Source organism: Hemitrygon akajei, chromosome 16 (genome assembly GCF_048418815.1).
Source record: "Hemitrygon akajei chromosome 16, sHemAka1.3, whole genome shotgun sequence".
Classification (NCBI taxonomy): domain Eukaryota; kingdom Metazoa; phylum Chordata; class Chondrichthyes; order Myliobatiformes; family Dasyatidae; genus Hemitrygon; species Hemitrygon akajei.
Genome location: NC_133139.1, coordinates 86,357,230 through 86,632,716, shown reverse-complemented (window position 1 = coordinate 86,632,716; position 275,487 = coordinate 86,357,230). Strand labels below are relative to the sequence as shown.

General features: G+C 44.5%; 6 protein-coding genes and 1 long non-coding RNA gene across 11 annotated transcripts; 5 read left to right on the top strand and 2 right to left on the bottom strand.

The window, feature by feature from the left end:
* The first annotated feature begins 4,178 nt into the window (after positions 1-4,178).
* On the top strand, positions 4,179-44,190 carry dcaf15 (DDB1 and CUL4 associated factor 15). 2 transcript variants are annotated; one of them, XM_073069358.1, is made up of 13 exons: positions 4,179-4,281; positions 15,049-15,146; positions 20,405-20,549; positions 23,868-23,974; positions 25,669-25,805; positions 25,894-26,064; positions 29,546-30,358; positions 34,893-34,981; positions 37,165-37,293; positions 40,637-40,719; positions 41,517-41,621; positions 41,715-41,830; positions 43,423-44,190. In XM_073069358.1, exons 1-13 carry the CDS (start codon positions 4,207-4,209, stop codon positions 43,476-43,478), a joined length of 2,124 nt encoding a protein of 707 aa, XP_072925459.1. In that variant the 5' UTR covers positions 4,179-4,206; the 3' UTR covers positions 43,479-44,190. The 2 variants fall into 2 exon arrangements, with proteins under 2 accessions (XP_072925459.1, XP_072925460.1); XM_073069359.1 differs by lacking the exon at positions 37,165-37,293.
* Positions 44,191-52,760: 8,570 nt separating this feature from the next.
* On the top strand, positions 52,761-72,867 carry clpp (caseinolytic mitochondrial matrix peptidase proteolytic subunit). The gene is made up of 7 exons (XM_073069357.1): positions 52,761-52,819; positions 54,190-54,291; positions 55,094-55,165; positions 55,244-55,340; positions 56,640-56,827; positions 63,469-63,574; positions 72,622-72,867. The coding sequence occupies exons 1-7, from the start codon at positions 52,799-52,801 to the stop codon at positions 72,777-72,779; spliced, it is 744 nt and encodes a 247-aa protein (XP_072925458.1). The 5' UTR covers positions 52,761-52,798; the 3' UTR covers positions 72,780-72,867.
* Positions 66,841-95,934, bottom strand: LOC140740252 (uncharacterized). Its single transcript, XR_012101815.1, has 3 exons — positions 95,883-95,934; positions 88,378-88,576; positions 66,841-67,151 (listed from the first exon to the last, which is right to left on the bottom strand). It is a non-coding gene; the product is annotated as an uncharacterized lncRNA (long non-coding RNA).
* LOC140740250 (afadin- and alpha-actinin-binding protein-like) lies at positions 72,943-110,974 on the top strand. Of its 4 annotated transcripts, none has more exons than XM_073069353.1 (14): positions 72,943-73,028; positions 80,214-80,262; positions 81,969-82,138; positions 83,566-83,781; positions 87,571-87,681; positions 90,209-90,344; positions 95,538-95,607; positions 98,385-98,559; positions 99,994-100,108; positions 104,422-104,558; positions 107,828-107,989; positions 108,127-108,247; positions 109,066-109,246; positions 110,362-110,974. In XM_073069353.1, the coding sequence occupies exons 1-14, from the start codon at positions 72,981-72,983 to the stop codon at positions 110,537-110,539; spliced, it is 1,869 nt and encodes a 622-aa protein (XP_072925454.1). In that variant the 5' UTR covers positions 72,943-72,980; the 3' UTR covers positions 110,540-110,974. The 4 variants fall into 4 exon arrangements, with proteins under 4 accessions (XP_072925454.1, XP_072925453.1, XP_072925456.1 ...); XM_073069352.1 differs by having other exon boundaries at positions 95,532-95,607; XM_073069354.1 differs by lacking the exon at positions 72,943-73,028 and adding an exon at positions 77,952-79,511 and having other exon boundaries at positions 95,532-95,607.
* A 3,496-nt stretch (positions 110,975-114,470) lies between these two features.
* man2b1 (mannosidase, alpha, class 2B, member 1) lies at positions 114,471-181,000 on the top strand. Its single transcript, XM_073069350.1, has 24 exons — positions 114,471-114,585; positions 120,287-120,389; positions 123,126-123,299; positions 127,886-128,079; positions 129,381-129,513; positions 135,165-135,310; positions 137,712-137,828; positions 138,626-138,708; positions 141,152-141,272; positions 143,858-143,936; positions 150,197-150,306; positions 152,499-152,606; positions 153,313-153,429; positions 153,729-153,938; positions 154,977-155,074; positions 156,131-156,248; positions 159,444-159,562; positions 160,444-160,545; positions 162,411-162,498; positions 164,678-164,758; positions 167,466-167,702; positions 171,333-171,482; positions 173,065-173,167; positions 179,750-181,000. The coding sequence occupies exons 1-24, from the start codon at positions 114,487-114,489 to the stop codon at positions 179,857-179,859; spliced, it is 3,000 nt and encodes a 999-aa protein (XP_072925451.1). The 5' UTR covers positions 114,471-114,486; the 3' UTR covers positions 179,860-181,000.
* A 681-nt stretch (positions 181,001-181,681) lies between these two features.
* trmt1 (tRNA methyltransferase 1) lies at positions 181,682-243,565 on the bottom strand. The gene is made up of 17 exons (XM_073069351.1): positions 243,483-243,565; positions 227,644-228,043; positions 224,609-224,664; positions 224,400-224,521; positions 221,985-222,172; positions 219,370-219,485; positions 218,753-218,865; positions 207,228-207,376; positions 205,028-205,111; positions 203,199-203,268; positions 200,926-201,060; positions 199,101-199,186; positions 190,981-191,089; positions 190,787-190,863; positions 187,678-187,797; positions 185,403-185,517; positions 181,682-181,961 (listed from the first exon to the last, which is right to left on the bottom strand). Exons 2-17 carry the CDS (start codon positions 228,009-228,011, stop codon positions 181,821-181,823), a joined length of 2,049 nt encoding a protein of 682 aa, XP_072925452.1. The 5' UTR covers positions 228,012-228,043; positions 243,483-243,565; the 3' UTR covers positions 181,682-181,820.
* A 335-nt stretch (positions 243,566-243,900) lies between these two features.
* nacc1b (nucleus accumbens associated 1, BEN and BTB (POZ) domain containing b) lies at positions 243,901-264,147 on the top strand. The gene is made up of 6 exons (XM_073069349.1): positions 243,901-243,981; positions 247,910-248,767; positions 251,102-251,278; positions 251,405-251,510; positions 255,088-255,185; positions 263,702-264,147. Exons 2-6 carry the CDS (start codon positions 247,936-247,938, stop codon positions 263,965-263,967), a joined length of 1,479 nt encoding a protein of 492 aa, XP_072925450.1. The 5' UTR covers positions 243,901-243,981; positions 247,910-247,935; the 3' UTR covers positions 263,968-264,147.
* Positions 264,148-275,487: the final 11,340 nt, after the last annotated feature.

Sequence of the window (275,487 nt, the reverse complement as noted above, 5' to 3'; positions counted from 1 at the left end):
TAAGAAATCTCATTTGGGTGGATGCTGCGCGATGTTACAAATCAGTACCCCAGAATAACAAACAGTACACCATATGCGATTGAACGATTAAGCTTTATAACTCTTACTTTGACTATATGGTTAGTAGAGAACAAAATATAAAAGAAAAAGGGCCCAAATCTTATTAAACTGTCTGTGCACACAAAGTCAGAGCTCACAGTTTCCCCTTCGCTGATACTCCTTCAATCGTCACTACCCTTTGGGCCCTCGCTCTGAGTCCACCCCGTCCGGCGGACTACCAAATCGCTCCGTTCATGTCTACTCTCTTCATCTCTCTCTCTCCTTCTGCTAAAAGCCTGCGAAAGCAACTGGTTCCAGAAACACAAGACACAGCCACAAATCTTGTATTGGCTACATGCATCCCCTTATCTCCAGCAATAGCCCAAACATTGCTGCTACAGAGAAACCGTTACTTCAGCAGTGAACATTACAAAGAAGCCATTATATTAGCAGTGAAACCTTACAGCGCGTTACATATAGACGGTATTTGAGCTGTGCCTAGCCACACAGTCATGGGTATAGAGAGAGTAGAGCAGTGGGCTAAGTACACATTCCTGAGGTGTGCCAGTGTTGATTGTTAGCAAAGAGGAGATATTATTGCCAATCCACAGAGATTGTGGTCTTCTGGTTAGCAAGTGGAGGATCCAGTTGCAGAGGAAGGTACAGAGGCCCAGGTTCTGCAGCTTGTCGATCAGGACTGTGAGAAAGATGGTGTTAAATGCTGAGCTATAGTTAATGAGCAGCATCCTGACATAGGTGTTTGTGTTGTCCAGAGGATTTCAGGCTGTATGAAGAGCCATTGAGATTGCATCTGCCGTTGATCTACTGTGGTGATAGGCAAATTGCAATGGGTCCAGGTCTTTGCTGAGGCAGGAGTTGTTTCTAGCCATGACCAATCTCTCAAAGCATTTCTTCACCACAGATGTGAGTGCTACTGGATAATAGTCATTAAAGCAGCTCTTGTCTTGGGCACTGGTATAATTGTTGCCCTTTTGAAGCAGGAGGCAGCTTACAACCATAATAGAGAGAGGTTGAAAATATCCTTGAAATCTCCCACCAGTTTGTTGGCACAAGTTTTCAGAGCCTTACGAGGTACTCCATCAGGGCCTGCTGCCCTGTGACGTTTCACCCTCCTGAAAGGCAGCCTGACATCGGGCTGAGACAGAGATCACAGGGTCACCGGGCGCGGCAGGCATCTTCACAGCTGTAGTTATATTCTCCCTTTCAAAGTGGGCGTAGAAGACATTGAGCTCATCTGGTAGTGAAGCATCACTGCCATTCATGCTATTGGAATTCGCTTTATAGAAAGTAATGTCTTGCAAACCCTGCCAGAGTTGATGTGCATCAGATGTCATCTCCAACCTCTCTCGTAATTGTGTGTCTCTTCAGGCTCCGATCTGTGCGGTGGTCCCTTCACAGCAGGTAGTGATGTAACCAGTTAGAATGGTTTCCACGGTGTATTTGTACAGATGTCTCCTCAAACTCCAACAAGATGTAGTCGCTGTTGTGTTTTCTTTGTAATTGCATCAATATGATGAGCCCAGATTCCCAGAATAGCTCCTCAGAGATGTTAACACCCACGAACTTGGAACTACTCATCCTTTGATGAGGACTGGTATGTGTTCCCTCCACTTCCCCTTCCTGGAGTCCACAATCAATTTCTGATGTTGTTTGGACACCACTCAACCAGCTGAGCAGAGGTCTAGCCATTTTAGCCAGGACGAAGCCCCATGTGTAACGTTGCCCACTAAAGCAGAGAGTCACCTGTCACATCCTGTACGTCTGGATCTTGCTGCCTTTGGTGGCCTCTAGTAATGTTTTGTTGCTCTTTGCCTTCTCATCACCAGGCAATGCCGGCAGCACCCTCACTTCAGCACCCACATCATACAGGAACCATCGTCCTGAAAGGTTGACGACCCTGGCAGCTGGAACCTATGGTGTTCACAGACCTCTGATGTACTAATGTGCTGGCACTTTTGAAGCTGCAAGGTGGTTGGCACTTCCTAGCGTTTGTATCAAGTGAGCATGGTAAAAACACAGACGCGGCGTTGTCCGTTTTGCAGTCACGCGTGTCCTTATGTTGAAGGCCTTGCTGTCAAAGCTTATTGAGGAAAGGAAATGAGGAAGAATTTTGCATCTCTGCCAGCCCGAGTGTGGTCTAAGTCCCATGTGTAACGTTACCCACTGAAGCAGAGCATCACCTATCATGTCCCTTGTGTCTGGATCCTGCTGCTGTTGGTGGCCTCCAGTGAGGTTTCATTGTCCTTTGCCTTCTCATCAATAGACAATGCTGGTAGCACACTTACTTGAGCACCTGTGTCACACAGACAGTGTCGCCCTGAAAGAGTGTCCGTAATGAACGGTAGGAGACACTGGTGGCTGGAACCCACGGTGTTCACAGACATCTGATGTCCTGATGTACCTGGCATTGTCAAAGATGTAAGGCGGTCGGCACTTCCTAGCATTCCTACCAAAGCGAGTGTGGTAAAAACACAGGCCTGGCTTCATATGATTGGCATCCTTGCTGAGGAAGAGAAAGGAGGAGGGATGATGCATTGCTGCCCAGCTGAGTGTAGACTATCAGCCATTTTAGCACTTTAGCAGGTGCATTAGTGAGGGCTATGTGAACTTGATCAGGCTTTGTTGCATGAAGAGTTCTTTAATAAAAATAAAACAGGGATGGGGATTTCTCAGGAGAGGCAGCATGTCCATTAGCTCCGATGGCCTAGCATCGTTAGGGCTGGGCATGGAGATCAACTGTTTGGCATGCTGAGACTCTGATAGTGCAAAATTCTGTAGAAGGGGAGTTTTCAGCATGCAATATTTTCCGCGTTCAGGCAGACTCACTGCTCTCGTTGCTGTGCAACTACTGAGTGACGCTACCACGTAGTAATATGCGGTATCGTGCGTGGAGACTTCTCACCGCGAACACTGGGTTTCGGCTTGGACAAACCAAGTGACAGCATTTTGCTCCCGAAACTAACGTTCAGTAACTCTGGAATCGTTCTAGAGCATCGGGGTCACCAATGGAGGTTTTTGCAAATGAGACATTCTACGTTTAGGAAAACCATAACAACACATTTATTGAACTCCAAAACCTGAACACAAAGTGCGGTAAAACTCCTTTATGTAATTATCCCATTACATCGGACCAGCCTCTTAAATGAACCCTAACCCAATGCCAATGGTTGTGAATTCTGTATGTTTCCACCAATTACGTTACCCTACACAACTAATGGTGGGGTGACCGTGATGTATTGGGCTGAGTGCACTACTGTCTGCGACATTCGAATGTACAGGAACATATACAGCGGCAGAGAGCTGAGGACTCAGGCCAATACATCATGGGTACATCCCTACCCACCATTAGTTACATCTAATGCAACCAGAATACAACCTGTCAGGATGCTTTCAACAGTACACCTGCAGAGTTTGTTAGAGTTTAAAGACGCAGTTTAAGAAGAACTGTAAATTCACACAGATTTGGGGTAGTGAGGGGTAAGTTTTTAACTCAGAGAGTAGTCGATGCCTGGAACGTGATGCCTGGTATGGTGGTAGAGGCAAACACATTAGAGGGACTTTTAAATAGGCACATGAACATGAGGAAGTTGTGGGTATTGTAGGAGGGATTCGTTTTTCATACACAAAATGCTGGAGGAACTCAGCAGGCCAGGCAGCAGCTAGAAAAATAGTTTAGTCAATATTTCGGGCTGAAATCCTTCTATAGGACTGTTTTGTGTGTGTCGCTGGGATTTCCAGCATCTGCAGATTTTCTCTTTGTGAAAGGATTTGTTTTTTTTTTAACTTTACTTTCTAGTTGGTTCGGCACAGCTTCGGTCTGAAGGTGCTGTGCTTTTCTACGTTCTGTGTTTCTAATTGCCACATCTGGCTCTCAGCACTTGGGGCCAAGCAAGCTGTGAGCGACCTGGGTTGAACTGGAAATCACTGCAGCCCCATCAGGCTGCAAGTTGTCACTCTTCCAGACCACCAGGGGCGCTGCCTCAGATCGTCGACCGAACCTGCTGGGCGGGGAGCCAGCCTGATTGACATGTGGACGACAACCAATAGCAAGCGGGTGAGCGCAGGGAAGGAGCCAATGGAGAGGAGGCGGGGCGGGAATCAACTATCAAGTTGGGTTGCGCGGAAGCTGGCGGTTTGAGGGAGAAAATGGCGCCGAGCCGGAGTAAGAGTCCGGCTATGAGGAGGAAAAACAATGTGCTGAGGAGCTTATACCGGCTAAAGGTACACGAGGCGGCGGCTGACCGGGCTGAGAACAGTAAATGCTGCATTTGCAACGTGAAAAATTCCCCCAAATAAAGCGTGGTATGGGCTGTGGGGATGGAGGTCGGACTCCCAGTGACTAACTGGGCAGAGAATTGACCCTTTCCAACAGCAACGTACAGAGTATATCATAATGAAAGTGTACCTCATCTTGAAACACTTCCAATAGACCATTGCTTTTATATTAAAGATACACGTCTTAATTGGAGCTTCTAGGTCAAAATTGGATTTTAATGTTTGGAATGATCAGAAAGCTATTGCTCAGAAGAACTGAGTTGCATTCCTACAGCATTTTTCACGTCCCTTCAGGATGTCCCAAGGTGCAGACAAAGAACTTCTTTCAGTTACCCAGTGCTGTAATGTGGAAAGTGTACAGATAAGTTGAAAACTGAAAGTTCCCACTTTCTTAACGGTACTACTTTAAAAAAAATCACAGGCAAGTCCAAAATGTGTAAACTTTAGTGATTATTTAAAGTTAAAGTGGGAAAGTAACCATCTAAAATGATGCTGGTCTATTAATTTTGTCGATGTGAAAGCAGCATTTAGTTCTTTGCTGGGGGTAAAAATGATCAGATAGTGCTTTTTTCAGGTATCAGTTTAGGACTAAGTATTGACAGGGTATTATTCTTTTATAGTGTGCATTGCTATTTTAGATTGAAATGTGGTCTTGCAGATAATTGAATGCATTGGTAATCCAATTAATGTCACCTTACTTTGCTATAGTGAATCAGAATCAGTTTTTCTTGTCTTATATGATGTGTAATTTGTTGGCAGCAGTTCAGTGCTAAGACATAAGTTTACAATAAGTTTAAAAAAATCCAAAAATAAGAATGCACTATTCAGAAATCTGATGATGATGATGGAGAAGAAGCTGCTCCTGAATTGTTGAGTTGTGGGTCTTCAGGTTCCTGTTTCTCCACTCTAATAGTTGTGATGTATGCTTCTTGAGACACCGCCTTTCGACGGTGGGTAGGGATGAGCCTATGATGGAACTGGCTAAGTCTACATTCCTCTGCAACCCCTTGCGTTCCTGGTATTGGAGCTTTCACACTAGGGTGGAATGCAAACAGTCAGAATGCTCCCCACCGTACATCTATAGAAATCTGCAAGAATCTTTGGTGACACACCAAATCTGCTGTCCATATTGAGCTGGTGGTCTTCAAGCTTGAAAACAGACAGGTATATTACTGCTTGCCTTCTTTCTGCATTTTAGAGAGATTTGCTTGAGTTGTTCACTGTTATTCCAGGAACTTGGCGTGAATTCCTGTCTTTCCACAGGAAGGAAACAGTGCCAAGTGGTTTGTTGTGAGGTGAATCGGTGAATCACAAAAAGGGTGTACAAAAGCCACTGTGGTGTGACCAGTCAGCACGAGAGATGGGTGGGGGGGGGGGGGGCAAGGTTCAATGCTACATTCTAGTTGGCATGGTAAATGCAGACCATTTTTGGGATCTACTAGTGACACCTATCTGTAGGATAGCCGGAATCCTACAAACCAAGAGACTGCAGATGGTGGAATCTGGAGCAAAAAAACGAATTGCTGGAGGAACTCAGTGGATCAGGCAGCATCTGTGGAAGCAAAGGGACAGCGGATATTTCAGGTTAAGACTGTGTATGAGGACTCAGCCCAAAACATCAACCATCCCTTTGCCTCCACGGATGTTGTTTGACTTACTGAGTTCCTCCACTACTTTGGGTTTGCTGATTTGCTGCCACTATTGAGCACATGTACAAGAAGCTCTGCTGCAAGCAAGCAGCATTCATCATCAGTGACCTGCCCCCACACCCCCCATCCAGGCCATCACGCAGCAGGTATAGAAGCCACCAGGTTCAGGAATAGTTAGGCTTTTGAACCAGCGTGGATAACTTCATTCACCTCAACACTGAACTGATTCCACAACCTACTGACTCTCAAGGCTCTACAGCTCATGTTCTCAGTATTATTTATTTATCTATTATTTGCACAATTTGTCTTCTTTTGCAATTGGTTGTTTGTCAGTCACGGTTTATGTATAGTTTTCATAAATTCTTTTTCTTTATTTTCCTGTAAATACTTGTAAGAAAATGAATCTCAAGATAACATATGGTGACAATAATAATAAATTTACTTTAACTTTGATAGACTTTAGCTGTTGAGCTTGTTACCACAGAGAGTTCTTGGGGCTAGGAAGAACTATGCAATCAATAACCTCTGAATCAAATTTAATGTCTCTGGCATTTGTTGTAAAAGTTGTTAACTTTACGGTAGCAGTACAATGAAATACGTGATAAGTAAATATAGTTGAGAAAAAACTGAGGTACATTAAGTATATGTATGTCTATTAAATAATTAAGTTAAAATAAGTAGTGCTAAAAACAGATCAAAAAATAGTGAGGTAGTTAGTGTTCAAGGCTTCAATGTTCACTTAGAGATCAGATGGCAGAGGAGAAGAAGCTGATACTGAATCGCTGAGTGTGTGCCTTCAGGCTTCTGTACCTCCTTTCCGAAGGTAAAAATTAGACCAGAAAACTAGGAGCAGACTTAAACCATTCAGCCCATCGTCTGGAAAGCCTTTACAGATTTTCCCTCTCAGTCGCTTTCAGGTTTCAGATTGAGATTTATTTATCACATGTACATCAAAACACAGTAAAATGAAACATTTACGTTAACAACCAACACACTCAAGGATGTGCTGGGGATAGCCTGCAAGTGTTCCCACGTGTTCCAGTATCAACATAGCAACAACAACGGAATATAACAAGTCCCTTTCTGAAAGAGAGAGAAAGAGACACACACACAAAACCCCACCCCCACCCCCAACTCTAGCATAGGCCATCTCCAGTCCTTGTCCCAGATTCCCAAGCTCGCAGACATTGTGCCTCCAACCTTTAGTCTCTAAGCTGGACTTGCTGACTACCTTCCAGCTTTCTACCTCCAGGCTCACCAAGCTTTGGACTTAGATCTCCGGCTTTGCCTTTTGGACTTCGCCATCCTCTGGTCATCAACCCCGGGTCTCAGCGATCATGGGTTTGACCTGCAGGCCTCAGTCCCAGGGCCCCATTCTCCTGTATTCTCCCTGTAACCTTTGACACCCTTACTAATTAACAACCTATTAACCTCCACTTTGAAAAAAACCCAGTGACTTGGCCTCCACAGCTGTCTCTCTGTAGCAATGAATTCCACAGATTCATCACCCCCTAGCTAAAGAAGTCATCTTTGTTCTAAAGAGACGTCCTTCTATTCTCAGCATGTGCCCTCTGCTCCTAGACTATTGGACTAATTCTCTCCACATCCACTCTATCAAGGCCTTTCAATATTCAGTAGGTTTCAATGAGATTCCTCCCTTATTCATCTAGATGCAGGAAGTACAGGCTCAGCATCATTAAGCACTCATATATTAAGCCTTTAATTCTTAGAATTCTTAAGAGAAGTAGAAAAAAAATGTAGTCATCTGGTGGAAATTGGCGGTATTACTAGATGATTCAGATGGGGTCCACAGCATTCTAAAGGAGGAGGGTGAGCAGCCAGAAGTCTTGGTACATATTGGCACCAATGACATAGGTACGAAACATGAGGAGGTCCTGAAGAGAGATTTTAGGGAGCTAGGTAGAAAGCTGAAAACAGGTCCTCCAGGTCAGTAATATCTTAATTGCTGCCTAAGCCATGCACCAGTGAGGGTAGGAGCATTTGGGAGATAAATGTATGGCTAAGAGCTGGTGCAGGGGTTCAGATTTCTGGATCATTGGGATCTCTTCTGGTGAAGGTACGACTTGTACAAAAGGGGTGGGTTCTACCTGAACCTGAGAAGGAACCAACATCCTTGCAGGCAGGATTTTTGGAGTTGTTGGGGAGAGTTTAAACTAATTTGGCAGAGGGATGGGATTCAGAGTGATAGGGCTGTGGATGGGGCAATTGGTATACAAACGAAGGCAGTGTATAGTGAGACTGCCCGCAAGGGCTGGCTGATAATAAGGCAAAATTGCAGTCAATGGGATAAGTTTCAATTTAAAAAAGGTGATAAATACAGGACAGAAGGTGTTATATTTGAATGCACACATTATATGGATTAAGGTAGATGAATTTGCAGCCCAGCTAGAAATTGGCAGGTATTATGTTGTGAGCATAACTGAGCCGTGGCTGAAAGAAAATAGTAGCTGGCGGTTTAACTTACAAGGATACCCATTGTATTGAAAGGACAGGCAGATAAGTGGGTGGGTGGCTCTTGGTAAAAAAAATGAAATCAAATCCTTAAAAAGAGGTGACTTAGGATTGGAAGATGTAGAATCCTTGTGGGTAGAGCTAAGAAACTGAAAGGGTAAAAAGAACCTGATAGGATTTGTGTACAGACCCCCAAACAGTAGTAATGATGTGGTCTACAAATTACAGTGGAAGATGGAAAATGCATGCAAAAGGAGCAATGTTATAATAGTCATGGGGATTTCAATATGCAGGTAGATTGGGAAAATCAGGCTGGTGCTGGATTCTAAGAGAAGGAGTTTGTAGAATGCCTCCAAGATGGCTTTTTAGAGCAGCTCATGGTTTAGCCCACGAGGGAATTAGCTATTCTGGATTGGGTGTTGTGCAATGAACTGGAATTGATTAGAGAGATTAAGGTAAAGTAACCAAGTAATCAAAAAATGATAGAATTCACCCTGCAATTTGAGATGGAGAGCTAAAGTCAGATATATCAATATTCAGATGTATTGGTATTGTATGAGAGAGGAGTTGGCCAAAGTTGTTTGGGGGAAAAAAAACTGGCAGAGATGACAGCAGAGCAGCAATAGCTGGAATTTTTGGAAGCAATTTGGTAGGCGCAGGATAGATATATCCCAAAGAAGAAGTAGTAGTCTAAAGGCGGGATAGTGCAACTGTGGTTGACAAGGGAAGTCAAATCCAACAATAAAAGCCAAAAAGACGGCATATAATAGAGCAAAAATTAGTGGGAAATTAGAGGATTAGGAAACTTTTAAAAACCAACAGAAGGCAACTAAAAAGTTATAAAGATGGAAGAGATTGAATTTGTAGCTAACCAATAATATTAAAAAGGATACCAAAAGTTTCTTCAGATATACCAAGAGTAAAAGAAAGGTGAAAATGGATATTGGACTGCTGGAAAATGATGTTGGAGAGGCAGTATTGGGGAGAAGGAAATGGCGGACAAACTGAATAATTATTTGCATCAGTCTTCACTGTGGAGGACACTAGCAATATGCCGGAAGTTTGAGAGAATTAGGGAGCAAAAGTGAGTGAAGTTGCCATAACTAGGGAGAAGGTTGTTAGGTAGCCAACCAGAAAGGTCTGAAGGTAGATAAATTAACTGGGCCGGATGGTCTCCATCTAGGGTTCTGACAGAGGTGGCTGAAGAGATTGTGGAGGCATTATTAATGATCTTTCAAGAATTAATAGACTTTGGCATTGTTCTGGAAGACTGGAAAATTGCAAATGTCACTCCACTCTTCAAGAAGGGAGAGAGGCAGTAGAAAGGAAATTATAGGCCGGTTAGTCTGACTTCAGTGGTTGGGAAGTTGTTGGAGTCAATTGTTAAGGATATGGTTTTGGGGTAGTTGGAGGCACATGATAAAATAGATCATAGTCAGCATGGTTTCCTTAAGGGAATATCTTGCCTGATAAATCTGTTGAACTTCTTTGAAGAAATAACAAGTAAGATAGACAAAGGAGAATTGTTAGATGTTGTGTACTTGGATTTTCAGGAAGCCTTTGACAAGGTGCCACACATGAAGCTGCTTAACAGGTTAAGAGCCCGTAGTATTTATAAGGAAAGATACTAGCATGGATAGAGCACTGGTTGATTGGCAGGAGACAGAGAATAAAGAGCCTTTTCTGGTTGGCTACTGGTGTTCCACAGAGGTCTGTGTTGGGACCGCTTCTTTTTACATTACATGTGAATGATTTGGATGACAGAATTGATGGCTTTGTAGCCAAGTTTGCAAACAATATGAAAGTAGGTGGTGGGGCTGGTACTGTTGAGGAAGCAGGGAGGCAGCAGAAGGACTTAGATTAGAATAATGGGCAAAGAAGTGGCAGATGGAATACAGTGTTGGGAAGAAGATTCCTCCTCATCTCTGTTCAGAATGGACGTCCTCTATTCTGTGGCTGTGCCCTGTGGTACTAGACTCCCCTCACCATAAGAAACATCCTCTCCACTTCCACTCTATGCCTTTCAATATTGCAATAGTTTTAATGACCCACGCCCTTCTAAACTCCAGTGAGCTCAGAGCCATCAAATACTTCTCATACTTAACCCTTTCATTTCTGAAGTCATTCTTGGACACCTTTTCTGGACTCTGTCCAATGCCAGCACATCTTTTCTTAGTTTAGGGGACCTAAACTGCTCACAATACTCCGTGCAATCTGACCAATGCCTTATAAAGCCTCAGCATTACACTCTTGCTTTTGTATTCTATGTATCCCGCAACCTGCATGGGTTGTAAGGGCGCTGTACAGATTAGCACTGCACAAGTTGCCTCCATCTCTCACGGTTGTCGGCAAGTGCCTAGGTTGCAACAAAGCTCTCTGGTCCACTCTGCAGTGTTGTCTGCTCATTTCTTTCTCTGTCTTCCCCTTTTTTCTTTCCCCCTACACCATTCCCTGAAGAATGGTCTTTGAGAGTCCACTTGATCTTGTTATACGGCCATACCATCTCAGTTTCCTCTTTACTATAGAGAGTAGATCTTCGCAGTGCCTCTTGCTGAGTGATAGCTCTTCATACTTCATTTGAGACACAGCCTGTATAGAGATGCCGAGGAGCTGTCTGAAGCATCTTGTTTCTATTGCCTGTATCTTTTGCAGTTCTGTCTCAAAGTCCATATTTTGCATGTACACAAGAAGATGGAGAGCACAAATGCTTGCAGGAGTTTCAACGTGGATCTGAGAGAAATTTTACTGTCTCTCTAGATTGGTTTTAGTTTAGTCAGTGTTGCTGTCCTTTGGGCTGTCCTTGCAAGGATTTCAGACTTTGACTTTTCTTGCTTGATGATGGTGTGAAGAAACTTGAACTGTTTGACACTCTAGTTCGTGTCCACTGACTGTGATTTTTGTCATGATTGGCTACTCACTGTTTCTCATCAGCTTGATTTTCTTTGTGCTGATATCCATGCCATATCTGGTAGATGTATTGTCCAGATGGTTCACGAGGCAGTCCAATTCATCCTCACTTCTTGTCAATCCATCAATGTCCTCTGCAAACCTGAGTTTGGTTATGATTTGTCTTTTGATGCTGACTGTACCAATATGGTCTTCTGGGGTATCTGTCATTATTTGTTCCAGGAAAATGTTGAACAGCCTGGCTGAAACAAGGCAGCCTTATTGGACTCCAACTGATATGTGGACCCACTCTCCAGCTGTGCCCTGAACAAGTACCGCACTGCTAGCATCTGGCCCATGTGGTATCTCTTCATTGTGGCCTAGAGTGCATCATGCCACACCCTATCGAATGCCTTTTGAAGTCTGTGAACACATGGAAGATGTCCTGTTGATGTTGGTTGTAGTTCTTGCACAGGACTTGGAGGTTGAATATCAGTTCTGTTGTACTTCTTCCACTTCTGAATCCAGCTGGCTCTTTGGAGATTATTTCTTCTGCCTCTGGTTTCAGTCTGTTCAATATGACTTTCAACATCACTTTGCTTGTATGGCTGGTAAGACTTACAGTTCTACAATTCTGGCAGTGCTGCAAGTTGCCTTTCTTGGGGAGAGTGATAATATGTGGTTTTGTCCAGGTTGCTGGCCAATTCCTGGTTGCCAGATTTTGTTGCAGGTACTGGTGAGGATGTCTGTCACCGTCTCTCCTCCATGTTTTATCAGCTCAGCCAGGATATTGTCTGTTCCTGCAGCTATCATATGGCTACTTCTACTTCTTCCGGCAGAATTGGAAAGTCATTGTCGTTTGACGAAGTCTGGCTTCCGAGAATGCTGGGGCCGTCTTGGGTCTGATGATTGTAATGGTCTGAACAATACTCAGTCCATCTGTTGAGAATGTCTTTATCTTCTGTGAGACAGTTTATTTCTTTGTCTTGGAATGTGCTGGCTCGTGACTGTGTAGTGAGGTCCTTCACAATTTGAAGTGATCGCCTGCTGCTGTTCTTGTTCAGACTATTTTCTATCTCTGTACATTGTCCCTCAATCCATTCATCCTTGGCCTTGGTCCATGTTTCTCCCGATCTTCTTGCTGATCTCTCTGTACACTACCCCGCCTGTTGTGTTCTTAGTTTTCTTCAGGTCTCTTCTAGTATCACACCTTTCCAGGATCTCCTTTGTTACCCAGGGTTGGATTTTCCAACTATCTCATTGGCTGTTTCTGTCACCACTTCATTGAACTTAGTTGTCAACATTTCAGCATCTTTGCCAAGCGTCAGCAGTGGTGCAAATTTTCTACCAACTGTAGCTTTGAAGGATTAGGTGATGGAAGGGTCCTTCAGTCTGTCCAAGTTGAATTTCATTCTGATGTTCTTGGGCTTCTTGACTGTCTTCAGCTGATTCTAAAGTTCAATATCACCAAGTCGATGTTACTTCCAATATCAGTACCTGGGAAGGACCTTGTTGTGGCCCTCTTGATCCCAGACTGAAACTTTTTCTGCACCCGTATGTAATTGATCTGGCTAAGATGTATTCAATTGGGTGCATGCCAGGTCCAGCGCTTTGATGCCTTGTGGTCACCATGTTGTTGCAGCTGGCGAACTCAAATAAGTGTAATCCTCGCTCATTTGGTTACAGCATTACAGGAGGGGCTGCAGAATTCCTTTCAGTCTTTCAGTGCGTTTGTTCCCACCTTGGCATTCCAATCCCCCTGGATGATTAGAATGTCCTTTTTGTCCACCTTTTCAATAATGCCCAGGAGTTGAGTGTAGAATTCCTCCACTTGGTCGCCTTAATTGTCAGTTGTTGATGCATAGCCCTGTAATTACTGGGATGTTGAAAGGTGCTGCTCAAGTTGGATGGAAATAAGCTTACTGGATACTGAAATGCACCCAAGTACTGACTTCTTGATGCTCTTGTTGACAAGAAATCCTACGCCATTGGCATGTTTGTCAAATTCTCCACTGTAGTACAGTATATGTCCTTCCTCAGTAAGATATTCACCGAGGTTTTCCCACCTGACTTCACAGAGTCCCACGATGTGGCAGGTATACCTCTCTAGCTCATATGTGAGCTCCTGCAGTTTCCCTGCTTGAAGAAATGTTCTCACGTTCCTTGTGGCTAATGAGATGTAGTTTCTCTCACGGGTCTTTGGTGAGGTTACACCAGTAGCAAACTTAACACCTCCACCCTGGTGAGCAATGGATGGCACAGCCCTTGGTGACGGGGGGCCACTGATCCGGCCCTGTCAAAGATCAAGCCTTTGTTAAGGCCATAAAGCCTTTAATTCCATCATCCAAATCACTGACGTTGATTCTTGAAAGATCGTTACTAATGCCTCCACAATCTCTATCACTTCCCTCTTTTCTATGAGTAAGCCACTTTTGAATCCAATCAACCAAGTCACTGTGGATCCCAAGTGCCTTAATCTTCTAGATCATCCTACCATGAGGGATCTTGTCAAATGTCTTACTAAAGCCCATGTAGACAAATCCACTGACTTTCCGTCATCAGCCATTTTCATCATAATCTTTAAACAATTTGAGTTTGTAAAGTATGCCTACCTACACACACGTGCGAGCACACACACCTGTGCTGACACTAATAAGCATATAATTTATGGCCCCTTCACTGATGTTAGGTTCACCAGCCTGGTTTGTCCCTGGTATCTTTCTAAAAAAGGGGCAATATTGATTGTTCTCCAGTCCTGTGGGACCTTGCTTGTGGCTAAAGAGGATATAAAGATTTCTGTTAATGTGCCTGCAGTCTCTTTTTTTCTCAATAACCTGAGATGGAATGAATTTACTGCATTATCATTTTGATTAACAAACTGGTAAACATTTAGCAACCTATTTAGAAGTAAGAACCTGTTTGTGAATTGGGAGACCATGCTTTTCCATCATCCGATAAATATGTCACAGACATTGAGACAATTAAACATAATTGTTTAATTATTTTCCATAATGAAATTTTTCTCCATATTAAGGTGATAAAGTGCCCCACTTTAATATGAAAAACTATTTCCCAGAGTGAAGATGCCATTGTAGTTAATGATGATGGTGATATTAAAACCTATCTATTCAGTCTAGGCTATTGGAATCTTTCCAGGTATTGCTATTGTCTTTTGTTAGTTCAAGATGGAAGAATGAATGGTCAGTGGGATCATAAGCCATAACTTCAGCACTTTATTGAAGTGAGTCAAATGTTCATTTGTAGCTGTGCATTCCACTGCCACATAGGTCAGGTGAATGGCTAAGTCACTTCAGAGAAGAAGTTTTAGGAATTAGTGAATCTATGATTGTTATATGTGATCTGAAGACTGATACCTGGGACGAGTGAGCTTGAAGACACAGGTGCCATTGAATGTTCCTTCTGTTGCTTAACTTTAACCTCCACTTTCTCCCATCAGAGAGACTTAAAGTTTTCAGTGTTTTCTAGATATTTCATGGACTTAAGATTGTGGCCAGTATAAAAGTAATAAATCATTTTCATGTGGTTCTTGTGAACTAATTAGGGAGAGAGCAAAAACTAGTTCTGCTGATTTGAGAGGAATCTAGAACTGGAAGCCATAATTTGTATAAAGATAAATGCCCATTGTCACATTCTCTGATTTTGCTGACTGCAGTTGGACATTACATATTTCAATTTTTTATTGCAGATAACCGGCCAGTTCTCTCATCGAATGTTTCAAAATTTACCACCCATTCTTTGTGTCCCCTTGAAGAACATTGTGGATGATGATTTTTTACTAGCTGGGTATGTAAACTTTCCGGAGGCAACTAGCAATTTGCAACTTTCTAGCAGTTAATTTATTGATTTAGTAAACAGAATCTCAGTCTCTCAAGTCTGGCAATGATTGTGTAAGATACAGTATACAGTATCTATCAGCAGGGGGTTGCTAAGAACATAGAAATCTACAACACTTTGCAGGCCCTTTGGTCCACAATGTTGTGTTGACCATGTAACCTACTCTAGAAACTGCCTAGAATTTCCCTACCGCACAGCCCTCTATTTTTCTAAGCTCCATGTACCTATCTAAGAGTCTCTTAAAAGACCCTATTGTGTCCACCTCTACCATCATCGCTGGCAGTGCATTCCACACACCCACCATTCTCTGTGTGAAAAACTTACCTCTGACATCCTGACATCCCCCCTCCCCCCAGAGACCTATTCCAAATTCCTTAAAACAATGCCCCCTTGTGTTAGCCATTTCAGCCCTGGGAAAACCCCTCCAGCTGTCCACTATCAATGCCTCTCATTGTCTTATACACCTCTATAAGGCCTCCTCTTACCCTCTGTCACTCCAAGGAGAAAAGGCCAAATTCACTCAACCTATTCTCATAAGGCATGCTCTCCAATTCAGGCAACATCCTTGTAAGTCTTCTCTGCAATCTCTCTATAGTATCCATATCCTTCCTGTAGTGAGATGACCAGAACTGAACACAATACTCCAAGTGGGGTCTGACCAGGGTCCTATATGGCTGCAAAATTACCTCTCTGACGGTGGTGTCTGAAAAGAGGATGCTGTCCAAGTTGCACGCCATCTTGGACAATGACTCCCATCCACTCCATAATGTACTGGTTAGGCACAGGATTACATTCAGCCAGAGACTCATTCCACCGAGATGTAATACTGAGCGTCATAGGAAGTCATTCCTATCTGTGGCCATCAAACTTTACAACTCCTCCCTCGGAGTGTCAGACACACTGTGCCAATAGGCTGGTCCTGGACTTATTTCCACTTGGCATAATTAACTTATTATTTAATTATTTATGGTTTATATTGCTAAATTTCTTCACTATTCTTGGTTGGTGCGGCTGTAACAAAACCCAATTTCCCTCGGGATCAATAAAGTATGTCTGTTGAACTCAGTTCCACGGTTGATGAATGCCAACACACCAAACGCCTTCTTAACAACATTGACAACCTATGTAGCTGCTTTAAGTGTCCTATGGACACCGACTCCAAGATCTTTCTAATTCTCCACACTAACAAGAGTCTTACCATTAATATTATATTTTGTCTTCAAATTTGACCTACCAAAAATGAACCACTTCACACTTATCTGGGTTGAACTGCATCTACCATTTTTTGGCCCAGTTCTGCATCCTTTTGATGTCCCACTGTAACCTCTGACAACCCTCCAAACTATTCACAACACCCCCAACTTTTGTGTCATCAGCAAATTTATTAACCCACCCTTCTACTTCCTCAGCCAGGTCATTGATAAAAATCACAAAGAGGAGCGGTCCCAGAACAGATCGCTGCGGAACACCACTAGTTACCGACTTTCATGCAGAACATGAACCGTCTACAACCACCTTTTGCCTTTTGTAGACAAGCCAATTCTGGATCCACAAAGCAAGGTCTCCTTGGATCCCATGCCTCCTTACTTTCTGAATGAGCCTTGCATGGGGAACGTTATCAAATGCCTTACTGAAATCCATATATACTATGTCCACTGCTCTACCTTCATCAATGTGTTTTGTTACATCCTCAGAGAATTCAGTCAGGTTCATAAGGCACAACCTGCCTTTGGCAAAGCCATGCTGACTATCCCTAATCAGATTATGTCTCTCCAAATACTCATAAATCCTGCCTCTCAGGATCTTATCCAATATCGTGCCCACTACTGAAATAAGACTCACTGGTCTATATTTTCTGGGTTACCTCTACTCCCTTTCTTGAAGAAGGGAACAACATTTGTAACCCTCCAATCTACTGGTACTTCTCCTGTCCCTGTTGATGATGCGAAGATCATTGCCGGAGACTCAGCAATCTCTTTCCTTGTTTCCCACAGTAGCCTGGGGTATATCTCGTCTGGACCCAGTGACTTATCTAACTAAATGCTTTTCAAAAGCTCCAGCAATCTTCTTTCTTAATGCCTGTATGCTCTCAAGTGTTTCAGTCTGCTGTAAGTCATCCCCACAATTGCTGAGGTCCTTTTCCCTGGTGAATACTGAAGCAAAGTATTTATTAAGTATGTCCGCTACCTCCTCCGACTCCATGTTCTCGTTTCCACTATTGCACATGATTGGTCCTATTCTCACATGGCTCATCCTCTTACTCTTCACATACTTGTAGAATGCTTTGGGGTTTCCTTAATCCTGCTCACCAAGGCCTTCTCATGGCCCCTTCTAGCTCTCCTAATTTCATTCTTAAGCTCCTTCCTGGTAACCTTGTAATTTTCTAGAGCTCTAACAGTACCTAGTTTCTTAAACCTTTTATAAGTTTTTCTTCTTAACTAGATTTTCCACATCCGTTGTACATCATGGTTCTTTCCCCTACCGTCTTTTCCCTGCCTCAATGGAACATATCTATGCAGAATGCCATGCAAATGTTCCCTGAACACTTGCCACATTTCTGCTGTGCTTTTCTCTGAGAATATCTGCTCCCAAGTTTCTGCCTAATAGCATCCAAGTTTTGCCCTACCCCAATTAAACATTTTCTCAAAATGTCTGCTCCTATTCTTCTCCAGCGCTATGGTAAAGGAGATAGAGTTGTGCCTCCAAAATGCTCTCCCACCAAGAGATCTGACTCCTGACCAGGTTCATTTCCCAATACCAGATCAAGTACAGCCTCTCCTCTAGTTGGCTTATCTACATATTAAGTCAGGAAACCTTCCTGAATGCACCTAATGAATTCCACCCCATCCAAACCCTTGATCTAAGGAGATGCCAGTCAATATTAGGAATATTAAAATCACCCATCACAACAACCTTATTATTATTGCACCGTTCCAGAATTTACCTCCCTATCTGCTCCACAATGGCTCTGTTACTATTGGGGGGGGGAGGGGGGGGTCTGTTGGAAAAAAAACACAGTAGAGTTATTGCCGCCTTTCTGTTTCTGACTTCCACCCACACTGACTCAGTAAACAATCCCTCCATGACTACCTCCTTTTCTGCAGCCATGATGCTATCCATGATCAGCAATGCCATGCTCCCATCTCATTTCCCTTCCTCTCCTTTTGAAACATCTAAAGCCTGGCACACTCAGCAGCCATTCCTGCACCTGAAATGTCCAAGTCTCTGTAATGGCCACAACATCATAGTTCCATATATTGATCCACGCTCTAAGTTCATCCACCTCACTTATGATACTCCTTGCATTAAAATAGACACATCTTAAACCATCTGGCTGAGTGCATCTTTGCTCTATCATCTGCCTATCCTTCCTCATAAACTCCCTACAAGCTTTTTCTACTTGGCCATATTCCACATTCATGTGAACTCTAAATTTTAACCAGGTTATTTCTGCTGCAAAATTGATGGGGTTTTTTAAGGCATATGCATTATATTTGCCTAGAAAAATCTAATAGTATGCTTAACTAGATAGCGTGCACTGAACGTACTAGAGTTTCTAGTTTGTAGCTTTTAACATAAGCAACCATGATTCTTTGTGCTTAGTATTAAAGATGCTGCTAACATCCAAAATGATGAGGCTCTGTAAGGTCCAAAGTGGGCCTTTTTTGCAGAATCATTTTACTGCCATGGACCTTTACTGAACATGATAAAAAAACAATAGAACTTTGGGCTTTGAAGACAAGAGAAAAAGCCAATAGTAATAATGCTGCAACTGTACAAATCCCAGCATAGACCATATGCTAAGTATTATGTAGTTCTGGGTAGTACACCTTAGAAAGGATGCTTTGGCCTGGAAAAGAATGTACTCTAAATTTATTGGAGTGATGCCAAGACACCAAAGGTTATATTACATGGGAGGATTACATAATTCTGGAATTTGGAAGTTTAAGGAGTCTTGCGACTGAAGTTTTTAAAATGTTAGGGGTATTGCTAGGCCACTTGGATATAAATGATTTCAGTAGTTAGGGGGAATTGGAGAAGTAAACAGTTTAAAAAATTAGAGCTAGGTGTTGAGCAAAACACTTTATGGGTGCTACTGAAAATTTGGATCTCAGTTCTGCAAGTAGCATTTTATCTGATCAGTTGTCATGTATAGATCTGAAATTGATCGAATTTTGAGAAGCAAAGATATCAAAGGAAATAGAGCAACAGAGACTTGAGAAGTTAGACCACAGATTAGCCATGACTGTATTGAATAGGCTCAGGGCTAAATTGCCTCTTTCTATCCTTCAGCAACACCCGAGTAGACAGGAACCGGGTTAAATCTTCAGAACAATGCACTTCAGCAGGACTGGGAATAGTCACAGTCAAGTTCTGAGATGCAGGGAAAAGGGAAGGAAGGACAAAACATAAAATAAAAAGATGTGATAGATTGGAAAATAGGGAATAAATGGGAGAAAAAGGCAGGGAGGTTAAAATATAGAACAATTGTTTGATATTAACAAAGGAATGCTGGAAATTTGGAATAAAATAATGTAGCTGCAGATTAGAGGTCAACTTGAATTTCATTTTTACAGATAATGAGCACACCCCTCAGGGCTGTGCCACCATTTGGCCCCTCTAGATCATGCCACCGTTTATTTGTCTTGGCTGATCTGATCAGGGTAGCTGTGCAAATGAGGGAAGTTGTGAATTTGATTTGTGGTCTGAATCAGGCAGCAGAAGCTAGAACATCACTCTCTAAAGAACAATTAATGATCCCATATTCCTTTTGAGAATCCACTATGCAATACAGTTTGTGGAAGGTACGCACAAACTTACCACTAAACTCTGCATTTCAAACAATTATCCATCAAGAATATCTAAATTAAATAATGGCAAGAGTTGCTGAGATTTCTGAACTTGTAATTCTGCATGGCCTTGGATGCGCTCATGCACTCAGTCTCCTACAACATGAATGGACAGAAAGGCAGTGTTGATCTTGATACCCTGAAAAAACACCAGAGATATGTCTGCATAATTCTCCCTGGGCAGCAGGAAATTAGGAGAGGTCACCTTAAGTATTAGTTAATGGATGGATTTCATGTATTTGATAGTTTTGTTGAGGATTCTGAATTCCTTGTCTTTAATAATCAGGTGTCGTTACTTGAAAATGCAGAGAGTAAAAATGCATCTCTTTTGTCTCTCTCCTTTCCCTGCTTCCACAGCCATATATTCCTTGGTTTTACAAAATGTGGTAGGTATGTGCTGTCCTACACCAGAGATGTGCCAGAGCAAGAGTTTGATGAATTACCCCACTATGTGTACTATCTGTACTGGTGGAAGTTCAACATCCATGATAAGTTGAAAAAGGTAAGTAACTAAGTTTTATCCTTGAAGAGAGAACACTGGAACTCAGTGATTCAGAGAAATCCCTGGATGGGCCTTGCTTCTAGTCTTCTCTGATTTTTTGGGGTTGTTTTCTATCAGTTTTTGTGTTTGTATAATGGCTTTAACGTGGTAAAAAATCTCCCAGAGACTCATCAAAATAAGTTTTATCATGAGCCACAGAAGGCGACATTAGGACACATAATCAATGAGATAGGTATTTTAAATAAACCTGAATTAAGGGAGGTCAGAGAAGTAGAGATGCAGGAAGATTTGGAAGGGCAATCCAAGCTCAGAACTCAGCAGCTGAAAACATGACGACAGTTGATAGAGCAATTAAATTTGGAAATAAACAAATCAGAGCTGGTATAGGTAATAATACAGTGGTGTTCGAAAGTTTGTGAACCTTGTAGAATTTTCTCTGTTTCTGCATAAATATGACATAAAATGTGATCAGATCTTCACAAGAGTCCTAAAACTAGATAAAGAGAACCTAATTAATTAAATAACACAAACAAACATTATCATTATACTTGTTTATTTACTTACTGGGAAAAATGATCCAATATTACACGTATTTGTTGGAAAAAGTATGTGAACCTCTATGGTAATGCTTTCTACAAAAGCTATTTGGAATTAGGTGTTCCAATCAATGAGATGAGATTGGAGGTGTGGGTTGTAGAGGCACCCTGCCCTATGAAAAAGACACTCAAAGTTGGGATACTGACAGAGCCTGCTCTTCTCAAAATAGATCCGTTTATGTGCACCATGCCTCGATCAAAATAACTTTCTGAGGAACTAGGAAGAATTGTAGAGATGCATGAACCTGGAAAAGGCTACAAAAGCATTTCTAAAGACCTGAGTGTTCATCGGTCCACAATAAGAGAAACTCTCTACAAATGGAGGAAATTCTGTACTGTTGCTACTCTCACTAGGAATGGGCATTCTGCAAAGATTACACCAAGAGCACAATGTGCAATGCTGAAGGAGGTGAAAAAGAACCCAAGGTGGAAAAGGCCTGCAGAAATCTCTAGGATTTGCTATAGTCTTTGTTCACGTGTTCACTATATAAAAAAAAGTACAGGACAAGAATGGTATTCATGGAAGGACACCACAGAGGAAACCACTGTTCTCCAAAAAAAAACCATTGCTGCATGTCTCAAGTTTGCAAAAGACCACTTGGATGTTCTTCAACATTTCTGGGAGAATGTTCTGTGGAGGACAGATGAGACAAAAGTTGAACTTCTTGGCAGAAATGCTCATTGCTATGTTTGAAGGAAAAAGAGCACTGCACACCAACACCGAAACCTCATCCCAACTGTGAAGCATGGTGGAAGGAGCATCATGGTTTGGGGCTGCTTTGCTGCCTCAGGGCCTGGACAGCTTGCAATCGTTGAGGGAATAATGAATTCAAAATGTCTGGGTAGCTGTATGTTACCTGAAGCTTAATAGAAGTTGAATAATAGACAACGGTCTGAAAGACAAGAACAAATCAACAATAGAATGGTTTAAAAAGAAGAAACTTCGTGTTTTGGAATGGCTGAGTCAAAGTCCTGACCTTAATCCTATAGCAATGTTGTGGAAGGACCTGAAGCAGGCAATTCATGCAAGGAAACCCAGCAACATCCCAGAGTTGACGCAGTTTTGTAAGGAGGAATGGCTTAAAATTCCTCCAGGCCGATGTACAGGACTGTTCAACAGTTACCAGAAACATTTGGTTGAAGTTATTGTTGTATAAGGGGGTCATGTCAGTTCTGAAAGCAATGTTTACATAATTTTCCGACAAATGCATGTAATATTGGATCATTTTTCTCAGTAACTAAAAGAACAAGTATAATGTTTTTTGTAGTATTTATTTAATTGGGTTCTCTATCTAGTTTTAAGACTTACATGAAGATCTGATCACATTTTAGGTCATATTTATGCAGAAATTAAGAAAATTCTGCAGGTTTCACAGACTTTCTAGCACCACTATGGGTGATAAATCAAAGTGCCTATAGTGCAATATACACTCAGTGGACACTTTATTAAGTACTTCCTGGATACCTCCTTAATAAATTGGCCACTGAGTGTATGTTCATTGTCTTATGCTGTTGTAGTCCTTCCACTTCAAGTTCAACATGTGTGTTCGGAGATGTTCTTCTGCACACCACTGTTGTTACTGTCGCCTTCCTGTCAGTTTGAACCAGTCTGGTTATTCTCTGACCTCTCTCATTAACAAGGTGTTTTCACCCACAGAACTGCTGCTCATTGGATTTTTTTTGTTGTTTTCTACACCTTTCTGTAAAATGTTGAGATGGTTGTTTTTGAAAATAGCAGGAGATCAGAAATTTTTGAGACACTCACTCCAAGGTCAAAATCACTTCGATCACATTTCTTTCCCATTTTGCTGTTTGGTCTGAACAGCAACTGAACCTCTTGACAATGTCTACATGCTTTTATGCATTGAGTGGCTGCCACATGATTGGCTGATTAGATATTTGCATTATTGAACAGGTGTACATGTGTATCTCATAAAGTGGCCATTGAATGTATAATGGAGGACGCCAGTCATGTGTACATGTAGTTAGAGAGCAGTCGAGGTTGGTGCCAAAGCAGATACAATTTACCCAGGAAACATGCTTGTTTTGAAATTAGAGTAATAGACTTAATATATCTCTCTATGTATGTGCGTATTTGTATGAATGTAAGGGTATGCCTGTCGCTCACTGTCACTGCTACAGTACGTTGCCTATACAGTTGTCGGGATAACAACATTCTGTTTCTGAAATCTGTTAATAACGTGAATTGTTCTTACGTGTGTGAGTGAGGATCACAGAAACACTGGGTAAGGAAACTGTGTAGAGGCAGGAAGAGCACCCATTAGCTCACTCAGTGAGAGTGTCTGCTCAGCACTCTAGCTCTGCATATTTTAACCCAACCCAGTTGTTGCAGATTGGTGCTAAAAAAAAATGACATGGAAATGGTTTATTCCCACCTGACGTACAATGCCTGCAGCCTTGCAGCAGCAGGCAAACTTGTCCCAACAAGTCTCTCAAACTGCTTATACGTACAGTATGTCCATTAGTCTGATGCACATTCACACATTGGATGTGCTCAACTGCATTCACTTCCAGTTTTTTTCAGAAAAGATACAATTTGAAAACAATGGAAGATATATTTAATCAACACACACAAAATGCTGGTGGAACACAGCAGGCCGGGCAGCACCTATAAGGAGAAGCACTGTCGACGTTTTGGGCCGAGACCCTTCGTCAGGATATTTAATATATTTAATCTTTGTTTTGCTTTATTGCATTTTAGGTTAGGCAAGTGCATCTTTTCAAAGATCAGGAAGTATACAGTGACCTGTATCTAACTGTCTGTGAATGGCCATCAGATCCCTCAAAGCTTATTGTGTTCGGGTTCAAGTAAGTAATCTTGGAACAAGATGTAGATACTGCTGGCAAGGTCAGCATTTGAAATCCATTCCTAATTTCCCTTCGCTTGCTACGCTTTTTCAGATGGAATGGGTATGGAATAACATGTCAGATAGTAAGGACAGATTTCCATACCTGAAAAATACCATCAACTGTTTCTGTGTGTCATTTTTCTAGTTAGGTGGTCATCCTTATTGATATCAGTTTTACATAATTGTTTGAATTTAATTTCTCCAGCTGCCATGGTGGAACATGAACTTGTCTCCAGATCATCAGTTCAGTTATAGGCCTATCAGACGATTCCATGAGTTCATATGTAATGGCTCCTTGGTTCTTCAGCTCCTTATACCTTTGAAATTTTCATTTAATCTACCTTGGTGTGCCAGGGAAGATCAAATGAAAAGAATTGGAAAAGAGGACATTTCAAAATATGGGCATCACTCTTCCTACATTGTAGCAGTAATATTTGTAGTAATCTGTTGATTATAAGGCATCAGGGAATGTCATAATATTTGTACAAAAAGCATGTCAACTTCTCACCCCTGACAAATTTTGGGTGGCTATTGGTGTATAATTCAGTTGTGTAATACAGATCCATAATTCCTTTAAAGTGACATCAGAGGTAGATAGGATTGTAAAAGCTTTCAGCACTTTGACCTTCATAAATCAAAATATTGAGTACAGGAGTTGGGATGTCATGTTGAAGTTACATAAGACATTGGTGAGGCCTAATTTGGAGTATTCTGTGCAATTTTGGTCATTTACAGTACCTATAGGAAAGATGTAAATAAGGCCATAAGATATAGGAGCAGAATTAGGACATTTGGCCCATCGAGTCTTCTCTGCCATTCTATTTTGGCTGATCCAATTTTCCTCTCAGCCCCCATCTCCTGCCTTCTTCCCATATCCCTACGTACTTTGACCAATCAAGAATCGATCAAACTCTGTCACAGAAGTTGTGGAGGCCAAGTCTTTATATATACTTAAAGAGTTCCAAGATTTACTGCTCTCTGGCTAAAAAAAATCTTCTCATCTCCGTTCTAAGAGCTGTTCTGAGCTCTATTCTGAGGCTGTGTACTCTGGTCTTAGACTCTCCCACCACAGAAAACATCCTCTCCACCTCTACTCTATCAAGGCCTTTCACCATTTGATAGGCTTCAATGAGGTCACCCCTTTGTTCCTCTGAATTCAAGTGAATAAAGGCCCAGAACTATCAAACACTGTTCATACGACAAGCCATTCTATCCTGGAATATTTTTTGTCAATCACCTTTGAACCTTCTTGGACAGTGGGCCTGATTGAAGTCCCCTCCTCTCAAAGCTTCCAATGTCCGGATTGGCTGCTGGTCAAAGCTCTTTTTCACTGTACTGCTTCATTGCTGCCTTTAACTTTGGGAAGTGAATCTGGTTGAAGTCCCCTCCTCTTAAAACGTCTGATGTCTGGATTGGCACTGGTCAGAGTTTTTTGACTGAAAGACTGCAGAGAATATTTACAAGGATACTGCCAGGACTTGAGGACCTGAGTTATAGAGAAAGGTCTCTTTGTGCTCTGCACAAAGGAATCTCCAAACATACACCAGCTGTTGTTTTTTGTCAGGGACGGGGCAGGGGAGGTTTGAGAGGCTTTTTTTCTTCCCTAAAGAATATTCTGCTTTCCCTCCATGTGGTTATTTTTGTTTAATACAGCATTCGGTCGGTAAATGATCTGCTGATAAATATGGTTATGAGTGATGAAAACGACAGAGATATTTATATTACAACTGTTGCCACACCACCATTTGTACTGTGTCCCGACTGCAGAGATATGGCTTTGCTTAACACAGGTAGGAAACAAACCATTTTGTTTTTATCTTGTGTTTGTATTTACATGTTTAAGTTACTGCACCTCACTTGCCATCATGTGTTTTACAGGTGAACAGAACGCCTATTGCCTGCAGCACGGCTTCATGCTTCACACCAAGTACCAGGTGGTGTATCCCTTTCCCACGTTCCAGCCTGCTTTCCAGCTCAAGAAAGATGGAGTAGTGTTACTTAACACCAGCTACTCCCTGGTAGCATGTGCAATATCTGTAAATACGACAGGTATGGTCAAATTGGTTATTGTTTATATGGGAACCTAGATGAAATGTATGAGCAGATAATTTTACAGTAAAGTGAGGGTGTATGGTTCAAATACACTGGACAACAAAGATTTTGCTTCCTGAATACCTTTAGGTATATCTTATGAATTTTGGGCTACTGATCATGAAAATCACCATGAAATTTCCCTATCGTGCACCAGTTTTTGAAATCACTTATGTTTATTATTTCAATTCATAATTCAAGTCAATTAAAATGTTGCCTACAATGTAAGCTGGAAAGATTCCTATCTTGTCCAGGCAAGCTTGGGCATGCTTAGGCAGTGCAGCTGCTGCATGGCAGGATAGGTTTTAGTAATGATTATTGGGTTCAGGACTATAAGGATAGAATTTGCTATCACCAGGCACAAAAATTTCTATGAAGGATTTTGATATTTGATACAGATGCTTCCCAGAATAACTGGTGCCAAGATTATGGAAAGCATTTTTGTTGGTCCACAAATCAAACAGGTCATCAATGACAGGCAATTTGAAGAATTTCTAGTGGGACCGGAGAAAATCACATGGAAGGCGTTCAAGGAAGTTGTTGAAATTTTTCTCGGCATTTACAGAGCACCAAACTATATGCAGCTGGTTGAAAACATGCTTCAAGCATATAAAACTATGAAATGCAACATGTCATCAAAGATTCATTTTCTGTATTTCCACTTAGACTTCTTCCCTGCAAATCTTGGTGCTGTTAGTGATGAGCATGGTGAAAGGTTTCACCAGAACATTGTGGTCATGGGGAAAAGATACCAGGGCAACTGGAATCCTTCAATGCTGGTGAATTACTGTTGGACACTTAAGCGAGAAGCCTCAGACACTGAGTACAAATGAGAATCAATAACAAAATATTTTTAACTTAGTGGAACTATTGCAAAGCATCAGCACCATTATGCAATTAAACACATTATATTCAATAAAAATGAATTTGTTGTTTCTCCAAATTCCTATGTGATACAAGTAGTCTGAAATTATATTTGTGTTCATCTTTAAGCAGTCTATCGTAAACAAAAAAAAATTCCGAGGAAGTAACACTTCCGAAAAAATCTGTTGTCCAGTGATATTAGTCCTGACAGATTACTCTCAGCTTCTCTCTCCAGCTAGGGGATCACCCAGATGTTTATAACTTCTTTGCCCTGAATCAGAAGTTAATGGATTCAAAGTTCAGGCTGAGGAAATGTGCACTAATTCTAGGGTCTCTAGTGCAACTTTAATGAAATGCTGTTTAATGTAAGTACTAGCTTGAGGCTTCTTCTGTTCCCTCGGATGCAAAATTCGCAAGGTATTATTTGAAGGGGAATTTCCCCTAGTGCCTTGGACTTTGTCCATCCCTTAATTGATATTGCCAAAAAAAATCTAGTCATTATCTTTGGGAGTTTGAGCATATTGACTGTCATTTTCCTTGTGTTGTGACCATGATTAGAGTCAGAAGTACTTAGGTTGTGAAAGGTGCCAAGTAAATGTATTGATCACTTTATGTGAACTAAAGTGACATGTATCTTAAAGTATGATCCCACGCCCTCTGGTCTTTCATACTTACTCTTTTGTTTTATATTGTCACTAGGCCACATATTTCCAGAACATTGTCTTATGGCCATCTCTTTTCAAAGATGATAGGTTCAAATTTCTCCAATCCTTCCACTTTGCTCATATTTCTGATGTTGAACTCACCTTCAAGGACTCTTCATCTCATGTTCTCAATATTTATTGCTTATTTATTTATTATCGTTCTTTCTTCTTTATATATTTTCACAGTTTGTTGTCTTCTGTGCTCTGGTTGAATGCAGTTGGACAGTCTGTCACTGATTCTGTTATGGCTATTATTCTATACATTTGTTGAGTTTGCCCACAAGAAAATGAATCTCAGGATTGTATATGGTGGATGTATTTTAATAATAAATTTACTTTAACCTTTGAACTTAACCTTCTACCCCCCCTACTTTGCACCATACTAAAGAAGGGTTAATTGTTACTTAGAATCTAATTTTTTTTGGGAGGAAATGGGAATCAGAATCAGGATTAATATCACTGGCATATGTTGTGAAACTTGTTGCTTTGCACCAGCAGTGCAGTGCAATGCGTAAAAACACTAAATTACAATGGGAAAAAATATATAATAAATTAAGTAAGTAGTGGTTAATGATAGATTCCGTTTTTGTGAGGCATCGCCTTTTGAAGGAGTCTTCGATGCTGGGAGAGCTAGTGCCCATGATGGAGCTGGTTGAGTTTGCAACTTGCTGCAGGTTTTCCAATCCTGTATAGTTGCCTTCCATACCACATAGTGATGCAATCATTTAGAATTATCCCCATGTGGTACATCTGTAGAAATTTGCTAGAGTCTTTGGTGATGTACCAAGTCTTCTCAAACGCTTAATGAAACCTTCTTTGCAATTGCATCAATATGGTGGGCCCAGGATAGATCCTTAGAGATGTTGACACCCAAGAACTTGAAAATCCTCACCCTTTTCACTGCTGATCCTTCGATGAGGACTGGTTTGTGTTCCTTCGACTTTACCTTCCTGAAATCCACAATCAATTCCTTGGTCTTACTGATGTTGAATACAAGGTTGTTTTTGCCATACCACTCAACCAGTCAACCAGCTCATCTTTCTCACTCATCACCTTCTGAAATTTTACCAACAATAGTTGTGTCAACGGCAAATTTATAGATGGTGTTGGAGCCTGCCTTGCCGGACAGTCGTGGGTGTAGATCAGTAAGAGCCGCATGCATACTTCAACTGCAGCAGTGTTGACTGTCAACGAGAAGGAGATGTTATTTCCAATCAGCACTGACTGGTCTCCTGATGAAGTCAAAGATCCAGTTGCAGAGGGAGGTACAGAGGCTTAGATTTTGGAACTTGTGATTAGTACTGAGGGTGTGATGGTGTCCAACACTGCTAATTGATAAACAGCAGCCTGACATACATATTGCTACTTTCCAGGTGATCCTAAGCTGAGTGGAGAGCCAGTGAGATTGCATCTGTTGTAGACCCGTTGTGGTCTAATTGTTTTAATTCCTGATTTAGGAGATTCTGGCAGTATGAACAGGAAAAGGAAGTTGATGGCTTGCAAGTGTACCAAGGTTTTTTTTGTAAAGGATGATAGTTTGAAGGGGAGAATATAGAGATTAAGTAAAAAGAATGAAAGGCCAGCTGTTTAATAAGAATAGAATTGAGAAAAACAAACACTAGTGTTTTGGATAAGTGAGCATGTGGGGAAACTGGAGAAAAATTAAAGATGTGAGGTTAAGACTGGAGGCCCTTCCAGTTTCCCTGCGGCCATGAAATCCTATGAGAAAAGAAAGGTAAAGGGAAAATCTCAAGAGATGATGATCATAAAAAATGTCTTGGATGTTGAAATTAATCTAGGAGATGTGAACTGACAAACTAACTGCTTTTTCCATTTCAGATCCATTTTACACTTTTTGCTTTCTGTGTCAGGTAAAACGGGACAAGTACTGTACAGCAAAAGCAGTGAAAATGATGAAACTCCAGTCGATCGTGAGGTGTACCCTGAAAATTTCATTTCAGCAGAATGGAGCAGTGTATCTTCTAATTGTAACTGTGAAGGTACTAAATGTACATTGTGCAGCCAAAAAACACTGGACTTCACCTCTAACTTGGCAGATGCTAACAACTGCAGGCATACTGAAAACTGTTCAGAGGAAATGTTGAGCTGGGAACATGAAGCCTATGAGCACACCGTTGTGGCAGTGTGTAACCCTGCCCACTGTGACCGAACTACTGCTGCAGGCAAAGCAAAGGAATTTGCAGCTGACATCTTCAGGCGAGCTAGAGCTGCTACCAGCACTCCAGAAGTAATGGGAGGTTTAGACATACAAAAGGAAGATGTGCTACAAAGGAAACTTGCAAAAGACTGCCTCAATATCCTTAATCCACAAAGAAGTGGATCTTCAGAAATCCATCCTTCCTTCTCCTGTGAACCCAGATTAGAGATCCAGTGTTCTAGTTGTGTTGCAGACACTAATGGTTATGCATTAAGTACCAATGAATCACATTCACTTGTTTTGGGGTGCAATTGTACCACCCTTAGGAAACCCAGCCTAGACAGTGGTGTACCATCTGCTCAAATAAGAACTGAAGGAACAAGTGAATTTACACCGAATGAATCTTGTGTAATGGATAACACTGGCAACCAGCAGCAGGAAACTGGACAAACAGACCCCGGTTATGTGAACTACATAAAGCTGCACTATGTTCTGGAGCCCACTGGCATGGTGGTAGATGATGAAGGTAAATAATCTTGTAGAATCTAACATGCGTATTTAGGAGTGAATTGTTAGGAATTTACAAGCCAATAGGTTCCTCGGTTTGGAAAATCTCATCTTGTACCATAGTTATTAGTTGCTAGATTTCCATTGTTTGATTCTCCCCTTGTACAAAAATTCTTTAAGATGAAAACAAAATCTTTGTCCCCCTGATGTTGCCTATGTAAGGGGTTTAAAACGAGCAAGGTATTCTTATTTTTCGTTGCTTGGCATTTTTGCCTCTGAGTCATTTTAAAGAATTAATCACAATTTGGTCTAATGACACAGCAGAGAACCTGGCAAATCCATATAATTAAAAGCATTGTCTTCAGTTGTGACATTAAACTGACCTTCTATCTGGCCATTCAGGAGAACGTAAATGAACCAGTGAAAGCTTTTCATAAACTGAGGTATGTCCATTAACCTACGGACAATGCTGACCTTACGAGCACAATGCCAAAATACAGCATCTGTTCTTTAATCTCCTTGCAGTTTGTTGGCTCTTATGCCATGTAGTTTAATTTCCACATTTCCCCAAAACAGTAACTGTGAATGCTGTGAAGCATTTCGGCATTTTATAAGCGCTAATTTTTATATTGGCTAGGTGAATGAGCAGTTACTTTTCCCGCAGCTAGTTTTCACGTGGTCTTCCAACAGAAATCAGGCTGTGTTTTCCACTGCTCAGATTACTGCATGTTATGCCACTGGCATTTAGGGCAGCAGTGAAGGTCCACGATCTCTCTATGCTTCTCTTCATTGTGCCATCTTCCCTGTTGTGCTCCAGGTGTGGTTCAGTGTCCTCATATCTACCTCTGGTATAGCACCAAGTTGTCTTGGTCCTTCATTGTACTAGTAGCTTCCTTTTGGTTTTCATGACTGTCAGCCATGCAAGTCCTGGATGGAGACTCTGGAATACCATCACACATGGATATGGAAGGATTCACCATTGCTGTTTCCATAAAAATTGTTATGTTTTTTTTGGCCCTGAGCTGAACCACCGGACCTAGAGGACCAGTGGACAGCTCTTAGTCTGGCCTCTACCTTTTGACCTGTTTGGCAAGGGTGAACCTACCAAGAGCCAAAGCACAAGGCCCTGACTCCAGCCAGCATAGCTCTCCAGGTCATTGAGGCACACAAGCCTTCAAATCTTATGGCAAGGTTGTGGCCCTCTTGGAGGACTGCTCAAATTCCACATTTAGATTTTGGTGTTCTCAGCTTTGTTTATTCCTTCCTTTCCCTCTCAGGTTATTTAATGCTGGAGATTATTGAGCATTTCCTCATCTGAAACACATTTAGAAGTGAAGTAACCCTGCATGTGCCAAGAACACAAGTTCCTGAAGTGCCCATGACCTCTACTAATGAATTAGAACCTGTCTTGTCTTCCAAAATATGTTAAAACATAGTGAATTCATTTAACATTGATCATTTATCCTTTGGCACTAGACTAGAGGTCAAAGACCAGAATTTTACCTACAGTTAATTTTTTTTCTCCTCTCCATCCTTCCCTGACCCAAACATGATTTTATGTGCTGTGAAAACCGAAAACAGAAATGGAGATGAAGAAAATCTTGTTAAAACTGGGCATGTCAGCAACATGTGGGGAAAGGGATACTGTCAACATTTGGGTTTCATGACCCAGCATCAGAACTGTGAAAGAGAGTTGCAAATAGGTGTTTGGTCATTTTTGCCCTAGATGGTTTCTCTTTCTATGGAATTCATTGCTACAGGTGGGTGTGGAGGCCAAGTCATTAAGTAGATTTAGGGCAGAGGTTGATAAATTCTTGATTAGTCAGGGCATCAAGGGATACAGGGAGAAGGCAGGAGATTGAGGTTGATTGAGAAAATGGGTAAGCCATGATGAAATGGTGGAGCAGACTCATGGGCCACATGGTATAATTTTGCTCCTATATCTTATAGTCTTCTGGTCTTTTTCCTCTAGTCTCCATTAAACTTGCATCACTTTCTCTTTCCCAGTTCTGATGAAGAGTCTCCAACACAAAACATTGTTTCTCTTTCCGTGGTGCTGCCTATCCTGCTAAAGTTTAACAGCATTTCTGTTTCTGTCCATGATTTGATATTCTGCTCTCATCTCTATGTGACTGTCTCAGTTTTGGCTGATCTGAACCCTAGCTCTTTCCCAAAATGAAATACTATCTTCCTTGAACACCTTCTCTCATAGATTCTTTGGAAAAAAGATATTGCATGGAGGTTGGAATTTCCCTGTTTTCACTGCAGAGCCTGCCCTGCTGTGATTAACAGTGTGTACTAGAGGCTGACAGTCTGACCTTAAAGCATTTTTCATCTGCAGCATTCAGTATATTCCAGCAGTGAGCATGCATGTAAAAACACTGGCTGTAAAGCATTGAGCAACATTGTGAAACCTTCTGTGTACATTCATGATGAACTTTGTGCATGGCACAGTGATGGACTTTTATTATCTTAGAGCATCTCCAGTGAGTTGTTTAAAACTAGTTTTGGCTGTTTTTTTGAAGACATGCTTGTAAGGATGCCCCTTGACCCATTCAGTCTATCATTTTGGGAAAATATTAAGAATGATGGAAATCTCAAAACAAAGCAGAAAATTAAGAAATGATAATTAACAGACATTCTTGACATAGGGAGGTAAATAGAGCTCTGTGAAGCATTTGTTAGCTCCACAGATGCTGCATGACCTGCTGAACGCTTCTGTCATTTACTAATCGTTTTTTTTCTGGTTGATCACAACGTCATTTTCTTTTGCTGTCTTCTGTATAATCTTATTTGCATCTTCCCCTTCCTCTGTTCTGATAAGGCAATGTAGACCCAAAATGTTGACTGTATCTCTTTCTACAGCTGCTGCCTAATTTGATGATCCATTCTCCTCTGCTGTCAGATTCTTTCCTCTCCAGCCCTTCACCTATCACCTTCCAGATACCCTCCTTCCCCTCTTCCCACTTTTTTTATTCTGGCGTCTAACCCCTTCTCAGTCCCGAAGAAGGATCTTGGCCCAAAATGTTGACTATCCATTCATTTCCATAGATGCTGCCTGACCTGCCGAGTTCCTCAGCATTTTGTGTGTGTTGATTTGTTGTGTTTTTCCAGTATTTCGATTTTTGTCTATGATTTTCTACTGTAACCTCCACATGACTGTCATAATTTTCAATTATCTTAATTCCGAATCCCAGACCGCTCCTAGAATGTTTTCTGCTCGCATGTCATATCATTAAATTTTACCTGTCACTAAAAGTGCAATAGTCTCCTCCTGATACTGATAAAGCGTGTTTGTTCAGTAGTATTTTCTATAATAATTTACCCAGCTTCAATTTGTAGGAAGTAATTCTGTCTAAACTTTCTTTAACCTCCTTAGTTTTTAAGTTATATGTCCCATATAATTTCTCAGACTTTCAACCAAATTAAGAGATTTTGGGCAAGGTTATCTTTTGATTCTAAATGTAATGACTGCTTGATTTTTTTTTAATAAATCAAGCTTTTTTTTTACTTAATGCAGTATCACCACAAAGTGCCTACCATTTTAATAAGGGAAGTTCTACCTATTTCTTCAGAATCTCATTAACTCAACACTGATATTGGGAGCTATCTAATCCCACTACACCTGTTGTGACAAGGTCATGTTCAGCACCTAAGCTGAGGATAAAGAATCACTTAGTGTCATCAATCACTGAAGAATGTGATGCCCATTCTGTTTGACGTTGAGCCGAAGACCAAATCATTACTCGGTACATCCCAATTTTGTCCCTGAATCAGAAGGTTGTGGTTTGAAGTCCCATTTTGGAGATTTAAGCACTTAAGATGAGGGCTGACGCTCTGCTGCAGAACTGAGAAAGTGCCTCACTGTACAAGCTGCCGTCTGTTAGATGAGTTATTAAATCAAGGCACTGTCTACTCTTCTAAGTGAATGCAAAAGATACCCAAGTCTATTTTTGAAGGGAAAGGAATTTCTCACAGATGACCTGGATGGATTTATTCTTCAACTAGCATCAGTAAAAGCTAATCACTTTTGTATAATTCTTAGCAGGAGCTTGATGTGTACAACTGGACTGCCATGTTCCAGCATTATTTTTTTGTTTGTAAAGATATTGCAGGTTTTATTTTTGTTGAGTGGTCAAGGATCTTGAAGGATTTAGTTAATACTACAAATGTTTCCAAAAAGATTTAATGCAGACAGGAGTTTCAGTGAGTTAATTCCTAGATGTGGCAGTGCCGGCTATGTCAGCATTCAACGGTCACGGTTGTCCTTTTACTAAGTGCTGGACCATTTCAAGCTTAGATTAACAAATGTTTCTCACCCCAAGGGACATCAGTGGACATGATGGGCTTTTATGACAGTACAGTAATTTGATACACTATCTTTTTATTCAGGGTCAGTTTGATTAATGGAATTCTCCAGCTGCAGCTTTGTGATGTGAATGTGTATCTTAAGATCTATCAGTTTAGACCTCTGACCTACTAATTCAGCAACATCATCTCTATTCAACTGTACCTTGTGTATCGGAAACTAAAACAATTTTTCTTTCAAACAGGAAATGATGATAAGATCTCATTGCCTTTTGTGGTGACTGACCTGAGAGGAAGGAATCTGAAACCTTTTAAAGAAAATGCCTTGTATCAGGTAACTTAACCAATCTAAAGCAGGAGACAGAGGGTGAGCTATGAATCTGTTCTGCTATTCAGTAAGATCATGATTGATGCAACCTTGGCCTTGGATCCATTTTCTTGCATATTCTTCATAACCCTTGACTCCCCACAGGCTAAAAATTCTGTCTCATAGCCTTCAATATATTCAGTGACTTGTAACCAGTCTGAATCATAACTCTTTCCCACACACATGGATAAAGATCCCTATTGAGAAACCGTACTGAGTCATTAGGAGCCTCAAGGATTAATTGATATGAGTAGCTTCCTGATGTGTTGAACAATGCTTTTAATGTACTGGGAGGTAGGGTAAATTGTTGCAATAGAAAACAGAAAACAAGCTCAAATTTATTGCATGCTTCTTTTCAAATATAACTTAATATAACATAATGAGAGAAGATGGCGGCGCGACGCAGCGTGCAGCGGCCACTGCGGGATGAATATCTGTTATCTGTTAAGTAGGATGCCGTGTACAATCCTGATTTGATGGAGATGGACGTGTGAAGCACGGAGGAACATTTGGTGAAACTTCTAAAATGCCTGTTTCGCTGCTGCTGCTACTGTGCGATCGAAAAATCTTCAGAGAGGAAGGCCCCTGAATCCTTGGCTTTGCCTGTTGCTTGGCGGCCGGGGCCAGGGTTGAAGCGCTCAGCAGAGTCGGTGCTCGGTGTCAGAGGGCTGGTCGGAGGCTTGAAGTTTTTGGACGGACTCAGAGTTGGCTGTGGTCGGGTGCTTCCAGGGTGCTGCATCGGGAAGTTTTTGCAGCGCTGGAGGTTCATGGCAGGAAGAATTTTTTTTCCTTCTACCGTCTGCGTGAGATGATGGGCTATCGGGGTCTTTGAGACTTTTTTACCATGCCCATGATCTGCTCTTTATCAAGTTACAGTATTGCTTTGCACTGTTGTAACTATATGTTATAATTATGTGGTTTTGTCAGTTAGTCTTGGTCTGTCTTGTGTTTCTGTGATATCATACTGGAGGAACATTGTATAATTTCTTAATGCATGCATTCCTAAATGACAATAAATGAGGACTGAGTGTCCTCACAATCTAATCTAATAACTGTAAATGTTTCTTTTCGTAAAATTTACAGCATTTTAAACAGGCCATTTGGCACAAGGAATCCTCTGCCATCATTCTCTTACCCCAGCTTCATCTCTATCAGTCCCCCCTTGTATTCCCTTCTTTCTGTACTACCTGCTCATTTTTACCATAATGGATCTGTGCTTTTCATCTGTAGTTGGCAGTGAGTTCACTGTTCTAAAGATAGGTTCTTACAAGTCTGACATTGACTGACTTTTGCAAGCCACTTATGTTATTTTTTGAACCGAGTTCAAAAGGATTTATTTAGTCAGAAGGATAAATAATTGAACTAAAACATAAAGAAGTAATGCAAATTAATTAAACAATCAGGCTTAATAAAATGAGAAAAGCCAAACCACTTATCTGCATAGAACATATTAATCAAAGTGGGTGACTTCACATGCCTTGCATTTTGATATAAAGCCCTCAGCTCAGGATGAAGTCCAGCAGTGGGGCAGAACATCAGACAGGCCAATTCTGACTGTAGCATTACAATGCACAGGCAAGGAAATCAGATGTCAGCTAACTATAGGAGCACCCTGACACTAATTCTCTGTGGACTTAAGGCAAATTATTTTTTGGCTGATAAACGGAGGCCTATTCTGTGTGCTCGGAGTTGCAACTGTTTGTGGGTTTTTATTGTGGATGAATTATGTGTTTCATGCATAATTGGATACAGAATGAATCATGATATATGTGGGAGAAGGCAGGATGGGTGGATTTCAGGCAGAAAGTTATCCATGATGATAAATGGGAGTCCAAAATTATGGAACAAACCCTTTTGTTCTAAGAAATAGCGCCCTTCCATCCTTTATATCTCCCAATGTAGGTGCAGAAATCCTTAGTTTAATGGCTCATTCAGAAGATGACAATTCTTGACAGGTAGCACTTGGTCAATATTGTCTGCTGTATCATCCTTAAAAGGATTATATGTGCTCCTTATGCAATGCACGGTCAAGGCTGTTCTATGGATGTAGGTTTATTCAAGGGAAACATTTAGGAATGAGGTGAATAATGCCTTTTACCTGAAGTTCATGTCCACAGAATGTTAGTGTCCTGTGTTTTGTCAATTTCTAGGGAAAGTACCTCACTGTAGAGCAACTGACACTTGACTTTGAATACGTTATTAATGAGGTTATAAGGAATGATGCTTCGTGGTCAAAACGCTACTGTTCCTTTAGTGATTATGATATTGTAATCCTTGAGGTAAGTGATTTAACAGAACAGCTTGACAGTGGTGTGTGTGTCAGAATGCGTCTTGCTGTATTGAATAAATATTCATTAATTCCTAACACACTACCTTAAAAAGTTGGTTCTTGCATCACCAGCATACAGTGGCCACACTATGTGCTATTTATAAAACACCCCTCAGCAGCTTGCCAAGGCTTTTTCAACTGCACCTTCAAAACTCATGATAGCCGGTCCAAGGGCAGAAGGCATCCAAGTCACACAGCTCCTGATTTGGATGCCATTACTCTGTGGTCATGGGGTCTACACTGTCTTGGAATAAGTATTCAACTCCAACAACTATTTTCAGATTTTACTGTCTCATTTTCTAAATTTAAAATGTATTGAAGTAGAATTTTTTGAGTTGAACTACAGAACATTCTGTCAAATCAAAAGAAAAATCCAAAATCTGTCAGCAATTAACTGAAAATTAAAAACTAAAATAGTGAGGCTGAAAAAGTATTTGCACCCTTTGTAATTACTACACTAACTTTCTTCAGTAGTAATATATTACCTTACCAACTCACCCAATTTGTTGATGTTGATAATTGGAGAATCACTTGTTTTCAATTAATTCCTCTTTGCAAAATTGCACAAGCTATGCCAGCTTAATTGGGGAGTAGCAGTGGACAGCAATTGAGGTCTTGCCAGAGACGTTCGACCAGGTTAAGGTCAGGAGTCTGACTGGGCCAATCAAGGACATCAGTTTTCTTCATTTGTAGCCGCTCCATGGTTGCTCTCGCAGTGTGTTTTGGATCAATGTCCTGCTGAAGGATGAACTTTCTGCCCAATTTTAAGCTTTCTGGCAGAGGTTAGCAAGTTTTTATTCAGGATCTCTCTGTATTTAGCAGCATTCATTTTCCCGTCAATTCTGACCAGATTTCCAGCATCTCCTGCTGAAAAGCATCCCCATATCATGATGCTGCCTCTATTATACTTTACATTAAGGATGCTGTTACCTGGTTGATGTGCAGTACCAGATTAAGGCCAGATTTTGGTCTTAGTGTTAAGGCCAAAAAGTTCTGCTTTAGTCTCATCCATTCACAAGACCTCCTTCTGCATCTTCTAAGTGCTGCTTTGCAAAGTCTTTACTGGCAAGGATATGTTTTTTCTTAATCAGAAATTCTTCCTTGCTATTCTTTAGTTAGACCATAAGATATAGGAGCAGAAGTAGGCTATTCAGCCTATCGAGTCTTCTCCGCCATTCAGTCATGGGTTTGATCCAGTTCTTCCAGTCATCCCCACTCTCCTGCTTTCACCACATACCCTTTGATGCCCTGGCTAATCAAGAACCTATCTATCTGTGCCTTAAATGCACCCAATGACTTGGCCTCCACAGCCACTCATGGCAACAAATTCCACAGATTTACCACCCTCTGACTAAAGTAATTTATCTGCATCTCAGTTCTAAAAGGACGTCCTTCAATCCTGAAGCTGTGCCCACTTGTCCTAGAAACACCTACCATGGGAAATAACTTTGCCATATCTAATTTGTTCAGACTTCTTAACAACTGGAATGTTTCTATGAGATCCCTCCTCATTCTCCTGAACTCCAGGGAATACAGCCCAAAAACTGCCAGACATTCCTCATCCGGTAACCCTTTCATTCCTGAAATTATTCTCGTGAATCTTCTCTGAACCCTCTCCAATGTCAGTAGTTCTACATGCTTTACAATTTTCACTGTTTTCTTGGACTCTACAGTGAAAAAAGAAGTATATGATTCACAAGTAAATATTCTCATTTAAATTGATCAAAAGCCATGGTTGTACTACTCATTTATGTGAACAAAGGGTTGGGGGCTGAATACCTTTTCAAGGCACTGTCAATGATGGACCTCTCTCCAACAGTGCAGCACTTCAAGGCAGCAGCTTACCACTACTTTCTTAAGAGCAATTACAGATTCACGCCTTATACATACAGTAAATAAGTGTATGGTCCATATTTTTGTTCTAATCATGGAGGTTCACAATCTATGCTACTTCGGTTGATCCATGTTATTTTTGTCTTAGAAAGGTCCGACGGGCTGAGAACGATTTGCTTCCTCTCCCGTTATATGGGGTCTGAGGTGGCCGAGGAGACCACCTGTGGTGATATTTCATTTTCATTTTTTATTAGATTGACTAGGTTTGTACTTACATGTTTCTGAATGTCAGGACCTGAGATGCTGGCCTTTATTAGTTGGGGCATTGAATACAAGTGTAGGGAGGTCATGTTCCAACTTCATATATAAAATATTGCAGCTGCAATACTCTGTTTAGTTCTGGTCACCACACTACAATTACAGGAGAGACAGACGAAACGTTGAAGGGGGGACATGAATGAGGTGTATACAGTTGAGGAGTATAAATGGGATAGACAGCAATATTTTTTTCTCCTCATCAGAGGTAAATAGAACTAGAGGACCGAGATGTAGGGTAGGGAAAAGACATTTAGAGGTTATCTGAGGGGACCTTTTTCACCTAGACAATGACAAGAAACTGGAAAACACCTCCTGACAGGTGGTGGAAGCAGAGTCACTGACAGCATGTTGGATGCATCTAAACCGCTTAAGTCACCAGGGTGTAGAAGGGAGATGGGATTAATATAGATGGGTACCCATCAGTCAGCATGGAGATGGTGGGCAGAATGTCCCGTATTTCCATGCCCAAGGATTCTACCTGCAAACGTTTCTGAAGGTTTTGACAACCAGTTAAGTGAGAAGGCATGGCTTACCTGGTTGTCAAAAGATTTTTTTTTACAATACTTCTGCAGATATAATTTATTCTGGCTCACAACTTCATGGGAATAATTGTAGATGTTTTCAGTAATGCAGGTCAGGGCAACCTCTGGGGATGCTCCAAGGTAAACAAAGACTTAGTGGATAGGTGAAAAGAAGATTCTGGGTCATTTTATAAATGGAGTCCTCATGGCTTCACATGATTCTGAGGTCATATGCAGGATCTGCTGTAAGTTATTCCAGATTCAGGATTTCTTTATTATCAAAGAATGTAATAGACATTTGTTACCAACTTAGGTTTTTTTTTTATTCATACAAGGGATGTTTATGTCTCTGGTGAAGCCAGCATTTCTTGCCTATCCTTTTTTGCAGTTGGTGGTGAGCTGACAGTTATTATCACTCGTTCTACCTTTCAGTACATTCTATATACACACTTAGTTGTCCTGTACACTGTTTACTAAAGGGCCTTGTGTGGTATGTTGAAGATGAAAGAAAGAAATAAATCAACTTGTTGCTGGACTTAAAGTGGTCATTTATGCACCTCGGATTTGGATATGTAATCAGCAGCTGTAGATTAGTAATCTGTCTTGTTTTTCAATTTCAAGGTATGCCCTGTAACTAACCACGTCATCATTAACATAGGATTGCTGCTCTTAGCATACCCTCCAGATGAGGAAGGGCAAGTAAGGTAAGACCATCCTTTCAGATTGGAGGTTATACTTAAATGTTACACTTTACTGTATTGGGTACCTGACTTTTGTTTTCTATGGGTGAGATTCATGGTGATCTTTCACCTCAAAATTCAGGATTCTGCCCTGGCTCATGAAAATCAAATTTCCTTGCATTGTAGCTCTGAGAGTGAAACATGAAATGGATTGAGCAAATTCAGCATGGTTCATAGCCACCATTTCTGGTAATGGAAAACTTCCCCTACTACCACCTATTTTAGGATCGGTTGATGTAAGTTTGGCTTGTGGACTTCTAGCAATCACAACATTGCCTAGGATCAGGAAGGAAGTGTTACTTGGATGCTGTGGGATGTATTCTTCTGTGGTCAGTCTCGGGGTGTAGCATTGGGAGGGAATTTGACCTACATTATATCAAAGGGCCCCTACTGTGCAGTACTGTTCTATATAGCTGCCTTGACTTGAACCCTCGATTTCATGTTGGAGGCATCAACTGGGAAATTATCTGCAATGAAAAGATAGGCTGTAGTTATTTCAGCTGTTGGATGAAAGCTCATGAATTCTGAATGGGAATTAAGCCTATGGCCCTTCAAACCTACTCCCTCCTGCAGATTGATTCATCGTGTCATCTCCATTCTGAAATGTTTAGTACTGGTTAGCCCTTACACTCTCACAGTATGTTTCTGTACCCTGCATTAGTATAGAATCATAGTGTTTTCTAATGTGTCCTTCCATTAACCACTCCTGTGTGTGTAACCTGCCTCTAAGTTGCTATCAAGCCTTATTAATGATTTTTCAGACCCAAGGCATATCATACTTGTTTGAAGGGTGCATGGAACCTAAATACGGGCATCTTTGCGACTGTGGGTGTTGGAGACTTAACTGCCGTCCAGGGTCAAACAAGGTAGGTTAAATGGTGCATTTTCCCAACAGCACCTTGTTTGTGAAATGTAAATTAAGGCTAATATTGGAATCTTTTTTTGTCCTTTTTGCACAGTGGCAGCGTTTGGAGTACCTTTCGGAAAAGCTGTGTTGATGTAGCGATGCGATGGCTAGTCCCCGAAAGTACCTTTCGCAATGTGAACAGAATGACGAATGAAGCCCTGCATAAAGGTATGCTGCGGTACCATGGGTGTGAGTTGCATGTGGCGCAGATGATCTAATCCATCCACTGCAGCCCTTCCTCAGTGCTACACAGCAACCACTTGGCTTCAAGTGCCACAAGGCTTCTGTGAACCAGTGATGCTTGTGGGTTGGAATTCAAGTCTGTTTACAAACACAAGGGGTTCTGAAGATGCCAGTAATCCTGAGCAATATACACAAAAAGCTGGAGGAATGGTAGGTCAGGCTACATCTATGGAGGAGAATAAACAGTCAATATTTCAGGTCGAGACCCTTCATCAGGACTGGAAAGGGAGGAGGCAGAAGCCAGAATAAGAAGGTGAGGGGGGAGGAAGGAGTACAAACTGGCAGCTGAAAGGGGAAAGGTTGGTGGGTGGGGAAGGGGGTTGAAGTAAGAAGTTGGGAGGGGATAGGTGGAAGAGATAATGGGCTGAAGAAGAAGGAATCTGATAGGACAGGAATCCAGTAGAAAGGAAAAGATGAAGGTGTTCAGAAGGAGCTGATGGACAGGTGAGGAGAAGACGAGGGATAAGAGGATAACCAGAATGAGTGGGAAAAGAGAAGGTTGGTGGAGGAGAGAGAAATAACCGGTTGGAGAAATTGAAGTTCATGATGTAAGGTTGGAGGCTACTCAGACAGAATGAGGTGTTGCTCCTTCATCATCACTCTGGCCTCATCGTGGTAGTAGAGAAGGCCATGGACAGACCTGTCATATTGAGAATGGAGGTCGAATTGAAATGGGTAGCCACTGGAAGAATTTGCCTTTTGCAGCAGACAGAGTGAAGGTGCTCGACAAAGCAGTGCCCCCAATCTGTTGGATCTCACTGATGTAGAGGAGGCCTCACTGAGGGCATCAGATATAATAATTGACCTTGTCAGACTCGCAGGTGTCCACTGCAAAAGGCAAATTCTTCCATTTAAATTCGACCTCCATTCTCATTCTGACATGTCTGTAGCACTTGTCATGCTTGCAGTGATAAGTATCAGGAAGAAGATCAGTGGAGAAAGATAAAAACATAGAGAATGATCCCAACAGAAAGCAGAAAGAAAGATGATGTTCCTTTCTTTCCCTGGTCCTACACCCAAAGAAGGTAAGGATATGCTACTGGAGTGCAGGAGCCTTGTTGCAATCAAGTTACAAGGAATGCTATGCCCTCCCTTTGGCTAACTGCTATTCACTTTCAACTGCTGATAATGGAATTGAAATCAGGAGATATAGATTAGCATCTACAGACCCATGCAGTGCACTCTGAGAATCTATTGTGATTTTCCCCACAGAGTTTCTCAGTTACCAAGCAACAGTGTGTTAGCGTCTGTGTCACTCCACATGTCAGGTTATTTCTCAGTGACCTGCTAATGTGAGACATTACAACACAAATCACCAGTGCCATGCTGGGTGAAGGGACTGGGTTATTACTGGGTGATTCTATATTTGATCAATCTCATGATTATGTTAAAACAGACATGTTTTAATCTCTCTGCCTGTTGATAGAGCAAAACTTTAGTCTTGGTGCTTAGCGAGAAAGTTAGGGAGAACAGGATTGCTGTACAATGATTTAATGTGATCCTCGGCTTCTGTGTAGGTCGCTCCTTGAAACGCCTAGCGGATAGCGGACGCTGTATGTGGATTGTTCTGTAGCTGTGGGTCACCATCGTTTGTTCAGACAACAAATTTTAAAGGGAAGAATCGAGAGACCATCTTTCAAGAACAAAGCCAGCTGCAAATACATTGAAGATTTTAAGACTTTCAATTTTTTTAAAAGCTACCTCTTTAGTCAAATTTTTGTTTCAGTCATTCCTTTTCAAGCCATTAAATAAGGCCATATCCTTGGAGATTTTAGGAATAAGAATTTATCTTCCAAGAGTGTGCACGACTTTGAATAGTTACGTTTATTTTTTGTAGACTGGTACTTAATTTACAAGTATTGAACATGCCTTCACTGAAGTTTAACATCTTTGATGTCTGTATTACCTCAGTATATAATTTAGAACCTTTAGTCATGTTGATATTAATGTCTTTGGAGATTACCAGGACACTTTGCTGGTTATTTTTCTTGTTAGAAACGCCGTTTAACCTTTAACATTATTTAGTGTTTAGTTTAAAAATGCAAAGAGCTGGTTACATTCCTTCCTTGAATCCTCCCAGTTCATGGCTTTCTGACTGAGAATGCTGCTTGTCATTGGACACAAGACAGGTTCTTCACAGCAGCTAACCACCTTCAGAATTCGTTAGTGGGGCTGGTTGTTCCGGTTACAGAATCACGGATGATGAGCAATGTAACCAGTTTCCATATCAAGCTGTTGCTAAGTAAGAATATATTCCTCTGATTTTTAATAAAGGAGAGACAGAAGCTCAGTGTAAATAGTCTGCTGTTGGAAATATAATAAGTGAATGTCAGTATTGACTGAGTGTAGATTGGGCTGAGTTCATGAGTGATTAAAATGCAGATGGCATCAGGAACTGTGGCCAGTAAAATCAGAAGACAGAAAATGGATTGGCAAGTTTTACAGCCAGGATATGCACTAAACATTTACCTCAAATGGTTTTCTTTTGATAGGAGCTATAAAATTAATTGGGTCTTGCAAAACAGGGTCTTTTTAAATTTATTAATTTTCTGCTAGAGAGACAAATTTGACACCAAAGTAAGTGAGAGGAAATGGATGGATTTTTATCTAGACATGGTCTAAATACATGACTCTAACAATCCAACAAAGATGTGTAGATCACACAAGAGATAGCAGATTCTATCTGAAAACAAACTCATTTCTTTCCCATGCTATCTTAGTAAGTGAGTCATGAGGGGGTAGGGTGGGTAGTACGTGTGTGTATGGTTTTAAAATTACTAGCTCTGTGAATTACTACATCTGATATTGACCCAATGCAGTTTCTTCCCCGCCCGTCCAACTTTTCAAGTGAACCTCCCTGTCTTGTCTTCAATATCAAGCAACACCTGCCCAGCTCGAGGCTCAGTCCAGTATTGCTGAAGCTTAACAGAGAACTGGAGAAGGCTTGGACCATCCAGTCAACCCCACTAGTATCTACTGGGAAGTCCACTTCTGGAATGTACAAAGTAAAGGAAAATTTCTCTTAAACTGCAGCTTCAATGATGTAGTGGAAAGGACTGACAAAGGTTGCCCACTAATCTGACATGACTCTTCCAGTCCAACCCTGTTACCAATCAGTACGAAGCCTCTCAGTTTACAGCAGTAAGTCTGTTGTGATATAATTTGGCTCCAGGTTCTCTGTGTCCACAGTTGTCTGAATCAAGTTGGCTCTGTTGTGTTCTTCTACAACACCTAACATGCTGTCTGGTGACATCATCCATTGATTTCCAGGTGGTGTCAACTCATAGAGGGCATTAACCACTTAAACTTTACACACATTAGTGCCACTTCTGAACTGGGTGATACCCACTTTGATGAGGGCATTCCTAAATCTCCATGAGATCTTAATGATCTGTATTGATTCACTCCCAATAGCTATGAATCCATTCAGATTCTATGGCTTCTCTCTCCCTGCAGAAATTGGCACCTAGCCTGTGTGATAGGGGTACAGTTCAAGAGCTTAATATACTTAGTTCTTGTTCTTGTGATCCTGTGGCTGATAATAGCCACCCTCAGTGCAGCTCATAATGCCTCCCAAAGTCTGCGAATAACTCAGGTCTGGGTATGTGTGTTCCAAAAGCCTCTGGAAATGCTGTTTGGGGTTACCTCTTGCCATTTAGGCTTTTTCATGCACTTAACACAAAGGTGACCCAAAATCTGAGGACTGTTTTCAGATGATAGCACTTGGGATATCACATCATCTTCAGATGTTGACCTTTGGATTTATCAAACATATTTTGAAAACAGTTTGAACAATTTGAAGTTATGATGCAGATTTGCATCTGCTCCAGGAATTCAGACAATCAGTGCAGAAACTGAACACTGGATCAACTGTTTCCACCTTCTGTCATTCAGGGCTGCCTAATCTCCAGGATGCTACAAAATGTTGCCACAAGTGATGGTTCTGGTTAACCCTTCCCTGGAAACTCAAAACTTGTTTGGATAAGGAAGTGGAAAGGTGGGTTGACATGTTTGTAGATGACATGAAGGTTGGTGGTGTGGATAATATAGAAGGATTGTTGAGGATTACAATGGGACATTAATAGGATACAGAGCTCAGCTGAGAAGAGGCAGAAAAGCAGAATTCAACCCAGAAAAGCGTGAAGTAATTCATTTTGGAAAGTCAAATTTAAAAGCAGAATACAGGGTTAATGGCAAAATTCTTAGCAGTGTGGAGAAACAGAGGGATTTTGGGTACCACATTCATAGATCCCTCAAAGTTGCTACGCAAATAGATACGATTGTTAAGTCATAGGGTCTATTGGCCTTTAGTTGTGGAATTGATTTCAAGATCCACGAGGCAGCTCTATAAGACCTTGGTTAGACCACATTTGGAGTATTGTGTTCAGTTCTGGTCATTATAGGAAGAATATGGAAGCTTTAGAGAGGGTGCGGAGGAGATTTACCAGTAGGCTGCCTGGATTAGAGAGCATTGCTTATGAGGATAGGTTAAGCATGCCAGGGCTCTTTCTCTTTGGGACAAAGGAGGATGAGAGGTGACTTGATAGAGGTGTACAAGATGAAAAGACTCAGATCGAGTAGACAGCCAGAGACTTTTTGCGAGGCTGGACATGGCAATTATGAAGGGGCATATTTTTGTGATTGGAGGAAGGTATAGCGGAGAAGTTAGAGATACATTTTTTTCACAGAGAGTGGTGGTACATGGAATGTGCTGCCAAGGGTGGTGGTAGAGGCAGATACATTATGGACGTAAAAGACTCTTAGATAGTCCTCTGTTTTCCTATTATCCATGTGCCTATGTGGGAGGGGAGGGTTGGTTTGATCTTAGAGTAGGTTAAAGCATAGACCCAACATCATGGGCTGAAAGGCCTGTACATTTTTTTACACAGAGAATGGTGGGTGCCTGGAATGTACTGCAGAAACAGTGGTAGTCCCTAACAGTGGCAGATACATTAGGGGCATTTAAGAGACTCTTGAGAAACTGCAATGTTCTGTGTTCTGTGCTTTGCAATATACGTACCATCCAACTGTTATCATGTAAAGTGCGGACTCTGCCAAGAAAGAGGCCAGGCTTCCAGGTCAAATTAAAGTGAAGGTTAATCAAGGGCATCCTTGGCAGATCTTAGCAAGAAGCTGAACTCTCAGGATTGGGACTAGGGCTGATCATTGGGGATGGAATGTCTGTCAGATTAAGATATGACAGTCATTCCATCTAAGTAGTTAATTAAACCTCTGATCCCAAGAGCTCTCTAAATCCCTCTCATCCTTAGTATTAATTGGTTATCCCAGTGCATTTTCATGTTTCTAAAAAACTCAGTGTCTTAAAGTCAGAGTTATACAGTACAGAAATATATTATGGCCCATGCTAAGTAGCCTACCTGAACTATTCCCATTTACCTGTGTTTGGCTCATTTCCCTCTCAACCCAGAGTTCGCTTGGTTTGCAGATCCCTTGCTTAATTGTATTGGTCCATGGCATAATAAAGTTGGGAACCCCTGCTCTTAGCCTTTCCCACCAATATACCTGTCCAAGTGTCTTTCTAATGTTGTAACTGGACCTGCCTATACCAGTTCCTCTGGCTGCAGGTTCTGTGTACCCACCATCCTCTTTGTGGAAAAACTTTCACCTCAGGTCCTCTTCAGTTTTCTTCCCTCTCACCTTAAACCTATGCCCTCAGGTTTTGAAGTCGCCTACCCTGGAATAAAGGACTCTGATCATCCACTTTATCTATTTCGCTCATTATTTTATAAACATTGATAAGATTACACCTCAGCCTCTTTTGCTCCCCTGGCACTCTTCTTTGCAAGTGGACGAGCTGTTACACCTGAGGCAACATTTCACCTGCGAATCCATAGGGGTCATCTACTCTATCTGGTGCTTCCAATGCAACCTCTTCTACATTGGTGAGGCCCGACATAGATCCAGGGATCATTTTGTTGATCACCTTAGCTCCATCTGCAAAAAAGGATTTCCTGGTGGCCATCCAGTTTAATTCCAGTCCTCATTCCTGTTCCAACATGCTGGTCAATCACCTTTTCTTCCACGATGAAGCTACTTAGGTTGGAGGAGCGATACCTTATATTCATTCTAAGTAGCCTCCAATGTGAAGGCATAATCATTGCATTTTCCAACTTCCAGTAATTTTTGCCCTCCCCTTCTTTGTCAATTTCCAATTCTGGCCCCCTCTTACCTTTTCTCACCTGCTTATCACCTCCCACTGGTCCCCCTCCTCCTTCCCTTTCTCCTATGGTCCTCTCTCCTTTCAGAGTCCTTCTCCAACCCTTTACCTTTTACATCTAACACCTCCCAGCTTCTTATTTCTTCCCCCCACCTCATCCACTTGGCTTCACCTATCAACTTCCTTCCCATCCTCCCACCTTCTTATTCTGACCTCTTCCCCCTATCTTTCCAGTCCTGATGGAAGCTCTCAGCCTGAAATGTTGACTGCTTATTTATTTCCAAAGATGCTGCCTAAGCTGCTGAGTTACTCCAGCATTTTGTGTGTAAACACTGCAGAGTTGCAGAGATTAATTCGGCCATTGACTAATCAGGACAGCTGTTATTTGGGACTACTCTTAAAGAACAAAAACTGATCAAGAAAATCACCAGGATTCCCTGCATTTATTTGAGAGACTATGCCAATTAATTGAGACAGGAGGCATACTGAATAGGTTCCAACAAGCATCAGTTGTGTGTGCTTGTGTTTAGAAAGCAGTGATTTTTGTCACTAATAATGACAAATAATCAGTAAGACAATTCAGAGCTGTTTAGGTAACGCAGTTTCAAGCATTCAGGTGTAGACATGCTGGAAATAGGAGTGAAAATGAAATGATTTCACTACTTCCACTTATCACCGAACTATGAAGAATTTGAAGGTATTGACAATTATCTTGAAAGCTAAAATGAAAATGAAGATGTAGAGGACGCAATCATCAACAGAACTGTACAAAGGCAGTCCATTATCTGCACTAGATGTCTGTGTTGATTTTGTTCATTTACAGTCAATCAAAAGAACAGCGCAGCACACACTCTGTTGGTAACTATTAGAAATGAATACACAGTTTTATAATACTGTATTTCTATTAGTAGTGTTCCAATTTGTTCTGTATCTCATTTAAATACATAATTTCTTACTCAGTTTGTCTTTTTATACCTTTTTAACTATTTCCATGAAATTTCAACTAATTGGGGAAGCCTCTTAATTAGGCCAAAATGTACTGGGCCCAATGTATCACAATTAACCAGAATCCACTTATTTATTTTTTGCTGGTAATATGGACCTGGACAGGAGTGAGGAAATACTTTCATTTCTCTAAATTTGTAGAAATCAAGTTCAGCAACTGAAAATAGGGTGAAAATTATTGATTTTTTTTTTCCTGATTTAAGCATGGATTACAGTATGGAACAAAAGAGACTTCTGATGGAACTTTGCATTCTGAAAATTGCTTCCATGTCCTTTTACACTAGTCAGATCCAGGATCAATCCCCACAGACTGGGATTCACACAAGACTTTGGTCGCACGTACACTTACTGTCAGCAGACAGTCTGGTCTATGTGCCTCACCCTGTCCATAGCATGGCATCCTGAACTGCCTTCCCATTTCATTCCTTTAACACCAATGTAACCAAATCAGAAAAGAAAAAGGCTCAGTCTTTAATCTCTGCACAGATGAGATTCTCTTGAAAAAAAACCTCATCATTTTGGAGTGGTGTTTGGGTAGTAAAAATCTTTATCACTTCTGTAGTTCTGTTGAAAATTCCCAAGCCAAAATTTATAATTTAAAAATAGTTTTTTTTGTTTTTATTATGTGTGTGTATTAAGAGATGGAATCACAAAGCAGTAAATGTGAAGTTCTGATACAAATCAGTAATGATATGGTGTAAACTTATAGAACTGTTCAGCAAAGCCCAAAACACTTCACTGCCAACAAAGCACTCTAGAAGTGTAGTACTGTTCTAGTTCAGAAAACACAAGTATTACATCCGTAGCAAAGTCTACAAACAGAAATATGAAATCTTAAACTATCTTGTATTACTTTATGGATAATTATTAAGTGCAGAAAGGCCCCAAAACCTCAAAATATTTTGTTGGGATGTTTCACATCTGCTTGAGACAGCAGAAAGGGTCTTGGTTTACTGCCTCATTTAAAAGACAGCCCCTCCAGTACTGCTGCATTCTCTCTACTTTTGGGGTGGCTTTTTGCACCCAAGACTGCAGTGGGGCTTGATCTACAACTTTCTGACCCAGATGCTGCAGTGTGACCCATGCCTTGCCTATCTAATGGATTGATGGGACAGATTTACAAAGGGAGGCCTGTCGGTCAGTGCACTTAAATGTGGTGTAGGATGGGGAAGTTCATCCTCTGAGAGAAGAAACGATAGGCCTGTCCCTCTGCCAAAGATGCAGCTATGTCCTGCTTGCTGGAGGACTGTTCGATGCTGTGGGGCTGGAGTGCATCCTAGACAAGGATGGTAGTGCTTTAATTTGAGAACCATGTAAGTATTCTGTTGAAGACTTTGTAAATGTCTATACTTTTTAAAAGCAAAGGCACAGGTGCTGAAGAGGTTTCAAAGGTACATTTAATGTCAGAGAAATGTATACAATATACATCCTGAAATTTGTTTTCTTCGCAACCATCCACAAAAACAGAGGAGTGCCCCAAATAATGAATGACAGTTAAATGTCAGAACCCCAAAGCCTCCCCCCATGCGTAAGCAGCAGCAAAGCGACAACCCCCTCCCCCACCAGCAATAAAAGCATCGGTGCCCCCAACCGAGCACTCAAGCATGCAGCAAAGCATCGATTAAGACTCAGACTTGCAGTACCCCAAGGACTACTCATTCACCTGGTAATTTGACATACCAAAAGAGGTGTCCTCATTTCACAGCAAGAGGAGCAAAATACTGCATATCTGGAAACCTGGAATAAAGCACAATTACTCAACAGGTCAGAGAAACAGTTCAAGCTGTAATTCAATGGATCACATACCACCTTCACAATCAGAAGGTTATGGATTGAAGTCCATTTCAAAAACTAAAACACTGCAAGTCAAACACGAGGAAATCTGCAGATGCTGGAAATTCAAGCAACACACACAAAATGCTGGTGGAACGCAGCAGGCCAGGCAGCATCTATAGGAAGAAGTGCTGTCGACATTTCGGGCCAAGACCCTTCGTGAGTCCTGACGAAGGGTCTCGGTCCGAAATGTCGACAACGCTTCTCCCTATAGATGCTGCCTGGCCTGCTGCGTTCCACCAGCATTTTGTGTGTGTTGCTACAATCACCAAGTGCAGTGCTCAGGGAGTATTGCACTTCTCAGATACAGCAAAACATCACTCTTTGATGAGATCTTAAACCAACTCTTCTCCATGAAGGATATGAAATCAGACTGAGGAAAAAACATACATCCAATGGTATTGGTTGCATTTGAGCTCCAGGTGAAATTGAACGCTCTCTCCAGTGAAATCCTAGGTACTCTTGATTCCCTTTGTATCTAAAACTCTGCAGATCCCACCCCTAATATAATCAGCGGCTGAACGCCCAGAAAATGAAGACATTCCTCTTCACCCCTGTCCCATGGAGCCACCCCTTTACCCAGGCAAAGCTGCAGCTCCTTCTGCCCCTTTCCTTTCCAGTCCTGGTGAAGGGTCTTGGCCCGAAACATCCACTATTTCCCTACATCGATACGGGCTGATTCTCTAGACACAGCTCAGCACATCATGGAAACCAGGCTCATTACCATGAACTCTGTCTACACTTCTCACTCCTTCAGTAGTCAGCATAATCATGGACCCCACCAACCACAGACATTCTATCTTCTCCTCTCTCTCATCAGATACAAAAGCCTGAAAACACATGCTCAAGGACTGCTTCTATGCAGCACATAGACTATTAAATACTTTCCTAGCACAATAAGATGGATTCAAAATCAGAATCATGTTTCACTGGCTTATGTCGTGAACCGTTTTACTGTTTGGTGGCAGCAGTACATTGCAATACATAATAACTATAAATTACAAAAACAATATATATAAAATTAAGCAAGTAATGTTTCCATCATCTTGAGATCCCTGCCACTCAGGCTATACTCTCTTTTCGATGCTGCCATCAGGTAGAAGGTACAAGAGCCTCAGGACTCGCACCACCAGGTTCAGGAAGTTACTACCTCTCAACCATCAGACTCTTGAATAAAAGGGGATAACTACACTCACTTGCCCCATCACTGAGATGTTCCCACAATCAATTATCTCATTTTAAGGACTCTTAATCTCAATAGCTGATGCTTTCGTTATTTATTACTATTCATTTTATTTGCATTTGCAGAGTTTGTTGTTTTCAGCATTCTGATTGGTCTTTCATTGATCCTGTTATAGATACTATTCTATAGATTTGCTGAGTATGCCCGCAGGAAGATGAATCTCAGGGTTGTATATGGTGACATATACGTACTTTGATGATAACATTTACTTTTAACTTTTTAATGCAAAAAGATCATTACGATCTTGCACTTTCTTTGTAGCTGTTACATTTTATTCTGCAGTTGCGTACCTTGTTCTACCCCAATGCACTGTTTATTGACTTAATCTGTATGAAGCTTTTCACTGTATCTCAATACACGTGACAATAAAAAATCAATTCAAATTCAATTTCCTCCAGCGTTTAGGGGTGCTTCTCTCTCACACAACTGTGAATACTCTCCGCCTCCCTCTCCCTCGTCAAATCGCATATACCCTCATTGAGATCTTTCACCCCTGTGATCAAACTCCCAAATGGTGGCAGCGGGTGTTCTAAATAAGCAGACAGAAGACTGGTTGCTTTGGAGACGGGGAAGAATCTACGTCCGGGTCACGTCATTACTCGGGGAAGGTTGGATATCCGGGTCAAAGAGCGACATGGCGCTGCAGAGGTTGAGAGTGAGTAATGGGCACGTTTAGATGTGGAGCAAAGGACACGGCGCCAGATTATACAGAGTGGTTGCACGCGTTTTATATAAATGCATATCTTAAAGTAAATCATGATTGCACGAGCGAAAAACCTGTACCTGCAAAGTTCCAGTATCTGACCCAGTTTGTTATCCTCTGTATCTTCCTGTGGCTCATTGGGTCTCTCCGAGTCAGGGGGTGGCAGCTGCAAGTCCCACTCTAGCCTGCCAAGAGACAGTATTGACGGAGTGCCACACTGTTGGAGGCGCTGCCCTTTGAATTCAATGTTACATTGAGACCCAGGTCTGCTAGCTCAAGTAGGCATTTAAGATCCCATAGAGTACTGTACTGAAGGTAGCAAGTCCGTGGTATCCAATGATCTCTTCGTTATTCAATATTATTCAAACAGCATCTGGCCCAATTATTAACACAGTAACTGCACTTTTTAAAGAGATGCAAATTATGCGATGAAATTGCTAGGTCTATTTATTTTATCTTTTTATGGAATGTTTCTTTGCTAAGCATGTTGCTTGTCCATGTATTTAGTAACTGTCTCCCTATTTTATTTTATTTTCCTGCCAATGAGGCTTTTTCAACTTCCCTCGAGCCTGTGATCTGTGTTTGTGGCAATACCTAAGGATGGTCCTTGCTTTTAGGCTCAGATCCAGCAGTAACTGATTGGAAGCTGCCCAAAGTCAGATCAAGCCTTGTGCATTTGAGCAAAAATAAACTGCTGGAAGAACACAGCGAGTCAAGCAGTGCCTGGAATGGTTAGCATTTTGTGTCAAGGCCCACGTATCAGGTTTCAAATATTGATCACGACTTTGCTTCCATAGATGCTGCTTGACCAGCTGCGTACTTTCTGATGTTTAATTTTTTTTACTCCAGCTCCTATTATCAGTTGCTTGAGCCCGTGGAACATTTGAGACGTTCGTCCACCAGTTGGAACTGGATTTGAGTGAAGCTGACTCTGACATGGGCTAGCAGGTTCCTGATCATTGGAGAAAGGCAATAAAGCTGGCCTTGTCAACAGCGCCTGCACTTTGGATGCAAGGTGATGTTACGTGGTGAGACCAACAGCATCCAGAGCAAGAGCAGTTGGAGTGGGATTGATGGGGTCACTCAGCTCAAGAGCAGCAGAAGCATTTGAGCTGAATGGACTCCTGCTGTCCCATGTGAGTTCCCAGTGATTGTTCAACTAGATCATTGCTAGGATCAGCCAGAGGAGGAACCCAGTCTGTTGAGGTAACAGAGCACAAGGCTGGACGAGAGGATAACGGAGAGAGAACGACCTTGTATGATAGTGTTAGAACCTTCTTAAATTTATTACAATACCCACCTGTGTTTATCTTTTATTATAGATGTTTGTGCACCATTCTAGGAGTCTCATGGCAGGATGCAGGAAGATACATCAGACTTCGAGCTGTAATCGTCCATTAATCCCTATCGTCATTGAACAAACAGTAAGTACTCTGAGGGGACAATGCCATTCGTGAATGGTATAACGCACAACTGCCAGTATTGTCCATTCAACTAATGTACTCTGGGCTTCAGTATCATCCAGTGGCTCTGTACAACTGCCTTGTTAGCTGTCTTGGTGTATCCAAGTTCTTCCCCCTTATTCCTGACCTATCTTCTTCATACTGCTGTAATCTTCTCCTGAATTCCACCCCCCCCCCCCCCCCCCCGGTTCTGCTCCCACTTATTGGAAACTGCAGATGTCTCTGAGGTTGTAAGTCTGGAGGAAGTTCCGGAAATGGGAGAACAAGACTGCTGGAAGGATTTGAACACAAGGACAATGGTTCTAAATTTGCCACAACATTCACAAAGTGCTGGAGGAATTCAACAGCTGGGGAGCATCTATGGAGGGGAATGAGACTGTTTAATCTCCCTCTACAGATGCTCCCTGACCTGCTGAGTTCCTCCAGCATTTTGCGTAAGCTGCTCAAGATGTCCAGTATCTGCAGAATCTCTTGTATTTAAAATTTGTGACTTTGTGTAGCCAGGAGCCAGTAAAGGTAAGCCCGCTGGATAAGTGAATGGAACTTGGTGCGAGTTGGAACATGCAGCCACAGAACTATGGACAAGCTGATGGAACGAAGACCATGGGTTTCATAGAATCACAGTAACTGAAGCATGGGGCATAAAGAACTGCTCTGAGTCAGGGCTCAGGTCTTGATGGTCATGGTTAGAGTTTTGCCTGAAAACTGATTAAGTTGGCAAACGAGCAATCACCTGTGCCCAGTAATCATCTTTTTTATCTAGGGTCGCGGAGAGCGAGCTTATGATATCTACTCAAGGCTACTGAGAGAGAGAATTATTTGTGTCATGGGACCGGTGAGTATTGATTATTTTAACTGTCTCCTTGTTTTGCCTGTGCTGGCCAACTTCCCTAACTGTGTGTGTTCCTCTCAGATAGATGATAACGTTGCCAGTTTAGTCATCGCTCAGCTTCTGTTCCTTCAGTCAGAGAGTAACAAGAAGCCGATCCACATGTACATCAACAGTCCTGGTGAGCTCAAGCATATGAAACCTTGTCTGTCACTGCATCGGCCATCTGTGTGAAAGAGCCCCTGGGATAGTACAGTGTGTGTTTTGCACTGATACTGGGGATAGTGTCACTGTGAGTTCATTCCCATATCCATTGTGCCTTAAAAATCTGACAACCCAGGATCCGTTTGTTCAGAAATCCCGATGGTGCAGCATTCAGCTCACTCACTGGCCGGCTGTCCTGACCACACAAGCATGCATGTACGTTTCAGCTTGTTTGACAGGCTGAACCTCATCAGCTTCCATTTCAGACACTCCCTTTAAACCAGGGATTCCCAACCTTTGTGATGCCATGGATCTATACCATTATGCCAGCCAGCGGGGTAGTGGCATCCACACTCGACTTCGAGGCGAGTGGTCCCGGGTTCAAACCGGGCCAGTTCCTTGCATGCTTTCCATCCATGCTGGGTTGAGCGCGAGCTAGCAGCTTGGCCTTTTTAAAAAAAAAACACAGATAAATGGCAAGGTTGCTGCCCGATGTGCCACACAGTACAGAGAGAAACAAAAACAATCCCAGTAAGCAAGGGGTCCGTGGACCCCAGGTTGGGAACCCCTGATCTGAACTCTCACATGCCCAGATTCTGCATGGTGTGACGGTGGGTGAATGGAAATAATACCTAGACAGGAGAGATCAGTCTCAATGCAGACAGAAACCTGTGTGTGTTGGCCAGGCGGAACAGTGACAGCTGATAGAGCCACCCCCTCATTGCTGGACACTTGAGGTTCAGTCCTGTCTTCACGTGCTGTCTGTGTGGAGTTTGCACATTCTCCCTGTGTCTTTGTGGGGTTCCTGTTGTTTCACTGGTCACCGTGTGGTTGAATCTCAGGTGGGGGTTGGTATGGTGGCTGATGAAAATGGAAGGAGAATGGAAGAAAAGGATTAATGTATAATGGGTGGTTGATGGTCAGTATAGACTCGTTGGGCTGAATGGCCTGTGACTCTGAGTTTGTGCTTTATGCAAAAGTTGAGCCAACTCTGATTAATACAGTGAGCTGTTTAACAACTATTAGAAAATGCTGGAGGAACTCAGCAGGTCAGGCAGCATCTGTGGAAAAGAGTAAACAGTCAATGTTTCAGGTCCTGAAGAAGGGCCTCAGCCTAAAGCATCGACTGTTTGCTCTTTTCCACAGATGCTGCCTGACCTGCTGAGTTCCTCCAGCATTTTGTGTGTGTGGCTTGGATTTCCATCGTATGCAGGTTTCCTCGTGTTTAACAACTGTGTTTTCTTTATTGCACCCCTACCTCCTCCTCCTCCTCCAGGTGGTGTGGTGACAGCCGGCCTGGCCATTTACGACACCATGCAGTATATCCTGAACCCCATCTCCACCTGGTGCGTGGGGCAGGCTGCCAGCATGGGCTCCTTGCTACTGGCTGCAGGCTGCCCGGGAATGAGGCACTCGCTGCCCAACGCTCGCATCATGGTCCACCAGCCCTCGGGAGGGGCATCTGTAAGTCCTTTCCTTCAACAACACACCTGTAGGGGAAATGTTGTCAATCTTAGGTTGCTGGTCTGTTTCTGGGTTGAACGTGGTGAGGTGAGGGTCTGTTTCTGGGTTGAATGTGGTGAGGTGAGGATCTGTTTCTGGGTTGAACGGGATGGGTGAGGGTCTGTTTCTGGTTTGAACGTGGTGAGGTGAGGGTCTGTTTCTGGGTTGAACGTGGTGAGGTGAGGGTCTGTTTCTGGGTTGAACGGGATGGGTGAGGGTCTGTTACTGGGTTGAACGTGGTGAGGTGAGGGTCTGTTTCTGGGTTGAACGTGGTGAGGTGAGGGTCTGTTTCTGGGTTGAATGTGGTGAGGTGAGGGTCTGTTTCTGGGTTGAACGGGATGGGTGAGGGTCTGTTTCTGGGTTGAATGGGATGGGTGAGGGGCTGTTTCTGGGTTGAACGTGGTGAGGTGATGGTCTGTTTCTGGGTTGAACGGGATGGGTGAGGGTCTGTTTCTGGGTTGAACGTAGTGAGGTGAGGGTCTGTTTCTGGGTTGAACGGGATGGGTGAGGGTCTGTTACTGGGTTGAACGGGATGGGTGAGGGTCTGTTTCTGGTTTGAACGTGGTGAGGTGAGGGTCTGTTTCTGGGTTGAACGGGATGGGTGAGGGTCTGTTTCTGGTTTGAACGTGGTGAGGTGAGGATCTGTTTCTGGGTTGAACGGGATGGGTGAGGGTCTGTTTCTGGGTTGAACGTGGTGAGGTGAGGGTCTGTTTCTGGGTTGAACGGGATGGGTGAGGGTCTGTTACTGGGTTGAACGGGATGGGTGAGGGTCTGTTTCTGGGTTGAACGGGATGGGTGAGGGTCTGTTTCTGGGTTGAACAGGATGGGTGAGTGTCTGTTTCTGGGTTGAACGGGATGGGTGAGGGTCTGTTTCTGGGTTGAACGGGATGGGTGAGGGTCTGTTACTGGGTTGAACGGGATGGGTGAGGGTCTGTTACTGGGTTGAACGTGGTGAGGTGAGGGTCTGTTACTGGGTTGAACGTGGTGAGGTGAGGGTCTGTTACTGGGTTGAACGTGGTGAGGTGAGGGTCTGTTTCTGGGTTGAACGGGATGGGTGAGGGTCTGTTACTGGGTTGAACGTGGTGAGGTGAGGGTCTGTTTCTGGGTTGAACGTGGTGAGGTGAGGGTCTGTTTCTGGGTTGAACGGGATGGGTGAGGGTCTGTTACTGGGTTGAATGTGGTGAGGTGAGGGTCTGTTTCTGGGATGAACGGGATGGGTGAGGGTCTGTTTCTGGGTTGAACGGGATGGGTGAGGGTCTGTTTCTGGGTTGAACGTGGTGAGGTGAGGGTCTGTTTCTGGGTTGAACGGGATGGGTGAGGGTCTGTTACTGGGTTGAACGGGATGGGTGAGGGTCTGTTTCTGGGTTGAACGGGATGGGTGAGGGTCTGTTTCTGGGTTGAACAGGATGGGTGAGTGTCTGTTTCTGGGTTGAACGGGATGGGTGAGGGTCTGTTTCTGGGTTGAACGGGATGGGTGAGGGTCTGTTACTGGGTTGAACGGGATGGGTGAGGGTCTGTTACTGGGTTGAACGGGATGGGTGAGGGTCTGTTACTGGGTTGAACGTGGTGAGGTGATGGTCTGTTTCTGGGTTGAACGTGGTGAGGTGAGGGTCTGTTTCTGGGTTGAACGGGATGGGTGAGGGTCTGTTACTGGGTTGAACGTGGTGAGGTGAGGGTCTGTTTCTGGGTTGAACGGGATGGGTGAGGGTCTATACTGGGTTGAATGTGGTGAGGTGAGGGTCTGTTTCTGGGTTGAACGTGGTGAGGTGATGGTCTGTTTCTGGGTTGAACGGGATGGGTGAGGGTCTGTTACTGGGTTGAATGTGGTGAGGTGAGGGTCTGTTTCTGGGTTGAACGGGATGGGTGAGGGTCTGTTTCTGGGTTGAACGGGATGGGTGAGGGTCTGTTTCTGGGTTGAACGTGGTGAGGTGAGGGTCTGTTTCTGGGTTGAACGTGGTGAGGTGAGGGTCTGTTTCTGGATTGAACGGGATGGGTGAGTGTCTGTTTCTGGGTTGAACGTGGTGAGGTGAGGGTCTGTTTCTGGGTTGAACGTGGTGAGGTGAGGGTCTGTTTCTGGGTTGAACGTGGTGAGGTGAGGGTCTGTTTCTGGGTTGAATGGGATGGGTGAGGGTCTGTTTCTGGGTTGAACGTGGTGAGGTGATGATCTGTTTCTGGTTTGAACGTGGTGAGGTGAGGGTCTGTTTCTGGGTTGAACGGGATGGGTGAGGGTCTGTTTCTGGGTTGAACGGGATGGGTGAGGGTCTGTTTCTGGTTTGAACGTGGTGAGGTGAGGGTCTGTTTCTGGGTTGAACGGGATGGGTGAGGGTCTGTTTCTGGGTTGAACGTGGTGAGGTGAGGGTCTGTTACTGGGTTGAACGGGATGGGTGAGGGTCTGTTTCTGGGTTGAATGTGGTGAGGTGAGGGTCAGTTTCTGGGTTGAACGTGGTGAGGTGAGGGTCTGTTTCTGGGTTGAACGTGGTGAGGTGAGGGTCTGTTTCTGGGTTGAACGGGATGGGTGAGGGTCTGTTACTGGGTTGAACGTGGTGAGGTGAGTGTCTGTTTCTGGGTTGAACGGGATGGGTGAGGGTCTGTTTCTGGGTTGAACGTGGTGAGGTGAGGGTCTGTTTCTGGGTTTGAACGTGGTGAGGTGAGGGTCTGTTTCTGGGTTGAACGTGGTGAGGTGAGGGTCTGTTTCTGGGTTGAACGGGATGGGTGAGGGTCTGTTACTGGGTTGAACGGGATGGGTGAGGGTCTGTTTCTGGGTTGAATGGGATGGGTAAGTGTCTGTTTCTGGGTTGAATGGGATGGGTGAAGGTCTGTTTCTGGGTTGAATGTGGTGAGGTGAGGGTCTGTTTCTGGGTTGAACGTGGTGAGGTGAGGGTCTGTTTCTGGGTTGAACGTGGTGAGGTGATGATCTGTTTCTGGGTTGAACGTGGTGAGGTGATGGTCTGTTTCTGGGTTGAACGGGATGGGTGAGGGTCTGTTTCTGGGTTGAATGTGGTGAGGTGAGGGTCTGTTTCTGGGTTGAACGGGATGGGTGAGGGTCTGTTACTGGGTTGAACGTGGTGAGGTGAGGGTCTGTTACTGGGTTGAACGGGATGGGTGAGGGTCTGTTTCTGGGTTGAATGTGGTGAGGTGAGGGTCTGTTTCTGGGTTGAACGGGATGGGTGAGGGTCTGTTTCTGGGTTGAACGTGGTGAGGTGAGGGTCTGTTTCTGGGTTGAATGGGATGGGTAAGTGTCTGTTTCTGGGTTGAATGGGATGGGTGAGGGTCTGTTTCTGGGTTGAATGTGGTGAGGTGAGGGTCTGTTTCTGGGTTGAACGGGATGGGTGAGGGTCTGTTTCTGGGTTGAACGTGGTGAGGTGAGGGTCTGTTTCTGGGTTGAACGGGATGGGTGAGGGTCTGTTTCTGGGTTGAACGGGATGGGTGAGGGTCTGTTTCTGGGTTGAACGTGGTGAGGTGAGGGTCTGTTTCTGGGTTGAACGTGGTGAGGTGAGGGTCTGTTTCTGGGTTGAACGGAATGGGTGAGGGTCTGTTTCTGGGTTGAACGGGATGGGTGAGGGTCTGTTACTGGGTTGAACGTGGTGAGGTGAGGGTCTGTTACTGGGTTGAACGGGATGGGTGAGGGTCTGTTTCTGGGTTGAACGTGGTGAGGTGAGGGTCTGTTTCTGGGTTGAACGGGATGGGTGATGGTCTGTTTCTGGGTTGAACGTGGTGAGGTGAGGGTCTGTTTCTGGGTTGAACGGGATGGGTGAGGGTCTGTTTCTGGGTTGAACGTGGTGAGGTGAGGGTCTGTTTCTGGGTTGAACGGGATGGGTGAGGGTCTGTTTCTGGGTTGAACGGGATGGGTGAGGGTCTGTTACTGGGTTGAACGTGGTGAGGTGAGGGTCTGTTTCTGGGTTGAACGGGATGGGTGAGGGTCTGTTTCTGGGTTGAACGGGATGGGTGAGGGTCTGTTACTGGGTTGAACGTGGTGAGGTGAGGGTCTGTTACTGGGTTGAATGGGATGGGTGAGGGTCTGTTTCTGGGTTGAATGTGGTGAGGTGAGGGTCTGTTTCTGGGTTGAACGGGATGGGTGAGGGTCTGTTACTGGGTTGAACGGGATGGGTGAGGGTCTGTTTCTGGGTTGAATGTGGTGAGGTGAGGGTCTGTTTCTGGGTTGAACGGGATGGGTGAGGGTCTGTTTCTGGGTTGAACGGGATGGGTGAGGGTCTGTTTCTGGGTTGAACGTGGTGAGGTGAGGGTCTGTTACTGGGTTGAACGTGGTGAGGTGAGGGTCTGTTACTGGGTTGAACGGGATGGGTGAGGGTCTGTTTCTGGGTTGAACGTGGTGAGGTGAGGGTCTGTTACTGGGTTGAACGGGATGGGTGAGGGTCTGTTTCTGGGTTGAACGGGATGGGTGAGGGTCTGTTACTGGGTTGAATGTGGTGAGGTGAGGGTCTGTTTCTGGGTTGAACGGGATGGGTGAGGGTCTGTTACTGGGTTGAACGGGATGGGTGAGAGTCTGTTTCTGGGTTGAACGTGGTGAGGTGAGGGTCTGTTTCTGGGTTGAACGGGATGGGTGAGGGTCTGTTTCTGGGTTGAACGTGGTGAGGTGAGGGTCTGTTTCTGGGTTGAACGGGATGGGTGAGGGTCTGTTACTGGGTTGAACGTGGTGAGGTGAGGGTCTGTTTCTGGGTTGAACGGGATGGGTGAGGGTCTGTTACTGGGTTGAACGGGATGGGTGAGGGTCTGTTTCTGGGTTGAACGGGATGGGTGAGGGTCTGTTTCTGGGTTGAACGTGGTGAGGTGAGGGTCTGTTTCTGGGTTGAACGGGATGGGTGAGGGTCTGTTACTGGGTTGAACGTGGTGAGGTGAGGGTCTGTTTCTGGGTTGAACGTGGTGAGGTGAGGGTCTGTTTCTGGGTTGAACGGGATGGGTGAGGGTCTGTTACTGGGTTGAACGGGATGGGTGAGGGTCTGTTTCTGGGTTGAACGTGGTGAGGTGAGGGTCTGTTTCTGGGTTGAACGTGGTGAGGTGAGGGTCTGTTTCTGGGTTGAATGTGGTGAGGTGAGGGTCTGTTTCTGGGTTGAACGGGATGGGTGAGGGTCTGTTACTGGGTTGAACGTGGTGAGGTGAGGGTCTGTTTCTGGGTTGAACGGGATGGGTGAGGGTCTGTTTCTGGGTTGAATGGGATGGGTGAGGGTCTGTTTCTGGGTTGAATGTGGTGAGGTGAGGGTCTGTTTCTGGGTTGAACGGGATGGGTGAGGGTCTGTTTCTGGGTTGAACGTGGTGAGGTGAGGGTCTGTTACTGGGTTGAACGGGATGGGTGAGGGTCTGTTTCTGGGTTGAACGGGATGGGTGAGGGTCTGTTTCTGGGTTGAATGTGGTGAGGTGAGGGTCTGTTTCTGGGTTGAATGGGATGGGTGAGGGTCTGTTTCTGGGTTGAATGTGGTGAGGTGAGGGTCTGTTTCTGGGTTGAACGGGATGGGTGAGGGTCTGTTACTGGGTTGAACGGGATGGGTGAGGGTCTGTTTCTGGGTTGAATGTGGTGAGGTGAGGGTCTGTTTCTGGGTTGAACGGGATGGGTGAGGGTCTGTTTCTGGGTTGAACGTGGTGAGGTGAGGGTCTGTTACTGGGTTGAACGGGATGGGTGAGGGTCTGTTTCTGGGTTGAACGGGATGGGTGAGGATCTGTTACTGGGTTGAATGTGGTGAGGTGAGGGTCTGTTTCTGGGTTGAACGGGATGGGTGAGGGTCTGTTACTGGGTTGAACGGGATGGGTGAGAGTCTGTTTCTGGGTTGAACGTGGTGAGGTGAGGGTCTGTTTCTGGGTTGAACGGGATGGGTGAGGGTCTGTTTCTGGGTTGAACGTGGTGAGGTGAGGGTCTGTTTCTGGGTTGAATGGGATGGGTGATGGTCTGTTTCTGGGTTGAACGGGATGGGTGAGGGTCTGTTTCTGGGTTGAATGTGGTGAGGTGAGGGTCTGTTTCTGGGTTGAATGGGATGGGTGATGGTCTGTTTCTGGGTTGAACGGGATGGGTGAGGGTCTGTTTCTGGGTTGAATGGGATGGGTGAGGGTCTGTTTCTGGGTTGAATGTGGTGAGGTGAGGGTCTGTTTCTGGGTTGAACGGGATGGGTGAGGGTCTGTTTCTGGGTTGAACGGGATGGGTGAGGGTCTGTTTCTGGGTTGAACGTGGTGAGGTGAGGGTCTGTTACTGGGTTGAACGGGATGGGTGAGTGTCTGTTTCTGGGTTGAACGGGATGGGTGAGGGTCTGTTACTGGGTTGAATGTGGTGAGGTGAGGGTCTGTTTCTGGGTTGAACGGGATGGGTGAGGGTCTGTTACTGGGTTGAACGGGATGGGTGAGAGTCTGTTTCTGGGTTGAACGTGGTGAGGTGAGGGTCTGTTTCTGGATTGAACGGGATGGGTGAGGGTCTGTTTCTGGGTTGAACGTGGTGAGGTGAGGGTCTGTTACTGGGTTGTCCAACTGCATGACACTTTTTCAGTGGCCTTAGTAATACAGTTACCAGAGCTGCAGGAAGCTTATAAAACCATTTGGAATGAGGGAACGTGTACACTGTGAACAAACTGTGACTGCTGGTGTGTGACATTTTTTCACAGGGCCAGGCCACTGACATCGCCATTCAGGCAGAAGAGATCCTCAAAATTAAGAGGCAGATTAATAATATTTATGCCAAGCACACCAAGCAGCCACTCCCAGTGATCGGTAAGTTTTGGTACAGTGCCAAGTCAAAATGAAGTGATCTTCGTCTTGTCACCAGGACCCATGTTACTGCCAGTGGACAATCTGCTAGACTGCCATCTGGGATTGATCCTGTGTGCCTCACTCGGGTTTCAGACTGACAGATTGTTCGAAATCTGAAAGGCACAGTATCCCAATAGTGAATTTATTTTGTGTTTGTCCACAGGGTCATGGTGTCACAGCTGAGAGAATCAGAATCAAGTGTATTATCACTGGCATATGTCGTGAAATTTACTACATTGCATTATTAGTACTATATAGTATTTGCTATATAGTATTGTGCAAAAGTCTTAGGCAACCTAGTGCTGTATGTGTGTATATATATATATATATATATATATATACACACACACACACACACACAGTATGTCATAAGATTTTTGCACAGTGGTGTATATATAATAAATAAAATAAGGAGTCCAAACAGTGAGCCAAAATAGAGAGGTAATGTTCATTGGTTGGGTCATTGTCTATTCAGAAATCAGATAACAAAGCAGAACAAGTTATTCCTAAAATATTGAGTGTGTGTCTTCAGGCTCCTGCACCTCCTCCCTGACGGTAGTAATGAGAAGTGAGCATGTCCTGGGTGATGGGGGTCCTTCATAATGGATATCATCTTTTTGAGGCATCACCTATTGAAGATGTCCTCGATGGTGGGGAGGCTAGTGCCAGTGATGGACTAGCTGAGTTTGCAAGCCCCTTCAGCTTTTATCTAATCCTGTGTAGTGGCCCCTTCCACACCAGATGGTGATGTAACCACAGTACATCTGTAGGAATATGCTCGTTCTTTGGTGACATACCAATCTCCTGAAACTCCCAATGAAATGCTGCTGGGATGCCTTCTTTGAAATTGCATCAATATGTTGGAGCCAGGATAGATCTTCAGAGATGTTGACACCCAGAAACTTGAAACTGCTCACTCTTTACACTTCTGATCCCTTGCTGGAGATTGTGTGTTTGTTTAGTAACTTGCCTTTCCTGAAGTCCAAAGCGTTTGGGTAAAAAACTGTCCGGACATGGGTCAGACTTGCATCTTAACCTGATGTCAGCTCAGTTTTGTGAGGGGAAAGAAGGTGGTGAAGGAGAGAGGGAAGGTGTGACGGGAGAGAAGGTGGTGAAGGAGAGAGGGAAGGTGTGACGGGAGAGAAGGTGGTGAAGGAGAGATGGAAGGTGTGACGGGAGAGAAGGTGGTGAAGGAGAGAGGGAAGGTGTGACGGGAGAGAAGGTGGTGAAGGAGAGAGGGAAGGTGTGACGGGAGAGAAGGTGGTGAAGGAGAGAGGGAAGGTGTGACGGGAGAGAAGGTGGTGAAGGAGAGGGGGAAGGTGTGAGGGGAGAGAAGGTGGTGAAGGAGAGAGGGAAGGTGTGACGGGAGAGAAGGTGGTGAAGGTGAGAGGGAAGGTGTGAGGGGAGAGAAGGTGGTGAAGGAGAGAGGGAAGGTGTGACGGGAGAGAAGGTGGTGAAGGTGAGAGGGAAGGTGTGAGGGGAGAGAAGGTGGTGAAGGAGAGAGGGAAGGTGTGACGGGAGAGAAGGTGGTGAAGGTGAGGGGGAAGGTGTGAGGGGAGAGAAGGTGGTGAAGGAGAGAGGGAAGGTGTGAGGGGAGAGAAGGTGGTGAAGGAGAGAGGGAAGGTGTGAGGGGAGAGAAGGTGGTGAAGGAGAGAGGGAAGGTGTGAGGGGAGAGAAGGTGGTGAAGGAGAGAGGGAAGGTGTGACAGGAGAGAAGGTGGTGAAGGTGAGGGGGAAGGTGTGACGGGAGAGAAGGTGGTGAAGGAGAGAGGGAAGGTGTGACGGGAGAGAAGGTGGTGAAGGAGAGAGGGAAGGTGTGACGGGAGAGAAGGTGGTGAAGGAGAGAGGGAAGGTGTGACGGGAGAGAAGGTGGTGAAGGAGAGAGGGAAGGTGTGAGGGGAGAGAAGGTGGTGAAGGAGAGGGGGAAGGTGTGACGGGAGAGAAGGTGGTGAAGGAGAGAGGGAAGGTGTGACGGGAGAGAAGGTGGTGAAGGAGAGAGGGAAGGTGTGACGGGAGAGAAGGTGGTGAAGGAGAGAGGGAAGGTGTGACGGGAGAGAAGGTGGTGAAGGAGAGAGGGAAGGTGTGAGGGGAGAGAAGGTGGTGAAGGAGAGGGGGAAGGTGTGACGGGAGAGAAGGTGGTGAAGGAGAGAGGGAAGGTGTGAGGGGAGAGAAGGTGGTGAAGGAGAGAGGGAAGGTGTGAGGGGAGAGAAGGTGGTGAAGGAGAGAGGGAAGGTGTGACGGGAGAGAAGGTGGTGAAGGAGAGAGGGAAGGTGTGAGGGGAGAGAAGGTGGTGAAGGAGAGAGGGAAGGTGTGACGGGAGAGAAGGTGGTGAAGGAGAGAGGGAAGGTGTGACAGGAGAGAAGGTGGTGAAGGTGAGGGGGAAGGTGTGACGGGAGAGAAGGTGGTGAAGGAGAGAGGGAAGGTGTGACGGGAGAGAAGGTGGTGAAGGAGAGAGGGAAGGTGTGACGGGAGAGAAGGTGGTGAAGGAGAGAGGGAAGGTGTGAGGGGAGAGAAGGTGGTGAAGGAGAGAGGGAAGGTGTGACAGGAGAGAAGGTGGTGAAGGTGAGGGGGAAGGTGTGACGGGAGAGAAGGTGGTGAAGGAGAGAGGGAAGGTGTGACGGGAGAGAAGGTGGTGAAGGAGAGAGGGAAGGTGTGACGGGAGAGAAGGTGGTGAAGGAGAGGGGGAAGGTGTGACGGGAGAGAAGGTGGTGAAGGAGAGGGGGAAGGTGTGACGGGAGAGAAGGTGGTGAAGGAGAGGGGGAAGGTGTGACGGGAGAGAAGGTGGTGAAGGAGAGAGGGAAGGTGTGACGGGAGAGAAGGTGGTGAAGGAGAGAGGGAAGGTGTGAGGGGAGAGAAGGTGGTGAAGGAGAGGGGGAAGGTGTGTGAGGTGGAGAGGGGTGTTGTAGAGGGGGAAGGTGTGTGAGGTGGAGAGGGGTGTTGTAGAGGGGGAGAGGAGACTGAAAACCAGCCGCTTATCACATACACTTTGTTTTGAGTCATAAGCAGTATTTTATCATTCTATGAGAGAGGAACATAACTGTCCATTGATAATTGAACTTGGGGAATTACTTGGCAGTTCAGAATCAACCTCATCATTGTGGGCCTGAAATCACACACAGACCAGACCAGGTAGATCTTCCCTAAAGGACATCACTGGACTAGATGTATATGTACTTGCAGCATGACTGACGTTAGCAGTTTATTTGACAAACTGAGTTGAACTCAGATATCAGGATTGGTTTATTATTATCACAGGTACAAAGATACAGTAAAGAGCTTGTCACAAAGCCACAGTAGTGTAGCGGTTAGCAGGACACTGTTACAGTTCGGGTTATCGGAGTTCAATTCTGATGTCATCTGGAAGAAGTTTGTATGCCCTCCTCGTGACCATGTGGGTTTCCTCTGAGTGCTCCGGTTTCCTCCCACGGTCCAAAGATGTAGCTTAATTGATGATTGTATGCTGTCCTGTGAATAGGCTAGTGTTAAATCGGTGGGCTGCTGGGCGGTGTGGCTCGTTGGGCCTGTTCCACTCTGTATCTCTAAATAATATTTTTGAGAGATCAGATCATTACATAGTGCATTGAACTAGAATAAGGCAAAACAGTAACATTGCAGAACAAAGTGTAGAAGCTACAGAGAAAGTGCAGTACAGGTAGACAATAAAGTGCAAGATCATAATGGCGCACATTGTGAGGCAAAGCGTCCATCTTATTGTACAAGAGGTCCAATATAAAGTGAGATGAAAGCCTGGTGGTGGATTATCAGTCAGGGTCACGAGTTCAGCGCAGTACAGTGGGTGCAGCCAGTAAAACTGCAGTCACACAGCTCCTTTCAGTCCCGACCTCCGGAGTTTGCACATTCTCTGTGACCACAGAGGTTCTGGTTTTCTCCCACATCCCAATGATTGCAGGTTGTTAGATTATTTTGCCATTGTAAATTTCCATTATTGTATCTTGTGGTGTGGGTAGAAGTGTGAGGAGAATCAGAATCAGGTTTATCATCACCAGCAGGTGTTGTGAAATTTATTAACTTAGCAGCAGCAGTCCAATGCAATACGTAATATAGAAGGGAAAAAATAATACAGGGAATAAATAAGTAAAAATCAATTACAGTATACGTATATTGAATAGAATAAAAATCGTGCAAAAAAGTAGAAGTAATATATATTTTAAAAGTGAGGTAGTGTCCGAGGGTTCAATGTCCATTTAGGAATCGGATGGCAGAGGGGAAGAAGCTGTTCCTGAATTGCTGAGTGTGTGCCTTCAGGTTTCTGTACCTCCTACTTGATGGTAACAGTGAGAAAAGGGCATGCCCTGGATGCTGGAGATCCTTAATAATAGATGCTGTCTTTCTGAGACACTGCTCCTTGAAGATGCCCTGTGTACTTTGTAGGCTAGTACCCAAGATGGATCCGACTCAATTTACAACCCTCTGCAGCTTCTTTGGTCCTGTGCAGTAGCCCCCCCCCCCCCCCCCCCCCCCGCCGTACCAGTCGGTGATGCAGCCTGTCAGAATGCTCTCCATGATACATCTGTAGAAGTTTTTGAGTGTATTTGTTGACATACCAAATCTCTTCAAACTCCTAATGAAGTATAGCTGCTGTCTTGCCTTCTTTATAACAATTGATATGTTGGGACCAGGTTAGATCCTGGGAGATCTTGACATCCAGGAACTTGAAACTGTTCACTCTCTCCATTTCTGATCACTCAATGAGGATTGGTGTGTGTTCCTTCATCTTACTGACGTTGAGTGCCAGGTTGTTGCTGCGGCACCATTCCACTAGTTGGCATATTTCACTCCTGTACGCCCTCTCGTCACCATCTGAGATTCTACCAACAATGGTTGTATCATCAGCAAATTTACAGATGGTATTTGAGCTATACCTAGCCACACAGTCATGAGTAGTGAGTAGAGCTGTGGGCTAAGCACACACCCCTGAGGTGCACCATTGTTGATCGTCAGTGAGGAGGAGGTGTTATCACCAATCCGCACACATTGTAGTCTTCCAGTTAAGAAGTCGAGGATCCAGTTGCAGATGGAGGTACAGAGGCCCAGGTTCTGCAACTTCTCTATCAGGATTGTGGGAATGATGGTATTAAATGCTGAGCTATAGTTGATGAACAGCATCCTGACGTAGGTGTTTGTGTTGTCCAGGTGGTCTAAAGCCATGTGAAGATCCAATGAGATTGCATCTGCTGTTGACCTATTGTGGCGATAGGCAAATTGCAATGGGTCCAGGTCCTTGCTGAGGCAGGAGTTCAGTCTTGTCATGACCAACCTCTCAAAGCATTTCATCACTAGATGTAAAGACAAAGTACACTGCAGATGCTGTGGTCAAATCAACACGTACAACACGCTGGAGGAACTCAGCAGGTCGAGCAGCATCCGTGGAAACAAGCAGTCAACGTTTCGGGCCGAGACCCTTCATCAGGACTGACGAATTCATATCCATATCCATGTCACAAATAGATCACCCTTTAATTCAGTGAATATGGATTGATTTTGTGGGATCAGACTCCCATACCTGAGGAACTGAGCTGATGAGCCTCCAGTGCACTTAATACAAAGCAGGTATAGTGCCCATAAAAAGTATTCAACTCCCCCTTGGAAGTTTTCATGTTTGGTTGTTTTACAATGAATCACAGTGGATTTAATTTGGCATTATTTGACTGATGAATAGAAAAGGACTCTTTCATATCAAAGTGAAAACAGATCTCTATAAAGTGATCTGAATTAATTACAAATATAAAACTCAAAATAATTCATTGCATAAGTATTCAGCTCCTTTAATATGACAGACCAAATCATCACTGACACAGTCAGTTTTAGAAGTCACATAATTACTTAAATAGAGATCACCTGTGTGCAGTCAAGGTGTTTCAGTTGATTGGAGTAAAATACACCTGGATCTGGAAGGTCCAATTGCTGGTGAGTCAGTATCCTGGCAAAAACTACACCATGAAGACAACACTCCAAGCAACTCTGTGAAAAGCTTATTGAAAAGCACAAGTCAGGAGATGGACATAAGAACATTTCCAAGTCACTGAGTATTCCTTGGAGTACACTAACTGGAACATCAACTGTTCATCAATTGGAAGTCAATCATCAAGAAATAGAAAGAATATGGCACAGTTGTAAATCTTCCTAGAGCAGGCCATCCTCAAAAACTGAGTGACTGTGCAAGAAGGAAACGAGTGAGGGAGGCCACCAAGAGACCTGTGACAACCCTGGATAAGCTTCAGTGTCTGGGATGGGAGAGTCCAAACATACAACAGCTGTTGTCCGGGTGCTTCACCAGTTGCGGATTTTTGGGAGGGTGGCAGAGAGAAGGCACATGAAATCTCAGCGAGATTTTGCCAGAAGGAATGTGGGAGACTCTGACGTCAGCTGGAAGAAGGTTCTCTGGTCTGATGAAACCAAAATTGAGCTTTTTGGCCATCAGACTAAATAATATGTTTGGCGTAAGCCAAACTCCACACATAATCAAAATCACACCATCCCTTCTGCAAACGTGGTGGCTAAATCATGCTGTGGGGATGCTTCACTGCAGCAGGGCCTGGAAGGCTTGTGAAGGTAGAGGGTAAAATGAATGCAGCAAAATACAGGGAAATCCTGGAAGAAAATCTGATGCAGTCTGCAAGAGAACTGTGAGTTGGGAGATTTTTTTTCCCAGCAAGACAATGACCCCATGCATAAAGCCAAAGCTACACAGGAATGGCTTAAAACAACAAAGTTAACATCCTGGAGTGGCCAAGTCAGAGTCCAGACCACAATCCAATTGTGAATTTGTGGCTGGACTTTAAAAGGGCTGTTCACTCATGATCCCATGCGACCTGACAGAGCTTGAGCAGTTTTGTAAAGAAGAATGGGGAAAAATTGCAGTGTCCAGATGTGCAAAGCTGATAGAGACCTTTCCACACAGACTCAAGGTTGTAATTGCTGCCAAAGGTGCATCTACTAAATACTGACTTGAAGGAGGTGAATACTTATGCAATCAATTATTTTGTGTTTTATATTTGTAATTATAGAGATCTGTTTTTACTTTGATGCAAAAGAGTCTTTTACTGTTGATTAGTGTCAAAAAAGCCAAACTAAGTCCACCGTGATTCAGTGATGTAAAACAATAAAACATGAAAACTTCCAAGGGGAGTGAATACTCTTTATAGACACTGTATACCTTCCTTGGGTATAGAGACCAATCTTGATCCAAGTGTGTAGTGTCAACAATTGAGAACATCCAGTGCAGCTGCTGGTTCTCCAGGGTACCTACAGTACATTAGCTGTAGTGTTGTTGCGTGGTTGCCTCTGCATTCCATGGCCATGAGATAATAAATAGTGGCTGAAATGGAGGCAGCCATCCATATGGCCATTGGCTGTGTAGTTGGCATTCTGGGGTCTTGTACCCTCCCACTGCCTCAGGAAGTTAGCCCTCCCACCGCAGACAGAAGATACAAAACCTTAAGAATATGCAAGACCATAAGATACAGGAGCAGAATTAGGCCGTTCAGCCCATCAAGTCTGCTACACTACTTCATCATAGCTGATCAGTTTCCCCCTTAGTCCCAGTCTCCTGCCTTCTTCCTGTATCCCTTCATGCCTTGACTAATCAAGACCTGTCAGCCTCCGCTTAAATGTACCCAATGACTTGGCCTCCACAGCCACCTGTGGCATCTAATTCCACAGATCAGATTGACCATTCTCTGGCTCAGGAAATTCCTTCTCATCTCTGTTCTAAATGGACGTCCCTCTAATCTGAGGCTGTGCCCTCGGGTCCTAGACACCCAAGACATCCTCTCGACATCCACTCTATCGAGGCCTTTCAATATTCGATAGGTTTCAGTGAGATCCCCCCCCACCCCCATTCATCTGAATTCCAGTGGGTATAGACCCAGAGCCATCAATCGCCAAGCTCAAGGACAACTTCTATCCCACTGTTGTAAGACTTTTGAATGGACTCGATCTCTATCTATCTCATCATCAAAGTCAAATTTATTGTCAACGTGCATATCTTACCATATAGTATCTTGAGATTCATTTTCTTGCAGGTATTTATGGGAAAACAAATACAATAGAATTTATGAAAAACAATGCATTAAGACTGATGAGCAGCCAGTGTGAAAAAGAAGAGAAATTGTGCAAATAAAGACTAAGTAACACTGAGAACAAGAGTTGTAGAGTCCCTGAAAGTGGGTCCATGGGTTGTGGAATCAGTTGAGAGTTGAGGCAAGTGAGTTATCCACGCTGGTTCAGGAGCCTGATGGCTGTAGGATAATAAGTGTTCCTGAAACTGGTGTGGGACCTAAGGCTTTTATTTTTAACCTCCTTCCCGATGGTAGTAGTGAGAAGAGAGCATGGCCTGGTTGGGGGTTGTCCTGGACGATGTATGCTGCTTTCTTGTAACAGTGATCCATGTAAATGTGCTCAATGGTGGGAAGGGCTTTGCCTGTGATGGACTGAGCTGGATCCATCACTTTCTGTAGACATTTCTATACTGTTTCCAGAGCAGGCCTTTGCACCTTATTGTCTACCTGCACTGTAACTAGCTCTGAGCCTCTGGAGACGCACCGCAGAGGCTCAGAGGAAACGCGCCGTGCGCAAGGCTCGAGCTACCTCCACTTCCACTGCAGCACCTACCCTCATGTGTCCCACATGTGGGCGAGCTTTCAGGGCCCAGATTGGCCTCACCAGTCACCTCCGAACCCACAGTCACAAACCCTCCACCTAACAGAAGTCGTGGTCGTCTTCGACTCCGAAGGACGAATAACAACAACTAGCTCTATATTCTGTATTTATTTTGTCCTGTATGGAATACTGTACAAAACAGAAGTTTTTCACTGTGCCTCAATACATGTAAGGTGCTACTGCAAAAAGCCACTTTCCATGGCATTTACACCCTCAGTATACAGGCGAACGGTAATAAACTTAAATATGTGGGAATAAAACAAACAATCTCCAAACTGTAAGTGAGCTGCCCGTATCTGTCACTCTCACAGCTGTGTTACTTTGCAGAAGGAGCGATGGAACGGGATCGATATATGAGCCCCGTGGAGGCTCAGGAATTCGGGATAATCGACAAGGTCCTCGTTCACCCTCCACACAACGGGGAGGATGAGCCACAGCTCGTTCACAAGGAGGAAGCTACCGCACCGGGCAATCCCGAGCCCTGAGCTGCGAGCTCCGTCTGACGCACCTTCTCCCAACTTCTCTGCCGCATGTAGATCAACACTTTTTATTAAAATATTTTTTGACAAAGAAGCCTCTCAAATGTTGCCTCTCCAAGAGATGTGAACACAGAATCTAGGCCTGTACATCCCACGCAGCACTGAGGAAAACCAACACTGTTGGAGATAGGGTCTTTCATTAAGCCAATGCTCCATCTGCTCGCCCTTCGAGGAAAAGTGTCCAAGAGCCCCAAGGTAATGTTTAGCTCTATGTTGCAGCTTCCCCCCCCCCCCCCCCCAACCCCATTATACTGGCTATCTCCCCTCTCCACTGTCAGTTCTAATGCAGGGTTTCAACCCAAAACATCGACAGTTCCTTCATAGATCCCTCAAAGTTGCAGTTCAAGTTGACAGGGTGGTTAAGAAGCCATGTGGTGTGTTGGCCTTCATTAGTCGGGGGTTTGAGCTCAACAGCTGAGCGGTAATGTTGCAGCTCTATAAAACTGGTTAAGCCACACTTGCAGTATTGTGTCAGTTCTAGTTGCTCATCGTAGGGATGATGTGGAAGCTTTAGAGAGGCTGCAGAGGAGAGGATGCTGCCTGGATTAGAGAGCATGTTTTATAAAGCTCGGTTAAGCAAGCTCGGGCTTTTCTCTCTGAAGGGAGAGGAAAGATGAGAGGAGATGTGCTAGAGGTCTATATAATTATGAGAGGCGTTGATAGAGTGAACAGCCGGAGTCAGGAAGGCAATTGTCAATACCAGAGAACAGTTATATAAGGTGAGTTCAGGGGAGATGTTAGTGGTGGGTGTCTGGAATGCACTGCCGCAGGTGGTGGTAGAGGCTCTAAGATGGGCACGTGGATGTGAAGAAGGGAAGGATTGGATTGATTGTGGTCATAAGAGATTTTGCCGATGCTCAAAATGCTGGAGGAATTCTGCAGGTCAGGCAGTCTGACAGGTGATGGATAAGACATTCCCCCTCACCTGGTCGTTTATATTCTCCCCACTTTCTCACTCTGGCTTCTGCCCCCCCCCCAACTTCCATCCTTCTGAAGAGTCTCAGCCCAAAATAGATGCAGCTTGAGATTGATTATAGTAAATTGGCCAATAACTAGCTTGATTTTACAATGGTACAGAAGAACTTTTGGTCGGTGTCAGATTGTGGGAGCTTGATGTGCAACATGGAGTGATTTCTGTAAGTTTGCATCCAAAAGGAAAGCCATTGGCTGTGAAGAACTTTGGGACCTGATGGAAGTATCCGGAGAGATTCAGCCCCTCTTGCATCCTGCACTGCTTTGAAGAGTTGACCCTAGCCAGGTTTTGAGATTTACACTTGGCTTTGGAGAACAGGGTTTACATCTGGATTTCTGAGATCACCGAAGGGAAAATGGAGAGGAGCAATGAACAAGATGCTGGAGGAACTCAGTGGAAATGGATAATCGACGTTTCAGGTTTGGACTCGTGGGCTCAACCCAAAATATCAGATATCCATTTTCCTCCATAAATACTACCTGACCTGCTGAGTTCCTCCAGCATCTTACGTTACAAAGGAAAATGGAGTTGTGCTAAATACTCTTAGCATCACAGAGGTATACTGCCCGATACAGGCCCTTCATTCCATTCGATCTATGCCAGCCATTTACATTATGCACTAATCCATTTCATTTTAAATTTTTCCCTCATTCTTATCAACACCACCCCTTACTACCGTACATCAGGAGCAACTTGGAACAGTAGCCGAGCAACTCACCAACCCACAGGGTCTTGGGATATGGCAGATGACCAGAGCACGCTAAGGAATCCCCGCACATCACAAGGACAACGTGCAAACTCCACACAGACAACACCGGAGGTCAGGACTGAAATCGGGTCTCTGGACCTGTGAGGCAGAAGCTCGACAGACCACACCACCATGCTGTCTCATCACCTTTTTCCATTATGTTAACATATTTGCTAATTTCTGTACCCTTCCAAATCAAGTTGAGTTTACTGAGACATGCACAAGTGCAGTGAGGTACAGGTACAAACAAAAGCTTGCGGCAACATCACAGGCACTTAGGGGCAGACGTAATGATACAAGGCAGTGAAAAGAGACGGAAAAAGGACTGCAAAAATAGACACTATCAGAAAAGTGTAGGGTAGTGCAAGAGGTGGCCTGTAGTCAAAGTAAAATTAGTTATCAACATACGTGCCTATATATTACCATATATTACCTTGAGATTCATTTTCTTGCAGGCATTTACAGGGAAAATAATAAAGAAATATAATAGAATGTTCAGAAACTTGTACATAAACAAAAATTGAAAAACAATCATTGTGCAAAGGAAGACAAAGTGCAAATAAAGTAAAATAATACTGAGCGTGAGCATGAGTTGTAAAGAATTCTTGGCAGTGAGTCTGTAGGTTGTAGAATCAGTTATGATTTGTGGTGAGTGAAATTTTCCACACTGGTTCAGGAGCCTAATGGTTGAAGGGTAATAACTGTTCCTGAACCTGGTGATGTGGGATCTGAGGCTTCTGTACCTTCTTCCTGATGGCAGCAGTGAGAAGAGAGCGTGGCCTAGTTGGTGGGGGACCTCGATGATGGATGCTGCTTTCTTGTGGCAGCGCTCCGTGTAAATGTGCTCAATGGTGGGAGGGCTTCACCTGTGATGGGGATGACCATCAAAAGCACGTGGTACATTAACCCTTTCATCCCCAGGATCATTCTCGTGAGCCTCCTCTGGATGCTATCTGGGACTTTAAAGGTCAATATCCTGTTTTTCAAGCTAGTGAGATTTAAAGATTGTAACAGAAAATATGAGGAAGGAAACTAGGTTAATTAGAGTCAAACCTGGAACAAATAACGATAAAGGGGGAAAGATTGGAGTAAGAGACAGAAACCTCCACTCCTCAAAACCATCCATCTTACCTAAGTAACCTCAGAAATGCGTACACAGCTAGAAGCAGCCAAGTGACTTCTCACTGTAGGTGCATTTGCCTTATCGTCAGGTCCATTTCCATCACCAGATGCTGTAGACTGGGAGAGGGCCAGAGATTTTTTAAAACAAACCTGTCTGGAGGTTCCTATGGTGGTGAGCTGTGTATGGGACAAATAAGAAATTGCTACCATCCTGTTGTGGGGATATCCCACCTTGGCCATGAGTACTAGAGGGAAGACACTCGTCTGTTTTTCCAGCCAGCTACAGTTTCCTGCTGGCAAAGCAGGAAGACTCTGTCCATCTCACCATACCTATTCTGGTATTTTGTGGATGATCTGCATCATATCTCATTTATTTTCCACTATTTTCTCTTAGCAGGATCAGAATCGTGAAATATGTTGTCTTGCAGCAGCAGTACAATGTGATATATAACAATAGAAAAAAGATGTGAAGTATGTATGTCTGAGTGTGTATGTATGCACGTGGCCAAGTGGATAAGGCGTCGGTCTAGTGATCTGAAGGTCGCTAGTTTGAGTCTCAGCTGAGGCAGCATGTTGTGTCCTTGAACAAGGCATTTAACCACACATTGCTCTGTGCAACGACACCAGTGCCAAGTTGTATGGGTCCTAATGCCCTTCCTTTGGACAACATTGATGGTGTGGAGAGGGGAGACGTGCAGCATGGGCAACTGCAGGTCTTCCATACAACCCTGCCCAGGCCTCAGTCATCATCGAAAATTGATGGACAGCTGAAGAGAAGAGAGTATGGGTTAAATAAATAGTGCCAAAATAGAAATTTTAAAATGTAAGGTAGTGTTCATGGGTTCAATGTCCATTCAGAATTCAGATGGCAGAGGGGAAGAAGCTGTTCCTGAATTGTCTGTACCTCTTTCCTGATGGTAGCAATGAGAATAGGTCATTTCCTGGATGATGGGCGTCCTTAATGATAGATTTTGCCTTTCTGAGGCATTGCTCCTTTACTACAGGGGCTAGTGCCCATGATGGAGCTGACTAAGTTTACAACTCTCTACAGCTTCTTTTGATTTTGTGTTGTAGCACCCCCCCCCCCATACCAGACAGTGATACAGCCAGTTAGAATGCTCTCCATGGTACATCTGTAGAAATTTGCAAGTGTCTTTGGTGACATACCAAATTTCCTCAAACTCCTAATGAAATATGGCTGCATCATTATGTTAGGACCAAGTTAGATCCTCAGAGATCTTGATACACAGGAATTTGAAATTGCTCACCCTTTCCACTTCTGATCCCTCTATGAGGGTTGGTTTGTGTTCCCTTGTCTTACCCTTCCTGAAGTCTACAAACTGTTCTTTGGTCTTACTGACATTGTGTGCAAGGCTGTTGCCTCAGCACCACTCAAGTAGCTGATATATCTCGCTCCTGTATACTTTGTGATTACTGTCTGAAATTCTGCCAACAATAGTTGTCCCATCAGCACATTTATAGATACCATTTGAGCTGTGCCTAGCTATACAGTCTTTTATGTAGAGAGAGTCTAATGTCTTTGCCTGAAAAAAAAGGAACTACAAGAAGAGACTCAAAAGATTCTGCAGATTCTGAAAATTTTGAGCAACACACATAAAATGCTAGAGGAACTCAGAGGGTCAGGCAGTACCTCTTTAACCAAATTAAGCTTTATTCATAATAAAAGTATTTGCAAGAATAAGCTATGCAATGCCTTTTCGTTCATAGATCATGCATTTAGTATTAAATTGCATTTTTAAAAAAATCAGTATTATCGCAGGAAGGAAATGAACAGCCAATGCTTTCGTGCAAGACCCTTCATCGGGACTGGATAGGCAAAGGGAAAAGGCAGAATAGGTGAGTCCAGGTGACAGGGAATGAAACGGAATCACATGATGATAGGTGGAAGAGGCAACAGGTGAAAAGAAGAACCATGGACCTATGACCATTGACAACCAAAAGGGTAGCCAATCAGGACTGAGGCAAGCAAATGGTGGGGTGGGTATATAAACGTGCACACCAACAACTGCACACTGAAAAGATGCCACTTCGATTGCTGATAAAACGTCTGCAAGCTAATTGCTAAGCTCGGTGAACACCACAACGTCAAATCCTTGTCAAAACTTTTCTGCACTCTTTCCAATTTAATGACATTCTTTGTACGGCTGGACAAGCAGAACGGCACGCAGTACAAGTGTAGCCTCACTATTGTTTCTCTTTTCATACACTATAAAGTACTTTACTCAAGATAATTATTTATACAAATAACCCAGAGACCTACAGATGTTGAAAATCTGAGAACAGCATGTTCTCTCTTTATAATCTATACATTAACTCTTAGCCTATATTCAGAAGAGCAGCCCAAAATCGTGTTGTGGTCCGACTCGTCGAAGCACGTTCTTTTGCTTGAGCTTACTGTGCTGTGGGAAGAACACATGGAGGAGGCCTATAGCGGAAAAGAGCCAAGTATGAAGATCTGAAAGACAACTGCCAAAGAAGAGGCTGGAGAGCAAAGTGTTGGCCTGTGGAGGTCGGGTATCGTGGCTTTGCAGGCCGTTCACTCTGCAAAGTGTACACTGCACTTGGAATCATGGGAGAGAGAAGAAGGAAAGCCATTTCTACCACCACAGATGCAGCAGAGAAAGCGTCAAGATGGCTCTGGATAAAGAGGACAGATCTGTGGGTTGCTGCTAGGGCATAGGCCGAGGTCTGATCAACCCCGGTTGGGTCGCCTGGGCGAGGATGTATGATGTTGAAAGACCTGAAACACCTGACGACCCCAGGTAACATCACTTATGATGTGCCCTAGCTTAGCATCATGCAGATGTTTCTGTAAGAAGAAGTCTTGTCTGAGCAATTCTCCTTTATAATTTAACCCTTTCAGCACAGCTTCATTTCTGGTGAATCAATAAAGACCTTGTTCATTGTGCCAGAGCTATAACCTGAAGACAAATAATTTGCTATCTGGAATTTTATATAAATTATATTTAATATAGAATTAGCATAACTTTAACCCTTTGTATCCCTGATCCCTTCAGATGATGGAAACATTCAAATTCTGATGAAAATGTGTTCACCCTTCTCAAGGAAAAATATTTTCTGGAAATACCTGTTTGGTCAGGCAGCATCTGTGGAGAATGAAACAAAGCAAAGGCCTGGGGTCAAATGTCAAAGGAGGGTTAATGGCCCTTCAGAACCTAAACACGTTTGACTTTGTATTTCTCTCCCCACGGATGTTATACGTTCCTGCCATTTTCTGTTTTGTTTGGTCAGATTTCAAACAATCTCAATCCATTTAACACAAAAGATACCAGAGGAACTCTTGGGCTTGAAGCTTGAGTTCTTCAATGCTCCACATTGCAGCAGCTACAGTTTCTTGTATCTCAGTCTTTCTCCCGTACTTTGTATGTGTTGCATTTTGGTAGAGAGAGGGTTAAAATAAGTTGAAACCCCGTGTTCATAAATCCACTTGTAGAATAGACCTCCTACCGCAGGAGGCAGTGCAAGCACACACCTGGCGGCTTCACGAACTGCTCTCGAACTACGACACCCAGAAGGCACTCGGCACAAGACGCATGCGTACTGTTGTAACAGTACTATTGGTCCCGCTTACACTTGGGTCTTGTGTTTGATTGGAGAAACGCTAGAGGGTTGATCCAAAGGCTACTGGGGCCGTTCCAGAGGGAAATTTAAGCAGGGGTTGGGCAGCGACTTGGAGACAGTTCAGGTTAAAGATTAGCCTTGTTCTCGCTGGAGTTGGAGGCTGAAGGTTTGGGTGTTGTGAGTCAGTGACAATTACTTTACCGAGTCCCAGTTCTGGTATACCGCCCAACAGGTGCAAAGCTGTGTTAAATGTCAGAGCTCGTCTGAAATGTGGTCTTGTGCCTTCTTTGTACACTTCTTTTTCTTTCCTGTTTATAATTTGCAATGGTTCTTTAATTCGTCCTCCAAAATTGCTCTGCCATTGAATGTATGTTTATTTGCAATGAACCTTAGCTATAATTCCCTAAATTTTCCATCGTTCTATAGAACCACCTAGAACAGTGCAATACATGACGTCACTGCTTAAAATTAACGTTTTAACTCAATTTTCATAAGCCATTCTAATAGTTCCTTTGTCACCCTGATTTATTATTATTTTTATAAAACTCCTACAAAGTGTCTTGATTTTCTCTTTTGTTTAATGGGGTTCTATGAATGGAAGTGGTTGGCTTTGAAGCATGTCAATGGGGGGCTGGGGGTATTAATAATCTGAGGACCATTCTACCTTGTTGACTCATGCCCTAGCTTCAAGGTTGTTAGTGGGGAAGTGTATGGTGCCAGTAAAGACCATTCTGGGTTCTTAGCATTTTATTTCCCAAATAAGCTGTTCCAACCCTACATTAAAATGGGTCCTGTGACTTCCTAGGCCTCAAAAGTACTAGCAGCTTTTATTTCCTCTCACTCAATTTCTTCCCTGGCTTTTTGTTTGTTCACCCCACTAAAGTAATCCTTTTTCTTTGTCGTCTACGTGTGGGTTGGATTACCGGCGAGGAAGATGGATCACTGGAAGACCTTGTCTTTTACTGGAGCTGAAACTACCCCAGGTGTGTTTTTGGCCAGTTCCTATTGCTTTTTAGAAGAATGGCTTATATTTCTAAATAGCTGTGGGGTTTGCAATCAGTTGTAGATTTGAAGCAGGATATTACCACAGGTAATTCTGCAGATGCTGGAAATTCCAGAGCAACACACACAAAATGCTGGAGGATGTCAGGCAGCTTCTACAGAGGGGAATAAGCATTCAACTTTCTAAGGTGAGACCCTCCATTAGGACTGGAAAGGAAGGGAGGTAGATGATGGAATAAGAAATGGGGGGGGGGGGAGAAGGAGCATAAATGGGCAGGTGAAAGGTGAAACCAGGTGAGGGGGAAGTTGGGGATGAAGTAAGAAGCTGGGAGGTTATACGTGTAAGAGCTGAAGAAGAATGAATCTAATAGAAGAGGATGTGGAGGGGAAAGGGGGATGGTGTTCAGAGGGAGGGGATGGGCAGATGAGGAGAAGAGGTCAGAGAGGAGCCAGAATTGTGAATGGAAAAGGGGTAAGAGGGACAAATTACTGGGAGTGTAATTAATGATGCTGAAACAGAATCCTGTTGTAAGTGGAATTTATTGTAGCTGGTCTGCACTACAGAACCGTTAGAGATCCTTGAGGAGGTGATTGTTTTTAGTGAAGTCAGTGGAGAGATTGATATTGGTGGGGACCTGAGAACTCCCTGTTCTTTGGTGTAGTGTAATGAGATCTTGTCTTCCACCTCCTAGAGAGAATAGACGTCACACCAAGTGGTGACATCTTCAACCCTGTAGTGCACCAGGGATTTTGCTGCTCTGGGTTAGGATTAGATTCAGAATCTCACAACAGGCTCATTGAGTCCATGCCAATTTTCAATCACACAGTTCAGACTTGTCCTGCAGTGTATAATAATCTCCAGTCACCTATTTCTGCCTATATTCTACCACTGACCACACATTAGGGGCAATATATCAGAGCTAGTTAATCTACCCCTCCAAGAAGACCACAACCTTGTCGTAGGGTTTGGAGGCTTGCGTGCCTCAATGACTCAGAGAGCTATATTGGCTGGAGTCAGGGCTTTGTGCTTTGGCTTTTGGTAGGGTCACACATGTCAAACAGGTCAAAGGGTAGAGAGAGGCCAGACTAAGAGTGGTCCACTGATCTTCCAGGTTTGTGGGTTCAGTTCAGGACTAACAACCCTGACTAGTAAAACAAAATTATTATGGAAACAGCAATGAAGGATCCATTTGCATCTGAGTGTGACGGTATTCCTGAGTCTCCACCCGGGACTCGTGTGACTGACAATAGTGAAAAGCAAGAGGAAGTTACTGACAGAATGAAGGGAGCCCCGAACACCTTCATTGCTGCCTCAATGCCAGCGGCGTAACAGGAACTAGAGAGAGAACCTTCCAACCCACATGTCTATGGGATGAGGGAAGAAATTCCCATGATTACAGGGAGAATGTGCAGACTCCACACAGACACAAATAGGCATCGGGATTGAATCTCGGTCACTGGAGCTGAGGCAAAGTTCAGAGTAAACTTATTCTCAAAGTGTGTCCATGTCACCTTATACGACCCTGAGGTTCAATTTCTCGTGGTCGTTCACAATAGTATCATTGAAAACCTACAAACAAACAACCGACAAGCTGCAGCTCCACCTCTGTGACACAGGGGTTTAAAGTCCCTGGACCAAGACAAAATGCTGCCACTGACCTTTCCTTTTAACTTAACCTGCCCGCAGATGCGAAGAGTTTTGTGTTGGGGCACGTTCCTCAGTCCGCTTCACCATTCTCCGCGGCCAGCGCCATCACTGTGTGTCGTTCCCCGGTGGCGTCGCACCAGAGGATTTTTGGCCAATGCGCTTTCTGTTGTGCTGACAACGTGGAGGACTGCCTCTTGTCCCTCAGCAAGGTAAGCTGCAATGCAACCGGCGTTTGTCCTGATGGAGCTGAGGAGATTTCTGAAATGAGTGCCAGCGCAGCTAAAGGGTCTCAGCCCGAAACGTTGCTGTTTATGTCCCTCGGCTGATGCTGCCTGTCCAGCTGAGTCAGTCATCTTCAGGTGCTTGCTTTTTATTTACACGTTTTCTTCCCCTGCACACTGAGTGGTTGCTGCTCTTCTTCCTTAACGGGCTCTACCGTTGGAGTTCTCTCGGTACTCGTTGAAGAAATAACAAGCAGGATAGACAAAGGAGAATTGGTTAATGTTGTGTATTTGATTTTCAGAAGACCTTTGACAAGGTGCCACTTAACCAGCTACGAGCCCAAGGTATTACAGGAAAGATTCCAGCATGGATGAAGCAGAGGCTGATTGGCAGGAGGCAGAGTGGGAGCAAAGGGAGCCTTTTCTGGTTGCCTGCCAGTGGCTAGCGGTATTCCACAGGGGTTTGTGTTGGAACCGATTCGTTTTACATTATATATAAATGATTTGGATGATGGAATTGATAGCTTTGTTGCAGAGTTTGTAGACGATATGAAGAAAGGTGGAGGGGCAGGTAGTTTTGAGGAAGTAGAGGGGCTACAGAAGGAATTAGACAGATTAGGCAAATGGGCAGATGGAATACAGTGTCGGGAAGCGTATGGTCATACAGTTTGCTACAAGGTCATAACAAGATAGACTGTGAGGTCATGAGTCCATCTTGTCACACTGGACAATTATTCAATAGTCTTGTAACAGAGATAGAAGGTGCCTTCGAGCCTGGTGGGACGTACTTCTGGGCTTTTGTATCTTCTGCCCAGTGGAAGGGGTGGGTGGGGTCTTTGATTATGCTGATGCTTTACTGAGAGAGTGAGAAGTTTAAACGGTCCATAGAAGGGAAGCTGGTCACTGTGATGTTCTGAGCTGGGTCCACAACTCTGCAGTTTCTTGCAGTCATCAGATAGAGCAGCTTCCATGCCAAGCCAAAGACAAATATCAATTAATCATAAATTATACATGACTTTTACAGGAAAAAATACAAATAGCGCCAAAAAAAGAACCAAGTCTATTGAAGTGTAAATGGTCATAGTGTTGCTGTACTGAGGTAGTGATTGGTGTTGTGTTGTGCAGGGTGTTTTAAAGAACAAATGTTCGAAGGGAAGTCACCTATCTTGAACCTGGTGGTATGGAACTTCAAACATCTGTATGATGGTAGGTGTGAGAAGCTGCCATGGCCCAGTGGTGGGGATCTTTACGATGGATGTTGCCTCGTGTAGATACTGCGGGTGGTGGGCAGGGATGAACCTGCAATGCATCAGGCCGAGTTCACTTCTCTCTGCATCTCCTCGAGTTTTTGCACATTCAAATTCTTGGGAACGTTGTTGATTAAATGGAATTAATCGTCCCTTTAAATATTTCAGGAGCTGAGCAACTTGGGACTGCCATCTTTGTACACCGACGATAGTTTTGAGGAGAGTCCTGCTACAGACTTTAGCCTTGTCGCCCTGATAAACTGTACGTACTACCTGCTGCAGCTCCATTGGAGGGACGTGGCCAGAATTGATGAACTAGAATCGGTTCAGCTTAAATCCTTCGACGATCAGGACTGCTTGAGAAAAAGCCAACTAAAGCTACAAGTGAGTTTGCAATGGGACAGGGCCTCGCTGGGACAATGGCTCTGGAACATTCCGAGCTTGGGTTGGAGCACAGCAGCAACCCTTCAGCCTAGGATGTTGTGCTAAACTAATGAAACATCCAGTTAAACTATTCCCTTCTCCCTTCTACCTAGACACAGTCCATATCCCTCCTCATGTGTGACTATCAAAACACCTCGACTGTACTTTACAAGGATGTTGCCGGGTCTGGAGGACCTGAGGTATAATAAGGAAAGATTGAACGGGTTAGGACTGTATTCTTTAGAACATAGACGATAGTAGGGAGATTTGATAGAGGCATACAAAATTGGGGACTATAGACAGATAAATGCAAGTAGTCTTTTTCCACTGGGGGTGGGTGAGAGGTCGTGGGTTAAGGGTGAAAGGTGAAAAGTTTAATGGGAACACGAGAGGAAACTTCTTCGCTCAGAGGGTTGTGAGAGTGTGGAACGAGCTGCCAGCACAAGTGGTGCACGCGAGCTCAATTTTGATGTTTAAGAGAAGTTTGGATAGGTACATGGATGGTAGGGGTATGGAGGGCTATGTTCCCAGTGCAGGCTGATGGAAGTAGGCAGTTTAAGTGGTTTTGGTATGGACTAGATGGGCTGAATGGCCCACTTCTCGGGAGTACTTGTCTATACTTGGTTCTGCTACCATGCTGGGCACCACATTCCAGGCACCGCCATTCTATTTATTGTAGAATATAACATGCCCCATATATCTCATTTGATCTTATCCCTTCTCCCCTTAAAGCCTACCCTAATCTATTAGACATTTCATCTCTGGGGAAAGAGATACTGGCTGTCTACGCTATCTATGCCTCACATAACTCTATAAACTACTGGGATTCCCCTCGGCCTAGGCTGCTGCAGAGGAAACAGCCCAAGTTTGTTCAGCTGTTCCTTGTAGCACAGCCCTCTAAACCAGGATGCATCCCGCTAAACCTCTTCTGCACCCCTCCAAAGCCTGCACATCCTTCCTGCAATGGGCGACCAGAACTGTACACAACTCTCCAGATGTGGCCGAACCAGAGTTTTAAACAGTTGTAATGATACTGCCTGACTCATGAACTCGAGGCAAGCAGGTCATGGAGCCTCTTTGCCACCTTATCAGCCTGTTGCTGAGCCCAGAGGCTAGTGAGTAAATATCCTGCCTGCCCCTCCCAGGGAGCAGATCTGACTGGTGAGACCATTTGAAGGGCAAGGTGGGTGAGGAGCGAAGTAAGAAGCTGAAAGGGGATGAATGGAAGAGGTAAAGGGCTGAAGAAGCTTTGTTTCCTTGGTTATAATCTGAGTTGATTGTTTGAAAGAAAAGAGAAATATAAGTTGACTGAACCTTTCTAACGGGTGTCTCACTGAGCCATGGAAGGAAAGGAAAGGGGAGGGGAGCTAGTGGAAGGTGAGGGGAAGAGATGAAGTGAGAGGGTAACCAGATGGGAATGGAAGGAAAGGCGAGAAATTACCAGAGTAATTGATGTTTGTGCCATCAGGTTGGAGGTTACGCTGACAGAATGTGAGGTTTGCTCCTCCAACCTGAGTTTGGCCTCACCATGGCAGTAGATAAGGCGATGGACCCACGGATCAGAATGGGAATCCCCCTCCATAGACGTCCTTGCTTGCTGAGATCTCCAGCATTCTGTGCATTACTCAGATTTTCAGCATCCGCGGAACCCCTCGTGTTTGACTTTTGAAGTGCATCTAATTGTGGGAAGTACGGTGGCCATTTTCTGGATAACAGCCTTCCCGTGTTGATTGGATGATCTCCTTTCAGTATTGCCGAATGAGGGGTGAACGTTGGCTGGGATGGTCCGCTTTTCTAAACTGTCGTGGGATCCCTTGTGTTCACTTGAAAGAGTTGGACATCTCACTTGAAATTGGCCGTCCTTGGGGAGGCCCTGGATCTTTACACTAGAGTCTCCCGGCCTTGATCTGAATCCAAAGTCTTCATTTAATGGATGGGAGTGTAACCAAGTGAGGCATAGAATCTGAATGCAACTCTTCAGCCCTGCATACCTGTTGAGAGGCGTGGTGTTGCAGTGTGACAGACCTTCCCCAAAGTTGGCCAAGCCAATGGAGCTGAGTATCTGAATGCCATTTTCTAGGACAACAAATAACCTGCCGGAGAAACTCTTCAGATTGAACATCTGCTTGAGGAGGGAGGGGTGCAGGAATGATCAAGATTCAATATTCAAAAACTGTATTGTCATTCTAACTGTACATCAGCTCTGCAGGGCAGAGTGAGACAGCCTTTCCCAGGAGCAGTGCAATCATAACATAACAAACGCAACAATAAATAGTAAAACACAACAGCCACATGTCAGTTAAAAACAAGTTAAAAGTGTCCAAAGCAGAGTCAGGTAGAGCAGCTATTTAGCAGTCTGACTGCCTGTGGGAGGAAGCTGTTTAGTAGCCTTGTGGTTTTAGTTTTGATGTTCCTGTAACGTTTACCTGATGGCAGAAGAACAAACAGTTCATGGAGAGGGTGTGAGGGGTCTTTAATGATGTACCGTGTCTTCTGGAGGCATTGACTCTGAAAGAGGTCTTGGACAGAAGGTAGGGAGACCCCAATAACCTTCTCTGCTCCCCTAACCACCCTCTGCAAGGCTTTTTTGTCAGCAGCACTGCAGCTGGAGTACCAGGTTGGGTTAAAACCGTGATTGAGTCCCTTTTCAGGATTTCAACTAGAAACACTGGGATTGGTTTATTATTGTCGCATGCTGGGATACCATGAACAGCTCATTTTGCATACTGTTTATTTGGGTCAGATCATTACACAGCGCATTGAGCTGGAATAAGATAAAATCAAAACAACACAGAATAGTGTGTAGCAGCTACTGAAAAAGTAGTGTTAAAGTGCAAGTTATAATGTAGATTGTGAGACCAAGAGATCAGTTTATCGTACAAGATAACAGCAGGGTAGAAGATGACCTTGAACCTGATTGGTACGTGCTTTCAGGCTTTTGTATCTTCTGCCCAATGGGAGAAGAGAGAATGTCCAGGGCAGATGGGGCCTTTGACGGTAGGAAGTGTACACAGAGCCCACGGAGAGGAGGCTGGTTCCTGTAATGTGCTGATTTACATCCACAGCTTCCTTTCCTCTCACAGACGCTGCTCAATCTGCTGAGCTCCTCCAAGTTCATTACCTGTTGCTCCAGATCCCAGTGTCTGTGGTCTTTGTTATCGCTCTTTGGGAACTACAGTAGTGAGCAAAAGTCCTGGGCACATGTATGTAGCAAGGGTGCCTAGGACTTTCCCAATGTAGAGCGGAGAGTGAGTTTGCAAATCTGGTGGGAGCAGAGTATGTGGAAATGGTGAGGGTGGAGCACCGTGGCTGGACTGTGGGACAAGTGGCGGTGGAGGAGTGCCTGGTGGTGCTGGTGCAGACACACCCAGCCCTGAGACACCAGGCAATGTAATCACATTTGAAATTATTGATCGTCACAGAATGTCTCCGGTATTTCATGCTCCCTTCCCCTTTTCCCAACCATCATCGCCTCTCCCTGCCCCAGTCCACAATAGACACCCATATCAGAATCAGGTTTATCATCACTCACGTAGGTCATGAAATCTGATTTTTTTTTTGTGGTAGCAGTATAGTGCGATACATAAAATTACTGCAGGGCTGTGTTAAAGGCCTTGGGCACCCTAGCTGTATACAGTAACAGTACACGTGCCTACAGTACAGTACTGTAGTTTGAAGGGAGAATCAATGGAGCAATCAGTGCCCTTGAAAGTTGTTTCCATTACTTTCCTCTCTCCACCCTCCCAACAGGAGCAGATAGAAGCACTTGAGAGGGAACTTGCTGCAGTACAGGCAAAAGAACAACAAGCCCAGAGAAACGTCCATAATCTTAACAACCTCCTCAAGTGCAATAAGGAAGAGGTAAGAACTGCTGTTTGTTCGGATTTGCTTCCACCGCTGTGGAGCCAGCTTTTTCAGAATCGCGTGCACTCTGTCGTGAAATCAGTTGTTGTCCAGCAGCAGTGTTGCATTACATAATAAAACTAAGTTACAGTAAGAAATCTAAAAAATAATTACTGCAAAAAGAGAGCAAAGAATAGGGGAGTGGTCATGGTCCGTTCAGACATCTGATGGTGGAGGTGAAGAAGCGATTCCTAAAACGTTGAGTGTGTCTCTTCAGGTTCCTGCACTCCTCCTCGATCACTTGGGTCGAGTCTGATGTTCTCCAGAGGCAGGGCTTCCCGAACTTTGTTTATGCCATGGAGTTTTGCCATTAACGGAGGGGTCTATGGACCACAGGTTGGGAACCACTGTCCTCAGGAGTTGACTTATTTTTTTGGAAAATTTAAAGACGGTTGGAAGGAAAGACAAAAATGCTGAAACCCTCGGGAAGTATCTGTGGGTGGAGAAACTGAATGTTTCAGACTGAGGACTCTGTCAGTCCTGAAGGATCTTTGACTGGGGAACCTGATGTTAGGGTGGATTCCATTAATGGAGAATGCCTTTAACGTGGGGAGGCTGATGTACGGGCAGTCACCACATGGTCCTTGACAGATTGGGGTCAGGGTCCAGAGGCATGGAATTCCATGGAGTGCTCAACTCGAGTGATTGTCCTACCTTCTTGCTGATGGTAGCGATGAGAAGAGGGCGTGTCCTGGCTGGTGACGGTCCTTAATGACGGATTCCACTCTCTTGAGGATGTCCTCGATGGTGGGGAGGCTAGTGCCTAAGATCGAGCTGGCTGAGTCTACAACCCTCTGCAGCTTTTCCCGAGGCAACACACAGTGCTGGAGGAACTCGGCAGGTCAGGCAGCGTCTGTGGAAAAGAATGAACAGTCAGGCCGAGACCCTTCGTGACTGAGAAGGAAGGGGAAAGATGCCAAGTGAGAGGGGGCACTTGTGCTCTGGTGCCTTCATACTAGAGAGTGAGGCAACTGATCGCACTGCTCTCGGGATTGTTGGTGGGGAGTAAAGAACAGAAGATACTGGATTCTTTAGGTATGTCTGGGGTGAGGGGTCCCATTGTGCAGCTGCTGTGTGATTTGTGTCAAGCACTTTCTCCCTTGTAGCAATCATGACACAATAATGGCAGCCAGATCCCTGATCTGTCAGCAGAACCAGCTGTGGATTGTGGGGGGTGGGGGGCGTGAATGGTAGAGCAGACCTGATGGGCTGAATGGCCTAACGCTGCTCCTATGTTTAATGAATTGCAGCTGTGAACCATCTCTCCAGTCAGAGGGTGGTAAATCTGTGGAACCTGTTGACGCGAGCAGCTGTGGAAGCCAGGTCATTAAAGGCAGAGAGAGGGAGATAGGTTCTTGATTAGCCAGGGCATCAAAGGATATGGGGAGAAGGCAGGGGAGTGGGGATGACTGGAAGAATTGGATCAGCCCATAATTGAATGGTGGAGCAGACTCGATGGGCCGAATAGCCCACTTCTGCTCCTACATCTCCACCTCAGTGCCATTGATACAAACTGGGGTGTGTATCGCCTCCGTTTCATTCCAGTTCTGAAGAGTCTTGGCCGAAAACATCGACTCTTTATTCATTTCCAAAGATGCTGCTTGACCTTCTGAGCTCCTCCAGCATCTTGTGTGTATTTCTGTAATTAGTGTCCAACTCTTTTGTTTTGCTGACACCCACTGAATGTTCAGATTCTGTTTTTAAACACATCTGATACGATGCATGGTGCCAAGTGGGGATACAAAAAAGGGAACTGGTATTTAAAGCATTTCCCAATATGAAAGCATCCTAAGTCAACAGTATTTGGCACATGAAAAGTTGGTTTAAAAAAAAATAGAACATTTTTAGAGCAGCACACATGCTGGAGGAACTCAGCAGGTCAGGCAGTGTCTATAGAGAGTAACAAAGTTCTCATTTCATGCTTGGCTACCCTTGGCACCGGAAAGGAAGAGGGAAGAAGCCAGAAGGAGGTAGGGGTGAGGAGCAGGAGTACAAACTGACAATGTTTTATTTTTGAGTCTGAACATCCTTTGTGGGCAGATGTGCAGCTTAAATTGACATTATGCCAGGCTAAAGGTTCTGTCCCTGCTTTATAGGTGCATTGAAAACTCTGACAAACAAATATAGGAGGCAGTCAGAATCTTTCTCCCAGGTAGGAACAACAAGTACTACAAGAGAAGCATTTATGGTGAGAGGGGAAAGTTTAGAGGAATTTTAAAAGTTTTTTAAAAACTCGGAGCCAGTTGCCAGTGTTGAGGTGGAAGCAGATATGATGGTGACACTTAGGAAGTCACACATGGAATTGGTTCATATTCAGGCAGAAGAGGGAGGCCTAGTTGAACTCAGCATCGTTCAGCGTGGACGTTGTGCACTGACGGCTGTCCCTTTATAGTCTCCTTTGTTCTTTATTTACTGGAGGAAGGGCAGGGAGCAGAGGGGTTTGGGTTTGAGTTCTAGATGGTGATCTCTGCTGCCTCTAATTCAGGTGGCGAAACTGCAGAATGTCGTCGCGAGCCGGGCTGCTCAACACATCCATGACTTGAAGAGGAAGGAACAGGAGCTAACCAAACTGAAAGAGAAGATGCATCTCCACCTGACAGATAAAAGGGACAGAAGGATGGGTAGGTTCCTGGGGATGGACTGGCCGTGGTATCCTGGGCCATTCTCAGGCGCTCTGCTCTGAGCAAATTACATCCATCATTTTGACCTGTTTATTTTTTTTTTCTTCAAGCAAAGTGCTGTAACTATGAAAGGAGAAATGTGAATTCAGAGCGCATTCATGTAGAGGAGGTTAAAGTTTTGCTTCTATGACATCTCAGAGATGATGCAATGTTCTGAACCCTACATCTCCATTGGAACACCTTGGTTGTTTTAGGCTACGAGCTTTTCAGTCTAGTTTTTAATCTGAAGTTCATGCTGAGAACCCACTAAACACAGTTCACAACCACTGACATTGAGTAGGGGTTCTCTTTAAGAGGCTGGTCTGACGTGATGATGTAATTACATGAAGTATTTTTACCACTATATTAAGCAAGTTGTTCAAGTTTTTCTTAAATAGAAAACCCCTCAGCCGTTTTAATTTCTGAAAATCTACATTGGTAACTGCAGTGCTCCAGGACGATTCCGGAGCATGAACATTCAGCCAACACAGTCACTTTCAAACTGTTGGAGTTTTGGGACCAAAATGCCATTGCTTGATTTATACAAGCCGAGGCCCAATTCTCACTGCGGGAACACCACATTCTACTATGTGGTAGCATCACTCTGAAACTCCATGGCTACCAGAGTGGTGAATCTACTTGAACACTCTCCTAGTACCAATCGCTGAAAACTCGCCTTTTACAGACTTTTGCACTATCGGACTCAGAACGTGCCAAACAGTTGCTCCCCTTGCCCGGCCTTGGCGATGCTAGGCCATCGGAGCTAATGGACCACATGCTGCCTCTCCTGGGAAATCGCCATCCCTGTTTTATTTTTAAAGAACTCTTCATGTGGCAAATGCCCGATCAAGTTCACATAGCCCTCACTAATGCACTGCAAAGTACTATAGGGAGCCTGCTAAAACAGTTGATAGTCTACACTCAGCTGGGCAGTGATGCATAGTTCCTCCTTTCTGTACCTCAATAAGCCTGGTCAGCAAGGCCCCCAACACAAGGTTGCCCGCAGTTGCCAATCATGTGAAGCCAGGCCTGTGTTTTTTACCACACTCACTTTGGAAGGAATGCTAGAAAGTGTCGACTGCCTTACATCTTTGACAGAGCCAGAATATCAGGACATCAGATGTCTATGAACAGCTGGCAGGGTCTTCTACTGTTCAATACCGACACCCTTTCAGGGTGATGCTTCCTGTGACACGGGTGCTCAAGTGAGGGTGCTGCTGGCATCGCCTATTGATGAGAAGCCAAAAGTGACAAAACCACACTGGAGGCCACCAACAGCAGCAAGATTCATACATAAGGGACACGATGGGTGACGTTCTGCTTCAGTGGGTGATGTCCTGGCTGAAGTGGCTAGACCTCTTCTAGGTGCAGATTTCCTGTGTGCCCAAGGACTGTTAGTCGATCTTAAGAACTGCCGGCTTGTGGATGTCAAGAACTTTGGGTCGTTCCCCTGCTCCCCTGGTAAGTTCCCCACAGACCTGTCAAGTCCATGCACCACCACATGTGAGTTTACTCGACTGCTGAGCGAATTTCCAAACCTCACCAAGCCCACATTCTCCACTGCAGTCACAAAACATGGGGTCGAACACCACATTTCTACAACTGGCCCACTAGTCCATGCCAACTGTGTGTAGACTGGACCCAGAAAAGCTGCCAACCACGAAGGCTGAGTTTGCCAACATGGAAGAGCTTGGCTTTGTTCTGGTTGAATAGCCCCTGGGTTTCGCTGCTCCACATGCTTCCTAAGTCCAATGGTGGTTGCCACCCACATGCTGAGTACTTCCTTAACAAGGCCACCACTTCCGATTGTTACCTGGCCTCACACTTCTGAGACTTTTTGGCAAGTTTATCTGGAGTTGATCCAAAGTTTATCTAGTTAGGGGCTGCCATCAGGTCCCTGTGTGCTGGGAGGACATTCTGAAACCAGCTCTGATAACTCTGGCCTTTTTTTGAGTTTCTGAGCGTGCGTTTGGGCTGAAAAATACAGCACAGACTTTCCAATAGCTGTTGGACTCCATTAAAAGACTTGGATTTTCTTTATCTTTACCTGGATGCCAAACTTGTCGCCTGTGCGTCCAAATTCGAACATTTATCACATCTCTGCACACATTACGAGCACATAAGCCAAACAGGTGATTATTAACCCTGCTAAATGCCAGCTTGGGTTATCAACCCCTGACTTTCTCGGCCATCACATCTCCACAGAAGGAATGGAACTCCTCCCGTCAGAAGTAGCTGCTGCCATCATGGATTTCCCACTGCTCTGTAATACTAAAAAGCTACAGAGTTTTTAGACACGGTGAACTTCTCTCACCGCTCCATTCCATGAGCTGCTGACCTTGAACTCCCGCTGTACAGTGTGCTTAAAGGTAATTCACCTAATCACATGCTTGACTGGCCAGCAGACATGACCAGAGCATTTGATACCAAATGAGCTCTTTCCAATGTGGCCCTACTGGTGTACCCGCTCCCCAACCCGCCTATAGCCATTACTACTGACGCTTCAGACTATACTGTGTGTGCTGTGTAAACCAGTTCACTGGGGGGTACGCGGCAGCTGCTCACCACCTTCAGCCGACAGCTCCGAACCCCCTCCCGAGAGTTTGCACGGCACGTTTGACCATGAGTTTCTCGGTCTCTGTCTGACCATGAGTTTCTCGGTCTCTGTCTGACGAGTTTCTCAGTCTCCATCTGGCCAACCGCTTTTTTTTTTGTTTTCTTCTAGAGAATCAACATTTCACATTTGTTGACCACAAATCTCTTGTGCATGATATGGCCAAATAAGACCCTTAATCTGCACAGCAGCAGTAGCAGCTGGCCTACATATCAGAGAACACAACTGATATCAAGGGGAAATGTAACGCCATGGCTGATTTGCCCCTCACAGCTAGCTGTCGAGGCCGTATACACGGGGGATGACTATGTAGGCATGGCAGCTGACCGAGTTACTGACTCGGAGGCCCAGGCTTACCGAACAGCTGTCACGGGGCTGCAGGTGGCTGACACTAAGTTTGGGGAAACTGGGGTTTCTCTCCTGTGCGATGTCTCAACCAGTCTTCCTCACCCCAGAGTGCCCACAAACTGTTTTCAACTCCATACACGGCCTCTCGCATCCGGGCGGGAAGGTCTCACAGAAACTGGTTGTACTAAAGCCTGTTTGGCACAGCCACAGAAAGGATGTGTGTGATTGGACTGCAGCCTGTGTGGAGTTTCAGCGGGCAAAAGTTAACCACCATGTTCAGGCACCATTGGCATCTTTTGAGGACCTTGAACAACGGTTTGACCACGGCAATGTGGAACTTGTTGGTCCTCTTGCCCCCTCCCGCGGTTTCACACACCTCCTTGCTGTTGTGGACTGTACCAGCAGGTGGCCAGAGGTCAACGATGGTCACAGACAAGGCTCAGGCATTCATCAGCACCCGGGTTGCTCGTTCCCTGACCACAGTCCCCAGTTCATACCAGACCTCTGGGCTGCGATGCCCCAGAACCTCAGCACCAGGCGACATCACACCACAGCATATCAACCGCAGTCCAATGGCTGATGCGAGCGGTTTCTCCGCGCCTTAAAGGCTGCCCTGAGTGCTGGCAGAATCGTCTCCCATGGGTCCTGCTGGGGCTCGGGACAGCTCCAAACGAGGACCTGTGGTCAACCATGGCTGGGCTGGTAGACAGGCGGCTATTACGAGTGCCGAGTGATTTTATTCCTGACACCACGACTGCCTGGTCGGCCACTCAACAGTATTCCACCCTCCTCAGTAAATTCAATTCCTTTTCACCTATTCCTACCTCCCATCATGGCGTACAGAACTTTTGGGTTCCTGTCGACCTCTATTCCATGTTGTTTGTTTTCATCTGCCACGATGCACACCAACGGCCCCTTAGCCCCCTCACGACGGGCCGATCAGCATTTGTGAATGGAGAGGAAAGACTTTCCTCGGAGATGAGAGGGGTAGACCTGAATGTATTTCAGTAGGTCACCTTGCACCGGCCCACCAAGATCTGGAGGATTCCACTATCAAGCTCCTCCCATCACATGAGTGTGTCAACACACCCCTGGATGACCCAGAAGCACCTGCTGTTCCTCCACCCGTGGAACACAGGACCTGAACCGAGCAGCTCGTCCGAGCTCTGGGCAGGTTCCCAATGCTGGTTTCTGTGAATTTCCGGGGTGGCTCGTGTGTAAGGTGATGTAAATGGTGGAAACATACATAATTCACGACCACAGACATTGTTAGGATTTACTTTAAGAGGCTGGTCTGACGTGATGATGTACGTTCATTTACTGCACTTTGTGTTCAGGATTTGGAGATCGATAAATGGGTTGTTATGGTTTTTCTTAAATATAAAACCACTCCGCTGTTTTATTTGCAAAAGCCGATAATTTCATGTTCTCTGTCTTTCGCTTATTTATTGTTGTTGTTTGTTTGTTTTTCTTTTGTACATCGGTTGTTGTCTGTCATGTTGGGTGTAGTCTTTCATTGATTCTATTGTTTCTTGTACTCCCCCTGAATGCCCACAGGAAGTGAATCTCAGGGTTGTATATGGTCACAAATACATACTTTGGTAATGAATTTACTTTGAGATAAAAGTGTAATCATCTTAACAGTGAGATTTTGAAAGTAACCCGGAAACATTGCTGAGGTTTTGAAATGTAAATTCCCTAAAACATTAAAGCTTAATGCTCAAGTCGCATCCACACCATGACGCCCAGGGTCAAGAGCATCCTTTGAGTTGTCTAATCCTCAAAGACCCCCTCCATCCAGGTCATGCTCTCTTCTCATGGCTGCCATTGTGAAGGAGGTACAGGAGCTTTGTCTCCACTCACCAGGAACAGTTATTACCCTATAACCATCAGGCTCCTGAACCAGTGTGGATAACTTCACTCACCTCAACACTGAACTGATTCCACAACCTACAGACTCACTTCCAAGAACTCTAACTTGTGTTCTCAGTATTGTTTATTTATTATTATTTGTGTTTGTTTTTAATTTGTGCTATATTCTGTGGTGTTTGTTTTCTAGCTGTCTGCAAGAAGGTGAATCTCAGGGTTGTATACTGTATACATTGTTCTTTGAACTTTGATGCAGATGATCCAGTTCATTTTGATATTTCAATATACACATGGCAGCTAATTTTTAAATCTTTAAGCTATAGATATCCTGAATCAGATTGGGCGATCTGATGGAAGACGCTCGTTGTGGAGAACGGGGAAGACTGAATCAAGGTGGGAAGTCTTTCTGGCATTGTGTTGTCCTGTTAATCAATCTAGAATAACTGTCGAGGTTACCAGGCTGAACCTATTGTGTTCTACACTCTGCACAACATCCTCCGCACATCACAGCAACCAATCTCCCCTCCATGGACTCTGCCTCAGTAAAGATTCAGGATTCTTAATCTCTTTTTGTTTTGTACACAAATGTAAAAGAATGAAATAATTGTTATTCTGGATCCAATGCAGCACAAAAATACTAGGAAAGATAAACACAATAGATTACTTACAAACATTTTGTCAGCATACAAAGAGACATCATCTATGTGCTATTAACTGGTGTGTCCTCAGAATGCTTGGCCTTTATGTACTTATCAATCAGCTGATTGGTCATCATTTGTGATGTGAGGAGGAAACCTCGTCGCTGATTGGTTAGGTGACGAACTTTGTGCATTGGGCAAAATTCCAGACCACACATTGGCGCGTAAGTAGGATCAAGGTCTACATGTTTGTTTACAGAATTGTCTTGGAAAATCATGCTTCTAGGAATTCTCTTGCATACCGTGCTATGATTTTCACTGACGCCCAGTCAAATTTGTACCCTTCTCTGTCTTCATGGGTAGAGTTTGGAGAGCGTTGGTTGTGCCACTTTACAGCCAGGTGATGTTCATGGATCCTTCCGGATAGTTTTCTCCCAGTCTGGCCAACGGAATATTTCCACTGGAGTTTGTAGACCGCACTGGTCTTGTCCAGTAGCTTGGTTTGTCCCTTTGGTCTCCACAATGCTGTCCTCAGTGTTACCGTTGGCTCATGCGTGACTGGAATTCTATGTTCTTGGAGCAGTCGGGCCATCATTTCTGTGATATCTCCTGGGATTTTCACAAACAATAGTCTCTAGACCTGGCATTCCCACACTTGTCCAATCAGGTGGCAGCAACTCAATGTATGAAAGCATGCAGACATGGTCAAGGTTCAGTTGTTCAGACAAAACATCAGAATGGGGAAGAAATGTGGCCTAAGTGTCACAACAGACTCTAGAGTTTAGAGAACAGCACAAAAAATAAACAAAAAACAGGTGATAGCCTCGCGTTACAACAGTGGTGTGTGGAAGAGCATCTCAAAATGCACAACATGTTGAACCTTGAAGTGGATCGGCTACAGCAGCAGAAAACCACACTAGGTTGACAAACTCAAAAAATCAGTAGATGCTGGAAATACAAAGTAACGCACATAAAATGCAGGAGGAACTCGGCAGGCCAGGCGGCATCTATGGAAAAGGGTAGACAGCTGCCGTTTCCGGCTGAGATCCCTTCATCAGGTCTTAGCCCAAAACGTTGACTGTTTACCCTTTTGCATAGACGCTGCCTGGCCTGCTGAGTTCCTCCGGCATCGTGTCCGTACGCAGCTGCACTGCTATGGCCACGTTATTACATATCTTCACTCACCACAATGCTGAACTTGTTCGGCAGCCTACAGGCCCGCTTCTGAGACAGACTCGTTACAACTCATTTCTCATTACTTGCACAATTTGCACATTAGTTGTTGGTCTTTGTTCTGTATAAGTTGTCTCAAATTCCATTGTATTCCTTGTAAATTGCCTGTAAGAAGATGAATCTCGAGGTAAATACTTTGATGATAGATCTTAACTTAATTTTTAAATTGATGTTCGTCTGAACTTTGATTTCTCTGATGTCCATTAACTCCTCTCCCTCCCTTCTTTCTCATTCCCTTCCTTATTCTGGCTTCTGCCCCCTTTTCCAATCCTGATGAAGGATCTTGACTGTTCATTTCCCTCCATGAATGCTGTCTGACTTGCTGAGTTCCTCCAGCATTTGGGGTTGATCAGGATTTCCAGCATGTCCAGAATCTCTTGTGCTCATTGTAGAGTTGGGCTAAAGAGCTGGTTTCTGTACAATGCAGCTCTGACAGCCCTGTTCTGTACACCCCATCTCGGCTAATCTGCCAAAAATGTACAATTAGTAAATTTGCAGTTGAAAGGGCGGATGAATTTATTTCTCCAATGCTGACTGATACAAACTTAACCCCACTTTAACCCTGAGCCCCTTTCGTCAAGAATGGTGAGATTTAATCCTGTATTACTTGTGGAGCTCGCTGCGGCAGCAGTGAAGTTGGCACCAGCTCCTGTGTCCTGTTTGGATGCAGGAGAGGCAAGAGGGACTGTGTGCCTTGAGAACGGGGAATGGCACGGTAGCATGATGGTTCGTGCATTACTTTCCAGTGCTGGCATTCACAGATCAGGGTTCGATTCCCATCACTGCCTCCAAGGAGTTTGTAACTTTTCCCTGTGATTGTGTTGGTTTCCTCTTGCTTTCCAAAGAGACATGCAGTTAATGTTAGAAAGTTGTGGGCATGCCGCACTGGAAGCACGGCAACACTTGTGGGCTGTCCCCAACCCTCCCTGATTTCATTTGTTGCAGACGATGCATTTTTGATGTATAGGGGTGGCACAGTAGCATAGTGGTTAGCACAACGCTTTACAGTACCGGCAACTGGGGTTCAATTCCCACTGCTGCCTGTAAGGAGTTTGTACATTCTCCCCGTGACCACGTGTGTTTCCTCCGGGTGCTCCAGTTTCCTCCAATATTCCAAAGACATACCGGTTAGTGTTAATTGGTCATTGTAAATGGTTTCATTATTAGGCTAGGATTAAACTGGGGGATTGCTGGGTGGTGTGGCTCGAAGGGCCTGTTCCGCACCGTATCTCCGTGAATAAAGCTCATCTTTCCTTGTTTTTTCTTTCTCTACTTTCTTTGTTCTCTCCTCTGTCGCAGGAGGGAAGGGGAGATGTACAAGGTTCTTGCCAGTAACTACGAGACACAACTCCAGCAGCTGGCACTGGACAATGCAGAGCTGAAAAGGGCTGTGAGCCACATGAAGAAGGAGATGAGTGACCTCCTGAGTGCCCAGGAGGAGCTCTGCAGACCCAGTTCCCTTCAGTCCCTGCTGGTGAGTGTGAGTCCTGTGATGAGAGCAACGCTCAACGCTATTGTTCTGTGAACTGATCCTTCAGGAATCCTGCTCTCTCCATGGTTGTCACTTAAAGTAGTCTGGTAGTAATCCCGCTGAAGGTCCCATTTATGAGGAACACTAACCCGTCCACTGCTGCCTAATTAGGCTTGTTCTGGTTCCTGTGCCCTTGTATCACGCTTGTTCAAAGTCAAAGCAAATTTATTATCAAAGTACGTACATGTAACCGGGTACTAACTTGAGATCCATTTTCTTGTGGGCATTTACAGGAAAATAAATACAAAATTTATACCTAAACAATGACAGACAAACAACTAATATGCAAAAGTCAGATTGTGTCAAATAAAAGAAAAATAAAGATGAGTTCTAGAGCCCTTGAAAGCGAGTCCATAGGTTGTGGAAATAGTTCAGAGCTGAGGTGAGTGAAGTTATCCACGCTGGTCCAGGAGCCTGATGGCTATCGGGTAATATCTGTTTCTGAACCTGCTGGTGTGAGATCTAAAGCTTCTGAGCCTCCTGCCCATTGTGAAAGAAGTGAGAGGAGTGTATGGTCTGGGTGGTGAGGATCCTCGATGGATACTGCTTTCCTGTGGGGAGGGTTTGGTCTGTGACGGACTGGCTGCACCCACCCTTTCTGTAGGCTTTTCTATGGCTGGACATTGCTGTTTCCACACCAGGCTGTGATGCAGTCAGTCAGGATGCTCTCCGCTATAAAAGTTCATCAAAGTTTTAACTGACATGCAAACTTCTATGAATGTAGAGATGCTGTTGTGCCTTACAGTTTAGTTCCTTACATCTCTAATGCAACAAGCCTTTGAGTCCTGCAAGCATTGACACAATTTCTCCCTTTAAGACAAATCTCGCTCTGCACTACAGGCCACTCTAAGAATCCAAACCTACCGTCTGTATCCAGGTGTCCCGTAAAAATCTGACACAGTTGCAGCGAGACAGCCCTCTGTGCTGTTAAATGTCAAATTAAAGTTGAAAGTAAATTTATTATCAAAGTACATATATCACCATATAGAACACAGGTTCATTTTCTCACAGGCATTCACAGTAAATACAAAAAAGTCAATAGAATCAATTAAAACTGCACACAGACAGACAGCCATGTGCAAAGCAACAAATAATGCAAACATATAAAACAAAGAAAAACAAAATAGTAATAAATATATATTGTGAGCATGAGTTGTAGAGTCCTTAAAAATGAGTCCATAGGTTGTGGAATCAGCTCTGCTGAGGTGAGTGAAGTTGTCCCACACTGGTTCAGGAGCTGATGGTTGAGGGGTAATAACAGTTCCTGAACCTGGTGGTGTGGGACCCAGGGCTCCTGTACTGCTTTTTAAACCATCCTGACCATTGCTGGAAGTAACACATGTGACAAACTTCTAAAGAGCTGCTTTCCCGAAACAGGAGGAAGACGTGGGCCTCAATGAAACGCAGGATGTGGACCGGAAACATTTTACTGATGGCCTTCTGAAGCAGTGGAACTTGTTAAAGGATCACTTGGAAACACGAGGAATCGCCGGTAATGAGATTGGGGGCATTATTTCATTAAAGTAACTTGTCTGGAAGTTAACTGAGCACAAGCAATTAGTTTCCCTGGGCAAAGAACAGAAACGAGGCAACATAATCATACTGCTGGGAAAGCCCAGAGCATCCATGTTGGTGGTTTTGCTCAGCAAGCTACCCCCATTTGCCACCTCTCCTATCCACGTACTTGCCCAGGTGGTTTCTTTTGCCAAAGCGGCCACCTCAACCACTATCTATGGCAGCTCATTCCAAGTGCCTTAAGACCACAAGATATAGGAGCATCTTGGCTGATCCATTTCCTTCTCAGCCTCAGTCTCCTGCCTTCTCCCTAAATCCCCTCGTACCCTGACTGATGCACACCAAACGTGTCTGAATGTGCTGCCCCAATGTTCCTTTTAAATTTCTCTCCTCTGGTCTTAAATCCATGGCCTTATAATCTTTAGCATCCCCTCCCTGGGGTCAAAACAAATTGCTTTCACCCTCTATGCCCTTCATGATGTTTTAAACCTCTATCGATCACCCCTTAATCTCCTGCAGTCCAGAGTTTAATTCTAGTTGATAAGACGTTATTTCACTCGATGGGGATCTGGGTCTTGTGGCCTGAAAGGGAGAGACCTTCACCACGTCTTCACGTAACTAATGAGCTGTAAACGTGCAGAGCTGAGAGCTGGGAATTGGGGTCACCCTTGCCCATCTCTGGTGGCTTATAGCAGTATGATTCCTTGGAATGTGAGACTGAGTTCTCATACCATGATCTACAGGCCGTTTCCAGTATTCTCCTGTTGTCTTAAAACTAACTTCTTCCTCTCTGTCGGGTTTCTGAGCACTGTCTCACTAATTCAATTTTGCATTATTTATTTATGCTGTAACTTGCAGATGCACTGTACTGCTTCCACACAACAACAAATTTCACAAGTGCAGCGTGTCGGTGATTAACCCTGATTCTGATTATGTCGAAAGGTGCAGCAGTCCTGAAGGACCATTTCAGAATCGGGTTCATTGTCACTGGCGTGTGCGTTGTAATCTGTTGCTTTTTATTCATTGACTGAGATACAGCACGTAGTCAGAGCTTCTGGCCCTTCGAGATGCTCATCCCAGCAGCTCTTGATTTAATCCGAGCCTAATCACGACACAATTTACAATGACCAATTAGCCTACCAACCGGTACGGCTTTGGACTGTGGGAGGAAACCAGAGAACCTGGCGGAAAACCGCGCGACGACAGGGAGAACATACTAAGTCTTTACAGGCAAGGGTGGGAATTGAACTGGTGTTGCCTATACAGTAAAGAGTAGTGCTAACCCACTACGTTACCATGCAGATTTGTGGCAGCAGTACAGTGCAAGATGTTTTTTTAAAAAAACGAAGTTACAAAATAAATGGTATAAAAGATGAATAATAAGGTAGAGTCCATGGAGCGTTTAGAAATCTGATGGTGAAGGGGAAGAACATTGACTGGGCATCTTCAGATTCCTGTGTCTCCTCACCAAAGATAGTAACATAAAGAGGTCATGTCCCAGATGGAGAACTGAAAAAAGTCATTAAGAAGGTAAAGATGGAATATGAAAGTAAGCTAGCCGATAATATTACAGAGGGTACGAAAAGTTTCCTCAGATACATAATGTGTAAAAGAGAGGTGAGAATGGTAGTAACGAGGGATAAGGAAACTGAATAAATATTTTGCATCAGTATTCACTGTGGAAGACACTAGCAGTACGGTGGAAGTTCCAGGTGTTGGGGGTCATGAAGTGTGTGAAGTTGCCAATACTGGAGAGGAGGTTGTTGGGAAACTGAAAGGTCTGAAGGTGAATGAGTCACTTTGACCACGTGGTGTACACACCAGGATTCTGAAAGAAGTGGCTGAAGAGATTGTGCAAACATTAGTAATGATCTTTCAAGAATCATAGATTCTAGAATGGCTCCAGAAGACTGGAAAATTGCAAATGTCACTCCGCTCTTCAGGAAGGGAGAGAGGCAGAAGAAAGGAAATTATAGGCCAGTTGATCCGATCTCAGTGGTTGGGAAGATGTTGGAGTCGATTATTGAGGATGAGGTTTCAGGGTATTCGGAGGCACATGGTAAAATAGGCCATAATCAGCATGGTTTCTTCGTGAGGAAAATCTTGCCTGACAGATTGGTTGGAATTTTTTGAATAACAAGCAGGATAGACAATGGAGAATCAGTTGATGTGTACTTGGATTTTCAGAAGGCCTTTGACAAGAAGCCATACGTGAGGCTGCTTAACAAGTACGAGCCTATGGTATTACAGGAAGTATTCTAGCATGGATAAAGCAGTGGCTGATTGGCAGGACGCAAAGAGTAGGAATAAAGGGAGCCTTTTCTGGTTGGCTGCCGGTGACTAACGATGTTCCACAGGGGTCTGTGTTGGGACCGCTTCTTATTGCGTTACATGTCAATGATTTAGGTGATGGAATTGATGACTTTGCAGACAATATGAAGATGGGGGAAGGGGCAGGTCATTTTGAAGAAGTAGAGAGGCTACGGAAAGAGTTAGATTAAGGAGAATGGGCATGGAAACGGCAGATGGAATACAGTGTTGGGAAGTGCATGGTCACGCACTTTGGTAGAAGAAATGAAAGGGTTGATCATTTTCTAAAGGGAGAGAAGATACAAAACTCTGAGGTGCAAAGGGACTTGGGAGTCCTTGTGCAGAATTCCTTAAAGATTATTTTGCAGGTTGAGTCTGTGGTGATGAAGGCAAATGAAATGAATGCTAACATTGCAAGTGGCGCTGGTGAGGCCTCACAGAGTATTGGGAGCAGTTTTTGGCCCCTTGTCTTAGAGAGGATGTGCTGAAACTGGAGAGGGTTCAAATGAGGTTCACAAAAAATAATTTCAGGAATGAACAGCTTGCATAAGAAGAGCGTTTGATGGCTCTGGGCCTGTATTCACTGGAATTCAGAAGACTGAGGAGTGACCCCATTGAAACCTGTCGAATGCTGAAAGGTTTTGATAGAGTGGATGTGGAGAGGCTGTTTCCTATGGTGGGAGGGTCTAAGACAAGAGGACACAGCCTCAGAATAGAGGGGCATCCTTTTAGTACGGAGATGAGGAGGAATTTCTTTAGCCAGAGAGTGGTGAATCTGTGGAATTCTTTGCCACAGGCAGCTGTGGAGGCAAGTCTGTATGTGTATTTAAGGCAGAGGTTGATCGATCCCTGATTGGTCAGGGCATGAAGGGATACGGGGAGAAGGCAGGAGACTGGTGCTGCGAGGAAATGGCAGAGCAGACTCGATGGACTAAAATGGCCTTTCAGTCTTCTAGTCTTATGATCTTGTACTCCTATTTTCTGTTTCTAAAGATAATTCATTTTCTGCATCTATCCTTGTCAGTTTGATCTAATAGGAACCAAGTCGAGGGCAGCTGTGGCAGGTCTAACTCCATCAGGTATGGATGGTAAATGCTGGACTGGTCAGCAACCTCTTGCCCCAAGAACGAAGGGAATGAATGTGCAGCCCTGTCTCTTTGCTAACGCAAGTCAGGATTGTTTATGGTCCTTCTTCAGTGTGAGGGAGAATGGAAAATATTGTCACCCCAGATCCAATGTGGCAGACAAACCAATAAGCATAAAAAATCTGAGGCAGCACACACAAAAGCTGGAGGAGCTCAGCAGGTCAGGCAACGTCTCTGGACATGAATACACTGTCTGACGTTTCAGGCCGAGACCCTTTATTGGGACGGGAAAGGAAGGGGGGAGATGCCAGAATAAAAAGTGGGGTGAGGGGAAGGAGGCTAGCTGGAAGGTGATGGGTGAAGGTCAAGGGCTGGAGAGGGAGGAATCTGGCAGGAGAGGAGTGTGGATCAGGCGGGGCGGGGGGAAAGGGGGAGTGGACTCGGGGCGGGGGGAGTATATAGGCAGATGAGAGGAAATGAAAGCTCGGTGGGGAGTAGAGGATTTAAAAATAAATAAAAGCAATCCTATAAAACACAATGTACAAGTAACTATTGAGTATGGCCTTGTATTTATAGACTGATTATATATACACAAAGTGCATGGGGGGGGGTGCTGAGGGACTGAGGATGTAGTGGTGGAGGGGTAAGGTTAGTGGGTGGAGGTGTTGATCAACACTAGGCTGCTTTTGAGTCCAGTGGCTCTGTTGTGGACGCTGTGTAACCTCCTCCCTGATGGGAGTGGGAGAAATGCTCTGTACGCAGAGTGAGTGGGATACGTTATGACGGTGTTTGCCTTTTTCCGGCACCTTTCTGTCGCTGCGTCTTTGGCCGGTAGGCTGGCGCCAGTGATGCGTTGGGCACCTAATCACTGTCTCCACATGATCTGTGTCCTCAGCTGCCAAGGAATCGCCGGTTGCCGGGGAGGGTGAGCACGTCGTCAGTGTTACTGACCATGAAAAGGAGATGGCGAAGCTGAAGCTGGAGCTTGAGGAATGCAGACAGATCATTCAGCAACAGCAGCAGGTTCTCCAGGTACCTCCCCTGGGTCAAGCAGATGTGCCGTGCTTCCAGCGTGTACCTCCTACGCATGAGCATAACTCACTAACCCGCACGTGTTTGGAACGTGGAAGGGAGCTCACTCGGTCATGGGGAGAAGGTACCAACTGCTTACAGATAGTGGGTCGAATCGTTGATCACTGTCACTGTCAGACCATTGCGTTTATTGCTGTGTTACTGTGCCACCCTCTCGTGTCCGGATTTGCTCACCTGAAAGTAAGATTTTTTTAAAAATATTTAATGATGAGAGTTGGAAACTTTCATGCATATTGAAAAAAATAAGAAAACAGAGCAGAGTAATGACCAACCACAATTTCTGTCATGAAGGCTAGCTAGCTGTAGTATACCTGTAAGCAGGTTCTAGACTCCTAAACATGTGCACTGCAGCCTGAATTTACCAAATCTGATGGTCACTCAATTTTTGAATTCACCATTGAATTACATAACCTACTGAACTCAGGAGTCGGATAGATTCTGCATATGCCCCCCTTCAGCTTCTCCTCGCACATGGTGTCCAACCCCATTCATCTAACAGAATTCCCTGATCTTTGTAAATTTGTTTCTTTCCCCCCATCATTTCAGTTTATATTTACATTTCCAAGTAGTTTAATGTTTTAAGTCCATAATTTTATGAAGTGATTTTTAAAGTTGCTTAAACCAATTTTATAGATGTTAAATGTCTCTAATTATCAAAGCATTGTAAAATTATTCAATGGGATAATATGCCAAAGAACGCAAGAGCAATGCCAGAGTTGGGGCCCTTAGGGTACTTTGTCAAGAGACCTGGTCTCCATTTGTGGCCCTTTCCACCTGGTTGACGGCTGTGGAAGAAATGTTTTATTTGGAGCAATATGGCTGCAAAGGTCAGTGTAGCCATAGTTTCAGTACAGGGATGAGACGAAGAATGCGTAGGTGTAGCTGTTCAGATCAAGCACAATCCAACCCAATAATCATGATGGAGACTAGCAGAATGAGTACAACTACTTGTTCTTTTCACTCTTCTCCTTTTCTGAGATATTCATAACTTCACCATCTGTAAATAAAATCTGTGAATCACCACTATCAGTGTAAACAAGCAAACATTAATGCCACAAAAGAATATGCATGTAATGTATGTGCCTGAAAGTAAGATTGAAAGAGTACAGAGAAAATTTACAAGGATGTTGCCGGGTCTGGAGGACCCAAGTTATAAGGAAAGTTTGAATAGGTTAGGATTTGATTCCTTAGAACAAAGAAGATAGAAAGGAGATTTGATAGAGGTATATGAAATTTTGAGGGGTATAGATAGGGTAAATGCAAGCAGGGTTTTCCCCACTAAGGCTGGGTGGGACTGCATCTAGAGGTCATGGGTTAAGGGTGAAAAGTTGAACGGGAACATGAGGGGAAACTTCTTCACTCGGAGTGTCGTGAGAGTGTGGAGCGAGCTACCAACGCAAGTGGTGCATGCATGTTCGATTTCAACGTTTGAGAAGTTTGGATAGGTACATGGGTGGCAGGGGTTTGGAGGGCGATGGTCCCAGTGCAGATTGATGGGGAGTAGGCAGTTTAAATGGTTCAGCATGGACTAGATGGGCTGAAGGGCCTGTTTATGCTGTATTTTCTATGACACTGAAATACAGGGATGGGTGCTTCCCTGGGTACGTGCATCGGTGACAACGTAAAGCTCAACAGCACCCAGAATAAGTCGGCCACATTTCGCCCACCACTCCTATACGTCAATCCTCACCAAAAGCAGTCCACAATAGCTTTGGTGAGTGCACTCTATAAACTGCACCGTGGTTACCCGCCTCTGGCGCTGGTTGTGCTGGGCAGATACCTGTTTCTGTGGACTGCTGTAGACCCTGTCGTACTCGGTGCTGTCCAAACCACAGCGGGCTGTTTGAGAGTGGCCACCCATTCCCTCCACCTTCCCCACACTGTGTCTGTAGTGTGTGCTGTCTACAAATACACTGTCTCAACCAGACTTCCCACGCCTGGAATCCTCCCCTCAGAGAGGCAGCACAGGGCCGTCCCTGTCCTCAGCTGCCCTCGGCTGTGCAGGCCCTCTCTGATTTGCGTGTTTTCTCGGGATGCTGTGGTTTCTTTCCAGCTCCTTCAGCTGCTGCAGACTGTCCCCCGCGTCTGGTGAGTGGTAAAAGCTGGAGGGAGTTCAGAGTCAGCTTCGTTATCACCGACACACTGCATGCCGTTAAATCTATCGTTCTGGGCACATCCTTTTTATAAATGGATTGTACATACAGTGCAATACATTTTTTAAACTATATAAAAGTAGCAAAAATTGAGATGTTTATGGGATGGTGGTTCATTCAGAAATCTGATGCAGAAGGATTCCTAGAAGTTTTTCCTAAAGTGATGAGTGTGTCTCTTCGGGCTCCTGTAGCACCTCCCTGATGGAGGGGAGGCAATAAGAAGAGGGAGGAGGGACAGGAGCCTGAAGGAGAGGGTCCCAAATGATGGATGATTCTACCTTGATGGGAATTTGGGAATAATAGGATAAATTAGTGGGGATGAGGGGGTGGAATGGGATTGATTAGTCACCTGACAGGGATCTGATTGGCCATTTGCTTGTCTCCAATATTGCAAGGAGGTGTGAAACTTCCCTGAATTCCTTCAGACACAAGCCAAACTGAGCCGGACATCTATTGGTTACCTCGTCTCTGTTAGATAGAAACAGTGTGGGATGTCCTTCCCTGAAGAGACGGTGGGAGCCCCGTCACCACACAGCCAGCAGCAGGCCACTGCTGCGCTCCTGGGCGCAAGTGTAGCTTGTTACAAGTGTAGCTTGTTACAAGTGTGGCATTGTAGCGGTTAGCGTAACACTATTACAGTGCCAGCAACACAGACTCACTTCCCGATCGCATGGGTATCCTTGAGTGCTCCAATTTTTTTTTCCTTCCCCACGTTCCAAAAATGTATGGGTTTGTTGGTTAATTGGTCAGGTGTGTGTACTTGAGTGATGCTGGTTTGTTGGGCCAGAAAGGCCTCTTACTGTGTTGTATCGCTAAGTAAATTGCACACTTGGTGGCCTGGTTTCAGGTGCTGATGGCTCGATGGAGAAATTTGGGGAAATATCTTGAGTTGTTTCAATGCTGCTGTGTGGGGAACGTTTGAACTCCTGGAGATCCAGGATTTCAGGCAATCCTCGCTGGTGGGGATCTCCTGTTTCAAATGAGATCCCTTGTGCCAGATCTTTAAATGTGGGAGTGGGTTGGGAGCTCTAACATCTCCCATTTGGGAATACTTAGGACCAGCTGGCCATCAAGAAGGAAGATCTGGCCCATGGCCCGGATTTGCTAGAAGAAATGGAGTGGTTTAACAAGGAACGGCTGCTGTTCGAGGAGCAGAAGGAGAATTTTAAGATGGAGCGGGAAAAGTTCACAGAGGCAGCGATTCGATTGGGTTACGAGGTAAGTCGTAAATGGGTCCAGTGTTCCCACAGCTGAGTGGAGGTCCTAAAGGAACCTGTGGGATACCTGCAGAACATTTGAGAAGCCCGGGTCTCTCTACACAACCTGTGACTCTTGCACTTGTTTTATTGGAATAGAGAAAATTGTTCGAGCAGGAATGTGCACAATTCAGAAAGGAGCAGTTCCTTAACCTGACCCCATTTCGGGAATGCAGGACAAAGCCCAGCCAGAGGTTACGGACTCCCCGTGCAATGACTAGTGAGTGTATTTCTCTTTATCTTCTCCACTGCAATGACTTCCCTATGACCTGCTAGCTTGTCCTCTTTCCCCTCCTCCCACCACCTTATTCTGGCATCATCCCCCTTCCTTTCCAGTCCTGATGAAGCGTCTCAGCATGAAGCATCAACTCTTTACTCTTCTCCACAGATGCTGCCTGACCTGCTGAGCTTCTGCAGCGTGTTGTGTGTTGCACCATCAATACGTGATGTTTCTCGTCCAGGTTGTACGACCAGGGATGGAGAGTTTAATTAGGCCAAAGTGGATCCTTCTCTCAATTAGGTCATGGTTTAACTAGGCCAACATGGACCCTTTTTCTCCTAATTAAGTCAAGATAGCAACGAATACTGGTAAAGGTCAGCTTATTGGACTGCAACACCCTGTCCCTTGGACAGTGTCTGCTGCTGTGCTTCAAAAGCTGAGTTTATCAATAAACCCTTTGGGGCTTGGAAGCAAATATTCATTACACACTGACACCAAGAGAAAAAATTCTTGGGTTTTAAAGGTGGAATGGTGTGATTAGTAAGGAAGTCAAAGGTTATGTGGAGAAGGCAAGAGACTGAGTTGAGAGGGAAAATAAATCAGCCGTGATAGAATGGTGGAGCGGAGCTGACAGGCCAAGTAGCCTAATTCTGTTCCTATGTCTTGTGGTCTATTGGTGGAGCATAGACTCCGAAATCTCACTCTCCAGGAATGTTCTATTGTGATGTCAAGCTGTTGGAGACTGATTAGTGACCTTCCTTATTGTCTGCTTGCATCTTGTGGGAGTTTGCTAATGAACCGTTGCCTCACGTTCCCAGGCCCTGACCGAGGAAACGTACCTCTGCTTCCAACCAGACGCAGGATGGGTACGTGGACCATGCACTCACGGCATCCATCGCGTACCCCGAGCCCGTCAGCCAAAGATACAAACTCCCGGAGGTACTCCCTGCCAACAACCCACGACTTGTATAAAGCTTTGGGGATGACTCCAGAACAAAGGTGAGTGTTAATATTCATTAACTGATGCTGTCCAGAACGTCACATTTTCACTCCCTTGTTTACCTGTACAGAGGTACCTTGGGGTACAGCGCTATAGCTCGTTGAAAGGCCACCAGCAGAACCAGAATTAGCACTGAAAATTGTGTTGTGGCAGCAGTGCAGTGCAATACATAAATTACAATAAGATACAAACTAAATAATGCCAAGTACCACTAATGAGGTGATGCTCAAGGGCTCATGGACTGTTGAGAAGTCTGATCCCAAAGGAAAGCTGTTCCTAAACACCAAGCATACCTCCTCCCTGATGATCTTTTCTCATCACTACCATGTCCCGGATGGGGAGGATCCTTAAAAAGAATGCTGCTTTTTGAAGATGGCCTGATGGTGGGAGGCTTGAGCCCATGATGAAGCTCCCCGAAGCCTCTTTCGATCCTGTGCCTCGGAACTTCCATACCAGGCTGTGATGCAGCCAGTCCGATGAAACTGGTAAGAGCTTTGGGTGACACACTAAGTCTCCCCAAGCTCCTAGTGAACCAGTTTCCGTAGCCTTTTCCATTCTTTGGCATTGGTGATTCCATATAGGTCTGTGATATAACTAGTTAAAATGCTCTCCACTGTGAACCTGTGGTGACATGCTGAATCTACAAGACCTACGAATCTAGGAAAGGAGTGCTTTTGTTCCTTCTTTCTGATGACACTCGTCTACTGGTCCAAGACGGATCTTCTGATGTAATGCTAAGAAATTCATAGCTCCTGCCCCTCTCCACCTCAGATCTCCCTAATAAGGGCTGGTTCGTGACCTCTGGCTCCTTCCTCCTGTAGTTGACAATCAGCTCTTTGGTTTTGCAAGGTTTTCAGTATTTTTGGGTGCATCTTGAAGCTGATGTACTGACTGCATGATGGCTAGCACACAAACATTCTTAGAATATCAACTTTGCTCAATAAGTAGTCTTGATCTTATCATTTTCAAAAGGGCTCTTTTCTCATTGATCTGAAATTATGTGTGTGTTGGCTGTGGAAGAAGTGTAGCATACCCAATCAGTTTAACTTGATTCTATTCCGTGGACTTTCCAATGTTTCCGCTGCTGACTTTTAACTCCTTGTACTTCTCACAGCCTCAGGAAAGCAACTGTTGCGCGACTTAAAAGATCCTGCAGCGCAAGACTCAGCCCGTCTCTCCGGCGAGATTCAGCAACCCAAACAAGGAAAGATTTGGGGTGGATTAGAAGTGCCCTGCTTATGAATGAACCTGATGATTCCCTGTACATCAGGGATTTGCACACACCAGTCTAGTGGTCTCACAACTTGTATGAGATTTAAATCGAGAAGCGGATGAAATGAAATCATCTGCCACTCAGTGCCTGGTCGTATTCCTTGCCCCGCTGGTACAATATGATTAAATTTCTGGTTGTTTTTAGGGTGTTCTAACCTGTAGCAGAGTACTTTGAAGCAAATTAAATATACAAGTTCATTGCAAAGTTTTAGAATGGGGAAAACAAGACTGAACTCACTCTTTCCCAGGATTATTGTAATAAAGTAGGAGATGTGACACCCATCTATGTGGGCTTTTGATGTACAAATATTTAAATTGTCCCCAGTTCATGTACGGTCAGCAGACATTCTAGAACCTGGGGATTTACATCTAGGAGTAAGTTGATGCTCAAGACTCTGTGCTATCAGTGTTGACAAGCATGCAAAAATGTTTTAATAAACTTTCTTTTAACAATACAGTGGCCTTGTATATATTTGAACAGCATGCAATTGAAGTGAATTAATATAGTCAGATAGCAAGAGACCTTATTGTTGTACCTTTGGAATACTAAAACTCAGGCATCGACTTCCCTTGCTCTCACTAAATAACCTGGTTAACCTCGATTTATTTCTGGTAATTCCTTAATTCGATACTTTCCCAGTCATCTTGTTTTCTCCCCGTCGCTTTGATTCTATACCTGAGTCTAGCATCTACATCTGCCTATCATCTCTCCCTGTTGCCCCCTCCTTCGCTTTCTGCCATCGTCCACTCTCCTCTCCTATCAGATTACTTTTTCTCTAGCTCTTTCCTTCCACTAACACCTCCCAGCTTCTTACTTCATCCTCCCTCCCTCCCTCCCCACACCGACCTGGCTTCATCTATCACTGAGCTTGTCTCCCTTCCCTTCCCCCAACCTTTTATATTCTGACATCTTTTTCTTTCTCAGTCCTGATGAAGTGCCTCAGCCTGAAATAGCGATTGCTGCTTCACTTTCATAGATGCTGCCTGACCTGCTAACTCTCTGTCTGTCTGTCTGTGTGTGGACAATGAATTTTAAGTCAATTAAACTTGATTTGATTTATCATTCAAACCATACATGGATACAAACAAGGTGTATAACATACATTCAAAATGGCGAGGGGTGGGGTGGGGGGACGCACATCACAGTACAAGTAAATGCATGTATAGACCAAGGCCCTTAGCGACGTGCATATTGATGGGACAGCGCCGGGCAATTCAAGCTGTTATTCTACTGATTGAACACTGGAGGGCAGCACTAAATGGAGGGCCTGCAATGTTGTCTCACCTGGACTGCAGCAGCAGGCAACCTCAGGGCTTGAGGCCCAGTCCTTGCTAGAGCTGAGGCCATGCTGCTGTCTTGTCACCTGTCTCCCCATCAAGCAAGGAAAACAGGCCTGTGGCATCTTTCATCGACTGAGGGTTCTTCTGAAAGACCCGTGGAGGCATTGTAAATGTTGCCTCTGTGACGTTGGCTTGGTGAGCAGAGGATAATGATTTCATCTCTAAACAAAACTGTGATGTCATAGAATTAGTCCCACAGCACAAAACTGGCCCTTCAGCCCATTGTATTTGTGCTGACCCATTTATCCGTCTGCACTAATTCTTTCTGCCTGCAATCTAGGCTTCTGTGCCTATTTCAATATCTGTCTAAGTGCCTCTGAACATCAGATGCTATCAGCAATTAATTCCAACTATCAACCGGCTTGTGTTTTTAAGAAAATGCGTCCTGCAGAGTCACCTTAAAACTATTGAATGTTGTTTTTGATGGTGTTCCCTTGGGGCAAAATGATTTGACTACTTACCCAATCTATGCCTCCCATAATCTCTCACTGCATCACCATCTGGCATGGAGACACCGCTGTACCATATCAGGAAACGTTGCAGAGGGTTATAGATTAAGCCAGCTCCACCATGGGCACTAGCCTCCCCACTACAGAGGGCATCTTTAAAAGACGATGCCTCAAAAATGCAGCATCCATTGCCCAGGGCATGCCCTCTGCTCACTGCCACCATCGAGGAGGACAGACAGGAGTTTGAAGCCTTGCACTCCATGATTCAGGAGCAGCTTCTTCCCCTCTGCCATCAGATGTCTGAATGCACAATGAACACCGCTTTGCTCTTTTTGCACTAATTAGTTTTATCTGCTGTTGTTGTTTGCAGTATGTATTGCACTGTACTGCTGCTGCAAAACAAAGCATTTCAAAGTAAAAACCACCAGAGATTCTGTAGATCCTGCGACACACGCACAAAGCACAAGACTCAGCAGGTCGGGCAGCATGCATTGTGGGCAATAAACAGACAAAGTTTCAAGCCAAGAACCTTTTCGTGACATACGTCAGTGATAATACATCAGGTTCTGACTTTTACCAGGTCACCCCTCAACATCTGCTGCTCCAGGGGCAAGTGAACCCGGCCTGTCCTGTGTAGCAGTGAGTCGAACAGTGCACGGCTCTCCATTTAGTAGCACAGTCCAGCCAGGAGCCTTCACACAAGATACTGAGTATAGATGATGGGCAACCAGGAGCAGTGTGAAGCTGGACACAGGCAGATAACTTCAGGTCCAGCGTAAGGAGGGGCTGGCAGGAAATGGATGGCTCTGAAGTAGATGAAGCTTGAACAGCAAATTAGCAGCACAGGACCAGAGAGACGTCAAGGTCCAGAGAGATGGAAGTGGCAGTGTCTCATCATTTTTACGTATCTATATACAATCTTCTTGCTATATATAGTATTTTAATGTATTGCATGATACTGCTGCCGCAAACAGCACGTTTCATGATATATGGCAGTGATATTAAATCTGGTTCTGATTTGGTGTCAGTCATTTAGAATGATGTTAGTCAAGGATATGGAGGAGGTATACTGATCTGAACTAATGGAGTAACTTGTTTCTGTAGAACAACTTGGAATGGTTTAAAGCTCCTCACTGCTGGTGAATTTCCTCAGCTAATAAACTTATTCCCTGCAAGTTCACACACACAAAAAAAGAAATTTTGCAGTTGCTGTACATCCGAAGTAACAGACACAAAACTCTGGGGGCACTTACCAGGTCAGGAAGCATTGATGAAAATGAGTTAGCAGTCAACACTTTGGGCCGAGACCCTTCATTAGGACTGAGAAGGTGGGGGAGGGGGAGGTGAGAGGAAGATGCCCGAGTAAAAGGTAGGGGGGAGGGGAAAAAGGCTAAGTGGAAGGTGATGGGTGAATCCAGGTGTGTGGGGAAGGACAAGGGCTGGAGAAAAAATAATCTGATAGGAGAGGAGAGTGGGCCACGGGAGAACGGGAAGGAGGGCACCCAGGGTCAAACTTTGTCGTAGGGTTTGGAGGCTTGTGTGCCTCAAAGAGCCAAAGTGTTAGTTGGGATCTTAGAGGCCGGACTACAAAGTGTTCCAGGTTTAAGGGTTCATCTCAAGGCTAACAATCCTGACTGATCAAACAACCTTGTTTTGGAAACCGCAATGAAGAACCCTTCTACATCTGAGTGGCAAGGTATGACCAGGGACAGACCTTCATTTCTGCCCTAAAAGCCAGCGGCATAAGGGGCATAAGTAATAATTTTTAAAAAGTTTAATGATGCACTTTGAAATCGAGCTGGGGATAAGTCTTCCCATTGATTTAACATCCATAAATGGTAGAAGGATCACTTTGAGGAGCATCCTGTCCAGCCGTTGTCCCACAGAGTGAATTCTACAAAGTTGTGAAGGCGCGAGTTCACTCCCGATTTTTGGGAGCTCCAAGTTCCCCGGGTTGCTACTACAGTGTTCATTGAACGGTCTTGAGGAATTACAAAACGATGCTATGCAAACGAAAGATTTTTGTTTTTACCGCTTGTGACATTTCGAGTTTATTATGATGTCAAAGCGGAGCAAGGAGGTGCACTTCCAAACTTCCATTCATTCCTCCCGCCACGGGGGTCAGCTGACTTGTGTGGCTTTCTGCGAATCACGTGAGCGTCACATGACTCGAAGCGATGGCTGCGCCGGGCGGTTCGTTCCTGTGTCTCTGCTTCGTTCTCCTCTGTCCTGGGGTATTTGGGGATGAGAACTCGGCCCCAAAATGTGGTTACCAGGTGAGTGGTGACCCGTCCCGTCCGGGGATTCCTCCTGTTCATCGGGCCCGGGGCGATTTGCGGGAAATAAACTTCAAAATAAAGTCTGCCGATGTCGGTATGCAAAGCATCAGCAGCATTATAGGGGATAACGAGTGTGTGACAGAGCGCCGTCTTTATAATAACAATGGGAGGAAACGTGTTTTGCTTAAACTTAACTCAAACCTTTCTTGTTCAGAAAGATCAGTACGTTAACTCACGATGCATGTTTCGATACGTGGTCGCGGGTTGATCCCAGTTTAGGAAGGTGAAACTTCCGTGATTTCTGAGTCTGTATCTCTGTAATCTCCAACTCTGTGACTCTTTGATTGCTGGAGCAACACATACAAAATACTGCAGGAACTCAGCGGGTCAGGCAGTGTCTATGGAAATGAATAAAGAGTGAACATTTCAGGCGGAGATCCTTCATCAGGACTAGAAAGGAAGGGGAAGAAGCCAAAATAAGAAGTTGGGTAAGGCGAGAGTTGAAGCTAGCAGCTTCCGACTCTGAACTCTTGCTCCTGTGTGGGTTTTAAGGGTTTATTACTGGTTGAGGGGTGAATAAGTGACTGGGGCGCAGTCTCCAAGCTTTTCGTGGATAATTCCTCCCGTTAGATTGGTCCCGTTTTCTTGGACAAAGCAGGTCGGGATGCATAGTAAATGGTTCGGAGGGCATCAAGCGGCAGATACCTCCAGAGATTCTGCCAGAATTCTTTAAAGTGACAAGACAGATGGACTGGGCGGCGAGGGTCTTCGGCACAGTCCTCGCTACTGACTGCAAGAGAAGGGAGGTTGTTTTACAGAGCCGCAGGACACTGGTAAATTCACATTTGGAGTACAGTGCGCAGTGGGTCACCTGCTAGAAGGTGCGTCATTAGGCCAGGCAGTGCGCAAAAAGCAGACTTTACGCTGCTGTTACGGGGTCTGGATCGCCAGAGGCTGGCAACTGAAATGCTCCCGTGCACATTGCCTTTGTGGCTGGAGTTTCCTTTTATATACTCTTCATATAATTTAAAAATTGTTAATGTTTTAAAATTGTGATATTATAATGTTGAAACCTATGTTAATATAATTGTGAAATATATATACCCTGTAATTGTGTTAATTAATATGATCCATAAATGTTTTAAATAATAAACGTACCACAACCTTTGAAATATTTTTAGAGTTTCAACGTATTTGCAGTGTCAGGGTTTCAAATTGCAACACTGTTACAAATTGTAACAATAAACACAGAACGGAAGTCAGTAGCGCTTTGTTAATAAACCGCCGTTCCCCTAAACACCAACACCGTCCAGGACAAACATTTAATTTTTGCAATTATTCCTCAGGCAGTCTTGTTTTGACTGCCTGACATCATTTATTAGTGTTTGTGAGCAGCAGCAAAGATGCACGCATTAGGATGCTTTTTAATCAGTTGCAGCTCAGCATTCAATGTGATCTTCCCCTCGAAACTAGTCAATAAGCTCCAAGGCCTTAGCCTCAGTATCTCCTCGTGCAGATGGGTCCTGGATTGAGTGGTGGATCTGCGGAATGCTCTGCCTCAGAAGGCAGTGAAGGCCAATTCTCTGGATGCTTTCAAGAAAGAGTTAGATAGAGGTAATGTTACAGCGATATGGAACCCTGGTCAGACCCCACTTGGAGTACCGTGCTAGTACTGTCTGGTCACCTCACTACTGGGAGGATGTGGAAACCATAGAAAAGGTGCAGAGGAGATTTACAAGGATGTTGCCTGGTTTGGGGAGCATGCCTTACGGGAATAGGTTGAGTGAACTTGGCTTTTTCTCCTTGGAGCAGCGGAGGATGAGAGGTGATCTGATAAGAGGTGTATAAGATGAGAGGTATATTGATCATTTGGATAGTCAGAGGCTTTTTCCCAGGGCTGAAATGGCTAGCACGAGAGGGCACAGTTTTAAGGTGCTTGGAAGTAGGTACAGAGGAGATGTCAGGGGTAAGTTTTTTACACAGAGAGTGGTGAGTGTGTGGAATGGGCTGCCGGTGACGGTGGTGGAGGCGGAAACAATAGGGTCTTTTAAGAGACTCCTGGATGGCTACATGGAGCTTAGAAAAATAGAGGGCAGTGGGTAACCCTAGGTAATTTCTAAGGTCAGGACATGTTCAGCACAGCTTTGTGGGCCGAAGGGCCTGTATTGTGCTGTAGGTTTTCTATGTATCTATGACAAAGACTTGAAATTGGATTTGGGGAGCAACTTTTCCACACTGAGGGTGGTCGAGTAGATGGATCAGGTTTTAGAGCCAGGTACAATTACAACATGTGAAGGATATTTGACAGTGATGTGGATAGGAATGAGTTAATGTGGGCCAACCACAGACAAATGGGACTAGCTCAGTAAGCAACTTGTTCAGAAGGGATTGGTTGGGCTGAAACGTGTGTTTTCTGCTACATCACCTGATTCCTCCATTTTGTGTGTTCCTGAGGAAATACATTGCGCTTTAGTATAGAACCTTATTCAAAAGGTGACCATGATGAGTGTTATCTTAATTGCTTGTATAATCAAATTTTCTTAGAATGTGAGATTCAAGCCCACAGCTTTTCAGAGTGGAGGCATTTGGGGAACTGCTGCAAGGTGTGAGCTGGTAACCAGCACAAGGTTCTCAGCTCTAGATAGTTATCACAGTGCGCTGGAGTTTGATACCTCACGTGAATGAGCTGAACATACTCCAGCCCTGTGGGGAAAGAGCAGTAAAACTCATCATAAATGCTAGACAAGCCCTCGGTCAGCAATTTTACAAACCACTGAGCACATCTGGATGAAACTCTCTCAGGAAAGCAGCATCCACCATCAGGGAACTCCCCCCCCCCATCCCGGACATCCTCCCTTCTTGCCATCGGGCAGGAGCCTCATGACTCTCAGCACCAGGCTCAGGAACAGTTAACCATCAGGCTCTTGAACTTCACTCAGATTCAGTTTATTGTAATTTATAACCACAAATATAATGTAGTTAAAAATGAGACAACGTTCTCTGGAATGATATCACGAAAAAGCACAAAACAGACCACACAAGAAAAACCACATAACGTTTGGTAATCCCCAGTCCAGAGTCCGGAGAGGCTGCTGTGTATCGATATCGCGCTACCATCTTAGCACGTTCCCCGGAAAAGAATTCCAAACCCATCAGACAAAACTAAAGCTACAAGACCTACACAAAACCACATAGTTACATATAGTTATAGTTAACATATAGTTTCAATAGTGCAGGCAATACCATAATTGATAAAGACTAACTGACAAAGACCACATAATTATAACACATAGTTTCAACAGTGCAAAGCAATACCGTAATCTGATAAAGGGCAGTCCGTGGCACGGTTTAAAAGAGAGTCTCAAAGTCCCGACAGCCCATCATCTCACGCAGACGGTAGAAGGACGAAAAACTCTTCCTGCCATGAACCTCCAGCGCCGCAGCTTGCTGATACAGCCCTTTGGGAGCTCCGACCACAGCCAACTCCGAGTCCGTCCGAAAACTTTGAGCCTCCGACCAGCCCTCCGACACCGAGCACCGTCTCTGCCGAGTGCTTCGACCTCAGCACCGGCCGCCAAGCAACAGGCAAAGCCGAGGATTCGGGGCCTTCCTCCCGGAGATTTTTCCGATCGCACAGCAGCAGCGAAACAGGCATTTCAAAAGTTTAACCAGATGTTCCTCAGTGCTTCTCACGTCCGTCTCCATCAAATCAGGATTGTACACGGCAACCTACTTGACAGATTACAGATATTCATTCCAAAGTGGCCCCATCACTGAGGTGTTCCCACAGCCTATTGGTTCACGTGCAAGGACTCTTGTTCTCATCTTCTCAATATCTTCAATGTTCTCAATATTTATTTATAATTTTTTCTTTTCACAGTTTGTTGTGTTTTGCACGCTGGTTGAACACCCAAGTGTCGCGGTATTTCATTGATTCTATTATGGATTTATTGAGAATGCCCCCAAGAAAATGAACCTCAGGGTTGTATATGGTGATATATACTGGATGTACTTTGATAATAAATTTACTTTGAACTTTCTGTGAAAATATAAGCCTTAACGGACAGTGTGAAATGAATCCCAACCTCATTGTGAAATAGATTGGCTTTTCAGCCTCAGTGCCGAGGACTGGGTATTGGGCAACTTCCACATTGGGTGGAAAGCTCTTCACCAACAGGATGCGTGACTGCTGTCAGTTGAGCGAGAGCTTACCTTCCCCCTTCCTTCTCGGTCCCGAAGAAGAGCCTGAGCGTGAAACGACGAGTATTTATTCGTTCCGGTGGATGTTGCCTGACCCACTGAGGCCCCCCAGCATTCTGTGTGTGTTGCTTTACCATCTCAGCATGATTGGCCAGGATTCCCTGTCACAAAGTAGATGATATTTCCAGCACCATGCAGACCCGACTCTGCAGCTGGGGTTTGTCACGATTCAGAATTGTGGTTTAAAGTTTGTGTTTACAATAGACAGTAGGTGCAGGAGTAGGCCATTCGGCCCTTCTAGCCAGCACCGCCATTCACTGTGATTATGGTTGATCATCCACAATCAGTACCCCGTTCCTGCCTTCTCCCCATATCCCTTGACTCCGCTATCTTTAAGAGCTCTATCTAACTCTTTCTTGAAAGCATCCAGAGAATTGGCCTCCACTGCCTACTGGGGCAGAGCATTCCACAGATCCACCACTCTCTGGGTGAAAAAGTTTTTCCTGAACTCCGTTCTAAATGGCCTACCCCTTATTCTTAAACTGTGGCCTCTGGTTCTGGACTCACCCATCAGCGGGAACATGCTTCCTGCCTTCAGCATGTCCAATCCCTTAATAATCTTATATGTCTCAATCAGATCTCCTCTCATCCTTCTAAATTCCAGTGTATACAAGCCCAGTCGCTCCAATCTTTCAACATATGACAGTCCTGCCATCCCAGGAATTAACCTCGTGAACCTACGCTGCACTCCCTCAATAGCAAGAATGTCCTTCATCAGATTTGGAGACCAAAACTGCACACAATACTCCAGGTGGGGTCTCACCAGGACCCTGTACAACTGCAGAAGGACCTCTTTGCTCCTATACTCAACTCCTCTTGTTATGAAGGCCAACATGCCGTTAGCTTTCTTCGCTGCCTGCTGTACCTGCATGCTCCACGATTGCACAGATTGGAAAGGACATTGTTTCCCCCCCCAGTCTACCATGGAATGACACCTGTCATTCAGAGCTCTTGAGGTTTAGGATGGACAAGGCCCTCCCCGCTACAGAGAACACTGTCGCAAGAAAGCAGTATCCATCATCGAGGACCTTGTTTTCACCTAGTTTTTGAAGCTGGACTTGTGGTCATTTGAAATGTTTTGACCTTTTGGCTTGTTCCTCCCCACGGCCCCACCCTCTTCCCGCTTCACAGCTCCAGTGATCCCAGTTCAATGCTGACCTTCGATGTGGCAATCTCACCCAGTGACCACATGGGATTTCCCCCGGGTTTCTCTGGTTCCCTCCCCCATCCCACAGGCTGGTCAGCTCATTTGACGCTGAGTTTTTTCTGGCGTGCAGCTGAGTGACGGGACCGTGAGGAGAATGAAATGTAATTAGTGTAAATGGGTGGATAAATGTTTGGTAAATCCTCTGTCCTTGGAGTAGGAGAAAATGACCAGTTTTTTCAATTAATTGGGCTTAAGTTTACGATGAGTGTGTGTTTTTTCCCCTCTCCGCAGTCCTGTCCCGCTGTTAAGCCCAAGATGTTGAACGTTCACCTGGTGCCCCACACTCACGATGATGTGGGCTGGTTAAAGACAGTGGACCAGTACTTTTATGGAGGTGAGTATCCTGAAGTTCTTTAATGTCCCTTACCCCCCTACACCAGAGGTGTGGCACCGAGGGAGCTCTGAGTCCTTGGATATCTTTTTTTTTAATTCAGTGCAATCGTGAGCAATAGCCAGATCAGAAATGCTGATCAAGTCAACCAGTTCCCAGAGAGAACTCTGACAGGCCATTCAGACCGTTCACTGCTGCTCAGCGATGGAACACAAAAAAAAATCATATGTACAATTAAGAAACATTTAAAAAATAGTAGAAATACTGGAGTCGTGATGATCATGGTACAGAAACTGCACTGCGCACCAGCCTACCCCACCCATCCCGTACACAGAGAAAGGCCAGCAACGTCACGAAGGATCCCACCCACCCTGCCCATGGGCTGTCTGTCCCACTCTCATCAGAGTGCATCCACACTCTGCCACTACGTAGCATCCACACCAGGACCACCAGACGCAAAATCAGTTTCTTTCCCCAAGCAGTGAGGCTGATCAATACCTCCACCCTCTAACCCCACCACTACTTTATTATTTCCTGTCAGAGTCACCTTATGTACAGATACTCCTGTATCTAGCAACACTGTATGCACATAGCACCAAACTATTTATTTATTGCGGTTTATTGCACACCACACTCACACCGCACGCACGCACTCACACCGCACGCACGCACTCACACCGCACACACACTCACACCGCACACCACACTCACATCGCACACCACACTCACACCGCACGCACACTCACACCGCACACCACACTCACACCGCACACCACACTCACACCGCACACACACACTCACACTGCACACCACACTCACACTGCACACCACACTCACACCGCACACCACACTCACACCGCACACCACACTCACACCGCACGCACACACTCACACCGCACACCACACTCACACCGCACACACACACTCACACCGCACGCACGCACTCACACCGCACACCACACTCACACCGCACACACCACACTCACACCGCACGCACGCACTCACACCGCACACCACACTCACACCGCACACCACACTCACATCGCACACCACACTCACACTGCACACCACACTCACACCGCACACCACACTCACACCGCACACCACACTCACACTGCACACCACACTCACACCGCACACCACACTCACATCGCACACCACACTCACACTGCACACACACTCACACCGCACACCACACTCACACCGCACACCACACTCACACTGCACACACACTCACACCGCACACCACACTCACACCGCACGCACACTCACACCGCACGCACGCACTCACACCGCACGCACACACTCACACCACACTCACACCGCACACCACACTCACACCGCACGCACGCACTCACACCGCACGCACACTCACACCGCACGCACACACTCACACCGCACACCACACTCACACCGCACGCACACACTCACACCGCACACCACACTCACACCGCACACCACACTCACACCGCACACCACACTCACACCGCACGCACGCACTCACACCGCACGCACACACTCACACCACACTCACACTGCACGCACACACTCACACCGCACACACACACTCACATCGCACGCACACTCACACCGCACGCACGCACTCACACCGCACGCACACACTCACACCGCACGCACACACTCACACCGCACGCACACACTCACACCACACTCACACTGCACGCACACACTCACACCGCACACACACACTCACATCGCACGCACACTCACACCGCACGCACGCACTCACACCGCACGCACACACTCACACCGCACGCACACACTCACACCGCACGCACACACTCACACCGCACACCACACTCACACCGCACGCACACACTCACACCGCACACACACACTCACATCGCACGCACACTCACACTGCACACACACTCACATCGCACGCACACACTCACACCGCACACCACACTCACACCGCACACCACACTCACACCGCACACACAAGTGTATAAGCACACTCTGCACAAGTGTATATATATATACATACGCAAGTCCAAATGGGAAACTCCCAAGAAGGTAGTGGAGAATGACAGAGCCAGGATCCTGTGGCATTTCCAAATACAGACTGATAATCAGCTGGAGAAATGCCAGGGCTTCAGAGAGCAGATAGAGAGGACGTGGAAGGTTAAAGCCAGAGTAATCCTGGTGGCGATGGGAGCACTTGAGTCTCTGACACCTGGACTGGGAGAGGGACTCCCAACAAATCCTGGGAACAATGCCTGAGATCTCGATCACTGCTGGGATCAGCAAGGATACTGTGCTGAGTTCTCAAGCTCCCAGGCCTGCGATTGAGGGAAAAATACACGTAAACACCACTCGTAAGGGGTGAGAGAAAATCATATAATATTTGTGTGTGTATAGAGTGGCGGAGGATGAGAGGTGTATAAGATGATGAGAGGCATTGATCGTGTAGATAGTCAGAGGCTTTTTCCCAGGGCTGAAATGGCTATCACGAGCAGTGCTTAGAAATAGGTACCAAGGGGATGTCAGGGGTAAGTTTTTCACACAGGAAGTGGTGGGTGTGTGGAATGCACTGCCAGCGAAGGTGGTGGAAGCAGATACAATAGGGTCTTTTAAGAGACTCTTAGATAGGTACGTGGAGCTTAGAAGAATAGAGGGCTACGCACTGGTGAAACTCTAGGCAGTTTCTAGAGCAGGTTGAAAGGTCGGCACAACTTGATGGGCTGAAGAGCCTGTACTGTTCTTTCTGTCTGTTAGCCAAGACGAACATCCAGCGTGCCGGGGTACAGTACATCCTCGACTCTGTCATCCCACAGCTGCAGGCTGACCCGAGCAAGCGATTCATCTACGTTGAGATCGCCTTCTTCTATCGCTGGTGGAAGCAGCAGAGCGAGGCGACGAAGGACCTGGTGAGACAGCTGGTCAACGAAGGTAACGGGGAAACCATCTTGCTGGAGCAGAGGGTGGAGGGGTCCTGCAGGTACTAACTCTAACTCCAGCGGCCCGGGTTCAATTCCCACCCCTGAGAGCGGCACACTGCTGTAGTGGTTAGCACATCGCTTTATGGAGCCAGCGGCCCGGGTTCAATTCCCACCCCTGAGAGCGGCACACTGCTGTAGTGGTTAGCACATCGCTTTATGGAGCCACTGGCCCGGGTTCAATTCCCACCCCTGAGAGCGGCACACTGCTGTAGTGGTTAGCACATCGCTTTATGGAGCCAGCGGCCCGGGTTCAATTCCCACCCCTGAGAGCGGCACATTGCTGTAGTGGTTAGCACATCGCTTTATGGAGCCAGCGGCCCGGGTTCAATTCCCACCCCTGAGAGCGGCACACTGCTGTAGTGGTTAGCACATCGCTTTATGGAGCCAGCGGCCCGGGTTCAATTCCCACCCCTGAGAGCGGCACACTGCTGTAGTGGTTAGCACATCGCTTTATGGAGCCAGCGGCCCGGGTTCAATTCCCACCCCTGCCTGTGAGGAGTTTTACATCCTCCCTGTGTGGAGAGTGTGGTTGGTAGATTGTAAGCTGCCCTGTGATTCCTGGGTGGTGTGGCTGCCTATTCTATGCTGTATCTCAGTTTAAAAAAAAAAATAGAAGTATTGTGTTTGGTTCTGGTTGCCTCATTGTAGAAAGATTGTGGAAGCTTTAGGGAGGGTGCATTGAGATTTGCTGCCTGGATTAGAGAGCATGTCTTGTTGGGTGAGCGGGGTTTTTTGTTTCTTCGGAACGACAGGATGAGCGGTGACTTGCTGGAGGTGCAAAAGGTGACAAGGGCCATAGGCAGAGTGGACAGCCAGAAACATTTTTGCTGGGGGCCAATTGCCAGTACCACAGGACATAGTTTTAAAGTGAGTGGAACCATCAGATGCAAGTCTTTTACACACTGGCGGGTGCGTGGTTGTGTCTGATACATTGGGGATATTTAAGAGACTCTCAGGCACAGGGATGAAAGCAAAATGAAGGTTTATGGGCTGTATAGGAGGGAAGGGTTAGATTCATTCATATTGGTCAGCACATTATCATACGAGGGGTGATTGATAAGTTCGTGGCAGAAAGTTTGAAGTTAATAACTCATCTCCTTCTACCATAGGCCACAAACTTATCAATCACCCATCCATGGACACTTTCTGGAGGTCCAAGATCCGTATCCATAATCCCAGGGGGACCAATATCCTAGCGGGCAGGTTTGATAGAGCTGTTGGGGAGGGTTTAAACTAGTTTGGCGGGGGGGTGGGAATCAGAATGTGAGTGCAGGGATTAAGGTAGAAGGACAAGGACATGATTCTAAGAGTTCTGAGTTGATGAGGAAGGACAGGCAGGGGACAGAACATAACTGTAGCCAGTTAAAGGGGTTGAAATGTGTCTATTTCAATGCTAGGAGTATTAGGAACAAGGAGGATGAACTTAGAGCATGGATTAGTACGTGGAACTACGATGTTGTGGCCGTTACTGAAACTTGGTTGGAGGAAGGGCAGGTTTGGATGATGCAGGTCCTGGGGTTCAGGTGTTTTAAAAGGAATAGGATGGGAGGTAGAAAAGGGGGGGGGAGTGGTATTGCTGGTCAGGGATAGTATCACGGCTATAGAAAGGGAGGACGCTGCAGAAGGAGTGTCCACAGAGTCAGTCTGGGTGGAAGTCAGAAATAGGAAGGGATCAATCACTGTGCTGGGAGTAGTCTATAGGCCCCCAAATAGTCCTCGGGACACTGAGGAACAGATAAGCAGGCAAATTTTAGAATGGTGCAGGAAATACAGGGTAGTAGTTATGGGTGATTTCAACTTCCCTCATATTGACTGGCACCTCCTGAGTACAAGAGGGATAGATGGGGCTAAATTTGTCAGGTGTGTTCAAGAAGTATTCCTGACACAGTATGTGGACCGGCTGACGAGAGGAGAGGACATACTAGACCCAGTTCTGGGTAATGAACCTGGTCAGGTGACAGACCTCTTGGTGGGGGAGCATTTTGGTGAGAGTGACCACAACTCCCCTAGCTTCAGCATAGCTATGGAAAGGGATAAAATCAGATGAAATGGTAAAGTGCTTAACTGGGGAAGGGTTAACTTTGAAGGGATGAGGCAGGAACTAGCGAGAGTAAATTGGAAACAGATGTTCAAAGGGGAAAGCACAGAAGTAATGTGGGAGAAGTTTAGGGACCACTTGAGCTGGGTTCAGGATAGGTTTGTCCCACTGAGGCAAGGAACAAATGGTAGGAAAAGGGAACCATGGCTGATGAAACACGTGAGGCAACTCGTCAAGAGGAAGAAGGAAGCATATGTTAGATATAAGAAGCAGGAAGTAGGAGGTAGCCAGGAAGGAGCTAAAGAAAGGACTTGGGAGAGCTCGAAGGGGGCATGAGAAGGCCTTGGCATGTAGGATTAAGGAGAATCCCAAGGCGTTCTATGCATATGTGAAGAATAGGAGGATGACGAGAACGAAGGTGGGACTGCTAAAGGATAAAGAGGGCAACATGTGCTTGGAGGCGGAGGAGGTTGGGGAGGTCCTAAATGAATACTTTGCTTCAGTATTCACGTGAAAAGGATCTTGGTCAGGATGAGGTCGAAGTAGAGCGGGCCTATGTGCTGGACAGTGTGGAGATTAGGGAAGAAGAAGTGCTGGATCCCCTTAAAAACGTTAAGATTGATAAATCCCCAGGGCCAGATATGATATACCCCAGGTTGTTGTGGGAATTGAGAAAAGAGATCGTAGGAGCATTAGCTATGATCTTTGAATCCTCTTTGGTTGCAGGGGAAGTGCCGGAGGACTGGAGAATGGCAAATGTAGTTCCCTTGTTTAAAAAAGGTAATAGGGAGAAACCTGAGAACTATAGACCGGTGAGTCTTATGTCGGTGTTATGCAAACTACTGGAAAGGATTCTTAAGGATAGGATCTATGAGCATTTGGAGAAGTACAGTCTACTCATGGATAGTGAACATGGCTTTGTGAAATGAAGATCGTGCCTCACGAGCCTGATTGAGTTTTTTGAAGAGGTAACAAAAGAAATTGATGGGGGTAGGGCAGTGGATGTGGTCTACATGGACTTTAGCAAAGCATTTGACAAGGTCTCTCATGAGAGACTCATCCAGAAAGTCATGAGGCATGGGATAAGTGGAACCTTGGCTGTTTGGATAAAAAATTGGCTTAAAGGAAGAAAGCAGAGGGTAGTTGTGGAAGGAAAGTATTCTGCCTGGAGGTCGGTGACTAGTGGAGTGCTGCAGGGATCTGTCCTGGGACCCCTGCTATTTGTGATTGTTATAAATGATCTGGATGTAGAGCTGGAAGGATGGGTGAGTAAGTTTGTGGATGACTCGAAGATTGGAGGAGTTGTGGGTGGAGCTTTAGGTGGTCGAAGGTTACAAGAGGATATAGACAGGCTGCAGAGTTGGGCAGAAAAATGGCAGATGGAGTTCAATCCGGATAAGTGTGAGGTGATGCATCTTGGAAGGACAAACCAGAAGACTGAGTACAGGATTAATGGTCAGTTACTTAAGAGTGTGGATGAACAAAGGGACCTTGGGGTTCAAATCCATACATCCCTTAAGGTCGCTGCACAAGTTGATAGGGTAGTTAAGAAGGCCTATGGGATGCTAGGCTTCATTAACAGGGGGATTGAGTTCAAGAGTAGAGAGGTCATGTTGCAACTCTACAAACCTCTTTTGAGACTGCACTTAGAGTATTGTGTTCAATTCTGGTCACCTCATTATAGGAAGGATGTGGAAGCTACGGGGAGGGTACAGAGGAGATTTACCAGGATGTTGCCTGGTTTGGAGAACAAGTCATATGAAGCAAGGTTAGCAGAGCTGGGACTTTTCTCTTTGGAGCATAGAAGAATGAGAGGGGATTTGATAGAGGTCTACAAGATTATGAGAGGCATAGATAGGGTGGATAGTCAGCACCTGTTTCCCAGGGCATCAATAGCAAACACCAGAGGGCATATGTACAAAATTAAGGGAGGGTTTAGTACTTTTTTTTAAAAGGATTATATGGGTCGGCACAACATGGAGGGCTGAAGGGCCTGTACTGTGCTGTAGTGTTCTATGGTATGCTCCACGACCGCTGAACTAAGTGTGTAAATGTAGGAAGGGACTATGTTGAAAAACAAGTGTGCTAGGTTTTCTAAAATTGACTCCTTCTACCTTAGGCCATGAACTTATCAATCACCCCGGTAGACTGAAGAGCTGGTACTGTGTGCTACACTTCTCTGTGCTCAGCAAACCAGTCAGCGTGTGAAGAGAGAGCACTAATGAGTCTGGTCTCTTCACACATGATTCTGCTGTATTTTTCAATAGAGGCAGACACTGTGAAAGGGGACCGACTCAGCAGGTCAGGCAGCATCCATGGAGGGGAGGGGTAGTGGTCAGTCAGCGTTTCAGGTCAAACCCTTTACCAGGACTGAGTGAACAGAGGGGAGATGGCCAGTGACGGGTGGATCCAGGTGTGTGGGGAAGGGGAGGGCTCCATTTGAGTCAGTGGTTGGATTCTCCAGCCTCTAACCAGAAGCCACTGTCTTGCTGCTGCAGGTAGGCTGGAGTTTGTGAACGGGGGCTGGTGCATGAACGACGAGGCGACCACCCACTACAGTTCCATCATCGATCAGATGACCCTGGGCTTCCAGTTTCTCAACGATACTTTTGGAGAGTGCGGGCGCCCCCGGGTAGCCTGGCACATCGACCCCTTCGGGCATTCCCGAGAGCAAGCTTCCCTCTTTGCGCAGGTAGGAGAACGTGTCATAGGGTCAATGGTTTTTGTTATTGAGCTGTGCACTGGGTCCGCGGACCATCCAACACTCAGCTTTCTATTCAACTTTTGGTGTTGGAGTCTCTAAACCACACTCTTACATCAACAGCCATCAAGCAAGTAAACTTGCTTCTCAGATCTGTATACCCTAAACTTAGTCTGAACATCTACAGCTGTTCACTGAGTTACAACTGTCCGACTTACTGAAAATGAACATTCGTAAATGCAAAAGATCAACATACATAAGTTTGTTCCTAAACTGGCAGATGTACAGTACCGTGTAAAGGTCTGTGGCACCCTAGGTTTTTTGTAGGGCTTCCACAGAGCCCTGATCTCAACATCATCGAGGCTGTCTGGGATTACCTGGTGAGGCGGGGCAAACGGGACAGAAGAATCGTTCACGTTCCTCAAGACGCTTGCAACAACCTACCAGCTGATGTTCCTTTTCAAACTACATGACAGAGTACCTAAGACAGTTTTAAAAGCAAAGGGTGGTCACACCAGATATTGATCTGATTTTGGTTTTTACTGTTCTTTAGTAAATTTTTTGAGATTCAGAAACACAGAACATTTTTTACGTGTGCCTAAGACTTTTGCACTGTACTGTAGTTCCCCCTTGCACTCTGGTACGACTTTTAGTAATTGTTCTTACGTGCTTTTCATAACGGCTCTTTACAGTACTCTGGGGGTATCGCAGGCATGTTGAGGGATTTCTGTGTAGTTTATGGCTTGTAAGTACAGAACCCATTTATTACCCAGGATTACCCTGTATGTGCACGTCCAGCCTAAGCAGCCAGCCTTTGTATAAATATGCTGATTGGTTTCTACACCGCTGTGACCATTGGCTCCCTGCTTCGCACTCTTCCAGTAGAGAGTGATCTGCGTTTCCACAGCTACACCTCCTGATTTTCACCCCTCACTCCATGGAAGTAGTTTGTTAGCCATTAGAAATTCCTTCTTAAAAAAAGTTTAACATTTTAAAATGCTTATTACAGTGTTTTTTTAGAACGTTACAGGGCACGTGATGGAGTACGGGATAAAAAGGGGAGGCTATTCATGGCCCACGTTTGCTGTGTATGTAACCTGGGACCTATGGCAGGTCACAGACCGAGAGGCTGGAATGGCAGAGCGGTCCAGCTGGAATCTGGGGGGTCACCACTGTGGACTGAGCAGAGATACTGCACGGATGCTGTCCGACCTGATGAGTGTTTCCAACATTTTTTAAATTATAGTACCTGCTGGCTTCTTATTCGGATTTATTTCTGAATCCTTTTGCAGATGGGATTTGACGGCTTTTTCTTTGGTCGCGTCGATTATCAGGACAAGATGAACAGGGAATATCTCCGGCAGATGGAAATGGTGTGGCGAGCCAGCGCCAACCTCCCGAAACCCACTGCGGACTTGTTCACAGGTTCACTTCTTGTCATTTACTCATCAAAAAATCTGCAAAGACTCTGGCATTGAAAATGATTTGTCTAGGAGCGATTAATTAGCATAACTGAATAGTGGCGTAGTGGTTAAATTTGGCTGGTATCCAGTGTCCTGATGTACTAACCTAGAGATGTGAGTTAGAATCTCACAATGGAAGTTAAAATCAAGTACAGTCGGCCCTCCTTATCCGCGAGGGATTGGTTCCAGGACCCCCCGCGGATACCAAAAACACGGATGCTCAAGTCCCTTATATAAAATGGCGTAGTATTTGCATATAACCTATGCACATCCTCCCGTATACTTTAAATCATCTCTAGATTACTTATAATACCTAATGCAATGTAAATGCTATGTAAATAGTTGTTATACTGTAATGTTTAGGGAATATTGACAAGAAAAAACCACGTTTCTCTCGCTCACAACACGAGCAGCGAATGAATGAGACACGAGGTGAACAATGATCAAACAACGAGTAAAACTTGTAATGCCTGTACAGTAGTTGTTACACTGTCTTGTTTAGGGAATAAGGACGCTTTGGAGGAGGCTCAATAATACTAAAGTCAGGAACTGTGGAGGTTGAGGGTGAGGTTTTTCAAGCGCTGAACGTCGAGACTTCAGAACTGCAGATGCTTTAGTTAGAAACATTGTTATAGGAAGCTGTCTCTTCTTCTCCTTCGCATCATCAAACAAATCTTGCAGTGGTTGTAGGTATGTTGTTATCCCTCGGGTGACACTGAGGCTTCGTTCCATCGAAGGATCGAACAAGTGCTGGAAGAGCACTTCCGGGTTTTCTCGATTCACGGTTGGTTGAATTCACACATGCGGAACTCGCGGATAAGGAGGGCCGACTGTAAAGTAAAAATCCACTAATTCTCTGCCTTGTTATTCAGAAATCTCAATGGTCCAAAATCTGGTACTTTGTTTCCTGAGTTCATCTTAAAAACGCTGGAAAACGTATAATTCTTCTGTTGTTCAAAGTAAATTTATTATTGAAGTGTATACAGTCGGCCCTCCTTATCCATGGGTTCCACATGCATGGATTCGGGAAAACCCGGAAGTTGAGCATTGTTCGCCTTGCATCTCGTTTGTTTGCTACTTGTGAGTGAGAGGAAGGAGCTTAAGGCTAGTGAGGGATGGCTAGCTATGTAAAGCGCTACAGCCTGAAGAACTTAAAGATCATGGGAGAATTGGGATCGGCTGATGCTGAGGCAGCGTCAGCGTTCCCAGAAGAGCTACGATGGTTGAGTCTGTACTGAACATGTACAGACTTTTCTTCCTTGTCATTATTCCCTAAACATTACAGTATAACAACTATTTACATAGCATTCACATTGTATTAGGTATTGTAAGTAATCTAGAGATGATTTAAAGTATACGGGAGGATGTGCGTAGGTTATATGCAGGTACTACGCCATTTTATATAAGGGACTTGAGTATCTGTATTTTTTGGTATCTGCGGGGGATCCCGAAACCAATCCCTCGCGGATGAGGAGGGCCGACTGTATGTCACCATATACAACACGGAGCCATTCACAGCAAATCCAAGAAACACAATAGAATCAATGAAAGACCACACCCAACAGGACGGACAAACAACCGATGTGTAAGAGACAACAATGCAAAAAGAAAAAATAAGGAATAATAATAAATAAATAAGCAATAAGCATGGAGAACACAAGATGAAGAGGCGTTGAAAGTGAGCCCATTGGTTGCAGGAACAGGTCTGTGTTGAGGTGAGTGAACTCAGGTTCAAGAGCCTTATGGCTGAGGGGTAATAGTTGTACCACCAGGTTCAGAAACAAGTCCTGAGGCTCCTGTACCTTCCTGGTGGCATCAGTGAGAAGGGAGCATGACCTGGGTGATGGGGCTTTTTGATGCTGCTTTTCTGTGACATTGCTTCCTGTAGATGTGCTCAGTGGTGGGGTGGGCTTTACCACGATGGACCGTGTTATATCTGCTATTTTTTATAGGGTTTTTGTCAGCTCCCGATGCTTCACACCAAATAATAACTTTGTGCTGATCATGATTAATTATTAGGCAAACATGTCATTCACACATTTTGTTTCAAATAAAATTCATCAACACTTCATTACACAACTCGTAAGTCTAGTTTCACAGCTCTACTGTCGAAGGATGTGTGCTTTGCCCACTGCTCTACCCTTTATGCACCTATGTCTGTCCGGCTAGGCACAGCTCAAATGCTATCTGTGAGTTTGCTGATGACACAACTATTGCTAGCAGAGTTTCAGATGGCGACGGGAAGGTGTACAGGAGCGAAATAGATCAGTTAGGTGAGTGGTGTCGCAGCAACAACATTGCACTCAACATCGGTAAGAACAAAGAACTGATTGTGGACTTCAGAATGGGTAAGATGAGGGAACACTCACCAGTCCTCATCAAAGAATCAGAGTGGAAAGGCTGACCAATTTCAGCATCTCTGAGGATCTATCCTCATATTAATACAGCTGCAAAGACTATATTTCATTGAGAGTTTTAGGAGATTTGGCATGTCACCAAAGACACTCGCATATTTCTACAGATGTACCATGGTGGCTACATCACCGTCTGCGATGAGTGGTGGGAGGTGCACAGGATCGAAATAAGCTGCAGAAAGTTGGAAACCCAGTTAGCACTATTGTGGGACTGGCCTCCTCATTATCCAGGGCATCTTCAAGGAGCGATGTCTCGTTAAGGACCCCCATCATCCAGGACATGCCCTCTTCTCATTGCTCCCGTGAAGAAGGAGGCAAAGGAGCCTGAAGACACACACTCAGCGATTCACAAACAGCTTCTTCCCCTCTGCTGTCAGATTTCTGAATGGACGTTCAACCCGTGAACACTACCTCACTACTTTTTTTTCCTCCTTTTGCATTATTTAACTTTATATATTATATATATATAATACTTCCTGTAATTTAAGTTTTTGTGATGTATCGCAATGTACTTCTGCAGCATAAGAACAGATTTCACAACATATGATATTAAAGCAGTGATATTAAACTTGATTCTGATTCCAAAACTTGCTGCTTGTGTTCAGATATCGCCTGCAGTAGTGAAGTTGAACTCCAGCTGGGTTCGATGAGTTTTTCTCCCACTCTGGGTCCTCTTCCGCAATGCTTATTCTCCAGTGCTACGAGTTCCTAGGTGTAGATGTCACTAACAGTTTGTCCTGGCCAGGAAAGCACATCAGTACCTGCACTTCCTTCAGAATCAGATTTATTATCCCTGTTGTTTTGTCACGTAGTTTGTTATTTTGTACAGGAATAGTGAGGTTGTGTCCTTGGACCGTTCAGGGATCTGATGATAGCGGGGAGGAAGCTGTTCCTGAATCGTGATGGTAGTAATGAGAAGAGGGCACGTCACTGATGGTGAGGGTCCTTTCTGCTGGATGCCACCACCTCAAATCACAGCCTCTTGAAGGTGGGGGGGGGGGGGGGTGCCCATCCAGCTGGTTGAGTCTGCAGTCTCTTGTGATCCTGTACACTGGCGATTCCATTTCAGGCAGAATGCACTCCACTTTACGCCTGTGGAAACTTGCTAGCCTTTGGTGACAGGCCACACCATCTCCTCACTCCTCAAGAAATAATAACTTTGTGGCGACTATACTTCATTAGGAGTTTAGAGATTTGGTCTGTCAACAAAAACACTCTGTACCGTGGAGAGCATTCTGACAGGCTGCATCACTGTCTGGTATGGGGGGGGTTACTGCACAGGACTGAAAGAAGCTGCAAACGCCATCGTGGGTACTAGCCTACAAAGTACCCAGGACATCTTCAGGGAGCGGTGTCTCAGAAAGGCAATGTCCATTATTAAGGATCTCCACCACCCAGGGCATGCCCGTTTCTCACTGTTACCATCAGGTAGGAGGTTCAGAAGCCTGAAGGCACACACTCAGCGATTCAGGAACAGCTTCTTCCCCTCTGCCATCAGATTCCTAAATGCACATTGAACCCATGAACACTACCTCACTTTTTAAATATATATTATTTCTGTTTTTGCATGATTTTTAATCTATTCAATGTAGATATACTTTAATTAATTTTTACTTTTTTTCCTTCTATATTATGTATCGCATTGAACTGCTGCTGCTGAATTAACAAATTTCGCGACACATGCCGGTGATAATGAACCTGATTCTGATCGATTCATTATGTCGGGCCCAGGACTGTTCCTTTCAGATGTTATTACCCAGGAACCTGAAGCGGCTCTGCCGTCCCTTGATGAGAACTGATGTGTGTAGTCATGATTTCCCCTTCCTGAACTCCACAGCCGGTTCTTTGGTCTTGCTGACACTCAGTGCTAGGTTGTTATTGGAACACTACTCAACTCACTCCCTCACTCCTGTGCACCTCCTCGTTGCCACCCGAGATGATGCCAACAACAGTGGTGTTATTAGCAAATTCATAGCTGGCATTTGAGCGGTGCGTAGCTATACAGTGAAGACGAGAGTAGAGCAGTAGGTTAAGTATGCATGGTTGAGCTGTGCCTGTGTTGATTATCAGCGAGGAGAAGGATAAAGATTTTTTTCACTTTTCTACTACCTCGGTGTAGCTGTGCACAAAGTGATCTCCCTGGATGGTATGCACGCTTTTCACAGTACGTGTGGCAATAATAAACCGTTTACCGATGTAAAAGGGTGAGGAAGATTTCTCTTCTACTTAATGAACCAAAGGTCTTTCACAACCATCCCATAGTTTTGCAGACACCATTACTAATATCAGTAGTTTTGTTTTCAGATTTACATAATTAAATGAATTGGCCTGTTGCTGTGGTTGGAAGTCCTGGATAATTATTCCAGGACCTGAATTACTACTCTAGTAATTTAGTTGCTATGTCATTGTCATAGAATAATACAGCATTGAAACAGGCCCTTTTGCCCAACTCATCCATGCCAACCAGTTGGGTGTAAGTATGAAAGTTTGTTATCGGTCATGTTTAGTCTCTAGTGCCAGTGGGGTTGGTCATTGGCTGGTGCTGGAAGGGTTGGTCATTGGCTGGTGCTGGAGGGGTTGGTGTTGGTCATTGGCTGGTGCTGGAGGGGTGGGTGTTGATCATTGGCTGGTGCTGGAGGAGTGGGTGTTGATCATTGGCTGGTGCTGGAGGGGTGGGTGTTGATCATTGGCTGGTGTTGGAGGGGTTGGTGTTGGTCATTGGCTGGTGCTGGAGGGGTGGGTGTTGATCATTGGCTGGTGCTGGAGGGGTTGGTGTTGGTCATTGGCTGGTGCTGGAGGGGTGGGTGTTGATCATTGGCTGGTGCTGGAGGGGTTGGTGTTGGTCATTGGCTGGTGCTGGAGGGGTTGGTGTTGGTCATTGGCTGGTGCTGGAGGGGTGGGTGTTAATCATTGGCTGGTACTGGAGGGGTGGGTGTTGATCATTGGCTGGTGCCAGAGGGGTGGCAGTTGGTTATTGGCTGGTGCTGGAGGGGTGACAATGTAAAAGAGAATGCCTAGGACAAGGATGTAGGGTTTTCTCCTTCACTGTGGATACACAACAGCAAGAAACCTGTGCTTCAGATGAACTGTGTGAAAAGGAGTGATGTGAAAAACACCAGGTTTGGTTCTGACCTTTAGCTCTTTGTTTCAGGGTGTACCTCCTGACCACTATGCCAACGCTTTTAACTTTTTTACTCAGGTGTTCTCCCTAATGGATATAACCCTCCTGCGATGTTGTGTTGGGATGTCCTGTGTTCAGATGAACCCATCAAAGACGATAAAGATTTGGAGGAGTATAATGTGGATGAAGTTGTGCAGTATTTCCTAATAGCCGCGCGGGAACAGGCAAGTATTCATCCTGGCGCGTGGGTTGTTGGAGCCATGACGATTGGAGCTACTCTTGTGTGACTGGCTCTGGCCAGAATATTTCAACCAGGGTAGTAGCGGCCATTAGTGCTTTCCTTAGTCAAGTAGTCAAAAATCTGACTAGTATCACCAGAGACTGCTCAGAGGCAACCCACCACCCATCACTCATGCACACTGATTCTCCTTCCCCTTCCCAGTGCCAGTTACTCTTCGCCAGGTCTTACAACAAAGCACAATAAACTCGGGGTGCATCTGTTCACCTCCAGTCCTCACAATGGGTGGCATGAGGGTCCCATGTCACAGCTTACAAAGTTCATTTTTATACAACTTTTTATCTGTTCTGGCTGCAGTCTTGTTTGACTTTAATTCATGGCCATGCAGTGTGCCCATCTCCCTTCAGTTACACAATGATCAGAACATGACATGCCTCCCGCCACGTACTCATTTAACATATAGCAAAGCACTCTGGGATTATACAGGTTTCATTTTGTCATGTCACAAGATTAACTAACATAGAAACATAGAAAGCCTACAGCAAAATACAGCCCGTCGGCCCACAAAGCCTGTGCTGAATATGTCCTTACTTTAGAAATTACCCAGGGTTAACGATAGCCCTCTATTTTTCTATACATAAACAATTATATACATAAAAATACATAAAAAATTCAAAGTTTTTAATATGTTTCCACATTAGCATTTGATACCACTCCCGTCAGCATTGAATTTGAGAGTTAAACTTAATCCTTCTCCTCCTAAGGAACGAACCTTCGACTTTCTCAGTTCTTTGTCTCTGACCACCTCATTCATAATAATGCCCTACACAATGTAAAACTGGCAGGGTGAGCGATGGGGGCCAGACTGGATGGTTCTACCTATCAGTTAATCATTTGGGGCATGGATATGAGGACTGGAGGTGTCATTCAGGATTTCAGGAATTTGAAGCTTGGCTAGACGACAGTCCAAATCAAGGCGATGTGAACGTCCTATGCACAAGTCAGACTTCTGACTGCACCTGGTTTGTGGTATAGAGTTGTCTCTTTCCTCTCCAGAAGTGAAAGGCCGGTTAGAAAAGTGTGGTTGCTAGAATGACAGATGGACACTCTATCCCGATGGGCTGAATGGCCTGATTCTGCTCCTATGGTCTTGGGGCTCTCTGGAGCCCACTTTCTCCACCTTTCACTCCCACCCCCTCTGGTCTTTCCTCTGAGGATCCTCACCATCTCTCCTCTTCAGGTACGTGTCTGACTCCCTCTGTAGATCCTCACCGAATCTACTGGCCCTGCGCTTTCAGTGCTCTGGGGATTAACCCAGGATGCTTTCAGCAAGATTTGCCCTTTGCACCAATGTTGTCTGCTCGCTGAAGTGCCACATTTTGCCTCTGGCACCTTGTCTCACCTTGAGATAGGCATGGAAAACTTGGGTATAAATTAGCCAATGGAGGCACAGTAGTTAGCACAATGCTTTACAGTACAGGCAACCTGGGTTCAGTTCCCACTACTGCCTGTATGTCCTCCCCCCTTACTGCGTTGGTTTCCTCTGGGTGCTCCAGTTTCCTCCCACAGTCCAAAGATGTACTGGTTGTTAGGTTAATTGGTCTATCCTAAAGAAGGGTCGCGGCCCGAAATGCCACTTCCGTAGATGCAGCCTGACCTGCTGAGCTCCTCCAGCATTTTGTGTGTTGTGTTACATTGGTCATTGTAAATTGTCCTGTGATTAGGCTGGGGTTAAATTGGGGAGTCACTGGCTGGTGAGGCTCGAAGGGCCAGAAGGGCCTCGTCCACACTGTATCACAATAAATAACCCGTGGAAATGTGAAAAGCTGCCTTTCAAGTTCTGCAGTTCAAGTGTGCATTTTGCTCAAATGAAATAGTTGACTTCCCAGGTAGCAGTCCAGACGAAGCCCGCCTTGTGAGTCTGCCCCTGATATCGGGCAGGTCTGTGGAAGATACGAGAGGAAACTCATAGATTAGTTTGTTACAACGTGCAACTAAATTGTAATTGTTTTTCTCACTGAACAAATCATTAATGCCTCTGTCCTTTGGGTAACTTTGGTAAAAACTTTGAATTGTACAGCATTCCTGATAAAGTTTCCTTGTCTCATACTCCAAGTCTTTTACCCTTGTTGTGCACTGAGCAGTTTCAGCTTACTTGTCCAGCACGCTTGTGACGGTAAATATTTAGTCAAACTCCCACCTTCTCGAGCTCAGACAATCCAAGAGCTCGACATAAAGTCGAGTGTACAATCGAGAAGTAGGTGAGCCCCAGGCGATGTTGGTGTTCCCAGGAGACGGCAGATCTGAAACTCTCCGGGGTTTTTTGGGGTGTTTTGTTGTGATTGTGAATGAATGTTTAATGGAGTATTTCTGTCCTGCGTTTTAAGGCCAAGCATTACAGAACTGACCACATCATCATGACCATGGGATCGGATTTCCAGTTTCAAGATGCAGGCATGTGGTACAAGAACATGGACAAACTCATCAAATACGTGAACGCTTGGGTAATGTCTCCTGTCCACTTGTGGTCTTATTCGGATTTCTGAATTTAAGTCTGATTTATTTATCACTGGCACACATAGAACAGGCCGCCTCTGATCCTTGACCCTGGGCTCTCAGACCTCAGTGTCTGGCCCAGATCGCAGACTCAACCTTCAGGCCTCTACCCTTAACTCCCTTAGGAATCAAGAACCTATAAATATCTGTTTTAAAATGCACACCCAATGACTTGGCCTACACAGCCTTCTGCGGCAACAAATTCCATAGATTCACCACCCTCTAGCCTAAAAAATTTCATCTCTTAGTTTGAAAGGAACGTCCCTTTGTTCCTGGATTGTGTCCTTGGATCTGAGACGCTCCCTCTAATGGAAACGTCCTCTCCACATCCACTCTATCCGGGACCTATCTGTGTTTGATAGGTTTCGATGAGATCCTCCTCATCTTTCCAAACTGCTCTGAGTAAAGGCACAGAGATGTCAAGCCTTTCATTCCCAGGATCATTCTGATGAGCCTCGTCCGGAACCACTCCAGGGCCAGCACAACTTTCCTTGGATACGGGGCCCAACATTGCTCACTATATTTGGATGTGTTGAGAATGTGCTTTGGGAAACTACTCTGCCGTTACCCGACAGGCATAATGGTCTGCATTGTCCTTGGCCTGGACTGGAATTGATGTTGGAGATTCTCTGAGGCCATCAGTTTGCTGGGAGTACTCAGGCAGCTGGTGGGCTTAGCGTGTTAGAACATCTTTGTGTGTTGGATAAGTGCATTCACTGGAACCTCTCCATTTGTTTATCAACAGCAAAGTAAAGGGAGCAATGTCAATGCGCTGTATTCCACACCTTCCTGCTACCTACAGGAGCTAAACAAGGCAAATCTCACCTGGTGAGTTTCGGGCTGTTTTTCTAACCTCCTCCCCTCGCTCCTGAAAGCACTGAACTCCTTACAGACCCATGGACGTGTAGGTTGTAGAAGCCTTGAGCAAGATGATAAGAATTACTCATCGGGTAAAGATCAAGTAGTTTGTAAATGGGAAGTATTGTTGTTGATTACTCAACTCTTTGATCAGCCTCTCGTTGGTCCAGGCACAAGGTGAGGAAAGCTGAACACTGGGGAACTTTGGTAACTCAAAGTTCCTTGTTCTCCTGAGCTCTCCACACATCCCAGCACTCACACCGAACCCCACGTGTGTTGTTTTCTTTTTAAGTTCGGCGCTTTGGAGAACTGTATCCAAAACGCCATAGCATATACACACAGTGGCAACTTTATTGGTGCAGGAGGTAACTCATAAAGTGGCCACTGGGTATATGTTCAAGGTCTTCTGCTGCTGTAGCCCATCCACTTCAAGGTTTGATGTGTTGTGCATTCAGAGATGTTTTTCTGCACACCACTGTAGTAACACAATCTTATTTGAGGTTGCTTCCTATCAGACAGAACCCGTCCGACCATTCTTGTCCAACCTCTCTCACTTACAGGGCATTTGCACCCACAGAACTGCGGCTCACAGGATTTTTTTTGCTTATTGCACCATTCTGTATAAACTCCTGAGACTGTTGTGTGTGAAAATCACAGGAGATCAACAGCCTCTTGGATACTGAAACTTCCCCATCTACGGACAATCATTCCACGGTCAAAGTGACTGAGGTCACATTTCTTCCCCGTTCACTGTTTGGTCTGAGCAACGACCGAACCCCTTGAGCGTGTCTGCATGCTTTTATGCGTTGAGTTGCTGTCGCATGATTGGCTGGTTGGATATTTGCATTAACGGGCAGGTGTACCTAATAAAGTGGCCACTGCATGTGACAAGCAGCGTAGACAATGTACCCGGCACAGGTTACAGAGCGTGTGCACTGTGGGCAGAGAGGTCCGTAGCTCTCTGAAAGTGGCTGGTAGGTGGTCAGTGCTTCTGGTGCACATGGAGGGAGGGGGTTTAATGCTTTGCTGCCGCTTGTGTGAATAGAGGGGGGGGGGAATTTGGGGCTTCTTTGTTTCTGTCATTCGTTCCATGGGGTCTTCTGTTTTGTGGATGTCTGTGAAGAGTAAAAATTTCAGGTTTTATACTGTATACATTCTCTGATATTAAATGAACCTTACAACCCTTGCACAAGGTGTAGCACCTGCTTAGCCTCCGGATCAGGGTCACGTGAAGCCCTGGGAGCAGGTGGTGGATGGTCGTACGAGCAGCCGGTGCAGATCACAAGTCCTGGTTATGTAACCACTGATGCCAGGCAGGCAATCTCTGAACAGTATTGATAATGATGGCTGGCATTACCCGTCTTGTAAAGACACTGCCCAGAAGAAGCCAATGGCAAAGCAGCTCTGCAGAAAAATTTGCCGAGAACAGTCACGGTCATGGAAAGAATGCTTATTCGTGTCATATGACATGGCAGATAACGAATGAACTGTGTTCACTTCAGGTCACCCCTTTGCAGGAAGGGTGTGGGGGCTGCAGGAGGGGTTCATCAGGATATTGGACAAACTTGGGTCGTTTTCTCTGAAGCATCAGAGGCTGAGGGAATACCCGAAAGCTGTACAAAGTTATGAGAGGCTCTGCTAGGATAGCTAGTCATGTCTGTTCCCTGGGGGTGTAGGTTTAAGTTGAGGGGGGAAAGTTTAAAGGAGATGTGGGGAGGGCGTTTATTTTTACAGGGAGAGTGATGGGTGTTTGGAATAGACTGTCCGGGGAAGTGTTGGTAGCGGGTACAATACCGGTGTTTAAGAGGCTGTTAGACGAACACTTGAGCGTGGGATCAAGTGCTGGCAGGTGGGATTAGTTTCATTTGGCGTCACGATTGGCACATTATTATGGGCCAACTGGCCTGTTCCTATACTGTTTCATGTTTTATTATGGTACACTAATGCTGTGGCCTTTCACCAGTTCACGAGATTCGGCATCACTGCCAACATCAGCGTTTATTGTCAGCCCTTGGTTGCTCCTGAAGTAATAACTCTGCTGAACTCGTCTACAAAACAGCCTCGGGTCAGAAAGTTGGGTCTGGAGTCACATGAAATTGCATAGGGACAACGGATCTCTGCTGGGCAATAGTGAAAACAGGAAGTGGTTTACAAATGTCCCCTTGTTCCACATAGCTACCAGTAAAACTCGATTCAATTGTGAAACCCAGATGGGGATTTGATCCCGTTTCCAGCAACACAGACAAGGCACTGATCCTACGCAGGGTTGATATGAGTCAGCATATTCTTCACTCACATTGCTGGCTTTGTATAAATTAAAGTAATAAAAATATTGAAAATGTAAGCGATGATAAGATCACTACATGATGTGAGAAGCAGCGTATAATTTCAGTCTTTGTCCCACTCTCCGCAGGTCGGTCAAGACTGACGACTTCTTCCCATACGCGGACGGTCCCCACCAGTTCTGGACGGGTTACTTCACCAGCCGACCTGCTCTGAAGCGATACGAGAGGCTGAGCAACAACTTCCTACAAGTGGGTGGGATTTGTATGTACGGGGCCTAACCTTTGGACCCGGGATATTGGTCCTGGTTTGAAGCTGAAGGGTTTCATCTGGAGACGAGAGACCGTTCTGAGTTTGGCCCCCAAGTACCACACCCATTTCCAATTCCATAATGTACATCACCCCCCCCCCCCCACCCACCCCTGCTAATGAACCTTCCGTCCTTGCCTCCAGACTTGAACGAGTAGAGCAGAGAGGTAGTGTCCGTGGACCATTGGCAAAGGGGAAGATGCTGAGTGTGGGTTTTCAGGCTCCTGTACCTCCTCCCTGACAGTAGCGTCCAGGATGGTGGGGTCCTTAACGATGGATGCAACCTTCTTGAGGCACTGTCTTCTGAAGGTGGTTGGGAGGCTTGTGCCTGTGACGGACCAGGCTGAGTCGACAACCCTCTGCAGCCTCTTCCGTTCCTGTGCATCGGAGCCTTGGAACCAGGCAGCGATGCACCCAGTCAGAATGGCCTCCACCGTACATCTGTATGAAGTTCGCTAGAACCTTTGGTGATATACCAGATCTCCTCAACTGAGCCTTCGTCATGATTGTACCATCACGTTGGGCCCAGAATAGTTCCTCTGAGACGTTAATGCCCAGGAACTTGAAGCTGCTCACCCCTTCCACTACTGACCCTTCACTGAAGACTCGTGTGTTCTCCCAACTTCCCATTCCTGAGATTGGCTTTATTTTTCAATCACAGATTTATTTAAATATTCTAATTTGATCGATTTTTAAATTCTTCAGCTGTGGTTAGATTTGACCTTGTGTATTTAAATCAGTAGCCCAGCACGTTGAGTCATTGGACCAGTAACTGTCATGATGGCCATTATGCTCTTGACTGAAGATGTTTCTGTGAAGCACTTTGCCGGGTTAAAGGTGCAACGCAGAGGGAGGCCTCATTGTAAAGTGAATCGGAAACATTCGTGAACTAGGAGTGCGTGTGGGGTGATGGGCTGAGGTTACCTCTGGGTTGGGGTGGGTGGAGGAGAGAGGTGATTTCCTACAAAGTGCGTGGTGTATATTTGACATAGAACACAGAACAGTACAGCACAGGATGTTCAGCCCACAATGTTGTGCCACACAAGCTGAAGATTAAATCAAAAACACCCAAACGTTAATCCCTCCTACCCACACCTTGTCCATATCCTTCCATCTTCCTTACATCCATGTTCCTGTCCAAATGTCTCCAATGTATTTGCCTCTACCACCAGACACAGCAGTGCATTCCAGACATCCACCACTCTGAGTAAAGAAAACTTGCCCCTCACTTCCCCTTTGAACTTGCTCCCTCTCACCTTCAATGCACGCCCTCTGGTATTAGACATTTCCACACTGGAAAACATACTCTGTCTATGCCTCTCATAATCTTATCAGACCTCCCCTCATCCTCTGCTCCTCCAAAGAAAACAATCTGGCCTCTCACGAAACCAGGCAGCATTCTGGTAAACCTCTTCATTATTCTGATGGAGGCCATTCAGCCTATCAAACCTGTGCTAGCTCACACCACTCTCCCTGAGATCCCTCCAGCTATACAAGGGGGAATTTGCTGTGGTCATTTCACCTGGCAGTCACAAGTCTGTAGGATCTGGGGTGGAGCTGGAGCATCTGATGGAATTGTCAGCACCTGAGACCCGGGTTTGATCCCGAACTCCTGCAATGTCTGTGTGGAATTTGCACCTGTGACTGTGTAGGTTTCCTCCAGGAGCCCTGGTTTCCTCCCACGTGCCAGGGACTGGTAAGTTATCTGCCTGTTGTAAATTGCCCCCAGTGTTGTAGGTGAGTGAGATAATCTGGGGGATTTTATGGGAACGTGGGGCAAAACCAAGTGGGATTAAGTTGCAATAGTGCAAATGGAGTTTGATGGTTAGCATGAACTCATCGGGGCAAATGGCCTGTCTCTTTCCATGACTCTTTGTCAAGTATAACATGGACAGTGGCAGAGGTTGCAACAAAACCAAGCAACGGACCAGAAAGTACACTGGGAAGTGATGGATACAGCCGAGTCCATCACCGGCAAAGCCCTTCTCAGACTGAGCACATTGACATGGAGTGCTACCACAAGAAAGCGTCATCCATCATCAAGGACACCTGCCTTCCAGGGACTGGGTAGGAGGTAGAGAAGCCTCAGGTCCCACACCACCAGGATCAGGAACAGTTATTACCCTATAACCATCAGGCTCCTGAACCAGAGTGGATAACTTCACTCACCTCATCACTGAACCAATTCCACAAACTATGCACTCACGTTCTCAGTATTATTTATTTTTGTTTTTTATTTGCCTAGTATGTTTCTTATTGCACATGGGCTGTCTGTAGGTCTTTGTTCATGTATGTTCTTTGTATAATCTACTCTATTTCTTTATTTTCCTGCAAATGTCTGAAAAAGAGTGAATCTCGGGGGAGTATATGGTAATGAACTTACTTTGAACTTTGAGAAGTCACTGGATCTATCAGGCAGCTCAATGTTATGTAAGGTCACCCATGTAGAGGAGATTCTGGAGCCTGTATTGAGAAAACTGGAGATGTTCTCAGGTTAGAAAGTTACTGTGTCCATTCATTTTCACAGATCTGCAATCAGCTGGAGGTCCTGGCAGCTTCACGCGCTCACAACGGCCCATATGGTGTTGGAGACAGCTCTGTGCTGAGTAAGTGTGTTATTGTCACATGTACCAAGCTTGTCTTACATACCAGTCAGATCACTACACAGTGCATTGAGGTAGCACAAGGTGAAACAATAACAATGCAGAATGAAGTGTTAAAGCTACCGAGAAAGTGTAGTGCAGGTAAACAATGTTCAAGATTATAATGAGGTAGATTGTTTGGTCGAGTTCATTTTACCGTATGAATGTTTATTCAAGAGTCTTATAAAAGCAGTCTTTGAGCCTGATTTTTTAAAATAAAAATTTATTGGAATTCAGCATGGAATAGTCCCTCCCGGCCCTTCAAACCCCCAATTTAACCCTAGCCTAATCACAGCACAGTTTACAATGACCAGTCGACCTACCAAACGGACTTTGGACTGTGGGAGGAAACCGGAGCACCCAGAGGAAACCCACGCAGACACAAGGAGGATATAGTGTCACGTACCCCGTGACTGGGTTAAAGAACCAGCAGAAATGGAAAACACTTTGGAGTCTGGTATTGCTATAATCTAATAGTGTTTATTAGTAACTACGCAATACAGTAATATAAATGCAGATATATCAAACAGGTTAGCAATGAGATATATGGAAATAGGAACAAAACTAGGCTCTTTCAAACCTAGGGGTAAATGGGTACAGTCTTACGATGATGAAGAGAGTTCAGTTCAGTTTGTGGTATGTAGTTGAGTAGCATTGGAGAGAGAGAGAGAGAGAGAGGTGAGAGGTGATCTGTCGATTTTCCTGTTGTCTTCTGAAGTCCTGTTGTGGTCACCGACTATGACCATGATACGTACAACCGTTCTTCAGTGGTGGAATTATCACCCAGGCAAGGGTGGACACACAAATAATTCCCCACCGGTTGCACCTTTTCACACTGTGAGCCACTGATTGATTTCCCCGAATCGATCCTCTGAAACCCTCACCTTTGTGTGGGTGCAACAAAGCTTGTCCAGTGTCCGAACTGTGTGTCTCCCTGTGTCCCAGCGGACCTGCTTTTTATCTCCACATGCTGGACACCAGCTGTCCATCAACCGGCTCCACCCTCCTTTCTGCAGGAACTTTAACAAGCAGGCGAGTGACCTCGGGGAAAGGTAAACAAGCTGGTAGAGAAACCATAACATTAATCTTTCGAGCAGTTTCTGTCTCTCTCTCTGTCTCTCACTGTGCTGGACGCCTCCCTCTCTCTCTCTTAATAGCAACACAGTTCATAGGGTCTACTCTGGACCCCGTTACAAACCAGGGTTACCCGTGACAATACAAACTCCTTACAGGCAGCAGCAGGAAATGAACCCGGGTCACCAGCACTGTAGAGCATTGTGCTAGCCACTATGCTACCAAGCCATCCCACACACGATGCATGCTTTCAGGCTTCTGTTTTTCTGCCTATTGGGGGAGATGGCCGGACGGGGGGTGCTTTGCTGAGGTAGCAGGAATTAGAGTAGAGGCTGGTTTCTGTGTCCACAACTCTCTGCAGTTTCCTGCGGCCACTTGCAGAACAGTTGTGCATCCAGATGAGACGCCTCCTATGCTGCACTGGTAAAAATTGGTAAGGATCAACAGAGATAATGTCAAATTTCTTTGTCCTCATGATGAACTAGAAGTGTTGGTGAACTTTCATGGCAGTGACATCAGTGTGGTTGGACCAGGACTGTCTATTGTTAATGTTCACACCCGGGGACTTGAAGCTGTCAAATCTCTCAACCTCAACATTGCACACATTAACAAGAGTGTGTGCATCCCCCTCCCCCAAATGAACTCACTAAGATGTTTGTTGGATTAGAGAGTATGATCTTATGAGGAGAGGTTGGACATTTTCTCAGAGGCTGAGGGAAGACCCGAAAGCTATAAGATGGGTAGTCACGTCTCTCTCCTGAGGTAGACATGTCAAATACCAGAGAGTGCAGGCTTAAGGTAAGGGCAGGAAGTTTAAAGGAGATGTGGGGGAGGGCATTTATTTTTGTGGGTGTTAAGAATAGATTGTCTGGGGAAGTGGTGGGAGCAGATATAATACCAGTGTTTAAGAAGCTGTTAAACCATGGGTTCCCAACGTTTTTTATGCCATGGGCCCTACTATTAACTGAGGTTCAAAGACAGGAGGAGGAGTATAGGAAACTGATACAGGACTTTGTGATATGGTGCAACTCAAACTACCTGCGTCTCAATATCACCAAGACCAAGGAGATGGTGGTGGACTTTAGGAGATCTAGGCCTCATATGGAGCCGGTGATCATTAATGGAGAATGTGTGGAGCAGGTTAAGACCTACAAGTATCTGGGAGTACAGTTAGACGAGAAGCTAGACTGGACTGCCAACACAGATGCCTTGTGCAGGAAGGCACAGAGTCGACTGTACTTCCTAAGAAGGTTGGCGTCATTCAATGTCTGTAGTGAGATGCTGAAGATGTTCTATAGGTCAGTTGTGGAGAGCGCCCTCTTCTTTGTGGTGGCGTGTTGGGGAGGAAGCATTAAGAAGAGGGACGCCTCACGTCTTAATAAGCTGGTAAGGAAGGCGGGCTCTGTCGTGGGCAAAGTACTGGAGAGTTTAGCATCGGTAGCTGAGCGAAGGGCGCTGAGTAGGCTACGGTCAATTATGGATAACTCTGAACATCCTCTACATAGCACCATCCAGAGACAGAGAAGCAGTTTCAGCGACAGGTTACTATCGATGCAATGCTCCTCAGACAGGATGAAGAGGTCAATACTCCCCAATGCCATTAGGCTTTACAATTCTACCGCCAGGACTTAAGAACTTTTTAAAAGCTATTATTAATGCTTTTTGAGATAGTGATTTAGATGCATATCATATTTTTACTGAGTTAAGTATTGTATGTAATTAGTTTTGCTACAACAAGTGTATGGGACATTGGAAAAAAGTTGAATTTCCCCATGGGGATGAATAAAGTATCTATCTATCTATCTATGAACATGGACTAGAGGGAGATGGATCAAGTACCAGGCATTTGGGATTAGTTCCAACAGGAGCTTGTGCACCACCCGCCTCTCTGAAGTCGATGATCAGCTCTTTGTTGACATTGAAGGAGAGGTTGTTGTCGAGACAACATGTCAGCATCTTCTTCCTGTGCTCCGACTCATCATTACTTGAGATACAGATGATGTCATCTGTAAGCTCGCTGGTGGAGTTCGAGTAGAATCTGGCCACAGGGTCGTGAGTGTCCAGGGACTAGAGTAGAGGGGGAGCACCAGTGTTTAGAATAATCGCGGCAGAGGTACCGCTGCCTATCCTTATTGATTGTGTCCTGGTGGTCAGGAAGTCAAAGATCTGGCTGTAGAGGGACGTGTTGACTCCCAGGGTCCAGTGTTGGCCCCAAGTTTCCGTTGGTGTTAGTCAGCTAGTAATGTAACATAAACAGGGTGTGTGGGAGTCCTCCCAATGGCTCCACCATTCGGATACAGTAAGGAAACAGGCCCTTCTGCCCAAAGTTTCCATGCTGACCTTCCAAGTTAACTACACAGGAGAATAGCCACTCACAGGAGACCTTGCCCACGCCCAGGATTACGGCTGCACAGGTGGAAGGTCAACTGAGGAAGATCTGTACCAGCAAGGCGGCTGGACCGGATGGAGTTTCCCCACGATTACTGAGGGCCTGTGCGACTGAGCTGGGAGAACCACTACAGCGCATCTTCAACATGAGCCTGGAGCAGAGAAGAGTACCCAGACAGTGGAAAACATCCTGTATTGTCCCGGTACCGAAGAAACCACAACCAAAGGAGTTGAATGACTTCAGACCTGTTGCCTTGACGTCGCACGTGATGAAGACCATGGAGCGGCTGATAATACAGAATCTGAGGCCACAAACCAGGCACGCCCAGGATCCTCTTCAGTTTGCGTATAAGGAGAAGGTGGGAGTGGAGGATGCTATCACGTATTTGCTGCACAAATCACTCTCTCACCTAGAGGGGGTCAGTTGTGCTGTGAGGATTACATTCCTTGACTTCTCTAGTGCCTTTAACACCATCCAGCCCAAGATCTTAAGGCACAAACTAACGGAGATGGGAGTAGACTCTCACATGGTGGATTGGATAGTGGACTACTTGACAGATAGACCTCAGTATGTGCGGTTGGGAGACTGTAGGTCTGACACGGTGGTCAGCAGCACAGGGGCGCCGCAGGGAACCGTACTCTCTCCGGTCCTGTTCACCCTGTACACATCAGACTTCCAATATAACTCGGAGTCCTGCCATGTGCAGAAGTTCGCTGATGACACGGCCATAGTGGGGTGTGTCAGGAATGGACAGGAGGAGGAGTATAGGAAACTGATACAGGACTTTGTGATATGGTGCAACTCAAACTACCTGCGTCTCAATATCACCAAGACCAAGGAGATGGTGGTGGACTTTAGAAGATCTAGGCCTCATATGGAGCCAGTGATCATTAATGGAGAATGTGTGGAGCAGGTTAAGACCTACAAGTATCTGGGAGTACAGTTAGACGAGAAGCTAGACTGGACTGCCAACACAGATGCCTTGTGCAGGAAGGCACAGAGTCGACTGTACTTCCTAAGAATGTTGGCGTCATTCAATGTCTGTAGTGAGATGCTGAAGATGTTCTATAGGTCAGTTGTGGAGAGCGCCCTCTTCTTTGTGGTGGCGTGTTGGGGAGGAAGCATTAAGAAGAGGGACGCCTCACGTCTTAATAAGCTGGTAAGGAAGGCGGGCTCTGTCGTGGGCAAAGTACTGGAGAGTTTAACATTGGTAGCTGAGCGAAGGGCGCTGAGTAGGCTACGGTCAATTATGGATAACTCTGAACATCCTCTACATAGCACCATCCAGAGACAGAGAAGCAGTTTCAGCGACAGGTTACTATCGATGCAATGCTCCTCAGACAGGATGAAGAGGTCAATACTCCCCAATGCCATTAGGCTTTACAATTCTACCGCCAGGACTTAAGAACTTTTTAAAAGCTATTATTAATGGTTTTTGAGATAGTGATTTAGATGCATATCATATTTTTTACTGAGTTAAGTATTGTATGTAATTAGTTTTGCTACAACAAGTGTATGGGACATTGGAAAAAAAGTTGAATTTCCCCATGGGGATGAATAAAGTATCTATCTATCTATCTACATTATTCAAGATATATGGATGTGTCTCTACTCAGATTCAGAGGGGAATTTGTAGATATAGTGTATTTGGATTGAAAGAAGACATTTGATAAAGTGCCAAGGGAAGATGAGATACTGGGGGAGGTGTGTTAATGTGGAAAACAGAGTCACAGTTGATGAGTACCTTTCAGACTGGAGTCCTTAAGCATCAGCTCTTGACCCTTATCTATTCACTACATACACTCAGTGGCCACTTTATTAGGTACATCTGTTCATCTCATTAATGCAAATATTTAATCAACCAATCATGTGGCAGCAACTCAAAACATGAAAGCATGCAGACATGGTCAAGAGGTTCAGTTGTTGTTCAGACCAAGCATCAGAATGGGGAAGAAAGGTGAATGGTTGTGTCATCCAAGCCTGCTGATGACAAAATAGTGATTGAGAGGGCATGTTGCAGTGAGGGTATTTGGACTACACTGGGATGTGGATGGGTTGAGCGGGCAAAAGTCGGGCCATTGGACTCTAGTGTGAGGTCGTGCATTTCAGCAGCGGGAATCAGAAGGCAGACAGTTACCTCAATCGAGAGAGACTGGAGAAGAGTGGAGTCCAGAGGGATGCACGGGACACCATGTTGGCATGAAGCCTTTATGCAAAAGGGTTGGAGGTTGAAACTAGAGAAGAACTGTTACAGTAGTTGCTCAGGCTTTGTTTAAGAAAGCGTATGCTGCCACTGGAGGAGACTAGAAGAGTTTCATCTGGCTTGGAGACCTCGCACTCTGCTCCCTTCTCCGGGCTGTTAATGAGATTCTTGCATATCCATGTACATTTTGGACTGTGGGAGGCAGCCGGCCGGAGCACCCGGAGGAAACCCACGCAGTCACCGGTTCCTGGGACTGGGTTTGGGTTCCAGTGCAATGTTTCCATACTGGAGCAGAGAGCCACAGGCAGGTGCGACTGGCTCAGAGTTTATCTCTGTGACTAAGGAGAAGGGGTTTCTATCAGGTGACGGGTTCTGTTGCTGTTCATTCTGTGGGGGGGTTTGTTTCATTGATGTCTGTGAAGAGTAAGAATCTCAGTTTGTATACTGTATCCATTCTCTGATATCAAATTGATCCATTTGACTGTCGGGTTCTTTTCTCCCTTGAGGTGGTTTGAGAACTGACCTGTGATCACCCACTAACGCTGTTGTTGAACGTAGGGAAGGCGATGGGGGTGCTTCAGCACCACGACGCAGTCTCTGGGACGGAGAAGCAGCACGTTGCCTATGACTACGCCAAGAGACTGTCCAAAGGCTGGGATCAGTGTGAGGTATGCGAGGCGCTTCCCCAACATCAGAATCAGAGCCAGGTTTAATATCACTGGCATATGACGTGAACTTTGTTAACTTTGCTGCAGCAGTACAATGCCATACATAATCGAAAGAAATACTGAATATATATAAGTTAAATAAGTAGGAGCAAAACTAGAAATAAAGAAGTAGTGAGGTAGTGTTCACAGGTTTAATGTCCATTCAGAAATCGGATGGCAGAGGGGAAGAAGCTGTTCCTGAATCGTTGAGTGTGTGCCTTCAGGCTCCTGTACCCCCTCCCTGGTGGCAGAGGGGAAGAAGCTGTTCCTGAATCGTTGAGTGTGTGCCTTCAGGCTCCTGTACCTCCTCCCTGATGGCAGAGGGGAAGAAGCTGTTCCTGAATCGTTGAGTGTGTGCCTTCAGGCTCCTGTACCTCCTCCCTGACAGTAACAATGGGAACAAGGCATAGCCTGGGTGATGGGTCCTTTGACGGATTTTGCCTTTCTGGGGCATTGCTCCTTGAAGCTGCCCTGGATGCCGGGGAGGCTCGTACCCGTGATTGAGCTGACTGATTCACAACTCTCTGCAGCTTATTTCAATCCTGTGCAGTACACCCCCCCACCCCCCACCGCCATACCAGACGGTGACGTAGCTCGTCAGAATGCTCTCCAGGGTAGAAATTTGCCAGTGTTTTTGGTGACATACCAAATCTCTTTGAATCCGAATGAAATATAGCTGCTGTTGTACTCTCTTTGTGGCTGCATCGATATGCTGGGCCCAGGTTAGATCCTCAGAGATACTGACACACAGGAATTTGAAATTGCTCACTCGTTCCACTTCTGATCCCTCTTTGAGAATTGGTTTGTGTTCCCTCGTCTTACCCTTCCTGAAGTCCACAATGTATTCCATACCCATTTTCATATTTTCTTACAACATTGAAAGAGGCCATGCAGCCCATCGTAATCCCATCCTACCAGTACTAATGGGGAGGAGTGGGACAGCGACAGGAAGATGTTGGTCAAGCAACCTCTACCCCAATCTCTCCCTCGCACCCCCATACACTGGTTATCTTTCCTCTCAGCCCTGATGCAGTCTCAACCCAAAACATTGACATGCACCTTTTGCCTCCGTAGATGCTGATCAACACACTGGTTATTTCTAGTGTTCTGATGTAGTTTAGTCTACATTCCTGCATTTGTGGTCTCGTTTTCTTCAGATATCCTCACACCTTCTGTAGAAGAGAAAATTGTCTCCTCTCTGTTTGGAACTTGGTGCACAGAAGGCAAGAGAGAACTTAATTCAAGATACAGCTCGATACCAGGCCCTGCTGGCTCAACAGTCCAGTCACACCCGTGTGACCAATTAACCTGCCAGCCCATACGTCTTCAGAAAAGTTCAAAGTAAACTTTATCATCGGAGTACATACGTGCCACTCTATACAATCCTGAGGTTCATTTTCCTGCAGGCATACTCAGCAAATCTACAGAACAGTAGCTATAACAGGATCAGTGAAAGATCAGCCAGAGTGCAGAAGACAACAAACTGTGCAAATGCAAATATAAATAAATAGCAATAAATAACGAGAGCATGAGATAATGAGACTAAGAGCCCTTAAAGTGAGACCATGAGTTATGGGAACACCTCAATGATGTTGTGAGTATAGTTATCCCCTTTTATTCAGGAGCCTGATGGCTGAGGGGTAGTAACTGTTGTTGAACCTGGTGGTGAGAGTCCTGAGGCTCCTGTACCTTCTACCCAATGGCAGCAGTGAGAAGAGAGCATGGCCAAGATGATGGTAATCTTCGATGATGGATGCTGCTTTCGTATAACGGCATTTCATGTAGATTGTTCTCTGGTTGGGAGGGCTTTATCCGTGACGGACTGGGCTGAATCCACTACCTTTTGTAGGATTTTCAGCTCAAAGGCATTGGTGTTCCCATCTCAGGCTGTGATACAGCCAGTCAATACACTCTCCTCTACACATCTACATGTGGGATGTGGGACCACCAGGAAGAAACCCCCGTGTGCGAGCTCCTTGCGGAGGGTGTCAGGAATTGAACCTGAACCCGGGTCACTGGCACCATAATAACATTACACTATCTGTGTCATCCTACAGTAAATACTAAGAGTCCATTTTCTGGTCAGAGTTCTTCCTTTGCTTAGTGATCAGGTAGGATGGGGTTTGCTAATGTGCTGCCATTTTTGATTTCAGGTGCTTATTAGTAATGCCCTCTCAAGTCTCAGTGGATCCAAGCAAGATTTTGTCTTCTGTAACAAGCTCAACATTAGTGTCTGTCCTCAAATCGAAGAGCTTGACTATGTAAGTTCTTTGCAACTTGATATGCCTTTGGAACTCCTCCTCGTTCTTCCCCCTTGCCTTCCAATCCAATTAGGAGGAGCCGGTGTAGGTCGGAGAGCACGGCTGGCAGGCGGAAGACACTTGGTGTGAGTTAGTTTGTAGGCCACAGAGTCATGGAGCATGGAATGAGGGTGATTGGTTAGAGCAGTCTTGCATCAGGTGTGCCGGTAACCAAGGCAAAGGAGTTGGGTTAATGTTACAGAGTTGGAAATGGGTGATCTTGGGGCTGGCTGGCACCAATATTAATTCGAGCCTCAGCCTGGTGTCGAGGATAACCACATTGGTGCCAGTCTGCGTTGCTTTCAAGGGATGGTTCCACAGGACTGGGAATTGAGTTTGTGATGGGAAAGGAAGGTGGTGGATTCAGATGCAGATTCATTCATCGCATCTACGTCGAAACTTAGAGTGAAATGTGCCTTTTGCGTTAACATCCAACACACCCAGGGATGTGCTGGGAAAGCTGCTGATGCTTGCTTATCCAATATTGGTGGCTGGGTAAACAGTCTGATGGATTAGAGATCAGTGAAGCTTCTGAGACAACAGCGATGATAAATCTGGTGTGCGTGTTTGCGGTTTTTTCCATTAAGTTGCTGAGGGTAAGTGGGAATTGGAAAGTGAGGGGCTGCTCTGTATCGAAGATTCACTGCTAACCATTCTCTCTGACCAGTTCACAGTCACTCTGTACAATCCTTTGGCCAGGGCAGTGAGAACGAACGTGCGACTACCCGTCAATGGCTCAAGCTACGTAGTCTCTGACCCAGAAGGCAGCTCAGTGCAGAACCAGGTAATGCAACTCTGAAGTGATTAGTGAGAAATTCTTGGCCTTGTGATCAGCCTTGTTTGCCAGTAATGTATCAAACTTGCTATATTGGATAACTCCTGCTTTTAGCATGGACCTGCTGGGGCATTGTATCAGAAAATTAGAATATCAATGATGTAGAAACTTGGTTACAATTTTTCTGTTTTGTGTGTGTATCAAATCCCCCAACATTCCCAACCCTCCCGGCCCACCCTCCTACGTTCCCACCCTTCCTGTTCCTCCTGCCCCTCATTCCTATGTTCCCACCCCTCCCTCCCCACCAGGTTGTGGCTGTGTCAGCTTTCACAAAGGCGTTGCGAAAGGACCGGGGCTACGCAGTGAACGAGCTGGTGTTTGAGGCCTGGCTCCCAGCTCTAGGGTTTGCAGCTTACAGTGTGTCCAGGAAGCCGGAGAAGTTCACGTTTCGCAGACTGGTCAGATCACCAAGCAAGCCTCAGGGTGAGAAAAGGAATGCCCTGTTTATTAAAAATGAGGTGAGCAGCGTCTTCCCTTGGGGATGTGTTGGGGGTGGGGGGTGTTCACTGAGCTGCTGATGCAGGGGTTGAAGTTTCCTGGGCAGTTGGGGGGGGTTGGTTCTTGGAATAGTTCCTTGACCTGGAGGGTTAACTTGAATCTTGCTACAATAAATTATCATCACTGTTTCAATTTTTCCCCAAATGCACTTTGTTTTATTGAAACTGCTCTCGGTGCCTTTGTGTCTTAGTACAAAAGAAATCTCCTGACAGGTTGAGTGAGATGGAACTTTTCTCTTTGGAGTGGAGGAGGGTGAGAAGTGACTTGATAGAGCTGTATAAGATGATAAGAGGCATTGATGGAGTGGACAGCGCGAGGGTGGGAATGGTTGATACCAGAGGGCATAATTTTAAGGCGATTGGAGGGATGTGGAGGGATGTCAGAGGGTTTTTTTTTACACGGTGTTGAGTGGAAAGCCCTGCCAGGGGAGCAGGTAGAGGCAGATTCGTTGGGGTCTGAGATGATGGAGGATAGAAAATGGAGGAGGGAGGAGTTGGATGGTCTTGGAGTGGGTTCGAAGGGTTCAGCAGCAGGGCCTGTACTGTGCTGTAGTGTTCTATGTCCTGCGTCCTGTATCATTTTTGGGTGCTTAATGTGAGATGGGCTTTTCTGAGTTCCCTGGGGTGACTTTCTGGTCACCTGCTCAATGCTGCCCCCCTCTGGGTGTGTTAGGTCTTCCTTACTGAGTGAGGACGGGGCAACAAAAGTGTGGATCGGGTTTTCCTCTGACCCACACTGCTTGCAAATCGCCTGCTGCATCTCAGCACCCTCGTCTGCACCTACCTGCCCTCATCTGCACCTACCTGCCCTCGTCTGCACCTACCTGCCCTCATCTTTTTCTGCACTCCGGCACCTGGTTCTTCTCAATTCTGGTGACCCACGCTTCTCGGCTCCACGGTACCAACGGTACCCATCTGTTAAACCCTGTCCCCGTCACCTGGACAGAATAGCACTGTGACAGAGATTGTAAATGTTGCTTTTCTTTCCTCCTCACGCAGTACGTCCGAGTGTTATTCGACAAGAACACTGGTCTGATCAGTGCAATTGAGAATTTGCACAAGAATCTTTCTCTGCCCGTTACACAAAATTTCTACTGGTAAGTGACCTCATGCAGGGAGCTCTCACCCTCTGTATTAAGCTTACTTTCTCGCTCTGTGTCAATTAAGTTTACTGTTAACCTCGTGCAGGGAACTCTCCCTCCGTACGAATTAACAATAGATTCCTCTGAACCAGCACCTCAGCAAACTGACGGTCAAATTGAGAATAGAGAGACAGCGAGGGGGGGCAGACAGTCCATAATCAGTTCGGAGTTAAGGTTAGTGAAGTTACGCTTTCTTGAGGCAGCGTTCCTTGTAGGTGTGCTCATTGACGCTGAGGTTTTTCCCTGTGATGGATTGGGCCGTGTTCTTGGGGAGTGGTGTTTCCACAGCTCATATATAGTGGAAGCTTTCCAAGCTTTAGATGACCTGCCAAATCTGCGCAAACTTCTAAGGGATTCCCAGCCTAGGGTTCACAGACCGTCGGTTAATGGCATAAAAATTTTGGGAACCTCTATTAAATTCAGGATAGTCAGAGGTCCGTAGACTGTGGAACGCCAGTATTTTGAGGCAGACTACAGAGATGAGGAGCAGGAGATTTAGATGCTGGGATCTGAAGTAAATAAAACAAACTGGAAGAACTCAGCAGGGTGGGCATCATCTGTGGAGGCAGATGGATAGTTGGTGTTTTGGGTCGAGACCTTCATCAAGAGTGGTGGCAAAATAAGAGTAGGAGGAGACGGCCAGTGGAAAGGGGAAGGAAGCAAGATCTGGCAAGTGATAAGCGGATCCAGGTGAGGAGAGTGTGATTGGAAAATGGAGCCAGGTAGGGGAGGAAGGGATTGAGATGGTGACAGAGACTGGGAAGTGATAGGTGGAGACAACAAAGGACTGCAGGTGATGCTGGGAAAGCAAGGGAGAGGAAAAACAGAGAGGCGGGGTGGGCAGACGGTGGAGAAGGGGAAAGGAACTGATTGATAGGCTGGTGAGAGGGGATTGGGTGTGCGCAGCGGGAACCACCAGTGAAAGTAACTATGCTTAGGATGACAGTATTTGAATTCCAGTTTTGAAGCGTTTTACCTGTTGACCCTGTACTTTTGATGTGTTTCGGACAGGTACCATGCCAGTATAGGCAACAGGGACAGCAACCAAGCCTCGGGTGCCTACATTTTCAGGCCCTACCAAGAAGAACCGTCAGTGATGTCGAAGAATGTGAGCACATACACCGTGCAGGTACGGTCCAGGCGCTGGCGTAAGGGAGAGCAGCAAGGCAGGTGCTGAATGGAGAACGTTGCCATGTCAAAGGTTTGACCAGGGATGTACGAGGGCGATGGGAAATGATGTACAGACAGAGCAATGCCACAGTAGGCAATATAATTGATTTTTAGTGATGGCATTTGAGGGAAAGATACTGGCCCGTACGTCGGGTAAAGCCTACTGCTCTCCTTACAAAATGGGACTAGCTTGGGTCGGCAAATTGTCCAGCACAGGCATTTGTGAAGCAGTCCAGCACAGAAACAGGCCCTTCAGTCCACAATAACCCAATTAAACTACCAGTTAACTAAATTAATCCCTCCTGTCACACGATGTCCATACCCCCTCCATTCTTGGCACATTCACAAGCCCACTGCCCCTAACAGCCTCTAAATGCATCTGTTGTACTTGCCTCCACCACTGATCCTGGCTCCAGGCACCCTCCTCTCTCTGATCTTAATAAAAGCTTGCTCCTCCTATCTGAAATACATGTGCTTCGTTATTAGACATTTGGACCCTGGGGGAAAAGTATCGGCTGTCTACTTTTATCTCTGCCTCTCATAATGCTATAAACATTTATCAGATCTCCCCTCACCTTCCAGAATACAACCCAGATCTGTCCAAGCTCTCCCCCACAGCACGTGCCCTCTCAGTGTCCTGGTAACCCTCTTCTGCACCCTCCCCAAAGCCCTTCACATCCTTCGTACAATGGGAGGGGGAGGTGGGGAGCCAGAATTGAATGCAGCACTCCAGATGTTGCCGAACCAGACAGTAAAAAAATCTACAACATGCTGAGTCATGAACTCAATTCGTTGACTAATAAAGGCAGTCATGTTATACGCGCCTCTACCACTCCATCAATCTGTAGAAACACTTTTAGAGAGCTATAAGACCACAAGATGTAGGTGTAGAATTAGGCTATTTGGTCCATCGAGTCTGCTCCACCATTTCAGACTTGGATGATCCATTTTCCTCTCAGCCCCAATCTCCTGCCTTCTCCCTGTATCCCTTCATGCCCTGACCAATCAAGAACCTATTAACCTCTGCCTTAAATATACCCAATGACTCGGCCCTCACAGCTGCCTGTGGCAACAAACTCCACAGATTCACCAGTCTCTGGCTAAAGAAATTCCTCCTCAACTCTGTTCTAAAAGGACACCCTCTATTCTGGGGCTGTTCCCTCTGGTCTTAGACTCCCCCACCATAGGAAACATCCTCTCCACATCCACTGTATCGAGGCCTTTCAACATTCGATAGGTTTCAATGAGGTAACCCCTCATTCTTCTGAAATTCAATGAGTGCAGGCCCAGAGCCATCAAATGCTCTTCATATGACAAGCCATTCAATCCTGGAATCATTTTCATGAACCTCTTTGTCAGCACATCCTTTCTAAGGGGCCCAAAACTGTTCACAAGTGAGGCCTCACCAGTGCTTTATAAAGCCTCAACATTACATCCTTGCTTTTATATTTTAGTCCTCTTGAAATAAACACTAACATCACATTTGCCTTCCTCAACACCGATTCAACTTGTAAACTAACCTTTAGGGGGTTCTGCACGATGACTCCCAAATCCCTTTATGTCTCAGATTTTTCCATTCAGAAAACAGTCAACCCTTTTCTCTCGGGATCAATAAAGCATGTCTGTCTGTCTTTCATTTCTTATACTAAAGTGCATGACCTTACACTTCCCACAACTATATTCCATTTGCCATTTCTTTGTCCATTTTCCTAATCTGTCTAAAACTTTCTGTGCAAACACGAGGAAATCTGCAGATGCTGGAAAATCAAACAACACACACAAAATGCTGGTGGAACACAGCAGGCCTGGCAGCATCTATAGGGAGAAGCGCTGTCGACGTTTCGGGCTGAGGCCCTTCGTCCTGACGAAGTGACTCGGCCCGAAACGTCGACAGTACTTTTCCTATAAAAACTTTCTGTAGTCCCTCTACTTCCTCAAAACTACCTGCCCCTCCACCCATCTTTGTATTGGCCACAAACTTTGAAATAAAGCCATCAATTCCGTCATCCAGATATTTGATATAAACTTGAAAGGAATCAGTCCCAACACAGACCCCTGTGGAACACCACTAGTCACCAGCAGCCACCCAGAAAAGGCTCCCTTCATTCCCACTCTTTGCCTCCTGCCAATCAGCCACTGCTTTATCCATGCTAGAATCTTTCCTGTAATTCCATGGGCCCATAACTTGTTAAGCAGCCTCGTGTGGCACCTTATCAAGGACCTTCTGAAAATCCAAGTACACAACATCTATCATTCTCTTTTGTCTATCCTGCTTGATATTTGTTCAAAGAATTTGAACAGATTTGACCATGCTGACTGTGGCCTATTTTATCATGTGCCTCCAAGTACCTCAAAACTGGCCTATAATCTCCTTTCTCCTGCCTCTCTCCCTTCTTGAATACCCCAAGTTCCCACAATACATTTAAGGGTTCTGCTATTAACTCTCTCTTTGATCTTCCCAAGTTAAAGAGTTGAGTTGGGTCTGTTTCCATGGTCTCTCTGTAAAACTATATTGCTGTGGGATCATTTGCGTCCACCTGAGAGACGGCAGATAGGGTCTGATACGCCATGCAAGGGCCAGCGCCTCCTGTGCTGCGGTCGTCCCTCAGTGCTGCTCTGGAGAATTAATACAGACTTTAGGATGGTGATGAATATTGGTGGCTCAGGTGGAGGTGTTTAATATTATGGTGCTCGCCGAGCTTGGCAATTAGCTTACAGATGTGATTGGCTACCCCTTCAGTTGACCTTTGAATTCTATTGGCTCTTAGAGGGTTCGTAGATGATGCCTATTTCAACATGTTTGTTTACAGAGTTATTAGAGGAGAATCAGGCTGTTAAAAAAAAACCTCTTGTGCCTGCTTTATGTTTGTCTGCGCCAGAACCTCTGCCGTGTCCCAGATAAAGCAGTGTCCTTCTCGTACCGAGATCAGCGGCAGTGGGTCATGTCATCACAGACTGGATAATTTCCCCTTCTCTCACTCTGAGGGATGTGCTGAGTACTTTATTCCATTCCTTGGGTTTAAAGGATTAATAGTAAACAATGATTTAAGTAGCCAGCACCTCAGTGACACAGTGTGAATCCACACATAGTCCAGCCGGGTGGGGAGATGGGTGACCAGATTAAAGTATTCCTCTTCATCCGTCCATTTCACAGACAGAGCTATTTCAGGAGGTTTACCAGAACTTCTCCTCGTGGTGCTCACAAGTAGTCAGGCTGTACAGAAATCAGAAGTTTCTGGAACTAGAATGGACCGTTGGACCGATTCCCGTGAAGTGAGTACCATGGGTTCCTATCTAAAGGCACACTGGCTCCACAGAGGGAGATGTGGGGTCACTGGGAGAATGGACAGAGCACCTGGGGTCAAGGAGAGAGGGAACGAGTGTACACACAGTCGGTGTGCTGGACTTTGAGACAGTGTTTTGCTCCAATTCGTACTGAGCTAATAAGAGTACATGCACAAAAGGATTATAGGAACGACCATCTTGAAACACTAGTCTTCCTACTTTTAAAGCAGCATTGGACATTTTGATAGTCTCAGTTCAAAGAAATGTCTCTCACTGAGCCCCCTGGTGGGATCAGAAGGAAAAACAGGAAATTAAACGTACCATTTTTTAACACGAGATTCTGTGCCTCTCTTCCACATATCCCCTGCCAGCTTCACACTTCATCCCTCACCCACCCACCTCCCCCCTCACCTCTAACCTACCAGTGTGTACCCCTTCCCCTCCCCCACCTTACACTGGCTTCTTTCCCCTTCCTTTCCGACCCTGCTGAATCGAATTGACTTCATTACTTACATCCTTCATATACATGAGTAAAAGTCTTCACGTTACATCGTCTAAATGTGCAGTTATAGTAATTTATAATAAATATTATGTACAACAGGATAGTCAATATAACATAGAAATACAATTGCGTCAGTATGAATTCATCAGTCTGATGGCCTGGTGGAAGAGGCTGTCCCGGAGCCTGTTGGTCCTGGCTTTTATGCTGCGGTACCGTTTCCCAGATGGTAGCAGCTGGAATAGATTGTAGTTGGGGTGACTCGGGTCCCCAATGATCCTTGCAAAATGTCGACTGTTTATATGCTTGCTGACCTGCTGAGGTTTTCCAGCATTTTGTGTGAACTAAATGAATTACTCCTTGCTTTTAGTGATCTGATTGGCAAAGAAGTCATCAGCCGTTTTGACACACCCTTAAAAACAGGCGGAACTTTCTACACCGATTCCAATGGGAGAGAAATCCTCAAACGAAGGTAAAACATCAATTGAAAATCCTATTTGTAAACTGGCGATGAATAATCTCGACGCTTCAGAGAATAGAGTGGGAGAGCCGAGCCCCGTTACCAGAATTTCCCTTGGTTCTCTCTTCTGTGCCACTTTCTCTGCAGCTTAAACCTTCTTTTCTAACTTTGCCTGGTCCTAATGAAATGTTAACCATTTCTCTCTTGAGCTGCTGAGTTACTTTTCAGCAGTTTCACAGAACATCACAGCACAGTACAGGCCCTTCGGCCTACCTGTTAACCTACTCTTAAGATCAATCTAACCCTTCCTTCCTACATAACCCTCCAATTTTCTATCATCCGTGTGCCTACCTAACTGTTGCTTAAATATCTCTAATGTGTCTGCCTCTGCCACCACCCCCAGCAGGGTGATCCATGCACCCACCACACTCCGTGTTTAACAAAAAATTACCTCTGTCACCCCCACCCCCCCGTACTTTCCTCCAATCACCCTGTGTCAGCCATTTCCATCTTGAGGAAGCATCTCTGGCCATCAACTCAATCTTCGCCTCTTATCATCTTGAATACCTCTATCAAGACAACTTTCATCCTTCTTTGCTTTAATGGGAACAACCTTCCCACATAAGACATGCCCTCTAGTCCAGGTAACAACCTTCTCTAAAGCTTCCACATCATCCCTACAATGAGGCAGCCAGAACTGAACACAGCATTCCAACTGCGGCCAGGGTTTTATACAGCTGCAACATTACCTCGCGGCTCTTCAACCCAGTCCCCCAATTCATGAAAGCCAAGACACCAAACGCTTGCTTTACCCTGTCAACCTTCCTGTTCCCGTTTCATAAAGGCTTCTGTTCAGGAGGGGAGAAGATGGGCTTGTCGCCTCTTGGAGGATTGCTCCCTCGGCTGTGGCTGGCCGTTGTGTGTTCCGTCACTGCAGTCAGACGGTGAAATCTCCGCTGTACTGTGTTCGACAAAGGCTCTGCTTTGAACCTGCCTGTGACCCCACAGTTTGTTGCAACACATGGCCAAGAAACAATGTAAAGAAGATTTACAAGGGCTCGAGGGCCTGAGTTATAGAGGTCGGGACTTCATTCACTGGAAGATGAGACCTTATGGTGGATGAGATGTTTTGCGATGTTGGGGGAGTCTAAGACCAGAGGACACAGCCTCAGAATAGAGGGGTGTGCATTTAGAATGAAGATGAGGAATTTCTTTATCCAGAGAATGGTGAATCTGTGGAATTCATTGCAACAAGTGGCTGTGGAAGCAAGTAATTGGGTATATTTAAGGCAGAGGTTGATAGATTCTTGACTGGTCAGGGCAAGAAGGGAGATGTGGAGAAGGCAGGAGATTGGGGTTGAAAGGGAAAATGGATCAGCCATGATGAAATGGTGGAGCAGGTTCAATGGGCCAAATGGTCTAATTCTGCTCCTATATCTTATGGTCTTACAGAGATGTAGACAAAAATCATGAGGGCCATAGACAGGGTGAATGCACAGTGTCTTTTTCCCAGGGATATGGAACAAAGACTAGAGGACAGAGGTTCAAGGTTAAAGGGCAAATTTTTAAAAGGGATGCAAGAGGCAGCTTCATGTGGAGGGTGGTATGGATTTGGAACGAGGTGCCGGAGGAAGCAGTTGATGGCGAAACACCAGCAGCAGTTAAAGGACATTTGGATACGTACACGGATTGGAAAACTTCCGAGGGATACAGGATGAATTGGGATCAAGCTTAGATGGTCAGCTTGGCTGGCATTGCTTAGTTGGGCTGAAGGGCCTGTATTATTCGGACTCTAAATGGTCACTCGTTACGGGTGGAGTGATAGGAGATGCTTCATGATCTGGACTGAGTTCTATGATAACTCTTTTGCCTTCAAGGAGAGACTTTCGACCGACGTGGCCATTAAATCAAAGTGAGCCAGTGTCTGGGAACTACTATCCTGTAAATAGCCGTATCTATGTACAGGTAAGCCTCGGTTCATTTTAGGTAGCTTCGTATCCTCCAGCTGGGGTGAAGGTTTTGTCCCTTTAATACCACCATTCAAATGCACCTCTGGAGAGTGGTTACATTTTGCAGACAGCTCTCAGGAACGATAACGTACTCTGCTCTGCCCTTTTAAAGATGAAACGTGCAGCCACGGTGACCGCAGTAACAAATTTATTGATAAGAGTAGTCCCTCCCGGCCCTTTGAACTCCGCCGCCCAGCATCCCCTGATTTAGTTTGTTACGGCCTGTTATGCTGGTGGCGTTTAGGGCAGCAACCCCTGATTTAACCCTACCCTAATCACGGGGCAATTTACACTGACCTATTAACCTACCCACCAGTACGCCTTCGGACTGTGGGAGGAAAGCGGAGCACCCGGAGGAAACCCACCTGGTCATGGGGAGAATGTACGAACTCCTCACTCAGTGGCTGGAATTGAACCTGGGTTGCTGATACTGTAAAGTGTTTTGCTAACCACCCCAAAAAGCTGCCGGATCACCAGCGTCCCGGGGTGGGCTCGAACCACCAACCTTTCAGTTAACAGCTGAACGAACTCACTGATTACACCACAGAGACAAGCTTCTTGCATTGATGTTTATTTTTATTCTGTAGAGTAAGTAGTGTATAATTTCTTAATTTCAGTTTGTTAACTTTATGAAGCTTGTAATGCCAGACCATAGGAGCAGAATTGGGCCATTCAGCCCATCGAGTCTGCTCTGCCATTCGACCATGGCAGATTTATTAACCCTCTCAACCCCATTCTCCTAACTTCTCCCTGTAACCTTCGATGCCCTGACTAACCAAGGAAGTACCAACCTCTACTTTAAATATACCCAATGACTCAGCCTCCACAGCCGTCTGTGACAATGAATTCGTGTGAGGCGCTGCTGCAGCAAAAAGCTAATTTTCCCAGTGTTTATACCTTGAGTTAGTCTCTGACAATGAACTTGAACTTAAAGCCAATTCCTTTACTGGAGGGATGGCCATTGCCCCACACACGGGGAGGAGGATCGTGTGGCCGTGGTAAGCATGGACTCTTCACTCAGTTACTTGATGCAGCACGGTAACAGGCTCTCAATGAGCCTGCACTGCCCAGTTACACCTGTGTGACTAACCTGTACGTCCCTGGACACCACACAGTCACAGGCAGAAAGTACAGACTCCTTACAGACAGCAATGGAGTTGAACCCAGGTCACTGACACTTTAACAACAATGCGCTAACCGCTGACTTACACTCAGCGGTCACTTTATTGGGTACTCCACCTCCGGTACCTAATAAAATGGCGTGTGAGTGTGTCTCTCTGTCTCTCTCTGTCTCTCTCTCTCTCTCTCCATGGTCTGCTGCTGTAGCCCATCCATTTCATATGTTCTGCATTCAGGGCACTGTTGAAACATGGTTGTTTGAGTTACTGTCACCTCCCTTTCAGCCTGAACCATTCTGCCTGTGTTATCCTCTGGTCTCTCTCTTTCTCCCTCTCCATTTTCGCCCACAGAACTGCCGCTCAGTGGGTGTTTTTGTTTTGCTTTTCACACTGTTCTCTGGAACTCGAGAGACTATTATGAGTGAAAATCCCAGCAGATCAGCAGTTGCTGAGATACTCGAACCACCCCATCTGGCACCAACAATCAATCTACTGTCAAAGTTACTTAGATCACATTTCTTCCCCATTCTGATGTTTGGTCTGAACAACAACTGGACCTCTTGACCGTGTCTGCGTACTTTTATGCCGCCCCATGAGTGGATGATTAGGTATTTGCTTTGAGGAGCAGGTGTGCCCCATCAAGTGGCCACTGACTGAAATGCTGATCTGGGTTGGGATGGTAGATCCCCTTTAGTACACTAGTCATTTCCTGCAGTTCTGTGATCACCATTACCGATACTAGATTTAACTATTTCACTCTCCATCTGCCGTGATTAGATTTTCCGTTAAACACAGCCACCTCTCACAAATCACTGGAGCACAACCATTCATCCTGGACCGTGCACCAGTGGGCAGTCTGTGTTGATTAGGACACGACCAGCGCAATGGAGGCAACTCTCACTCTGTGACGTCTGCTCAGCGCTGAGACCTTGAGTACCAGCCTGGACGGGAGGGGGAAGAGTGCAATTTACCCTGCGGAAAGCTTGGGATCGACTAACGTCTGTGCTGCTGTTTCAGGATGGCAAAATCCAGCTGACTGTGCTGACTGACCGATCGCAAGGGGGGAGCAGCATTACAGATGGTTCGTTGGAGCTCATGGTAAAGACCCTCTTACATCCTAGGCAAGGAGACAGGGCAGTGAAGTGCTTGACAGTGAATAGAATTCCTACTCGGCTAGAAGAGGTGTTTGCAGCTCACAGAATGGGCCTCAGTTCTGAGGAACATGCAGAGCACTCAGCAGGTCAGGCAGCGTCCATGGAGGGAATTAGGCAGTCTGTGTTTTGGGTTGGGTGGCACCAGACTGTCTGTTTCCTTCCACAGATACTGCCTGACGCAAGAGGTGTTGCAAATGCTGGGAATCTAGGGCAACACACACAATGTGCTGGAGAAGCTCAGCAGGTCAGGCAGCACCTGTCGGTGGGAATAAACAGTCGACATTTTGGGCCGAGACCCTTCTTCAGGACTTGAAGTCAGAATAAGGAGGTGGGGGGTGGGGGGGAGGAAGAAGTACAAGGTGGCAGGAGATAGGTGAAACTGGGAGACGGGTGAAGTAAAGAGCTGGAAAGTTGATTGGTAAAGAGATAAAGGGCCGGACCAGAGGGAATCTGATCAGAGAGGACAGAAGACCTTGGAAGAAAAGGAAGGGGAGGAGCACCAGAGGGAGGTGACGGGCCAGTGAGCAGATAGTGTGACAGGGAAACAAGAATGGGGAATGATGGCAGGGGGTTTGCAATTAGCAAAAGTTGGAAGAAATCGATGTTCATGCCATCAGGTTGGAGGCTACCTAGGCAGAGTATAAGGTGTTGCTCCTCCAACCTTTGTGTGGTTTCATCATGAGAGTACATCAGGCCATGGACTGGCGTGTCGGAATGGGAACAGGAAGTAGAATTGAAATGGGTGGCCACCAGGAAGTCGAGTTTTTTGAGCATCTTTGCTTCGTTCTGCTACGGCAGAGTGGTTTCCCAATCTACGTCGGGTCTCACCAATATACAGAAGGCTACACCCGGGAGCACTGGGTATAGATGACCCCAACAGGCTCACAGGTGAAGTTTGGGGCCCTGCATGGTAGTGAGGGAGGAGCTGTAGGGGCAGGTGTGGCACTTATTCAGCTTGAAGGTTAAGTGCCAGGAGGGAGATGAGTGGGGAGGGACGAATGGAGAAAGGAGTTGCATAGGGGAGCGATCCCTGTGGAAAGCAGCTAGAGCCCCCGAGTTCCTGCAGCACTCCTAGTGTGGGACAGTGTGTTCCATGGCAGAGTGAAACTCTGTGCTAACCAGTACAGTGTGACACCGTGTCAGACCTGGTCATGTTACAGAAAAGGCAGCAGAGAGGGTGCAGTGATCTGAGGAAGTTTCCAGGGCTGGAGTGGTCTCCGTGAGGGAAGATCAGCAAAGCTGCACATTGGAGCAGAGAAGGGTGATTTTTAAGTGTATAAAGTCCTGAGTGGAGAGGGCAGCACAGTTCGTAGAGCCACTACCTCCCCACACCGGAGACCTGGTGTGGAGTTTGCACTATCTCCATGGGTTTCCTCTAGGTTCCCATATCCTTCAAAAGGTAGGGTATTGGTGACTATAAATTGTGTGGATGTGTGCTGGAATGTGGGGAAGATGATGAGAATGGGTGGGGGAGGGGTAGGAGGTATTAAACTATGCAGTGAATGTAGGATTCATGTAAACGGGGGTTGATGGTCAGCATGGGCTCAGTGGGCCAAAAGGCCTTTTGCATGCAGTATATCTCTGTGACAAATAGGAGACGTGAACCAGTGCCCCACTCATTTTTCCTGTAGCTTATTCCCTCACCTACCCTTATTCTACCCCTCCCTTCAGAACAGAAACAATTTACAGGTGATGAATATTAGTAACTCGGGTTGAGGCATTTGATGTTGTGGCATTCACCGAGCTTGGCAATTAGTTCGCAGACGATTCATCACCGGTCGAGGTGACCTCCTCAGTGGGCAGTTGTTGGTGTTTCTCTCTGGGAGTGTGTGCTGTATATAGAGCTCCGTTCATCTGCGGTGTACACGATCACCTGTGGAGACTGCAGAGTCGTCCAGACAGGACGTGAAACTCTCATCTTGTGTACGGAAACACAAGCTGGCAGTATAGAGACGTGATGTACTGTCACTAATCTCTGTACGTGAAGACCGAGAAGGACACCACTTTAACTGGGACACTGTGGAGGTTCTGATGCAGACAAATATGAAGCAGGCACGAGAATTTTTTTTTTAGAAGTGTGGTTCTTCTCCGATAACTACGTAAACAAACAAAATATATGCCACCTACTAACCCTAAGAGCCAAAGAAATGCAAGCCAATAGAATTCAAAGGTCATCTGAAGGGGTAGCCAGTCAGAACGGAGGCAAGCGAATGGGAGCCGATATAAACCTGAATGCTCCCAGAGGGAAACACCAACAACTGCTCACTGAGGAGTCACCTCGACTGGTGATGAAACATCTGCAAGCTAATTGCCAAGCTCGCTGAACACCGCAACATCAAACAATTTACAAGTTAAACTACCGACCAACTTGAGCTAGGGATCTGGGACTAAATGGAAACGTGCAGGAAAACGACACCCGCGCAGTGACGGGGATACTGCAAACTCCGCAGAGACAGTACCCGATATCAGGGTCGAACCCGGATCACTGTGGCGGTGTGGCAACAGCTCTGTCGGTGCCACTCTGCTGCTGCCGTATTTTGTTTTTAAAGCAGCAAGTTTGCAAAGGCTGGGAGCCGAGATTAGTCCAGACGGGGTGCCGTTAATTGGCCAAACAGCTTGCTATGCTGAAACTGTGTACAATCTGCCGACAGGTTCATCGGAGGCTGCTGCAGGATGATCATAGAGGGGTGGGCGAGCCGCTGTCGGAGCCTGGTTACGATGGGAAGGGTCTGATCGTGCGCGGGAAGTACTTTGTCTACCTCGATACTGTCGATGACTCTCCAGAACTCCACCGGCTGAAAGCTGAGGCAGAGTACATGGCGCCTCTGGCAGTTATGAGCGTGGGCTCAGCCGTTCCCTACAACGATCATCGGGCTCCCGTTAAGCAGGTAAGCTGCAACTGGCAACAGCTAGGGGCTTGTTCCAGAACGGCCAGTAGTAACATTGCTTTACTATTACTGTCAGGCAGTGGAAAGCGGGTCTTGCACGCTGTTCACATCGTCATGTAGTGCATTAAGGCAGAATGAGGTAAAACAATAAGGCAGAATAAAGTGTAAAAGCTACTGGAAAGTGCAGTGCAGGCAAATGATGAGGTGCAAGATTATAACGAGTTAGATTGTGAGGCCAAGATTCCACCTTATCATACAAGAGATCTGTTCCAGAGTCTGACAACAGCTAAATAGGAGCTGTATTTGAGCCTGGTGATATAAATGCTTTCAGGTTTTTGTATCTGATCGCCGAGGAGAGAGTGTCCGGGGAGGGTGGGGACTTTGATTGTGCTGGCTGCTTTACTGAGGTAACGAGAGGTGTAGACATTCCACGGAGGGGAGGCTGGTTCCAGTGCTATCCTGAGCTGTGTTCACAACTCTGCAGTTTTTTGGAGGGTGGCTGATATTCAGCTTGGTTGATGTTGGCTGGTTTATTATTTATTGAGATACAGCAAGGAACTGGCCTTTCCAGCCCGTCAAGTCGGGCCGCCCAGCAACCCCTCCCCTTCCCCCCCATTCTAGCCTAATCACAGGACAATCTACAATGACCAGTTAACCCACCAACCTGTGTGCCTTTGGACAGTGGGAGGAAACCCACAGGGAGAGCGTACAGCTACAGGTCAAGTGAAGTTCAGGATCATAACAAGATGGACTGTGAGGTCAGTTGTCCACCTCTTTGTACAAGAGGTCCATTCAAAAGTCTGATACGGCAGAATAGAAGGTGTCTTTGAGCCTGGTGGTACAGGCCCTTGTATATTCTGCCCGATATGAAACAGAAGAGGGAACATCCAAGGTGTTTGCAGATACATTTACTGATAAGTCTAAAACTTCTCTGCCACTTATACTACCTTTGCTTTCATACATTGATAGCATGTCCATTGAACAGCATCTGCAGAATCTCTTGTGGTTATCTTTCTTCTCTGGATGGTCTCTGAAATAAAGAGGCCAATAGACCCTTCTCCGTACCCTCCCTGAAGTAAACTGGCCAGTGCTGCACCTGCTACTCCTGGTGTAAGCATGTCTATTTGTCCCCACTTCTGTACTCCATTCCTTTTACAATAAAGACTGCAAGCATCGAGCGAGTTCATTCACTGTGGCTTGGGCCAAGTGTTGGTAAATGGGATTAGTGTGGATAGTACTCGATGATCATTGTGAACTTAAGGTACTGACTGACCAACCCCTCTTACATGGAACACAGAACAGTACAGCACAGGCCCAGGCCCTTCAGCCCACTATGTTATGCCGTACCAGCTTAAAAAACCCTCAGAAACTAATCCCTCCTTGAGTTCTTTTCTGACTCCTTTATAATTGTCACATGCGCCGTTTGGTCTTAACTTCCGAAGCTTTATATACTTCTCCTTTTTCTTCTTGACCTAAGTTCAGACCTGATAGAGGTGTATAAGATGATGAGAAGCATTGATCGTGTAGATATTCAGAGGCTTTTTCCCCAGGGCTGAAATGGCTGCCACAAGAGGACACAGGTTTAAGGTGCTGGGGAGTAGGTCAAGGGTAAGTTTTTTTTACTCAAGAGTGGTGAGTACATGGAATGGGCTGCCGGCAACGGTGGTGGAGGTGGATACGATAGGGTCTTTTAGGAGACTTTTAGATAGGTACACGGGGCTTAGAAAAATAGAGGGCTATAGGTAAGCCTAGTAATTCCTGAGGTAGGGACATGTTCGGCACAACTTTGTGGGCTGAAGGGCCTGTATTGTGCTGTAGGTTTTCTATGTTTCTGTCACCTCTCTGGACATCCAAGGTTCTCTTATCTTTCCACCCCCATCCTTCCTTTTAACAGGAACATACATTCCTGAACTTCCAGTAATTACCCCCCTTCACCATTCCACATTCCCATCTTTCATCTTAGCTCCTTACCTGCCCATCACCTCCCCTTTCTCTTTCACCCAGGGCTTTCTGTCATCTCCTATCAGATTCCCCCTTCTCCAGCCCCTTCTCTTTCACCACTCGACTTCCCAGCTTTTCCCTCGCCCTCTCCTGTGTTCACCCATCACCTACTACCTTGTACTTTTACCTCCCCGAACACCTTCTTTCTCCGGTCTTAATGAAGGTATTTGACCCAAAACATTGACTTTACTCTCTTCCGTAGATGCTGCCTGGCCTCTGAGTTCCTCCAGTACTTTGTGTGTGTTGCGTGCCTTTCCTGTACTCTGTGCAATTGATCTTTAAACACCCTCCACATGTCTGATGTGGACTTGCCAGAGAAAAGGTGCTCCCAATTAACTCTTCTTAGTTCCTACCTGATGCCCTCATAATTTGCCCTACTCCAATTTAAAACTCTCCTGCGAGGACCATACCTATAGCCATACTGAAACTTTTTCCACACTATTTGTACCAAGGCATCCACATTTCAAGAGCAGCATTCACTGACCTCCAGTCATCTAAATATTATTTTTCTCTACTAAATGGATAACGTTGCACTTTCCCCACATTGACCAGGTTCATGATCTTTGTTTTTTATCTCTTTGGTATCCTTCTCACAACTTACTTTCCTATCTATCCTTGTATAATTAGGCACCATCTATAGGGAGAGTAAGTTAATGTTTTGGATTAAAGACCTTTTAGGTTTTCTCCCATGTTCTAAAGATGTACCTGTTGGTAGGTTAATTGGTCTGTGTAAACTGTCTCGCGATTACGCTGGGGTTCAATCAGGAGCTTGGTTAAGTGGTCTTTGTAAACTGTCTCGCGATTACGCTGGGGTTAATCAAGAGCCTGGTTAAGTGGTCTTTGTAAACTGACTCAAGATTACGCTGGGGTTAATCAAGAGCCTGGTTAAGTGGTCTTTGTAAACTGTCTCAAGATTACGCTGGGGTTCAATCAGGAGCTTGGTTAAGTGGTCTTTGTAAACTGTCTCAAGATTACGCTGGGGTTAATCAAGAGCTTGCTGAGCCTATTCAGAAGTGTGTCTTGATAAATAAATAAATAAATAAATAAATAAATCAGGAGCTTCCAGTGATAAATCCAGCTGGGAACTGGAGGAAAATCTTTTAGCCAGACAACATTACAGCAAAATACAAGTCCCTTTTCATCCCACGATGTTGTGCTGACCTTTTAACCTACTCTAAGATCAATCTAATCTTTCCCTCCCACATAGCCACCATTTTTCTATCATGTGCCTGTCTAAGAGTTTCTTAGATGTCCCTAATGCATCTGCTTCTACCAGCTCCCCAGCAGTGATCTCCACACATCACACTGTTTAAAAAAAAACTTGCCCCTAATGTCCCCCCGTCCAATCATTTTAACGAAGAAAGGAGTGGAAATGAGGAAGCTACTCCCACGCCAGGGTAACCTACTGAGGAAATGTTAAGGGGAATACCACAGATGTGTTTAAGGGAAACTTGGAGAAAGGAATGGGTAACACTGAAGGGGGTGAGGGAGATGGAAAAGGGCTCACACCGAGCGTCAACTTCAGTCTGACTGAAAGGCCAGTTTCTGTGCTGTACTTCCTTCTGCAATGCAATAATCTTAGTCTTGTTCTCTAACTTCACAAGGATCTTGTTTTCCTGACGTTTACAGTACTCGGCGCTGAAGGGGGAGCTTCCACACAGCATCCACCTCCTCACCCTGGCTCAGTGGGACTCCGAGTCCATCCTCCTTCGCCTGGAGCACCAGTTCGAACAAGGAGAGAGCCAAGTCTACTCCAAACCCCAGACAGTGGATCTGCAAGTAGGTTCCTCACCCTGTTTTGGAGGTGGCTAAGATGCGGGGAGAAAAATGTGGGGGGGGGGGTGGTGTGGGAGATCAGCTCTGTTGGCCATTATTGTTAAATCTATTCTATGCTCCTGTAAGATGAGAATTAAGGAGAGCAAAATTGGGGCTAAACTTAGCAGAATGATGGACTGCCATTGTTGTATTTGATTTTGGATCAGTCCAAAAGTTAGTGATTTACTTCAAATACAGTCACAGTTGCACTTGAGGGGAGTGGGTACAGGCGACCGTGTTCACATATCGCTACACAAACATTTGAGAAAAGACTTGGAATTTGTTTGGGCGGGGGAGGGGACACTCCTCTGCAGCTTGTGTTTCTTGAAACATGGAAATGATACTGGTTTGTGTTCTGGACCATTTTCTAGGAATGCAACCCCTCTCCCCTAATGCAGAGCTCGCCTGTTTTCCGTTTATCCACAGCAAGATCCCACAAATGGATTTCAATGGGTATGGCGTTGAGTGAAAATTATTCTTGCGGAGGAGAGCCAAAATATGGGCATGGGACCTTTGACCTCCACCTGATAGTAGATGCTTAATGGCTCATCTGCCTGTCACTTCCCCCAGGTCCCCTCCTATGCTAGCAGACTCTTTCCTCTCCAGCCCATAACCTTTCCCACCCACCTGGCATCACCCATCACCTTCCCCTCCCTCCTGCCTTTTTATTCTGGCGTCTTCCCCCTTCCTTTCCAGTCCTGATGAAGAGTCTGGGACCGAAATGTCGACTCTCTCCATAGCTGCTGCCTGGCCTGCTGAGTTCCTCCTGCATTTTGTGTGTTACTTTGATGTTCCAGTTGACAGATTGGGATTGGCCTCAGAAGACAGCGCACTGCACCTACAGTTCTTCAGCCTGTGCTGGATGAGAGCTTCAAGCTCCAGAACATCGATTTAGAACGGAGATAACTTTAGCTAGAGAGTGGTGAATCTGTGGAATTCATTGCCAGACAGCTGTGGAGGCCTTCAGTATGTCTGAAGTGGTGATTGATAGGTTCTTGATTAGTCAGGGTGCCAGTGATTACAGAAAGAAGATAGGAGAATGGAGTTGAGAGGGATAATAATTCGGCTGTGGTGGAATGTCGGAGCAGACTCAGTGGGCAAAATGGCCTAAATCAGCTCCCATGTGTTATGGTCTTACAATAAATCTATGTTGAGTGGTGGCTGTTTGGGCTGTGTACTAGCAGAGAAAGGGAAGGTTTTCAAAATATGACGAGCAAAATAATTGTTTATTTAAGCAGGGGAAGTTATTTACACCTCGTGTGCTTCCATCCAGATGGAGGAGAGGCATGGGTAGAATATTAATGCGAATTGTTGCTTGACGGTCTGTGTAATTAATGAGCCGAAGAGGTGGTTGATGTGCTTTATGACCCTATGGGCCACTCAACACCCAATGTTGGCTCATGGGAGCTGACTGTCAGGCAGGCATTTTCAACCAAAGCCTTGAGGGGAGAGCACAGGTGATGGGCTGAATGGTCTAATTCTGCTTCTATTTCTTTTGGAGGAGGAAGCAGGGAACTTACAATATTTGGTCTCCATCTCTCTCCAGAATTTGTTTCCTGCATTTGAGATCATATCGGTGGAGGAAAGGTCACTGGGTTTCAACCAGCTGAAAAGCGACATGTCCAGGCTTGTCTGGAATACCGCACAAGGTTAGTCCTGCAGTTCCTTCACTGAAAAACTCTTGTACTCACGTTTTCGGTATACTTGTTCCCCACACACAATACAGAACTTGGACTGGGGAACAGTTAACGTTCAGTACCAATGGCCCTTCATCAGAACTGGTAAAAGAATGGCGGTCTCTCACTGTTCATGACAGAAAGGAGTTATGGAGAGGACAAAGGAAATGACTGTGGGGTGCAGCCCCAAGGTTCAGCAGGTGACAGGGTTTCTGAGAGAGGGAGTTGAATACTTGTTAATGATACTCTCTCTCCACTCCAGCCAGACCAGCTTAGATTTCCAACTTCAACAGTATAAGCAACAGTTGTCATGTCTCCAACTCATCACATACATCCCAATCAGGCAGATTAATCCCTACTTTGATTACCATATAACAATTACAGCACAGAAACAGGCCATCTTGGCCCTTCTAGTCTGTGCCGAACACTTACTCTCACCTAGTCCCACTGATCTGTACTCAGCCCATAACCCTCCATTCCTTTCCTGTCCATATACCTATCCAATTTTACTTTAAATGACAATACCGAACCTGTCTCTACCACTTCTACTGGAAGCTCGTTCCACACAGCTACCACTCTCTCGAGTAAAGAAATTCCCCCTTGTGTTACACCTAAACTTTTGCCCCCTAACTCTCAACTCATGTCCTCTTGTTTGAATCTCCTCTACTCTCAAAGGAAAAAGCCTATCCATGTCAACTCTATCTATCCCCCTCAATTTTAAATACCTCTATCAAGTCCCCCCTCAACCTTCTATGCTCCAAAGAATAAAGACCTAACTTGTTCAACCTTTCTCTGTAACTTAGGTGCTGAAACCCAGGTAACATTCTGGTAAATCTTCTCTGTACTCTCTCTATTTTGTTGACATCTTTCCTATAATTTGGTGACCAGAACTGTACACAATACTCCAAATTTGGCCTCACCAATGCCTTGTACAATTTCAACATTACATCCCAACTCCTATACTCAATGCTCTGATTTATAAAGGCCAGCATACCAAAAGCTTTCTTCACCACCCTATCCACATGAGATTACACCTTCAGGGAACTATGCACCATTATTCCTAGATCACTCTGTTCTACTGCATTCTTCAATGCTCTACCATTTACCATGAATGTCCTATTTGGATTAGTCCTACCAAAATGTAGCACCTCACACTTATCAGCATTAAACTCCATCTGCCATCGCTCAGCCCACTCTTCTAACTGGCCTAAATCTCTCTGCAAGCTTTGAAAACCTACTTCATTATCCACAATGCCACCTATCCTAGTATCATCTGCATACTTACTAATCCAATTTCCCAGCCCATCATCCAGATCATTAATGTATATGACAACCAACATTGGACCCAGTACAGATCCCTGAGGCACACCACTAGTCACCAGCCTCCAACCTGACAAACAGTTATCCACCACTACTCTCTGGAATCTCCCATCCAGCCACTGTTGAATCCATTTTACTACTTCAATATTAATACCTAACGATTGAACCTGCCTAACTAACTTTCTGTGCGGAACCTTGTCAAAGGCCTTACTGAAGTCCATATAGACAACATCCACTGCTTTACCCTCGTCAACTTTCCTCGTAACCTCTTCAAAAAATTCAATAAGATTTGTCAAACATGACCTTCCACGCACAAATCCATGTTGACTGTTCCTAATCAGACCCTGTCTATCCAGATAATTATATATACCATCTCTAAGAATATTTTCCATTAATTTACCCACCACTGATGTCAAACTGACAGGCCTATAATTGCTACGTTTACTCTTAGACCGCTTTTTAAACAATGTAACCACATGAGCAATATGCCAATCCTCCAGCACCATCCCCATTTCTAATGACATTTGGAATATTTCTGTCAGAGCCCCTGCTATTTCTACACTAACTTCCCTCAAGGTCCAAGGGAATATCCTGTCGGGATCCGGAGATTTATCCACTTTTATATTCCTTAAAAGCGCCAGTACTAACTCCTCTTTAATTGTCATAGTTTCCATAACTTCCGTACTTGTTTCCCTTACCTTACACAATTCAATATCCTTCTCCTTAGTGAATACCGAAGAAAAGAAGTTGTTTAAAATCTCCCCCTTTTCTTTTGGCTCCACACATAGCTGTCCACTCTGATTCTCTAAGGGACCAATTTTATCCCTCACTATCCTTTTGCTATTAATATACCTGTAGAAACCCTTTGCATTTATTTTCACCTTATTTGCCAAAGCAACCTCACCTTCTTTTAGCTTTTCTAATTTCTTTCTTAAGATTCTTTTTACATTCTTTGTATTCCTCGAGCATCTCATTTACTCAATGCTGCCAATATTTATTGTAAATCTCTTTTTCCAAACCAAGTTTCCAACATCCCTTTAAAACCATGGCTCTCTCAAACTTTTAACCTTTCCTTTCAACATAACAGGAACATAAAGATTCTGTGCTCTCAAAATTTCACTTTTAAATGACCTCCACTTCTCTATTACATCCTTCCCATAAAACAAATTGTCCCAATCCACTCCTTGTAAGTGCAGCAGGTAGTGAAGAAGGCTAACAGAATGTTGGCCTTTATTACAAAGGGAATTGAGTACAAGAGCAAGGAAATCCTCTTGCATTTGTACAGGGCCCTGGTGAGACCACACCTGGAGTATTGTGTACAGTTTTGGTCTCCAGGGTTAAGGAAGGACATCCTGGCTGTAGAGGAAGTGCAGCGTAAATTCACAAGGTTAATTCCTGGGATGTCAGGACTGTCTTACGCAGAGAGGTTAGAGAGACTGGGCTTGTACACGCTGGAATTAAGGAGATTGAGAGGGGAGCTGATTGCAACATATAAGATTATTAAGTGATTGGACAAGATAGAGGCAGGAAATATGTTCCAGATGCTGGGAGAGTCCAGTACCAGAGGGCATGGTTTGAGAATAAGGGGTAGGTCATTTAGGACAGAGTTAAGGAAAAACTACTTCTCCCAGAGAGTTGTGGGGGTCTGGAATGCACTGCCTTGGAAGGTAGTGGAGGCCAATTCTCTGGATGCTTTCAAGAAGGAGCTAGATAGGTATCTTATGGATAGGGGAATCAAGGGATATGGGGACAAGGCAGGAACCGGGTATTGATAGTAGATGATCAGCCATGATTTCAAAATGGCGGTGCAGGCTCGAAGGGCCGAATGGTCTACTTGTGCACCTATTGTCTAAATCCTTTTGTATCTCCTCAAAGTTAGCCTTTCTCCAATCAAAAATCTCAACCCTGGGTCCAGTCCTATCCTTCTCCATAATTATATTGAAACTAATGGCATTGTGATCACTGGACCCGAAGTGCTCCCCAACACATATGTCTGTCACCTGACCTATCTCATTCCCTAACAGGAGATCCAACACTGCCCCTTCTCTAGTCGGTACCTCTATGTATTGCTGCAAAAAACTATCCTGCACACATTTTACAAACTCCAAACCATCCATCCCTTTTACAGATGGGCTTTCCCAGTCTATGTGTGGAAAATTAAAATCCTGTGCTTACTACAAATATCTGCTATCTCCTTACAAATTTGCTCCTCCAATTCTCGCTTCCCATTAGGTGGTCTATAATACACACCTAAAGTGTTACTACACCTTTCCCATTCCTCAGTTTCACCCAAATAGCCTCCCTAGACGAGCCTTCTATCTTGCCAGAGCACCGCTTTAATATTTTCTCTGACAAGCAATGCAACACCTCCCCCTCTTGTCCCTCCGATTCTATCACACCTGAAGCAACGAAATCCAGGAATATTTAGTTGCCAATCACACCCCTCCTACAACCATGTTTCACTAATAGCTACAACATCATATTTCCAGGTATCAATCCATGCTCTAAGCTCATCCACCTTTCTTACAATGCTCCTAGCATTAAAATAAATGCATTTAAGAAATTCTCCACCTCTTCCTCTCTGTTTATCCCTAACGGTGCAAACAACTTTACTGTCTTCTTTTTCTTCCTTCTCCCATACATCTGTTCCTACACTCTGGTTCCCCTCCCCCCTCATATCTAGTTTAAATCCACTAGAGCCTCTCTAGCAAACCTACCTGCAAGAATATTTGTCCCCCTCCAGTTCAGATGTAAACTGTCCCGCCGGAACAGGTCCTACCTTCCCTGGAAAACTGCCCAATTATCTATAAATCTGAAGCCCTCCGTCCTGCACCATGTCTTCAGCCACGTGTTGATCTGCACTATCTCACTATTTCTAAACCCGCCTGCACGTGGCACTGGTAGCAATCCTGAGATTACTACCCTGGAGGTCCTGTCCTTTAACTTGATTCCTAACACCCTAAACTCACCTTTCAGGACCTCCTCACTCTTCCTACCCATGTCATTGGTCCCTACATGGAGCATGACTTCCGGCTGCTCACCCTCCCTCTTGAGAATACTGAGAACTTGATCCGAGATATCGCGGACCCTGGCACCAGGGAGGCAACAGACCATCCGGGATTCTCGATTTCTTCCACAGAACCTCCTCTGTCCCCCTAACAATTGAATCCCCTATCACTACTGCTCTCCTCTTTTCTCTCCTTCCCTTCTGAGCTGAGGGTCCAGTTTCAGTGCCAGAGATGTAACCATTGCAACTTGTCCCTGGTAGGTCGTCCCCACCAACAGTATCCAAAACAGTATACTTTTTATTGATGGGAACGGCCACAGGGGTGTTCTGCTCTTTCTGTCTATTCCCCTTCCCTCTCCTGACAGTCACCCAACTACCTGTCTCCTGACTCCTAGGGGTGACTATCTCCCTGTAACTCCTGTCTATTTCTGCCTCTGCCTCCCGAATGATCCGAAGTTCATCCAGCTCCAGTTCCCTAATTTGGTTTGTCAGGAGCTGCATCTGGATGCACCTTTTGCAGGTGTAGTCATCAGGGACAGCTGTGCTCGCCCTGACTTCCCACATACTGCAAACGGAGCACTCAACTGCCCTAACTGCTGCCTCCATTACCTACTCCTAAGGTAATTTAATTAATTAATGGAGGTTACCCGGCCTTACCTCACCTGGAGTGAAGCTTGTCCTCAGCCTCTGCTCACTTTTTAAATTCTCCCGCTGCCTCACAGGCCGACTTTCATGCGCTTGCGCAGTCGTGACCCGTTCAAACCTTGTCTCTGCCTGTTCTTGCCGAAGCCTGTTGAGTCAAAGCCATCCCACTCTGCCTCAGTCCACTCCGATGATGGCCACTACGACGATGGCCGATGAAGTGTTAAGTTAAAATGTTAACTATTTCTTTCCGTATCTGCTGGTTGACATGCTGAGAATCCTTGGTATTTTGTAAGACAGTTCCATGTTCAGCTGCCAGTTTTGTTCCCACCATCCACAGAATATGTTTCTGCATCATCCCCAAATACTCCATCTTCACTGGGCAATGGGGATCATGGAAGGGGTGGGGACTAATGCAGAGGAGGGCTGCACCTTCCTGTAATACTGGAATTTAAATTCAAACAGTTGGATGAAAGAATGGCAACATTGGTGAGTTCTAAAGAAACTTCTCGGGGTCCACCATGTGCACTGATCAACACACTATAAACTAGACGAACTCAACAAGTTGGGCAGCATCTGCAGAAATGAATAAAGAGCTGATGTTTCGGGCCAAGATCCTCTTCAGGCCTGAGAAGGGGGAAGAAGCCAGAATAAAGGGGGGGGGGGGGGGGGAGGAAGAGAAGAGCCTAGCTGGAAGGTGATAGTTTTGTGGGGAAGGTCAAGGGCAGGATAAGAAGGAATCTGATAGGAGAGGAGTGTGGACCATAGGAGAAAGGGAGGTGGGGGACCCAGGGGAAGTAATAGGCTGGTGAGAAGAGGTGAAAGGTCAGAGTGAAGAGCAGAGGGGCTAATTTTTTTTTAAATCGAAAGGAGAAGTTGATATTCATGGCATCAGGTTGAATATAAGGTGTCTGTTCACTGGCATCATTTCTTCCCCCCCCCCCCAAACAGGTTGTCGGAGGTTCCTGGAATTAAAGAAATCTAGGAGAATATGGTGAAGGATTATCCAACTATTCTGACTGATTGGAGACAGGAGCTTGTTTGGGGAAACCTTCAATTGTTTCTATATAAATACAGCATCTTTTAACTTTGTAAAGCAATTCAAGGTGGCTCACTACAGTAACATCAGACGACTAGGACACCCGGGCAAATGGGATGAGGAGAATTGACTCCACATTTTCAGCAGGGCCTTGAAGAAAGAGAAGGGAAGAATTTCAGAGCTTCGGGACAATAGCAGCTGAAGACATGGCCACCTGTAGTGCAACCGTTAAATTTGGACTTCCTCAAGAGTCAGGGTTAGATATCATAGAAGAATTGAAGGGTCAGAAAAGTTTAGGAAATGATTGGAAACAGCTTGGGTGTGAAAGCAAAATAGCTGTCACTTCACCAGGAACGTAGCACAGGAGTGAATGACCAAATTGACTAGAGCAGAGTTTTGGTTAATCTCAGGAAAGAATGGTTAAATCTGGGAGGCTGGTCAAAAATTCAGTGGGATTGTGACTGGAAATAACCAACCAGCAGCCCAAACCAAAATGATTCTTGCTCCACACTGTCTGTACTATTTCTGACATTATGCTCTTTTTCAGAGATGGAAGACTCCAACTCATTCTCCAGACACCGCAGTTTCTCGGCACATAATGTGACTCTTCATCCAATGGAAATCCGTACTTTTCACATTCGCATTCGACGGGGCTAACCACACAGGCTTTGGCCACCCAGCACCGAGAAAACTACAAGAATGAGCCAGAACAGTCAACAGACACAGAACATTCCTAATCCAATCCACATAGGGCCTTTTGATCTTGGCTGGGTAAAGGCTTGCCCTTTTCAACTAGCTCCTACACTCGATTACAGTGGGAAAAATGAGGAAAAATAACAATCACAGCAGATATTTTAGATCCATTTCCATTGACCCATGTTCCTCCCTCCTCTTGGGGCAGGTTAAGTCAGGCTAAGCAAACGTTCTAAGTGTGCAATATATTTTCCTTTCCACAAGGTGCCTTGATTAAGTTCATCCGTTCAAACCCTTTACTATATCAAGTGGTTCCTTCCTCCCCCAATCCTTAAAACAACAACACACACAAAATGCTGGTGGAACACAGCAGGCCAGGCAGCATCTATAGGGAGAAGCGCTGTCGACGTTTCAGGCCGAGACCCTTCGTCAGGACACATTTGTGGCTGATTGCCAGATAAACCATTAATCTTCTCTTCTGGGCTGAGTTGTTTTGTGATCTTGGCAATGCATGGTGCCAAGAACAGAACAACACACCCGAGCTATACATTTTCTGAGTTGTTTATCCTCCTTTATCAGCCCCACCCAAACAAAATGAAGGAAATAGAATAATTCAGATTAAAGCATCTGGGATAATGTGCAATAGCTTTTTAAATTCTTACTTTGATGATCACTTTTATACAGAAACTCCCATTTGTATCCCCAGTGAAGAAAGATTTAGTCAAAGTATTGTTTCACATGGATATTAATGCAAGGAGAGGATGCCAAAGCATAGAAACACCAGTATCAGTAGGTGAAACTGTGCCTCTACTTAAATAATGTTTAAAGTGTGGTTCTTGTGCCCTACGAAGGATATCTAGGGAAAGTGAAGAGGAAGCTCTGTCTAGCAGATGATTGACATTTACAGGACTAAGTGTGCTGGGAGAAAAACGAGATGGAATGGAAGGGGGGGTGGTGGGGGCAACCAATAAATTTGGGAGCATTTGACGAAAGTTAATTTGTACCTTGTTTTTAAACAAAACTAATGAAATAAATCTCAGGTCAACACAAAACAGTGCAAGTACTTCTTTTCCCCTTACACACACGCACACGTGTTCTAGCCTCCACCTAAGCAAGTTCATTTATAGAGGGGAAAGGTTTACTGTGGCTGGGTGGAGTTGATGTTGACTTCAATGATGAGTTTGATCAACAGCTTTCTTGGCAAGATTGGTCTTGTGTCTAGGCAGTAGCATGCCCCAAGGACAATAGGAACACAATTAGGCCATTTGGCCCATCAAGTCTGCTCCACTATTTATTCACGGCAGATCCATTTTCATCTCAACTCTATTCTCCTGCACTCTCCCGTAACCTTTCACGCCCTTGAGTAATCAAGAGCCTATCAACCGGTGCCTTAAATACACCCAATGACCTGGCCTCCACTGCTACCTCTGTCATTTAACTCCACTAATTCACTGCTCTCTGGTGGAAGAAATTCCTCTACATCTCCATTCTAACTGGACATCCCTCTATTTTGAGGTTGTGTCATGGGCCACTGGTCCTCCACATCTGGGGGTTCAGCTCAGGGCTAATGACCCTGTGGAACAGCAATGAAGAATCCATCTACATTTGGGCGGTCAAGGCCAGGTAGATGCAGGATGCTCATTGTTGCCCTAAACAACAGTAGGCATAACAAGTTGTACGTTATATCTGAGGCATGATTTTGATCGGTTTGTTGTGGGACACTTATTTCCTACACCTCAGACAATGCTTGTTAGTATAGGCAGATTTGTTACACCCCAACTATGAATTTATTTTAAAAAATGCAGTTTAATTAAAAATAAAATTGAAGCATTACATGTAGAATCTTGAACTTTACATTCCATTTACAGACTCTGCACCACTTACAGTACAGAGTCAGTCGTCGTGATAAATGACAACGGTACATCTTAGGATGAGATCGGAGAGCTTTCACTCAGTGTGTTCTCCACTGTCTCAATCTTCGGAGAACTTTGACTGGGAATATTCTCCACTGCCTCGCTCTCCTGCTGATGTGAGTAACGACATTCCTGTCCGTATGTGCAGATACCCTGTGGGTAGGAAGGCAAGATCAGCCAAATATTTATACCCATAATAAAGGCCAATGTCATGCTGGTATAGTATAAATGATTTCACATTAAAATGTTACCGTAATGACGTGTTAAATCCACCTGTTGAGATGGAAAATTAACCACACCCTGATTACTGGAGCAATGCTTAAACAATCTGAGCCTAACTGACTGGCCAGTTACACATAAACAGCACAAGGTGGTTCCACTGGAGTCTGGTATGGAGGAGTACCATTTCACTGGGTGGTAAGTAGCTCCACACTTCTTTGGGATACTATAGAAATGTATCCAAGTAGAGAAAGTCCTGACTCCCAAATAACGCCGGCATGTGAAGCAGTCTCCACTTTACATCGTCCCTGTGGGCAACAATAGCAAGGCTACTACTGTGGCTCTCAAGAATGTGACAGGTGCTTCCATCTTGAACTGTCACTCCAATTCACTGGATGGAGATTTCTAGGACCTAGACTCGGTAATGGCAATCTTACCCACTCAGTGGCCACTTTATTAGGTACCTCCTGTACACCCGCTTATTAATGCAAATATCTAATCAGCCAATCACGTGGAAACAACTCAATGCATAAAAGCATGCAGACGTGCTCAAGAGGTTCAGTTGTTGGTTAGATCATCTACTAAGGGAGCATCTTCACTTCTCCCTATAAACAACTAATAATCTTGAAGCACTCTGTTAAACACTTTCTTCATTCCTGATCAAAGGAATCCTCTCCAGTCACTTCATGTAACAGAAGTCCTTCATCCTGGTGCCATTCCTATTATACATTCAGTAGTTATTTTTACTAGGTACCTCTTGTACCTAATAAAGTAGCCACTAAGTGTATGTCCTGGTCTTCGATTGCTGTAGCCCAGCCACTACTGGACTTGTCGTCATTCTGTCTTCTTGAACCGGTCCAGTCATTCTCCTATGACTCTCTCATTAACGTTTTTGCCTGCAGAACTACTGCTCATTGGATGCATTGTTTCTGTGTGGCACATGAAAATCCCAGGGGATGAGCAACTTTTAACATGCTCAAACCACCCTCTCTGGCACCAGCAATCATTCCACTGTCACTTGGATCACATTTCTTCCCCATCCTGATGTTTAGTTGGAACAACAATTGAACCTCTTGACCACGTCTGCATGCACTGAGTTGCTGCCACATGATTGGCTGATTAGATAATTACATTAACGAGCAGGTGTACAGGAGTACCTAATAAAGTGATTACTGAGTTTATTTCAAAATCAGTGTTACACAGACTAATGGAATTGACCCTGGGTTTCTAAAAGTCAAGATAATGAATAGTCAATGCAGGCACACAAAATGCTTTGGAGTGTAGAGATTAGTCACCTGTGTACTGACTTGACACAACATAAATGCCTACTGTGAGTCCCTTACAGTAGAGCCTTGAACGAGGCTGGTTCACAGAACCTTCACAACATAGAAACATAGAAAACCATCATATTAATGCAAAAGGCACAATACAGGCCCTTCTACACAGCTACAAAGTTGTGCCGAACATGACCCTACCTTAGAACTACCTAGGCTTTACCCATTGCCCTCTTTTTCTGAGCATGAAGCCATCCAGGAGAATCTTAAAAGACCCTATCATTTTCACCTCCACCACCGCCGCTGGCAGCCCATTCCACGCACTCACCAATGAGTGAAATAACTCATCCCTGACATCTCCTCTGTACCTACTTCCAAACACCTTAAAACTGAGCCCTCTCATGCTAGCCATTTCAGCCCAGGGGAAAGCCTCTGACTATACACTACATCTGTGGCTCTACCTTCATCAATGTGCTTAGTCACATCCTCAAAAAATTCAATCAGGCTCGTAAAGCACGACCTGCCTTTCACAAACCCATGCTGACTATTCCTAATCATATTATGCCTCTCCAAATGTTCATAAATCCTGCCTCTCAGGATCTTCTCCATCAACTTACCAACCACTGAAGTAAGACTCACTGGCTTATAATTTCCTGGGCTACCCCACACCCTTTTTGAATAAGGGAACAACATCTGCAACCCTCCAATCCTCCGGAACCTCTCCCAACCTCATTGATGATGCAAAGATCATGGCCAGAGGCTCAGCAATCTCCTCCCTCGCCTCCCACAGTAGCCTGTGGTACATCTCATCCGGTCCCAGCAACTTATCCAACTTGATGCTTTCCAAAAGCTCCAGCACATCCTCTTTCTTAATATCTACATGCTCAAGCTCTTCAGTCTGCTGCAAGTCATCCCCAAAATCGCCAAGATCCTTTTCTGTAGTGAATACTGAAGCAAAGTATTCACTAAGTACCTCTGCTATTTCCTCTGGTTCCATACACACTTTACCACTGTCACACTTGATTGGTCGTATTCTATTCTCCCATGTCTTATCCTCTTGTTCTTCACATACTTGCAGAACGCCTTGGGATTTTCCTTAATCCTGTCCACCAAGGCCTTCTCATGGCCCCTTCTGGCTCTCCTAATTTCATTCTTAAGCTCCTTCCTGCTAGACTTATAATCTAGATTCCTATCATTACTTAGTTTTTTGAACCTTTCGTAAGCTCTTCTTTTCTTCTTGACTAGATTTACAGCAGTCTTTGTACACCACAGTTCCTGTACCCTACCATCCTATCTCATTGGAACGTACCTACTCAGAAACTCACGCAAATATCGCCCGAACATTTGCCACATTTCTTTTGTATGTTTCCCTGAGAACATCTGTTTCCAATTTATGCTTCCAAGTTCTTGCCTAATAGCCTCATATTTCCCCGTACTCCAATTAAACATTTCCCTAACTTGTTTGTTCCTATCTCTCTCTCAAATGCAATGGTAAAGGAGATAGAATTGTGATGACTATCTCCAAAATGCTCTCCCACTGAGAGACCTGACACCTGACCAGGTTCATTTTCCAATACCAAATCAAGTACAGCCTCTCTTCTTATAGGCTTATCTACATAGTGTCAAGAAACCTTCCTGAAAACACTTAACAGACTCTACCCCATCTAAACCCCTCACTCTAGAATCTCCCAATCAATATTTGGGAAATTAAAATCTCCCACCACAACAACCCTAATATTCGTACTCCTTTCCAGAATCTGTCTCCCTATCTGCTCCTCTATGTCCCTGTTACTATTGGGTGGTCTGTAAAAAAAACACCCAGTAGAGTTATAGAGTAACTTTATTTGTCATGTGTATTGAAAGAAAGTGAAATGCATCATTTTGTGTCAAATCTGATCAGCACAGATTGTGCTGTGTCACTGCACTTCTGGTGCCAACGTAAGATGCCCACAACTCAGTTGCCCTAACCACGTCTTTGGAATGTGGGAGGAAACTGGAACACCTGGTGGCAACCCACGCGGTCACAGACAGCGGCAGGAATCGAACCCTGTAAAGCAACCGTGCTAACTGTTACGTTACTCTGCCACTTTAGCGCTCCTACCTCTCTGAACTTCTTGCAGGGGACTTGCTTCCCATGCTCCAGATCCTCATTCCGCTGTTTCCGTTTATTCTGTAGCCGTTTCCTTTTCTCTTCTAGACAGGGATGGACTCCTCCCCTAGAAGACACAAGGTACCAACCCGTGAGCACACCATCCTGTTTTGCAGTCTAAAAGCAAGCTGCTGTTACACCCACGGTCAAATTTTAGCATGGTCAATTTTAGCCTTACACATTGGCTCACTGTGATGCAGAAGCTCCAGAACTTGCTCACTAGAGCGGAGTTGGTGGAGAGAGGAGAGTGCTGAAGACAGAAAGGAATGGGAGTTGAGGATGCAGTTGTACTTGTGGATCCATAATCAGCAGGATACTCGTATTTAGCTGGTGGGTTTGAGGAGCCACCTCATCAAAATTCTTTATTTTTGTTTAGTAGAGTAACACACTAAACCCTGGAGGAACTCAGTGGGTCAGGCATCTGTGGAGAGAAATAAACTGCCAATGTTTCAGGTCAAGGCCCTTCTTCTGGCCTGTTGATTGTCCATTTCCCTCCATAGATGTTGCCCGAACACTAAATTGCTACAGCGTTTTGTGTGTTACTGTGTACAGCACCTGTGGTCTCTGATGTGTTAGAGTCCACGGCACTGGAGGGGTAGTGCAGGCAATGACATTAATCAGTCTACTAAACCTGTTTTTGCTCACTCTGATGCAAGGGGGTAAAGAAAAAACAATGCAGCCCTGGGAGTTGATCAGCCTCTGAATCCTTCTCTTTGAAAACAGCAAAGACCAAGAGATGGAAACAACACTTCCCCTGTTAGTATATTAATGAATACTGCAGTTCTTTCAGCACAAGGGCAGGGGAGAGAGGGCATGAGAAGGTAGGGCTGTCTGACGTGATAGACTTGCTTCATTGAGTTGACAGCAAAAAATTCACAAAGTCAATCATAAAACACAGAAAGGCCATTCAGCCCATCATGTGCAATCCAACCTTTTTGTCCATTTTCACTAATCCACATTAGGACTGTATCTTCTATGCCTCGCTTATTTAAGTACCTGTCTAAATGCCTCTTAAATTGTAGCTAATTTCATCACCTCTTGCAGAGCATTCTAGGCATTCCATGTAAAAAAAAACACCCCGCAGATTCTCTTTAAAACTTCTCCCCTTAAATCTATGCCCTCTTGTTTTTGATACTCCTTCCACAAGGAAAAAGAAAGACCATCTATCCTATGGGTGCACTTACATCGTAGATATCTCTAACACGTCACCGCTCAGCCTGCTTTGCTCCTTGGAAAACATGCCTGGCCTATTTAACCTCTCCCCATAACAAAAATCCTCCATTCCAGGAATCTCTTCTGCATCCTCTAAAGAACCTACAGAGTGGTGACCAAAAATGCAAACAGTACTCTAGGTTCAGTCTGAACAGTGCTTTGTGAAGTGGAACACTTTTGTATCATGTGCCCTGACCTATGAAGTCCTGCTTGTTAATCACCCTACGCTGCCACTTTCAAGGAACAATAGTTTTGAGCCCCCCAAAACTTCCTGTTCATCAATATTCCCAGGCACCCATCATTTACTGTATGTCCTGCCTCCATATAACTTTCCAAGAAAAATCACCCTGCCCTTGTCCAGATTAAATTCAATCACCGGATACGCCACCCAACTTTACGTCATTTGACAAACTTAAGTTACAATCTCCAAAACACCACATGCAAACTTACATTTTCCTACATTCACCATAAGACTTAGGAGCAGTTGGTGTTAGGGTTCGGGTTATTTGGGTCATTTGGCCCATCAAGTCTGCTCCACCATTCCATCATGGCTGATTTATTATCCCTCCCAATCCCATTCTCCTGCCTACTCCACACAACCTCTAATACCCTTAATAATCTATCACCCTCTGATTTCAATATACCCAATGATTTGGCCTTCACAACTGTCTGTGGCAATAAAATCTTCAGAACCACCACCCTCAGGCTAAAGCAATTCATGCTCATCTCCATTCTAACGAGACATCCTCCTGTTCGGAGTCTGTGCTCTCTGGTCCTAGACTCCCACTACTAGGAACATCCTCTCCACATCCACACTATCCCGGCCTTTCAATAGTCGTTCATTTACCACAGTCATATTCAACTGAGTGTGATATGCCAGCAGGGGTGACACTGGTGGTTGCTGGGTTGAGACAGAGCAGATAAAATTTCCCTTCTAATCTTGTAGCTGACCGAGCCCTCCCCTCCACTGCCTCCTTTCCCCACCACCTGTGTTATGAGGCTACATCAATCTTACCCAGCCTTGGCCCTGGCCTTGGGCCCCCAGTTGGCTTCTGGATTTTCCTGGAAACGTTTCAGCCCTCGCTTCCTAGATTTTGGATTGGCATCTTCCCGGATGTCGAAGCAAGCCTGCAGACTGACACAAAGACACACGGTGGATGGAAAAACCAGTTTGGATAGGAGCAGCTTAATCTGCTACAAACTCAATAGGAGTCTTCTGAAGGATTTAGGCTCCAGAGGTTCAAGCACAACTGAAAAATGCAGCAGTCTGAAAGAAATTCCATTTGCTTGGTTGGAACACAAGAACAGTTTGGTACAGTACAGGCCCTTTGGTCCTCAATGCTGTACCGACTCCAGACCATGGAGGCTGGAGGCTTTGCTATTGCTTACACGGTGGGTGGAGGGGGGTGAATGCTTTTGCTGGAGCACATGGGGGGGGGGGGGAGGGTTGATACTTTTGCTGTTGCTTGTGCGTGGGGGGGGGGGGGAAGGTGGAACTTTGGAGTTTAACATTTTTTCTGTCATTTGGGTTTTTTTTCTTGTTTTGTGGATGTTTATGAAGAGTAAGAATTGCAGGTTGTAATCTGTGTACATTCTGATATTAAACTGAACCTTTGACCTTTTAACTGCCTCAAGATCAATGTAACCATCCCATCCTATAGAACCCTCCATGTATCTAAGAGTTTCACCGAACACCCCTCATGTACCTGTCTATACTACCACCCCGGCAGGGCATCCCACTCACTCACCACTCTTACATAAAAATAAAAATAATTTTCCCCTGACATCCCTCCTATACTTTCCTCCAATTATCGTAAAGTGACACCCCTCCCCCGCACACTAGCTTGAAAGAGCAGCTGAACAAGACAATTCCTGGTTATTCTGAAACTGCATTTTCATTCTCCAAGACCATAAGATATAGGAACAGAATTAAGCTGTTTGGCCCATTGAGCCTGCTCTGTTATTTCATTGTGGCTGATCCATTTTTCTTCTGTCTTTAGGTTTACTGTCCTCAGTTACAACCGTTAATCCCAATTTGGAGGCGAGACCAAGTCATGGGGAAGCAGAATCTCAAAACCAGAGGTACATAGCTTCCGAAAAGTGAGTAAAATAAATTAAATCAGAGTCATTTCCTATTGGCTCCTTCAGTGTGAACGTTCCTTCGTTCCTAAACATTGACGGCACTTGCCAAGTTTGTGATCCAGAAGCCAAAGTGTTTTGCACTAATGTAGCAAACCCATACACCAATCAGAACAGAGAGAGGGAGAGGGAACAAACCCATACACCAATCAGAACAGAGAGAGGGAGAGGGAACAAACCCATACACCAATCAGAACAGGGAGAGGGAGAGGGAACAAACCCATACACCAATCAGAACAGGGAGAGGGAGAGGGAACAAACCCATACACCAATCAGAACAGGGAGAGGGAGAGGGAACAAACCCATACACCAATCAGAACAGGGAGAGGGAGAGGGAACAAACCCATACACCAATCAGAACAGGGAGAGGGAGAGGGAACAAACCCATACACCAATCAGAACAGGGAGAGGGAGAGGGAACAAACCCATACACCAATCAGAACAGGGAGAGGGAGAGGGAACAAACCCATACACCAATCAGAACAGGGAGAGGGAGAGGGAACAAACCCATACACCAATCAGAACAGGGAGAGGGAGAGGGAAAAACCCATACACCAATCAGAACAGGGAGAGGGAGAGGGAAAAACCCATACACCAATCAGAACAGGGAGAGGGAACAAATCCATACACCAATCAGAACAGGGAGAGGGAGAGGGAAAAACCCATACACCAATCAGAACAGGGAGAGGGAGAGGGAACAAACCCATACACCAATCAGAACAGGGAGAGGGAGAGGGAAAAACCCATACACCAATCAGAACAGGGAGAGGGAGAGGGAAAAATCCATACACCAATCAGAACAGGGAGAGGGAAAAACCCATACACCAATCAGAACAGGGAGAGGGAGAGGGAAAAACCCATACACCAATCAGAACAGGGAGAGGGAGAGGGAAAAACCCATACACCAATCAGAACAGGGAGAGGGAACAAATCCATACACCAATCAGAACAGGGAGAGGGAGAGGGAAAAACCCATACACCAATCAGAACAGGGAGAGGGAGAGGGAAAAACCCATACACCAATCAGAACAGGGAGAGGGAACAAATCCATACACCAATCAGAACAGGGAGAGGGAGAGGGAAAAACCCATACACCAATCAGAACAGGGAGAGGGAACAAATCCATACACCAATCAGAACAGGGAGAGGGAGAGGGAAAAACCCATACACCAATCAGAACAGGGAGAGGGAGAGGGAAAAACCCATACACCAATCAGAACAGGGAGAGGGAACAAATCCATACACCAATCAGAACAGGGAGAGGGAGAGGGAAAAACCCATACACCAATCAGAACAGGGAGAGGGAGAGGGAAAAAACCCATACACCAATCAGAACAGGGAGAGGGAACAAATCCATACACCAATCAGAACAGGGAGAGGGAACAAATCCATACACCAATCAGAACAGGGAGAGGGAACAAATCCATACACCAATCAGAACAGGGAGAGGGAACAAATCCATACACCAATCAGAACAGGGAGAGGGAACAAATCCATACACCAATCAGAACAGGGAGAGGGAACAAATCCATACACCAATCAGAACAGGGAGAGGGAACAAATCCATACACCAATCAGAACAGAGAGAGGGAACAAACCCATACACCAGTCAGAACAGAGAGAGGGAGAGGGAACAAACCCATACACCAATCAGAACAGGGAAAGGGAACAAAGACTGAGGACATAGATTTAGAGGGGTAAGATTTTATTGGAACCAGAGCATGGTATGTATTAGAACGAGCTGCCAGAGAAAGTAGTTGAAACAGCATTTAAAAGGCTTTTGGTTAAACACGTGGATTGTAAAACTGTAGAGGAACATGGGCCACATGTGGGCTAATGGGTCAAAATTAGACGGACACCTTGATCAGCCTGGCCAAGTTGGACGAAAGAACCTGTTTCAATGCTGTGTTATTCTATGACTATGAACTGCAGCACATCCAATACCACAGGACCGGTGATATAAAAATAAATTGAATCCAACTCACACAGGCTCTTTGCTGAGGATCCGGAAGGCAGGACTGGTCTCAGATAGTTTCTCACGCTTCACTGGGTGGATCTTTGCCTGCATCAGAGTAAGAGTCAGCATTATCCTACTAACCACACGTGCCTCGAAATTCGGTGATGAGCATCACTCTAATGCATTCTGTGCCAAAGCCCACATGACATATTTGCCTCTTACCCAGCTCCTCATGATATCCCAGATCACTGAATGCGGTGCATCAGTTTTAACTGCATTTTTACAAGCGTGTGAGAGCGATACCCGATAACCAGCGTGAAGCAAGGCTGACCTATGGAGTTAGGGGTGCGGTGAAAGAGAGGAAAAGAGATTAAAATTACTTCAGATCAACGTGGTGCCTCCTGTACCTAATAAAGTGGCCACTGATCACTGCCTGTGATCTTCCGCTGCTGTACACCATCCACTTCAAGTTCCAACATTACAAGAGGCACTTGTCAGCTTGGAGACAGGAAAAATTGAAAATACTGTAAATCCTGGAAATCTGAAATAGATAGATAGATAGATAGATACTTTATTCATCCCCATGGGGAAATTCAACTTTTTTTCCAATGTCCCATACACTTGTTGTAGCAAAACTAATTACATACAATACTTAACTCAGTAAAAAATATGATATGCATCTAAATCACTATCTCAAAAAGCATTAATAATAGCTTTTAAAAAGTTCTTAAGTCCTGGCGGTAGAATTGTAAAGCCTAATGGCATTGGGGAGTATTGACCTCTTCATCCTGTCTGAGGAGCATTGCATCGATAGTAACCTGTCGCTGAAACTGCTTCTCTGTCTCTGGATGGTGCTATGTAGAGGATGTTCAGAGTTATCCATAATTGACCGTAGCCTACTCAGCGCCCTTCGCTCAGCTACCGATGTTAAACTCTCCAGTACTTTGCCCACGACAGAGCCCGCCTTCCTTACCAGCTTATTAAGACGTGAGGCGTCCCTCTTCTTAATGCTTCCTCCCCAACACGCCACCACAAAGAAGAGGGCGCTCTCCACAACTGACCTATAGAACATCTTCAGCATCTCACTACAGACATTGAATGACGCCAACCTTCTTAGGAAGTACAGTCGACTCTGTGCCTTCCTGCACAAGGCATCTGTGTTGGCAGTCCAGTCTAGCTTCTCGTCTAACTGTACTCCCAGATACTTGTAGGTCTTAACCTGCTCCACACATTCTCCATTAATGATCACTGGCTCCATATGAGGCCTAGATCTCCTAAAGTCCACCACCATCTCCTTGGTCTTGGTGATATTGAGACGCAGGTAGTTTGAGTTGCACCATATCACAAAGTCCTGTATCAGTTTCCTATACTCCTCCTGTCCATTCCTGACACACCCCACTATGGCTGTGTCATCAGCGAACTTCTGCACATGGCAGGACTCCGAGTTATATTGGAAGTCTGATGTGATAACAGAAAATGATGGATATGCTCAGCAGGTGTGGAACAAAGAACAAAGTTAATGTTTCAGTTTGACACCCCTTCATAAGAACTGGAGAAGTGAGAAGACAGCAGAGAGGAAAGGGTTGAAGAGATCAAATGGACTATCAGTGATGGAGTGGAAATTAAGTTTGTTCTGTTAGATCCTACTGCTTATGCGATACAAAGATTCTTTGGAAGTCAAGAATGAGGCAAAAAAACTTTTGCTTACGATAGTTTAATTACAGTTCAGGTGATACATCTGCTATTTGTGTTATCCAGGAGATGGCGAATGCTCGTTGTACAAAGGTGCAACTTGGGGGAGTTCATTGTTGTATGGCGTACAGCGCATCTGATGCCAGCCACTCCACTTAAGGACCAGCCCAGCCAGTGTGCCAATCATTACTGCAGAACAGCCAACTATGCTAACAGAACTGGCTTTAGAAGATCTGCCACATTATGCTCTTGACTCTATGAATCTGTGGTGGAAACCACAAAAATGCAGTGAAAATTTGAGTCATTTGCTGTTGGCAAAGAATTAGTCAACCTCTTATGTGTACATTGGTAAAATTATTATTTAACATTAGCAAAGTACTGGAGAGTTTAACATCGGTAGCTGAGCGAAGGGCGCTGAGTAGGCTACGGTCAATTATGGATAACTCTGAACATCCTCTACATAGCACCATCCAGAGACAGAGAAGCAGTTTCAGCGACAGGTTACTATCGATGCAATGCTCCTCAGACAGGATGAAGAGGTCAATACTCCCCAATGCCATTAGGCTTTACAATTCTACCGCCAGGACTTAAGAACTTTTTAAAAGCTATTATTAATGCTTTTTGAGATAGTGATTTAGATGCATATCATATTTTTTACTGAGTTAAGTATTGTATGTAATTAGTTTTGCTACAACAAGTGTATGGGACATTGGAAAAAAAGTTGAATTTCCCCATGGGGATGAATAAAGTATCTATCTATCTATCTATCTACTAACTTGCATTTTGGAAAGGGCAGGAGGGCCACTGTGGAAATTGATTGAGTAACACATACTTTTTAAAAGACTGAGTGTACCAGAATGAAAAGTCTTTTGCTCTGTATCTACCCTTGACAGTGTTGGCTATCAGTGTTGTGAACGATCGTGTGGCATTCACCTCTGAGTTTTGATGTCCCAGACTTTGAAGATCAGAATGTAAAATTGTGATTTAGCGGAAATTAAGTTTGTTCTGTTAGATCCTACTGCTTATGTGATACAAAGGTTCTTCGGAAGTCAAGAATGAGGAAAAAAATTTGTTGCCTACGATAGTTTAATTACAGTTCAGGTGATGCATCTGCTGTTTGTGCTGTCCAGGAGATGGCGAATGCAGTTACCTCAACTCCAGCAACTTGGGCTCAATTCTGACCTCCGGTGCTAACTGTGTGGAGTTTACAGGTTCTCCCCGTGACCGCAGAGGTTTCCCTTGGGGGTGTCTGCTTTCCTCTTGAAAGTGCACAAGTTGGGAGGTTAATCAGCAGTTTCCCCTAGCTTGCAGATGAGTAGTAGAATTGTGGAGGACGGTGCTGCTAGAAATGTGAAGCAAATGAAACAAGATTATGCTAATAATCTCAATGGCATGCATAGACTTGTTGGGTTGAAGGGCCTGCATCTGTGTTAGGTGACCACCAAATGTGATCAAATAGTGACTGGATATATACAGATTTTAGTGTGCTGGAATTATATACTCTGGCTCTTTATTAGGTACACCTGCTTGTTAATGCACGTATCTAATCAGCAAATTCATAGCAGCAACTCAGTGCACAAAAGCACGTAGAGGTTCAGTTGTTGTTCAGACCATACATCAGAATGGGAAGAAATGCAATCTAAGTGACTTTGACCATTGACTGATTGCTGGTGCCAGATGGGATGGTTTGAGTATCTCAGAAACTGCTGATCTCCTGGGATTTTCATGCACAACAGTCTCAGTTTACAGAGAAGAATGCAAAAAAAAACCACACAAAAAAAATCCAGTGCACATCAGATCTGTGGGTGAAGACAATTTGTTAATAAGAGAGTTCAGAGGAGAACGGCCAAACTGGTTCAAGCTGACATGAAGGCAACAGCAAGTCAAATAACCACACGTTACAACACTGGTGTGCAGAACAGCATCTCTAAGTACATAACCCATTGAAGCTTGAAGTGGAAGGGCTGCAACAGCAGAAGACCAGACTAAGTTCCACTCCTGGACCTAATAAGTGGCCACTGAGTGTACTTTATCTCTAAACTGGAAATGTAATACAGAAAATATAATCAACACTTTCACAACCAAGATAATAAGATGACTTGTTAAGTGGGAGCACATCCTCAGTTTTCATACAAACCCCTGTATTAGGCACAAGGTGTTAGCATGCAATGCTTCTGTGCTCCTTCCTTCACAGCTCTTGCAGTGGCTGCAGCCAGCTTCAGCAGGTCTTTTAGCAACTAGTCCCATCTTTGAACAAGCTAGTTTACAGCATTTGACTGTGGACAGCACCTTGCTCTAAGTTTTGGGCACTCCAGAGAGGGTCTTTCTCTGCTCTGACAGTTTCCTAGCAGTGACTGGTACTTGCTTCTGTATGCACCCCTGGGATAAAAGGGCTCATCACTGACAGCAATTCCTAGAGGAAAACATCAGCCCTCATACTCTTGGAAGTGGGCTCCAGAGAACTCACTGCTCAATGAATGTGGCTTTCAATCCACACAAACAATGGAAAGAATTGTTAAGAAACAGATGCCAAAATATTGTTGGTGGAATTGTCAGATGGTGAGGAGAGGGCATAAACGAGTGAGATTTATTGGCTGGTCGAGTGGTGCCACAGCAACAACTTTGCACTCCCCATCAGTAGGACCATAGAATTGACTGTGGACTTCAGAAAGGGTGACACGAGGGAACACACATCAGTTCTCGTAGAGATATCAGAAGTGGAAAGAGTGAGTAATTTCAAGTTCCTGGGTGTCAATATTTCCAAGGATCTAATCTGGACCCAACATATTGATGCAGCTACAAAGAAGACACGACAGAGGTTATATTTCATTAGGAGTTTGAGGAAATTTGATATGTCACCAAAAACACTTGGAAATTTCCACAGGTGTACCATGGAGATGCATTCTGACGGGCTGCATTATCGTCTGGAATTGGGGTGGGGGGAAGAAAAGAGGGGCTACCACACAGGATCGGAATATGTTGCAGAAAGTTGTAAATTCAGTCAGGTCCATCATGGACACTAGGCTCTGTAATAACCAAGATATCTTCAAGGAGTGAAGCCTCAAAAAGATAGCACCCATCATTAAGGACCCCCCATCACCCAGGACATGCCCTCTTCTCATTGCTACCATCAGGAAGGAGGTACAGGAGCCTGAAGGCACACATTCAACAATTCAGGAACAGTTTCTTCCCCTCTGCCATCCAATTTCTGAATGGGCATTGAACCCATGAACACCGCCTCTATATTTTTAATTTCTGTTTTTGCACTACTTATTTAATACTGTATACACTTGCTGTAATCCAATGTTTCCCTACCATGTATTGCACTGTACTGCCACTGCAAAGTTAACAAATTTCAGGACATTTGCCTGTGATATTAAACCCGATTCTGATATGGGAGAATACTTAGCAGCTCAGCCTACATCATTAAGAGAAGAGAAACAGCATTAACATTTTAGGATAATGACCTTCTGGCATCTGCAACTTCAAAGTCCTGTAAAATACAGGATGTTTTATACAATAATTTTCATAGTTTTTGTTGAATAAGGGATTCTGTTCATTGGTTCATTGGTTTAAATCGTTCCATTTCATCTCAAATAGTTGAGGCAGGTACAATAGTATCATTTCAGAACCATGTACATACAGGGTGGGGTTTAGTGGGATATGGACAAATGGGTATATACAGGGATGGGTTTAGTGGGATATGGATAAATGGGTACATACAGGGGTGGGGTTTAGTGGGATATGGACAAATGGGTACATACAGGGTGGGGTTTAGTGGATATGGACAAATGGGTACATACAGGGATGGGGTTTAGTGGGATATGGACAAATGGGTACATACAGGGGGGGTTTAGTGGATATGGACAAATGGGTACATACAGGGATGGGGTTTAGTGGGATATGGACAAATGGGTACATACAGGGGGGGTTTAGTGGGAGATGGGACAAATGGGTACATACAGGGTGGGGTTTAGTGGGATATGGATAAATGGGTACATACAGGGTGGGGTTTAGTGGATATGGGACAAATGGGTACATACAGGGTTGGGTTTAGTGGGATATGGACAAATCGGTACATACAGGGTGGGGTTTAGTGGGATATGGACAAATGGGTACATACAGGGACAGGGTTTAGTGGATATGGGACAAACGGGTACATACAGGGTTGGGTTTAGTGGGATATGGACAAATCGGTACATACAGGGTGGGGTTTAGTGGGATATGGACAAATCGGTACATACAGGGTGGGGTTTAGTGGGATATGGACAAACGGGTACATACAGGGACAGGGTTTAGTGGATATGGGACAAACGGGTACATACAGGGTTGGGTTTAGTGGGATATGGACAAATTGGTACATACAGGGTGGGGTTTAGTGGGATATGGACAAATGGGTACATACAGGGACGGGGTTTAGTGGATATGGGACAAACGGGTACATACAGGGTTGGGTTTAGTGGGATATGGACAAATCGGTACATACAGGGTGGGGTTTAGTGGGATATGGACAAATGGGTACATACAGGGACAGGGTTTAGTGGATATGGGACAAACGGGTACATACAGGGTGGGGTTTAGTGGGATATGGACAAATGGGTACATACAGGGTGGGGTTTAGTGGGATATGGACAAATGGGTACATACAGGGTGGGGTTTAGTGGGATATGGATAAATGGGTACATACAGGGTGGGGTTTAGTGGATATGGGACAAATGGGTACATACAGGGTGGGGTTTAGTGGATATAGGACAAATGGGTACATACAGGGTGGGGTTTAGTGGGATATGGACAAATGGGTACATACAGGGACAGGGTTTAGTGGATATGGGACAAACGGGTACATACAGGGTTGGGTTTAGTGGGATATGGACAAACGGGTACATACAGGGTGGGGTTTAGTGGGATATGGACAAATTGGTACATACAGGGTGGGGTTTAGTGGGATATGGACAAATGGGTACATACAGGGACGGGGTTTAGTGGATATGGACAAATGGGTACATACAGGGGGGGTTTAGTGGGAGATGGGACAAATGGGTACATACAGGGACGGGGTTTAGTGGATATGGACAAATGGGTACATACAGGGGGGGTTTAGTGGGAGATGGGACAAATGGGTACATACAGGGATGGGGTTTAGTGGGATATGGACAAATGGGTACATACAGGGTGGGGTTTAGTGGATATGGACAAATGGGTACATACGGGGGGGTTTAGTGGATATGGACAAATGGGTACATACGGGGGGGTTTAGTGGGAGATGGGACAAATGGGTACATACAGGGATGGGGTTTAGTGGGATATGGACAAATGGGTACATACAGGGTGGGGTTTAGTGGATATTGACAAATGGGTACATACAGGGTGGGGTTTAGTGGATATGGACAAATGGGTACATACGGGGGGGTTTAGTGGGAGATGGGACAAATGGGTACATACAGGGATGGGGTTTAGTGGGATATGGACAAATGGGTACATACAGGGTGGGGTTTAGTGGGATATGGACAAATGGGTACATACGGGGGGGTTTAGTGGGAGATGGGACAAATGGGTACATACAGGGTGGGGTTTAGTGAATATGGACAAATGGGTACATACAGGGTGGGGTTTAGTGGATATGGACAAATGGGTACATACAGGGTGGGGTTTAGTGGGATATGGACAAATGGGTACATACAGGGTGGGGTTTAGTGGATATGGACAAATGGGTACATACAGGGTGGGGTTTAGTGGATATGGACAAATGGGTACATACAGGGTGGGGTTTAGTGGACATGGACAAATGGGTACATACAGGGTGGGGTTTAGTGGGATATGGACAAATGGGTACATACAGGTTCAGGGTTTAGTGGATATGGGACAAACGGGTACATACAGGGTGGGGTTTAGTGGACATGGACAAATGGGTACATACAGGGTGGGGTTTAGTGGGATATGGACAAATGGGTACATACAGGGTGGGGTTTAGTGGATATGGACAAATGGGTACATACAGGGTGGGGTTTAGTGGATATGGACAAATGGGTACAACAGGGTGGGGTTTAGTGGATATGGACAAATGGGTACATACAGGGTGGGGTTTAGTGGATATGGGACAAATCGGTACATACAGGGTGGGGTTTAGTGGGACATGGACAAATGGGTACATACAGGGTGGGGTTTAGTGAATATGGGACAAATCGGTACATACAGGGTGGGGTTTAGTGGGACATGGACAAATGGGTACATACAGGGTGGGGTTTAGTGGGATATGGACAAATGGGTACATACAGGGTGGGGTTTAGTGAATATGGGACAAATCGGTACATACAGGGTGGGGTTTAGTGGGACATGGACAAATGGGTACATACAGGGTGGGGTTTAGTGGGATATGGACAAATCGGTACATACAGGGTGGGGTTTAGTGAATATGGGACAAATCGGTACATACAGGGTGGAGTTTAGTGGGACATGGACAAATGGGTACACACAGGGACAGGGTTTAGTGGGAGATGGGATGAACACAGTTAATTGAATAGCTGGATGAGCACCACAGTTGGTATGGACTCGCTGGGCCAAAGAGTCTGAATCTGGTTTGAAGTGCTCTATAACTATTGATCCCATTACACTTTGTAAAGCATTCTCAGAGGGAATGGAGCAAGGCTTACCTCATCTGCAGAAGAGATGGGGTATTACAGTGGATAACACTGCTCAGATGGTCCATTGTGTGGTATAGAGGGCAATCTTGTAACTCCTGGCAAAAGAGAAAATAATTTCAAGTAAACACCACAATGATTTGCCATGAAAACTCCTTGCATCTCCATAGGAACAGGAACAGCTTATTCCCCTCCACTGTCAGATGATTTTATTTTTATTTAGCAATACAGTAGAGTAGGCTCTTGTGGCCCTTCGACGCACACCACCCCAACAACCCTCAACAAACCCAGTTAACCCACATCTAATCACGGGACAATTTACAAAGAGCAAGTAACCTACCCGGTACAACGCAGGACTGTGGAAGGAAACCAGAGCACCCGGAGAAAGCCCACGGGGATGACATATAATCTCCTTACAGATTGACGACAGAATTGGAACTCCAAACGGTGGATCTCCCATGCTGTAATATCGGCATGCTGTCTGAACACTCGATGACCCCATGAACATTACCTCACTATTTTGCTCTCTTTGGACCATTTATTTATTTTTACCTTATTTACTGAGAGAAGCACAGACCAGACCCTCGCAGCCTTTCGAACTGCACTGCTCAGAAATCTGAGCGTAATCACAGGACAATTTACAACGACCAATTAACCAACAAACCATGTCTTTGGACTGTGGGGGGAAGTGGAACACCTGGGGGAAACCCATGTGGTCACGGGGAGAACACAGAAACTCTTTACTGGCAGTGGTGGGAATTGAACCCAGGTCACTGGTGCTATAAAGCATGGTGCTAACTGCTACACTACATGCCACCCTAGAAGTCACAAAATGCTGGAGGAAATCAGCAGGTCAGACAGCATCTAGGAAATGAATAAACAGTTGATGTTTCAGGCCGAGAACCTTCTTCAGGACTGGAAAGGTTTGGGGAAGAATAGAATAGAAAGGTGGTGGTGGGGGGGTGGGGGGGGTAGGGAATGTCGGCTAGCTGGAAGATGATAGGAAAGCTGAGTAGGTGGGAAAGGTAAAGGGCTGGAGAAGAAAGAACCTGATAGGAGAGGAGTGGGCCATGGGTGGGGGGAGGGGGAGGAAGAGACCCAGGGTGAAGTAATAGGCAGGTGAGAGGAGGTAAAAAGCTACAGTGAGGATTAGAGGAAGAGGGGAGTGTTGCCATGGATCAATTGGACCAAAGGGCTTGTTCCCATGCTTTATGACTATCTACATAGCGAAGCATTTCTTAGCTGTTAAATGGCTGTTGCGTTTGCTTATAAGTCAAAAGAGAGAGATCCTCGGGTAGGAAAGCAACACCTCATATTTTATCTGTGTAGCCTCCGCCCTAATAGCATGAACATTGATGTCTTTAACTTCCAGTGATTTCTCCCCATCCCTCCTTCTCACTTTTTCCTTTCCCAATTCTAATTACCTTCTCACCCCTTCTCTTCCCCTCAGCTACCCACCTGGTTCCTTTCCTCCTCCTCTTTCTCCCATCTCCACTGTCCACTCCTGTCAAGATTCCTTCTTTCCAGACCTCAACTTTTTCCACCTATCCAGCCCCAGCTTCTACTTCATCCCCCCACTGCTCCTCTCAACCCACCCATCTTCCCCCTCAACTGGTCTCACCTACCACAAGCCAACTTGTACTCCTTGCCCTCTCCCACCTTCTTCTCCCTTCCCCTCCAATCCTGATGAAGGGCCTCGGCCCAAAACATCAACTGTTTATTCTCCTCCATAGATGCTGGTTGACCTGCTGAGTAGCTCCAGCACTTTGTGTGTATGACTCTGGACTTCCGGCATCTGCAGAATCTCTTGTACTTGAACAAAAACAAGAAGCCTCACCTCGGTGATCATGCTCAGCATGCCCAATATCCTGTCTGAAGTCTTGAACCGCTGTGGGCTTTGTTCCACTGACTCGAGGACCTTCTTGATGAAATCCTGGTCGTGAATCTGCTCAGCCCAGACTGGACCACCAAGCTGGAACCAGAAAGGAGACACTAAAGCACAAGAGGAAGTCTTTTCCTGGTTGTTGGCATGCATTCTGGAGTTAGGATATATAACAAATGTTAAGTTCAACAGCAGCCATCCTTCAGAATGAATGTGAATTGCAGATTGAATTTAAAATGAACACTGATTTCCTGGAGCTGTAAACCAGAGTTGATTGCAAACCAGACGATGCTGATTAACACTCATTTTGGTGTCTGGAATGTGGGTGCAAAGAAGGAGATGTATGAAAACTATATGTAATTCAAAGGAAGCACTGTAGATACTTTGTAACTGTAGAATTGTCCTGCTATTATCTTTGATCTTTAGCATGTAAAAATGTCATATAATATTGGGTCGGGAGGCCTCTTCATCCAAAAGGGTCTCAATATGTTGCCTACTGCTCGTCTTTGTTGAATAAAACACTTCTGTATTCACTAGATTGGATGTCTTTCTGGTGACTGGTTCACATTACAACATTCCCGGAGAACGCACATCTTTAGGCAGGTTGCTCTCTTTACATTTTCAGTTCAACAACCACCTACGCACTTTGTACTATCCCGACTCAGATCCCTCTTTACTCAGGCCACTAACTTCATGGATAATACCAGATGTATTAAAGACAAAACACAAACTGCTGTAGGATCAGCTAATATCTGTGGTGGCAGAGAGATAATCGAGGCTTCGGGTCAAGACCCTGCTTTGGGATCTATCTCTGACTCCACAGATGCTGTCTGACCCACTAACTTTTTCCAGCAGCCCTCTACTGCTCCAGATTCCAGAATCTGCCATCTTTTCTCTCAATATTAAGGACAGAATAGGGATTTCCATATAAAATCCTGTCCACAAAATTATCTATACACTCACTAACGAGTTCATGCTAGCATAGTGAGGAATCATCTAATTGGAACAGCCGAAACCACATAAGCAGTGATTCACATAAGAGTTTAAAGTCGAGAATCTCTAGACTTCTTAGGCACAAGACCACCAAAGACCAGCTAACTAGGTGCAGTGGTCCTTCCATCATCCTAAAGCTGGTGTAACTAACCAGTTGGGTTGTAACCCCATCTCACTCCATCAGATTCCAACAATCCAAACTACCCCTATTACTCAGGATTCACTGGACACACTGGATTAGAATGACTGCACAGACTACAGGGACACAAGTTCTTGTAAAATTTGACAGGAATTGGATTCATCTTTTCAGGAGTTTCGGAAAGTATAAACACCAGTTGCAGAAAACAAGATCAGTGTTTATGCATCACAAAACATTAAAATTGCTTTAACCAGTTTACAAATCATTAATTGAAAAATGAGTCAAAGTTCTTCCAGGGACTGCAATGTATCCACACCAACACTATTCTTGCTACTATCACTGGGCAGGAGGTACAGGAGCATTAAGTCCCACACCACCACAGTTACTACTCTGCAACCAGCAGGCTCGTGAATCAGTGTGGATAACTTCATTCACCTCAATACGGAACTGACTCCGCAACCCATAGGCTCACTTTCAAGGGCTCTATAACTCAGTATTCCTTATTTATTATTCTTTATTGTTTGCATAGTAAGTATTTGTTATTTATAGTTCTTCATAAATTCTATTGTATTTCCTAATTTTCCTGTGAATGCCTACAAGAAAATAAATCTTGAGATAGTGTATGGTGACACATACGTTCTTTGATAATAAATTTTTTTGCTGGTTTTTGTGCAGGAGGTGAGGGTTAATGTGCCTTTTCTGTTTTTGGTTTTTTTTGTGGGGAGGTGGGATTTTGGGGTTGATGATTGTACTGCCTTTCTTTTCGTTCTTGGTTTCATGTCTACTGGCAGAATTGAAGAATTTCAGAGTTGTATAACTTGATGGCAAATGAATCTGTGAATTTACTTTGAACATCAGAACTGTCCAGACTCTTCAATTTCCCCTGTTCTTTCCTGAAGTTAGAGCAGAACATTGAAACAAATCCCTCAAAGAGTTCCCTGCTCCCTCTCTATATATCTCCTGTCCTATTTCCTCAGCTAATTCCATTCACATCTTAATGGCCGATGATATCTGCTTTGGCACAGACCTGAACTCAACCCTATCACACTTACGGACCTTGCACAATACATTCCAACAAAGGAAGGAATTCCCTTACCTGGTGCCTCTGGCTGCAGTGCTCACACTCTCCTCCTACTGGTGGGCCAGAACTTGCTGAGTACTTGTAACTGAAAAACAGGAGATCCTCAGTTATTCCAAATCCACTTCTGTACAGCATTTTACAACAAATCCATCCTAAAGTATGTTGAAGCCCAAAGGTTTTTCAAACACAGCAGGCAGCAATCAAGGTCCACAAAGCAAGATCCAATGCAACACACACAAAATGCTGCAGTGGGAACTCAGAAGGTCAGGCAGCATACATGGAGAGGACTGAACAAATCAATGTTTTGTGTGGAGATTCTTCATCAGGAAGCAAGATCCCACATTGTAGTGTAATAATAACAGGATAGCCTGTTTCTCTTCATGATAATCAAAGGACAAATATTGTCCAGTACATCAAGGAGAACTAATATTGTTACCTGAAGCAGCAAGGTCTTTCTTCAACATGAAAAACAAAAAGACTGCGCTTCAACAGTAGTTCCCTGAACGTGCTAACTGATACAACAGAGCTCAAGGGTCATTCCAACACATCCTTCTAACTCATAATGAAACACAAACACTTACACATCATGCTTCTTGGACAAAGTTATTTCATTACATTTTACACAGCATATTTTCAGTAACTGAAATCCGTTGCCTCAAAGCTTCTCAGTGTCCCTGCTCCCCAATTTCCAAAAGAAGCGAGTCTAGTTTTGACTCCTCCAGTAAGAACACAGAGCAATGCAGCACAGTACAAACTCCTCGGCCCATCATGTTGTGCTGACCCTTTAACCTACTCCAAGATCAATCAAACCCTTGCCTCTCACGTAACCCTCCATTTTTTCATCCATATGCCTATCTAATAGTTTCTTAAATGTCCCTAATGCATCTGCCTTTTTCACCATCCCTAGCAGCACGTTCCAAGAGTTTAAAAAAAAACTTCCGACAGCCAGCCTATACTTCCCTCCAATTACCTTAAAATTATGTCCTCTCATATTATCTAATTCTACCCTGGGAAAAGGTCTGAATTTTCATTCACCAATGGGTCTTTTCATCTTCTACACCCATATCAAGTCACCTCTCATCCTCCTTCACTCCAATGAGAAAAGCCCTAGTTCGCTCAACCTATCCTCATAAGAAAGGCTCTCTAATCCAGGCAGCAGTCCAGTGATTCCCTGCACCCTCCCTTAAATCTTCCACATCCGTCCTATGATGCAGCCAGAACTGAACACAATATTCCAAGTGTAGGCTAACCAGGGTTTTATTAGAGCTGCACAGAGAACTTACCTGACTAATAAAGGCCAATACACCATATGCCTTCTTAGCAACCCTATTAACTTGTGAGGCAACTTTGGGGACTCTAGGGACACAGACACCAAGATCCCTCTGTTCTGCCACACTGCTAAAAATCCTGTCATTAGAGTGCCCCGGAATAAATGAGCTCACATTTCCACAGCAGCCTCTGCAAGCGCGATGCATTCCAATCGCTTGACGAAGTGTTTCTGAGGTTATAATGCAGGAAATGTGGCTGCATACCTGCACAGAGGCAAGCTTTCACAACGGTCCGTGCCACAAACACCAGGACGAGAAATTAATACTGGCCCTTGGACTCCAGAGAAAACTCACAGTGCCGCTCTTTAAAACAATGCTTTGGGATCTGTTGGTTGGCTAAGCTGAGTGTCCTAGCACCATTAGTAAGGAATCCTGCAGCATTGAATTGTACTGCACGTATCCATGCCAACCACTGACAGTACCTCCCTACCAATCCCACTATCATCTAGCCCCTAGCCATTATACACTGGATACTTTACTGTCATTGGAATACAAACTTAAGCAAGAGTCACCTACTTTTTGCCATTCTGAATCATCTTGCCCATCCTCTGAATGTGGAAGGAGCCACACCCTACGCAGTTGTACACCAAGGCCTGCTTACTGCAACAGAGAAACAATATCGGTTATAGACCTTCCATAATAAGATACACACAATTTCAAATAGCTCCTTCCACTTAGGCTGAACAACTGGTTTTCAGGTTACTAATTTAACATTAAGTTTGCATAAATTAACAATATTATTTCCCAATTATAGTAAAGACAATTGAGTAACTTCCCTGTCAATCAAGCCTATGGGTGACATCACTGCAAATGACAGGCTGATTTCTGCTATTAACTTGTACCCAACAATCCTCCATTCTATCCTTCTGGGACAATTTATCTGATTCTACTGGGAAGCTTCATAATTTGTTTCTTCCAGTCTATATATAGACCGTTCTCTGGAATGGTTTGCTGTGCAATTGACCATTTAGTGGGATCGATGTGCTCCCCCCCACCTGAAGACTCATCAATAATAGCCAGTGTTCCACTACACCTCACTTCAGGTGAAAAACATTATCATTTCCATTCTAATTTTTCTAGCAATTATCTTAAATCTAAGTCCCCTGATTATTGATCCGTCTGCTAAGGAAAGTGCACCCTTTTAACATGGTCCTCTCAATTTTATATAACTCTTAAACCTTCCAACTTCTCTACACATATCTTCAGGACTGAGAAGGAAGGATGAAGACGGCAGAATAATATATAACTTATATTAATTTGAGCTTGCTAATATGTTCATCATTGTAATGAACTGTGTTGCTGCTGCAAAAAGCTAACTCTATTGGTATTTAAACCCTGAGCATGTGTGCCTGACAACCATAAGCTTGAACTAGCTCTGTAAATATCCTCTCATCTCCCCTTTGCCCCTCTAATCCCAACATACGTCCTTGGAGTGGGTAACCAGAACAGTATACTGTACTCCACTGTAGCCTAACTACCATCTTACACCTTTCCCCTGGGCTTCTTTGCTCTAATATTCTACAGCATGTTTCATCTAATAATGGAAAGTATATGTATGTGTCACAACTTAATTTCTATACCACTGCCTGAACAGTCTTTGGACATAGTGGTCCTCTACACTTTCTTAGAAGGTCAGCAAGAAAGGAGAGCATTGAATGTGCAGCAGCCACACTGAGACCTTGGCTCAGTTCAGGACTCCCAGAGAGAGGAGGAGGCAGAACTGTAACCCCTTGACAAAGCTCTTGACTATCGTGCAAACCCATTAGTGTGACAACCAGGGTGACCTTAGTTCCGTCTCAATCACTACCTAATACCCAGTGACAAAGCTGAGATGGGTGTATGAGAAAGAACCTGGAATAGGGGATGAGATTAAATTAAAACAAGTCAATTGTATGCATGTCTATGAAGGTTCTCAGTCATCCAGGGCCATTGTACATCAAGCAGTACTAAATCAAGGCAACTGGACTTGTGTTGTCTAGAACACATTTGGCTAATCATCTGAGAGGCTTCGTCCTGTGATTGGTATACCTTTAAACAACTCAGAGTTTATAAACTTGGAAAACTACCCACCATGGATCAGAACTGAAGAAGCCTCTCGGATGAGTGGCCAAATGTCTGCTAGACAACACCGCAAGTCCAGTTGCCTGGATTGACTCCTGCTTGATAAGTCAATTGTACTGTAAACATTTGGAACCAAATAGTTTCATAGCCAACTTCAGTGTCAACATAGGCAGTGGGAAGTAATTCATAAACACGAGAGATTCTGCAGATACTGGAAATCTTGAGCGACACACGCAAAACGCTGGAGGAACTCAGGAGGTCCATGGAGGGGAATCAAGAGTTTGCTCTTCGGGCTGAGACCTTTCATCAGGACTGGGACAGGAGGCAGAGTACAAAGGTCAGGGCAGAGGGAGGAGTACAAACTGCAGGTGATAGGTGAATCAGAAGGTCGGTGGGTGGGAGAGTGGGATGAAGTGAGAAGCCAGGTGGATTCCCTGCCCACCTTTTCATTCTGGCTTCCAGCTCAATTTCCAGTCCTGATGAAGGGTGTTGGCCCAAAACGTCAGATATTTATTGCCTAACTTACTGAATTCCTCCAGCTTTTTCTGTACGTTGCTCAGAGAAGCAATTGACTAACCATTATTTAACTTTAAGCAGGAAAAATTAGTTTCATTTTAAACTCGGCTACATCAAGCAGTTCCGACTGAGTCTTAACCTGGCAGAAGCTTTAACCACAGCTTGCCCCGTGAACACCTGGACAAACACTCGGATGTAGAAGTCGGCGCTAACGGATAGGAGAGGGACGATATATCGCTGGTAGCAGTTTGCTCTCAGGTCCAATGCGTGCAGGATGATACGCAGAGCCTGTGTGGGGTAGGGGAGGGGGGAGGGAATTAACAAGGCCGGGGAGGTGGATGGGTGTTGGGGAAGGGAGGGAGAAATACAGTGGCTCAATTAACAAAAACCAGCCAAACAATCCCACACTTCAAGTCTTTGCAGAATAGAAGGCAATGTATCACTTGGATTGAAAACCAGTGATAGATAATTCTTTGTGAACACAGGTAACATTTATATCATACATTTCAATGAGGGAGAGAGATTGAGTAATCAAAACAAGATGAATGACCAGAAAAGGAGTATATTAAAAGGAGTACATAAAAAGGGGCAAGCAGGAGGTGATTAACAGAAGTGAAAACTAGGCTGATTGTAAATGTTCAAGGGTAGGAAAGAGTATTCGAAAAGCCCGTCACACAGCATAAATTGGCTTGTTACGCGGATGACATTTTGATCTATCTAGGGCAGGGGTGTCAAACTCATTTTAGGTCACGGGCCGGATTGAGCAAAATGCAGCTTCATGCGGGCCGGATCAGTCGGACGTGTGCGAACGCAGCTTTCGTTGCCTCCGTTTTTTCAGCCTGCTCTCATGTGTCTCAGTCTCATGCTATAACTACAAAGTGTTTCACTTTACAAATTCCGTTTCTTATGAAGAAGACTGCCGAATAAACACTAAAAACCCTGAAAACCTGGTACCTGAATAAACTCAGCATTAGCCATATCATACGCCATAGGCGCTTCGATTACTGGGGCCAGCTTTAATAGTAATTAGATATTATCTCACGGGCCAAAGATAATTCCACCGCGGGCCGGATTTGGCCCGCGGGTCTTGAGTTTGACATATATGATCTAGGGCAACCAACATACTCTACCTGAATTGATGCAATCCTTTGAACAATATGGCCAATTATCAGGATACAAGATCAACATAGATAAAACCCAATTACTTTCATATAACCTTAGCCCACCAAGAGAAATCAAAAGTAGATATCCCTGGGCATGGCAAAATTATCAGAATGCAATTATCAGCCTATAGATAAAAAAAATTAAGGAAGATATAACAAGATGGATCCCAATTCCTTTTTTTAGTTTCGGTTCAAGGATTGAATCTATTAAAATGAATATACTGCCCAGACTATTATATCTCTTTCAAACCCTACCAATAGAGATGAATCAAAATCAATTCAATGAATGGAACAAGATGTTATCAAGATATACTTAACAAGGTAAAAGGCCCAGAATTCATCTCAAAACTATGCAATTAGCTAAGGAAAAGGGGGGATGGGGCCTACCTTCTCTTAGAGATTATTATTTTGCAGCACAGTTGAGAGCTGTGATATGTTGGCGCAACCCATCATATAAACGCTCAATGGAAAAACATTGAGGAGCGGGTACTTCCCATCCCCATACAGGCAATTTTGGCTGATAACAACCTACAAAGGTACATAAATACTATTGATAACCCATGCGTGAAATTGACTCTTAAAATATGGAAAACAATTATACAAAGAATATAAACTAGAGGGAAATATTGCAATTCTTAAATGGTGTGCATATGACTTGGGCTTTACGCCGAATAAACTGGATGCTAGATTTAAGGACTGGACAGCTAAAGGAATAACAGTTCTTTGCAACATAATGAAAGGAGGAACACTGGTCAGTTTTGAAATGCTTAAAGAGAAACACTTATTAGAAAAACAAGACTTTTACCGGTATTTACAGATGCGACAATACGTTAATAGTACGGTTAAAAATGTAACCAAGGCAAGTACATGCTTGATAGAGCTATTTAGAAAAGCATATAATTCAGATAATGGTAGTAGAATCACTTCAAGCGTGTATAAGGGTTTGTCAAATCTTAAAACACATTCAATTTCATACATTAAAACAAAATGGGAGAAGGAAGGAGGAATAATTATAACTGAGGAAGAATGGACAATAATATGGAGGTATCAATGGAATTGTACCAGTTCACAGAAATGGAGGGAGTTCAGATGGAAAAACTTAAGATATTTTATTACACCCTCTCAGAATTCCCATTATGATAGTAACTTCCCTGTTTGCTGGAGAAATTGTGGAAATCAAAATGCAAACCATTATCATATTTTCTGGGAATGCCCTGTTATCAAAGACTATTGGAGGGGGATACACAATGCCCTACAAGACATCTTTTTAAATTTTATTTATTTATTTATTAAATTTTAGAAAATTACAAGAATAAAAGAGATGATGAAATAGTGAGAAAAATAATATTAACCCTCCCCCCCTTAACCCTTATCTAAGGAAAGAAAAAAAAAAGAAGAGAAAGATTGCCTGGATATCGGAGGATCCCCACATGCTCCATGGAGTTCAAAATAATTTTAATATTTATTTTTACTTTCCCCAATTACTTTATAATTTTATCTTCAAAGGACCTATGTATTTAATCCTATCTTTTGTAAGTATGGGAGCCAAATTTTCAAAAATATATCATATTCATTTCTTAGATTGTATGTAATTTTTTTCCAAGTGGAATACAACTATGTATTTCATTATTCCAACAATCCATAGTTAAATATAAATCAGATTTCCAAGTAACTGCGATAACTTTTTTGGCTACTGCCAATGCAATTTTTATAAATTTTTTCTGATACTTATTCAATTTAAGTTTCAGTATTGTCCCTTCAATGTCTCCTAATAAAAATAATACTGGACTATGTGGGAGTTGTACTCCAGTAATTTGTTCCAATAAAAGTCTTAGATTTATCCAAAATGGTTGAATTTTAAAACAAGACCAAGTAGAATGTAAAAAAGTACCAATTTCTTGATTACATCGAAAACATTGGTCAGACATATTTGAATTTAATCTATTTATTTTCTGTGGTGTTATATATAATTGATGTAAAAAATTATATTGTATTAATCTAAGTTGAACATTTATTGTATTTCTCATACTATCAGAACATAATCTTGACCAGTTTTTTCCATCAATTTTAACATTCAAATCAGATTCCCATTTTTGTCTTGATTTATGAATTCCTGATTTAATTGTCTGTTGTTGAATCAAATTATACATACAAGATGTAAATTTTTTAATTTTTCCATTTTGAATTAATATTTCTATTTCACTAGGTTTTGGCATCAACATTGTTTGTCCCAGCTTTTCTCATAAATAAGCCTTTAATTGAAAATAACAGAAAAGAGTGTTATTTGATATTTTATATTTATTTTTTAATTGATCAAACGACATCAATATACCTCCTTCAAAACAATCACCTATATATTTAATCCCCTTGTGGAACCAGTTATGTAAAAGTTTATTATCCGTTGTAAAAGGAATAAGTCTATTTTGAATTAAAGTTCTTTTTGCTAATAAAGATTTCTTTATCTCATCGTCCATATTTACCTTATTCCATAAATCAATCAAGTGTCTTAATATAGGAGATTCTTTTTTTTCCCGTATCCATTTGGATTCCCATTTATATATAAAATCTTCTGGTATGTTTTCTCCTATCATATCTAATTCTATTCTAATCCATGCCGGTTTTTCTTCATCAAAAAAAGACGCAATAAATCTAAGTTGATTTGCTTTATAATAATTCTTAAAATTTGGAAGTTGTAACCCTCCTAAATCAAATTTACATGTCAATTTTTCCAATGATACTCTTGACATCTTTCCTTTCCACAGAAATTTCCTTACATATTTATTCAGTTCTTGAAAAAACTTCTGAGGTAATTGTATTGGTAAAGTTTGGAATAAATATTGCAATCTAGGAAATATATTCATTTTTACAGCATTAACTCTACCTATTAATGTTATTGGTAACATCATCCATTTATCAAGATCCTCTTTTATTTTTTTTTAATAATGGCAAATAATTTTGTTTATATAAATTTTTTACATCATTATCAACTCTAATACCTAAATATTTTATCCCATTTATTGACCATCGAAATTGAGTTATTAATCGACATTGATTATAATTTCTTTTGGTAAGGGGTAAAATTTCACTTTTATCCCAATTTACTTTATACCCCGATACTTTCCCATATTCTTCCAATCTAAAAGATAATGTTTGCAAAGATTGCAATGGGTTTGTTAAATAAATCAAAACATCATCAGCAAATAAATTTATCTTATATTCTTCTTGATCAACTCTAAAGCCCCCAATGTCTGAATCTGTTCTAATTAATTCAGCTAATAGTTCTATTGCCAATACAAATAAAGCAGGTGATAATGGGCAGCCTTGTCTAGTTGACCTCGTTAAGCAAAATGGTGTTGAAATCTGACCATTTGTAACTGCTTTAGCTTGAGGATTAATATTTAACGTTTTAATCCATTGTATAAAAGATTTTCCTAACTCATATTTTTCCAATACCTTAAATAAAAAATCCCATTCCAATCTATCAAATGCTTTTTCTGCATCCAAAGCAACTGCCACACTCATTTCCTCTCTTTTTTGTGCCAAATGAATTATACTAAGTAACCGGGTTATATTATCCATTGATTGTCTGTTTCTAATAAAACCTGTTTGATCCATATGTATTAATTTTGGTAAATATTTAGATATTCTATTAGATAAAATTTTTGTTATTATTTTATAATCTGTATTCAACAAAGAAATAGGCCTATATGATGTTGGTTTTAAAGGATCTCTATCTTTTTTTGGCAAACAGTTATGATTGCTGTTAAAAAAGATTGTGGGTGTTTATGCATTCTTTCCACTTGGTATATTAATTCCATAAAAGGAGGAATTAATAAATCTTTAAATTTTTTATAAAATTCAGGAGGAAAACCATCTTCTCCTGGGGATTTATAACCCTGAAGTGATCCTAAAGCTTCTTCAACCTCTTTTAATGTAAAGGGCATATCTAATCCTTTCTGTTCTTCCAAATTTAATTTTGGAAGGGTTATTTGTGATAAAAATTTATCTATCTCAGCAAACTTATTTTGTGATTCTGATTGATATAGTTCAGTATAAAAATTTTTTTTTTTTTTTTTTTAAAGTTTCATTAATTCCTAAAGGTTTATGAGTAACCTTATTTACACTTGTTCTAATTGCATTTATTGTTTTAGAGGCCTGTTCTGTTTTCAACTGCCAAGCAAGAATTTTATGTGATCTTTCACCTAATTCATAATATTTCTGTTTAGTTCTCATAATTACTTTTTCTGTACGATATGTCTGGAGTGTATTACATTGTAGTTTTTTATTAACAAGTTGTCTTTGTTTTTCTTCTGTCATATATCTTTGAGATTCTTTTTCTAACTTTATGATATCTTTTTCCAATTGATCTATTTCTGCCATGTATTCCTTCTTAATTTTAGATGTATAACTTATAATCTGACCCCTTAAATATGCTTTCATCGCTTCCCATAATACAATTTTATCCTCAACTGAATGTAAACTTGTATCCAAAAAAAATTGAATCTGTTTTTTCATAAAATCACAAAAATCTTGACGTTTTAATAAAATTGAATTAAATCTCCATCTATAAATCGATTCCTCCTTATCCATCATTATCAAGGGGGAATGATCTGACAGTATTCTTGCTTTATATTCCACACTTTTCACTCTATCTTGAATATTTTTTGATAATAAAAAAATCAATCCTTCAGTAAGTTTTATGTCTATTTGAATAAAATGAATCTCTTTCTCTTGGATTAATTTTTCTCCATATATCAATCAGGTTTAAGTCTTTCATTAATGATAAAGTTAGTTTTATTACTTTTGATTTTGTAGCAACATTAGTTGACCTATCCAAAACTGGATCTAAACAAAAATTAAAATCTTCACCTATTAATATTTTATCATGTGCATCAGCCAAGTTCAAAAAAACTTCTTGTATGAATTTTACATCATTTTCATTTGGTGCATAAATGTTCATAAAAGTCCATAATTCTGAAAAAATTTGACAATGTATAATCACATATCTCCCCACAGAATCAATTATTACATTTTGTATTTTAATTGGTAAAGATTTATAAACCAAAATTGTAACTCCTCTTGATTTTGAATTAAATGAAGCTGCAATGACATTTCCAACCCAATCCCTCTTTAATTTCTTATGTTCTGTTTCTGTTAAATGTGTTTCTTGTAAAAAAGCTATATCTCCTTTCATTTTCTTAATATATGTTAAAATACTTTCTTTTCACAGGTCCATTAATTCCATTAACATTAAAACTTAAAAAATTAAGTAAATTAATCATTCATAATACCTTGGGAACTCTTTAAAATTCTCCATGTTGCTATGAGTTTCTCCCCAACCATCCAGGCAAGAAAGAAGAAAAATAGAAGATAACTAATATACAAGAAAAAAAAAACAAAGCACCCCCCCCACTAATGTTGTGAATAAAAAAAAACACAACATTACCCCCCCCCCCCATTTTACGGGTCATGGCAATCGCCATGATTGTACACGTGAAACTCGCAGCCATCGATCAGGAGCTCCTCCAGCTCCCCCGCAAAAAAAAAGAAAATATATTAGTGAAAAGAAAGAAAATTATTAATGTCTCTACTCCCAATTAATACTCAACTTTTTTTTTATATATAAATGTCCGTCAAGTCCAACCTTGTTTCAGTCTTCATCATTAGTCCATTTCATTTCTATAATTCTTTACTTCTCTTCGTGGACATCAGGTAATTCTTGTACAAATTTCTCCGCTTTCCGGTAGTCAACGAAAAATCTTCTTTCTTCGTTATCCAGGAAAATGATCAATTTTGCTGGGTAACTCAATAAAAATTTATAGCCCTTTTCCCATAAAGATTTTTTCACTGGATTAAATTCCTTCCGCCTCTTCAGAAGATCGTAACTTATGTCTGGATAAAAAAAAAAACTCTTTTCCCTTCTATCATCAATGGCCCATTTCTCTTTTTAGCACCTTGAGTAGCTGCCTTCAAGATCATTTCTTTATCTTGGTATCTTAAGCATTTTATCAAAATTGATCTTGGATTTTGATCTTGTTGAGGTCTTGGTCTTAAAGCTCTGTGTGCTCTTTCAATTTCAATTACTTGGCTTCCTTCTTTCATTTCCAAAATTTTCGGAATCCATTCTTGAAAGAATTTTATTGGATTTTCTCCCTCTGTACCTTCCATAAGACCAACAATTTTGATGTTATTTCGTCTACTTGAGTTTTCAAGCGCATCTATTTTTTCCAACATCCGTTTTCTTTCTATTGTCCAGGCAAGATTATTGTCTTCTATCTTATCTATTCTTTCAGTATTTTCTTCCACTTTTACTTCCATCTCTTTAACTTTATTATCCATCTTCTTTTGTTTTTCCACCACATTATCGAGTGTATTCTGCATCCTTCTTATAGCTTTTAATTCATTCATAATATATATCAGGATATCTTTTATGTCTCCTTTAATCTCCTCTTTCTTTTCTTCTTCTTCTTCCTCTGAATTTCTCAAAGAGTCTGACTCCACTTCCGACTCACTTCCAGTTTCACTTCTAGCCGTAGTTGGGATTTGTAGTTTTATTACTTTTGTTAATATCTATTCATGCATACTTGTTTCTTCGCGCATGCGTTGTTCTTGCCGTTTCTTCTTAGAGACCGCCGACATTGCTGCAACTTCCTGTCCCGCATCATCAGAAGTACTGCACCGGGAGGAGATCCAACTTGAGTCCGAGGCTTCGCCGATACGGTTAGGCCTTTTTCCCAGCCGATTTGCGCAGTCTTCGAAGTAGTAGCTTTCTTCTATTTCGGTTTAGGAGCCATATCAAAAGATAATCCTGAGTTACTTATAAATAGTTTCTAGTAGATATTTGTTAACTCTTCTTCATTTAAACCCTATTTCATTACTTTTTACGAGGGAGCTGGATTCCCAACGTCTCGATCCTACGTCATCACGTGACGTCCCCCCCTACAAGACATCTTTAAATGTGAAATACCCTTAGAAAGTAAGACCATATATTTTGGATATATACCTCAAGAATGGTTGAAAAGAGATAAATATTTAATGAATATACTGCTGGTGGCTGGTAAAAAGACTCTTACCAGGAAATGGTTATCATAGGAGAGCCCAACCTTAAATGCATGGATGGAAATTACAATGGACATTTACAAAATGGAGAAGATAACAGCATCTGTTAACCATAAGTTGGAACAATTTGGTTCATACTGAGAAAAACGGTTCAACTACGTAACACCTCATAGGCCTGATTTTATTCTCACAAATCAATGAATATGTTGTAAAAAAAGATTACTCCTTACTTGTACAGTTTTCTCCTTTCGCTTGTTCTTTCTTTCCTCTTTTCTATAAGTGTATACCTCATAAATATTATGTGGAGGTTTGTGGCACATATGATATGTGCAATATCTGAAATACATCTTATGGAAATGTTTGTTTGATGATGAACTTCAATAAAAATAAATTACAAAAAGAAGAAAAGCCCGTAACATCAGGAAATCAAAAGCCTTCTCCTCTTTCTGTTTATATCCATACACAAGGGGGGACTAATCATGGACCAGAATTGATTAAATAGCTTAAAGTAAAAGAACCCTTGGGGGCAAATGATCATAACACGATCAATTCACCCTGAACTTTGAGAAGGAGAACCTAAAGTCAGATGTATCAGTATTACAGGGAATCACAGAGACATGAGAGAGCAGCTGGCCAGAATTGATTGGAAAAGAACACTGGCAAGGGTGATGGCACAGCAGCAATGGCTGAAATTTCTGGAAGCAATTCAGACGGCACAGGACAGATACATTCCAAAGAGGAAGTATTCTAAAGGAAGGATGACTAACAAGAGAATCCAAAGCCAGCATAAAATCCAAAGACAGGACATATAATAGAACAAAAGTTAGTAGGAAGTTAGAAGATTGGGAAGCTTTTAAATACCAACAGAAGGCAACTAAAAGTTATGAGGAAAAGATGGAATATAAAAAGATCTGGTCAATAATATTAAAGAGGATATCAAAAAAATTTTCAGATATACAAAGAGTAAAGAGGTGAGGGTGGATATTGGAACACTGGAAAATGATGCTGGAGAGGTAGTAATGGGGGACAATGAAATGGCAGATGAACTGAATAAGTATTCTGCATCAGTCTTCACTGTGGAAGACACCAGCAGTATGGTGGAAGTTCCAGGTGTCAGGGGGCATGAAGTGTGTGAAGTTACCATTACTAGGGAGAAGTTTCTTGGGAAACTGACAGGTCTGAAGGTAGATCATTCACCTGGATCAGATGGTGTACACCCCAGAGTTCTGAAACAGGTGGCTGGAGAGATTGTGGAGCACTAGTAATGATCTTTCAAGAATCATTAGATTCTGGAATGGTTTTGGAAGACTGGAAAATTGCAAATATCACTCCACTCTTCAAGAAAGATGAGAGGCAGAAGAAAGGAAATTAGAGGCCAGTTAATCTGACCTCAGCAACTGGGCAGATGTTGGAGTCAATTGTTAAGCATGTGGTTTCGGTGTACTTCGAGGAACATGATAAAGTAGCTGGTAGTCTGTATTGTTTCCTCAAGGGCATATCTTGCCTGACAAATCTGTTGGGAATTCTTTGAAGAAAAAGCAAGCAGGATAGACAATGGGGCAAATAAACAAAATGGTTTATGTTACATATTTGGATTTTCAGAAGGCCTTTGACAAGGTGCCACACATGTGGTTGCTTAGCAAGCTATGAGCCAACAGTATTACAGGGAAGATTCTAGCATGGATAAAGCAGTGGCTGATCGGCAGGAGGCAAAGAGTGGGAATAAAGGGAGCCTTTTCTGGTTGGCTGCTGGTGACTAGTAGTGTTTCCACAGGGGCCTGTGCAGAGCCCACTTCTTTTAGGCTACAGAAGGACTTAAACGGATTATGAGAATTAGCAAAGAAGTGGCAGATGGAATACAGCGTCGGTAAGTGTATGGTCATGCACTATGGTAGAAAAAATGAAACGGTTAATTATTTTCTAAAGGAAAGAAAATACAAAAAAAACACTGAGGAACAAAGGGGCTTGGGAGTTCTTGTGCAGGATTCCCTAAAAATTAATTTGCAGGTTGAGTCTGTGGTGAGGATGGCAAATGCAATGTTAGCATTCATTTCAAGAGGACTAGAATATAAAAGAAAGGATGTAATGTTGAGACTTTATAAAGCACTGGTGAAACCTCACTTGGTGTATTGTGAGCAGTTTTGGACCCCTTGTCTTTGAAAGGATGCGCTGAAACTGTAAAGTGTTTAAAGGAGGTTCACAAAAATGATTCCAGGTTTGAACAGTTTGTCATATGAAGAGAGATTGATGGCTCTGGGCCTGTGTTTACTCAAATTCAGAAGAAATTGAAATCTATTGAATGGTGAAAGACATCGATAGAGTGGATGTGGAGAGGATGCTTCCTATGGTGGGAGAATCTAAGACTAGAGGACACAGTCTCAGAATAGAGGGTTGTCCTTTTAGAATGGAGATGAGGAAGAATCTCTTTAGCCAGGGAGTAGTGAATCTATGGAATTCTTTGCTGCAAGCAGTAGTGGAGGCCAAGTCTGTATGTATATTTAAAGCAGAGGTTGGTAGATTTTTGATTGATCAGGGTATGAAGGGAACCAGGGAGAAGGCAGGAGATTGCGGCCGAGGGGAAAAATGGATCAGCTATGATGAAATAGAAGAGCAGACTCAATCAACCAAATGGCCTAATTCTGCCTCTAAGTCAAGAAAAACAACCTCGTTTAACACATCTTTCTACATATTCAAAATTCTGTGGCCTGGCAGAATCATGGCACCTTCTGTACTACAATCACAGCCTTTGTCTAATATACACTCAGTGGCCACTTCATTATATACAGGAGCATTCTGCTGCTGTAACCCAGCCTCTTCAAGGTTCAACATTCTGTGCATTCAGAGATGCTCTTCTGCACACCACTGTTGTTACGCTGGCTTTTTTTTTGGTTGCCTTCCTGTCAGCTTGAACAAGCCTGGCCATTCTCATTAACCCACAGATCTATTGCATACTAGATTTTTTTTTTGATTTTTTTCCCGCACCATTCTCTGTAAACCCTAGAGACAGTTGTGTGTGGGACATCCCAGGGAAATCAGCAGTTTCTGAGATACTCAAATGACTTTGTCTGGCACCAACAATCATTCCACAGTCAAAGTCACTTAAATCACATTTCTTCCACATTTTGATGTTTGGTCTGAACAACTGAACTTCATGACCATACCTGCATGCTTTTATGCACTGAGATGCTGCCAAGTGATAGGCTGATTAGATATTTGCATTAATGAGTAGGTGAACAGGGAAACCCAATAGTGGCCTCTGACTGTAACAAGTGTATGTAGTACAGTACCTAACGTTCACTGATCATACCCATCTCAGAAAGGTCCTCAATTCTGCTCTTTGATAGAAATGTGTAGATGCTCTGCAATTTATTACAAATAACATGCAGTACTCCTCCTTGATACACTCCAGATTTGCAAAGACCAGGAATCTGCTGAAGCTCACCATTTCATGGCAAAATTTGGATTTCAGCGACATGGCTCCATACTTGCTGTAACATGTCTCCCCGCTGTTGCCAGCCATCACTGCCATATCTGTACACGTGACGCAAAGGAGCCCTTAAAGAGATGTACAATGTCTTGTTACTCAGATTTATAATTCAATCTCTAATAACTTCAACAGGACCCAAATCTAACATGCAAATATCCGGTGCTACAGTACATGCAATGTACACACTGTCTTGGGGGGGGGGGGGGGGGGGGTGGTATTCTTTACCTTCCCCCACAGGCAGAAAAGTTGTTTTCTATCAACCAGCATTTCTCTCCCCTTCCACCTCTAGGGGAGAGAATGCTGGTTGAAAGAACACAGCTCAGCATGTTTCCACAATACAGAAATAATATCTCCCAGGGAAGCAGTAATCAAACCAGGCACACACCCTGTTCAAGTTTCTTGAGCAAGGTTAACCAGTTTGCAAATATCTTTCTCAAATCAAGCACGGCACTTAGAACCTACCACCCCAACACACACAATGCCACACACACACAAACTTTATAAACACCACTACTTTGCAACAATATCCTCCGCAGCCTTAATCTGATCAGACAGCTGCTCGTCTCTCTCACCTCCTTCACTCACTGCTTGGACAGCCGCATCAATGAACTGCGATGGACTTCCGTAGGGATCCAGGTCAATCACATCAAACCAGTCCCGTCTCCTTTTGGACTCATACAGGAGCATGCTGTGGAAAGTGTCAGAGTGCAGGGCCTCCCAGGTTAGTAATCTCAGGATCTCACAGCACAGTCTTATCCATAAACAAATTAACCGCGGACAGAGAAAACACAAGTAACGACAGGGAAACCGATTCAAAATGGTGATGTGCAGAGAAGCTACTCTGGCTTGGATCTTGAACAATCATTGGAGAAGTACCAATCATTAATTTACAAAGAGAGGAATTAGTGAATAGCAACTCTTACATTCTTCCTTTATACCCTTCTTTGACCACACATCCCAAACCAATAACCTCTCCAAGAACCCATTTTGGGTTGGAAATCCACTCCCTTATCATTATGGGTGTAAAGCTTGTAATCCTGATCAACAGGACTGAGAGCATCTTTCCTACACAGACCGCAATGGTTTTAAGACATGGGCTCACAACCACCTTCATGGGCCAGCCAACAGATTCTGACCTATCACTATTGCCTGCATCCCACACAAGATTATTCAGGGGTACTATTGTGGCCACCATTCATTTTGTAATTTATAGTAATTATTTTTGTCTTTGCAATGTATTGCAAACTTTAAAATTTCATGACACACAATTCAGTGATAATAAACCAAATTCTGAAACCCGAACATTTCGCTTCACTTTCCTTGAGGGTAAGCTTTGCATACGAAGTTAAACACTGATGCAGCAGATCGTATGCTGTCCCTCAACTCCGACGTCCTGGGTCCAATCAGACGGGTAATCTCTGAATGTCAGCAAGACCAAGGAGCCGATTACTGACTTCAGGAGGAGGAAACCGGAGGTCCGTGAGGGAGTCCTCATCGGGAGTTCAGAGGCGGAGAGGGTCAACAATTTTAAGTTCCTTCCGCGTTCCCATTTCAGGGGATCTATCCTGAGCCAGGCACACAAGTACAACTACAAAGAAAGCACGGCAGCGCCTCCACTTCCTTGCAAGTTTGCAACAATTCGGTAAGACATTTCAAACTTTGACAAACTTCTGTAGGTGTCTGGTGAAGAGTATATTGACTGGCTGTATCACTGCCTGGCACGGAAACACTAATACTCTAGAACGGAAATTTCTACAAAAAGTTGTGGATACAGCGCCACACCGCCACTGAGCACATCTACACGAATCGCCATCACAGGAGAGCAGTATTCAGTATCAAGGACCCACACCATCCAGACCATGCTTACTTCTTCCTGCTGCCACCAGGGAGGAGGTACAGGAGCCTCAGGACACACACCACCAGGTTCAGGAACAGTTATTACCCCTCAACCTTCAGGCTCTTGAACCAGAGGGGATAACTTCACTCACCCCATCACTGATCTACTCCAAAATCCTCTGAACTCTTCATCTCATGTTCTTAACATTTGTTGCTTATTTATTAATTTTTCTTTTGTACTTGCACAGTTTGTTGTCTTTTGCACACTGGCTGTTGGCCTATCCTGTTAGATGCAACCTTTCCTTGATTCTATTGTGTTTTTCGAAGATACTGTGAATGCCACCAGAGAATTAATCTCACGGTTGCAAATGGTGACTTGCGTAAACTTTGATAATAAATTTACTTCGAATGTGAAATGTCCACGTTCTCCCCACAACCAAGCGGGCAAGTGGATTGATCCCAGGTGCACCAGGATCTTTTCTTTCTTTTAAAGATTAGCTTTACTTGTCACGTGTGTGTTCAAACATACAGCGAAACACACCTTTTGTGTCAAATCGAATAAACGCGGTTCATACTGAGCAGCTCACAGGTGTCACCGACAATTTACTACCCTTAACCATGTTTTTAAAATGCGGAAGGGAACTAGAGCACCCAGAAGAATCCTACGCGGTCACGGGGAGACCATACAAGCTCCTTACAGAGAGTAGCAGGAACTGAACCTCAATCTTACAACAGGCATTGTAAAGCAATGCGCTGACCACTATACTATCATGCCTCACTGTTCCAAGAGACAGACAAGTCTGCAGGTTAACTGTCACTTTAAATTAGCGTAGAATCACAGTAGGAGAACTGTGGCAGCAAGGGAAGTACACGGGGAAGGAGTGATGAGAACATGAGCGGGAATTCAGTGCAGGGAAATAAGTTGGGTGAAGTGGAAAATGGGATTGGTCCCAGAGCAGGCAGCACATGCTAGATGGGCCGAATAGCTTCCTTCCTTGTCATGAGATAGAAGAAGTGCATCAGCCCAGCAGAAGACTGAGTGTAGACCGTCAAACACAAGCTCCATAGGCTGAAAAGCCAAATGCAATATTGAGGGAGCTGGAGGTGCCCCTCTCTGATGAAGCAGTACACCACTGTTTCCATATGCCACATCCCATTATCTGATCCCTGACCTGTTATTCTTAGCTCATTGAGCACAAAAATGCCGAATTAAGACCACTATATCAACAAGGTCTTTCATGAATAATCTACAGTACATATACACAAATCCAAGAACAGTCCGATCACACACTGGTACAAATACTGAAAGAGCCCTCATCCCATCCCTTAACAACAAACATATACACCGTACCTTGCATCTGCCAAGCTTGCGGTTACCATGTGCCCCACTCCATTGAGTTCAATGTTCCTCTGCATTAGCTCCACTGCTTTCGAGGAGAAGTCATTTGCGACGATGCTGTGAATTCCAGGGACTTCCTTGGCGAAGCGGATCGAGCGGAGCCCGGACGCTGCCAACCCTTCCAATATACGGATCCCATCCTGCACAGCAGACAGACAAATTAGGGACTACAAAGATTGACACACAAATAAAAAACAGAGAAGTTGACCTTGAGGCAGAGTGCAGGGGTTTCTGATGGATTTCATCAAGACGAGCATTTCACAGCCCATAATTAAAATATCAAACATCTCCAGCAAAACTCAGACTTGCATATCAAACCCTACCTTCTTCATTATCCAGGCTGACACCAGAGGGAGTGATAAACTGTCCGAGACAGCATCTCTCCAACAGGACACTGTACCAAAGACCCAACTAATCACTCAGGTGGATATAAATAAAAATCCTACAAGGAGATGAAGCGGGATAAATCATTTCGGCAGTCCCTGGTTGAAGGGGACCAAAAGCAATGAAATCTCAAATGAAATGAGGTGGGGGTAGCAAGCTGCCTGCAGTTGATGTATTTATTACCACTGCTCCCTTGCATGGGGAGTTCCAAGTTGTTGCTTCACTTTCAAAGGCACCATCCCTTCAAACTCTCCCATCAGGCAAACTCTCCCATCCCGGCAAACTCTCCCATCCCGGCAAACTCTCCCATCCCGGCAAACTCTCCCATCCCGGCAAACTCTCCCATCCCGGCAAACTCTCCCATCCCGGCAAACTCTCCCATCCCGGCAAACTCTCCCATCCCGGCAAACTCTCCCATCAGGCAAACTCTCCCATCAGGCAAACTCTCCCATCAGGCAAATAAAGCCAGATGCTGAATCACTGCTCTTCAAATGAGTCAGTCCTCCTACACCTGTGTGTGAAACTGCAGCAACAGGGAATCTGATCGAAGAGCCACACCTTTCATTTGGAGACACTTAAAACAGCCATATTTCACGAGTTTGTGAAGACCTGGTATGTCACCAAAGACACTTAAAAATTTCTACAGATGTACCATAGAGAGCATTCCAACTGGCTGCATCATCGCCTGGTATGGTGGGGGTGGGTGTGGGGGGGGGGGGGGGTGTAATGCACAGGATTGAGACAAGCTGCAGAAATTTGTGAACCCAGTCAGCTCCATCATGGGCACTAGCCTCCACAGCATCCAGGACATCTTTAAGGAGCAATGCCTCAAAAAGGCAGCTTCTTCCCCTCTGCTATCCAATTTCTGAATAAGCACATTCAACCCATGAACACTACCTCACTACTTTTATTTTAAAAACAGAATAATACATATGCGATCCAAGATGGCGGCACGACGCAGCTTGCATCGGCCACTCCAGAGCTGATTATCTGTTATTTGTGAAGTGGAGTGCCGTGCGCAATCATAAATCCGTTGAAAACGGACGTGGGAGCTCAGAGGAACATCTGGAAATTTCCAGGAAGACCTTCTTCGTTGCTGCTGCTGCTGAGAGGTCCGGGACTCTGCTGGGAAGAACAGGCCCCCAGTCCTCGGGGTCGCGTTGCCGATGGCCATTGGTGGGGGCGTCTTAATACGCTCGGCAGAGGATGGTGCTCGGAGAAGCTGTGCCGGAGGGGATGGTCGGAGGTTCGACGGACTCGGAATCCGCTGCGACCAGGTCACTTTCAGTGTGTGCTGCATCTGCGAGGCTGGGTTCGACAGAGCTTTCATTGTGTGCTGCGTCTGCGAGGCTGGGTTCGACGGAGCTTTCATTGTGTGCTGTGTCTGCGAGGCTGAGTCGGGCGGTGCCGTGGAAGTCCATAGCAGGGGTATTCCCTTCTGCCACAGGCGTGGGATGACAAGTCAATCGGGACCCTGAGGACTTGTGGAAACTGTGTGGTGGTTTCTTTCGAACTCAGTCTTTTAACATCTTTGGACTATTTTTACTGTGCTCATGGTCTGTTTTTTAACAATTATGCTATTGTTTGCACTGTTGTAACTGTATGTTGGAACTATGTGGTTTTGTGCAGGTCTCGTAGCTTTAGTTTTTGGTCTTGGTTTGTTTGGTGGATTTGGAGCTCCTTTCCGGGGAACGCGCTAAGATGGTAGCGCAATTTTAATACGCAGCAGCCTCTCCGGACTCTGGATTGGGGATTGCCAAACGTTATGTGGATTTTCTAGTGTAGTCTGTTTCGTCATGTGCTTTTGTGATATCATTCTGGAGGAATGTTGTCTCATTTTTTAACTGCATTGCATTTGTGGTTTCTAAATGACAATAAACTGAATCTGAATTACGTATTGCAATACACCGTTGCCACAAAAACAACAAAGTTCATGACATAGGCCAGTGACATTAAACCTGATTCTGAAAAGAGTTGCTTCACCTCACATTTCTCCCCAACACTGGCTGTCTTCTTAATCACTGGAGCATCTCCCTGCTCAGCAGTCTTGCTTTCGGCCAGACTTACGACTATCTTGGGTCTGTCGCGCTCTCCGGGGACCAATGCTGCACAGGATATTTTAAGGACAGTTAAGATTCTCTCTTGAGCAAAACTTCCCATTATATAGGTGGCACAGAGCTAATTCCACTCACCTTGAATACCCTTGGCCAGGAGCTTCTGACGAGCAAACTCCGTGATGACAGCACACCTGAGAGACAGAACAAAGCAGCAATAACTGCACTGCTTTCTTCAAACTTCACAATGCCTACTTCCCTTATCATTGTCCAAAATAAAATAGCAAAGTATGTATAGTTTATGTCACCATATACTGAGATTCGCAGTAGAACAAAGAAATACAATAGAATCAATGAAAAAAAACACACACAAATAAAGGCTGACAAGCAACCAATGGGCAAAAAGGGATAGATAAATAGATACAAAGATAAAGGCACCATGGTTATGTAGCGGTTGGCAAGACACTATTACAGCTCAGGGCATTCCAGAGCTCGGAGTTCAATTCTGGTGCCATCTGTAAGGAGTTTGTAGGTTCTCCGTGTGAACTGCATGCTCTGGTTTCTTCCTACAGTCTAAAGACATACTGGTTAGTAGATTAACTGGCTGTTGTAAATTGTTCTGTGATTAGGCTAGTGTTAAACAGGTAGGATGCTGTGTGGCATGGCTCACTGAGCTGGGAGAACTGTATCTCTAAATATAAGGATTGCAAAGATTGGCAATTACTCTTTAACAAGTCTCTAATCTAATGACCAATCCCTTAACAGTGCAATGCCTCCAACTCCAGCCAGAGGATAGAACCAGTCAGAATGATCAGGTTTGCTAGCCACATGGATGCTTCCCCACCGGAAACACCAGACAGCCCTCAACTAATTATAGCATTACATCTAAAGATTTGACAGAAGGACCTCAATCCACATTACCATAGATAACTGTGGAGGCCAAGTCATTGTGTATATTTGAAGTGGAGGTTAATAGGTTCTTGATCAATAAGGGTGTCAAAGGCTACAGGGAGAAGGCAGGAGAATGGAGTTGAGAGAGAAAATAAAACTGTTATGGAATGGTGGAGCAGACTCAATGGGCTGAATAACCTAATTCTGCTCCTATCCCTTATGGTCTAATCTACCATTTATTTATAGAGTTTGCTCATTATATAATTTATCCCACTCTAATTACTTCTACCTCTACCTGGCGTTCCCAAAGAATGCATCAGGTCCTCATCAAGGTTTCCTGGCTGCGAGCTCATGGAGAGGTCTGAAACACAGTGAAATAACCTTCATCTTTAAACCCTGATTGGTCTCCAGTTCCTTCTATCACATTGTCCCATGTTCTCCACTGCTTCTCCGTCTCCAAAAGCAGAACGTTCTACAAATGAACCTGCACTCTCGCATTACCCCTTTAATCATCTCTCACTGAATTTGCTGTTCACATCCTCATCTACCTTCACATCATGCTCAGTTTGCTGTTCCTCCGCGAAGCACCTTGGTCAAGGTTACGCAAATACTTAGAATCAGATTTATTATTACTGACATATGTTGTGAAAATTGCAGCAATACAGTGCAACACAAAAAATTACAAGTTACAGTAAGAATAATAAAACTTAAATAGTGCAAAAAGAGAGCAAAATACTCAGGTAGTGTTCATGGACAGTTCAGAAATCTGCTGGCAGAGTTGTTGCGAAAATGTTGAGTGTGGGCCCATGATCCTCTCAGCTGTTCTCACGTTCTTATCTTTTTAAGACTTAATACCCTCCCATTGAAAGTAACAGTAAAAGCACAAGTACAGGTGGCCCCCGTTTTTCGAACGTTCGCTTTACGACACCTCGCTGTTACGAAAGACCTACATTAGTTACCTGTTTTCGCTAACAGAAGGTGTTTTCACTGTTATGAGAAAAGGCAGCACACATGCTGAGCAGCCAATCTCCTCCCCCGGAACTGCAATCTAGCCGGCATTGCTTAAACACGTGCCTGAGAGCATCTGTGCTTTATGTCGATATATTTTGTGCATCCATTAGCAAGACGAGTTCTAAGATACTGTATCGGAAAAGCCTAAAAGAACTCGTAAAGGTGTTACACTTAGCATAAAACTAGACATAATTATGCTTTTCGATTGTGGTGAACAAAGTAAGGACATAGTGAGTTTGGCTAAGGAGGCTGGGTTTGTGGAAGTTGACGAAGATGATGTTGAAGAGGTTTTGGCATCCCATGACCAAGAACTGACAGATGAAGAGCTGATGAAGAGGAAAGGATAACAATTGAAACCCAATGCAGTAGCGAACGGCCCGAAAGTGAAATCGTTCAGGAACTGAACGTGAAGCAACTGTGTGAGATTTTCACTCCGATTGACAACGCTGCAATGATCGCAGAAAAGTATGACTTTAATTTTGAAAGGGTACGTAGGTTTAAGGTATATTTGCAGGATAGTTTGAGTGCTTACAAAGAACTTTATGATAGAAAAATGCACGAGGCTAAGCAGTCAAACATACTGTCATTTTTTCAAGCCTTTCACATCAGCCACAGCAGATGACGAACCTCGACCTTCAACATTGAGGCAGACATAGAAGGTGACCTGCCTGCCCTGATGGAAACAGACGACGATGAGATAACACCCCAGTCTCCCACCACCCAACTTCCAACGACTCAGCCTAACACACCATCATCAGTGTGCTCACTGTCTTCCCGATTCCAGTAAGTGAAACTACACTGTACATACATTATTTCTACTTTGTATAGGCTGTGTATTTTTGTGTTATTTGGTTTGATTTGACAGCTTCATAGCTTAAAGGTTACTGGAGAGGGCGCTTGCGTGAGATTTTCGCTGTGGTGGACAGTGCTGCAATGATTGTAGTAAAGCATTTCTGCTTTATATAGGCTATGTATTTATCAGATCATTCCTGCTTTTACTACATGTTACTATTATTTTAGGTTTTATGTGTTATTTGGCATGATTTGGTAGGTTATTTGTTGGGTCTGTGAACGCTCACAGATTTTTCCCATATAAATAAATGGTAATTGCTTCTTCACTTTACAACATTCCGGCTTACGATCCGTTTCATAGGAACACTCTGCCTTCGGATAGCGGGGGAAACCTGTATAGTCCTTTGTGTCAGCATAATTAGAGCTCTTGGGAAAAAAAACTTACTGGGATAACATTGATCCACAAGACTGTTACTTACGTCAGATCACGATTGAACTCTTGAACAGGATTGTAAAATACTTCATTTGCATTGGGAAAAACGATTTCCGCCTTCCCTTCATTTATAACAGTTTCTCCATTTTGAGTACTTGGAGAAGTTTCACAATCAGGCAAAGTGTCTGGCGTAGCGTTCAAAAGGTTTGCTTTTTGGAGCTGATCATCACGATTACTTTGTTGCGTCAGCTGCGGATCTGCCAGCGACTCATTTCCCGTTTCCATCGCAGAGCGTTGCCCTGCAAAAATATGGAACAAAGATTCTGGCTGAACAACCCTCCTTGCTGCAGTCCGGGCCCCGGTCAGTGTGCGGTGAGCGAAGAGTCTGACATGAACCACCCAGCTTACCAACATGAAGCAATAGCCTCAATGATGGCTCTTCAAATCTGTGGGAAACAAAGAATATCCATGAGCAGGAATGCAGTAAAGAACCATCACATCACTTCAGCAATATTTCTAGTTCACTGAATTTAAAAGATTGGAAAGGATTTACATGTTTTAGGCAATGTAGTCAGTATTATAGGAAAGACATAGAAACATAGAAAACCTACAGCACGATACAAGCCCTTCGGCCCACAAAGCCATGTTGAACATGTTCCTACCTTAGAAATTACTAGGCTTAGCTACAGCCCTCTATTTTACTAAGCTCCACGTACCTATCGAAAAGCCTCTTAAAAGACCCTATCGTATCTGCCTCCATTACCGTTGCCGGCAGCCCATTCCACGCACTCACCACTAAGTAAAAACTTACCGACATCTCCTCTGTACCTACTCCCCAGCACCTTAAACCTGTGGTCCTCTTGTGGCAACCATTTCAGCCCTGGGAAAAAGCCTCTGACTATCCACATGATCAATGCCTCTCATCATCTTGGACACCTCTGTCAAGTCACCTCTCACCCTCTGCCGCTCCAAGGAGAAAAGGCCGAGTTCACTAAACCTATTCTCATAAGGCATGCTCCCCAAGTCAGGCAACATCCTTGTAAATCTCCTCTGCACCCTTTCTATGGCTTCCACATCCTTCCTGTAGTGAGGCGACCAGAATTGAGCACAGTACTCAAGTGGGTCTGACCAGGGTCCTATATAGCTGCAATATTACCCCTCAGCTCCTAAATTCAATTTCATGATTGACGAAGACCAATACACCGTACGCCTTCTTAACCACAGAGTCAACCTGCACAGCTGCTTTGAATGTCCTATGGACTCAGACCCCACAGACCCCAAGATCCCTCTGATCCTCCACACTGCCAAGAGTCTTACCATTAATACTATACTCTGCCATCATATTTGACCTACCAAAATGAACCACTTCACACTTATCTGGGTTGAACTCCATCTGCCACCTGTCAGCCCAGTTTTGCATCCTATCAATGTCCTGCTGTAACCTCTGACAGCCCTCCACACTATCCACAACATCCCCAACCTTTGTGTCATCAGCAAACTTAATAACCCATCCTCCACTTCCTCATCCAGGTCATTTATAAAAATCACGAACAGTAAAGGTCCCAGAACAGATCCCTGAGGCACTCCGCTGGTCACCGACCTCCATGCAGAATATGACCCGTCTACAACCACTCTTTGTAAGCTAGGCAAGCTAGTGCTGGATCCAACAAGCAATGTCCCCTTGGATCCCATGCCTCCTTACTTTCTCAATAAGCCTTGCGTGGGGTACTTTATTAAATGCCTTGCTGAAATCCATGTACAACACCCAATTTGCACTTAAGCTCCTACACTGAGCAATTTAATAATGACCAGGTTGTCCATCATTAGCTTGGTGGTCAACTGATGGGAAGTCCAGGAACAACTCTTGAGATTTTTCTTCCGATAATGGCCATGGGATCTTTTATGTCTCACTGATGAGCATAAATATCCTTGGTTTAACACCAGATTTCAAAGCCGCAGAGAGTTGTAAAATCATGGTCACTAGCCTCTGTAGTATCCAAGACATCTTCAAGGATCAATGCCTCAAAAAAAAAGGCAGTGTTCATCATTAAGGTCCCCACCACCCAGGATATGCCCTCTTCTCATTGTTACTTTTGGGAAGGAAGTACAGAAGCCTGAAGGCACACACTAAGTAATTCAAGAAGAGCTCCTTCCCCTCTGTCATCTGATTTCCAAACGGGCATTGAACCCATGGACACTACCCCACTACTTTTTTAAATTTGTTTTTGCACTACTTATTTAACTACTTGATATACATTTATACTTACTGTAATTCAGTTTCTTCTCTATTATCATGTATTGCATTATTCTACTGCTGCAAAGTTAACAAATTTCAGCACAAATGCCAGTGATATTAAACCTGATTCTGAAAGTCATTGTTTTATATAAGCACAAGCAGAAATGGATACCAGTACAAATGGTCCATTATTCCTTCAATCAGATTGATTTTCTTATGCTGCTAACACACTGTGGCATTTCACTGATATTATGCCGCTATATCCTCAGATTACAAGTAGCTAACGTTACCCAAAGGTTCAAGATTCATTTTATTGTCAAAGTATGCATGTACAACTCTGATAGTTGTCTCCTCCAGATAGCCATGAAATACCCAAAGACTGAAAGACATCAACTCACCAACACAAAAAAAGAAACAAAACTCGCACCCCAAAATCCCCCCTCCCCACAGCAGAACAGCGACAGGAGTCCCCAACTCCCCCACTCACAAATGCCACTGAAAACGATGGGGAGTAGTTTACAGATATAGTACTTCAGCCAGCAGTCTCTGGCAAACATAGCAGTAGCCTCTTGCAAATAGCAACAGATTTGATGCACGCTGTAGCATGCATCACTGAGTAGATTCACTGCTAAAACTGATTTATCTTGAGATCACTATGGGGGGGGGGGGTAAAAAAAGTCAAGATTACCCATGATCTTACTGACTAGTTTAGCAAGCACAACAGGTTACCCTTGTATATTTTTATAGTTTTAAAAGCAAGCAGGAAAGAATGTAGCTAGAACAGAAAGCATAACTAGACAAGGCAGGTATAATGTAACGTTCTCATAGGGAAAGACCATAAGACAAAGAGAGCAGAATTAGGCCATTTGGCCATCAAGTTTGCTCCGCCATTCCATCATATCTAATTTATTATCAGATAGATAGATAGATAGATAGATACTTTATTCATCCCCATGGGGAAATTCAACTTTTTTCCAATGTCCCATACACTTGTTGTAGCAAAACTAATTACATACAATACTTAACTCAGTAAAAATATGATATGCATCTAAATCACTATCTCAAAAAGCATTAATAATAGCTTTTAAAAAGTTCTTAAGTCCTGGCGGTAGAATTGTAAAGCCTAATGGCATTGGGGAGTATTGACCTCTTCATCCTGTCTGAGGAGCATTGCATCGATAGTAACCTGTCGCTGAAACTGCTTCTCTGTCTCTGGATGGTGCTATGTAGAGGATGTTCAGAGTTATCCATAATTGACCGTAGCCTACTCAGCGCCCTTCGCTCAGCTACCGATGCTAAACTCTCCAGTACTTTGCCCACGACAGAGCCCGCCTTCCTTACCAGCTTATTAAGACGTGAGGCGTCCCTCTTCTTAATGCTTCCTCCCCAACACGCCACCACAAAGAAGAGGGCGCTCTCCACAACTGACCTATAGAACATCTTCAGCATCTCACTACAGACATTGAATGACGCCAACCTTCTTAGGAAGTACAGTCGACTCTGTGCCTTCCTGCACAAGGCATCTGTGTTGGCAGTCCAGTCTAGCTTCTCGTCTAACTGTACTCCCAGATACTTGTAGGTCTTAACCTGCTCCACACATTCTCCATTAATGATCACTGGCTCCTCTCCATTCAATGATCCCTCTCCATTCTCCTACTTTCTCTCCATAATCTTTGACAAATTACTAATCAAGGAGCTATCAACCTGAACTTTAAATATACCCAATGACCTGACCTCTACAACTGTCTGTGCCAATGAATTCCACAGATTCACCACCCTCTGGCTGAAGAAATTCTTCCTCATCTCCGTTCTAAGGGAAGGAGTGGCAATTTAACCATGCCCACTCAGAAAATGTGGGAGCAATGAGAATGGAGAGAGAGAACCTTGCCCCTCTTTTTGCAAATGAATTAAAACTATTAGAGATACAAACGGCAGCAAATGGCATAATCTGGAGGAAGAAATAAACCTCTGGAGGGATCAGCAGGTCAGTCAACGTCTGTGATGGGATGGCTGACATTTCGGGTCAAGATCCTGCATCAATTAGCACATCAATTTATCCAGAAACATATGTGCCCTCAAAGACATCAAATCAAACTGTCTCTCATCTTATCCAGATTCTCTGGAAATACAAGAGTGTGAGAAGAAGTTGTGGTCGTCTTCGACTCCGAAGGACGAACAACAACAACAACAAACAACCCTGAAAAATTCCCCCATTATTTCTTCACAAAAATGGATTCTCCCCATTTAAGATGGCGCTGGTGAACCTCAACGATTTCCAGCTGGTGGCTAATGAAACAAGAAAAACAACTAAACACTTCATTAATCAACAAACACGAGGAAATCTGCAGATGCTAGAAATTCAAACAACACATACAAAATGCTGGTGGAACACAGCAGGTCAGGCAGCATCTACAAGGAGAAGAACTGTCGACGTTTCGGGCCGAGACCCTTCGTCAGGACTAACTGAAAGGAAAGGTACTGAGAGATTTGAAAGTAGTGGGGGGGGGGGAGGGGGAAATGCGAAATGATAGGAGAAGACCGGAGGGGGTGGGATGAAGCAAAGAGCTGGAAAGGTGATTGGCGAAAGTGATACGGAGCTGGAGAAGGGAAAGGATCATGGGACGGGAGGCCTCGGGAGAAAGAAAGGGGGAGGGGAGCACCAGAGGGAGATGGAGAACAGGCAGAGTGATGGACAGAGAGAAAAAAAAACAACTAAATATGTCAGGGATGGGGGTAAGACGGGGAGGAGGGGCATTAACGGAAGTTAGAGAAGTCAATGTTCATGCCATCAGGTTGGAGGCTACCCAGCCATTATATAAGGTGTTGTTCCTCCAACCTGAGTGTGGCTTCCTCTTGATAGTAGAGGAGGCCGTGGATAGACATATCAGAATGGGAATGGGACATGGAATTAAAATGTGTGGCCACTGGGAGATCCTGCTTTCTCTGGTGGACCAAGCGTAGGTGTTCAGCAAAATGGTCTCCCAGTCTCCGTCGGGTCTCACCGATATATAAAAGACCACACTGGGAGCACCGGACATAGTATACCACAGCAGCCGACTCACAGGTGAAGTGTCGCCTCACCTGGAAGGACTGTCTGGGGCCCTGAATGGTGGCTATTTCCTTCTCACAATTCCTCCATCTCCGCCGCATCTGCTCTCAGGATGAGGCTTTTCATTCCAGGACGAAGGAGATGTCTTCCTTTTTTAAACAAAGGGACTTCCCTTCTTCCACCATCAACTCTGCTCTCAAACGCATCTCTCCCATTTCCCGCACATCTGCCCTCACCCCATCCACCCGCCACCCCACTCGGGATAGTGTTCCCCTTGTCCTTACATACCACCCCACCAGCCTCCAGGTCCAACGTATAATTCTCCGTAACTTCTGCCACCTCCAACAGGATCCCACTACCAAGCACATCTTTCCCTCCCCCCCCCTTCTGCTTTCCGCAGGGATTGCTCCCTACACAACTCCTTTGTCCACTCGTCCACCCCATCCCTTCCCACCGACCTCCCTCCTGGCACTTATCCTTGTAAACGGAACAAGTGCTACACTTCCTCCCTCACCACCATTCAGGGCCCGAGACAATCCTTCCAGGTGAGGCGACACTTCACCTGTGAGTCGGCTGGTGTGGTATACTGCGTCCGGTGCTCCCGGTGTGGCCTTTTATATATTGGTGAGACCCAACGCAGACTGGGAGACCGTTTTGCTGAACACCTACGCTCTGTCTGCCAGAGAAAGCAGAATCTCCCAGTGGCCACACATTTTAATTCCACGTCCCATTCCCATTCTGATATGTCTATCCACGGCCTCCTCTACTATCAAGATGAAGCCACACTCAGGTTGGAGGAACAACATTTTATATACCGGCTGGGTAGCCTCCAACCTGATGGCATGAACATTGACTTCTCTAACTTCTGTTAATGCCCATCCTCCCCTTCTTACCCCCATCCCTGACATATTTAGTTGTTTTTTTTCTCTCTGTCCATCATTCTGCCTGTTCTCCATCTCCCTCTGGTGCTCCCCCCTCCCCCTTTCTTTCTCCTGAGGCCTCCCGTCACATGATCCTTTCCCTTCTCCAGCTCCGTGTCACTTTCGCCAATCACCTTTCCAGCTCTTAGCTTCATCCCACCCCCTCCGGTCTTCTCCTATCATTTCGCAATTCCCCCTCCCCCAACTACTTTCAAATCTCTTACTATCTTTCCTTTCAGTTAGTCCTGACGAAGGGTCTCAGCCTGAAACATCGACAGTACTTCACTAATCATAGTTTTTCTGGCCAATGATCATCATAAGTAATAGTCTGTAACTTCCCTTTGGACTTGAAGGCAATTTGATGTGGTGAGGCGAGGCCTGCCACCGAGAGTGGCAGAGTTCGATTGTTTTAAGCGCCGTCCCAATTTGAAAAGGTCAGTTTACGGGCCAAATTGAGGTGGCAAGGTCCGGGCACCAGTGCATACCAAATCGACTGATCTTGATATTCGGACGGAGACTTAAGTGCAGGGCCAAATCGGATAGAGGCTGAATAGAGTCAGTGGGGTCCTGGCCCCAGAGCAACATTGGGACGTTGGAACCTGATGTTTGGACGTCAATTTTTGCACCAGACCAGAAAGAAAAGGTCAGGGTGTCAGGGCCCAGAGCAAGGGACAGAATGGTTCAGAGTGCTGCCCCACGACTTTGCTCTGTGATGACCTAAGCTGAACTATGAGACTCTCTTTGCGGGCTTCAGAGCCGAACACTATTTTCTTGTGGTTACTGTTTGCATGATGTGTTTTTTAATCTCCACACAGTGGGTGTTTGATAGTCTTTTGTTAATATTTGGGTTCCTTTGTGTTTCCTTGTTTTATGGCTGTCTGTTAGAAGATGAATCTCAGGGTTGTATAATGTGTACAAAGGTAGTCATAGCCGAAGGGTGGTGGTGGGGACGAGCTCCCACTGCTAAACAAATGCTCTTCATGTCGTGCATCTCAAACAGCCTCTGACAACCAAGTCCAACTCCTGGCCTTCACGTGTGGTGTAGTTCTTATGCCCGGCGGAGCTGTTCTCACTGACAGGAGAAGGGACAAAGGTGGGCCACTGGCGCCTTAAAACCAGTTGCTCCAGGCAGATGGGGCTCGTTAACAATGGATGGTAGCTCATCTAGGAGACAGAAAACTCCGATTTCAAACCTCCACTGCCTTGCGGCTATACCCGCTCACGGGAAAGGCTTTGGGAGTAAACCCCGAGGGAAAATCCGGAGTCGGAGTCCCGAAGGCGGCTGACTGCTGTACCCAGCACCGGCACGGCAACTCCTGTGATGCTGCTGGCACCAAACTGTATCGACTTTCGTCGTTCCTTTGGACCTGTCATCAGCATGGAGAGGGGGTCCCACTGCATGGGCAACAGACGGATCTCCATATCAACTCTGCCCTGGCTTGCTCCCTGGAGACTACCAGAGGCGCAGTACCCATGGTCAACCACGACCGGGGGGGGGGGGAGGGAGAGAGAGAGACACACACACACACCCACCCACCCTTTGATCATTAATGTACTTTGAAGACAGGAAAAATCTAACAGATCAGGAGGTGGGAAATCTCACACAGAAGTAAATAGAAGCTAGTAGGTCTCTAAAGCACATTTATCCGTAACTAAACAGATACATGTGTCATTTTAAGTATTCATTTCAAAGTCAAATTGAATTTATTATCAAAGTACATAGTTGTCACCACATATTACCTTGGTGATTCATGAAACTACAGAAACAAAGACTGACAAACTGACCTTGCTGAACAAACTCCTACTCCTCGGTCTTGTACAACTAATTGGATGCCAGACTTTCTCAGTCAGGAAGCAGAACCACTCCTCCCTCCCTGTCATCCTCAGCATGGTTAGCCCTCAGGACTGTGTGCTGAGCCCACTGCTATACACTCCACTCACACATGACTGCACAGCCGAGTAATCAGATTGCCAAGTTCACCGATGACACGACAATGGTAGGGGTCATCCCCAACAGCTATTAGAAGGCTTACAGAGAAGAGGGGGAAGAGCTCAAGGCCTGGTGCCAGGCAAACAACCTCTTCTTCAATGTAAACAAGACGAAGGACATAGTTATCAACTTCAGGAGAGCTGGCACCACACACCCCCTTTACATCGGTGGCACAGCGGTGGAAACTGTGAGCAGATTCAAACTCCTGGAAGTGCACATCTCGCAAAACCTCTCACGGAGCCAAAGCACATTCTACACAATGAGGAAAGCTCACGAGTGCCTTTACTTTCTCAGGTGGAAGAGATCTATATTCGAGTCATTCTACAGATCCACAGTAGAGAGCATCGTAACAAGCTGTATCTCTGCACGGTACAGAGACTGCATTGCAGCAAACGGGAAGGCTCTACAACAGGTAGTCAAAACTGCCCAATGTATCACCGGCAGCAGCCTACCCACCATCAAGGACACATATACAGAAAGATGCCGGAAAAGGGTCAGTACCATTATGAAGGATCCCACCCATTCTGCTCATGGACTCTCTGTCCCACTCCCATCAGGGTAGAGGCTATGTAGCATCCATGCCAGGACACCACAGACTCAAAAACAGATATTTTCCCCAAGCAGTAAGGCTGATCAACACCTCCACCTATTAACCCACTGCTCCATATCCCCAACCACCACTACTTTATCATTTCCTACCAGTCACCTTACAGGCACACCTGTGCCTAGCATCACTTTATGTACGTACAAGTTATCTATGTATATAAGCTATCTTGCATATTTATATTCATTGTGTTATCTTAGTGGTCTTTTTGGTGCTGCATCGGATCCAGAGTAACAATTATTTTGTTCTCCTTTACATTCGTGTACAGGAAATGACGTGAAACTATCCTGAATCTTGGATTTATTATCGATCCCTAGTTTCTCAAGGAGGTGGAGGTGAGAAGGAACTACTATAGTCCTGGTGGTAACAGTTTACACAGTACAGCTGGGCAGGGAATATCGATGATGCAGCTGCAATATATACTTAAGTAAAGATGGTACAGAACTACAGTGCTGTTCAAGTCTTAGACACCCTCACATTTTTTTTTGTATATATGGTTTCAGATGGTTTGGATCTCCAACACCATTGAGACTGTCTGGGATTACCTGGAGACAGAATCAAGCAAGACTGCCAAAGTCTGCTGAAGAACTGTAGCAAGTTCTCCAATCTACCAGCCGGTTTTCTTGTAAAACTGCATGACGGTGTACGTAAGGTAAAGGGTGATTACACCAAATATTGATTTGATTCAATTTATTTTACTGTTTATTTGCTCTTTATAGATTTTTTTTTAAATAATATTTAGAAACCTTTCATTTCACTATATTGAAAACATTTTCACTTTACAGTATTTTTACCTAGTGCCTAAGCCTCCGGCACAATACTGTACACAGGTGGTACTCTGTATCCAGAGGTCCCATCCTTTGGAGTGGTTGTGGTCACAGCTTGGGGAAGTGCTCGGCACTTAACTGTAGTGCACCTTGTAGAAGCTACAACTACACTGTCAGTCAGTGGCGAACAGTATAAGCACTTAAGATGGCTGACAAGCTGTTTGGTCCTAGATTGTGTTAAGCTTCATGTAAGTGAAGAATATTCCATCATGAGCACAAGAGATTCTGCAGACGCTGGAAATCCAAAGTAACACACACAAAATGCTGAGGAAATCAGCAGGTCAGGCAGCATCTATGGAGAAGAATAAACAGTCAATGTTTTGACCATTCATCAGGACTGGAAAAGAAGGGGGCAGGAGTCAGAATAAGAAGGTGGGAGGAGAGAAAGGAGTACAAACTGGCAGGTGATAGGTGAGACCAGCTGAAAGGGAGTGTGTATGGGTGGGTGAGGGAGGGAGGGATGAAGTAAGAAGCTGGAGGCTTCATCCCCTTGATACCACACTTGGTCAAAGCTACTTTGATGTCAAAGGCAAGCAATCTTACCCAGCCGCTAGACTTCATCTCACTGGGCTATACAGGACTAAGACCTCAGCGATTACAGCAAAATTAAACCTTAGGTAAGATATTGGTGATTAAGTGTCACTTAGTAACACTATTGAAGATGGTTTCCATTGAAACCTGCTGTCTGAGATTGGACTGACTGGGTGCTGATTAGTGTGTGGAGTCAGGGATGAGTGAGATGGACAGTAATAATGAGTCAGGGCAGGAGTTCAGAGCCCATAGTCAAAGGTCAGCAATCCTGAAGCTCGAGACATCAGGAGCAGAGGAGACCAGTGACCCCCAGGTTCCAGATCAGAGGTCCATATGGGCAAGAGTTACGAGGGCTGGCCACGCTTCCTGCTGACCAAGGTCAGAGGCCCACAGGAATCCAGAAATCAAGGCCCAAAGTTCAAACTGCTAGTCCTAGGGTCGAGGACCAATGGTCAAACCCATGATCAGAGAGTCCTGGGATCAAAACTCAGAGGTCAGTGAAGTCCAGAGAGCAAAGCCAAGGATTGAAATTCAGAGCTCAGCAAGTCCAGTGGCAGAAGTCTGAAGGTCAAAGTCAGCAAGGCTGAAGGCAGAGGCCTGATGGTTGAGGCTCCAGGGTTGATACGTCCAGAAGTCAAAGGCCCGATGCCTGCGAGTCTGGGCCAGGGACTGGAGATTAGAGGCCCAGCGTTTGCAAGTACGAGAGTTCAGGGCCAAGGACTGGAGGCTAGAGGTGTCCTGTCCTGGATCGGAAGCCTGTCTGTGTGAGGCGGTGGGTGGGTTGGTAGGAAAGGAACTCATTTTGCTGTTGCTGTCTTGTTTTGTTGATGTGTGGCACTGCTTGTGTTGTTCTGCTAAACATTGTGGCGTGCTACATTACACCAGACTGTGTGACGACATCTGCGAGCCGCTGGGTGTGTTGAGTGTTAACACAAACAAAGCATTTCATTGTATGTTTCAACGTTAACGTCATAAATAATTGGAGTGGATTGTATGCTTTTTGTGAACAGATCACATCTGAGTAATTTTCCCACATTGTTAGTTGGATGTCAGTGTTGTTACTCCATTTGGTAAGAGGCACAGCTAGTTCCGGAGCACAAGCCCTCCGTACTATAGCTGGGGTATTGGCTAACACTGTGTACTATGCTATACTTAGTCTCTCAGCTGTTTCCTTATGCCACATAGAGTGAGTCAAGTTGAACTGGAGCTTGACTTCTGTGATTGAAAACAGAAAATGCTGGGAGTTCTTAGCAGGTCAACCAGCATCCGTGGAAAGAGAAGCAGAATTAATGTTTCAGGTCAAAGACACCATCAGAACTGGAAAGGAAAGACAGCAAGTTAGTATTAAACTGCAGGAAAGGATGAAGGGTGAATTCCCTCTGACATACTGAGGCCTCGAGCAGATAGGTCTCATACAACCATAGAAGATGCAGAAACACAAGAAAATCTGCTGATGCTGGAGGAACTCAGCAGGTCAGGCAGCATCTACGGAAAAGAGTAAACAGTCAATGCTTCGGGCCGAGACCTTTCATCAGGAATGATGCAGTATCTTTTCTTTTCACCTGTTGCAGGGGAGATGGGAGCCAGAGTGCCAGAACAGTTAGCGGAAAGGTTGCGGAGACAGATGTTGGTAAGACCTCAAAGTCAGGAGTCAAAAGGCTGGCAATGGTGTGACTAGTGTGCTAAGCTGCGCATATTTCAATGCAAGAAGCATCATAAAAATAAGCGTTTGAACTCAGAGCATGGATCAACACCTGGAATTATGATGTTGCAGCCATTAATGAGACTTAGTTGCAGGAGGGCAGGAAGGTTTAAAGGAGGGGTGACGTTACTAGTCAAGGAAAATGTCACGGCAGTGCTCCGTCAGGACAAACTGGAGTACTCGACTAGTGAGGCTTTATGGGTGGATCAGAGCAATAAGAAAGGTATGACCACGTTAATTCAGCTATACTACAGACCACCCAACAGTCCTAGGGATTTAGAGAAACAAATTTGTAAAGAAATCACAGATTCCTGCAAGAAACACAAGGTTGTTATAGTAGGTGATTTTAAACTTGCCACACATCGACTGGGAATTATTCAGGAAAGTTTCCTTCATCAGTATGTAGAAGTCCCAACGAGAAAGCGTGCAATGCTGGATCTGCTGTTAGAGAATGAGACAGGGCAGGTGTCAGAAGTTTGTGTAGGGGAACATTTTGCATCCAGTAACTGCAATGCCATTAGTTTCAAACTAAATATGCAGAAAGATAGGTCTGACCCACAGGTTGTGATTCCAAAGTGGAGAAAGGCCGATGTTGATGGTGTCAGAAATGATCTGGCAAATGTGGATTGGGGCAGGCTGTTTTCTGGCAAAGGCAAACTTGGAAAGTGGGAGGCCTTCAAAAAATGAAATTTTGAGAGTACAAAGCGTGTACGTGCCTGTCAGAATAAAAGGTAAAGATAACAAGTGTAGGGAACCTTGGTTTTCAAGAGATATCGAGGGCCTGGTTCAGAGGGGGGAAAAGGCAGGTATAGGCAAGTAGCAATAAATACGCTGCTTATGAAGTACAAGAAATACAACAGATCACATGAGAAAGAAATCCTGAAGGCTAAAAGGCGGCATGAGGTTGCTCGAGCAGACAAGGTGAAGGAGAATCCTAAGGGATTCTACATACATGTCAAGAACAAACAAATTACAAGGGACAAAACTGGTCCTCCGGAAGACCAGAATGGTAATCCATGTGTGAATCCAAAACAGACAAAGGAAATCGTAAGTGAATTCTTTGTATCTATATTTACTCAGGAGACAGACACAGAGCCTATAGAAGTCAGGCAAAGCAGCATCAACTTCATGGGGCCCAGTACAGATTTCAGAGGAGGTATTTACTACCCTGAGGTAAATCAGGTTGTTGGAAAGTTATTCTAAGGAGATTCAAGTATTTGGATAGACAATGGACTGATTAAGGATAGTCAGCGTGGCTTTCTGCATGGTAGGTCATGTCTAATCTATCTTTTTGAGGAGGTTACCAGGAAAGTGGATGAAGGTAAGGAAGTGGATGTTGTCTACATGATTTCAGTAAGGCATCTGACAAGATCCCACATGGGAGGCTGATCAAGAAGGTTCAGTCACTGGCATTCAAGATGAGGTAGTAAATTGGATAAGACTTTGGCTTTGTGTGAGAAGCCAGAGAGTGGAAATAGAAGGTTGCCTCTCTGACTGGAGGCCAGTGACTAGTGGTATGCTGCAGGGATTGGTGCTGGATCTGTTGTTGTTTGTCATCTATATCAATGACCTGGATGATGATGTGGTTAAATGGATCATCAAATTTGCAGATGATACCAAGATTGGGGGCTGCAGTGGACAGTGAGGAAGGCTATCATGACTTGCTGAGGGATCTAGATCAGGTAGAAAAATGGGATGAGAAATAGCAGAAGGAATTTAATGCAGACAAGTGTGAGGTTTTGCATTTTGGTAGGACCAACCAGGGTAGGTCTTACACATTGAATGGCAGGGCACTGAGGAGTGCAGTACAACAAAGGGATCTGGGAATACAGGTACAAAATACATTGAAAGTGGCATCACATGTTGATAGGGTTTCTAAAGAAAGTTTTTGGCACATTAGCCTTCATAAATCAATGTATTGAGTACAGGAGATGGGATGTTATGTTGAAGTTGTATAAGATGGGTATTGTGTGCAGTTTTGGTCACCTACTTACAGGAAAGATGTAAACAAGGCTGATAGATCACAGTGAAAATTCACAAGGATGTTGCCGGGTCTGGAGGACCTGAGATATAAGGAAAGATTGAAAAGGTTAGGACTGTATCCTTTAGAATGTAGAAGACTGAGAGGAGATTTGACAGAGGTATACAAAATTATGAGGGATATAGATGGGGCAAATGCAAACAGGCTTTTTCTCACTGAGGTTGGGTGACTTCTTACTGTAATTTAGTTTTTATTAAAGTTTAAAGCAAATGATCAAAATACAGTATCTGCTCTACACATCTGCAGCATGCCACCATCCACACTGGTCCCCTACTGACACAACCGATCGACAGATAACGCAATAGCCACTGCTCTACATATCATCCTTACACATCTGGAGAAGAAGGATGCCTATGTGAGAATGCTGTTCTTGGACTACAGTTCAGCATTCAACACCATAATTCCCTCCAGGCTCGACAAAAAGCTCAGAGACCTCAGCCTTCACCCTGCCTTGTGTAGCTGGATCCTGGATTTCCTGTCAGATCACCGGCAGGTGGTTAGAATGGGCTCCCTCACCTCCGCCCCTCAACACAGACGAACCCCCGCCCGGCCTGTGTCCTTAGCCCCCTCCTTTACTCTCTGTACACCCATGACTGTGTCACCATCCACAGCTGCAATCTGCTAATTAAATTTGCTGACAACACTACACTGATTGGCTTAATCTCAAATAATAATGAGGCAGCTCACAGAGAAGTTATCACCCTGACACAGTGGTGTCAAGGAAACAACCTCTCCCTCAATGCTGCAAAAACAAAGGAGCTGGTTGTGGACTACAGGAGGAATGGAGACAGGCTAAGCCCTTTTGACATCAATGGATCTGGGGTTGAGAGGGTAGATAGCTTTTAAGTTCCTCGGCATAAACATCACCGAGGACCTCACGTGGTCTGTACATACCAGATGTGTGATGAAAAAGCACAACAGTGCCTCTTTCACCTCAGACGGTTGAGGTTTGGCATGAGTCCCCAAATCCTAAGGACTTTCTATAGGGGCACAATTGAGACCATCCTGACTGGCCGTATCACTGCCTGGTATGGGAACTGTACTTCCCTCGATCACAGGACTCTGCAGAGAGTGGTGTGGACAGCCCAGCGCATCTGTGGGTGTGAACTTCCCACTATTCAGGACATTTACAGAGACAGGTGTGTAAAAAAGACCCGAAGGATATTTGGAGACCCGAGTCAACCCAACCACAAACTGGTCCAGTAGGTACCATCCGGGAAACAGCATAAAAGCCAGGACCAGCAGACTCCGTGACAGCTTCTTCCACCAGGCCATCAGACTGATTAATTCACGCTGACACAATTGTATTTCTGAGCGATATTGACTGTCCTGTTGTATATCTTACTGAACATACTATTTATTAATTACTATAATTTGTATCTTGAGATTTGTCTCCTTACAGGCAGTCACAAAACAAAGAAACCCGATAGAGTCTACTATAAAAGACCACCCAACACCCAACGTGCAGAAAATAATCAAATCGCGCAAACAATAAAAGTAAGCCAATAACATTCAGAACTGAAGTTCACAGAAGTGAAACCACAGCCACGAAGCCAGTCACAGCCGACCGCAACTTCATATTGTACATTGCAATCCCTACAGCAATGTACTGCAGCCGCAAAACACCAGATTTCACGACGTATCCCAGGGATGTTAAACATGATTCTGAATCTGACCTCGACAGCTTTTCCTGTGGAAAGAAATTCTACAAATTCACCACACTCCGGCCGAAGCAATTCCAGCTCATCTCAGCTCCAGTCAGAAACCCCTTTCTTCCAAGGCTGTCTATTCACCCCATCCTTGCTCCGACACCACTCTCACTAATTTAAAAGCAGGTTCGGATAAGAACAAGACCATGTGGGGGGAATACAGGAGAATGTTGAACTCAGGCAGCAATAGTCAGAATTAATACAGAAAACAGTGTAATTTCACATCTGAATGATGTTACGGATAAATTTAGTCTTTAAAATATAAAGGTAACTTACAAATTATATCAATAAGCAGGAAAACAGCTTCCTCCCAACCTGCCAGAAGCTACCATTTTGCTGCGGAGAGCAGCGCCTAATGGGAAGTGCCGATCCCACGTGGGGATCTTGTGGGCGTGCTTCGTGACGTCACGGAGTGGGCGGGGTTTCGTGTCAACAGTGGGGAATGGGGCGGGGTTTCATGTCACGGCGATTGGCGGCCGATGAGGGTGAGGGTGGAGCTTAGTTGTCAGCGGAGGCCTGACACGTCAATCACGAATGCCCGATGTCCCACTGCGTGCAGGGGAGAGAAGGGGCGGGGTTACGTGACGCCAGATGGGTGGTCATGTCAGTGTGGGCGGGCGGTGCCCGGGAGCCTGTTCGATGCGCTCGGTGGCTCGGCTGCAGGCGCCTTGGGTCAAAGTTCGCCGTTCGATGCGCTCGGTTGCTAGGTGCTAGCTGTCCTGGCAATGAATGGCTGCTGCTGAGAGTCTGCTGGCAGACACTGAGAGACACTGGGGTGAGTGCTGAGCATCCGGGCCCGACCGCGGCTCACAGCCTGCACCGATTCTTCGTAAAGCCCTGCCTTTCACCCTGGGGTGTCCCTGGGCTGCCTCACTTTCCGCTCCCCGGAGTATTCGGCCCCCTTTGTGTGTGTTTGGGGGTTGTGGCTGTTGTGGGGGATGGGCCCCTTCAGACAGCAACAAAACTTCAAAGCTGCTGCAAACTCAGCACCAGCTCTCCACACAACAAATGCTGTGTTTAAGAGTACTCCTTCTTCTGTAGATCAGGTCCCAGCACTAAGGCAGCTTTACTTTAATCATTTAATAGGAAGATTACGTCCAAACCTGTATAAACAACGATAGGAAATTTGCTCCTATGTATGGAAGTTATCCTGTATGATCAGGCTGCGCTGTTTAAGGAGCTAAAGTACCACTTTATTTATTTCCTATAGATTTATTAATTGTAGGGGGCAGGATTTTATTTTTGTTTAAAAGAAAAAGTGTTTTCTTGGTTATTACGTTCAATACTTTGACGAGAAAATGAATAATTTGTTTAATTCAATCAATATTTATGGTTTATTAATTCAGTGTCTGCAGAAATCAAAATCCATTTGTTGAGTCTATTTGATCATAATCTACCTCGACCTAGCTCTTGCATCATGCATACTTCCACTGCATATTCTCTGTAATTGTAACACCATATTTTGGCATTCTGTTATTGCTTTTCCAGTTCTCTTTTCTCAGTGGAATGATCTGTATGAATGGCATGGCAAACAATTTTTGTTTCGCTGTTACCAATTATAAACCTGTTACTAATTATTTCCAAATCCAGTCAGGATTGACACTAATATTTTACTTTTATATCTGGGCTTGCATGTTCAAAGTTCAAAGTAAATTTATTATCAAAATGTGAATATGTCACCAAATACTACCCTAAAATTAATTTGCTTTCACAGTAGGACAAAGAAATGCAGTACAGTCAATGAAATCTACACTTGTTCAGAAGCAAGAGAAGGAGATTTAACGTCAGTTGATCATCTGAGATGTTAGCCCTTGTTCTCTGTGCAAATACAGCTGAATATTTCTTACAATTTATATTTTTATTTCAGAGTTCCAGCCTGTCTACTATATTAGTTTTGCATTGTATTCAGAGTCAGATTTATTGTCACTAACTTACACCCTGGAATGTGGTGTCTTGTGGCAGAATTATAATCCAAAGACAGAAAAATCTATAAACTGAAAATAAGTAGTACAAAGAGTGAGGTAATATTTATGGGTCCATGGACTATTCAGTAACTAAGAGCAAAGTTTCTCCTGTTTGATATATTGTGCAGATTAACTTATTCAGAGATTTGATGAGTTCCCAATGTTGACTAATTTCAAATGCAGTGAAATGAAAAGCATCTGGAACTTGGAAATGACATTTTGTTTAAAACGTACAGATACTATCTTTAAACATGTAGCTCAAGCAACAACTCTGGGTTTATTTGAAAAGTAAAACAAATACTTTTGTATGGTATTGTGAAATTAATTCATCCAAAAAACCAGTACAAGTTGAATGCGATCATTGATCTTGTTGCAGTCAGTTGTGAATTTAGAAAGATCTTTATCCAGGGGTTTTTTAAAGGTGGCACCTGCACCGGATCCGGCTCAAGGCGAGTGGTCCCAGGTTCGAATCTGGCCAGCTCCTTGCGTGCTGTCCATCCATGCTGGATTGAATGTCGAGCTAGCAACTTGGCCTTGTGAAAAAACGTACAAGAGTGCTAAAGAGACGGCAAGGTTGCCGCCCGATGAGTCATAAGGCGCGGAGAAGAACAACAATGACCTAGGTGTTTTTAGGTCATTATTTACAATATGGTTGGAAGAAGTCATATATGAGGGACTGTGTGAAAGTGAAAAGTAAAGAATTTTAGGTTAAAGGTTGAGAAAATGTTCGATTTACATTTATTATCAAAGCATGTTTACTGTATACAACCTTGAGGTTCATCTCCTTACAGGAGGCCAAAAGAACAAGAAAGCATTTCAAACAAAGACTGACAAACACCCAATGTGCAGAGAGGGGAAAAAAACACATCTAACCCTATGTACATGGTCTGTGCTGATAAAATTCAGTTGGTCTCAGATTTACAGTTTTATGCATGTAATAAAAGTAAGCAAATAGCACTTAGAACAAAAGTAAGTCCTCGGGCTAAGCCCGGAGCAGGCCCACAGCCTCAGCTTCAGTTCATCACATAGAAGAATATGCCATTTATTCCCTTGACTTTGATCCCAGCCTGACCTAACTGTATATACATGTTTGATTACAGTTCTATTGTCAATTTTATTTGTTTCCTAAAGGGTTCTGTCTTAAGTTCTTTTTTAGCATCCTCCTAGTCCTGGATGCCCCAACTATAGGAAGCAGTTTATGGGATGTACTAGATCCCATAACTGGAATAGATCCAGTACTGGCATTTACTGCTGATTCCTGATCACCTTTGAGAAGACATGGATGTTTTCTCTTCTTGAACAAGTGCAGATTTTTCTGATGAAACTCATGTATGCCAGATTGCAGGATTTAGTCTTGGATATGATGAAGAAGAGACAAAAGTTATAAGTTTGCTTAGTGTTTGAATCGGAGTGAGTAATAGTCTGTGACATCCCACGTGCTTGGTAGCGAAGGCTGTAGGTTTGGGAGTTACTGGCAAGAAGCTTCTGAAGGTAACAGTAATGCATTTTTCTCCCCAAGATGAGTGAGACTGCAGCTACAGTGTGCTGGTGATGGAAAGAGTGGATGTGTTGCCAGTCACGTATTTGCTTGATCATAGGTAGCATAGATCACCGTAAATATTGTTCATGTTACACAATTGTGTTTCATCACATTCCAGATTTATATCTTTGATTGTTGAAAGAAAGGGTTAGAGGAGTCAGATGAGATGCTCACTGAAACATGGACTTACACCTGTAATCCTAACAATATAGGTGATGGTAATGCCATGCACAAGTGATTGAACTCTGTTTTGTGGACATGCTTATTGCCTGACATTAGTTTGGTTATCAGCCCTGTAGATTTTTTCTCCAACCACAGTAAAATATGGAAAATATCAATAATGTCAGCTCTTAATATTTTAAATTCCTTTTTTCAAATTCCTAATCATAACAAGGTCTGCTTGACAGTCCCCAATTAATCAGTGCATTTCTAAATCAATATTTGTACTGCTCATTAGAACTGATTCCAGTAGTTTGTCCACCACTGATGTTAAAGCAGCTATCTGTTATACTTTAATCTAGTGCCTTTCACATCCATTTTAGAACGCTGAAATGGCTAGTCAGTGAGGAACTTTTGAAATGCAGCAACACAGTAAGCTCACTCAAACAGCAGCATGATAATGTTTGGATAATCTGGTTTAGTAATTTAGTTGTAAGGAAGGAACAGAGGACCGGCCTCTCCAGCAATTTGGATTTAGTCCTCGATTCTTGCTGGCTAACCAGTGATTCCTGACCAGAAGTATTCTTGTTTGGAAAGGTTAGATGTGGCGCAGATTCCTTACAGGATTGATGATGTCACTGTGCAGGCATGTACAACTAGATGACGGTGCTGATAATCAGGTAAACTTTTTTCAGATAGTGCTGGCAGAAGATTAATATTAAAGAACAGTGGGGTTACTACTTTTTTGTTTCCTTAAGTGGTTTCATGAGATCTTTTGTATTCACCTGAGAAGGTAGCTAGCGCATTAATTTAAGAATTCTTTCTCAAGATCATTCCCCTGATAATGCAGCATTCCTTGGGTTATTGGTACTAGAATATTATCATGCTCCAAAAAGTGACTAGAACCCAAAAGTTTCTAACACCAATGCAAGGATGTCACATTCTAAGGTGTACAGAAAAGCAAAAGTTTAGTTTGGGGGAAATCTTTTTGTGATGTCTGTTAAAGGTCTAATCCTTCCATCTCCTCCTTAACCTGGCAGGTACCGCAGCGTGCTGAGTGGATATCATGGCTCAGACCCTGCAAATGGAGATTCCGAACTTTGGAAATAACATTCTGGAATGTCTGAATGAGCAGCGGCTGCAGGGCTTGTACTGTGATGTTTCCATTGTTGTCAAGGGACAGGCGTTCAAGGCACACCGGGCAGTCCTGGCAGCGAGCAGTTCCTACTTCCGGGACCTGTTCAGCTCAAATAACTGCTCGAGCTTTGAGCTGCCCACAGCCGTCCAGCAGCAGTCCTTCCAGCAGATCCTGTCCTTCTGCTACACCGGCAGGCTCAGCATGAACATGGGCGACCAGTTCCTCCTGATGTACACGGCCGGCTTCCTCCAGATCCAGCAGATTATGGACAAGGAGACGGAGTTCTGCCTGAAGGTCAGCTCGCCGCAGTGTGATTCGCAGGGGCTCCAGGCAGAGGAGACAGCTTCCGAGCCCCCGAGCCCTGCCCAGCCCCCCCGATCGCTGGCTGCCACCCCACTGTCGCTTGTGTCGCGTGTCAAGACAGAGCATGCTGAGTCGGACTCCGTGCAGTTCACCCCCATTGGCAAGCGGCTGTGGGACAATGGCCCAAGAGAAGGGAATGGCAGCGTGGGACCCAAGCTCCCACGGGTCTCGCACGGAGGACCAGCAGGGAGGCAACAGAGCTGTGGAGGAGGTGGGCCAGGTAGCGCAGACCGCACCAGCCCGGGCACCTCCAGTGCTTACACCAGTGACAGTCCTAATTCCTACCAGAATGAAGAGGATGAGGAGGAAGAGGGCAGTGAAGACATGGCAGAGGAGCACTACAGGCAGATTTGTAACATGTACACAATGTACAGCATGATGAATGTAGGACAGCCAGGTAAGCCTAGCAACATCTGAATCGGTAACCTCAAACAAGATTTGTATTGGGTCCAAATGAGCATGGTTGTAGGGATAGGTTGGTGAGGGGCAGAGGGCAGTCAATCAGGAGGAGCACATACCAGCTTCTATCCCTTGGTACACCTGGCTAATGGCAAGTTAAAGTAGAAAGAATGCTACAGTAGAGCATTTTAATGTGAATGAGCCAGAGGGGGATTGCAACCTGCACACGCTGAGTATAAATCTTCTGTCATGGTGACTTGCCAACATGGCCAGAGAACAGGGTCTTTCTGATAGGTAGAAATCTGGTTTGCACTGCACAATAGTTGTTGAAGGAACACTTCAGAATCCATCCATGTATACACATTTCTGGTCTCTGACATTCCTTGAGTGCATCACGTGTACTGGGTACCATTCAGATTCCCTCCTGTCCATGTGTCCCTCTCTTCAGGTAAGACCACACTGGGTTATTCCAAATTGGAGGAAGCTGCTGCACACCTCTGAAAACATGTACTTGTGCGTATAGCACTAACCTCGACTTTGACCTTCCTTTTTTCCTCTCTCTCTTTGCCCATCACTCTGCCTGTTCTCCATCTCCCTCTGGTGCTCCTCTCCCCCTTTCTTTCTCCCTAGGCCTCCCGTCCCATAATCCTTTCCCTTCTCCAGCTCTGTATCCCTTTTACCAATCACCCGGCTCTCAGCTTCACCCCACCCCCTCAGGACTTCTCCCATCATTTTGCATTTTCTCCTCCCCCTCCTACTTTCAAATCTCTTACTATCTCTCTTTTCAGTTAGTCCTGACAAAGGGTCTTGGCCCGAAACGTCAACAGTGCTTCTCCTTATAGATGCTATCTGGCCTGCTGTGGTCCACCAGTGTTTTGTGTGTGTTGTTTGACTTTACAGGATGTGTTGATCCAGGGTGCGTCTCTGTGAAAATAGAGATCTGTGCAGGCTTTTTACATAATCTGCCAAAATGTTCCCAGGGTCTCTACAGGTTTGGACCTGGGCAGCAGGTTGCATACACCATGAAAAGAAGGCACTGGAGAGATACACTACTTCTCTTAGTAACTGCACTCTTTTGGAAGTCTTTTTCAAAGTAAACTGAAACCAGAATCTTGCTTTTTGACAGTGCATTTCCCAGACCTGAGCTATTGCAAACTAAGTATTTTTAGTGTAGTCACTTTAAATTTTATAGCAACCAATTTGTGCACAGTAAGCTTCCATAAACATGATTCTTCTTGTTGTCCAGTGCTGGCCAGGATGTAAGGTAGAACCCCGCTGCTCTTCTGCTAAATAGTGCCTTGGAATATTTTACGCCCACCTGGGAGAGTAGAAGAGCCTTGGTTCAGTTTCACCCCAGTAACAGCACATGAAGCCCAACACTCCTTTAGTACTGTACTTGTTTATCTATCTGGAAAAGTTTAAAACATTGGGCAACACACAAAAGGTGCTGGAGGACCTTGGCATCTATGGAGGGGAATAAGTAGTCAATGTTTCTGCTCGAGGCTCTCTATCAGGTTGTTTTCTCTAGAAAGGGAGTTTACAGATTCTTCAGAATCAGGTTTAATATCACTGGCATATGTTGTTAAATTGTTGAAATTTTCAGAAAACGGATGACAAAGGGGAAGAAGCTGTTCCTGAATCACTGAGTGTGTGCCTCCAGGCTTCTGTACCTGCTTCCTGAAGGTAGCAATGAGAACAAGGCATGGCCTGGGTGATGGGTGTCCTTAATAATGGATGTTGCCTTTTTGCGGCATCACTCCTTGAAGATGTCCTGGATGCTCCAGAAACTTGTGACCATGATGGAGCTGACTAAGTTTACAAGTTTCTGGAGCTTTGATTGTGTGCAGAAGCCCCCACATTCACCCGCCCCCGCCCCTACTTCCCCTCCCCATACCAGACAGTGACGCAGCCTGTTAGGATGCCTCCACAGTATATCTGTAGGTTTTAAGATTATGAGAGGGTACAGGTGGAGAATAATTGCCTGAGCTGGGGAAAAATTAGAACTACTGGAAGTCGCAGCTGATTACTTATTGCTAATCTGCTATTCAGTCATAATTGCAGTAGGGAATTTGAGTGGACTTCTTTACCCAAAAAGTGGTTGTAATGTAAGGTTCATTACTCTTGAGTAGTTGAGGCTAGTAGCATTTTTAGACCTTTAAGGAGAAGCTAGATAACAATATTGAGGAGAGAAGAATGAAGCAATGTGCTGATGGGTGAGATGAAAAGGGAAGATGCTTGAGTAGAGCATAAATATCTGACTGTATCTGTAAACTGACCAAGCTGTCCATTCTGGTTTCTAATCATTAGCTTTACTTTGTTGCTTTCTTGCCAGCAACCGAGCGGGTTGAAGCTCTGCCCGATCACTTGACCACAGATGCCCGCTCAAGGGTCAGGATGAGGAGAGATCTGGCAGCATTACCAGCTGAATTGATCACCCAAATTGGAAACCGATGCCACCCCAAGCTTTATGCAGAGGGTGATCCCACTGAGAAGCTTGAACTTGTAACAGGTACAGCCCTCTTTTAAGGTGACTTTCCTTCTCAGAAAGATCTTTCTCACCCCATCTGCTCTATTCACTTGGTCCTCATGGACTTTCTAATTTTGTGATTTTTTTTTTTGTTTCTGTATGTGACAGGAACCAGTGTCTTTATCACTCGAGCCCAGTTAATGAATTGTCATGTCTGTGCAGGAACCCGCCACAAAGTCCTACTCCGAAGGCTGCTCGCCTCCTTCTTTGACCGGTAAGCTGTGTGAATAGTGAAGCAAGAAACAGAAGATGTTTCTACAGGCCGATCTAGCTTTGTGGAGAGAGCATTATCGTTTCAGTTTGACTTTTCCTCAGAATTGGAAGATGTTAACCCAAAATATTTGCACTTAAGTAATCAGAGGAAATACTGATCATGCTAAGTTCAAGGTGAATTTATTTTCAAAATATGGATATGTCACCATATACTACCTTGAGATTTATTTTCTTGCAGGCATCTACAAGAAAATAATAGACAATAGACAATAGGTGCAGAAGTAGACCATTCGGCCCTTCGAGCCTGCACCGCCATTTTGAGATCATGGCTGATCAATTACTATCAATACCCGGTTCCTGCCTTGACCCCATATCCCTTGATTCCCCTGTCCATAAGATACCTATCTAGCTCCTTCTTGAAAGCATCCAGAGAATTGGCCTCCACTACCTTCCGAGGCAGTGCATTCCAGACCCCCACAACTCTCTGGGAGAAGAAGTTTTTTCTTAACTCTGTCCTAAATGACCTACCCCTTATTCTCAAACCATGCCCTCTGGTACTGGACTCTCCCAGCATCTGGAACATATTTCCTGTCTCTATCTTGTCCAATCCCTTAATAATCTTATATGTTTCAATCAGATCCCCTCTCAATCTCCTTAATTCCAGCGTGTACAAGCCCAGTCTCTCTAACCTCTCTGCGTAAGACAGTCCAGACATCCCAGGAATTAACCTCGTGAATCTACGCTGCACTTCCTCTACAGCCAGAATGTCCTTCCTTAACCCTGGAGACCAAAACTGTACACAATACTCCAGGTGTGGTCTCACCAGGGCTCTGTACAAATGCAAGAGGATTTCCTTGCTCTTGTACTCAATTCCCTTTGTAATAAAGGCCAACATTCCATTAGCCCTCTTCACTGCCTGCTGCACTTGCTCATTCACCTTCAGTGACTGATGAACAAGGACTCCGAGATCTCTTTGTATTTCTCCCTTACCCAACTCTACACCGTTCAGATAATATCTGCCTTCCTGTTCTTACTCCCAAAGTGGATAACCTCCCACTTATTCACATTAAACGCCATCTGCCCACTCACCCAGCCTATCCAAGTCACCCTGAATTCTCCTAACATCCTCATCACATGTCACACTGCCACCCAGCTTAGTATCATCAGCAAATTTGCTGATGTTATTTTCTATGCCTTCATCCAAATCGTTAACGTAAATGGTAAATAGCTGTGGTCCCAATACCGAGCCCTGTGGCACCCCACTAGTCACCACCTGCCATTCCGAGAAACACCCATTCACCGCTACCCTTTGCTTTCTATCTGCCAACCAGTTTTCTATCCATGTCAATGCCTTCCCCCCGATGCCATGAGCTTTGATTTTACCCACCAATCTTCTATGTGGGACCTTATCAAATGCCTTCTGAAAATATAATTTTATAATATAATTTTTGAAAACCTATACATAACAAAGACTGACAAACAACTAGTGTGTGACAAATTGTGGAAAGAATAAATAAAAATAAATCAGTAAATAATACTGAGAACATGAGTTGTAGAGTCAGGCACTGGATCAGTGATGATCTTACTGAGTAAGGGAGAAGCCTTTGGAGAAGGGGCTCCCAACCCTTTTTTATGCCATGAACCAATACCATTAAGCAAGGGGATCCGTGGACCCCAGCTTGGGAATCCCTGCTTTAGAGGTACATGATCTACCTCCTGCTTCTATGCCTTATTTTTTCAAGAGTAGAAGGAGAAGGTGAATTGTAAAAAGCAAAAGAGAAAATTCATGATTTTGCTGAAGAGCGCTGTGCTTTAACAGAGAAGAAATGACAAAGTACACACAAATTTGCAACTAAGGTATAGGCTAAAGGAAGGGATTTGAAACTCACGTCAGACTGAAAGTACCGCTTTTATTTTCTGGGAAGGGCATTGTTGGGAAGGCCAGCATTTATATTCAGTAGCCACCTTACTAGATACAGGAGGTACCTAATAAAGTAACTATTGAGTGTATTTCTGTACTTTCATGGTCTTTTGCTGCCGTACTTTAAGGTTCAATGTGTAGTGGATTCAGAGATGCTCTTCTGCACACACTGCTGTAATGCATGGTTATTTTAGTTGCTGTTGCCTTCCTGTCACCCATTCTTCATTAGCCATTAGCCATTCTTCTCTGACCTCTCTCATTAACAAGAACATCCACAGAGCGGGATTTCTTTTTGTTCTTCACACAATTCTCTGTAAACTCTAGAGACTGTTGTGTGTGAAAATCCCATCATACCAACAATCATTCCACAGTCAAAGTCACTTAGATCACATTTCTTCCTCATTCTGATCTTTGGTCTGAAGGCTAACTGATCCTCTTAACTATGTCTACATGCTTTTATGCATTGAGCTGCTGTCACATGATTTGCTGATTAGATATTTGAATTAATGAGCAGGTGTACCTAATAAAGTAGCCACTGAGTTTATTTTCCATCCCTAGTTACCCTTGAACTAAAGGAAGTTGCAATCGTTTCATAGTTATCAGTGTAGGGTCTTACTGAAGTCCAAGTGATAGGGTAAAAGTTTAATTCTGTAATGGAAGCTAGTGAGTGTTACATCATTAGTGTTTTGTGCAGCTTTTTATTTAACCTAATTTAAGTTTCCCAGCTGCTGTGGTCATGTCAGTGGATCAGTATTCCATGCCTTTGGCCTACTGGTTCAATATCAAAACAATGTTGCCATAGTCAAGTTAGCTTACCAAATGTAATAGTTTCCTTTGATTTTTCCCTTAAACTATGAAAAGTTGAATTTAATGGGCATGGATAGTGAGGGGATGCCCCTCAGGAGTGAACAGCAAGCACAGTTTGTACAAAAAGCACAGGGTATTTCCAAAAGAGTAGATCCCGACACAAGCCAGCACGTTGATGGATGGAAAGGCGGCTGGGACTGGGAAGGAGAGGAGATATAGAATAAGGTGGCAATTTCATTCCGGTTTCCAACTAGCAAAATACATCAAGTCACTGTCACCAAGACAAAAGTCATTGTCTGTAATTACCATCACAGCAGGGTCTGAATGTGTCCAGGACAAAGAAGCAAGCTGGGAAAATCATTGCAGACACTTCCCAGCCAACAACCCACCTTTTCTAAAAGCCCCCTTCTGGGCTACTGTAGGGCTATTAAAACAAAAACTTCATGCCATCTTAAAAGTTTCTTCCCCCAGCAGTTAATCTGATCAACTTTTCTAGTTAGCCCCCTCCCAAACCCCCTCAGTCTTATTACCTCAGTCATTGCACTGCACTGTAAATAGCACATGTAATGCTATTTACATTATAAATACATGCTGTTATTTACGTATTTGTGCACATTTTGTTCCATATTCATACTTTAAACTCTAACTTTATTTTTTATATAATTCTTTATAATTGTTGTTTGTTGAATGTCACATCAACACCCCACAGTAAATTCCTAATCCATGTAAATGGCGAATAAAGTTGATGCTTGAACCTTGATCAAAGATGTCTTATAAAGGAGAGCTGCAGTCCAAACCAGAATACTGTATGGATTGATTGGATTTTGTTGACTTTGTCTCCAAACCACAGGAACACACTGGCAAACAGCTGTGGTACTGGAATCCGCTCCTCCACGAATGATCCGAGCAGGAAGCCTTTGGACAGTCGGGTTCTCAATGCAGTCAAAAGTAAGTACAGTAGGCACGGACTTCACCTTCACAGGACTGCTGGGGAACTGAGCATGCACCTTGAGACATTCAGCCTTTTATTGAAAACAGCCTGGGCATTGTCTGTATTTGGATCTCGAGGTTATCCTCGATGGATGATCCAACTGCTTCCACTCTCTGGCCAGGGCCAGGCTTGTCATATTTTTCTCTTAGATCAGCAACTGACCACATTCCCATCTCATTGTGAGCTACTAACTTCTGTAGCTGTTTACCATCCACTCATCTGCATACCCATGCACATCTTTACTGCCTTCAGTAGTGTATACTTCAGTTTGTTCTTGGTTAGTCTCCTAAACCTGTGCCCACTCAAAACTCAGGTGCTGATCCTGAAACAAGCAGCAAGCCCCATTCATTTATCACCACTATGTCTTGTAAGCCTGCTATTGCTGCTGGTCCAACTGTACTTCAAAGGTACCATCTTCATTTATGAATCTCTCCCATGGTCTCATCTCTTCCTTTCACTGTAATTACCTCCAACCCAATGACAATCTAACTCAGAACTCAGGCTCTTGTATTTACTCCATCACTGACTGACATACCTTCAGTATCATGACTCTAATCTCAGGAATTTTCCAACCAAGCTTTTATGTCTATTTTCTCCTTTTTTAAACTGTTCTATTACATTGCAAAGTGGCTGGGAGGCAGATTTTAGTTGATACTGCTATCATGAGGCGCCACAGGAAACTTTATTAACACTGTAAGACATAGGAGGAGAATGAAGCTATTCGGCCCATCAAGTCTGCTCCACCATTTGATCATGGCTGATTTAATATCTCAACCCCATTCTTGTGCCTTCTTCCCATAACTTTTGATGCCCTTACTAATCAAGAACCTATCATCCTCCGCTTTAAATACAGTGGATTCAGATTAATTGGGTCAGCTGCAGATTTGGGCCAAATCTTAAAGAACAAAAACTAATCAATAAAATAGCCAAGATTCCCTTTATTTATTTGGGGCACTATGCCACTTAATTGGGGCAGCAGACTTACCAGATAGCTTCTAACTAGCATCAGTTGTATGCACTTGCATGGCTATTAGACGCTACACTGTGCTTAGAGTGAGCAGTTTTTAAATAGTGTCAGTTGCATGTGTTTCTGTTCAAAAAGCAGTGATTTTTGTCACTGATAGTCAATAAGAAATAGGTAGTAAGACAATTCAGCCCTGTTTTGCTCGCTGCGGTTTCAAGCATTCAGGCTTGGAGATGCTAGCAATGGCCAGGAGTGAAAATGAAACAGTTTCACTACTTCAATAAGTTAGGAATTGAATTTGAAGTTATTGACAATCATCTGAATGTTCCCTTTGGTCCTCACTGGACACTCATCTCTTACCTGCGGCTCCAAGTAGATGTTTGCATGCGACAGGAGCCACACCCCAGTATATCGCCTTGAGAGGCAAGCTAAACCAGGTGAGAGTGGCCAGCGGGTCTCGTATCCCAGTGAGATAGGACATAACTGTCCTAGCATGCAAAGTTAACTCTGGCAGCCTGTGCAGGTGCGATCTACCGTGAGGTCCAATGGCCAGGAAGGCAGTTCTGCAACACAGTGTGGAGAGCAGAGGGCACGATGACGCACAGAAGAAGTTATGGTCATCCACTGCACCCAAGGAAGACCTTAGCTGTGACGTCTGTGGATCCAGACTTCTGAAGCCGAGAGAGTGAACTACCCCGGTGCAATGGCTTTTCCACTTTGAAAACTCGCCCACACAGGTTTCTTGTCATCGTTGGATACGATGGACAGCCACCAGTAGCATTGGCAGATTTATAATTTGTTCTGTATTTCATTTGAATACATAATTTCTTCCTCAATTGAATGGTAGTTTTGTAGCGATGTGCTACAAACTAGTCGTTTCGAGACTAGTTTATTCAAACTTCACGCTGGCATTTAATCCCTAGCGCCCGCCCTCTCCGGGCGGAAATGATGTCAGAGGTGCATTACCAAAGTCTCTCCCCGCGCGCTGGCTATTTGTGAGAAAGTGGGTCGCCACATAACCCCGCCGCCCCCCAGAACTGGCGATACACCCCCCAATGTCCACAGTCTGGATCAGCCTCTGTTTGGGACGTCTGCTGCGGTGCCCGAACCTTGACCGGCTGCACCAAGTCCACATGGGCTGGTTTGAGTCGGTCCACCGTGAAAACCTCCTCTCTCCCCCCAATGTCCAGAACGTACGTAGACCCGTTGTTGTTGATCACCTTGAACGGCCGCTGTAGCAGTGCCTGGTGTCCACCCCTTCGTACAAACACAAACTTACAGTTCTGCAGGTCTTTGGGTACATGGATCGGGGTCCGTCCGTGCTGTGTGAAGTTGGTACGGGGGCCAGGTTGCCGAGCCTTTCGTGTAGCCTGTCCAGGACTGCTGCGGGTTCTTCCTCTTGCCCCCTTGGGGCTGGTATGAACTCTCCTGGGACGGCCAGGGGCACGCCGTACACCAACTCGGCCGGCGAGGCGTGCAGATCCTCTTTGGGTGCTGTGCGAATTCCAAGCAGGACCCAAGGAAGCTCATCCACCCAGTTAAGTCCTCTCAGGTGGGCCATGAGAGCCGACTTCAAGTGACGGTGGAAGCGTTCCACTAGTCCGTTCGACTGTGGGTGGTAGGCAGTAGTGTGGTGTAGCTGCGTTCCCAACAGGCTGGCCACAGCCGACCACAGGCTGGAGGTGAACTGGGCGCCTCTGTCAGAGGTAATGTGGGCTGGTACTGTTACGTACCCCGTAACTGGGTCACTTACCAGCAAAGATAGAGAGGTCCATTGAAGTCTGATGGTACTATTTTTAAAAGTCTTTATTTATAAAGGGGCACAAAAATAAGATTAATACAAACATTCAGATAATATACATCGTCAATACTCAATCTAAAAGCGCGGGTATGGTAATAATCATTAATAAGAAATAGCTCTATCGTTTGTCTAGGGGTTTCTGTATTGTCCTTTGGAAAAATAAAAGTCACTCAGTTCCTGCAGGCTTCAGCCTTTTTGGAACTGCTGGGTTTCCACTTGTTGGAGAGAGAGAGATTTGTGAGAAACGAAACTTGCCCGGGTCTTTTGATGAGGCCAATCCGTTGAGTCGGGGGAGTTGGTTCCCCGTTGTTAGTTCAAGAAAATCGTTTCTGTGGTACCCGCCACCTTGTCCCTAGGCAAGGGAACCGAACGCACGTGGCTTCCTTCAAATGGCTTCCCGCTATTACGGGATCGCTAGCATTTCTTCTGGTGCGTCTGAGGGGCCGTCTCTACAGCCCCTCTTTTATCTTGACTCGCAGGGTAGTAGATGTCAATCAGGTTGGGGGTGAGGCAATCTCTCTCTCAACCAGCCCACTTTGCCCGAGGGCTTTCACGTAGCCTAGTCCCCAATCCACAAATTTGTCTCCAAGAGACAATGGCCAATGTCGCGTTATTTTGCATCGCCGGGGAACGAGGCATCCGGCACGTCTCTCTCCCATTTCCTGGGTCCACTGACCCACCCCACTAGTGCTCTTGCAATTCTCACAAAGGAGGGGGCTGCGGGCATAACAGTACCCCGAAGCGTGCTACCCAGGTTGCGATCAGTGCTTGGGCGCAGGAATCGGCAGATGTGTCGGTGAGCGGGACCGCCTCTGGCCACCTCGTGAACCGGTCTACCATAGTTAGGAGGTACCACGCTCCTCGGGACACTGGTAGGGGGCCCACGATATCCACATGAATGTGGTCGAACCTCTGATGGGTGGGTTCGAACTGCTGCGGCGGGGCTTTAGTGTGCCACTGCACCTTGGCTGTTTGGCACTGTGCGCACGTTCTGGCCCATTCACTGACCTGCTTGCGAAGTCCGTGCCACGCGAACTTGCTGGAGACCAGCCGGACAGTTGTCCTGATAGATGGGTGCGCCAAACCGTGTATGGAGTCGAAAACTCACCTCCTCCAGGCTGCTGGGACGATGGGGCGAGGTTGGCCAGTAGCCAAGTCACACAGGAGGGTCCTATCACCTGGGCCTACGAGAAAGTCTTGCAGCTGCAAACCTGAGACTGCAGTCCTGTAGCTGGGCATCTCGTCGTCTGCCTGCTGCGCCTCTGCCAGTGCTGCATAGTCCACCCCCAGGGACAGGCCCTGCACAGCTTGTCTGGAGAGTGCATCCGCCACGACGTTGTCCTTCCCCGAGATATGCTGGATGTCCGTCGTGTACTCAGAGATATAGGACAGATGTCGCTGCTGGCGAGCCGACCAGGGATCGGACACCTTCGTGAACGCGAAGGTCAACGGTTTGTGGTCCGTGAACGTGGTGAACAGCCTGCCTTCTAAGAAGTACCTGAAATGCCGGATCACCAGATACAGTGCCAACAGCTCCCGGTTGAAAGCACTGTACTTGAGTTTGGGTGGCCGTAGGTGCTTGCTGAAGAACGCCAGGGGTTGCCAGCACCCCTCGATGAGCTGCTCCAGCACCCCACCGACTGCTGTGTCGGATGCGTCCACCATGAGTGCAGTCGTAACGTCCGTTCTGGGGTGCACCAGCATCGCGGCATCTGCCAAGGCTTCCTTGGCTTTAACGAAAGCGGCCGCGGCCTCCTCATCCCAAGTAATGTCCTTGTCTTTACCCGACATCAGGGTGTACAAAGGGCGCATGATACGGGCTGCTGAGGGGAGGAAACGTTGGTAGAAGTTCACTATACCAACGAACTCCTGCAGGCCTTTGACCGTGTTGGGCCGGGCAAAGTGGCGGATCACGTCTACCTTGGTGGGCAGAGGTGTTGCTCCGTCTTTGGTAATCCTGTGGCCCAGGAAGTCGATGGTTATCGAGACCGAACTGGCATTTGGCCGGGTTGATCGTGAGGCCGAAATCACTCAGGCGGGACTAGAGCTGGCAGAGGTGGGACAAATGCTCCTGACGACAACTGCTGGCTATAAGGATGACGTCCAAATAGATGAACGCAAAGTCCAGGTCGCGTCCCACCGCATCCATTAGCCACTGGAACGTCTGTGCGGCATTCGGAGGAACTGGAACAGGCCGAACGGGGTGATGAGTGCTGTTTTGGGGATGTCTTCAGGGTGCACCGGGATTTGATGGTATCCCCGGACGAGGTCTACTTTGGAAAAGATTCTTGCCCCGTGCAGGTTTGCTGCAAAGTCCTGTATGTGCGGCACAGGGTAGCGGTCTGGAGTTGTAGCCTCATTCAGTCTACGGTAGTTGCTGCATGGTATCCAACCCCCGACTGCTTTGGGCACCATGTGCAGGGGGGAGGCCCATGGGCTGTCGGAACTCCATACGATCCCCAATTCCTCCATCCTCTTGAACTCCTCCTTCGCCAGGTGGAGCTTTTCCGGGGGGAGCCTTCGTGCGTGGGCGTGGAGGGGTGGTCCCTGGGTTGGGATGTGGTGCTGTACCCCATGTCTGGGCATGGCTGCCGTGAACTGCGGTGCCAGAATCGATGGAAAGTTCACCAGGATTCTGGTGAATTCGTTGTCCAACAGCGTGATGGAGTCCAGGTGTGGGGCCGGCAACTTGGCTTCACCCAGGGAGAACGTCTGGAAAATCTTGGCATGTACCAGTGTTTTCCCTTGCAAGTCGACCAGCAGGCTGTGAGCTCGCAAGAAGTCCACCCCCAGGAGTGGTTGGGCCATCGCGGCCAGTGTGAAGTCCCACGTGAACCGGTTGGCACCGAACTGCAGCTGCACTGTGCGGGTGCCGTAGGTCCGTATCGTGCTGCCGTTTGCGGCCCTCAGGGTGGGTCCTGGCTTCCTGTTGCGGGTGTCGTACCCCGTTGGGGGCAGGACGCTAATCTCCACTCCGGTGTCGACCAAGAAGCGGCGTCCCGACTGTTTGTCCCAGACGTACAAGAGGCTGTCCTGGTGGCCAGCCGCCATAGTCATTAGCGGCAGCTGGCCCTGGCCCTTGCAGGGTGGGTGACAACGGCGGGCTTTTGTGCCCCACTGCTGGTGGTAGAAACACCACTGTTCGCTGTCCTCCTCACTCCTGCCTCTGTGTTGTGTGCACCCCCCTGCCGGGCCTGGTCTGGTCCACTGTTGGGCACGTGGCCTGGTAACCTGACCGACAGACTCTCCCTCTTGGCTTTCCACAGCACATCTGCCCGGGCCGCCACCTTCCGGGGGTAGCTGAAATCAGCGTCGGCCAGCAGCATATGTATGTCCTCAGGCAGTCGCTGTAGGAACTCTTGCTCGAACATGAGGCAGGGCATGTGTCCGTCAGCCAGGGACAGCATCTCGTTCATCAATGCTGACGGCAGTCAGTCTCCCAAACCGTCCAGGTGAAGCAGGCGGGCACCTCGCTCACGCCGCGAGAGGCCAAAGGTCCCAATGAGCAGCACTTTGAATGCTTCATATTTGCCTTCTTCCGGGGATGACTGTATGAAATCCGCAACCTGGGCGGCCGTCTCCTGGTCAAGGGCGCTCACCACGTGATAGTAAAACGTGGAATCAGAAGAGATCTGCCGAATCTGGAACTGGGCTTCTGCTTGGCTAAACCACACGTGTGGTCGCAGCGTCCAGAAAGTCGGCAGTTTTAGCGAAACTGCGTGAACAGATGAAGAGTCGGTCATCTTTGGTCCAAATCCCGTTTGGACTGTCGGGGTCACCAATGTAGCGATGTGCTACACACAGCGCTGAAATAACGACACACAGTTGGTAAGTTGTTTCGAGACTAGTTTATTCAAACTTCGCGGCGCTGGCATTTAATCCCTAGCGCCCGCCCTCTCCGGGCGGAAATGACGTCAGAGGTGCATTACCAAAGTCTCTCCCCGCGCGCTGGCTATTTGTGAGCCGGTTCGCCTGCACAGAAAGTGGGTCGCCACAGTTTGTCTTTTCTATACCTTTTTAACTATTTCCATGAATTTTAGGCTAATTGGATAGTTGCTAAATTGGGCCAAAATGTACTGGCCCTGATGTGTCCCAATTAATTGGAATCCACTGTAGACCCAAAGACCTGGCCTCTATATTCGTCTGTGGGAATGAATTCCACGGATTCACTAACCTCTGGATAAAGAAATTCCTCCTTATCTCTATTCTAAAGGGATATCCCTGTATTTTGAGGCTGTGCCCTCTGGTCCTATACATCTCCACTATTGGAAATATCCTCTCCACATCCACTCTATATTCAAAGTTCATTGTGTTTCAATAAGATCATCTCCCCCCCACCCCTATTCTATATAACTCTAGCTACAGACCCAGAGCCGTCAAATGTTTCTCACATTAATACTTTCAATCCCAGAATCATTTTTGTGAACTTCCTTTGGACCCTCCAATGCCAGAGTATCTTTTAGATTAGAGGCCAAAACTGCTCTCAGTACTCCAGTTTGACCTATGCCTTATAAAGCCTCAGCTTCATCAGATGCTAATTATACTTCATTATAGATGCTACATAAAAGCTTGTTAATGTTGCTATAGTGGGAGTTTAGAGGTGAAAGCACAAAATGCCAAGTCCTTCCGTGTGTCTGGGGACCACCATGAACATTGATGCTTCTCTTCTCCCTCCCTATCCCATTTTTCTCAACGGCTTGCTTGGCTATTCAGAAGCTGTTTAAGAGGCAGTCACGGTGCTGTGGGTTTGGAGTCACCTGTTGGCCAAAAAGGGTAAAGACAGCAAATTTCCTTACCCAAAGGTTGCTAGAGAACCAGACTAGGTTTCTACAGTAGTCAAATATATCCATAGTCAAAATTTTCCTTGCCAATTGTATTTAATTATATATAATTGATGCAACTCCGTTGTTCTTCCTGTTTTAGGACACATCCAAGTTACTAAATTGCTGTTCTCTGTTCTGAAGTGTTTTAATTTAACAATACAGGAAAACCTGTAGGGATAGGAAATGCTGGCTTATGACCCCAAATCTTATCAGTATCTAGTATTCCGCTGATTAATTAGGTTTTCCCATCACCAGTGTTACACAGAGAAACTGTTGGGAAGTTGGCTAAGAGGCAGATCATACTTGTCTATAATCCCTACCAGTCTCTCACATGGAGAGTACTGAAGGACTGTCAGCCGCCAAATCTATATCTGAGCAAGACTCGAGAGGGAGAGCAGAAACAATGAGGGGAATTTAATTTTAAGACTGCAATGTTGATAACATGCCTGGGATTTTCAGAAGCAAGTGGGATTTTGATTTATTGTTTCAGTGAGAAAATGGTAATTCAATATTGCTGCACTTCCCGAGTGTTGCAGTAATGTAGGTTCACTTTTATACACATCAAAGATTATGCAGATGATGGAAATCTTGAGCAACACGCACAAAATGTTGGGGGAACTAACAAGTCAGGTAGCATCTATGGAGAGGAATAAACAGGACCTGAATATAATCATTTAATGAAGGGTTTCAGTGCAAAACACGAACTGTTTAATTCCCTTTCAGAGATGCTGCCTAAGCTGCTGATTCCTCCAGCATTTTGCATGTATAGACACATGTAAATGTTTATGTTCAAGTCATTGGAATGGATCTTGAACCCAGGATATTCTGATGAGGGTGCTATTCATTGAGCCATTTTGCTCTAACCTTATCGTTGTTTATCTGCAGTCTACTGCCAGAATTTTGCCCCCAACTTCAAGGAGAGCGAGATGAATGCCATTGCCGCGGACATGTGTACCAATGCTCGGCGTGTGGTCCGCAAGAGCTGGATTCCCAAGCTGAAGCTGCTGATGGTGGAAGGGGACGCCTACCACTCCTTTATCTCGGACACTACCGGGCTCAATCTGGAACCGGATGTACTGAATGCAGAGCAGGGTTTTGAGGCTGCCAGCCATGAGGGTGAGGCGGGATCTTCCTTGGAGTCAGCCCAATGACGAGTGTTGTGGAAGGAGGTGTCAAAATCCAGGGTTCAACCTAGAATGGCGCGTGAAATGCAGAATGGCAAACAAGCTGGCTTCTTAACACACCCAAGTAGCGCAAAGACAACAAGAACCTATTTATTCTGCATCAGTGAGTCTTAAAGATATGAATGGGGTGGGGATGGGGAAGGGGTACTATAGGTTAGGTATTGCACAATTCCAAGGGTTGTGGGTGGGTGGGGCACTTGTTAAATGTTATTGCCCATTTCCTTGAGACTCTGCCTAGGTTGAACCCTGAAAGCTTGTAGCCTAGATTAATCGGGCAGGTTGAGTCATCTGTCCGAAATGAAGACAGTTACGCTTCCAACTCTCCGCTTGGTTTCCCGGCCCTCCCCTCCCTCTCTATCTGAAGATTTGAAGGTGACACTGTTACGTGTTAATGGGAAAACCAGAAGCTGACACAAATTTTGTGTCTTGTGCATTTTTTTTTGGTTGTTTTACTAAATCGACACTATGGTAATATTTAATAGTAGTCTCATTAAGCTACTGTCTTGAAGGATTTTTTTGAACTGCTTTTTAATCGCATTTGCAATAATCTCTAACACTTTGTGGACTGTCTAGCAGCTCTTGTTGAATAGAGTTTTAACCAGTGAGTAAAGGCAGACTTCACACACTGAGATTGCTGCTCCATGTTACTTAACATTTGCTAAAGTTCGTATCGATGAAGGTTTTGATTGCATTAATTATACTACAGATTTTCTCTGCTAAAGCATGCAACTTAATTTGGAGCTGCATCTTCATGTTTTACCAAAGGGTTCCAACTGAGTCATCTTCCCTCGAAACTAATTTAAAACAAGCAACGCCTCCCCACTTATTTCATCATGTCATAACAGATCCCATTAAATTCCTTTCAAAGTCCTCCATTCGGTACGTTAGCTTCTCATCATCCCTCAGATGCTTGCAGGATGAGGGTGTCACTAGCAAGTCCAGCATTTATTACTTGTTTCCAATTGCCCCTTGAACTGATTATATACTGGAAATGAACAAGGAATGGTAAATTTACTTCTCTGCTCGATACAGTGGGTTTTTCTGCAGTAATCTGGTTTTCAAGGTTACTATCACTGATTCTAGCTTTTCATTCTTAATTTATATAATACTGACGTTAAAATCCACAGCTGCTGTGGTGAGATTAGAAGTCATAAATCTAGATCATTAACATCTCCATTGTTAGCCAGTTAACTTAAATTCTGTTTTGCTGTAACTCTAGTTAAAGCATGTAATCTACTTGTCATAGGCAGAAAAGAAACAGGGTAGGTAGAGAGAGAGAAAATATTCTGAAATTCCTCTCCATATCAGCAAGAAGCAGGAATTCAGTGCAGGCCATGGATGGGTTATCCAAATGATCTTCTTGCCTTCTGTGTGATGGGTCTGGTTGTTATTGGTGCACTGTGTAACATCTCTCATGAGTGTCTTTCTTTCAATCAAGTGACAACAATCATTTTGAGTCCAGAAGTTGTGAAAAATAAAACCAAGCAACATTCCCACAGTTCTAGCCTTTCCTTGGAAGGCTGACCAGTTCTAGCCTTGTGAAAATTTACTTACAAAATTGAACTAAAATACTCTGTGCCCGTTATATTAGGTGCAACAGTAGAACTTCATGTGGTCTTCTGTTGCTGAAGCCCATATACTTCAAAGTTCAACATATTGTGCGTTCAAAGGTGCTCTTCTGCACACCACTGCTGTAACATATTTATTTGAGTTACTGTTGCCTTGCCGTCAGCTTGAACAAGTCTGGCCATTCTCCTCTGACCTTTCTCTTGTACAAGGCATTTTGGCCCCAGAACTGTGACTTGAGTTTCCCATTATTCTCTGTAAACTCTAGAGACTATTAATTGTGGAACTCTGAAGAGATCAGCAGTTTCTAAGATATTCAAACCATCCTCTCTGGCACCAGCAATTATTTCACAGTCAAAATCACTTAGATCTCATTTCTTCCCCATTCTGATGTTTGGTCTGAACAACTGAACCCCTTGACCACGTCTGCATGGTTTTTTTGCATTGAGTTGCTGCCACACGATTGGCTCATTAGTTAGTTGCATTAACAAGCAAGTGTACCTAATAAGATGGTCACTATGTGTAGATTGTTATTCAAATTTTTGAAATCTGTAGAACAGTGCAGAATATCAATAAAGGAATACAGCTTAGAGACCAGTAGGTGATAATAAATGTTATGCTTCTTGACTGCAAACATATTCCCACATACTCTAGGCTGGCTTTAGACTTTAGGCACAAGATCTTCAAGCCAGTGTCCCCTTTGCTCCCAAAAAAAGACCAAATCATTTTCACCAAACAGCTCCACAATAAAACAATTTTTTAAGTAATGTTTTCTCCAACAGGTATATGCAGTGGATAATGGTTACCCTAACGCTGCAATCTACAACAACTATTATAATGTAGATAGTGTCCCACAGCAGCAATGGCAAAAATTGATGGTGAACTGTGTAACAAGATACTAGAGAAGAAGCTTGGTCAAAGAGGTCTGGAGAGGGTAGAGACGTAGATAGCTTGGGGAAGGAATTCCAGAAATTGAGCCCTTGGTAATTGAAGATGTGGCCATCATTCAAATCACTAAAGAACAAGGGGTTCAAATTAAGAATGCAGAGATCTAAGAGATATGGTTTGGACAATAGAGAGAAAAAGAAGAATTTGAACAAGGACAAAAACTTTAAATACGAACCAGTCTATACCACTTTAGTTGGGATACTGGCAGCAGAGTAGTCGAACTTACATTTAAACAAAGGTATAAATTGGAGGTTCTCCATCAGAATAGCAAAATAACAAATAAGCTAGGAAAATGACCTAATTTAAAAAGCTATTAATCATCATCCCTGGGCTGGCACTTAATTTGCAAATAGTCTCATGCTGCAGCTCATTTACCATCACTCCTCAGTTATGTACTTTGCCTTCCAAATAGAGGCATAAAGCACTACAGCACAGAAACAAATCCTGAAGTTCATCTAGTCCGTGCTGACCTGTGATTCTGCCTAGTCCTATTGACCAAAACCTGGACCCTACTGCTCCATTCCTCTTCCATCCAACCTATCCAAACTTCTCTTGAAAGTTTCAGTTGAACCTGCATCCACCATTTCCACTGGCAGCTTGTTCCACACTCTCACCACTGTCCGAGAGAAGTTCCCCTTAAGAATTTCACCCTTAACCTATGGCCTCTAGTTCTAGTCCAAACCATCCTCATTTGAAAAGGTGTGCTTGCATTTACCCTATCTATACCCCTCATAATTTTGTATACCTCTATCAAATACCTCTTTCTCCTATACTTAAGGAAATAAAGTCCTAACCTGTGAAACCTTTCCCCTTAACATGGGTCCTCAAGTCCCAGCAACATCTTTGTAAATTTCCCCTGTACTCTTTCAATCTTATTGATATCTTTATAGTTTTCCCATTCAATGTATTCCAGGTCATTGTTTTTTTAAAATTTAAATATGCCTCACTCCTCCCAAGATCATTTTTCAATGTTCTGGTTGTGGATTACTCGAGCAGTGAATTGAGATTTCCCCTCAATTCTATTAAAGCTTCTCCATAACTTTGACAATCCCCATTAAATCTCATCTCGACCATCAATTATGTATTTGTAATTGGAAGTCTGGTTTATCATGAATATGGGTGTGAAACAGGTAGAAGGTCAAAGAAATGGTGTGATAATTTAGGCACTTGCCTTGACTTCTGGAAGTATAGCACTAAATAGTGTTCAAAATTATAATAGAAGTAAGACCCTAAGATATAGGAGCAGAATTAGGCCATTTGGCCCATTGAGTTTGCTCCACCATTTCATCGTGGCTAATCCATTTCCCTCTTAGCCCAAATATCCTGCCTTCTCCCATATCTCTTCATACCCTGACTAACAAAGAACCTATCAACCTCTGCCTTTATACCTAAAGACTTGGCCTCCACAGCCGCCTGTGGCAAAGAATTCCACAGATTTGCCTCTCTCTGGTTAAAGAAATTCCTCCTCATCTCTGTTCAAAAAGGGCATCCCTCTATTCTGAGGCTGTGTCCTCAGGTCTTAGACTCTCCCATCATAGGAAACATACACTCAATTGAGGCCTTTTAACATTCGATAGGTCACTCTTCATTCTTCCAAATTCTAGTGAGCACAGGCCCAGAGCCAACAAATGCTTTTTATATAACAAGCCATTCAATCCCGGAATCATTTTTGTGAACCTCCTTTGAACCCTCTCCAGTTTCAGCACATCCTTTGAAATTGAAATGGCACAAAACTCTTCCAGCAGTTGCCACAGCATAACGTATTATGCATAATTTTGTGCTGTGGGGTGGCTCCCGTGTAAAATTGACAAATAACATATTGAGTGTGTTGTGTTAGTGGCGAGGTGGTGTAGGAGAGTCCACAGCTGTATCAGACATTATCATACCTGCTCTGAAATTCGTGATGTCCATGTTATGTGTTTTTTCACTTTAACACAAAATTGGCTGAGTATATGCTCCCATAACCAAAGCCATTGATATGAAATACAGCACTAAGGCTGTGTACGAGATTGACATGCTAGAAGTAAAATGCTGTGCCATAAATATTTCTTGAAAAGTGAAAATTAACTGATGAGAAGTTGACACAGCATAGGGAAAGCAAAAGAAAAAATTACTACATTTCCAAAGTTTAAAGGGCTTAAAAACTAATGCAGTTCTTTTTTATTATTAAAGAGTAATGTAGCACAGAAGTGGGGCCTTACGCTCACTCATCCTTGCTGACCACAGAACCCTCCCTGCTAGTTCCAGTTGTCCATACTCAGCACCATAACCCTCCAGGCCCCTTCCTTCCATGTACTCTATTAAATTCTGAAGCTGTTCCACAGTTATCATATAGGAAATCAGTTGGACCTACCAGCTTCTACAGATAGCCATGTCACTGTGTCTAGATAGCATGTTCGGTGATATTGGTTGAGGGAAAAATAATGGGCCAGTAATGGAAAAAGCTCCCTTTGTTCATCTGTGAAATAGTACCAGATTTATGTTAAGGTGGAGAGCTGTTTAATATCTTAGTTGAAAAGATGACTCATAACACTACTGCACTTCCTTAGTACACCACCAGAGCATCAGCTCAGACTTCAGTGGTGAAGTCTCCATAATTAACCTGCATCTGCCAGACGAGGACTTTACCATCGGAACCACATTGGATCTTTAGGGAGGGAGAGAGAAAGATTCTGGTGGTGAATATCCACTTTCTCATACCATTCTATAAAATCTTAATTTTATGGGTTTGAAATTTTTAAAAAAATGTTTTGAAGTCTGTTATACTGGATCTAGGCTAGATTCTTTTATGTCCTCAAAGAATTGCACAGCCATTGGAAGGCTTGTATTGATAGCAGGTGATTGCTGCCTTAGTTACTGTAGTCATTGTTGCACAGGGCACTTGGCAATCTCTTCCTTTAATTAGGATATCCTGTTCCAGTAAGCTCCATGTAAAGACCACAATAGAGACCAGGTCCATTATGCACAGCCTTGTTCCGTTCTAAACCTACTACTGGGTTTCCTTGTCCTCCTGTTTTAACTGCTGGTTAATGGTCAATATAACTAAGCCATCCACACACCAGTAGGCATTATTTGCCTATGCCAAGGTGTGGATAAAAGAATGCTTTCCAGAAAGTATCACAAGGTAAAGAATCATGGGATAATGTAATTTTTGAATACTGTGGCTGGAGATTGAGAATGTGTATGTGTGAGAGAGAGAGAGAGAGAGAGAGAGAGAGAAAGAAAGTCTGAGTCTATTGGGAACATTTACTAACTGAGGCTATAGTCCAACATTCCATAATCAGGCTGTACTTGAATATGGACTATTTAAGCTAGAGCTATTACCTTGTGGTGCCAGAAACATGGTTTATTCCTGAGCTCTACTACTGTCTAGATAGGTAGATACTTTATTGATCACAAAAGAAATTAGTGTCACAGTAGCGTTACAATTGCACAGATATACAAATATTAGAAGTAAGAAATAATAAAAAATAAGTTACCTCAGACAGTCTAACAGTAGGGGGCCATCACTTCCCCGCCTATAGGTTGACTCATTAGAGAGCCTAATGGCCAATGGTAAGAATAACTTCATATAGTGCTCTTTGGAACAGCGCAGTTGTCTTAGTCTATTACTAAAAGTGCTCCACTGTTCAGCCAAGGTGCATGCAGAGGGTGAGAAACATTGTCCGGAATTGTCAGGATTTTCCATAGATTCCTTTGTTCTACTACAGCCCCAGCACACCAGATTGGACTGGCGACAACAGACTGATAGGACATGTGAAGGAGAGGCCTGTACACTCAAAAGGACCTCACTCTCCTCAGGAAGTAGAGGCGACTCTGGCCCTTCTTATATGCAGCCTCTGTGTTGGTGCTTCACTCAATTCTGTCACCCATGTTCACCCCCAGGTACTTGCAGGTCCTCACTATCAATAGCAACAGGGAGCAATGCAGGCTTAGTCTTCCAAAAGTCCATCACCATCTCCTTGGTCTTACTGATGTTGAGCTGCAGATGATTCAGCTTGTACCATTTGACAAAGTCCTCCACCAGGGCCCTGTATTCATACTCCTGTCCTCTCTTTATAAACCCAACTATTGTTGAGTCATCAAAGAATTTCTGCAGATGATATGACTCATTGTTTTATCTAAAGTCTGAGGTATACAGGGTAAACAGGAAGGGAGCCAGTACAGTCAATGCTGCTTGAAGCCTTATCTGACACACAGTTCTGAAGGCGCACAAACTTTGTTCTACCAGTCAGATAGTCCATTATCCAGGATACAATGAAAATGCCAACCTGCATTAAATGGAGATTTCCCCCCAACAATAAAGGGTGACTGTGTAAAGTTCACATGTTCTCCCTACTCCAGTCCTCCATGTGGGTTGGTAGATGAATTGGTCGCTGTAAATTGCACCTGGTATGTAAATGAGAGGCAGAATCTAGGGGCTTGTTGATGGGAAGAATAAAAGAAAATGGAATTACTGTAGAATTAGTAGGTGGATGGCACAAGCCACTGCAGGAGCTTGTGGTTCTGGTTACTGTTGGGTTCAAATAATGGCATCTTGTGAAGATAATAAGTGTTGATTCTTGTCATGTTGAATATTGCCTTTGGTAAGTGGAGATCACTTGGAGCTTTTATGCCAATCACACATTTCTCAACATGTACATGATTTATTTTCTTGATCGCGTCTTTTTGAAGGATAAGTGGTCCCTTTCTAACAAAATTCTTCTGTCACAATATCCTATTTCATTCTTGCCTCTTTTATTAACATTTCTTCATATAACTATTTCAGGGGACATAAACAAGAAAAGGAAACCGTGAGAGAGAAGGTTATGACTAGCTGCATGATTCAATAGTGGGTTTGTTCTATATTAAAAATACCAACAATTAATTTTTCAAGAAATGTAAGACACTTTTTCAAAAGGCCTCAGACTATTGACAGATGATGATCATGTGAGTAACCAGTGTTAGGAGACTGAGAAATCATGGGTTGAAATGCTTAAGGTGTATATATTTTGCCACAGTGAAGTCTAGTCAACTGAACTGGCAGATAGGCTGGTATCATGAAGGGATTTTACTTTTACCGCACAACAAACTTTTCTGAGCAGGTACAATGGCATTTGTGGAGGGGGAAAAAAATTAAAAATTTCAGGGAAGAATAACTGAGGAGGAATTTCATGGAAAAATAACTGAGAAGTTCTGGTAAATCAACACATCCCAGTATTCAGTTTTGCTTTGTATAATATTCTGTTTCTCCGCCATAGGGTACCATCAGACCTTCCTTGTGCATGTTAAAGTCTTACAGTTCCAATTGTTATTTGCAAGAATCTTGTTTGAGGGTCTGTGGATTGGAACTCTGATTCTAAGATGCTGAGGTCCAGTTCTCTGCTGATTCACAGGAATACAAGGGCTTTCATCGGATAAACAGGGAGATATATTGAAAAATAAGAGTGCACGTATTTCATACTGCCCAAAGAGTAATACAGTCCAGTTTCCTTCCTGTGGTAAAATAAACACACTCAGCCAGTCAGATGGTAACTGTTGTGTTCATGATCCTTTATGAATAATAGGAAAAATAGAACTCAAACATGTTTTTATTTGCAGGGTAGGTGGAGAAATCAAAGGAAATGTCTGAGTGGGATGGAGAATTGGAAGCTTGGGGTCAAGTGGTGATTGGAGAGTGATTGCCAGTGCGGCTGGTGGTGTTGAACTTTTGTTGATCACAGCTGAACTGTCTGAAGGAGCTGCAAACAGGGAAGAAAACAGGCAAAAATAGATATCATCATCCAAGTGATACAAATATCAAAACTGCTGATATCTTGAATTTGATGAGACCCAAGGACTGTAATATGTTCAGTTGGAAAGATGAGGTGTTAGTCAAGTTTGAGTTGGAACAATGCAAAAGACCAGAAATAAAAGCCTGTGTGGGATGGAGTTAAGATGAGAGGCAATTTGAAGTTTAAGTGTTATCTGTGAAGACTGAACAGAGGCGTTGCATGGTATAATCATCCAGTCTGGATTTGTTCCAATATTGATGTGAACACCAAGCAAAAGCCCATGCTGTATCACTGTGACTGCAAGTAAAGGGGGAGGGTTTGGGTTTTTAGATGGTAGGAAGGGAAGTAGTAAAAGATTAGATTCTACCCCTCATGTGTCTGTAAGGGATGATGCTGTACAAAGGTGGGGTGGATGTTGGTGGAGATGAAAGAGTGAGCCAGAGAGGCATGGAATAATCAGTTCTTTCAGAGTGCTGCAAGTGGAGAGATTGGGGTGACCCATTTTGACGTGGTATCATGTCTAAAATGGCAGTGTGTGCTCTGTTGAGTGTGGAGTTGGAGGCTGGATGGAAAGTAAGGACCCTGCCCTTGCCCTGGGTCGGAAGAGAGCACAAGAGAAGATCTGTAGGAGACAAATTAAATACAGTGGAGAGCTCTGTTGACAGTGATGGAGTCACGGCCGTAGCTAGGGAAAAGGAAGGCTGCTTGAGAACAGTGGCATGAAAGGTGTCACCAGCATGGATGTGATGGAGCCAGAGAAATTGGGAGAATGAAATGGAATACTTGCAGAAAACAGGGTGGGGTGATGGTGGTAAGAGGCTTTAAGGTTATAATGCTCTTCATCTAATGCAGTGTAAAATGCCTCTATCATATATCTCTCACCCCTCTTGCAATAAGGGCACCAATGTAATGTAATGGAGATCCCGCATTAAATCCATTTTAATGCAAGGTAAAATACCTTAGTTCTATTCTTTGATTTTGCATTTAAGGAATGTAATTGGGAATGTTTGATCAAGGTAGAGGGGGTTTCTCCTCACACCTGACCATTGCACCCCAACTTAGGAATGTATGATGCTGATGCTGAAGCTGAAGCAATTTAGATTTTAGAAACCATAGAAACATCATCCAGATGGAAGTATTTTTTTGTTGTTGGAAAATTGTATTCATTGAAATGTTATCCCTTCTCTGTAAGATCTGCAACCATCACAATCAGTGAAAGATTAAATGTATTACCTAGATGAGAGCTACCTTAATTCACAGTTCTAATATTTAATGTATATTCGTCACTAGACTAAAGATAATGCTTCAAAATAGTTGTACCATAGCTGCATCCAAATTTGGACATTTTCATTTCAAAAATATTAGTGTGCTAACAAAATATGGCTAACTAATGCACTGACTGCAAAATGTGAGAATTCATTTGGGCATAATGAATTCTAAGTGGCTTGATTAGTGAGAATACATGTAACTGGAATGAATGGGAAGTAATTTAATTGACAGAGGTCTGTTAAGTGATATTTAATGGGAAGTGGATCAAGGAGTAGAAATCCTTTTATTTGGAGTGAATGGGAAATGGCTGGGTCCATGAAATTCTGTACTTTGAGACTTAAGGTTCAGTGATTTCACTGTAATATTGAGTGCTGGTTTAAATAATTTATTTCATGTTCCAGCCTTCAATGTGCCACTGCCTTGATGAGCAGCAGTACAGCCTGTGTATTAATAAGGTGGCAGGCAGGCTGTAACCTGCTTTTTAAAAAAACAGATATAAACCACATTTGGACTGGTATAAGCAAGTCACAAGACAAAAATTATCAATGGGATAAGAATGTAAAGGAGAAACAAATCATCAGGATTTCAAACAATGGGGCCAGTGGTAGGAAACAAAATATAGATTTAATACAAATATCAATTTTAGCAGTTTCTCCATTTATGAGTTACATAACTCTGGGAATCCTGCAATTAAGAGCCTGCTCTCTGCTCTGGCCTAATGAAGCTGGGCTCGAAGAACTGAACAAAAATGGGTTTACAGAGGGTGCCAAAATTGTCTTTGGCCATCCCAATAAAATCCATCTATTATCTATTAAACTTCTCTCTCACCTGAGAAGGCAATTCAAACCTGATGCCTGCACTTTTACCTGCAATCTCTAATGAACGTTTTTTTAAAGCTACTTTAAACAAAATAATTTAAAGCATTTTAGGCTAATATGTATATATAGTTCTTATTTGGCTTAACTGCTGTCAATTTAAATTTAGTTCAGAGAGGTGGGGGTGGAGATTATCATACAAGTCCAGGTTCTTTGCTGAAGGCTTGTCGCTGTTGCCTTACATGTATATCAGTGTCATCTCTGTTGTTCATGCAGATCTGCATTTTTAATATCATAACAGTTTTGTACAAAATACTTGTGCATAAATTTTTTTCCAGCTGCTGCTTATAATGACTGATACTTGTAAAGTTTGTGTATCTCATAGCCTGTGACTATTAAAAAGGCAAGTTTTTTCCTTCTTGCTTAGTTACTCACTGTCTAACCTAGAAGCTAACATGGGTGTTTTTGCAGAAACAATTTCCATTAATCTAGCACTATCAAAATATTCCAGGGACCGTAATTTTAAAAATGAGAGGTCTAGTTTTTAAAGAGGGAAGCATAAAGAGAATTGTGGAGAGTGAGGCTGACAGAACTGCATCAATTTGGAGACCTGAGAGTACAGATGCTGCATCTGAAGCAAGAAGCAATATGCTCTATCCACCTATTTTCATCCCCTTCCTTCACTGGATTGCATCTACTGACTATCCACATATTTCACCCACCTTCTCCAGGTTGCATCTTCCATTCACGTATCCTCTACTGTCTATCCTACCCCACCCTACCATTATCACCTGCCTTACATATTAGATTCCATCTCTGGTATCCTTTTTGTGCTCCTACTTGCCACCCTTCAGCAGCTGTCTCCACCTTCATCCTCCCCTTTCCCCCATTTGGCTCCATCTGTTATGTCTTCCAACTCTACCCCTCTCCTTGCCCTCCTTGGCTCAAACTGCATGTCATCCTGTCTCTCCCTTGCCCCCTCTCTCTCCACTCAGTCATGATCCAAAGATATTGACAATTCCTCCCCACCTCACAAGCTGTTTAATGTGCTCTGAATTCCTCCAGCAGATTCTTTGTTGCAGCAGAGGTTAGGACTTTGGCAGCTGGAGACACTTACTGGAACTGAAGCCATTACA

Excerpts from the sequence above, each read along its gene's own strand:
- nacc1b (XM_073069349.1), top strand. The coding sequence starts at position 247,936 with ATGGCTCAGACCCTGCAAATGGAGATTCCGAACTTTGGAAATAACATT. Across the intron at positions 251,279-251,404 it reads GAAGCTTGAACTTGTAACAG|GAACCAGTGTCTTTATCACT; the intron begins GTACAGCCCTCT and ends TGTATGTGACAG. Across the intron at positions 251,511-255,087 it reads CTCGCCTCCTTCTTTGACCG|GAACACACTGGCAAACAGCT; the intron begins GTAAGCTGTGTG and ends TCCAAACCACAG.
- trmt1 (XM_073069351.1), bottom strand. The coding sequence starts at position 228,011 with ATGTTGGTAAGCTGGGTGGTTCATGTCAGACTCTTCGCTCACCGCACA. Across the intron at positions 224,522-224,608 it reads CCTGGCCAAGGGTATTCAAG|CATTGGTCCCCGGAGAGCGC; the intron begins GTGAGTGGAATT and ends TATCCTGTGCAG. Across the intron at positions 181,962-185,402 it reads CCTGCAAGAAGTTCAGAGAG|GGTATCTGCACATACGGACA; the intron begins GTAGGAGCGCTA and ends TCCTACCCACAG.
- dcaf15 (XM_073069358.1), top strand. The coding sequence starts at position 4,207 with ATGGCGCCGAGCCGGAGTAAGAGTCCGGCTATGAGGAGGAAAAACAAT. Across the intron at positions 41,622-41,714 it reads GCCGTCCAGGGTCAAACAAG|TGGCAGCGTTTGGAGTACCT; the intron begins GTAGGTTAAATG and ends CTTTTTGCACAG. Across the intron at positions 41,831-43,422 it reads GAATGAAGCCCTGCATAAAG|GTCGCTCCTTGAAACGCCTA; the intron begins GTATGCTGCGGT and ends GCTTCTGTGTAG.
- LOC140740250 (XM_073069352.1), top strand. The coding sequence starts at position 72,981 with ATGCTCCATCTGCTCGCCCTTCGAGGAAAAGTGTCCAAGAGCCCCAAG. Across the intron at positions 82,139-83,565 it reads GCCTCTTGTCCCTCAGCAAG|GAGCTGAGCAACTTGGGACT; the intron begins GTAAGCTGCAAT and ends TAAATATTTCAG. Across the intron at positions 109,247-110,361 it reads GGGATGACTCCAGAACAAAG|CCTCAGGAAAGCAACTGTTG; the intron begins GTGAGTGTTAAT and ends TACTTCTCACAG.
- clpp (XM_073069357.1), top strand. The coding sequence starts at position 52,799 with ATGGCGCTGCAGAGGTTGAGA. Across the intron at positions 55,166-55,243 it reads TTATTTGTGTCATGGGACCG|ATAGATGATAACGTTGCCAG; the intron begins GTGAGTATTGAT and ends TGTTCCTCTCAG. Across the intron at positions 63,575-72,621 it reads GCAGCCACTCCCAGTGATCG|AAGGAGCGATGGAACGGGAT; the intron begins GTAAGTTTTGGT and ends GTTACTTTGCAG.
- man2b1 (XM_073069350.1), top strand. The coding sequence starts at position 114,487 with ATGGCTGCGCCGGGCGGTTCGTTCCTGTGTCTCTGCTTCGTTCTCCTC. Across the intron at positions 153,939-154,976 it reads CCCTGTTTATTAAAAATGAG|TACGTCCGAGTGTTATTCGA; the intron begins GTGAGCAGCGTC and ends CTCCTCACGCAG. Across the intron at positions 156,249-159,443 it reads TGAGCACATACACCGTGCAG|ACAGAGCTATTTCAGGAGGT; the intron begins GTACGGTCCAGG and ends TCCATTTCACAG.